The sequence below is a fragment of the Strix uralensis genome, chromosome 3 (assembly GCF_047716275.1).
Source record: "Strix uralensis isolate ZFMK-TIS-50842 chromosome 3, bStrUra1, whole genome shotgun sequence".
Taxonomy (NCBI): domain Eukaryota; kingdom Metazoa; phylum Chordata; class Aves; order Strigiformes; family Strigidae; genus Strix; species Strix uralensis.
The window spans coordinates 26,697,564-26,951,908 of NC_133974.1; the positions used below are offsets into that span (position 1 = coordinate 26,697,564).

At 42.5% G+C, this 254,345-nt stretch overlaps 5 protein-coding genes, 3 long non-coding RNA genes and 1 pseudogene across 13 annotated transcripts; 4 read left to right on the forward strand and 5 right to left on the reverse strand.

The window, feature by feature from the left end:
• Positions 1–5,314: 5,314 nt before the first annotated feature.
• GCM1 (glial cells missing transcription factor 1) lies at positions 5,315–13,664 on the reverse strand. The gene is made up of 6 exons (XM_074864713.1): positions 13,563–13,664; positions 11,606–11,858; positions 10,520–10,632; positions 9,387–9,515; positions 5,510–5,840; positions 5,315–5,337 (listed from the first exon to the last, which is right to left on the reverse strand). The coding sequence occupies exons 1-6, from the start codon at positions 13,662–13,664 to the stop codon at positions 5,315–5,317; spliced, it is 951 nt and encodes a 316-aa protein (XP_074720814.1).
• Positions 13,665–37,592: 23,928 nt separating this feature from the next.
• ELOVL5 (ELOVL fatty acid elongase 5) lies at positions 37,593–77,985 on the reverse strand. Of its 4 annotated transcripts, none has more exons than XM_074861725.1 (8): positions 77,916–77,985; positions 55,038–55,103; positions 52,950–53,137; positions 45,404–45,481; positions 44,591–44,762; positions 42,979–43,103; positions 40,971–41,105; positions 37,593–39,501 (listed from the first exon to the last, which is right to left on the reverse strand). In XM_074861725.1, the coding sequence occupies exons 2-8, from the start codon at positions 55,093–55,095 to the stop codon at positions 39,370–39,372; spliced, it is 888 nt and encodes a 295-aa protein (XP_074717826.1). In that variant the 5' UTR covers positions 55,096–55,103; positions 77,916–77,985; the 3' UTR covers positions 37,593–39,369. The 4 variants fall into 4 exon arrangements, with proteins under 4 accessions (XP_074717826.1, XP_074717828.1, XP_074717830.1 ...); XM_074861727.1 differs by lacking the exon at positions 77,916–77,985 and adding an exon at positions 77,117–77,368; XM_074861729.1 differs by lacking the exon at positions 77,916–77,985 and adding an exon at positions 76,440–76,460.
• Positions 77,986–78,027: 42 nt separating this feature from the next.
• Positions 78,028–80,479, forward strand: LOC141941738 (uncharacterized). Its single transcript, XR_012628403.1, has 2 exons — positions 78,028–78,145; positions 78,534–80,479. It is a non-coding gene; the product is annotated as an uncharacterized LOC141941738 (long non-coding RNA).
• A 560-nt stretch (positions 80,480–81,039) lies between these two features.
• On the forward strand, positions 81,040–95,020 carry LOC141940599 (uncharacterized). The gene is made up of 4 exons (XR_012628022.1): positions 81,040–81,150; positions 82,180–82,265; positions 91,935–92,008; positions 94,952–95,020. It is a non-coding gene; the product is annotated as an uncharacterized LOC141940599 (long non-coding RNA).
• On the reverse strand, positions 90,302–91,945 carry LOC141940598 (uncharacterized; annotated as a pseudogene).
• Positions 95,021–123,527: 28,507 nt separating the features above from the next.
• GCLC (glutamate-cysteine ligase catalytic subunit) lies at positions 123,528–158,447 on the reverse strand. 2 transcript variants are annotated; one of them, XM_074861730.1, is made up of 16 exons: positions 158,181–158,447; positions 144,619–144,731; positions 143,073–143,255; positions 140,219–140,332; positions 139,384–139,442; positions 139,158–139,294; positions 135,786–135,860; positions 134,783–134,899; positions 133,792–133,930; positions 133,150–133,262; positions 132,402–132,494; positions 131,562–131,666; positions 129,306–129,387; positions 129,106–129,209; positions 128,883–129,003; positions 123,528–125,247 (listed from the first exon to the last, which is right to left on the reverse strand). In XM_074861730.1, exons 1-16 carry the CDS (start codon positions 158,328–158,330, stop codon positions 125,042–125,044), a joined length of 1,911 nt encoding a protein of 636 aa, XP_074717831.1. In that variant the 5' UTR covers positions 158,331–158,447; the 3' UTR covers positions 123,528–125,041. The 2 variants fall into 2 exon arrangements, with proteins under 2 accessions (XP_074717831.1, XP_074717832.1); XM_074861731.1 differs by lacking the exons at positions 144,619–144,731; positions 158,181–158,447 and adding an exon at positions 143,701–143,802.
• A 136-nt stretch (positions 158,448–158,583) lies between these two features.
• Positions 158,584–163,817, forward strand: LOC141941739 (uncharacterized). 2 transcript variants are annotated; one of them, XR_012628405.1, is made up of 3 exons: positions 158,584–159,206; positions 161,770–161,885; positions 162,665–163,817. It is a non-coding gene; the product is annotated as an uncharacterized LOC141941739 (long non-coding RNA). The 2 variants fall into 2 exon arrangements; XR_012628404.1 differs by having other exon boundaries at positions 158,584–159,196.
• A 24,639-nt stretch (positions 163,818–188,456) lies between these two features.
• Positions 188,457–200,568, reverse strand: KLHL31 (kelch like family member 31). The gene is made up of 3 exons (XM_074861737.1): positions 200,296–200,568; positions 196,810–198,013; positions 188,457–194,937 (listed from the first exon to the last, which is right to left on the reverse strand). Exons 2-3 carry the CDS (start codon positions 197,979–197,981, stop codon positions 194,205–194,207), a joined length of 1,905 nt encoding a protein of 634 aa, XP_074717838.1. The 5' UTR covers positions 197,982–198,013; positions 200,296–200,568; the 3' UTR covers positions 188,457–194,204.
• Positions 200,569–208,979: 8,411 nt separating this feature from the next.
• LOC141940603 (elongin-A-like) lies at positions 208,980–228,262 on the forward strand. The gene is given in 12 exon segments (XM_074861738.1): positions 208,980–209,212; positions 209,214–209,324; positions 216,562–216,618; positions 218,459–218,571; positions 219,659–220,355; positions 221,789–221,888; positions 222,737–222,910; positions 223,360–223,457; positions 224,246–224,426; positions 224,931–225,054; positions 227,788–227,903; positions 228,043–228,262. Coding segments are annotated over 12 exon segments (1,926 nt in total). The 5' UTR covers positions 208,980–209,119; the 3' UTR covers positions 228,105–228,262.
• Positions 228,263–254,345: the final 26,083 nt, after the last annotated feature.

Consider the following 254,345-nt stretch of genomic DNA (forward strand, 5'->3'; position numbering starts at 1 on the left):
CCTCACTGTCCAGTTAACAAACCCGCACTTCATCAGTTTGTCTGTGAGGATGTTATGGAAGACAGTGCTAAAAGCCTGGCTAAAGTCAAGATAAAAAACATCCACTGCTCTCTCCTCATCCACCAAGCCACTCATCTCATTGTAGAAGGCTATCAGGTTGGCTAAGCACAATTTTCCCTTCATAAATCCATGCTGACTGCTCCAAATCACTTTTTAGTCTTTCATGTGTTTGCAAAGTTTCCAGGAGGATTTTCTCCATCACCTCAGGAGATTTTGAGTGAAGCTGGCTGGCCTGTAGTTCCCCACATCTTCCTTCTTCTTCTCCTTGAAGACAGGAGTGACACTGCTTTCTTCTAGTCTTCAGAAAACTCTTTCAATCACCAAAGATTATCAAGAGTGACCTCACAATGACACCTGCCAGCTCCCTCAGCACTCATGGGTACATCCCATCAGTGCCCATGGACTTATGTATGTTGGGTTTGTCTAAGTGCTTCCTAGCCTGGTTCTCCTGCATTGATGGTGAGTCCTCCTTGCTCCAGGAGGTGAGGAATGTTGGTGAAGTGAAAGACAAAAACCCCATAGTGCCTGGGGACTGCAGCAGCTCAGGGTCACTGTATTGAATCAGGGCCAGTCTTCATAGCTTGCCCAAGAGCCAGATCCAAACTGCTTAGGGTGTTCAGATGCGCAGTGTTAATAACCTGTTCACGTTCTGCTTTGATTACTGATTGCATCTATTTTTACTCTGACACCAGCAGACTTCCTTCATTTTAAATAAACTGTGCCAACATCCCATCCTCTTCTGCCTCCCCTGGGTCCCCATGTCAGTTGCTACCCAGCCACGTAAAACCTGTTCCTGGCACAGACTGGCCATATCCCTGCTGAGGTCCACCACAGGGGCCTCTACATTTTGCTTGCAATAAAGTAAAACACATTAGATTGTCCCATTCTACATAATGACTTAAAAAGCCCCAAATGACTACATTGAGGGGAAGCTGAGCAAAATTTGTGGGAATACCAGACACATGAATTAGTACTCCCAAAGGCCATGAGGAAAGAAAAGCTTTATACAGTTACTTAGAGTGTATCCCCTAAAGCTTCCTCATGGAGTCCTTTCTACCAACAGCAGTTTGACACACTTGTTTCATTTAAAAATATAGAGATATTCTGAGAATAAATACACTAAAAAATGGAGGTCTCCAGCTGCTGCCTTGTATTATTAAGCTTGTTCTGATTATATGTCTAGATTTCATCTTTAAATGCTGCATGAGTCAAAAAAATCCATAAAAGCTGTGTTTCTGTAAGATACAGTCTGGCTAATGTATCATTCTGCACAACATTGCTGTAGTTCTCTAATGGCCTCAGAAGAGCCCTTATATGTAAAGATATTTTCTTCGGAGCAAGCGCAGGGATTACTCCCAAAGAATTACCCCTTAAATATTGAGGGCATGGCTTTCAGAGCTAAGACCTTGGGAAAGCAATGAGTGTAGACCATCCATGCCATGTAAGGATATTTGCGTAAGCTTTGGCAGTAGCTACAGCCATCTGAAACACTGATAAGCCAGAGCAAAACATTTTGTCTGTGTAATCATCCACATCCTGACCCCTTTGCACTTCTGCTGTCTTCCTAGTATTTTTACTGCAGCTGTGCCTTGCAGAAAACCATTTTCTGCAGCAGAGAATAAGGTTACAGAGTTACCTATGGGTAGATCCTCACATATCAATTAGTGTTTCTTCATGAAGCTAGCCTGAATAACCTCAGTGTTCCGTATATTTTCTTAAAATTGCAGAGGATAAGGCATCTAGTACCATCTTTCACCTCTGATTCTTAAAACTTCCCAGTTGGGCACAATACCTTAAAGTTGGTTAAATGAGGCTTAAAGCAGCGACATATATACCTTTCTTTTCACACATCCCAAATACATTGCAAAAAGTAACTTTTGCAAAGGTTAGAGCTGGGATTGGAATCTTCATATTTTGAGCCAAACGGATATAAATTTGTGACCATATTGACCCACTGTGCTGGTTGTACCAAAAGTGGAGGGAGTTGTTGCCAGCACAGAAGTCACTGCAAGAACATGGAAAGGGCAATCTAACCCTGTCAGCTTGTAAATCTGGAAAGCCTTTCTGCATTTAACCTTAGAAAAATCATGAAGTCTTAGCTTCCTCCTTTTTAAAAAGAAATAACTTGTCCTTCTTGAGCCCGAAATGTGTTCCTCTCGGAAACATACTGAGTGCAATGAACGCTGCATGAACAGGGGCTGGGGGCTCCCCCCAAACTGCAGTACAGTCCTGGGTGCACAGGATTATGAACACAGGAGCTGCAAGAAGGCACAACCCTGCTATGGCAGGTGGCTGCTGAGTGGAGCTGTGCTTGCAGGAATAGTTTTCATTTTGGAAATCTTTTGGTTCACACTTGAAGGCAAACTAACAAAAAGCTTCCTTCCTGCTTCTCAGGCAGAAAGACAGATTTGGTAGTAACTGTCTTTTAGGGAGGTTTGCTAGTAATAGTCCTTTAGAAAGCCTGTGAAACTCAGTAACTAGAGGCTACTCATCTTCAAAGATTTGAAGAAATGGTTGATCTGCAGGGAAGAAAATCAGACATGAAAAAAATGTTAACAGTTGGGATTGGGACCATGAAGCTGTGGAACAGGTTATGGGGTCAGTTACCAAAACCCCTTTGCTGGTAGTTTTTAAAAACAGATGAAGGAGTTGGTGGGTGTACAGGGAACTGATGGTACTTTGGTGTGGGAACAATGTCTGAGGAGCCTCTCAGCCATACATCTGTAGGGTACCATTCCTGAAAGGCAATGCTGGCAGCGGTGCAGTGGAGATGTAAGGAATTCAGAGGAGAGGCGAGATGAGACCGAGCAGGATGGCATTGGGCAGGGTCCATGCCCTGCACAGTCCCTCACTGGTGTGATGGGTTTGGCAGTCTCAGAGGAATCTCAGCTATGGGACATGCAGCCCTGGGGGACCTGTCTGTCCCTTGTCCTGCAGCTCACCTGCCGAAGCATAAGCGCTTACAGCTCCTTTTGATTTCCCTTTTTCTGTCTTAGAGATGGAGGTTGCTATTACCCTTGATCAAGGTTTCCTTCTCCAAGTTACCAATCCAAAGAATCATCATAAAACAGAAAGTTTGGTATTAGCATGGGAGTAACTCAAAGACTAAATAAAATTTTGGTGAACTGACCTCCACATACAACAGCAGACTGTTATTTTGTGATCTACATTTAGATTTTTTCCACATAAAACAAATCACTACACATCCCCTGTTTCACAAATTGCAATAAACATTTTGAAACGCTCTATAAATACAATTTGTTCTTGTCTTGTAAATGTCTCTGAACTCCACCCTTCACAATTAGAATGGTTTCCCTAGTAACTAATATATTCTAAATTCTTTTTAAAAGAGAGGGAATCTAAAAAGACGAAAACAAGCAAAAAAAAAATAATTATAAGACTGAACCTATTTGATGGACACAGGATACACCACAGTCTGAGGTACTGTGAGGTTTTTATTGCCACTTGTTTCGTAATACTGTCCTCCCAGACTCATGCCAATAGAAGGTTTATTTCGCCTTGGACTGCTGGGGCACAGCTTGCTCTACAGGCAGGTAAGGGCACGGTTAGGACTGCCAGATGGACAGCCCATGGAGCTGAGGCTCTCTACCTTCATGGTGGTTAAAGGAACCAGCTGTGAAATGTGTCTTCAGACATGACATCCCTCAGCTCTTCCTTGCAGATGTGGCAGTGGGGACATGTGTCAGTGCCTCCCTCTGTGGGGTGAGGGCCAGTGGCCCCTGAAATGCAGTCCAGAGAGCAGCAGAGGCTAGTCATGCAGGAAAGTCATGCATATGTGAATTATGGGAAAAGATAAAGAAATCTTTGCCAAAGATCCCTGAGCTGGCTACTAAGTTCATACAAGAAGATTCGTATTTGGCACCCTAATTTTTTAAACAAATGTAGGGAACTGATAGCTCCTGCTGAAATATGGTAGTGGTCAGAAAAGAGGATGATGCACGGAAAGGATGCTGAAGGATTCATTACAATCTGCAATGAAAGAAATCAAAAGTGGCTGGAAAAAGCAGCAAGACACCATGAATATATACATGTATAAAACTGGGTTCAGCCCTGCAGAGAATGACTTAGGGAGACTGGTGGATGAAAAACTGGACGTGAGCCGGCAGTATGCACTTCCAGACCAGAAATTCCACTGAATCCTGGGCTGCATCAGGAGAAATGTGGCCAGCAGGTTGAGGGAGGTGATTCTCCCCCTCCATTCTGCTCGCATGAGACCCCACCTGCAGTACTGCATCCAGCTCTGGGGCCCCAAATATAAGAAGGACATGGCCCTGCTCAAGCAGGTCCAGAGGAGGCCATGAAGATGATCAGGGGGTTGGAACAACTCTCCTGTGAAGAAAGGCTGAGAGAATTGGGGTTGTTCAGCCTGGAGAAGAGCAGGTTTTGGGGAGACCTTATAAAGCCTTTCAATACATGAGGGGGACTTACAAGAAAGATAAAGACTTTTTACCAAGGCCTGTAGTGATAGGACAAGGGGCAATGGTTTTAAACTGAAAGAGGGTAGGTTTAAATTGGATTTAAGGAGGAAATGTTTTTACAGGGGTGGTGAGACACTGGAATATGTTGCCCAGAGAAGCTGTGGATGCCCCCTCCCTGGAAATGTTCAAGGTCAGGTTGGATGGGGCTTTGAGCAACATGATCTAGTGAAGGATGTCCCTGCCCATGGCAAAGGGGTTGGACCATTCTGTGATGATTCTAAACAATACATTTGCAGGGCTGGTGCAGTGGAGGGACTTAGATCACTGCCTGAAGAAGCTGGAAGAATGCAGAGTGTTGCACACAATGGTTGTAGTCCTTGAGGTCATCCATCTGCACCTTCCACAGTCCCACAGGCTTGAACAAACTGAGTATCAAGGTGGATTGAAATGCTACCAAACCAGAATGTCAGGGAAGTAGTCTGTAAGAAGAGCTGATACATTTTATTAGAGCAATGAAATAGTAGGGAAAAATATAACAGTTAAAAAGAACAAAGACAAGTCTTTGACTATGCCTGAAGAGGTATGAAAGCCCCTCCTGGGGCCTGAAAGAAGAGCTAAAGAGGGAACTGGTGTGGTAGCACTTTCAAATCTACATTGCAACAGGGATGGTGAATTAGGCCCATTGCCAGAAGAGCGGGGAGAGAGGACATTTAAACCCGGTCACCGTACTGGGTACAGGTTAAATAACATGTCGTCATTGCGATAGTTTAGACCCATACGGCGCCCTCCCTCGCCCATGTCTCCTTCACATCCCCTCAGAGGTGCCGAGAGCTGGCGGTGGTGGTGTGCCCCGCTTGCTGTGGGGCAGGGGCCTCCCTGAGGAGCCGGGTAGGGCAGTGGAGGGAGGCAGCTGCCGCCGTAGGCCAGGGGGGATTTCTGCTCACAGGATTCATCCCCCAAAGGGCCGGCGTTAGGCCTGAAGGTGTCATGGCCACCCTTTTTCATGGGCAGGATGTGCTGGGTTCTGGGGTGGGCGCAGTGCTGGGGGGAAGGGGCTGCGCAGGGCAGGTCGGCCGCAGGGACGGCAGGGCTGCTGCAAGGCCTCCCGGTGCTGGGCGTCCTCCTGAGGGACGGGCTCCTGCTCCAGGTCAGTGCCTCTCCAGAGTCCCCATCCTCTCCAGCTGCCCTTGGGTATGGTGGCTGCCCAGAGCAGCTGTCCAGCATCAGCTCCCAGGAACTTTTGCTTAAATGTCCCCCGAAATTAGTAGGTAGCATGTAAGCATCCGGCTTGGAAAAAAGCAAAGGCAAAGCCTCCGTCCTCGGCATTGCACCTGTCAGAGACTTGGGAAAGCAAGGCGTGGTTTAATGAAAAACAAGGTGTAGTCTAGCAGCATGAAATAAAAACTGTCCTCTATGAGACCCTCACGAATGCATTCAGTTAATACAGGTAATGAAGCAGACACTGTAGCAGAGCCTCCTTGTAGAGAAGTGCCAGTGGGCTTTAGGGACAAATCAAACAAGGCTCCCAGATCATTGGTCTGGGTTTGTTTCACCAGTTTTTGCCCAAAGCCTGTTTTACACTGAAAGAATTGTTAGACCTCGCATGCACAGCCCTCGGGGTCTGCTGCCAGCATATACCGAAGATGTACCTGAAAATGAAATTATGCTAATACATTTAACACCACAGATTATTTTTTTTATGGAGTTTGGAAAAGCTAAGTATGATTTTTTTAAACTGATTGTTTTGAAGGTATCTTTTCACTACAGGAATATTATGCTTCAGCTTTTCAAGACTCTACTATTTCTAACTGATAAATTTTCCTATCTTTACATTTTTTTTAACCCACAAACAGAAATTTCATTCAGGGAGGGAGCAGCACACAAGAATTATTCTTCTGTGTCTTTTGTTCTGGATATTTCACAACTTCCTTAATTGCTCTAATTATTGGATTATAATTTTGCAAATTTTAATTCCTTTCAGAACACTCATTCTGGGCTATCATTTCTGATGAGTACTTACAGGTCTTTCTTCTTTGTAATTCTGGTTTTGCATCCGTTTAATTATAGTGTTTTTGCTGACTGTCAGAGCAGAAAAGCTCCTTTCAGATGTTCTCCACTCACCATGAGAAGAAATTCCAACAACTTGATGTAGGACCCAGCCCACCTTCAGCTAAAGACCCACTGACACCATAGAGAAAACATTCTGTGTATCACTTGCTCTATTTTGTTCTCATACATTTTTCTGAAGTTCTCCTCCCTGGTCTCTTGTGAGCACATTAAAATTGACTCTTTTCAGAAGAGTTTTGCAGATTCAGCGAGACAGGTTCTGCGTGTCAGATCAGACTCCTGAGTTAGCTGTATCGCAGCTGGTCTTGGCAGAACACAAATATGATGGGTTATTCCGAAGAAAAACCTGCTGGAGAGCCATGAACTTTAAAGCCAGATGAGGGTAAACGGTATCACTCCAACTGCACAGAGTCAGAGCGTCTGAAGAGCAGGCTCTACAATTAGATATTTATGACATCTTTGGTCTGTTCCTACTCCCACACAATTCTCAATGAAAACACCAGAAAGACGTAGAAAGACCAGTAGGCTCAGGTATAAAAGAAAAAAAGCCACGTGGCTCAGTAACATTTGCTAGGTGAGGACTATTTTAGTGTTCATGGGGATAGAATTAAACCACTGATATGAAAAACATTGTTTCTGTATTCGTTAGAAATTTACACAGCAGCTCAGCTGTTTTTTCTTATTCTTGTGTTCCCAGGCACTTGTGTCAAGAGGCCACCAGCAGTCCATCCTGTACTGTCTGACTGTCCCATCCCAAGTCAGTGGGTCTCCATGAGAGTCACTCCTGAGCTCTGGTTTTTAGTATCCTCCTGAGTATTTCCAGCAGAAATAGCAGCTCTTAAATTCATATTCCATCCAAATGAGTTTAACTTCCTCTGTTCACTCTTCTGATCTACTTCTTGAGCTTCTGGATCCCTCTGCTTCCCCATGCTGTCCATTTAAAAAGTTTGTCCCCACCCAGCCCAATTATCCCTTTTGTCTGTAGGTGAAGGGGCACTGGTTACTATCCCAAACACCAGGCTGGGGAGGATGCACCACATTTAGCACAAAACAAACTGCATGTGAAGACCAGTGGTGTACAGTTGCGTGTAACACAGCCTTTGCAAGGAAGGTCACTGGAGACAGCCTCACTGCTCTACCCAGTTCCCTCCATCAGGCATGTGGCAGTCTACACGATCTCTTTAGAGGCTTTCACAAGCGTTTCCACACCCAGCAGAGATGATGTTTTAATATCACTGCTTCTGTAAATCCTTCAAAGCACTGTCTATCTTCAAAGCCCTTCTGGAGACCAGGGAGCTAGCGGGGCACACCAGGCAGAAATGATGCACGTTATCAACCCTGGCAAAACCCAGGAAAGATGAGCAGATGTGGAGGGTGCCTTCATTTTTCTATGGCACCTCCTCCATGTCAGTGGAGGACCTCAAGACACACGTTAATGTGAAGAAAACATGACCTCCTTCTGTCTCTCCAAGGGTGGGGCAGTGCCTCCTGCACCTGAGGTGTCCTCACAGCCCTTGAGGGTCTGCAGGTGGCTGAATCCTGCTCAGGGGCAGCTGCCCTGCAGGAGAGCTTCTCTTTCCCTGATGGGCATTAAGTCTGTGAATAAAATGATCCAGGCCTGCTACTGAAGTAACTGGGTTTTCTTAAGTAAGGGTTGGGGGACTGGAGGAAGAAGGAGTGAGGATTTCTGGATTTGCCTTGTTAATGATAAGTTTGTTTTGTCAAGATACCGTATACAATAGGTATATCATATAGGTAATGTTATATATTGTATTCTACATTAAAATATTATACAGTGTGTTTGTGTGTATGTGTACACACATACACGAATCTTCCTCCTGAGTTCAGTTATTGCCAAAAGTATTTCCCAGTTTTCAAGTGTTCATTTGTTAAAATTTTCTCATGAGGTGGTGCAATCAATACTGTAAGTTAAATCCAATTAAAACCTTCTAATATTCTCCTTCAATGTCAATATTGATTAAACTAAATATCTAATTACTTTATTCCCAGATTTCTTTGTAAATAATTTAATTTCTGGAGCAGCACCAACAAAGAACTTGTGGGAAATTTTTCTAAAGACAACTCTTGCATTTAAAAAAGGAAAGAGCTGGGGCTCTAAAGCTGTGTCCATGCAGCTAAATAAAATTAGGCCAAGGACTGTTGCTGGTAACAGGGATCAAAAGGCATGGCCTGACAGTGTCCATACTACATCCTGGCCTTGGGCGACCTCTGGACCTGAAGTGAAATGATGCAAGGGTTGTGTTGCAGCCCACCAAGCGCTATTTTTTACAGCATCAGCTTGAGATTCTTATTGTCTGTGGCTTGTAGCATGACAGCACATAGGGGCACAGGTAGGTTCAAAGCCAGCTGTGTACAGTGAGGGACCCAAACTTGATGCAGCCTTGTCCAAAATCTTGCCAGGCAATGGTCCCTGGCACATGCTGACCTCTTGACCCTTGCCAGGGCATTTTGTCTGTAAGCACAAGTTAGCTCTGGCCAAATGCATGGTAAGGACCACGTGAATAGTGATGTGACTGAGCCTGCCCTCCAGCCCTGTTTTGTTTACCAGTGTAGATGTAATCCCCTGCTGCCACCAGGCCCAAAGAGGCTCCAGATGGGGGGTGCTGGCAGTGGATGACAGTGCTGAGCAGAGCAGGATTCTCAGGACAGCCCTGCTCCTTCTTGGCCTGATCACAGGGAGACAGAATGCGGAGATGTAAAGCCTGCTCCCACCCAGACCAGAAGCCCAGCTAGACTGCACTGTGCCTTGACCCATGCATCACTAGCCCCACAATTTCATTGATCGATAATAAGTGTTACCTCAATCTCCCGGATTCTTTTTAATCTTGGAGAAGATGGAGAAAAAGCTGTCTGTGCTTTTTGGATTGATCTTCTTGCTTCTGCTTCTAGTTTTGTTTCTGGACGTGGATGGTCATGAGCTCCTTTGGACTTTTGAAAGAAATTATGACATATTAAAGTCAGAAACAACCTTGTTATTAATCTTAAGGGAGCAGAATTTGTAGCACAGGCCAAAACCACACATATGGCCTGACTTAATGCTTTATACTTAATAAGACTTATTTAATATGCGCTCAAGTAACAAACATATCTCAGATGACATGTGATGGGGTACAAATTCTCTGAAATCATAAAACCAGTGCACCACATTTACATGCAGAAGAGACTCCTCACGCTAGAGCCTCTGCTGAAGCCACAAGGTCTTCTGCAGCCTGCAGTGTCTACAGTGTCCCTGCAGACATTTCCATTCTTCTCCCACTTTAGACATGTTTATCAGAACATTATTTCCATTAGTTTCCACAGAGAATTAATTTTATTTAACCTGCACATAAGTAAAAGACTGGAAAACAGGACAGTTCAGTGATTATGGTACTAAACTAGGACTACAGCTCCCAGAAATAGTGCCCATTATTTAAACACTTGCATACACTGGTATCCAAATATCAGTTACATGTAATGCACACATGGCATTTTCCATAGACAGTCGCTTGGGTACAACCATTTCCTGCTCTAAGATAGCCTCATGCTTATGTGTGGTGCCTTGGGGAAGAGGTTGAGATAATATGTCATGTCTGACTTTTTGAGGATTCATTGGTTCCTGTGTACCTGAGGCAAAGTGCTTCAAAATCAGCAGGGTTTTTTTCCAAGAGCTTAAATGAAAAATATGCTGTAGAATCATAGTAGCATAGGCTAATTTAGGTTGGAAGGGACCTCTGGAGGTCTAGCTCAACCTCCTGCTCAGGCAGGACTAACTTCATAGTTAGATTAGGTTGCTTAGGACTTTGCCCACCCATTGTGAAAATTTTTCTCCTTATAGTCATTTGACCTTGTCATATTCAACGATCCTTATTTGTCAGAACAAAAATGTCCTTTATCAATCTTTAAAAACAGTCTTTAAAATTAATTTGCATAATGTAAGGTAATTTTATACCAACCTGAAAAAATATGAATTGGCCTTCATGCCTCCAGAAGTTGGTAACTGGGTAACCACCATGGCCTCGGCAGGAAAGGAGCCGCAGGGGTCCATTGCAGTTTGGACAGCACTTCCCTGGAGCAAAGATGATGGGAAATACTTTCTATACAACACCAGTCAGATGAATCCCATGTGATACAGTGGTTCATTGGTGGTGGATTGCCACTTCTGGTTTGGGGCTCAGAAACTACATTGAGAAAGACTATGCAAAAAACTTTCAAAAGTAAGCAAAAATCAATATAAGCAAATTAATAATTGCCTTTATTCTGTTCCATTCTTAAATATAACAGGCAAAATTTATTTCTGTTATAGTTTTATTATAATTTGTAATTTATTATCATTTAATATCAATTTTAGGTATTTTTAACTTGGCAGTGTCTGAAATGTCATATGTGTTCTTGGGTGATTTTTCTAGAGGACATCATTCTGATTTCAGTGAGTGCTTGAGTAATACCTTTCTTTAGTCAAAGTGTTAATCAGATCCAAAAATCAGTATGTGCTAGCTCTACTGAGCAATCAACAATTGTTTGGAATCATCTTGTTAAAAATGTGTGTGCAGCTCATGTTCTCTATTTGCTTTGTCTTGCTTCAGTGACATGACTATGAGGCCTATTTTTCAGTCATAATAGTTTATGAGCAACTTCTTTCCCGAAAGACTTGCTTCCTGAGTTACTCTTGGGCCCATGCAATAATGAAGTCAACAGTCAGGTCAGCAGGAACAGGACAGCAGGAAGCTGCCTGCACTGCACAGCTTTCTCAGTAGCATCACTCATGGACCTGAGAAGGCTGGGAATCAATCTCTAACCATCAGAAATATAGATAAAAAAAGAAAAAAAAACCCCAAACAACAAACAAACAAGCAAACAACTCCTCCCCCAACAGTAAGAGAAATGTAAAATGCATTGTTCCAAAATCAAGAGTTGCACTGGAATATAAGAAACGGCAGTGGGAAGGTTGGATAATCCAAAGGATATTCTCTACTTTGATTTCTTTTATGTTGTGTTCACTTATGAACTGCCGTACAATGAACAGCCATGCTCATACTCACGCTGTTGTTTTTGCCTAGCTTTATCACATATGGCTGGTCTTAAGTAGATCTTCCTCCCATCCAAGGTCGAGCAGTTGTTGCCACAGACCACCACCCCAAGGCAGGACTTTTTTAAGATGCGAGAGTTGTGGTTGTTGGTGTTTCTCATTGCCCAGCTGCTGTGGTGCCTCTGAGCATTTTTATCCTCTGAGCTGTAGATATGTTTTACATAAGAATCTGGCCATTCTTGAAACCAGTCTATCTGTCTTATGTCCTGTGGAGAGACCAAAGCAAGCCACGTTTTAGGCTGGGGAAGAGAAAAACTTGTGCAAGAGCCCAGCAGACCTGGTCCTCTGCTGGGTGTCCTCTAGCCTGGGTAACTCCAGCACCCCAGCAGGTGATGGTGGTTGGCAGGAGGGAGCAGTGGAGAGAAGGCAGAAAAACCACAGCTCCCCATGGCTGTTCAAGCCCCAAAGCATCAGGAAAGCCTGGCCGGGAGGCTGTTCTCACTCACCCATGGGTCCGGCTCAGTGTAGGACCTTCCCAGGAGAGGGAGGTAGGGTGCCTGATGTAAAACAGCAGACACTTTTCCTTTAGGCAGCAGTCACTGACTAACTTCTGTTAGCTTTCATGTCAGAGATCCTGCTTTGCCTTTCAGGCTGTTCACAGCAGCATTGCACTGAATCATTTGGCTTGATTTGGCTCAACTCTCTGGAAAAAGGGCAAATACTGAATCAGACTGAGACTATGCCCACATTTGTAGGTCTTTACTTCTGGACTTTGGTTCATTAGGCTTAATTGCCATGAAAGACTTCCATGGTGATTTTTCTGAAGTCCAAAACAAAGAAACCTAACATCCTAGTCAGGCTTTATTTTCACTGCTACGGGCTAAGCAAAAAAACTCCAATGAAAACACTGTAAGGAACAATAAAAATAAATCTCAATGGAAAAAAAAACAAAGGACCAAACACACATCACCTCAGTGGGTACAGTCAACACAGTAAAATGCGGCAAGCTGTAAAGCACCTAACATACCTGCTGATGGTTTTGAGGGAAAAGGTCTTGTAGGGGTACAAAAACTTAGTAGGAATTTCCTTGAAATTGCTGTTCCCAACCACTAAGAGCTATTACAGCAGCAAGAACATCAGCTGAGAAGAGAAAAACTCCTGTGCTCCCCCAGGAGCTATTGGATAGCATAGGGAAGGGTGTGGAGGAAGCCTGCAGGCTGAAATGCAGGTGAAGGTGACCTTGGGGTGGAGGGCAGGGAAGGAGGCAGCCTGGGACATGGAGGCTTTGGGCAAACAGCGGTGGAATAGCAGGGAAGAGACTGGGATCAGGTAAGAAGACAGGATTGGGAAGTGAAAGGCAGAGCTGTTCGCTGAAGGAGGAATCTGACACAAATATGCTGAGGTGAGGGACAGAGATGACTTTGGCGTGCAGGGTGCTGTGGGCTTTCAGTGGAGAGCATGGTTGAAATTTTTTGATAAGAGGACTTGGAAAGGACTGAGGGAGGGAAAGATCACTATTCTGCCCCTCATCAAATATAAGCAAACTCTTCCTTGGTGCTCATGAAAGGAGTGTTGCCTCCATGTGGAAAGCCAGCCTGCTTGACTGGAGCCTGATCTTCAAAAGAAAGTCCTGGACATCTCTAATTGAGCACCCACAGCAGGAGATCATTTTTTTTCCCTGCTTTTTCTGCACCTCATCGGCCAGTGGACTAGAAAGGTAACAAATCTGCAGCTTTGCTATTTTTCATTATCAGCAGCTCTTTCAATAATATGTTTAAGGAAAAATACATGGAAACTTCAACATTTGCTCAATATTTTCTAGCTTTTCAATAAAACACTGTCCCATACCTCGAGGTGGCAAAGAGAATAAAGTCAATGAGGCATAGATGACTGAGAAAGCATTTAAAATCAGTGGAGAATTGGAGGTGACTGGTCAGAACTGGATAAATTTCTAAGACAGAGACACATACCTGGGGAAGCTTGATGTCATTGATATCCCAACTCATAACTTCTCCATGCCGGGAAGCAGAGTCCTCCTGCTCTGTAACAACATCATCTGCACCTTTCAGCATTTTTTAATTCCTTCCCAAAGTTACCGAGAAAGTTTCTTCTGGCTGCTTTTGAAGTTGACTGGCTGTCAGCACTCTCAAGCAGTTTACAACCAGGAAGCTGTTTCCTGAAGCTAAATGATAGAGAGGCTGCTCATTAAAGATAAAAATCAGTGTTCTTCTGCCAGAAAAACTTGTTCCATTAAAAGTTTTGCAAGCCAGCAATGCAGTGGAAAATATAGCTTAGAGATAGCCTGTGATGTTACAGAGGCATCGTTAATAGCAAGCAAATCGTGCCTTTGTCATCTGTTTTGTTTTGCTTGGTCTCCTCTCATACCAAGTTTACAGTCATGTAACTCTGCTTGCAGGCTCTTTGTACATCTGATCAGACTCTGTCTCATTATTTCCAGAGCCAAACTGATTGAACAGCTCAGTGGCTGCTAAGGGCTCCTTGAGTTCCTGCTTATCCATTAGATATTTCACACGCTGCACATGACAAAGGTGAGAAACAAGAGGGGACTGCTACATCATTTCAGATGAAATGGCGCTCAACCATTTCAAATATCGTTGGCATCTCTGAGAGCTTACCAATCGCATCAGGGAAGTGTAGAAGAGGGAGTTGGGCTACCTACATTTTCCTATCTCAACAGCAGACTGAAGTAGAAAAAACCACCAAGGTACATTTGTTAAAACCAACAGTTTTTGCCTAAAATCTTGTAAAGCAAGTAATTGCTCTACTCTGAATTTCAGTACCAACCAAGCTTAACACCATATCCTCAGGGATCCTACACATGAAAAAAAAGTTTTGGGGTTTGTTTCCTTTGACAAGGAGAGAAAAGGTGAATCAGAAAATGAACAAGCTAGTTTCCTCTTTCTGGAAACTGGGAAAGGTTCAATGGTTTTGGGAAGGTCACTGTAATTTATGCCAATTTTTTTAAAAAAAAATTGTTAAAGACTTTATTGTTAAAGGTTTTTTAAAGACTACTGAGTAGTGGGAGAAGTAAAATCTAATCTATGTGATTCTATTTCATAGACTTTATTAAGCATATTTTATTGTTATTTCTGGCTCTGCATATGCATGGCCCTTGGAAAGTGACTTAGCCTTCATGTCCTTAGTTTACCCATTTATAAAATACCTGTGATCTTAAGTCCTCATGTTATATTATCACCTCTAAAGCAAGAGTTTGTGGATATCTGCAGAGCACTTCAGACATTTGGCTGTATGGTGCTCTGGCAGCACAGTCAGAGCCCCACTGCCCCACTTCATGGCTCAGACTGTGGCGGTGGGGGAGAAAGAAGGCTATGGCAGAGCATCCCCCATGGAAAAAGACCCCACAGAAGGAAGCCTGGTAGTCAGCACCAATGCGCTCAGGAATTTGAACTGAGGCTTGTTCCTGGAGGGCGACTAACCTGTTACAGGTTCAAATAAGATGTTAGACTGGAGGAGAAGGGAACATCACTGCTCAGAAATACAAGCAGCTGTAAGAAATACCAGGTCTTCATATATTTTCATATTGCACAGCAATGAAGGTGGAGATAGTAAAGTCAGGACAAACAAAATGTGAGCTGCATTGGAAAACTGAGTTGAATTTACAAAACAAATGTCTCTTGACTATTGTGTGCTCTAAAACATGAAATGATTTATTATATAATTCAAAATGATAGTCTCAATGCTTTTAAAATTTCTTTTCAAAATGAGATGGCTTAGAAATTGATTTTTAATTTCCTTCTTATTAGAGAAAATTGAATAGTTCTTCCTTTATGTTATATTGATAGAAATAAACCAATAATTAAATATTACCTTAACGTTTAATGAAAGACACAGATAATTTCAAAATAATACACACAAAAAAATGAAGTTACAGAGAATCATACATATTTATCTACTTTCAGGCAAAGGCTGAAATAGTAGCAAAACCTGTGAACAATAATTAAGGATGATGTGGCATATTAAATTTCTGATTGTTATTTGTGTAGCTTTAATTATTACTAAAGTGTAGCAGCTTTGTAAGTTGTAAGTTTTGAAATACTTTTTCTCCCTCTCCTCTCCTCTCCTCTCCTCTCCTCTCCTCTCCTCTCCTCTCCTCTCCTCTCCTCTCCTCTCCTCTCCTCTCCTCTCCTCTCCTCTCCTCTCCTCTCCTCTCCTCTCCTCTCCTCTCCTCTCCTCTCCTCTCCTCTCCTCTCCTCTCCTCTCCTCTCCTCTCCTCTCCTCTCCTCTCCTCTCCTCTCCTCTCCTCTCCTCTCCTCTCCTCTCCTCTCCTCTCCTCTCCTCTCCTCTCCTCTCCTCTCCTCTCCTCTCCTCCAGCAGAACAAACTGTTCTGCTCCCCTTAGAAAAAAAGTGAAAATTTAGATGTCAACACTGAGTCATTTTGATCTGGAAAAATACATGTAATAAAAATTGCAATTATTATATTAAGAAGCAACAATGTAAATAGCACCTCTTTTGATGCTGGAATGTGGTGCAATTCATTGTGCTCGAAACCCAGTGAAAGTAATCTAGTTCTTCTGTCCTTTGGTTTATTTTTGGTTTTTTATTCCTTGTAAATGCTCATCGATACAGAAAGTAAAGAGTAAGGTGTAGCAAAGTTCTGGTTTTGGTCCAATGTTTAATGTATCTGTTGATGATCTGGAAGTGAAGAAAACAGAAAGGGAGAAAAATATTCACAGATTACAAAAATGTATCTGAATTAATCCTTTAGAAGGATTTACTTATATTTCACCCTGACAAGATAATTCATGTTTAGAAGGGTAATATTTAAAGTATTTATCTTATAGAATTGCTCTCCATTAACTACATTAAGTGAGTGAGGGATTTACATGGGCAGTTCCTCGAGCACAAGGTGTCAGATAAAAAGTGACCAAGTTGTTGGAATACAGAAAGACTGCAGTGAAGACCCATACAATAAACTACGGTATTACCAATTCACAGACCATCATTCATTTTTCACTTACAATACTGTGCAAAAAGACCAGTCTTTCCCAGAAAGAGAAAGGCCTCAGGGCACAGGAAATCCATAAAAACCGGGGTTGTTCACTCTAGAAGAGACATAGAAACAAGGGCACGATAAAAAAAAGAGAAAGCAGGGGGTGCTTCTCATTTAACTGCCTAAGAGCCCAGAGTGGAAACAACTGGCAAATTCAGAAGTGAGGCAAAGAAATGCATTTTTCATTCACTATCTAATTAGTATCCGTTTGTCTAATGAAAGCTATTTTCTCTCCTTACAAGCCTTGTCCCGCTTATTTCTTTAAACTTGTGCTGCAGCATTACTGCTAGTATTGCTGTAGCATGCCATGAAGGTTGAACACTAGGCAAGACTGAAAAAGAGATCAAAAACATAGGAAAGAAATAGTATTTGAATATCTGCTATTTAATACTTATATCTGTGTAACATCTGAAATATAATACATTTAGAAAGGGATATTAAACCTCCTATTTTATGACTTATGGAAATTTTTAATTAGCAAGGATTAGGAAGATTTCTTCTATTTTCCTTAGAAGTACTTGGTGTTGACCACTTAGGAAAAGGATTAAGAATTTTTAAAAGTTATTATGTAAATTACCAATTTACATGAGCCTACAGGTTATATTAATTCAATATAATCTGCAAGCTCTTATTTGGAAGGACAATCTTGCAGACCGTAACCACAGACAAGTGTCAGGAGTTCTTCAGCAGTCATCTAGGACAAGAGATCAAGGACTGGAAAAAGCCCTGGAGCCCTAAAAGTCTTCTTGCATTCAGGCTCACTCTGGAGAGGGCTGTGCAACCCTGCAGAGCAGCACGTAAGGAAAGCAGCTGTTGCTGCAGAGTTTGCCCACCACTATCTTTGGCTGTCAGGCTCTGCTGAAGGACAGCAGGAACATGTGGATGTAGGCTATTACAGAGCAGTCACCAGATCAGGCTCCTTTCTCGTATTGGTTTACCATCACACGAAGAAGATGCTTTTGTGAGTGTTTCCATCAGCCTTCCTTTTTTCTCTCTTTGGTGTCATCTTTCAGCAATTACAACCTTTAACTAATCTCAGGTGCAGTTGGTGGCCCTTTACATGGGCTGAGTTACCTGTCCTGCCAACAGCATGTTTCACTATCTCCCATGGCTGCCTTTGTGCCTTGCCTTCAAGTGCATGATTTTCCCTGATGCTGCAAGGTTTTCCCTGCTGATGGGAGATTTCCTGCCCCTCCTCCACTGCAGGCATCAGCCTTTGCACACCTCTCATCCTTTTTCAGTCCCCCTTTTATTACTGCAAGGTTTCATGGTGCTGCACCACAGGAACCAAGGAACATGTATGGTTGGATGAAAACTGTATTATACCAAGGTGCTACTGATACTCCTTGTGGAATAGTTCTCTGGATTAGCCTGATGATTTTTTTACTTTTTTCAAATACATTCTGTAGACTTAAAAATAACAATTTTATCTTTCAGTTCAGCCTTGCTCTTTGATCAACAGTGGCAACAGGATGAAGTAATATGATTAAACTCTCAGACACGGAGCATAAACTCACCACAAATAGACATGTCATTTGTAATGAGAAGACAGTTTTGGCCTGTGCAAAAGCGCACTGGGGATGCTGCTCATTCTTTGGAGACAAGCTTTTCTTCCCAGATGGCCCTGACATATCCTCAATTTCACTACCTCTATATGCAACATCATTTGAAATGCTTATGCTGTCTTCACTGTTCCAAAAGTATCCAAAGTATCCAAAAGTGAAAGATTCTCCCCTGTGGTCTGGCTCTTTGAAAGAAAGATGGACATATTTTGAGATGGAAGAATTTTTACATCCTTAGTTGGTTTTGTTTATCCTTTGTTTCTCTTTAATTCTTTTATTGAAACTGGTCTTGTTAATGCCCTCAATATCAGAACCGGCTGATTGCCTCATATTTTTGTTCAGTTACTATATTGCTGAATTCTGAACTGCCCCAGATAAGAAGTCAGTTTTAGGTGGTGTAGCTCTTCTAGCTTTGCTGCTTCACTCACATTCATTGAACATTTCTAAATTTTTTTTTTATTTGAAAGCTTAATTTCCTACCCCTGTCCAGACATCCTCTTTCTAGAAGTGCTGTCTGAAATGACATATTCTGCAGGGTTCTCTGATGGTTACATCATATAAGACAGAAACATCTACACCATAGATTATAAACCAGACAGATTAGCCTCAACACTGATGAATGTCTTGGACTCTTCTTTTGTCAGACTACAAATATGTAGTTTGCATCACTTTTGCCCTCATAGGGTTAGGTCACTACTCAGTACAGATTCTCAGGGTGGCTTTGTCAGACCGCTTGGGAAGTACCATGTATTGTCTGCCTGTTTTGCACAGAACAGAGATGAACACGCAGACAGATGTAGCTGTGGACATGATTTGCCAGAGTCTCTGCCACATGAGCTTCATGTTCACACACTTGTATCATATACAATAAAGATCTCTGCCTCTGCCAAGCCTCTCAGTCCCTCTTCTTGGGGAAGCTGATATTTGTCCACTTGTAGGTTAGCTCCCAAGCAGTGTTCTCAGCTGATAGCCTGGTAGTTGTATGACTTACTATTGAACAGAATAGTATGTATAAACTATGAAGACTTTTCTTTTTTTTTTTTTTTTTTTTTTTGCACCCAGGGCAGTGTTTTAGCATCAAATGCTAGGAACATATATTTTTCTGCCGCATTAAGAACATAGCTCCAACTGAAAGGTTTGGGGCCTGAGCTCTTTTTAATCATCTGTTTGGGATGCTTTGAGTGTATGCAAATAGATGTTTCATTTTATTTCTCGGTAGCTCTTTATTAAAGCTGTGAGATCTAATGCTTTGGCAGTAAAGTCTAGCTTTCTATTCACTTTATTTAAGTCTTTATTTTTTTCTCTTAACAAATCAGACACTCTGTAAAGCATGTGATGTTCTAGACATAGGAATTTACTTCCTGGAGTAAAATTCATGGTAGCTATTCCACAGCTATTCCACAGATGCAAAACCATCATGGTAATATCATAACAGCATTAATATTGGGATGCTGTGGTGGACTCAGGTGTTGATAAAATTTTGGTTTAACTTGTGCATCTTGCTGACTGTATAAACTATCTTTCCTGGGTTTTTTGTTTTGTTTTGTTTCACTAAGAACAAAAATTCACATGCTTTAGCTGAAATCACTGGCTTCTATGGATTACCTAAAATTTTAGCTGGAATGCTTTTTGTGGGTCTTACGCTTAAAAATTCAAGTATCTTAGTGGCAGTATTATAATGTAATATAAAAATTACTTTAGTTTATGGCCATTCTGCTTTCTTATTTTGCTAGTTTTCAAAGCCTAGTGCATTCACGCATGTCGTCTCTTGATCTGACACTTGATTTCTCATCTTGCTTTTGCATCTGGTGCAAATACATCTAATTTTGTTGTTCTGCCTGGCATGAACATCACATGCATGCAAAATCTCATCTCATGGATTGACACTTGCTTATTGAACATGGTGCTTTTCTCTTCCTTGCAATTCTGTAATTTTCCCTTTTGTGATTTAAAGAATGTCTAATTGCTAAATGAGTTGTCTTTCATGTCCATCTGCTTCAGAACAGGAATTTGGTATGTCGCTATGATTATTGTTTTCCTTGTTCCCTCTCTGTTGTTGCAATATACATTCTAATTTTCATGTTTTAGGAACTGAGTAATTTCTGGTATGTCTGACAGCACTCTCTGCTTTTCTCCAGGGTCAGGTGGAGTATCATATCTACTGAATCCATCCTCAGCTGCAGGTAATTCCAAAATAAATTCCTATCAGTTAATCATGCCCCAACTTCAGAACAGCCACTGTTCCTGGTATAATCAGCTGCTGTCATGATCCTATATGCACACTGTGTTCCCCTTTCTACAGCCTATATTCTCTCACAGATTCAAGTGTTCAGATATAATTAGAAAGCTTTAAATAATTTGGTCTGTTATACATTCAAGAATGAGAGGAACTTTTCCATTGTCTGGGCAACTGAAAGGAGCACCTTGTGAGAGAAACTGAATCTCATTCTGGTTGCTTGCTTTGCAACAGGACATAGCTTTCTTTACTCCTGAGAAAACATAGCTACTCTTCCAATTGGGCTGGGCGCAGTGTCCAAAGGATCTATGGAATTTATAACAGTGACACAAGATCAGGTCTTTTTCAGTTTTGGGAGTGCCAGTTTACACTTGATTATTTGATTCCAGGTCCTACTGCTGTTGCTCTTAGGAGAGAGGAATCCCACCAATAAGCCTAGGCTTGGCAGTCTGGTGCAGCTTCCCAAGATGGTTTCTGTCACCCCTTGGAACCCCTCAGCTCCCTCCATGCCATTGGCCTCATCTGATCCAACACAACAAAAGCTGCTCTGATAACCCCTATTCAAACATTTTCTCCTTGGCCTTCTTATCAGTCCCCAGCATGTATTTCTGTAGATCCCCAACAAAACTCAGTGAAGGCCAGCTGCACTTCTGCCTTATGGGAACTGGAAACAAGCCAAACCCAGACAGATATGTCCACCTGCATGGCCAGTCCCTGCCTGTACTGATGAGGTGGTAATTATTGCCTCTTTCTTTGTCAAAATTATGACCAACATGCTCTTTTCTTATTCAATGTCCATCTGTCACATTTGTGCATTTCTAAGCTTATCTCTTTCTCAAGACTGGCTTGGAAAAAATCTACCTTCTTCTGAGTTTTGCCTGTCCTTGCTATTGTATCTCCGACAGGAGCAGGGTGCACTGTTGCATTTCTCAGGCTTTTGAGCTGGTGTCTGACACCCACAATAGCCCCATGGGCAGGAGGACACCCACAGGTTTGCTTTCCTCTACAAAAGGCCTGTGCATGCTCCCTGTATTTTCTCCAATGCAAGACAACACCTTGTTCTCTAAAAATCCAGTGGACTTTACTGCAACTGAAGTCCTCACGTGCTAACAGATGAATTTCCTGAAAGTGATGACTGCAGCGTTGTTCCCCATGTCACATCCCTTGGCTCTCTTTCTTTCTCCACTCATACTCCCCAGCTAACTGGAGAGTGCACAATACAGTATCTACAATACCTACAGCTTTTCCAAATTGTTTCGCCTTATATAATAATAGACAGTAAAACTAGTGGCCGAGGATGCTTGGTTTGTTCTTTAGCTCTGAGGCTGACCTACCCTATTTTGCCTCGATTGAGTCATGTTAGCAGAATGACTGACTACCTTGCAAGCACTCATGCAACCTGAACCCCAGGCTCACTGAAAGCTGGGTATGTGTCTATAAAGCAGTGTAGTTAGTTAGATACTGAAAGCTGTACAGGTGCACTACCAAGTTGCTCTGCCAAGGTTACTTAGCTCTGCTGGCTGTAGTTCTTCTGTCTTGCACTACATTGTGACATGGAGAATTTTTTTCTGCCTTTCCACTCAGTTTGATGGATGTCAGACCAGCCTTGCTGTAAAAGTCTGTCCACACGAGTGGCATAGTATTGCAGGTTGTTCTGAGTTTGCTCTGAACAAACCACTGCCCTCTCGGAAGATGGACCCTGCATTTGGAGCTAAACACAGTACAGTTTTCAGCATATCTAATAACATGGTGCAGCAATTTTCTGGTAATCTGATGACATGCTCCAGTGATTGCCTACATATCTGCTATCACACTGCAACACAAACTGCAGTGGGAGTTTAATAAGTATCACTGGGTTTTCTTACATCTCATGCTCCTATCAGCACAGAAGGACAAGCCTGTCTTCTGTTTTCTCTGCATTTCACTTGTCCATTTGTCCTTCATGAAGATGAATCCCCACATCTTTTTCTGCATAGGCTGTTACTCAACTAAAGTCTCTGGACTTGTAGCTGTGACAGCAGCGAGGGAGGGCACCATGTAGCACGGTCCTGGTCAAGATCTAGGAACCTTGTTGTCAGCACTGACACAGAAAATCAGAGATCAAGGACAGAAAGTATGGCATGGTGTGGACTGAACAAACAAAAGTTGTCATTGACTGTCCTGAAACCCCAGACCTTGACCCCTCTGTGGGGCCACCAGGAGCAGGAAGACAATGAATGAGTGACAGCAGACAGGGAAACCTGTGCGTTTGGGCAGAAGCCTGCAGGGACACCCACAGCTTGTGTTCGGCAGGAACTCCTGCTAACCATGTGGTGTTACTTACACGTCTTAACCTTATGGACACAGTGTACCTGTGGTACTGTACAGCTCGCTCCAAAGCACTAAGACCAAAATGATTTTACTGCTACTTTCTGAATTATCTTTCTTCTAGCTGCATTTTAGCTATTTGCTTCTTTGGGGATAGTCTAATTTTGTGGCAAAAATACCTTTTTGTTGTTGTTGATACACAAGTGAAAATTGCTTTTAACACACCCCTCCCCCCATTCCCAAATAACTTCAAGGCTGCTAAGCAGAAATTCTTGCAAAATGAGAAAGACAAATAAAGTCAGCATGTTCTTGCCTATTCCTTCCACAGCATGTGCATGACTCCAATTCACCTTGAAAAAGGCAACAAATTGATCTGAAAAGCTCCATATGAGGAATTACATCTTCAGGAGTGCTGAGAAGATAGTGGTGTCCTAGTGCCTCTAACTGGCAGCAGTTTTCATACCTTCTTGAAAAGCACACTGCCTGCACTCTGGCAAGACACAAATTCCCACTAACCACTAACCAGGTGAGCCCTTACTCCTTTCCACATGGATCGACTACGGTTTAGTCCTCTGGCTTTGCAAGTGATGGTTTCCATTCTTAGCTGCTGTTTGCCCACTTCATTTTGCTGATCCTCCTCCTCATTTAAAATGTAAAATACTTTAAACATCTATGTTTTAAATAGGTACAAGCAAGAGATGCTCTTATAAATTCCCTTGCACATAAAGATGATATCTTCTAATCTTGCTGCTACAGTGCATATATGGGGCACACAAGATTTCTAATACATATTGTCCCTTAAGGCAGTCAAATCACTGAAATTAATTGTTAGAAGTTTTTGTACAGAAAAAAAGCAACATCAAGAAAAGGGGCAATACTGCCTACTGGCATTAAGACCTGGTCCTGCAGCTTTTCTGTGGGACCTGTGGAAAGTGGTGATTAGGATTGAATATCAGGCCTTTAGTGAGTAACCATCCCAGAGGTGGAGACTGTTGTTGTCAGGCAACAGCTGAGCTCACCAAGGCTTTTTTTTTAAGCCATAAAACTCACTTATTTGTATATAAAGAACTTGTGCAGAGGGACTTCTCAGCTATGACTATAGCAATCACTACAACATCTATTAGACACATAACAGTGAAAAAAAAAAAAAAGGGCAGAAATATTAAACTACTTGGGATGCAAATTTTAAGTGGTTATTCACTCAGGGAAAGCTGCCTCTTTCACTTCCATTCAGCAAACTCTTCAAAAGGAAAAAAATGTTGAATCAGTCATCTTGTTCAGAGCAAACATCTTCTTAGGGACAATAATCAAATAAATGGCTGGATTTGGGATAAACATCTACTAAGATCATACCCACCATGTTATGCAACAGGAAGGGAAAACAGAGGTCAAGACAGGAAAGAGCTTCGTGCAGGTGCAGGATGCACAATATGCCCTTACACATTGCTCTGGTTCATCTTCTGTCACTGTCTTTGACAACCTATGGACAAAGTTCACAAGGTAAAATGACTTCCAACCACCTTCAAACCCTTTCTTGGCTAAACAGGTCCAGTAAGCACCTCCAGTTAAAATGCTGTAGGACAGTCAGCTGCCGGTTTGTTTTCCTGCTTCCCTTTCTTCCTTGATACTGGCTCTTTGTTAGCATGCAAACCAGAGCTTTGTCATAGTCTACAGACAGCAGAAGACTTGGCCTGACTTTCAGGATCTTGAGAAATCAGCAGTTTCCACACGGATGGCACGGAGGGCCCCACAGTGCTGCAGATGCTCCAGCATAACCTCAGGAATCTCCATCTCACCTGAACTGTGCATAGGGCAAATTCCCATTTGAATCAGGTGGGAGCAGAATACAGCAATTCCTAAGCACAAGTTTGAAAGGGACATTTATAAGGTGCTCAAGTTGTTCTGGGGGCAGACATTATTTTCTTGTTCTGGGTATTACTAGCTCCCGTGTCATGTGATATGCCTTCATATTTAGCACAGCTGCATGAAGTTTTAAAAATGTTCCAGAATTGTAAAAGTTGGGCGTAACAAACTTGGAAAGTCACCTAAACCCACTGCTAGGCTGATTTGCTTCTTTCTGCCCCAAGCTGTATGCAGTTTGTGCCCAAATGCCCAATGTTTTTCCAGTTTTGCTTTAGGATGGATTTTTTTTTTTTTTAGGGGAAAGTGTTCTGTGGTGACCTTAAGAAATGGACACCTATGTTATGAAAGATCTCAAAAATTACATTGGATTACACTACACACTTAAAATATGCTTTATACTTTTTAGTGGTAATTAAGTACCAACCCCAAAATTATTTGAAAATCTCAAGAACAACCTGCCATGTGTTTTCAGAGAGGTGAAATGAGCTGTGCATGCTGAGATCATTAACAAGACCAAGAAAAGATGTATTCGGTGCAGTTTCCCATCTATTAGATTACTCTGCCTATCCAGCAGTCTCCAGAGAGAGCCTCTGGCTGCTTCTTAAGGTCACTGAATCATTTCACTACAACAAATGATCTCGCTAGCTGGAAATGTTGGAGAGGCTCCCTGCGCCTCAGCGTTGATGTATCAGTGAGTCACTTTAATCCTTGCACTCATGGGTGAGAACGCGCCGCACCCAACCTGCCCGCTTCCCCGTCCATTTTGTTCTTTTTGTCTTCTTTTATGTTCTTTTCCTTTCCTAACAGCATTAAACTGACAGAGATCTGTGTATTTTACAGTCTGTGGACAGAATGAGATTAGAGATCAGAATAAATAAAAAAAAAAAGCAAAACCCCACCAGGCATGATTCAGCCTCCCTGCTTTGGGAGTTTTTGGCTTTGCCACTTGCAGGAAAGAGTCAGCAGTGTTCCTGTGGGGCCCTAACAGAGCAGGAGGACAAAGTGTCCTGGGGCATAAACAAGGCTGTCTTCCACACTGCTTGAAGCTTGGAGACAGCAAGTATCGACAGTCAGTACATTGAAAGGCATGCCAGTGTAAGAGTAGATGAGACACATGGTTTGGCACACCATGTAATCAGTAACAGAAGGAATAGTAGGTCACATCAGCCACAACTCTGTCAGGGAGGGCAGCGACACCTCCAAGCTGCGATCCAGCAGAGCATGGATGAAGAAGACCAATGTATCTTTGATAAATGCCCTTATTTCCCTTGATAGGAGACAGCAGGCTGTTCCCTTGGTGAAACAAATTCTAAAAACATCACCTGCAAGTGCTTGGTAACATTTTCTCTCCTTACCCCCAAGTGTGCAAGACATTTCTCTTCCAGTTTTGTTTTCTATTTCATCTTTATAACTTGCCTTTCTTTAAAGTTCAGTTCCCTATTTGACTGAATCCCTGTGGAAGATAAGTACAAGTGAGCAGCACTCCGTTACTAATAGAGTAGTTCGGTAGCACTGGTTACAGACCAGGCTATTGTCACTTTTTTCTTCTGTGCATTATAGCACAGGTGAGCTTTGATGCAGTCCTTGGGAGGCAAAGTGGCTTTGAGTGGGGAAGTGTTTCCTTACTTGTAGGAAGTAGAGTGCAGAAAAGGATCAAAGGAATAAATGGATTAAGTACAACCTGAATCTTTGGTAAAATGTTAAGACAGCTGAACAGAGACAGGACAAAGAGTAAAGGACTTAGGAAGTGAGGGTGAATTTTTCTAGCAAACAGGTATTAACAAATATGGAACATACAACATGTCAAAATGAACATGGGACTGCTTGTCCAAGACAATGTTTTATTTATTTGTTTACTTACTGTTTAATTAGACAGAGGAAAACAAAGTTAATTTAGCAATGACTGTGCAAGAAACGTGGAAGCCTGAGTTGGTGGAGCCTGATGTAAACAAAAGACATAAACAAAACACTTGAAACAGATGGGTGCAAAGCATGAGTTATGACCATCACATTTTCTTGATAGCATCTTTTCTGAGCTCTAGCGAAAAGGTAAAAGCTATGCTGTGTCTGGTGGGGAAGATCCAGGGCAGAATCCCAAAAACTACAGAACACCCGCTTAGGCTAGTAAAAATCAAGCTAAGTTTCAGGTATTTTGAAAATTGTAATTTAGCCCTCCTGGACTGTATTCAGCAGAAACATCTGTGAAGAGAAGGTCTAGCTCTGGAGGAGAGTGGTTCTGGAGCAGGACAGCCCATGAGGCATTAACTACAGAGGAAAGAGAAGCAGGAACCCTTTGGTGCCAACCTTTGCGTTTCAGCACTGCTCAGTTGGGGCAGTGGGGGGAGGACAGGAACAAGGTTGTGCTATTTGTCCTATTATTGCAAAGCTCTTTTTTAAAAGTTCAGGTTTCAAATTATTTGTTTTAGGGTGACATTTGCTTTCTTCTCTTAGTCACTCTTAGAGTTCATCTATGCAAAGTTTATACGCTACAACCTTGTCACCGGCTTTCCACTGCAGCAACTCCTGTGCAGACATGCTTGGCTTGGGCTGAGTCCAAGATACCTCACTCCACTTTTCTGAAGGAGTGAAACTATTGTCATTGCTTCCCCCTATAAACAAGATCTCAGTTATCTGTCTTCTCTTGCTCTCTGCACTGCCACAATCACAGAATAATTTGGGTTAGAGGGGGCCCTCTGGAGATCACCCAGCTCAAAGCAAGGCTAACTTCAAAGTTACAGCAGGCTGCTCAGGGCCTGACCAGTTGAAATTTGAACATCTCCAAGGATGGAGATCCCACAGCCTCTCTGGGAAGCATGTGCAAGTCTTTGACCACTCTCACTGTGAAGAATTTTTTCCTTATATTTAATCTCAATTTCTGTTGCTGCAACTACTGTGCCCCTCCAAGAAGAGCTTGCTCTTCCTCCTTTGTATCACCCTCCAGACAGCTGAGGACAGTGATGAGGTGTCCCCCCCTTTACTCTGCAGCTTCCTGAATCTTGATGCTCTCTGGTAGACAGAGGACCAGGAAATACAGATGCTTTGCCAATAGGCATCCTAAAAAGTGAGGACAATTGAAAGACTTCAGCTATCTTAAGTACAATCAAACCACTTCAGAATGTCTCAAGTTGCCTAAAAGACTGTGGAGTCAGAGCAGATCACCCCCAGTGAACTTTAGTGGGCTGGGTATCCAACTTCACTCAATCAGAAGTTAAAGATGGGATGCTGCCTTTACTGATTCCATTCTTATGCTGCTGAAGGCCCAGGTAGGATTTGATCCAGGATCTTCAGTTTCAAAGGACAAAAGAGTCAAGCCAGAGTGTCCTCTAAGTTTGCATCTTGCAGACCTCTTCATTTCCCCATCAGATTACATTATTTTTAGAATGTATTCAGTCTCCTTATGACCTGGTTTCTTCACATTATACCATGAATGATTAACGTATAACCTTTCCCTCAGGAGGAATCTGCATCTCAAGAGCCAGCAAAGTTATTACTGTTCTGCAACTCAAGAGCACTTCTGGTCCAATCATCAAATATATTTGTTATAATTATTTTGAGAGAAAGTTGCTGCACTAAAGCAATTTGATCTTTCAGCAACTGGCAGGACAAGGCTTGCTTTACAGGTGGCTGCTTTAGTATGGCAAACATCAAGCAGGCTCCCGGACACCGAAGACTGTGTGTCCTCTTTCAATTTATGTTTTAGTACTGCTTGTAGGAGAGTATTTTTGTGTTGTGTTTCTTCATAGATCACTTTGACAGAAACGGAGACATGCATTTTTTCCATAGGGAAAAAACCTGTAATATTTTCAACAAAATAACTGAAAAATAGCAGCTAAAATAAATAGCAGGGAAATGTTGTCTTAGGACCTCTGTGGCACCTGGTGTTTGGGTAATGGACACGCTATTCCCCAGGGGAGGGTTCCCAGGCACTTGCCAGATCACTGCAGTGAATACATCTGAAAGGACAGTATTTTGATGCAAGAACATCACAGAAAGGAGAGAATGAAAACTCGCTTCCAGCCTCTGGCCATCCTCACTCCCCTGGGGGTGCTCTGGCAGAACACAGTGCTGAGAATGGGCCTGGGGACGTCAGTGGGACCAAGGAGAGGAGAGGAGGAAGACCAGCAACCATTTTCCTTCCTCTCCCACTGCCCTCATACTCCAGTGTATTTCAATTTTTCCCCAGGATGGGTCTCAGCGCATGCTGAGCTCCCATTCCCCAAGACAGAGGCTGGGTGCCAGGAGGGAGGCATTCCCCACAGCCCACAGCTAGCCAAAGTGCTCCATCGGAAAGGTGTCAAGGGTTAACATGACCACCAAGAGCTGTGGCACTTGTTTCAACATCAGTATTGGGATGCTATTCATGCTACTCTGAATGTCAACCTATTTCTCCCTCTATAGATATTTTAAACAATCATACTCAGCAAGAGTCATCAAGACTGGAGACAAGAGTTATAAGATAGAGGAGAGCTTTCAGTAAGCAAAACATTACCTTCAGAAGCTTCCAGAAGGTGCTACTAGCAAACAGCAACATCAGTAGATGTGGTTGAAGTCCACCACCAGGTTTCTGTACAGACAGGAGGAAGAGAGGCAGCATGATTGTCAGCTGACCTGGTAATCATTTGACCCAGACTAATACCCTGAGAAGTGAAACTGTGCTGAGACAGTGAATGTGGACATTTGACATAAGGCCAAAGGGAGAAAGGAGTAAAGACAGAGAACATGTGTCTTAGTGCTGCTCAAAGGAAACCTACTCTTGCATCAAGCCTGAGCTGCAGCTGCTCTGCAGAGAGCAGGGATGCTTTTGGGTGTTCATTAAGCACCTGCTGCTGAGACAGACAGTAAGTGCAGCCGATCAGAATACTGACCTGGTGTTGTGTTTGCATCTATGCAGAACCTCCTTCGCCTTGTTGAAAACGAGAGCAATTCAGTTCATATTCTCTAGTTTCTCTTCCTGTCCCTCTCCTCAAAACTGACACCAGAGCAACCTTTCTTGCCCACTAGTCTCTCTCTCCTCATTAGCTTTTTCTTCTGGCAGTTTATGTGTTTTCTGCTTCCTCTGAAAGTTTTCCACTGAAGTGTGTTCCCTCATTTTGTCCTAAATAGCCTCCTGCTTTGCTCAACAGAAGGGGCCAACAGTGGTCTTTCCCCAGTGCTCCAGCTGTGATGTCCGGACAACTGCAGGACCTTGGTTATCATTAATTCTAGTTAACATAACCAAAGCCCTCCATCCTTCACCATGCTGTTCTAGAGGCTCAGTCTTTTCTATACTTCCATAATTCTGTACATTTCACATTTCCTCACAGGTGAAGCAGTCTGATCCACACAACTCTGAGGTGTCAGAGCAGAGGGGATGTTTTGTTCTGTAATACAGAGGCGCCGCCATCCTAGCACCACCCTTCCTGGTCCTCTTCCAAGGCCAGATATTTGGGGTTTTGCTCACCCAGCTTTATCTAGTATAAAGCACGATAAATACTGAATGCTATTAAATAATTACAGCCATTTGTATGTGCTGGACAGCTGGTGATGTATTATGTTAATAACCATTACAGGTTAAGCTTTAATGTAAAAATACATTTGATTTGAGATTTGGGCTTGAGTTTAATGAGTTTGTTCTTTTTTTCTTCCCTGATTAAACGCATTCATTCACCTCTACCTATAAAATGATCTGAAATAGTCCTGGGTATCAGGATACACAGATCTGCATTCTGATCATTTTAATCAAAACAGCTCCTGTTTTTCCCCGAAAGCCAGCACTCCCAAGGTTATTTGTGTAATCAAGGTCAGATGCATCATAAAAGCCATTACGTAGGATACGCTTGCTTTTAATCTCCTCTTCCTTTACAACCTGTTTCCACACTAGGAAAAGCTCTTGATTACAGTGTCTTTGCAGAGGTGAAATAAAGGGCAACATACTATTTTATTCTTGCCTCTGTTATGCAAAATTAATTATACTCTCATCATCTGTACTACTAGGAACCACTGTGCAGATGTTTCCAATATAGGACAGGAGCTCTGTTTCCCTAATACTGGCCTTTCTGTCCAGTCCTCCTCTTTTAAAAAGGGGCTAAATGTGGTCTTTGAAGAACATACTACAGTCCACTTGAAAGGAAACTCTCTGGCTGTGAAATCCATATCACAATGTTTATATTCACACACCATCCTCGCTTGTACTAAATGCGGGCATATTTGTCACTGGTGTCAGCTCCAGCTTTTTATGAAATTCTTCTGGTCCCAGGGTGCGAGCAGGCATCAGCCTGTCCCCACCTTGTCACCTCACCGGTGCTGCCAGGAGAGGGCATCGGTTTATAGGGCATCCCCTCGGGTGCACGTCCCCGAGTTACGCCCCCCCGCCACCCCCCGTCCCGCTTTTGACTCCCCGGGCTCCGTGGTTCTCGCCAGATTTACCGGGTCTCACAACCTCCTCCTCTGCTTCTCCTCAGCCAGCAAGGCTGACATCAGTCCTGGGTTTAACCAGACCTAACTTTGGGAGGACTTGGTTTAAATTCCCAGTGCTTGATTACATCATTCTTAAACCTCCTTGAAATCGTCTGCATAAGAGACAAAACACCTCTAACAGGTGTTACTTAGAGCTGCTCTCTCCACTTCTGAGGCCAGAAGGCAAAAATTAACATAGTGGTGTTTTGGGTTTTGTTTGTTTTGGCATTGTTTTAGCAGTGTGGGATGGATGGGTTTTGGTTGTGAGAGGTTTGTTGGGGGGGGGGGGGGGGGTATTTGTCTGGTTGGATATGGGGCTGGTTTTTACTTCATAAAGTAAATCTCACATTGACTGTAATTTTTTTCTAAGTGCATGCTCTGGCCACCTGGAGCCAGGTAGTTGGCCCTGCAGTTTCGGACATTTCTGAAAACCTTGCATCTTACTCCTTTCTGACCAAATGAGAGTTAATTGTTAATTATTCTGATTTTCCTGTGTTGCAAAGGAACTTTAGGTAAATACTGCATGTTGAAAAAAATGTTGACAAATCATGCAGAGCATCCGTCACCAAATCGCCTGGTCTGGTTTCAGGAGTTCCCACTCATTTCAAAATCTACATGTACAGCTTTATAACAGCAAGAATGGACAGCAATTCTTCCCATTTAGTTACCGTGGAAACCAGAGTCAGATGTAAAGTCGACTTCTTAGCTCTTTAAACTTCTGAGGACAGAACGGTCTTTTTCATGATGATTTGAAAAAATCTGTACAAACAATTTAAAAAGGAAACAAAGCTGATGATAGCCGATAATAGTTATGCCATCTGTATGCATGGGAGGTATTTCCTGGTCTTTTTGGCAAACTCATCACTATTCTACTGAGCAAAAGTGCATTTGCATCAAAGATGTCTCAAGTCCCTAATAGCTCAGGATACCAAGAGCCACTCACACTCTCTCTCCCAACCCCGAGGGCTGTGGGAAGCAGAGCAAATTGATAAATTAACAGAAGATCTTTTAGAGAGGCAACCCTTTCTAAAGGTACAGAAACGTGTTAGCAACAGACCTAGAAAGGTCCCATTGATTTTAAAGGAAGCAAGGTATTTATGTAACTGCATGGGCTACAGATTATTTATTTTTCTTTTCAAAAGCTCCTGTTTCTGCTATGTGAGTTGAGTTTCTGATTTCCTACAACAGCTGGTAAAATTGAATTAGTAGCATTTGGTAAACATTTGGCTTCTAGTGGCAGACAGAACAATTCATAAATACATGCTTCCCACTTGCTAAATGGAATAAGACACCATATGTCTTATCAGATACACAAATACCATGATATCTTGCTTCAGTATGCATGGAAGAAATTTTGCTTGGTTTCACTTTAAACACTTTTACCAGGTAATTTATCACCACATAACATTACCTCTGTCTAATCCTAGAAGGAACACTGTGAATATCCACTTAGACAAGTCTAAGGCACTAATAGTGCAATTGTGCATTCCCCATTACAACAGCTCAGAAGCAGCAAATGCACAGGTGGAGACAACTCATACAGGACTGCATTTTTCTGTCAACAGATTAAGTTACCTTGAAGTTTTATGTGTTCCCAAATGAAATGCAACAAGAATGAGTTTGCCTTTCTCACTGCCACACAGCCGGACCATCCTTGCTTGAAAAGATGGAGCTCCAGCTGCCTCTGAAGGGTCTGAGGAAATTCCTCTCACAAGGAAATTTAGCACCTTTCCACTGACCACGGGCTTCTTCCACATATGGTGTCACTGCAGTACCTTCCCTCAGCAAACAGGACATTCCTCCAGTGCCTTCAGAAACCTTCCAAGAATTATGGGCCACATTCGTGGAAAAGGTGTTGCTTTAACACAGATTAGATTTGGAAGAAACAAGGTTAAAAAAAAGCAATTGCTTCACTCCAGGGAGCATGTTTTCCTCGACTACAAGAGCTCTGGCTGTACCACTATGGCCAATTCCCTTTAGGCTATGCTTTCTGGTGCTGCGGTACCTCATGGCCTTTGATAAATCTTCCTTACAATCAAGGAAGATGCCTTCTGCCCAGACCGTTGGAATTGTAAAAAGTGCCCAGGTGGGGTGGGGTGACCTTGCCCAGCTGCCAGATGCCCACTCAGTCATTCTCTCCCACTCCTCAACAGGACTGGGGGTGGAAATAAAATGAAAAGCTTGTGGGTTCAGATAAAGACAGGGAGGTCACCCACCAATAATCGCCACAGGCAAAACAGATTTGGGGAAAAATAATTTATTAGCAATTAAAACAGAGTTGAATGGTGAGAAAGACAACAACTAAAACGCCTTCCCCCTATCCCTTTTTTCCAAGGCTCAGCTTCACTCCTTCATTCCTGACCCCTCTACCTCCTCCCTGCTCCAAGTGGGGGGTGGGGGGTTTGTGGTCGGTCCATAACAGCTCCTCTCTGCCTCTCTTTCCTCCTCATGCTCCAGCGTGGGTCCTTTCCATGGGTTGCAGTCTCTCAGGATAAACTTGATCCAGCATGGGCTCTCCACAAGCTGCAGTTGCTTCAGGGCACGTCCACTTGCTCCACCATGTCCTCCAGGAGCTGCAGTGTGGATATCTGCTCTGGTGTGGTCCTCTCCGCAGGCTGCAGGGGGATCTGCTCTGGCACCTGGAGCACCTCTTCTACTCCTTCTCTCACCTTGGTGTCTGCAGGGTTGTTTCTCACACTTTTATCCTCACTCCTCTCTCTGCTGGGCAGTGTTCTGTCCTTTCTTAAATATACTTTCACAGAGGCACCAACAGCTGCGTTTTGCCAGAATGCAGAGCAGGGGGATACCAGGGAGTCCCAGCCCCTGGTCCTACAAACTTTAAAAGTGGCCAGTGCCCCCTCTTCAAGCAATTCCCCCAGACCTCCATGCTACTCTTATGGGAAAACTACTCCAGAGCCGTATTCCACTAACAAAGGCTCTCTTTCAATTTCTAGCCTGTTTACTCTTGGCTAGCTTATACCCATTTGTTTTATGTCAACACAATTAAAATAGCTCATTTTCCTTCATGCTGTCTACTGTCATGATGTCTGTGTAGGCTGCAATTACATTCCTTCTCAACCTTGGTCTTGCTACGCTTCAGTTCTGCAAGACCTCTCCATTTCTCTGACCATCTCAGTAACTCTTCTGTACAGCTGATCTTTTAGAATCAGTTTTCTTGAGAGCAGGTGACCACAGTGGGGAAAGAACATGTATTCATCAAAAGGAAGTCTCACCAGAGCCTCAGCCTCACCCTCCTGCTCTAGCACATTCCTCTTTCTACTAAAACCAGACTGATCATCAAATAAGATATTTTTCCTCTTTTCATAGTAGCAGCTCTAAGTTGTTGAATAGATGATTCTCAAATATCTTTCTTTCTCTCCTCTTCAGTCATTTCCAACTAAAACTCCCATGGAAACAGCTGAAATTCTGTTACTGGTCTCTAAGGGGGACTTACACTAATCCCATCTCTCTTATTTCAGCCATCGAGGTCATCTGGTTGTTGATGTAGTATATGTAATCTTCCTTGGCACTGACAGTTCTTCCTAATGTTGTCATCTGCAAACATCACTGCAAATATTCCTACTTTTTATACCAAGGTCATTACTAAAAACATTATTAATAGGCTCCATTCAGGCTGAAAGCATTGAGACAAACCATCTCATCAGTTTGACACTTGCTTGTCCATAGATCCTGTTGCTGGTCACCACACTCTCAAGTTTAGATAATTATTTCCAAGATTAAAAATAGTACCTATTCCAGATGGATGGAAAATGTATTTCCTTTGTCTACATAGTATTTTTTATTAAACAACAATATCAGTAAGTCAGGTGTGATCACTTCCAGAAAAGCTGTGTGACATTTTCTTCCATTTTCTGTTTCTTTTCTTGTACTCAACCATTCTTCCCATTTATTCTGAAATCTTTCATCATACTGAAATCAGACTATCAAGTCTACCAGTTAGCAGGTACCACTTTTTATATTCTTCCTATAGAACATATAGTATCTACATTATATATCCTTGAAACATGTAATTCTTTTTCCTCCTCTTCGTCACAGCTTGACTGACTTAAACAAAGACTTTTTTTTCTTTTTTTTTTAACTGGACTTTGTTACTCATTTTCCCCCTTTCTGTTTGAGATTATTTTAGTACCTTTGACTTAAAATATAGTATCTCTGCTACTGTCATGTCATGGAAGCCCCCGGGGACTCTAGTTTCCCCTAATCATCCAAATTTTCTCTACCGAAATTGAGAAACATACAGATCTTGTTGTAAGTTAAATGGATTGAAAGTTGAAAATTGAATTCAAGTTTGCTTTTTAAACCAGTTCTTGCAACACCCTGATGATTACAACTAATTACCTTTGTCGGTTCAGTAATTCTTGGCAGGAGGATGACAGTGGCAGTGTAAATTAATCTTCTGTACCAATGCAACAGCAGCACTTCTCTAACGTGAGATCTCTATCCATATCTTAATCACCCCCTACACTGCTCAAGGGGATTCCCAGCGGAACCCACACTGTCAAAGTAATTTGGCCTCTGATTTTATTTATACTTTTCTTCAGCATCTAGCTTACTTTTACATCTGTTTTTTTTTAATAATGCATACCTTTTAACAACAACAGTTGCATACAACACACACATTTTTATCAACTTACACCTCGACACAGCTACCAAATATTAAAGGTAGAGGCAACCCCTCAGAACAGCTCGCCATTAGGTTTGGGGGTCTGGGGGTTTCTTTACCCCAATTTTGGTGGCAGAAGTCCTATCAGAAACTCCAGCGCTTTCTTAGTATCTGCCTTGCATTAAGTAAAATACACAATCGATCAACCACAAAGATTTCCTGGGTTTCCAGAATTGTTCTCTGCTTTTCCACTACCCTCTGCCAACTGAGGAATCCCAGTGCCTGAGTGACCCCAGGCCCAGGGGTGGCTTGCACATCCATGACACAGCACTCAGGGTCTTCACACCAGGACCACTGTAAGAAAAGCTATGTTCTGGGCATTTGAGCTTACCTATCCCATTCACAGCTTAACAAATGTATTCACCTCCCTCTCCATCAATTGGGCTGTAGGGCCTGAGTACAGGAAGAGATATCAGCTCGTGAGCTGTACAAGATCTCAATGCAACAGTTTAAAGCTTGGTCATTCACTCTTTGCAAATAGGTACTGAAGTGTTTCATTTACCTCAGTCGACTTTACATGAAACCTCTCCATTCCACTGGCAGCAGTTGGTCTTTTTTCATCTCTCTAGCCTGTACAACCCAAAAAGTCCTTTCAGAGGACTCTTTAAAAAATCCCAAGCATCAATCACAGTTATCATCTACTAGCAAAACTGCAGGTGATCAGGAAACTGAGGCAATCCAAAGGCTGTTACTTGCCCCGTGTCAGATAATGCACTGGAAGCTGAGCCAGGTAGCCAGACCCAAGATTCCTGCCTCAGTCCGTCAGTCTGGTTGTCAGCTATGGTAAAGTGATGTCTGATCTAACCCCTACAGCTCTCACTTTTCAGTTGCTGCTGAGACTGTAGATGAGTACCGGGACCCACAGGCTTCTACCTGCAGGTATGAGCACTACTGATGGTATACATCTTCCCAAGACTACATCTCCTGCCAGTTTTGGACAAAGTCACTGGGTCTATGTGGTGGCAAATGATGATAAAGCCATCACATCTTGTCACAGTGTGCCAGTGACTTTGAAGGCTAGGTTTGGAGTGCAGCAGCCTAGTTTCCGCTGGCTCAGTGGGGAAGGCCAGGTTGGTGCTGTGGCTTCTGTCTTCAAGGTACTCCCTACAGATTTGACTTATCATTCAAAGAACTGCACCTTACTGAACCCCCGCTTAGAAAAACACTTAATTTCAAAGTTGAATTTGCACGTGCAGGAGACAAAACTGCCTTAGCAACCACCTCAGGCATCTGGAGCTCCCTCCCAGAAGAGACCAGCATAGCATGAAACCTCTGAGCCTTTCACACAGAGTGCAAAACCATTTCCCTGCTCTCGGTTTCTTGTTTTAAGAGCCTGCAAGTGAGAAGACAGTCAGCTACATAAGTAGTTGTTTTAACTAAGTGCATCACCAAGCTATCTATCTTGGCTTGCTGCAATGCACTGACTGAACACTCAAATCAGTGAGGGCTCAGAAATGATCACTTTTAAGGGCAAGGGGAGCTACAAGAAGGTTGCAAAAACATTCCCATTCTGGAGAGAGGTATTATTCACATTTTATAGACAGGATATCTGAGGCAGAAAGTCCGTCTCAGCCACGTTAAGCTTTGCTCTCAGCACTCATCCTCTCAGAGCCATTCAGGCTGCTCTGCATTCAGTGAGTCATCCCAGTGGGAGGTTTAATTAAACAATTATCATATTATATATTTCTACAGCCAGATAAGGGAGCAGTGCTTAGTAACAGCCAAAGGTTTCTATAAGGAATTTGTTACCAAATCTCTGGTATGCTAAATTTCTCTGAATATCTGTAGCTGTCCTTCCATCATGACACCTCCTCCTTGGCCTGACACAGGATGGGGCAATGCATTAAATCTGTACAAACTCACCAGAAATCAGGCAGAGATCATCAAAAGTGTTTTAATGATTAAACCATGTCAGACATTAACAATGTAGGTATATTCAGATGAGCCAAGGGTTTATTTCTAGCACATTTAGACAGCCTATTTTTGAACATTATAGCTGCTGTACTGAGCTATGTAAAGACTCTGCAAACCAGTACCTAGAAATGAAGACACACGTACAAGCTTTGATAATGTAAACATAACAGACACTGTCTCCTTCAAAACAAGGAATGAAAACCCACAAGGCTAGTAGGAGAACTTGTTAATTCCCTAAGAGATGTGCAAAAATTTTTAAAAAGATTTAATTTTAAAAAAAAATTAAACATGCTAAAACTGGCATTTATATAAATATCAAAAAACAAACAGTTAAACTTGAGCAATTACCAGCAGAATGTCTTGCACAATTCAATTTTTCAGAGCTTAATGAATAAAATATTCATAAGCCAAACTCTACCAGCAATAGATATTGGCTTTGCAACTGACTCCTCATATGTGCAAGGCAAGATTTTACAAGGAGTAACTTTAACAAGCACTCAAACCAAATCCTCAGAGAACAAGCCAAAACATTACTGGTGATATACACAACTCACATTACAGAAACAGACATTTCCAGAACATTTCAGTAACATTTAAAAAACATTAGATATGACTTAGACTGTTTAATTTTGCTTGTTTGGGAAAAAAAACACATTTATGTTAGGCACATTTTAAAAATGAACATATGCTACATGAAGAATAGTACAGATACCAACCTAAATACAGACAATTCCAGCAGAAAAGCATCTTTCTGTCTTCGTTTTTAAATACGCTTTCAGATAGGTCACAGACTTAAACAGTAGCTCCTAAAATGTGGATATGGCTATGGTATTAACACTTGAAATTCTGCCAGTTTCCATATTAAAAACCACTCTTCATTTAGCATTTAAGAATTCTCAGAAATAAGGAGAAAAAAAAGAAACAGAAAAAGAGAAAAGAAAAAATGGGTCCACCCTGTATATACTCTAAACCTTAGAGACAATATTTAAGTCTTACTGGACTGTGTAAGCGCCAATTAATTTTACATTAGTGACATATTTCAAATAAAAAAATAAGATCTATCAAAAAGGTAAAATAACTTTTTCATCTGGTTTGTGACTGTTTAGTCAGTTAAAGCCAAATATACAAAACTAAATTCACCATTTCCAATTTCACTGTATCGTGTAAGAGATACGTAACATTGTGTATCACATACAAAACAGTAAAATGATCAATGGATTCTTCTAAATGACTTTTTAATAAAAAGTCAGTCAACTGAAAAGTTGAAACATACCCTAATTTTTAAACCAGTAATAAGCTTTGGGCCCTGCTTTTTAATTTAAGGCATGTGTGTTTATCTACTGAAACCAGCATTGTACAAATTACCTCTACAATCACATGCATGATCTACAGTAAAAAAAATGGAGGTTTAGATTACAGTGTTTTCAAATTGTGAATCATAATTCAGCACCTATCATATTGACTAGTAAGGCAACAGCAGTGTCGGATACTACGATAATACTCCCTTCCACAGTCTATAGCGGGGTCAGTGACAGCCCAGAATTATTTTTAAACTTTAACCTACTTTTATGTCCTGTATACAGTTTCTAGGGTGTTTGCACTGGTTAAGTCCTACATAAATCACACTATTCTAGGCAGGAATAGTTACAGTAGCCATTAGAGTATTAGTGCACAACTCTTATTGTGCTTACAATCAGATGATTTTGTTGTTGGGGTTATCAAAATGGTTTTTCAGTTTGGTCTTCAATCCTTCCTTTGTTTCCTTTGTTTCACATTGTTCTCAAGGGAAGAAAAGCTGTTTGTGTACCCGTTCACAGTGGCCGTAGAGCCGTTCTGATACTCTTTCCTCCTCGAGGATGCCTTCTTGTTGTAAGTCTAGAATATATGGAGACACATGGTTTTGCTTAAATAGATATAAATAACCGCTTCTCACAGTAACTTGAGAAACTCAAAAATAAACTTGCATCCATCATTTTTAAAGACGTGCCGGTAACAAGCTCTACCATTTTTTGTGTATGAGGCTATACTATGCCTTTCATTCATCACAGCAAGAGAATTAGTTCACTGGAAAACAAAAAGGCTTGGTAGTATGATGGTAGCATTGGGAGTGTTACGTTAACCGTAAATTAGAAATAAGGGAAGCAATTTTATGAGCAGACTATGGCAGAAGAATATACTCAAAATGACAAGGGAGGAAGGAGGTTTGATGCACTGCAGGCGACCATCTCAAACAAATCCAGAACAAGAAGTGGGTAAACAAGAACTGTGAGGGAAGTTCAGAGACAGAAATGTGAAAGGAATTTGCACTGGCCAACAAGGGAAGCAAAGACTAACAGGATCAGGAAGGCTCAGGACACCAAAAAAAAATTAGACAGTGAAAATATATACATTAATTAGTCTTTGTCAAAGGGGCTCAGTCACTTGACAAGAGTGTGTTTCCTAAAATATGTGTGTGAAAGAAAGGTAAATGATTAAAAGTTAAAGTATAAGTAAAATTGATGAAGGAAGTCAAGTAATATTTGGAATATACCATCATGTTTAATTAGCACATTCACATGTGTCAAGTGATACGAGCCATGGGACTGACTTTAAGAAGTACTGGAAGATCAGATAGGGAAGCCTGCTATGTTTCCCCCCATGAATCACTCTTAGCAGACCCAAAATGCTCAAATCTTTCAAGAGACTTTTAAAAAACATAACAGAGTTTGCTTGTTTGGGGGCAGTAGGCTGTGCTTGTTTGGTTTTCTGAAGATGGGTACATCTTTGCACAGAACCTGATTACGAACTACTCAGAACAATGCATACCAAGTCTGGATCTGTTCAGACATGAAATCAATTGTGTAGAAACGCAACTCAAAAAACTGATTTTCCATATGAAAATGCAAAAAAATGCCTGTAGAGGTGAGACAAAACCAGATTTCTGTACGTTGGGAGTTTGGGAAGTTTCCCTGGATATAAACCAAGCATTTCCCCTTGTAAGAGCAGTAATGAACAATTCCTTCGGGTGCTTCACAGGTTCACAGGCGACTGTTTTATTTCAGACTGGAAAGCTGCTTCTTACATAAAGCTCTTCCTCTCCCTTATCTGCAGTTAAATTGCATTAGCAAAATGTCTTTTTGTGCCACTCTGCTTATTGAAATTACTAATTGTTCTGAATTACAGATACAAAATATCAGAAGATTCAAAATTGAAGGGCAGACCAACAAGTACAGTATTTTAAGAACGTATGCATGTTACTGGAAGATAACAAAAGGGTATTTCAAGCATATCTTTCTGTAAACAGCCTTGCAATGAGATACAGAGCCAGCAGAATGCTACAAAGAGTAGATGAATATTACTTTTACCTGAATATAGAAATTTGTGAAGAGGATAATCAAAGAAATCATATAAGAAATCTGGAAATACAGCCACCCCTGAGGAAATGCACATGGCCAAACAACACCACAGCTCGTCTGGAAGATTGTCAGGACAAACTGAGTCTGGGAAGAGGAAAAAAAAAATAAATAGAGAAATAGAACACATTAATGCAAGGAGGAAAAGAGCCATTAGTGACCAAAATCTCATTAGTTACCTCCAAAACAAGTACAAAATATCTAATAGTGTGTGTTTGACAAGTTTATCTTCTCTGTCTTACTAACAGTGTAAACCTGAGTTAGTAGATATTCAGATTGTGGTATCCTGTTGTTTAAGTGTTTTTATTTGATTGATATTGTTCCATTTTAGAGCATTAGAGTAAGTTATGTAGAATCGATTTATAAATATACTAAGGAACAAAGACTACCTTCTTCCTAGTGAGAGCTCATGGGGTTTGACTCTACCATCCTAACAGAGTAGATCTGCATCTCACTGCTTCAGTTGCAAAAGATTTGGGGTCACTGGGCCTACACACAAATCCTGCAATCCTCTCCCACAGACATGACTGCCTCACATATGACTCCAGTGCAAGAATTTTGGGGGTAAAGGCTGCAAGGAAGCTGGGGAGGGAGGGGGTTTAATTATCTTCAATTATCTCGTTTGGAAAAACAGAGTTCGGGCCTAAATGCTGCAGAGGGCCTTAGGCAAAATTCATCCTCACATGAAGGCTACCAGATTAGGGAATGTTTATTTAAAAAGGGAAAGACTGTTGTGTTCTGCTCGGCTGTTTTGCTGCCCTAACAGCTATGCACACAGAGGAGGCAGGGAAGTGAAAGCAGCTATGACAATAGCCAGGGGAGCAACTGAAGCACTGAGACACTTGCACTCTGTAGCCCTCAGCCAACCAGGATGAAGAATAGAGCATAAATCTGGAAGGGAAATCTCCACACACAAAGCACAAACCCCCCCTCAAACAATGATCCCCACTGCTACAATACTCAGCCATCCTTCAGGAAGGAAGAGTGCTAAAAAAACCACAGATTTTGAGAATCAACACTCTGAACTGCTGGCAGCAGGTGTTATTAATCATCACCAGCAAATATTATTAAACCTATTCACAGCTCTGAGAAGGTGCTAAGGGGTGGGGGGAAGATAACAAAAAAGTCTATCTCTAGGCTTCAGTTTCCCCACCTACAAAATGGGGAAGACACAACACTCATGCACGTTTCCTTGTGGTGTTCTGACATGTTAGACACATTGAAACCTGGTTCTTGTTCAGTATCACTACAGCATGTGCCATATTGCTTAATTTCATTGCTCTTTTCACCTCCAGTACACAGCATTCGGGCTTCATCACTGTACACACAGGAAACAATACAAATGGATACAAGGAGCTCAGCACAGAATTACAAGAGGAAAAAATCTGCCCATTTAAAGTGCAGAAGGAGACCAGAAATATTGAACACTTTTTAATAAACCATTTACAACTGCATGCAAAAGTGAGACAGAAAATCCATTGTCCCACAGGACTAGAATGAAGGGCCTTGTTAGCTGTGGACTGCATTACAGTCAGTTTCTGGTCTGTCATCTCAACATCAGCCTGAGCAACCAAGCACAGAGAAAAGCACGCTAGCTCAAGCTGACTTGGAAGAAACGCTTCTCCCTCCTCCCTAGCTAGCGAGTCTCAGAAAACCCAGCGCTGCAGCTTCCAAATACATCTAGCCATACAACACGGGGAGGTGGAGAAAGATCCCACTGATCTCAGCACTGATTCATGTACACCATCAGTCCCCAGCTCCCCATCGTCCTGAAAACAGAGCAAACGGAGGTGCAGAAGCCAGATTTCTAAGGTGATTTAGGCACTTAGAGATGTAGAAGGTACTAGCCTTCATTCTCCCTTCTTCCACCCCCTGCCAAAATTTTCTAACTCAGTAAAGACAAGAGGATCTCATCACAAATACAAGAGCCTGCTGAAGCACTGAAAGACTAATCACTCACCAGCTGCCCCTGAGTGATGTACTTCTTCCACCACAGATAAGGACGCATTGCTGGAACAGCAGACAATCCATAGTAGGAGTACATGAGGACATGGATAAAGCTGTTCAGTGTGGCACCAAAGTAAGCTAAAAAAGGGCAAAGGAAAAAGAAAGTACACTGCGTTACCAGGAACACGCTGTTTCATGGAACTTACAAAAATAACAAGTTCAAAATGCTACTATTTAAAATATGATTTCTCTTAGAAGAAAGGCAAGAGATTTGTTTTTTGGATTGGAGGAGCTGTTTTGCAGCTGTGCATTTTATACCAGCCTTCTGGCTTTGTTTCCTTGATTTATTCTTTTTCACATCTACATTTTGGCTTCTCAAGGGAACTGAGGAAGCTGATAAAAATGAGGCATGTAAACATGCCCAACAATCACTAGCTTCACCCATCTAATTTTAGGCTTATTTCACTTCCTTCCAGGCAGGAGCCTATTTTGTCATTTATAACCAAAAGCAACAGATATCTTCAGAAACTGCAAGTTAGCTATTTTATTTGTCCTTGTTTACAGCACCTTTAGTCATTAAAGAAAGTTTTAGCTTAACACCAAACCACACAGAACTGTGATGACCAAGCAGAACATAAAGCTTGGAAAGGAAGAAGAAAAACACATCACTAGAAATAGCACAAAAGTATTTTCAAGACCACACAAACACAAGATAGACTCTTAAGTATCTGCACTTTTGACTGCTGTATAAACATGGACTGACTTCCCTGGAGAAGAATGTGGTTCCAGATGCACACTTTTTATAAGTTCAGCATTACTCACTGCTGTGCCGACAACACAAAACAAGTAAGAGTTTCTATGTTGTTTGGCTCAGAAAGCAGACTCCTGAGCAACCCAGCCTCTTGGTCTGCACTGATGGTAGTTCACATCCACTGGATTTGAAAAGGTTTCTCTTGGATGAGTGTTCAGCAAAATCAGTATCTATAAGCTGCACGTCTGAACCACAACTAAGACATGCTAATGCAGTTAGGAAACTAGATGCCAGCTAAAAGCAGTGAAATTAAAGAATCAAAGCAAGATTGCCAGAGGTTAGCAGGATTTAGACAAGAGAGACATGGAAATCTTCCACTTAAGATGCATTTAGTCAAGTTCATTAGCACTCAGGGGACACGATTTTAATTGAAATAATTCGTTATGGCTAGTCGTATAATGAGATTAAATTAAGAAAGTAACATCTCAAGTAAACTTGAGAGATACAAGAACAAGAGTCACTATTAGCTATCTTGCAGCTGAAACAAGCTTCTGGTCCTGACTTGGAAAAGAGTATTGTTTCCTTAGAGAGTCTGCAACCACCACAAAATAGAGACAGCAAAATTAACAGGTATCAGACCTGGACTACTGCCCCTGATGAGTGTCACACTGCCATGCAAATTCTTCAAACTACATAGACATGCCTTTTCTAGAGGCAGCTTAATTCCTGCAACTATCTGCAACAGTTGCAATGCAGAAAAGCATCTTAATATGGGACAGAACAGCTGAAGGTACCAGAGATGTTTGGTTTGATCAAAAGAAAACCAAAACGAGACCCTTGTTCCAAGTGTTCCCCACCATAACCCAGTACTTACAGTGACCACAAGGCACCCAGTTCATAACAAACCACCAAATGTTCAGCATTGTTGCATGGTGGTAGACGTGCAGAACAGTGATCTGATGATTATTTTTCCGCAAAATGAAAAAGAAGGTATCCATGAACTCAATGAGTTTGGAGAAATAGTACCACCAGAGAACACGTATGATCTAGAAGGGAGGAAACAAGTTTTAGAAGCATTGCACATTGTGGGGGCTTTCAACCCTTTTGCTGTCTGAGTAATTAAAATCCAGATTCTGTCCTGCACTAGGATTGAAGACACTGCTGAGATCTTCTGTAATGCTTCTGCCTCAGGTATCTCTGTAGGAGATCCAAGTACAAACCCATAGCTACAGATTAAAACAGGATGACAAAGACTGCTTTATAAGGCTATTGCTGTGCACCTGGGGTGTCCTGGGAGAAATGAGAAAAAATTTAACCGAAGTTGATCCTGCAGTGCTCTCTGTAAAGAAGAGGTCTGAACAGCGACCAGAAGAAATCATCACCACATCTCAGAAGGAAAAGGGGAGTCACAACACATAGAGGTTGGATACAATCTGAAGACCAACTCCTTGTTTTTTGACCTGGGAACACTTGAAAATTTACAGATAATTACTCACCAAAATACTAACCACGAATATATTGTAGATCAACTATTATGTTTGACAATGCATTGTCCATTGTATTGTAAAAGGAGGGAAAAAAGCATATAGTTTGAACAAAACCTGCATAATGAATACTGTTCTGCTTTTCACATACACACAAGCAGACAATCTGAAATGTTATTAGCTGTAAGTCTCGATTACATTACCTTCATATCAGCTTCTCCTCCACTGTGCGTATCCTGACAGAAGAAATTGTATCCTCCCTCCCATACTCCTGTCAACAGCTGAGAAAATCAAAGAATAAAGTGTTATTTGGGGAGAAGGCTGTACCCCGTGGCACATGCAAACCTCCACAGCGGCTCTGCTGAGACATCTGGTGTCAAGGGATTCATGGGCACCTGAGTGTGGCATTAGGTTGAATTCAAGCTCCAAGCAGTGACCGAATCATAGTGGAGGGTGAATTAACAAATTCTTCCAATTGGGGTATACCAGAATAAAAATAGGAGGTAGCATCTTATGCCCACTTATCCCACAGAGCGTGTGTGTTTTGCACAGTCATATTCCAGACAGATTCTCAAGAAATATCTTTACCTCTTGGCTGATGATCTCATTGTTGGAGAAAGTGAACAACCAAAGTAAATATATTTTTCTTCTGATTATTTTTGGAAAGAAAAAGTTTATTTTAAATAAACTTTATATAAAGAGATCTGACTACAAATTTTCAACCATCTAACAGAGCAAATCTTCAGCTTTGCTATCCTTAACAGCCAACAAGTGATGTTTTACGGTATTGCATTTCTTCAAGATCTTTTTAAATAATTCACTCATCCCAGTATAAGTGACTTCCTCCATAGGATATGGCATCGCCTGCCTGACTTCCTGGCATAACAAATAACACCTCAGATCTGATGGAATTACTTTTAAGAGTAATGAGCAGGTATCAGTCATGAGAGGCTGATAGGGAGCCCACTGCCAAGGGGCTGGCTGAAACCTCTGGAGAAGCAAGAGGCAAGCTGGATGTCCGTGTCCCACCCTTTCATGGGTGGGAGATGGAGGGGCAGGTTGAGGGTGGGATGGGAGGAAGGAGTGGGTACAAGGACAGGAGCAAGCCCCCCTTTAATATTGTTAGGTATCCCAAAAAACATTTTAAAGGCAGAGACAGATATCCTGCACAAGCAAGTTATCCAGTTTTGGCCTTAACTATGCTTGTGCAGAATAAAAAAAAGCTTTGCAAAGCCACAGTGGAAAACTCTTTGTACCATAAGTCATTTAAAATGATCACTTGATTAAGGGACTACAATAACTGGTATGATTAAAATGCTGCTCAGAACTGTGAATGGGAAGCTAATTCTAAAAGGTACAATAAAGATTATCAGTTAAACGATCCACCTTTTCCTAATGTTATTTCTTTCATGCCTCATTTTCCTCCTAAATTAGCTTTTAAAATACCCAATCAGCCTAGGTCATTATTTTTGACCCAAGATAGAATTATTGCCACTACTTAGGGGGGAAAAAAAAAAAAAAGACAGACATCTAGTTATAACATATAGACCTGGAATTATCTCATGTATTAGAGACAAATCAATACCACCTAGCCACAATGAGAGCAGGGCAGCCGTGCGCATCAACGGCAGACCCAAGCAATTTCTCTATCCAAGCAGCAAAGGGAACACAGCCACGGGAGGACTCCTCTCCGGGCTGTAAGGCAGGCACAGCTGTGCAAAGCACACCAGTTTAGAAGTGGTACCCTGCTAAAGGACCAGCTATGTCCCGGAGGAAGCCTTACACCAAACCACTCTTAGGGCACCGAGGGAAAGCCTGTGCGGCTTCACAAGTGCCCACCAGTCCCTCAGACAGAAGATCACATTGTGCTGTGATCATGTTGTTAAGAGTTTACAGATGTTTTCATACAGTTCTCATAGTTCAAGGAAGTTAGAGTGAGAATCACAATGTTTATATTGTAATTAATCCAAATAGCATCCATCACTAATGCTGTGGTCCATAAACTTATCCCAAGTAAAGGGTAGCATAGTGAAACCCAAAGAGCTTTCCCTGCAAGCGATACAGGTTCGCTACCTAAAGCGTAACACAACCAAAGGTGTCTGGATGGATCCCACCTCTCTGAAGGGCAAAGCCATCAATGTGGCTATAGGTAGCTTCAGCTAAACCTGAGTACTCCCTTGTTTCCAGAAGAGCATGTAGTGACATGCTAGGAAGCTGTAATACTCTCACAGCCACAGGGGTTTAAATGATAGAAGCAAAGCAACACTTGTAGGAAACTGTAACATCTCTTATCATATAAATAGTTAGTAAAGTTACAAAAATAATTTAATCTCTCCCTTTCCAGAGGAACTAAATGGTGAAAAGCTGCTACTGCTGCCCACAAACTGCTGCTGCTGCCCACAAACATTGCTTGGTGCAACATACAACACACAGATAATCCTTTTACTGAGTAAACCAGCTGCTCCTTTGTCTGACACCACTATTTCTTACATCCACAATATTTTCAGCACATACTGGAAAGCTTCAGAAAACAAAATCAATGGGCCACTCTGAGACCTGACCACGAATGGTTCCCAAAGGGTTCTGTTACGCACAGGGCTGGGCGTACAGCACCAGGGAGCTGCTTACATGCCACCTAGAAAGCAATAGAGGTGTCATAAATGGCTAGCTAGTGCATTTAAGTCATTGCTCATGCTTGTTGTGGTCCCCCCCTTACAGTTACTGTACAGCATGTCTCAACTTGCCCAGCAACGGGCTGGTGGCTCCTCAGCCACCCCAGGCTTGAAACAACCTTTCCCTGCCCTCTGTCCCTAGGAAGTCCTTCATTTTCAGGTTGGCAGGAGCCCAGGCTTGCTAATGGCATTGCTGATGCACAACCACACAGGCATATCTTCTCTCAAGAAATCAGCCTGTTCAGAAAAGGCTGACTATAATAATTTTCACCAGAGTACGTGATTTTTAAACGACACGAAAAGAGACAGCTCCTTCCCAACTAGAACTTAATCTGTCTACTGCCATAAAAGACAATAAAAAAATGTTTCCATAAATACATTAGCAACAAAAGCAGGGCTAAGGAGAATCTCCACCCTGTATTGGATGCGGGGTGGGGGAACAGTGACAAAGGTTGAGGAAAAGGCTGAGGTACTTAATGCTTTCTTTGACTCAGTCTTTAATAGTAAGACCAGTTGTTTTCTGGGTACCCAGCCCCCTGAACTAGAAGACAGGGATGGGGAGCAGAATGAAGGCCCCATAATCCAAGTGGAAATGGTTAGCAACCTGCTACACCATTTAGATGTACACAAGTTTATGGGTCAGATGGGATCCACCCAAGGGTACTGAGAGAGCTGGAAGAAGTGCTCACCAAGACACTTTCAATCATTTATCAGCAGTCATGGCTAACCAGGGAGGTCCCAGTTGATTAGAAGTTAGCAAGTGTGACACCCACCTACAGGAAGGACCGGAAGGAGGATCCAGGGAACTACAGGACTGTCAGTCTGACCTTGGTGACAGGGAAGGTTATGGAGCAGATCATCTTGAGTGCTGTCACATGGCATGTACAGGACAACCAGGTGATCAGGCCCAGTCATCATGGGTTTATGAAAGGCAGGTCCTGCTGACTAACCTGATCTCCTTCTATGACAAGGTGACCTGTTTAGTGGATGAGGGAAAGGCTGTGGATGTTGTCTACCTAGACTTTAATAATGCCTTTGACACTGTTTCCCACAGCATTCTCCTGGAGGATCTGGCTGCTCACAGCTTAGACAGGTGTACTCTTCACTGGGTTAAAACTTGGCTGGATGGCAGAGCCCAAATAGTTGCGGTGAATGGAGTTAAATGCAGTTGGTGGCCAGTCACAAGTGGTAGTCCCCAAGGCTCACTATTGGGGCCCATGTGTTTAATATCTTTATCAATGATCTGGACAAGGGGATTGGGTGCACCCTCAGTAAGTTTGAAGATGACGCCAAGTTGGGTGGGAGTGTTGATCTGCTCGAGGGTAGGGAGGCTCTGCAGAGAGACCTGGACAGGCTGGAGCGATGAGCTCAGGCCAACTGTATGAGGTTCAACAAGGCTCAGTGGTGGGTCCTGCACTTGGGTCACAACCACCCCAATGCAATGCTATAGGTTTGGGAAGAGTGGCTGGAAAGATGCCCAGCAGAAAAGGACCTGGGGGCGTTGGTCACAGCTGCCTGAATACGAGCGGGCAGTGTGCCCAGATGGCCAAGAAGGCCAGCAGCATCCTGGCTTGTATCAGAAATAGTGTGGCCAGCAGGACTAGGGAAGTGATCGTGTCTTACTGCTTGTTACCTGGGAGAAAAGATCAACACCCACCTCTTTACAACCTCCTCTCAGGTAGTTGTAGAGAGTGATAAGGTCTCCCCTGAGCCTCCTTTTCTCCAGGCTAAGCAACCCCAGTTCCCTCAGTTGCTCAAATCCTGGTGGCTCATATCACTTGTTTAGTTTTGCTAACAAACACCCCCAAAATAAAATAGGTCTGCATGCCATATAACTGGGTACCTGGCACTCTTCCTACTTTGCCAAATTACCCCGCCAAGACTCGAGTAGAGAGGCATGGGCCCTACTCACAGTGTTGCAAGAACAACTTGACTCGCGAACCTGGAGCAGAGCAGCAACAGGGGTGGAAGCAGTATTACCTCTGCTTCTCTCCCTAACTCCCGTAGCTCCTTCAGATACAGCCATGCCAGTCAGCAGGAGATTAACCCATATCCTGCTATGCACCTTCTCCACCACACAGGAGGCCACCCCTTGCTGCCCCTGCGCAACACAGGAGTGTTTTTTTCCCTCAAAGTCCAAGCACTGTAGATTTATACAGAATAAAACATTGTTTGCCCCTAATGAGCACCCCCTCTTCCTGAAGTATGGGAGTGACAGGTCAGCCTGGAGAAACCCCTCCTGCCCCCTTGGCCTGCCATGCCTTTTGTATTGTCTGGGACAACCACAGTTCAATACTCTGTTCTGCTAGTACCAGAACCCAGTCCGGTCATTAAATGCCCAAATAAATAATTTATAGCAAGTACACACAGAAACTACTATCTTAGGAATTCCAAATAAGAGGTATAAGATTTCTAGTGATTTTAAAATAAGGTTATATTATATTACATTACATCAGTAGACCAAATGGTGCAAGTACACAGTAACTAGAATTACACAAATCCTACAATACAAAATTGTTTTCCCCATGTTATTGCATATAACTTTTCAGATGTAAAGGTCAGAAAAACCAAGCAGGTCATCTTTCTCATCCTAGTTGGGAGGATGCCTCACTTTAACATCTTATTTCAGTCATATAATATTTAAACTGAGCTGTGATGCTATGAATCATGACCTGAACCACTACAGCTGTAACTCAGGAAGAACTCCAAAGCAAGGTTTCAGGTTTATCGTACACAAGCTATTAAAGCAGCTTATTTTCAGACAGACTACTAAACAGGTTCATAAGTGGTGATGTTTTATGACTTTCCTCAAACTAGGACTGAAAAAAGTTTAATCCACCTGAAATTCAAAGTGACAACAAGGAAGAGAACAGGGAGTTACATCTCTTTTGAATGCTGCTCTTCACCATGTTATCTTAAAAGTGAGTATGTGCACTATGAAGTGCTACTGATGTATGGCTAATCCTTCAAAGCCAAATTTCCACAACTGATGTGATCTGAGCAAAGGTATCATCTGCTTTGCACTGACAAAGGTAATGGTGGAGGCACTACAGCTAGAGAACATACCTGTAGGTGCAGGAAGCTCATTTTTTTCCCTATCACCCAGCCCTTCAGCTCTCTCCCTGCAAACATCAAGCAATGCAGTGTTATGTCAGCACAGCTCTCTACTTGGAAGCACTTTTATGGGATCAGCCCCTTGTTGCACTACGTTGCTTGCCCTCACGTCTAGCTTGTAAGTGCTGTCAAACACATTTCATAGCAACTACCACAAGTTTAATAGTCTTCATAACACTGTAGCTTCGTGTATTCCCATTTATAAAGGGACGGTATATTTACAGCAATACCAATGAACACTTTCACATAGATAACATTACATTACGAGCAATATTCACTTTGATTAAGTGTTTCACTATACAGAAAGGAGGAGCCTTAATATTCACTGTATTTTAGTTGTCTCATTCCTTCACAATATAAATGCTATTCAGCTGGCTACAAGTATGAGGACTTCTTCAGCATACAATAAATAGTCCTTTCTTGGTAACCAGTTCATTGTTAGCAAGAAAAAGGCATTTATAAGATCAACAGTTTGGATCTTTTCTACCGTTTAAATTTATCACCATGTTTTGTAACATGTAGAATGCTATAGTAATTTTCACGTGGAAACTATGCATATTATTTCAAGTATTCAAGGAAAAAAGATTGGCTATCCTGAGAGTTTTATCCATACTCAGTACAACTGAAGAAAAGTCCATACTTGTAAACACTCAGTAATGTAACTGGAGGTTAAAACAATAGATTATTACATAATTATAAATAATATCTGCATAAAATAATGCAGATGTTGTACATGAAGTCCACAACACTACTTTTAGACAAATTAAACAGATAACACACAAATTTTTCTGGATGGTAACATCCTGACTGGGAGGTTAGAAACATAAGCACATCAAGAATAAAAGTTGTTCCAAGTATCTACTGAATCCAAGACTGTTTACCCTGAAGAATCAAGTATCAAAGTTCTTAATAACCCAACTCAGTAATTTTTGACAATTCACTACACAAGAGAAATAACTTTAAATTTAAATCACTTCCTATCTAAACACTCACCTTGTAAAACACTACAGAATTAACTACAAACTTAAAGGAGAATTACAGCTTGCATATACTTCTAAGCAAATGCCAAAAAAAGGAAAAAAAAGGAAAAGAGATTGGTAGTTTTAGCTTTAGCTTGAATCACATGTTGAAAATGAAATCTCTCCTTACAGAAAGAAGAAATGCTTTTGATTAAAAGCAAGCCAGAGTATCCTGTACATTAAAGCCACACACTCAATCATTTTCTGACCACATTCTTATTTACACTACCATAGCTCTTAATTTTCACTTTAATAAAAACCATATAATTCTGAGTAAAAGCAGCTAAAATGCTCTCTGGGAAGTGGAACACTTTATACTGCCTAAATCTTTGTTTTGTTAGGAGAGAAAATAAGTCCACAGAGAGTCCAATTCAGTTGGAAATATATTTGTATGTTCAGATTTTAACTTCCAAGAAACAGATGAATCACAACGCCATTGATGCAATTGTTTCAGCAAAGCTAAGAGGACATGAAGCGATTGCAGGCTTACAGAAATAGATGCGGAGTGTGTGCATGATTAAACACATTTAAATAAAACACATTTTGCACTCCAAATCAAGCCGTAGTTTTGCTATGAAGTACTCTGTACAATCCACCAGCACAGTCACGTTGAGCATGACTTCTAGGCAAGGAGGAGTTACTGAAGGAGTAGCCAGGTTCCTGCTGAAAGATCAGGCCTTCACTTCCACTGAGCGACAGAAGTGCATTTGAAACACTGCTAACCAATGTCAGCATAGATGTTTAAGGCAAGGTTTGTTTCATACTGTCCTTAGAGGTAATGTTACAACTACAGTTTTCTCCCCTGAGAAGTGACATTGAAGAACGGTTGCAATGTTTCTGCAGATATTTCCCCGGGACTTTCCTCAGAGATCATTTTCAACATAAGCCAATGTAATTAAATCAGACACCGCAAAATAACCCTGACCCAACCCCTTTCCTCCTACCTCATAAAACATATACAGGGAAAGCAGTGTAAGTCCAAGGTTGTAGACCACTAGAACACCCCTGCACGAGAACGGTTGCTTATTCCGCATGTACTTTGGTCCTAGCCACACGATTAGTAAGTACAAGACTGAGAAGATAAAGGTAGGTGTATAGTTCTCCAGAAGAAGCCATCCTTTTACTCTGGGGTCTGAAACAAACAAAAACATGGAAACACTTAGATTTTGTAAGGGGAAAAATTCAGTGCATCCAGAAAAAGCTTTATCCAAAATGTTTCTAGTGCCAGAATACTGGAGAAAGACAAAGGAAGATCAGCAAGCCATTTTATTAAGGGCCACATTGCTAATTACAACCAACCTCTGCAAACAAGATTTTAGTTATACAGTTGTTAAAGAAAGCAGAAATAATTCTCTTCCTAAGGCAAAAATATTCTTAAATTATTACTGCTATTATTTTTAAATAGTCACTACTGTTCAGAATCATCGTCCATCTTGAACACCACAGATGAGTTTAAATTATGAAGAAAAGCTTCAACAATCCTTATTCTCTCAAACCAGCCTTTCCTGATAGCACACACCTTATTTCCTCACAGAGACAGCAAAGCTGGGAGTGAAGCAGACACCTCTCTAGTTATCAGTGGATGATCCTGATAATTATTTTCGAGTCGGTGCTAACACAATTAGACTCATGTATGTGCTACTCAAAAGGATTAAATTTTGAAGTCCTTGTATGAGCAGTGAAACAGAGCCAGTCCAGTCTGACTAACCAGTCCAGCTGGCAACATGTCAGCTCTCAGGAAAAGCACATAAACCACCCTGAACAAGAGGATTTCAGGGGAACACTTGGGACAAGTGCGTGATTCCTCTGAACCACAACTGTGTCGTCTGTACCCAGCAACAGCACCGTATTTCACTCCTCTCACTGAAGTTGGTCTAAAGGATTGAAACCAAATTTACAAACTCATAAATTAACAATTCAAGTATTGCTGGCATTCAGAGCCCTGACTTAATTTCAAAGGAGTCACATGTGGATCCTGAATGTAAGACGTGAGGCCTTAAAATGTAGGTTGGGAAGTAGTTAAGAAAGCCGGGAAACTGTTTGGATTTGCTGCCTTTATGGTTCATTATTTTTAAGACATGGCAAATATAGACCATATGCCAGCACATGCAATAAGTTATATCAGAACATCCAGACTAATTTAAATGGGCTTAGTATGAAGAGGGGGGCAACAAGGGCACTGAGCTACCAAAAGCAAACAGAAAACACACTTTGAAGGATCAGAGACTTGTTCCACCTCCTGTGGACTTTGTCCTGCGAGGAATTAGCACCACCACTGAATTCACTGTGACAGAGGTCGAAGAGACACTACTGAAGCAATCAGAGGAGAAAGCACATGCCACTGAGCAGGATTGCTATGCACACTCTGTACGGGATGCTGACATTTAACACCCCCTGGTCAGGACCAGGTGGAACACGGCCATCCCTACCCTAGCTGGAAGCCCTCACCATGAGGCTACTGCCTGTCCCAGTCCCACTGCATCTCTTTTCCTTATGCTGACCAGGATTGCTGTTCTCCACCTGTAGACTTTTCCCAGTCAAAAACCTACCAAAACCATTGTTTCTTTAAAAAGAACGGTTTCAAAGCAATGCTCTCCAAAAACTACATTTTTTCAATGAAAAGTTCCTTAGCAGCTCTGGTTATGAGGGTAAGAATATTTTTATTTCATCAAATGCAAATTAAAAAAAGATTTTTTAAAATAAAAACTATTATTAAATTCTTAAAAAGAAAAGAAGGCGGCAAAGATCTGAGATAAGCCATTCACTAAGACTAACCACAGGAGCTTAACTGAGTAAGAAGAATAGCTCCTATGATTGTCATAGGTGAAAAATAAGCAGCTCTTCAGGTCAAAAGATCAGAAGCATTGATTAGATTTTTTTATTTATTACAGAATCACACATTTTGATGTTTGCAGATACTGAAGTAGTCACCTGTCAAAGTCAGGATGTTACAGAAAAGCTGTTTCTTATGCCCTAGTATCTGCACTTAAATATCATTTTTATTCACGTATTTAACTTTTGACAAATCTTACCTCTGGGTCCAAGCCAAACATCAAGGTAGCTATTGATTGTTTTATCCAGAAGTTCCATTCTACAACCTATCGAAATGGAAAGAAGAGGAAGAAGTTAGTTCTTCAGCTCACAGAAGCAGTTTAATCATCTGAGTACCATCTGTTAGGGCTAACAAAATACTAATATGCAAAAATTGCAGCAGACATACTGGACATTACTAGCATATATAAAGTCCATAAAGCTTGTAGAGCCACTGGTGTAAGAGCAGTATTTCTCGCTGAAATATTCTATCATGAATCTAGATACACAGATGCTTAAAATAATGAGTTCAGATTAATCTTATGTTCTTTTTAATTCTGTATTTTGTAAGTGCAAATACACGATGACACCTTGCAAGATCCCTCTGCACGGAGGAGGACTGGACCTTGAGAAAGCCAGAAATATTGAAATTCTCAAATAAATGCTATGAAGCTCTTTTAACAAAGAGCCTCGAGTAGCTGGCAACGCTAGGTGGGGAGGAGGAGGGAAGGTAAAAAGTGAAAACTAGCTCTGCTTTCACTTCTGTGGATAGGTGACGGATTACAGCTTTGATTAACAGCCCATAAAACCAAGAGATCAACAGTCACCAAATGACATCGAGGGCTGCAGTGGCAAGGGAGAAAACACTGCAGTTCATGGCATGAACATCTTCAGTTCCAGTAACTGCTTACTGGCAAGACATTACCAGATAAAACTCATTCAACATCAGTACCGTAGAGGGATTCAAATGTCATCTGTCAGCTCCTCACACAGCCAGTATTCGTTGGTAGCACCTGGTATATATTCTGAGGTACATAAGCCACTGTACCTCCCTAAGGCTAGAGCAGGAAGGAAGTAGCAACACTTTCCATGAGCAGGGACAACTGCATATGAAGCCATTCTGAAGAGAAGAGGAAGTAATTTTCTTAAGTAAAAAAAGCAACCAAACCAAAAAGAACCACCCTTCCAATTTCCTCTTTTCTATCCAGAACTGTACTGAACTTTCACTAAAATAATTTTATCCATTTTTAATAGGACAGTTTTCACTTCCTGACGTTTCTCCCCCCCAAACTACTAATATTAACAATTTTTAGTTACAGGGAAATAACGTAAGCAACACATAAGCTGTCAACATACCCACAGCACAAACCAAAACGATTACGAAAGTTTACACTTAGTTGCTAGCAACAACAAAGTTCATACCTCTTTTTTTCAGTTCTAGCTAAAGAAACATCTCTCTTTCACCTGTGAAAACCCTACGTCTAGGGGATTTCTGATTTATGCAAGTAAAATGAATAGTAGGTCCTCTGGTTTTAGTCAGCTGGGACTGACACCTCCATTTCTTTTGAGTCCAGCAAGAAAAGCCAAGCAGGATGCAAATGACGTCCTCTCCCTAGTCCAAAGTGGGACTGGGAGCTGCCCGGCCCTCACAAGGGTTTCAACTTCCTGTGGGACCAATAAAACACAATGGTCTTGGATTTGTGCATTTACATTGCATGGTCTTCTACATGTCCACATCCCTTCCACCACAGGGCTCCAGGCAGGAGGCTGCCGCACTCACGGAGGATTTCTGGCTGCACCCCTTACCCATTGTTTCCCGCAGGGCTCTCAGGGCCACGCGCAGAAGAGGACCTTCCCCTTCACACGCATCAACTCTTTGTACTGCTTTGGACCACACAAAGGCACAGAAACTTCCCTGGAATCTGGTCACCAGGCACAAACAAAAGAGCTTGAATAAAATAACCAGGAGCATTAAGTCTTCTGCAGTCCTGCTTCATACTGGTTTTATTTTCCAACTGAAGAAGCCCAGCCCAAATAAGCACACACCTCACAAGAAGGTGCATTTTTGGGATTACATCGCTGTTTTGCTGATTGAGGATGTCAGTTAAACTCAAGACACTAGAGTGAAAAGAGTAGGCTGATTTTACTGTTAATAATTAAAGGATATAACTAAGTAATAGAGACAATAAGCAGTAAAATACAGAATAGTACACTTAATTATTACTACATACAGTTAAGCAAGGCAATGTGCCTAATCATTACTACACGATGGGGAGAATAGTGATTAATAAAGATCCATCACCACTTGCATACGTTACCATCACCCAGATCCGCAGTCGCTGGGCAGCCCTGGTTACAGCGAGGATTTGGAGAGCCTGTCCTGGCAAGTGGGAAATCCTACGCGGTGCGTCCACCCATAGGTGAGGCATCCAAAGTCACTGTGAGCGGGCCCAGCCTTATATACCCAAAATCAGCAAGGCAGAATAACTTGCACTTTTGTTTTGAGCGGAAACATCTGGTTTCATCCTCCTGTTGGATTCCACCCAAAGCCTGGCCAGGGCTCAGGGGGGAGAACCAAGGGAGTTTCTAACAAGGCCAAACACTTGGGTTCTCAGCCTTGAACAAGGCTAAACGAGGGAAGTTGGATACATTCTCACAGCATTTCATCCTCACTACTGATTATATTCTGTCTAAGCTACATCTTTCACTAGTGAGCATACATATTTCGTTAATGATCAGCTACTAATAATTAACACTAATGGTAATACGGATTTTACTAATTAACAGATACTAATAATGGATAACACTTAGTTGTGAGGTTCATCTAGAGGTCAACTTTGTTTCAGGGCCTATTATTCAGGCCCTAGCACTACAATCGCCTTGCCAGCTATGACACAAACTGTGAGTGCTTGCATGAACAGCCACGGCACTAGCACACTGGTGTCCTACGAATAAGGAAATTTAACTGAGAAGACTATGCTGTGCTACCAGAAGAATGAACATCAGGAAGACTGTGAGAAATGAGTATATAATTTCCAAGGACAAGAAAGTTATTCAGAACAAGCTCTTCTTTTTTTCTTTTTCCACCTCTCTTTTTTTTTTTTAATCTGTCAGCTATTAAATATCACCAGGAAAAGCACTCCCTAGCAGATTATCAATTTTGTTGCTTGAAATCCCTACTTACTCAATTTGTCTGTTGCTTCTTTGATCCAGTACTGATTGATTTAGTTACGTAGCATGGCATCATTCAATAATCCAGCATCTGCACCTGACTTCAACTACCCTTTTTTGCAGAGGAAGGCTTCAGATGGGAAAGTTTGTCCTGGTTTCAGCTGGAATAGAGCTAATTTTTCCTCTTAGTAGCTAGAATAGCGCTGTGTTTTGGATTCAGTATGGGATTTGGTATGAGAAGAATGTTGATAATACACTGATGTTTTCAGTTGTTGCTAAGAAATCAAGGACTTTCCAACTTCCTATGTCCTGCTAGTGTGCAGGTGTACAAGAAGCTGGGAGGTAGCAGAGTCAGAGCACTGGACTCAAATTGGCCAATGGAATATTCCATATCATATAATGTCATGCTCAGTATATAGATGAGGGTTGGCAGGAAGTGAGAGCCCTACCGCTTCCTTAGCGAGGGACTCCAGCTGCTTGACTTCTTTACCCTCTAAATCCAAGCTACTGGCCCTGTTATCGCAGCATCTGAGCAGCCAAGTGACAAGGTGCTCGCCTTGATGATGGCTGAAATCTTTCTGTATATCCCACAGCTCACTCAGGGATAGAGATCGGGTGGAGGTGGTTACTGTCTAGTCTTCTCCTCCCTCCTCCTCCTCCCTAGGAAGGGCATCTTCATACCTTTCTAAACATGATGACCTTCGTGTCCATTTCTTCTTCTGTACGGGGGCAACCAATCCCAAAATCAGGACAGTTTGTTTCAAAAACAAAGGTTCATTATACAAAAAATACAAGAAAGCTCAATTCAGAACTGACTTGCTATATACTGTTGTTTGCTGGACACTGAAAATGCAGATATGTAAATGAAATAACTAAGAAAGCAGAAACAAATTCTGCCTAGCTATAGCAAAGATAGCAAGAATTGAAACTCCATGTTCAACCCTTCCATAAAATTGGAAGAAAAACCTTGTTCCCCAAGAGGAGGACGCTTTCTGCAGGTTTCAGCTTTTTTGTGCCACTACCCCAAAGCAGCTTTTGGTGCCAGCATTATCAGACAGCAGATTGTAAAAGGCACAGCGAAGGAAGAACTACTCCTGGTGTCGATTTCCAGAATTTGCAGAAAAAGAAATTGTTTCAAAAGGAACTCATTTGTGTGACAGAAAAACAGAGGGAAACAATCTGCTTTTGTTCCAGAAGGGGTCATGTGAAAATGCATCAAGTCTCCTGCCAACAGTCACACAACATTAAACACTGCTTCAACGGCAGCAACTACAAGCGTTCTTTTTTAATTAGAATAGCTTCCCAATTCAGAGGAACATCGACTCCCAGAAAAATTAAACCAGTGGCCATCTGAAACACTGTAATCGGCATATTTCCTCATACTGAAAGTAAGCACATTCTGCAACTGACCACAGACATGAGCAGATCACTAGCAATGCTCCTCTACCTAGAAGTCATCCCACAGCAAGGCACACTATTCATAGAATCATAGAATAGTTTGGCTTGGAAGGGACCTTTAAAGTTCATCTAGTCCAATCCCGCTCCTGCAATAAGCAGGGACATCTTCAACTAGATCAGGTTGGTCAGAGCCCTGTCCAGCCTGACCTTGAATGTTTCCAGAGATGGGGCATCTACCACCTCTCTGGACAACCTGTTCCAGTGTCTCACCACCCTCATTCTAAAAACCTTCTTCCTTATATCTAGTCTAAATCTGCCCTCTTTGAGTTTAAATCCATTACCCCTTGTCCTATTGCAACAGACCCTACTAAAAAGTCTGTCCCCATCTCTCTTTAAGCCCCCTTTAAGTACTAAAAGGCTGCAATAAGGTCTCCCTGAAGCCTTCTCTCCTCCAGGCTGAACAGCCCCAACTCAGCCTGTCCTTGTAGGCGAGGTGCTCCAGCACCCTGATCATCTTCACAGCCCTCCTCTGGACCCGCTCAAGCAGGTCCATGTCTTTCTTATGTTGGGGGCCCCAGAGCTGGACACAGTACTCCAGGTGGGGTCTCACAAGAGCAGATTAGAGGGAGAGAATCACCTTCCTCAACCTGCTGGTCACGCTTTTCCTGACGCAGCCCAGAATGTGGTTGGCTTTCTGGGCTTTGAGCACACGTTGCTGGCTCACATTCAGTTTTTCATCCACCAGTACCCCCAAGTCTTTCTCCACAGGGCTGCTCTCAATCCCTTCATCCCCCAGCCTGTATTGATACAAGGAGTTGCCTCGACCCATGTGCAGGACCTTGCAGTTGGCCTTGTTGAACCTCATGAGGTTTGCAAAATCCCACTTCTCAAGCTTGACCAGGTCCCTCTGGATGCCATCCTGTCCCTGAGGCATGTCAACTGCACCACTCAGCTTGGTGTCATCTGCAAACCTGCTGAGGGTGCACTAGATCCCACTGTCTATATCACTGATGAAGATACTAAACATTACTGGTTGCAGTACAGACTCCTGAGGGACACCACTCATCACTGATCTACATCTGGACATTGAGCCACTGACCACTAACTCTGGATGTGATCATCCAACCAATTCCTCATCCACTGAACAGTCCACCCATCAAATCCATATCTCTCTAATTTAAAGAGAAGGATGTTGTGGGGGACCATGTCAAAGGCCTTACAGAAGTCCAGATAGATGACATCCATAGCCTTATTTGGTACATAGTCAGAAAAAAAAAAATGACCTAATTATGCTACACACTACTTTTTAAAACAGGTATGTCCATATACAGTAGTTATTTTTGCCTAACCTGCCTTTCTACAATGGACAGGAAAGAAATCATTTTCTCTGCTACCAAATTTTACCAGTGCAGTGAGGCCCCTGAACACCAGGGCAAGCTGGATCAGAGCCTGGAAGCACTCAGGCTTATAACCCAAAAGACACTTTACTCTAAATCCAAACATTTAATCCAGGAAAATGCATATCTGATGTTTTAAACAGAACAAAATTACTAGACTTCCAATCCTGCAACACAAATATTATGAAAAATAGTTGCACCTTGCCCCAACAAGATCGAGCCCCATCATCAAAATACTTTTTCAAAAATCCTCTGGATTTAGATAGACCTTTTTTTGGACATCCAGAGAATGTTTTGCATCCTTGGCCCACTTCTGGTGCTATGAGCTGGGACATGCACTACACTCCAGCAGCCGTCCATCTGTTTGGGCAGAAGATGCAGACTCTACCCTGCCACTCAGTCCAGGCATGGATGGTCCTGGTGCTCCTCGGTGTGGCAACCAAAAATACAGGCCAAAGGCTACACAGAAATGTGCTTTCTTGAAGTATATTTTTAAAAAATTTATTTATAAGAAGTTTTTCATACAGGCTGCGAGCAGTGGTAACCTGCTCTTCTAAGGCACATCACTACTCTCTGAGGAAAGGGCTATTAAATACTGAAGTATTTTACCAGCTCCTGCCCTTCAAAGGAAATTCCCTCCTACGCTTTCCACAGAAAACACATGCTGGGACATTTATGTCAAAAAAGGATTTAAGAATTCTTGGTCACATTTTAACGTTGTTTCTTGAGTTTCTTCTTGGAGTAACTTTCAGCATTTTACAGGTGCAAAGATAAGGCACAAAAATATACAGGTTTGCCCCTTGTCCCATGCCACCCTTTTTAAGCAAACCAAACAGTAGCAACAAAACATTTTGGGCTGAAAGCTCAAAGCACTGCAAGCCTGCTGCCTTTCAGCAGGATCCTCCAGCTCTCACCCTGCTGCTCAAGAACTCCCTGAAACAACAGATCCCAGTTTTCACATTTAAAAGCCTGAAATTGAGTTCCAAAAAAATCCCCAAAATAGGCATCTAAATAATCGTGCTGGCTTCTGAGAGCAACACACCATCAGGCCTGGCTGCTCAGCCTTCTTGGAAAAGTGCCACTTTCTCTATTCTTAAATTAGGACTTCGAAGCCTAATTTTAGGCACTTAATTTTGGAAAGTTTGAATTGTGTTTTCTCGTTAAAGTGATGTTTCCCAGTCCCTGCTACTGCAGAGGTGACTCCTCTCTTCCTTACTCCAAAAGTACAAACTATCCCTCCTCCAAAACCACAATGATCATGCTGCTGTTTGCTTTTGTAAATGTACTGGAATTAAAAATGCTCAGCTGCTTGAGAACTGGAAGACAGCACCGATAATCAAAGCTGTCAACCATTTTCTGTCCATTTTCTAAAGCTGTCCAGTGTCTACTTTCTATTCCAAAAGCCTTAACTGCCCTTGCATGTATTCCCTTTGCCTTTCAACTTGCTGCCAAGCTGATTCCCTTTTTTTGCCCTTTTCGAATACTGTTTAAGGTCCCAAGCATGCTTAATGTTAACAAGAAAAAGTTCAGAATAAATCACAGTCCATATTGATCTGAAAGTGCAAGTATATTTATTTTATGGGAAACCAGGTGAAGCATGAGTGCTGTGGATTTTGCACTTTAGTTTTGTTAAAATGCAAGAAACTATTTTTAAACTTTATTTTGCAACTGTATCTCTAGCAAAGCGATGCAGATTTTTGGCCCACCTTGCATCAGCGGCAAATCCAGCCTGCTGCTGACTCATCAGGACCTGCAGTGCTGAGCTTTCACACTCACCGGCAGCACCAGCGTAAGGAAGTTTAGAAATAAATGATTTGTATAAAACTCAGGGAAGTGTAAAAAATGCAGGACAAAGGAGAGAAGGTAGTCTCAAACAGCTTAACCTCAACGGTATTTCGAAACATTCGAAAATGCAGGGGGTAAAGGAAGACTTTGGCCAATTAACTAGGAGAACAATTTCATGCCATTACTTGGTGAAAAACAGTACACCACCACCTCTCCATCCCCAGAAAGATGCATCCAGCTACAAATAAGGATCTTTCATGCTGCAAAGGCCCCCTCAGCAGCAGCAGATCTGACATCCCTCAGTGCTACAGTAAAATGCTTTTTGCATCAGCATGCATTTTCCTGAAATAAAACAATTGAGGGGGTACCCTGTGCCCAGCTGCTGCACCCATACCCCAGCACCATGATACTGGAAACCTCCTTACCACTGCCAGCTCATGGCACAGTGCTGTTAGGGTAATAAAGTGCAGATTGCAAAAGTATTTACAGAAATAAAATGGGGAGGAAGAAAATGCAAAGCATGCAGGTTTATTCAACTGCTGTGTTTGTAATAGCACACAACTGTAAAATGTGCAAGGACACTGCGGAGATAACTCCCAGCTCAAAGAGGAGTTAAAGAACATGTTTGTTTCTTGTTTTTTTAAATGAGAAAGAAACAGAAGAGAGGATCTGTAGCAAACTAGGTTAGATGGAAACAGGGAGAATATGTACATGGCACAAGAGCTACAAGTTGACTTTTTTGGAAGGAAAGCCAAAGCACAGCATTTGCTATATAGCTTTGCTCCAAAGCTCTCCTCCCCAAGCAGTGTGTGAGCATTTACTAAGTTTACTGTTTTGATCTGAAGCTCCCTTTTTTGTCAAAAGCTGTGCTGGTATTGCAATTGGGAAAACGTTGCTAGCTGTAGCTCACTATAGCAAATGAGCCAGAGGAAGCCTGGGAAGCTGAAGAGAGAGAGCTGAGAAGATGAAGGAGTCAGAAGCTAAGTCTAGAGGGCCATAAGGACTTCAGCTTTCATGTTGGGTCTCCTTTCTCTTATTCAAGTGTCACCTGCAAGAAGGTCTGAAAATCTCCTCCTCTTTATTAAAGGGACTCCTCTAATCTCTGTTTGTGCACTTCACTCAAACCAACTTTTTGCTTCCACGTGAGAACAATAAAGGTACAGTCCCCAAAGCCATGAGCCTTCTTAGTCAAAAGGCTGCATTTTCGAACAACAGAGATGATGAGACTACAGCCAATAAGTCCAAAGGATGGAGAAGCCCAGTCTTGCATGACCATTACTAGCAGCAGAATTCAAGAGTACTGTGAAGCTTCAAGATATTAAGCATTAATTTACTTTTTTTTAAAAAAAAAGCCTGTATCTCATAATTGCATATTAAAATTTAAAAAGCAAGAAGTAGGCTGTCCTCCCACATGAACCTTCATTTCCTCCCACACCCCGCAGCAGTGGCACCAAGTCTGAGCACCAAGAGAGCATCCGTCACCAGACTGCCCCTTCCCCTTGCCAAAATGCTGCCGCACTGGGGTCTGAACCCAGGGGACATCTCAAGAATAAAACAACATATAGGATAGGTCCATAATTCTTGATTATCTTCTTTGCATTTATTAGCTTGACATATGAAAGCTTGCTATCTGTCCCATAAAAGCACCTGCAATTCTCCTGCAAACGTGAACCATCCTACAAAGCAAGAAATGGCTGTGTGCAGTTATCCAGGAAACAAGGTTTAGCTGTAAAAAGGTTATCTGAGGTTCACGTGCTGACTAGATACAGCGATCCAATAAAAAGCTGAAAAATTAGAGGAAGATCATGAAAGTTGAGGGTGACAGTCACAAAGGTAACACTTCATCATGCAACACTGGCTAGTACAGAGACAACAGCACACACAAAACCTGGACTGAGATGCCCTGCCAAGATGTGTAGCTACAAGCCCTATTTTCAGTCAGGTAAACAATACCTTTTGGAGGATCACTCGAGTCTGGGAAACAGATCACACTGAAAAAGCACACACAAGTCACCCTTAGCCAAGTACCACATGTTAGGTATTTATTTGTGTGCTTACTTTTCTTTCCAGTGAGCATGGAGTAGTAGTACCTGGAATGCTATGGGAGAAGTGAAATCCCCTGGTGGTCCATAACACACAAAAAACCCCAACATGTAATACACTAAATTAGTTACATTCCTCAATGAAAGTGAATTTCTACACTTTTACTTAAAGGACAAAAAGGCACAAGCTGACACTGTAAACGCACACCACAGCTTTGGTGTGCATTTCTGCCATTTCTTCATACAGCCAGCCACTCTATGAGAAGTCAATCTCACAACTTTTCTATTTTCCTGCTGTACCCCCATGAGACATGAGTTAATCCTGTATGGCTGCAGCTGCACCAATACTTGGTGCCTTCATTTTAAGATGCTAAACATCACGCCAGACAGTAAAACCATGCATAGTGAACAGTACTAAAAAAAAAAAAAGTCAGGCAAGTACAAATGATGGCTGGCTTTAAGTAGAAGGTACTGAAAATGTTCTCTTTACCACCATTCTGAGAATTAAGACGAAAGAAGAAAAGAAATGACTCCAGGTACAACTGTTATGCCATGGTATTGTGCTGCTCAGGTCAAAACTCTGTCGCTAGGCACCCTGTTAAACCCTCTGCCTTTCAAAACAGTACAAAAATAATAGGCTCATCATTCAGAAAAGCAACCGCCTTTGAAGATCTAATCTCCCTTCCAAAAGGCAACCCAGTTAACACTATGTAAGGCAAGATTTTGACCTTGTTTTCTTCCTGCCCAGGACTGACAAAGAGTAAAGACTACATGTCCTAGTAAAAGGACAGAAGAGGAGGAGACAGGAGATTTTTTACAGATGCATCAGTCAGACCACTCCTTCCCTTCTTGTACAACACTTAGCAGATCTGTAAACAAAGTGTTGCCAAAACCACGCAGCTAGCTGATGGCATTTCTGTTACAGAATCTCAGGGCTGAAAAGCCTGGTGAGTCCTGAAGATCTGAAAATCCTTACCTGCACCAGACCCATGCCAAACCAACCTCTGCCAAGAATCATGAAGTTTCAGGGTACCAAATCCTCGCTGTAACAAGGGCCCCTGAAAAAGATGACTGACTCCTGGCGTAGTTACAAAAGAAAGCACTTCTAGATGTACATTTCCTTGGTTTGATGTTGTCAGCACTTTCCTAAATGTTACTTCATCAGAAGACCCTGCTCCAGGAGGCAATTACTGCAATTTCTTTTATTTTATTCTTTAAGGGCAGAAAGACCAACCAACCAATTAAAAGGAAATATTATAGTGGTAAAGCTTTGTGTGATCTTATCACCGACTCTTTCTATAAACTTTGAATAGACTACTGGAGGAAAAAAAACCACACTGTCCACATCTGGCAAATGCTAAGCTGTTTTCTACGAGCTCGTAATATAAAAAATTCAGGCACCTGCAGAAGTCATGCAGAGGAATTCCAGCAAAATAAGTCCATCTTCTACAAAATTTAGCCACTCTTTTCTTTCAATAAGAGGCAACAAATTCGTGGTGCAGTGGAAATCCCACTGCCATTAAAATCTGTTCCAGCAAAGAACCCTTCTAGACTGAATCCCCAGCTTTGGTGCCAAGGTGCAGAAGATTTTACTAAATTTGCTTCATGCTTTCAAAAGCACTGGAGCAAAGGCAGGGTCAGTACTGTAATTTGCGACAATATATCTGTTTTAAATACAGGGACAAACCAATACCCACACAAGCAGCAGGCAAGAACTTTCCTCCCCCACCCTGCAGCTATCCCATCCTCCACAAGGCAGCAGTCCACTGCAGACAGGGGTACCAGATATGCTCCCTCTGCCTTGCCACTTGTGCAAAGTCTTTCTCAAACAGTGTCTTCAGCAACTTACTCGTTCCTAAAGATGAGAAGCTCCCATCCATACAGGCATTTTTCCTGCTCAAACCTGTTATGGTGCCAGCTTATGCCCACCGGTAACCCTCAGGCTGACGGCAATCGCATCACCTCATCCTTGCTCTAACTTCTCCATTCAGCCAGGTCGATAGCTATAAAACCACACTCAGGGCATGTGGGGTGACCAGGAGCAACCAAGAACAGATTTGATGCTGATGCAAAGGGTGCTTTCAATTCCTTCTCTACCCTCCACCCTGCCCAGGTGGAGGGAAGCAGAGGAAAAACAGAGAGCCCCAAAAAAACAACCAAGCAAGAAGATCAGCTTTCAGTTGGGTCCATCCCACTGCCTGATTTACTGCAGGAGAAGCACCTACATGAGGCAGGCATGTGGGTGACAAAGAGGTCTTACCTGACTGCAGCTGAGCAAAGTTATCAGATTGTATCCACCAAGAAACCAAGACTGTAGCAAAAAGTTAAATAAAACAGATAGACAAAAAGAAAGATGTGGAATTTTTAAACCAGAATTCTAAAATGCTATTAAGAGAAGCCCAAAATAAAATGCATTGCACACCCATCATTTTACATAGAGGAATGGTTCTAGTGAAAAGTGCAGGAATTACAGAAAAAAGAAAACATGAAACAACAAAAGGTCACAGAGGATATGTTAATGTCATGCAGAGCTAACTTACAGAGATTTCTTAAAGATAATCATTACAGTATGAACTGACAAATTATTGCACCGTAAAAAGCAAACAAAAAAACCCCCTCTGAAATGTTCAGAATACAAAGGAGACAGATTTTAAGATGCGTTGCTACGTTTCTGTCTTGAAAACTGCAGGACTAAGGATGGTCTCAAGGCAGGTCAGATGTGAGAGGGCAGGACTCAATGGGAAGGGGAGGGAATGTTAACCATCAAGAGACCCAACAGATGGAGACCAAGGACAGATTTCTTCCCAAAAAAGGCAACTTGAATGTTTTATTCAGTCTAAACACAGCAAAAGTATTCCAGTACAAACAGAGCTAATGAAAAGAAATACACAGAAAAAGATTGAAATAAAAAGCTAAACAGGTGGTGAATATGACCAAAAACTCTTAATACACATTGGTCAGCCTGCAGCTGAGGACCTTGAAGACAGAGGGGAAATACAGCCTTTAATTCTCAGCCTTAAAGCATGTTATACTCTAAGAAACGATAATCAACAACCTTACTAGTGATTTGAGACACACCTTGAGTGCAGTAGCCTAAGACTAAATTTTAGTGGGAAGTTTGATTTTCTGATAATACAAAACATTTTTTACTTGATGCCCAAAGCTCATAAATAAATTCATTAAATGAGAAAAACACATTGCTAGATAATTAGAAAGTGTTTTACACAAGGAAAATAAAACTTCCTTTTTTACTATGCTGCTTGCAGCAAAGTGGAAACCTAACACAGTGTGTTTTATAAGCGCTTGTATTTTGCCAGGAGTGAAAGATAGGAAATAATTAAGTTGCATTTCATCAGCCACACTTGTAAAGCAACTCTTGAAACTCTGGGCAAAAGAGTTTAGCTCGTTTTAGCCTCTATAGTAAAATTCTGTGCACAGCTATTATATGCATGGCAATATATTAAAAGTTGCTCAGCAGGTAAACCCAAACCTTTACATTCTGAGAGCACCTATTTCATGTATGTTTTGTACAGACTGTGTAGGATACAGAACAATGCTTCAGGCAATGAAATTGCTTATTCATGTTGGCAGCTCTCTGAAAGTTTCCCGCTCTGGAATCTTGCCACCACCATGTCTCTATTTTTACTGCATACTAAAAGCAAAACATGCTTTTGTGCAAAAAAACTCTTTCATAAACCAATTTTTCAAATATCAAAAGACAATTCCAGTGGTTGGAGGCTATTTTTCCACAACGTTTTTTTTCTCCCTGGAATACAAGTCCTCCACGCAGATGTGTCATCTATAAAATAAACAGCAGTGAAGGGACTCTTCATTTAAATAGACCCGTTATTCTGGACCAGAGAAGCTAAATGCTCAAGTTCATGGCCTCATGCAAGAACTGGTACATGGTGGAGGAACAGAGGAAGGAAAAAACAAACCCACAGATTTGGTTAATATTCCGCTCTCACATTAATGACTGACAGCTTAGGTAGGAATTTGGTAGGGGTCTCAGCAGAGCGATGCTGCTGTAAGTGGGGACGTGCCTGAGCCACCAATGGCTGATTAGGACTCCTTCATCAGTTCAGCCCAAATCCCAACCCTGCTCCTCTGTTCTGCAAAATAACTCCCAGGGCATCAGCTGAATAAACTTTTAAAAGGCAAAGGCTGAAAAATAGATACAGGGAGAAATATGAAAGTGAGAAAAGGAGCAGCAAGGAAAAACGAAGCTGGGAGAAGGGTGAAAAACCCCTTAACTTCATTGCTAAGCTATTTCATGCGTGCAATTGGCATTCACTTAAAATCCCCATTACTGTAGGTTCAAAGACAGTCACCTTCTCCCAAGGTCATACATCTCCCCTTTGGAGGCTATACAGTACTAAAGGATGTAGAGCACTCAACTCCGAGACCATCTTTTTTCATACACTGTAAGCGGTGGTTTAAACCTGGCAACATCCCCATGTTCTCACTAAGTACATCCTTCAGGACTCAAATCTGTGTTTTAGCAGCTTCCTAAATGTATATTTTAAGACACAAAGTCAATCCCCATAAATGCTTAGAAAACTGATCTGTGCTATATGCAACTGATACCCATGTTGGTGCATCGTTTCAGCCTGACGTGTTTTGTGAAACCAAGACGTATTCAGTCTGCACAACTGGAAATTCATGATAGCTCTGCAATTGCTCAACTAGAGTTTAGATTGGAATATCTTATCTAAACGAGCTCTGCACTGAATTTAAAAGGAATGAGCCAATTAGATGAACTTCAAAAAATGAGAGAAAAACCTTTGAAAATGACATTAGCAGTCCCTTCCGGTACCTTAATGCAACCACTTAGCAGTGGTGATAGAACAAATAATCAATATAAAGAAGTACCAAAGGATGTTATTTTTGTTCTGCAAAGCACAGCCAGACTCATACAGTGCTTTTGCTTGCATCAAAGGAGATGATGATGGTTGTGAAAGGGCAGAAGAAAGTGTAGGGAAGCTAGAGGTTCCGGGAACCTGTCAAGCAAAAGTAGAGGACCAAGCATGGCTCTGGAGAATTACTCGGGAACCTAATGAAGGCTGCAAAACCAGAGGACAGAGCCATTTAAACTCTCATGACAAGTGGTCTGACACCATCATTGGCTCTAAAAATGGCTTAAGCCCATGCACAATTTTTACCTATAAGCAAGTAGAGGCAGCAGCAGCTCATGCATTAGCAGGGCAATGATCTACACTGAAACACGGTGGCCTTTCTGTGACTACCTACCTGTATTATTTTTTCTCCTCATTTTTAACATGGCAAATGCAGTACTCCTTACTGACTTGCTTAGAGCTGCCTCTCTCCATCTCTGCATAAAGGGTCTGCTGGTGTTCCCTCACACTTGTGTTTTCCTCTAGCTCTTACACTGTGTTTTAACCTCTTGCAGAGTGCGATGGGGACACCCACCCAAAATTTCCCAGCCCATGGTCAAGTCCAGTGGCCAGGGCTGGGCAAACCCAGCCACTTCTGCTGTAGCAAACCAGAGGCTGCAGAGGTGACTGTGGTGTAAGCTGCACCTTCTGGATGGCACACAAGTCAGAATTCAACACCATATGAAAAAACCTGCTCAAATCTTTCGCAAGAGGCTTTTCTGCTTAGGTCTGTTAGGGAGGTAGATAAAAATCCATAAGTAAACAGGCCTGCTGGACTAGTAGCTTACTTTCTGTCACTATATCACATACATTAATGAACAAAAAATTCTGGACGGTGTTACAGATGCAGGGATTTTCCCCATTAATAAGGCTTCATGCATGCACTAAGTCCAGCTCGCAAAACTAATGTAAAGCTTAACAACACACCAAAAGGCCACTGTACACGAGTGAACTGAGGGACAAATGTATAACACAAGGGACAATTGCATGACCCTAATTTAGGACAAACAGCTGAGAGCATGCCCCAGTTCACAGGGTCCGTGATCAGCTAAAAGCAACCTCTCCATGCCAGTACTGCAAAAGAGAAATGAACCACCAAACTGGAATCAGACATTCACCATAAGCATCTGCTACCCTGCAATCCAATATGTAAAAATGCAAGCACAACTACCTACCAGTGTGTCCTTCAAAGCCAAATCCAGATTCCTGGGCTTCTACCAACATTGCCCCACAGCTACCATGTGAGGTCTTGCTCAAGAGCATGCGAGCAGCCACGTGAATGAACTGAACACATAGAAGCTTTTCGGTAAGCACACGTGCCATGCACCCAAACTAGCATGCTATTTGAACTTCAGCAAGCAAAAAGGTTTCTTGAGTTTCTTTTTCTAAAGGGCAGGGTGATGTTAAACATTGGAGAATGTCATCTTCCTAACTGGTTAAAGGTTTAATTATTGTCATTTCAGTCAAAGGTTCTCCCTGCTGTTTGGCTAGGAGGTGATTCTCAAAATGATGATTTAAAACATCAGCATTTTTAAAAGCCACCCAGGAGCAGGAGATAATCCTTCAGAAAAAGGTTAACAGAAGCTTTCTGATTAAATGACATACATAGAAATAGCACATCTAAGGGGAAACCTATAAAGATTAAGGTATAAAGATCTATAGTTCCCCAAGCCTTCATCATCTGAAGTGAAACCAAACCTGAGGACACAGGACCAGCTCAAGAACTAGACGTCTATGATGACAATTGATAAAATAGTGACAAACGTACTACAAGTAGATTTCTTTTGCTCATTTCTAAGAGCTTCAAGACCTGATTTAATCTTCAAGACCTCTATCTGAAATATGGATGCCATGGTTTTAACTCAGCAGATGCAGAGGAGCTCCACCAAGCTGTGGTCTGCTCCAAACCCACAACTGTATGGCATCTAAGGGAAGAAGGCATTTTCCCATAACTAGCACTTACTAGGGACTCCTTAGCCAACAAGGGCACAGCGAAAACACTGCCTTAATCCAAAATGCTTCCCAGCGAGTTTGTAACAGCATACAGTAAGGGGATGGGGGACAGGGTGGGGGGAGAAAAGACCAAAACAGGCACCAATGCAAACTTGCATGCTTATGAATTAATTAGCTAAACATACAGCCTAAACCCATAAGATACCAAGAGGTATATTTTGTTTAATAAGCTAAAACACATTATTTTGCAACTTACTACCTGATAGTTTTCATCTAACACTGTCAACATCCTTAAGAACTGTGACACCAACAGAAACGTCCATCAGCACACACATGCCTTAAAAGCTGAAGTGTTATTTGAAGTCAAGTCTATGTCCTTCATTTTACAGCAGAGAGCCTGAACTTGTGTATTGGAAGAATGCAATTACCCTCTAATCACAGCAAAAACAGCCAGCAAGAAGAGAGTTTTCTCCAGGTCACGAGCAGCAGGGAGAGGAGCATTCTCAAGCAATAACAGAAGTGTCACTTTGTTCAAATCACTGACCCGCTGCCTCAAAGGGTAAGGTTACACAGGGATCAAAGAGCAGGGCAGAATTTGAAAATGCAGAGAAAAAAGGTCTATTCCATGTTTGTTGTAGCTTTACACAAGCAAGGTTTGTCTCCTGTAAATGTTAGTGTAACTCAGCACATTTAGTCATCACCCAAAGCATCTCACTTGGCAGGCAAATGTTCGGCACGAAGCTCTGACACAGAGGTCAATTAAATCCAGACAATTTTAGCATAAATACAAATTAACGGAAGATTTTTATATTACTACCCGCTCAGTACGCTGCTGGTCATCAGCAAAGCTATCGTTAACGAAGCATAACCTCTACAGCTAATAATGCTTTAATAAGGGCATGCAAAATACCCAGATGCAAAGGGATGCCGCGACCAACTCTTAATTCGCAATACTGAGTTCAGCAGAAGTAGTAGCATGATTCGTTTGTTCTTGGAGAAGTGACACACTTAGCAGCACACACCTGTAACATCTCTACACCTGGTAAGGGAATTTATTAGACTGCCATTGTGCTTCCTAAATGCTTGACGCTTTGTGTTTCATATGAGTCAACCATTTCATAGAGGAAATTAAATAATCCTGCAATGCATCGAACACACCAGGAAGGCATTTGCTGACCATATACTTTGGACAAGTTTGCTCCTGTGCTTTTACTTACCATGTAAGATAACGTGTCCGAAATGCCAAAACACAAACAGAGAAACCGAGGCAGTAAGTTTTTGGAGATTAATTTCATTAAACAGATCTAGGGAGAGCCACTGTGTACACAGTCCACAGCAACTCTATGAGTTATTTCCATAGTAAGATTGGAGGCAGCACTTATTTGATTTGTCAATCAAAAAAAAAAATCAATCCAAGTCACTGTTTACTATACCTTTTTCAAAGGGAGATAAAACTGATGTTCTGTTGGTCGCAGGGACCAGGCTGCAGTGCCCTCAGGAACCCAGATCACTTTTACCGATCAGCACTTAGGAACTCCAGAGATGTCAGCCTAAACAATGCCCTCTTAACCGTATTGCTGCAATACCATATTTAAACAGCCTTTAGGAAAGGCCATAGCAAAGAAATTTGAACCGGAAGTTTTTAAACAGACTAACTTTATGTAATTCATTGATTATCATTTTCATTTGTCCTTGTGTGTGATCTTCCATCTAAGGAAAAAGTGTTTCTGATGCTAGTGTGCATAAACAGTTTGGATTGAAGGAATCCTCTGCATTTTTAACACATTTAAGAATCACAAAACAAATTAGCAACTGTATTGCATATAACAAAACAGCTACAGATTACAAGGATTATTGTCAGTTTTGTGAAGCGTTTGGATGCACACAGGGAAGTGTGCTCTGACTGGCATGCAGTAAGCATCAATTCCTTAAGTCTATTGTGTAGTCAAACAGCTTTCAAAAGCATATATTGCATCCTGGAAGAACATCATTTTGTACACTGTAAAAAGAGGAAAACAAGCATTCTCATGAAGAGCTTAGACCAACATCCCTAAAAGCGTTCCTATGTTTAAACAGCTTTATAGATCTCACCCCTACAAGACTAATTTCGGACACAGCCGTGAAAGAAGGTAACAAAAGAGGACTGAGATTAAGAGGACAAAATGAGCATGTTGTTCTATTACACAGGGGAGGTTATAGCAAACAGCACCATCACCTATACATGCCTTCACAACCTATACAAAGAACTACCAAAGCTAAGTGGAGCTTTAGTAGCTCTGAACGGGCTACAAAGTCTGCTTGTGACCCATCTCAAGACAGCATGCCACCGGTGAGAGGGAAAAAAAACCCAAGAGATAACACGTAGAAGTATTTGCGGCTCTGCTCCTCAGCAGTAAGAGCATCCCTGCCTGTTTGTGAGAAGCCAGAGAACAAACCCTCAACATCTGGAATAAAAAACCGCACCACGAAGAGTCCATTTCCTCCGAAAGGCTTTCCCAGCCCAAAGGAGACTCTCTGGCATGACCCGTCCCAGGAGACGACTCTGCACACAGCATGGGAGTTCTGGCTTCTTGCCATTGCAGCAGGAACCCCTGGCCAGGCAGCATGCAGAGCGCTGCCTAAGTCATCTCCTGTGCTGGCAACAAGGTGACACCCAAAACGCCACTGAGCCCACCCTCCTGCCTGATTGCTGACCTGCACCACCACACCAGTCCTGCCCAGTCCATCGGGCAGCAGCAGCAGAAGCAAGGATGAACACTTATAAGTGACATCCTCTTAGTGTTAGCTCCAAGAGGGACAGAGGGGACAACAGGACACAGAGTCACAACGTTGTTTTAACATAGGACCACATGCTATTGCTGTTTCTCTCCCAAAAATTTGTCTCAGGTGGGATGCAGATAGTGTTGAGATGCTCGCTTCGTCTGCCACGGAGTGAGGACTGGGGAGACCACTAGAGGACAGGCAGAAGACAAGCACTTTAACCTTGTAAGCACCACCACCTTGATCTGTACGGGTGGTTTCTGTTCTGAGCTCAGCAGAAACAGAAGTGTTTGATGTTGCAATGTTTGCTGCCCCAAAAAATGAGGAAGGTAAAGGAATGAGGTCAGCTTAGTACCTGAAAGCATTTAACCAATTACCAACTGAATGCAATTTAAGGAATATGTTCCCCAAAGGGCAGCTCTGGATCAGCTCTCAGCGCCAGGCTTTCCACCTACGGCTGCTGGACTTGAGTGCCAAGACAGCCTGAAATCCTAAAATATGGTCAGTTCCACCATCATTCCAGAAATCTTAATCTTCAAACATATTTCCAAAAATCTGCTCCTAGCAAGTCACAAAAGAACAAGCAATTAAGGCCCAGAGGCCTGACAGATTTACAGTATTATTTCCAATATACGCTTTTGTTTGTTCCGTTAATCATATCTTCTCTAAGTTAATTCCTCTTGTAAACACCACAAAATGAAGGTCAGCGGGGAAAGAAGAGATTAGACCAGAGAATTCAAAATATTTTATTTCAACTCTAGTTGTAATAAAGGCAAGGAATGCCACAAGAGGAATTCTTGGTGAGAAATGTGAAGATACCATCAACTTAGTAAAAATAGTGCAATAAGTATACCCAGAGACTGGTCAGACAGCACAGAAACTAAGTATCCTTAATGATGCTATATTTATGTACCAAATATGCACAAATTTTAGTCAAAGATACTTCATTTGATCAGCTGCTGGTATATAGAAGATAGCAAACCACACAAAGTGCAATTGCTTTTTAAAAAGCAGAGTGAGGCAAACAGACCAGCAGTCAGACTCTTCTGCAGCTTGCAAGACAGAGCCTCACGGCATATTAATTTCACTGCTGCTCTCTCTGGCTGCATTTGAATGCTAAAATACAGGAGACTTAAGTTAGATCACTTACGATAAGTTCACTTAGCTACTTACGGATAAAAAACACAAAGAAGTCTCTAAGGGCTTCCAGCATGCATTATATATGTAACGTGTACCTTGTAAGAAATTCAGTAAAATCCAGCAAAACTCTAGCATGTCTTTTAACATCCTTGACCCACGTCAGCCAGCAACAGCATCCTTGAGGGCAAACCCACTCTTAACTTCTGTAGACTCAGCACAGAGGTCCCTTTCATCTGCTCCTCAGTTCCTGTAAAGTTGGAAAGGGATCTCCCCCCAGCTGACTCCAGCCATCTTCAGGCACCACAAGTTTCCTAGGGAAATCCTCACTCTGTGTGTGCACGTACAGTTGCCCCCAGGCAGAATACATGCCTTGGCGACTCGCTGGTCTGAAAACAGATTATGTCTAGTGCACCCCAAATATACGAATACTTTTATAAGAAACTCATGCTTGCGTTGCTAAACAGCACGAGGTGATCACGCATGCCACTGGCTTACCGTCCCTGTCACAGCTTCAACTTCTGTCAGCAGCAGTGAGGATACACCAGTATTTACCTCTAGCTATGGAGTTTTCTAACAGCAGAGGAAAAATCTCTGGCTGCGACTGCACCAAAGGAACGAGGAGGGCTTAGAGAGAAATATACTGCAAAACTTCAGCGTTATTCACCAGTTCATATTAAAAATAAATAAATAGCCTCCCTCTACGCTAGTAGCTTAATACTGACGCAGCAACACCATTAGCCTGCATCTACAAAAACTTCACAGCTGCAAAAACCCTCCATCCAGCCGGGGCCACTGGCAATCATTTAAGCCGCCTGCTTACAGCAGGCCCGCAGCTGCCAAGTCCCGGGGGAGAGCTGCTCTTCCAGAGACAACCTCACCCTGGAAGCAACCTGGCCCAAAACTCCAGCGACAGGCCGTGCTGTGCCGCTGGAGATGCCTGCACGCTTGCCCTCCTCTGGTTTCAGCTACAGGGCGTGTTTCCATTTACACAGAGCGGTTTTTGGAGACTTCCTGATCAGAAGCATCCCAACTGCCTTGCTTTCCCTCGCCATCGCCAACCCCCGGCTGAGCGCTTTGCTCACGTTTTTCGCCACGGCCCTGAATCTCACAGCACCAGAGATGACCCAAAGCGCCGAGAATACCAACGAGCAGAACGGGGCACTGCCGTTAACCGTGGCTGGGACACCGAGCAGCCAGCACACCCAGCTGCCGGAGGGAGAAACGCCTCTCATCATCTGCCAGGAGCCCTTCTTGCTGAACAAACCAAGGTGTTATTATTCCTGCCCAGGTCTGCAAAACCAGCCTTTTGGCTGCAGATTTAGAGCACGGATCGGTGTTGGAAAACTCTCCGGAGCTGGGTCCTCAGCGTCCCTGGGAAGCTGGGGAGGGGGGGCGATGAGGGCAGAAAGCAGCCAGTGCAGGCAAGGAAGGAAAAAACACTTATGTCACCCAAGCCAGTCCTCCACATAACCCCAAGCATTGCCAACTTCTGCTGCTGCTGCCTGAGGGTTTCCAGGAGATGCAAGAGATAAAAGCGAAGACATAAAGTTTTTAGGAAAGTCCCTGCACACACATCTGACACACTGACACATTTCTATCGCATGCCCTTCCTTTTTTGCTGACTTCCTACTGCTTGTTCTCTTTAATCGTTTAGATTTTAGAACGGGGAGGCACCTTTGAGAAGCACTGCACGTCCCCATGGCGCTAGTTTAATGTGGCGCCTGCCCTGTCCCACAGACAAACCCGGGACTGACCCTACCAGCGGCTCCCCTTCTAAACCAGGTCCGGGTCGCTGAGCGAGACGATGGGCTCAGGGAAGAAGACGACGACGACGATTAAGCCTGCCTTTCCGAGCCCGACCAGACGCTCCGCGGATTCCCGGCCCCGCTCCCGGAGGCCGCCCCGCGCGTCCACCGCGCTCGCGTGATGCACAGCACACCACGGGATAACACCGGGGCAGGGCTCTTATTGTTCGGAGCCGTAGCTGCGCTCAGCGCCCCCCGAGCTCGCCGGGGAGGCAGCGTAGGGCCGAGGGCCGCTTCCTCGCCGTTACAGGCAGCCGGGGAGGGGTTCCCGCCTTCCTGCCCGTATATTTCTCCCGACTCTGTCCCGCCACGGCGGAAGGAGCCGCCGCCACCGCCCAGGGATGCAGTAGCCATGGCAATGCGAGATTGCATCATGCTCTTGACTAACTGCACCGGGGAAAGACGCTCCCGGCGAAAACCCCGGCCCTTCCGCCGCCCCGTCCCCTCCCTCCCCCAGCCCGTCCGCCCGCCGCGGCCCCGCCGCTCGCCGCCGGGCGCCGAACCCGCCTTTCACCCCGCCGCCGCCGCACTTGTTGCGCGCCCCGAAGCGCGGCACGGCGCCCCCCGCCCGCCCGCCGTGGTCCCCATCCGGTACCCGCCCCCCTCCTCCTCCTCCTCCTCCTCCTCCTCCTCCTCCTCTTCTTCTTCTTCCTCCTCCTCCTCCTCCTCCTCCGAGCCCGGGCGGCCGCGCCGCATCCCGCCGCCAAGCGGGGAGCCCGGCGCTGCCCTCCCGCCCGGGGGACACGGCCCTACCTGGCGGCGGCGCTGGGGGCGGCGGGCGGGCGGGCGAGCACCGGCCGGCTCTGTCACGCTGCGGCGCCGCGGGGGCGGGGCCGGGGGCGGGCGCGGGGCGGGGGACCCCGCCCCCAGCCCGCCGTGGGCTGACCGTGACGTAAGAGTGGTGCGGGGGGCTAACGGGCGGCGGCGGAGGGGGCGCGCTGTGACGTCACGGCCGCCGAGGGCCAATCCGGCGGCCGCGGAAGGTTCGGGAGCGGGGTGGCGGAACCGGGGTCGTGTGGGCGCCCGGCGGCCGCGGGAGGGGGCCCCGCGGCGGGAGGGGGCCCCGCGCCCCGCCTCCGCGCCCGAAGAGTCAACGAAATACTGAGCGGCTCTTCCTTACGTGGGGGTTTTCCGGCCCAGGCGAGGGAGGCGGGAGGCCCCAGTGGAAAACAATATGGGGTCATGTAATCAAAGACTCCTAATGAGATGAGCCGCAGGTCACGGGCAAACGCAGTTGATCTGTTTCCTGTGTTTTGAGTAATGGGCTTGGCAACATTATGGCGTTTTTGAATACAAGCTCTGGGTGCAGTAAATATGTAGGATTTTAACTTGGTCGTGTAATAAATTCCCCTTTTTTGTTGTGTAATTTAGATGCACAGACTGAGCCCGTCCCCCGTGTCGGATGTCCGAGGAAGGAATCTCAAAGCATCCTCTTTGGCTCCTCTCCAATGGCCAGGGCGCTCAACAGAGAAGTCCCCTCTAGCCACTCCAGATGCTTCCTTACTTCTGAGGGGTTCTAATGAGGTTCTGAACGAGGGAGCTTTGGCATTAGTATGGCCAACGGGAAGAAAGTTTGTTTCTTGCAGTCTTTCACATATTCCATCATGCTGGAAGATGACCTTTTAATTTCCTTTTCTTTTTTCCGCCTAAGAGTTTGTTCCGTCTCTTTGCTAATTAGATGAAAATGTTACATAAATAAAGAGCAGCTTTGCTTTGCAAAGAAGAGGAGTCGAGCAGCAATTTGCATGGATTTTATTCAAGATCAAGTATCTGCACTCCATAGGAAGTGGCTAGCAATTTTAGAAAGCTGGAGGAAAAAGGTTTCGGGGGGCTTCCTCTGCGACTATAGAAGGTACAGGTGAAGCCATCAAGGCTAACCATGGCAACCCAACGTCCAGTAGCTTCTCCTGGGCAGTAATACACTGGTCCCGTGTCCATGGCCATTTAACTGGAGCACTGTGTTGCAACCTCACCTAACCTGGTTGAAGCTGAGTGTGCAAACAGTCCCCAGAGGCGATGCTCAGCTGTGAACAGGGAATGTGATAACACAGTATATTTGCCCAGTGGGATCAGAAACAATCTTCCTTAAGATCTTACTGGGTTACAAGAAAAAAATCTCTCTCCAAGGTAGACATCGAGGCTATGCCATAGTTTTTTATTTAATCTTATTTCTTTATTTGAGTAAGATGTTAATTAGGAATGGGTTTTGGTTTGTTTTCTTGTTGTTTTAAAGCCCAAGTCTCCATTTCCCTTTCCCTTTGGAGGACCACACCCCTTTGTGATTCCTCTGTGTGTGATTTGGGGCTTTGTAGCAGTTTTCAGTAAGGTATGAGCACTCAAAACTGTCCTTGCCTATGTGTTGGAAAAAAACCTTGGAAAAAAACCCAAAAGCCAGCACAACTCTCAAGCGAGTATGCCTTTCTGAAGGCCCTTTGCCCAGGTTTGTGTTTTGGATGTTTCCGAGGCACCCCTTCTCTTCTGAGGGGAGTCAAGCAGTCTTGCTCCTAGCAAAACTAATGGAATAAGGCACAAGTCCCATTTTTTCTCACTTGAGCTAAAATGTCCTGAGCTCATTGAAACGTGACCAGCATTAGGTCTTTTCACATCTGTAAATCTGAACTTGACTTTTCAATGTGCTTTAAATAAAGTTGCTTCCCGACGGGCGTACACATTTGTTTCCATGGTTTATTGATGAGAGATGATTGCACCAAGTGTTACTTTCACGGTGAAAACAGCTTTCTAAATCTGGAAGATGCTTAAATAATTAAGACTCAATCTGGTGGTTTAAAAATAAAAAATTGGAACCCTTTGCAATTTTAGATGCAAAAAGGAATGGAGCGGGGCATAGGGAGTTGTCCTGGTTTTGGCTGGGAGAGAACTAATTATTTTTTCCCTTCTTAGTAGCTAGAATAGTGCTGAGTTTTGGATTCAGTATGGGATTTGGTATGAGAAGAATGTTGATAATGCACTGATGTTTTTAGTTGTTACTAAGAGATCCCATGTCTTGCTAGTGCACAGGTACACAAGAAGCTGTGAGGGAGCAAAGCCAGAGCAACAGACCCAAATTGGCCAATGGAACATTCCATACCATATGATGTCATGCTCAGTGTATAGATGAGGGTTGATCAAGAAGCTCACTCTTGCTTCCAAGATTGTGGTTTCAGGGTTCTCTCTTCTCTAGGATCACTAGCCAGGAACGGGCTGGGCATCGGCTGGCAGGTGGTGAGCAATTGCACTGTGCATTACCCGTTTGTATTTTCTATTATTACTATTATTACTATTTTAATTTTATTTCAATTATTAAACTTTTTATTTCAACCTATGAGTCTCCTTACCTTTACTCCTTCAATTCTTTCCCCCATTCCCCAGGGTGGGGGAAGGGTGAGTGAGTGTCTGTGTGGTGTTTGGCTGCTGGCCGGGTTTAAACCACGACAGGAGTGTAGGCAGGGGAGCGTGCCCCCAGCCTGCATGCACCCGCTTCAGCTCCCCCCCTGCTGCAGAGCTTGCTCTTCTCTCTTGACAGTGGAGTTTTAATGAGGCCCTGTACATCCAGGGTGTCGAGTAGCTAGCACTAGAGAGAGGCGACACAGCTGCTGATGGGGGAAAGGATGAAGCTGGGGGGACTTTGGCTTTGCCAGCCCAGCTCCAGCATGAGACTCCCTGCCTGCCTATGGAGCTGCCGGTTTTTACTTCTCCTGGCCTCTCCAAAGTGCTCATGCTGTTATCAGTAAGAGAAAAAGAGCAAGGTCACAGCACTGGAAATGCCATTTCAGAATTACCCATTCAGGAGAACTAAGCAAACAATGCCAAATGTTTTGGCACTAAATGTTTGACATTTAACAAGGGTAGGGGCTGGCCAGTGTCGTTGTGGTTTGCAGATGTACTGAGTCTCAGCGTTGTACCTGTCCTCTTGGAGCATCTGTAAATTTGTCGGGAGTGAAGACATCGCTGTTGGCCTCTCCACCAAGTGCTGATGAAATTGCTGATGGTATGTTTGCTCAGAACTGGCTTCAGAGACCTCGTTATCAGAGTGGGATCAATGAGGCTGGAGTTCAGAGAAGGGCTAATTAAACATTGTTAGGGATTTAGACAAAAAGATTGCTAGGGCAGATTTAAAATAAGTTATACCTTGCACTTAATTTTTACCTGTGTCTCATGACTCTTGTAATCCTGCTTTTTGAGAGAAGAGACAGAATCTGAGCACTGTGGAAAGCTGAGTCCTAAGTGACCCAGCCTAGGTAGCAGCAGCAGAGGTGACAAGAGGCCTCAGCAGATATGGTTATCCTCACTAAATCAATGGTAAGCAAACGGAAGAGGTTAAATAGATACTAGTGTTTGAGAGTACAGCTAGTAGGAGAACAGCTGGAACAACTGAAAGTAGAATGAAGAGTCAGTAAGGGCTACAGCACTGGGAAGATGAAAGAGTTTGGGTTAGAAGGTCCATCAATACGGTGTTTGAAATTAGGTGGAAGTGTGTGTTGCAGGGAAACAAGTCTGAATGGTCTTCTTTTGGGGGGTTTAGCTACCAAATCTGTCTTCTTTTTAAAAAATCTATTAGAAATCCTAGCTATGCCTATTTAGTAGCAGTTCATCATACTGTACTGTAATGAATAGGTCCTTGTTTTGATTAGCAACAAATGAATCCAGTTTTTCCAGAAATAAATTAACAAATTAATTAGAATAAATAACCATCATTTGCCACTCAGTCATCTTAACGGGAATTTTCAGTTCTGCCTGGCTTTGCCTTGGCTTCCCTCCAGGCTGACTGCGGCAGCTTCATGTTCTTTATCAGCGAGATAAGTGGGATGCGATTACTGTTCGCTTTAAATCAAACAGTGGACTAAAGTATCAGGCTTGAAATTTCAGCATCTCTCTCTTCTGAACACAGCGTTTTCTTCTGTTTTGCAAGCCACAAATGCTTCATGCTATTTGTACAACTTTGTCTAACTTTTAAGTACTTGATCTTTGTAGAAGAAGCTTCCAACTGAGGTTTTCTTCACAATTTCGTACTTGGCAGGTCTCATAAGCAAGTGCCTGGATGACGCTGCTATTTTGAGACTCCAACACAAACCTGGTGTGAACACACTAACTCTCTGTTCTGAGGTATGATCATGTTACAAACTGGCGTTAACTTTTGACAGTGCTTTTTGCTCTCTGCCATTAAGGGAAAAATTCTCACAAGCTAGAGTGGAGGCTGGTTTTTGGCCCTAATTATGTTTCTAATCCAATTTCACACATTTTACATTAACAGCAGTTACTTTTCTGCATTTTCTCTTCCTCTTCTTGCATCCCTCTGCAGTGTGCAGTGCTGTGGACAAATTATTAAATAGGACTGAAGACTTGCACTGACACACCAAATTTGCAGTGTATTTTAAGAGCCAGGTTCACCCCAAATAGTATCTCACAAGAGGAAAATAAGCCACTATCCATCATATTTGAGAAGTCGTGGCAGTCCGGTGAAGATCCCACTGACTGGAAAAGGGGAAACATAACCCCCATTTTTAAAAAGGGAAAAAAGGAAGACCTGGCGAACTATAGGGCAGTCAGTCTCACCTCTGTGCCTGGCAAGATCATGGAGCAGATCCTCCTGGAAACTATGCTAGGGCACATGGAAAATAACGAGGTGATTGGTGACAGCCAACATGGCTTCACTAAGGGAAAATTGTGCCTGACAAATTTGGTGGCCTTCTATGACAGGGTTACAGCATTGGTGGATAAAGGAAGAGCATCTGACGTCATCCACCTGGACTTGTGCAAAGTATTTGACACTGTCCCACATGACATCCTTGTCTCTAAATTGGGTAGACATGGATTTGATGGGTGGACCACTCAGTAGATAAGGAATTGGCTAGATGGTCACACTCAAAGAGTTGTGGTCAATGGCTCGATGTCCATGTGGAGAGCAGTGAAGAGTGCCGTTCCTCAGGGATCAGTATTGGGACCACCACTGTTTAACATCTTTGTTGGTGACATGGACAGTGGGATTAAGTGCACCCTCAGCAAGTTTGCTGACGACACCAAGCTGCATGGTGTGGTTGATGCACTGGAGGGAAGGGATGCTATCCAGAGGGACCTTGACAGGCTTGAGAGGTGGGTTCGTGCAAACCTCATGAAGTTCAACAAGGCCAAGTGCAAGTTCCTGCACGTGGGTTGGGGCAACCCCAAGCACAAATACAGGCTGGACAGAGCATGGATTAAGAGCAGCCCTGCAGAGAAGGACTTGGGGGTGTTTGTTGACGAAAAGCTCAACATGACTTGGCAATGTGCGCTTGCAGCCCAGAAAGCCAGTTGTATCCTGGGCTTCACCAAAAGAAGTGTGATCAACAGGTCGAGGCAGGTAATCCTTCCCCTCTACTCTGCTCTTGTGAGACCCCACCTGGAGTACTGTGTCCAGCTCTGGGGCCCCCAACATAAGAAAGATGTGGACTTACTGGAGTGAGTCCAGAGGAGGGCTGTGAAGATGATCGGTGGGCTGGAGCACCTCACCTATGAGGACAAGCTAGAAGAGCTGGGGTTGTCCAGGCTGAAGAAGAGAAGGCTCCAGGGAAACCTTACAGCAGCCTTCCAGTACCTAAAGGGGGCTTACAGGAAAGATGGAGAAGGACTATTTACAAGGGCATGTAGTGATAGGACAAGGAGTAACAGCGTTAAACTGAAAGAGGGTAGATTTAGATTAGATATAAGGAAGAAGTTCTTTACTGTAAGGATGGTGAGGTACTGGAACAGGTTGCCCAGAGGATGCCCCCGTCCCGATCCAATATCAGGGCGGGTTCTTAAACGATCCCAAGAGCGAGATTAAGACACAAACGAGGTCAGATGCTGTATAACCTTGTGAACTTTATTTGCTGTAACAATTAGTAATAGCTATAGGACAGAGAGGAAAAGAAGGGGACAGTCAGAATCCCTAAGCAAGAAAAACGGTAGATATGCAGCTAATTACCACCACCACCAGGGATCCAGCGATGTTCCGTTGGCTCGGGCTCGGTGCAGGTGATGGTGACTCCAAGCTCCGCTGAGGTCCCGGCTCCAAGTAACAAGTGTCGAAGAAGGTGCACCCCGAGGGAGGAGTACACAGTCCTTTTATTGTCCCAGTCCCCTCGACCTTTCCAAAGAGTCCGCCCATTTCGTGCCAGCCTGCACGTCTTACCCAGATCATGGGGCTCATGGTCCTGTGGTCCTCCATGCGCGGATGCCCAGGCGCTCGTGCTGGTCATGCCGGCCCGCATGTCTTCCACACCCTGATTTAGCTTCGGGCGGATGTCGTGGTTTCGTCGGGGACCCTTCGTCTCCTTCAGAACGTACTCCTCCATGGCAACAGGGTGCTGAGGCCAGGAAATGGTGGTGGTGCAACAGCAGTGTTGAGACAAGCAAAGTCTAACACAGTTCCTTACACCACCCTGTGGCTCAACATTGCTGTCTTCGTGGTGGCGTGAAAGATAACGGTACAGAGAGAGAGAGAAAGACCAGAAAAACCGCAAAACACAATAACAAACAAGATTTCCAGCAAATTTTTCATCAATAACAAATACGAATATCTTTAACAAATATGTCATGCTCAAAAATAACTAACTTTATAAAACCAAAACATCTTATAAACCAATTTTAAGGCTCCGATGAATCAGCAGAAGAACATAACGACAGTTTGCATGATTGACATTTACAGGGACAAAAAATATGTATTATAAGAACAAATAAGAGAATGACTATCAAGGCTAAGGCTATAAAATGAATTAAAATTATTACTAACATATTCCCGCGATTCTTAACAAAATACCACAAAATGTCTGAGGCCCTGGCAGTCCACGTGGTCTGCTGGGGTTGGGGTCAGCATGCGCGGCGGAAAAATCCCTTTCCATGCCCCCTTATCCTAAAGCGCATGCATCATTTGGGCCTAGGAACTTCTTTTCCAAATTTAAACAAAGGTAAATAAACAACACTATCCATAACAATGTTAACAATATTCTAAACAAACATATGAAAAGGTAACAGGAACACTATCAACTAACAGTTTTTTAACCAAACAAAGTCAAACAAGATGTGTCCCAGACCGGACCGAGGAATGTGCTCTCGGTCTTTGGGGATGAGGAGGGGAAGGAGGTGGTTGTTTACATGAACAGGTACAACTACAAGACGGTTTACATGGACACTTACAGGACGAACACATACATACCACAAGAGAAAATATAGCAAGAGCTAACAAAGTAACAGCCACAAAATTCAGTATTAAAAGGGTATACATTCTGGTTGTTGTCGTGGACTGCGGAGCTGAAGGTGGTTTGACTCACCTGAGTCGGGGATCCGCCAAAATGGACACCCCCAGCCCAGGGCACATGTGCTGTTTAGACCTAGAAACATCTATAAGGCTTAAATAATTGATACAGTGACAGGCTTTGGTTGGCGAACGATACGAATTTGCTTTACACCATCAGGTGAGTCAGTAGATATAAATTGCATGTTAGAAATGACACGTTGGATTAACTGAACAAAGCAAGGAATAATACATGGTAAAAACATCAAGGTGGCAAATGCACATAATAGATAAAATAGAAGCTGCTTTACCCATGGTGCTCCAGGTAACCAAGACCATAAATCACCATTCCAACCATTCCATGTTTGAACTGGGACATGAGCTAGTTTCCTAATATCTGTGGTCAGTTGAAGGACTACTTCACCTACATCATCTATTTCCAAACAACAATTAGAAACATTTAGTTTTCCACATACTCCTCCCTCTTCAGCTAGTAGGTAGTCTAAACCCATGCAATGTTGAAGGATTGCAGTGCGCATCTGTTGAGGTTGTTGAGTTAAAAGGTCTATAGCATTGGCAGTTTTATTAGTAATAATTTCTAAGACTGCTTGTAGTCGAATTATACGGTTCAAATTCTAAATTGGTTCTCTTGCCCCTGATATCAGTTCATTGGGATTCCAAGTGGCAGGCCCATAATGCTCAATAATTCTTTCAGGGGCCCACTCATTTTCCCCCCACTTTTGAGTTCCACCTATTTCAAACTCAACAGATCGCTTGTTGCAGGCAATCCTTTTGTTTCCTAGCTTATCATATAGTCTTATTCCCAATTGAGGACCATCCACCTCTGGGAGAAGGAAAAACAGAGGTCGGATAATCCCTATATAGCAAATCCCTGACCAGTTCGCTGGTAATTGTTTGTAGGCAGTATGTCCACATATCAAATAATGGCCCTTTTTGGCTTTGGTGCCTTTGGCAAATGGTCCCTCCGCAGTCCTTGGGGTTTGAAAATAAGTTGTGTTTTTACTTCCCAAAGGGCTGAAAACCTCATTCAGGTGATTATTTATCCGGATGGTACAATACCAGGACTCAGTGTAGTTTTTCCACTCACAAGTTGATTATAAAAGTTGTTTCCTCATAATTCGGCATATTTGGTTTCATTTTTGTTTGACCAAAACCCTTTGAACCCTTTGCTGCGTCCTTGTTCATTAAGCCACAACCATATATAAATACCTCTATCTTTGTTAACCAATTTATGTGTAAGTGTCCATTGACACTTACTTTCCCCCACATTAACTCCTCCTTTCTGAGTACAATTCAAGCAAAATTTACCCTTATTAGGGAACTGAACTGGCTATGTTCCACTATCATCCCAGGTAGTATTTCCAACATCGCTGTAGTTGCTTACAATCTGTGATGGGGAAAGTGGTATAGAAATCCACGGTCAGCTTGATAATCCTAGAGGTCCTCCACAAACCCAACAGTGACTTAGATTAAAGGTTTGACTTACAGTTTTTGCTAACAAAACAAATTCATTATCCTCAAGGGGGTTATATGGTTTGGGTAAAGGTGGGGGAACTGGCTTCCCTTCAGTTTTATAGGTAAATCCCCAAAATAATATAGCAAAAATTAACATACACATCCTAACCAAATTACACTAAGGTCTGCATCTGCTTCACTCCTTCTGTGAGTGTGTCTGTGTCGCTTACTTCCTCCTGAAAATGAAACAAAAAACAAATTCGCTTCTCGGGTTAGAAAGAGGGAACAATCCATCTAGTATGAATCCTATGAGTTTTTCCACAGGCATCTTTTGCCTTCCAGGTGTATTTGTTAAGGGGTGTGTCCAACACCAGTGGCACTTTGCCCACTGTGGGAAGTTCAACCAAGACAGGTTGTCCTGGAAAATGAGATGGATTACTAGGGTGAGCAGGGCCATGTGGGGCTGGCATAATTGTTGGAGGTTTTGGACAGAATGCTGTGATCTTTGGGCATCCATTTACTCCCCAGCGACTGTTGACGCTGGTCACTGCATCCCACACTCGCTCAGCCCATCCTGGCTTATGCGGTTTGAGGAAGCGTTTTAATAGACCATTTGTTCTTTCCACAATTCCATTTGCTTGTGGGTAATACGGAGTATGAAACACCCACGAAATTCCCTCCTGGGCTGCCCACTCTTGGACCGCTTTGGCTGTGAAATGTGAGCCATTATCTGATTGGATTGACTGTGGTTTGGGGAAAATTCCAAACCATTCTTTCAGGGCTTTTACTGTGTTTTCTCCTGTTGCCTTAGCACATGCTTTAGCTTGCACTAGTCCAGATACTATCTCCACACCTACCAGTATATAGTACTTTCCTTCTGATTTTCGAAAGGGACCGATGTAATCAATCTGCCAGGCCTCCCATAGGCCTTTTCCCTCTCTTAAGTGCAGGGGGTCACCCTCTAGAGGGTGTCTGTTCAGACGGACGCGGCATTGCTCACAGGAAGATATACAAGTTTTACATTCTTCCCTGGTAACTGGCCACCCTCGGGCTTGTGCCTCACAATAGAGGTCCTTAACTCCTGAATGTTTCCGCTTTACATGTAGCCAATCCAACAGACTTTCCCAATCTTCTGCTATCTGGGTGCTTTGTAGGGGAGCCAGCTGGGCTAGTTTATCCACCTCAGCATTCCAGTGGCTTACTGGGGTATCATCCTGCTGATGAGATGCTACCCATGCTACTGCAAATTTCCCTTGTCTGGGAAGGGTAAGAATATCCTGCCATTTTTCCTTTTGCCATACAGGTATTCTATTGACCTCCCATCCATTTTGTTCCCAGAATGGAAGCCATTCAGTGCAACCTTTGAAGACAGCATAAGAGTCAGTATAGATATAGACAGAAGAAGCAGACTGAGCCTCGTGTTGGAAAACGCTCCACACAGCAACTAGTTCTCCCACTTGTGTGCTGCCTTCTCCTTCGGTAATGATCTGTTCCTTGGTGTCTGCCTGAAGTGCCACATCTTGGTATTTCCAAATTTTCCCCTCCCGCTTTGACGAGGCATCTGTAAACCAGATATTTTGCAATTGTCCAGAAAACAGAGGAGCTACTTGTATTACAGACAAAAGCTCGGGTGTTTCCCTATCTGGGTTTACTTCATCTTGTATATTTAGCACTTTCGTGGCTCCTTCAGTTACAGAAAAGATTTCACAGTAGTGCTCTATTTGTGCATACCATTTTCGCACGGAGACTCTCTGGCCCACCCCGTCAGGGGGTGGAGTTCCTGCCAAAACTGCTTTGATCACTTTAAATGGGCCTCTGAAAACTAAAGGTTGTTGCCGGATGGTGCATTCGGCTTCTCTCAGAGCTAGGCTAACTACAAATAGGCCTTTTTCCCAAGTTGTATACCTTTTTTCAGCATCTTTAAAGCTACAAGAATAAAAACCAATGGGCCTAACAGGACCCTCTGGCCCCTTTTGCCACAGATGGATGGACAGTCCAGTCTTGGCGAACCCCCATTCAATTTGAACCAGATCTGTTGGGTGAATTGGACCCAGGGCTTGGTAGGCAGTCGCTTCAAACACCAACAGCTGTAAAGCCTCATCATGGACCTGAGTCCACTCCCACTGCGCTCTCTTTCTCAATAAGTCATACAAGGGCCTAGCAATAATTGAAAAATCAGGAATGTGTTTCCTCCAAAACACAAGCAACCCTAATGCATGCTGTAAGTCTTTCTTTGACTCTGGCATCTTGATCTGATCGAGAGAGGAGAGAGTATCCGGTGGGATACACATCATACCTCCCTTCCACCAGATCCCTAAAAATTTTACCTCACTTGAAGGGGTCTGTATTTTCTCAGGTGGAATTGTCAACCCTATATTTTCTAGATGGGTAAAGATATCTTTTTGAGTTTCTTCAACTTCTTCTACCTGACTCCCTCCTATGAGTACATCATCTATGTATCGATAATCTTTACCTCTGCTTTTCTAGGAATTGTTTCTAACTCTCGTGCTAGAGCATGGTGAGCCAGCATGGGGGAGTGCTTGTATCCTTGAGGGAGTCGTGTAAAAGTATGCTGTTGTCCTTCCCAGGTGAAGGCAAAGCGATCCTGGTCCTCAGGTTGTAAAGGGACCATAAAAAACATATCTTTAACATCAGTTGTTGCCATGACAGGGTGGGATTGTTCCTGAATGGTTGCTATCAATTCAGCAATGTTTGGTACGGCAGATGTGAGTGGACCTGTATTGGGCATTGAGCCTCCTGTAATCTATTGTCAATCTCCATCTGCCGTTTGGTTTTTGGACCGGCCGTGCTGGAGAGTTGAAGGGAGAGTGAGTGGGGACCACAACCCCTTGTTTTTTCAAATCTTCCAAAACTGGTGTAATTTCCTCCCTTACTCCTAGAGGCAATGGGTAGGGTTTAACATTTGTCAGTTTGGAGGGAGGTAGGGTAGGTGCCGCTTGCAATAAACACACTTCTGTTTCCGATGTTTTGGCCAATTGCCTGATCTGGGGGACACCAAAAGACCATGAGTTCCCCAGGGCGTCTCGCCACTGTCTACCCTTCAAAACATCTATACCTAAAAGATTCATCTGGAAAGATCCTATGGTCACCATGGTGTTGACAGGGCTTTCTTCTCCTGGTAACCAAAGTATCACTGGAGTCATAGGCACTGACTGTGTTTTTCCCAGGGCATTCAAGACAATTAGATTTCTAGATGGGATCGAGATTCCACACTGTTCTGCTTCAGTCCACGTTAGTGCAGTAATTTGTGCCCCAGTATCAATCAGGAATGTTACCAGTCTTTTTCTTGGTCCTACGGCAACAGTAATTAGTAAGTCTCCTTTTGTGTTGCAGGTGAGTTGTCTGACAAACATCCATCCTCCGCCTCCCCCCTCACCTTCGGGGGGCGGAGGGTCTAGTTTCCCGCCACCTTCTTCTCTCCAGTCAGTTCCTCCCCAAGGTCTATCAAAGGTGGGACACTAGGGGTTGGTTTGGAAGTGACCCTTTGTCCTGACCAGTTCTGCACAAGTTGTTCTAATTTTTTGGTCAAGAGTCCATCCATCAAGTCACGGGGAATGCCTTTCTGAAGCCCTAGTTGCCACAGTCCCTGTCGAGTTAGGGGCCTCTCTCTCCCAGAATTCTGAAATCGGGGTGATCCCAAGCCTTGGCCCTTCCTCATGGATGATTGTCGCCCACTAATTTGCTCTGCAGCCCGTACGACCCTGGTTTTGGTTCTTTGGGATGATCCACCAACTGGGCCATATTTTCTCCCAAAATTAATCAATTCCTGGGCTACGTCTCCCCATGTCCATACTTTTCTCCCTGGCCATTGGTGGTCAGGGGTCACTATCCTCTCCAGAGTGGCCGTCATTCTTTCTGCATTGGGGGTATTTTGAATCTTCCCTTGCAACTGGATGCCAATGGGTTTCAGGGAGTCAGGAAGTCCTCATATCAGGGGAGTCATCCTCTCTGGGTCCACAGGCATCATCATTGGGGAGCCTTGGTTAGGCTTGAGCTCCCGATCATACATCATCTGCAGGCAGGCTGCCTTCTGCACACTTTCCACTAACTGATCCACCGTACCTGTTATGGCAAGGGGATCCCCCCCTCTCCAAGGGGTTCAGCCCTCCAGCCCAGTACGCAGCTCTCTGAGTCAATGACCATGGGGCTCGGCGGTCACTGGTAGTTAAAAACACACCCGGACCCCAATATCCTTCTGCTTCTTTCTCTGACAACAAGATTCCATCCCCTCCTGACAAAGACACTCTCCACACATACTCTGTCTCTGATTCTTTCGCAGTCCTTGCAAAATCTTTTCTCAGCTTTGCCAATTCGGTTGCTGTAAATGGGACTTCTTCGGTGATAACCTGAGGATGGTTATCGCTATTGTCCTTGTACACATACTCTGTTTTAACCAGCGGATACATAAGGGGGGGGCTTTCTACGGTTTCTTTTGCCTTTTGCAAATCCCCTTGGGGATAAATTTGCCGTATCCCCTTCTCCAGAAGTTTCACCTCTGCCTCCGCCAGTGTATCCGTCTTCGCCAAGAGCTGTTCCCTCAACTCATTCTTTAATAATATATTTTGATCCCTTTCCTCCTCTAGTAATTCTTTAGTTTCTCTCAATTGATTCTGCAGGGTCTGTATGACCGTCTGCAGGGAGTCTATTACAATATCAGTTTGATACGACTTCTGCTTTTTCTCTTCCACCGCAGCTGCCAGACTCGCTCCTAACACTGCACAAATTATAGCTTTTCCTTTTCCCCTCTTAACCTTAGTTTCCTTCTGCAAAACCCTTATCCTATCCACCACACTCTGTGGTTGAAACCAATGTTTTTTCACCCAATCTAGTCCCTGGACCGAGGGACGAGACTGGTGCACTTCCAAAAGATCATATAGTTTATCTATTCCTTCAGCCCCCGAGGACACATCATCACAAACATCGGCTGCCTTCAGGGCGGCCATTCTTTTTCTTTTTCCTAATTCAAAGGGGATTATCATCCTGAGAGGGTCACACCTTAATGTCAAATTTCCCCTTTTCTCTCCCAGGAGACCAGATCTGAATTTAACACAGAAAACAATCCAAAGGAGATTATCGTCCTGAGAGGGCCACACCTGGGTATGTAAGTATCCCCTGTTCAGTCTCAGGAGGTCACACCTAACCCAAACACAAATACAATATCACTGTCCACTCTTTGCCCTGTTCACTCTCAGGAGGTCACAACTTAATGTAACACAAGGGGGGTTGTTTCATTCTGAGAGGTTTGCATCCAACACAGCAAGATAGTACAGCACTCTCGTCTCAAGGGATCCTGTCCGTGATGCCAATTTAAAATGTCCCGATCCAATATCAGGGCAGGTTCTTAAATGATCCCAAGAGTGAGATTAAGACACAAAAGAGGTCAGATGCTGTATAACCTTGTGAACTTTATTTGCTGTAACAATTAGTAATAGCTATAGGACAGAGAGGAAAAGAAGGGGACAGTCAGAATCCCTAAGCAAGAAAAACGGTAGATATGCAGCTAATTACCACCACCACCAGGGATCCAGCGATGTTCCGTTGGCTCGGGCTCGGTGCAGGTGATGGTGACTCCAAGCTCCGCTGAGGTCCCGGCTCCAAGTAACAAGTGTCGAAGAAGGTGCACCCCGAGGGAGGAGTACACAGTCCTTTTATTGTCCCAGTCCCCTCGACCTTTCCAAAGAGTCCGCCCATTTCGTGCCAGCCTGCACGTCTTACCCAGATCATGGGGCTCATGGTCCTGTGGTCCTCCATGCGCGGATGCCCAGGCGCTCGCGCTGGTCATGCTGGCCCGCGTGTCTTCCACACCCCGATTTAGCTTCGGGCGGATGTCGTGGTTTCGTCGGGGACCCTTCGTCTCCTTCAGAACGTACTCCTCCATGGCAACAGGGTGCCGAGGCCAGGAAATGGTGGTGGTGCAACAGCAGTGTTGAGACAAGCAAAGTCTAACACAGTTCCTTACAGCCCCCTCCCTGGAAGTGTTCCAGGCCAGGTTGGATGGGGCTTTGAGCAACCTGAGCTAGTGGAAGGTGTCCCTGCTCATAGCAGGGGAGTTGGAACTAGATGATCGTTAAGGTCCCTTCCAACCCAAACCATTCTATGATTCTATGCAAATATTTTGTTTCTTGCCAAAGAGGTCAAATAATTAGGAAGTTTTCTCTGTCATTGGTGCTAGTATGTTTTTCTCTCTCCCCATGCTGCTCATCATCTCAGAGAGAAAATCTGATTAAACTACACCCTTGTCAATGTTGCTTACCTTAATTACGTGGGATATGTGCATTTTTATTTGGTGTCATCAATTGGCTGCTAAAGCTTTAATTGCCCCGAGCTGAGAAAATAACAAGCCCTGGGAATCTCGCCACTATATACTAGATGGTTTGCCCCTATGGCACTGCTAGACAGCTGTCACTGACAGCTGCTGGGGCTGCTAACAGGAGACACATGGAAAATTAAAAGGTGTTTCTGATGAGCAAGTATTAAAGGAGCAGGTAGTTTCAAAATGGGCATGAAGAAAGTGGTCACTTAACCCAGAGGCACAGGTACTCAGCTAACCCAGTGGGTAGTGCCCATGGGTCCTCCTCAGTCTGTCTCCTCTTTGTCAGTGTCTACAGTAGAAGTGGCAACCAGGAGCATCTCATTGACAGCCCTGTACTCAAACCATACCTCTCTCTCTGGGGCAAACCCAGTCTCTGGCAAGGCATGACCCGCCTTAGCCCGTACGGGGCTTTTGCTGATGGTTGCAGTGTGCAGGGGAGGGAGCAGGACGTAAGGATCACTCTGGCACTCCTCTGTCCCACTGGCTCTGCTGCGGCCCCAGAGAGCCCCGGGAGCCCAGCCGTGCTCTCTCTTTCCCTGCCTGCTTTTGGGTATTCCCCTCATGATTTGGGCACATCTGCAACTAAGAGCAGAAACTCTTCAAGGGGGAAAGTGTATTGTCACTTCATCCAGCAAGCAGCTTCTGCTGCTGTAGAGTGATTTTATAAGAGCTCATGGTAATCACGGTAGGGTGAATAAAGTATGAACTGCACTATTTTGCATTAGTAATTGGATGCCTGGTCCTTGCCTGTTCCTGTTACGGTGCCTTTTTGTTGACTTACCGTATGGATTATAACATCTAATCCTTCACAACAATGTTCGTTCTTCCAAAACAACATCATAAACCCATCATTGTCCACCGCAGCCTGTCACCAATTTTCTGCTTTATCTCAAAACTAGTGGGACTGGGATTTGGACCTGTCATGTTACTCAGTATAATTGAGATGGTAGGAGGTCAATGTTTCCATTAAGAATATTAGATGTTCTGGTTTGGAGGAGCAGTTAAGGGCAGCGTTTGTGATCCCTCTTTATGTGCCATGCTCCCCATCTCTTTCTCTTTAATCACAGCCAGCGTAAACTGAGATAATCCTGTTCAGAGAAAACATTGTCTCACTCTTAGAGCAAACAGTAAATCATGCTGTCTTAATGCAAAAGAAGAGACGAGGGAAAGTATTTTTGTAAATGCTCTGATTTTTCTGAAAACATGGATATGAATCTGAATGGTTGTGATTTCACGTTGGAATTTTTCAAGTATTAAATCCATTCAAATTGCCTTGTTGCTGAACTTCGTGGCACCAACTCTTACCTGATAGTCAGGATAGTTATTAAGTCATTACTGCAGTCATGCTTTTGAGGAGACTGTTTCCCTACCAGAGCACTCAGATCCTGCTATAGCTCCTTTCTTCTTTCAGTCTTAAGCGTTCAAAGATCTTTTTGTGCATTTTGAACACCTGAACATTTGTCCTGAGTTAAAACTATTGCATACGATTTTAATCGTCTGTTTTATTGTGGAATCACTGTGCAGACCAGCCTGAAACCTCCCTTCCTGGCTGCAGGATGCTAAAGCCTCAGTACACAACACTGAGCCTTCCCCTGCCTATCTTCTTCCCAGGGGATCAGTTCTCTGCAAATCCAATGTGCTGTCTCTGTTGCTTGCTCAGCCCACATCCCAAGGTGAGAGTCACCTTTTTGCCTGATATAAAGTGTTCAGATATCCTTTCCAATTTCTAAGGTTTGTTTCAGCTCTCACCTGGGAAGGCAGGACCTGCCTTTGCTCTGTGGTCTCTGCAGCCTTCTTGGATCCTCTGCTTGCACGGCCTGGGAAGGAGGAAGGCTGGGAATGTATTTTACAGGTAATTGGAAAAAAATCCAAGTTAAAGATTAAACATTCAATATAACTGGTGTTTTAGGGTTTTTAACCTTCTCACTGACCATCTTCAGGGTGCCCTCTGAAGATGTGCAGCCGAAAAGTGGACCACTCAAACCAGTGGCTGCTGTTGATGTTTCCAGCCCTGCTGCTGACCTCAGAAGGCCTGCAAGGGAACTCTAGGTGTGTTCCCTGGCTGCAAACTACCAGAGCACCCTGCCAGCTGTTGGGAATAATCTCTGGTGAGTGATATAGACACCAATCCAGGCCAGTTTTTGTGTAGGGCATATTTTAGCATAAACTTGCATCTTGGTAGATGAAAAGTAGTTTGATTTTTCTTGGGAAGGAGGAGTGGTTTGGCTTTTATTCTCCTAGGAATTCATTTTTTTCCCAGCTGTGAACAAAATTGGATATAGGTAGACACTAAGATAAATAATGGTGGATATTCATCTCTTTCTCCCTCACTCTTTGCTTGTTTTGACCACTTACACTGTAAAGTTGGGGCAGGGACTCTTTCCCACTACATGCATGCAGAGCAGACTTCAAATATTTAGGAGATGGGAGATGGGTATAGAAATGTTGTAACCCCCTGGAATCATTTTGATAATGACCCAAGGAGCTCTAAGGGAAGACTGGGTCCAGTCCTGGTAGCTCTCCAGAGAGGCCTTATGGGCTCATCATGAGGTTGCAAGCAAGCCAAGGTCTTAAAGGTGATTGAATCCATCCCCTCACCCTTAGGCACAGTGAGATTTTCCTGAGCATAGCCAAAGATACTAAACTGTTCCTGCTGTGCAAGGTTAGCAGCCAAAATGAACATCCCCAGCCACATAGATCACCATGTCCCAAGTGTATAGGTTGAGATAGCGACTGCCAACCAAGGCCTTGTTAAAGTCCACAGGAGGTTGTGGTGGGGTCCTGGGAAAGAAGAAAAGTTCATACTTCAAGCGGAGGCTGCTGTCTCTGGGGTCATGGTACTGCTGTTGTTCAAAGAAACAAGCCTGATGTGCACTTTTGAAAATAAATTATATTAAAAACAATGTCCTGGTCAGTCTCATTTATTTCTTCTTGAACCCATCACTTCCCTCAGAAGTCTTTTAACCAAAAAAATACCAATAATAACAACAATTAAAAATAACAAGTGACTACTCATAACTTCAGCATGAAAGCAATATTTTAATATACTTGGTTTTGCTTCCAAAATTTTTTTTTTTTCATGCTGCTGATGTAACATTTCTCCAAAGGCTCTTCTTTTATGAACAAATTCATTTGAGTTGACAGTCCTTTTAGTGTTATGGTTTTTCTTTAAGCCTTACACCTATTTTGATGACACCTAACATTTCTTCTGTGGCTCTGGTACAGAATTTGGTCTATAATCTTAATTCCAACTTCCTGCTTACATAATTTTTTGCATTTATAACATTTCCAAGCTGTAGTCTTCTAAAACCTATTCGTTTGTGTTCTGCAATATTTGTTTCCAGTCCTTTGACACAACTTTTCACTTTAGTACTTTTAACAGTCTCGCTAACAGTTATTAGGGTTTCTTGCATTTATTCATTTATTTGAAAAGGTGTGGGAGGATGGCATGATTACACTATTATCAGAAGCTATGTACTAGCCTCTCACATCAATATCCATCCTACTTAGCTGCAGTGAGCTGATGACGTGATGTGGGTTGTGCTGGCTGCTTCCTTGAGTAGAAGGCTAGTACATCTACACCTGTGAGCAGCCACTTTTATGAAAATATTGGAATTATGACACTGAATCCTTGGTTTTTTGTCCTTCTCTCACATAACTCCATTTTAAATGAGGCAAGTTCCTCTTTTTGAGTTCTGTTACAGTTTTGTGTCTTGCATTTAATGTTTATCTTTTCAGTGATTTCTGTGATAAAAGATTCTGTTTCTGAACTTGATCTCATTTTCTGGTTTGGCTCTATCAATGCTTAATAGCGATACCATTATTATTTGATAACTTTAAATACCAAGCTTTTATCTAATAAAATTTAGAGGAATTCTGTATTCTTGTAATTGTCTTTTTCTCATTTAAAATGAAGAGATTTAGTATGGTTGGACTGGTGGCTGTATTTATTTTATTGTTGGAGTAATTTTATGCACTGAATTTTTCTAAAATTGAAAGAGGTAGCAATGTATATCCAACCTCAGGTTTTTCTTGTGTTTTCAAACAGAAACCAGAAGTGGGTTTTTTGTGCTCTGAAAAATTGACCAAAAAACTCCAAATATGTCAAAATCGGCAGTTTATTTGAATTTTGCAGTAGTGCAAGACAAATAGCTTGTATTTAGTGTCATTATCTCCTGTAATGTGACAAAGGTGAAGACTCAGAAGTTTCTTTCTCTCCCATTTCAGGTTGTCTATTAAAATAAGTTAAAATATTAAGTATCTTAAGGTCTACTTCAGCTGGGTGATCCTAGACTTTCTGAACCTTCAGCTCATGTCAGCCTTGTGAAGTACCTTGCTTAAGGTCCCCTTGTTGTCACATATTTCATTAAAAATGGTAAGGACCGAAAACTTCTCAGCAGTCGCTGTGGCTCATTCACTGCTGTCTCCAGCCTCCGTGTGGGAACGGCTGCTGTGGGATGTCCCCAGACCCTTTCATCTCTGGGTTGACTTCACTGTGTCAGGATGAAACAGCTGGAACTCAGAAATGCCAAGTTACTGCTGTTTAATGAGTTACCACACCACTTCAACCACAGAAATAAGTCATTTATGCTCTTACTTCGTCTTGGAAATGAGAAATGAAGTATATCAGCCCATATCTTTGCAGATCAAAGCTAGCATGCTTTGCTTTTGCTGTGGACTGAGAGCTTTTAGCTACTGCTCCTGCACAGGGACTTGTTCAGCTGCACAGACCACTTAGGTGTTTGAGCCCTTACATGTATTTTAACAGGAACTAAATTAGCTTGGTGTATACCCAGGACACTTATAATTGCTAACAGCTCTCCTTGGCACCAGAAGGTCTTCTAGGCATATATGAGAGTGCCTCTATTCTCATAATTATAGTATCACTACCAACATGCTATAATTAGACAAGTTAAAAATTGTCTGAGCTCCTACTTATTGCTGAAATGTGCTAAATTCCGGATGCAGTTGTCACTGAGAAAAACCGCTTTAAAGCTTTATCTCCAGCATAGGCAGTATCCTCACACCCTCCTCACCTTTCACTTCAACAGAGCTTTTTGTGTGGACTTAACATGCATGGATGGGCTTTGTAAACATCTCTTCTTGTCTTTCTGTTATATACTAGGAGAAGCATTAGAGGCTCAATGGGCTGTATTTTTAAAAATAATTCCTTTATGCCACCTGCCAGCCTTAAGTGTCAGGGTTTTGTTATTTTACTACAGCAGTTTCTCACAGAATATGTTTATTTTCTGTGTTGGGGACTGCACAGAACATCCTCTGAAACTCGTGAAGAATAATCAGTTCACTCCTTTATTCTGTGCAAGGTGTCTGTGCTCCTCAAACCTTACCTCTTTCAGATAGCGGGTATGAGCTCTGCACGGCATGGACAAGAGGTTCTAGCTTTGAACTGCTGCCAGATTCAATAAACTGTCAGCTTCGATGTATCTTGCTTTCTTCAACCTACTTTTATGAGGAAAAAAAAAAGCATCACTGAGGCCTATTTGATTTTTGCTATAACCACTCCTCCTCATAAAATTTTGGCAGGGTAGTTGCCTTATTACATCCCTTGTATGGATCTTTGATCGTGTCGCCTTTTATAACCATCGCATTTTTGCTCCAACCCTGCAGTGAGAGCACTGACGGCAAAGGAATGGCAGCTCAGAGCTGAGACTTCTGGCCCTGTTCTCACGAGCATAGTAGCAGGGGATTCATCATCAGAAATTCCCATTCTTCACATAGTTTCTTATTTGTCTCCTAGCTCTTGGCAGGCTTTCTGCTTCCACCCACATGATATAGGCTTTTCTAATAATGGCAACAGTGTGAAGCCCATTAAGATCAGAATTGCAGACTAACTGAGCCTAACTTCTCCTTTTGATAGTGGAGAGCTGTCTTCTTCAAGGGAAAGAGGGAAAGTGGGTTTCAGTTCATAATAGCTGGCTGGTTTCTGACACTGAAGCAGTAATACATGTTGGCCCTGCGAGTGCCTGAACGCTAAGGCAGGCTGATGCGGCGTGACTCTTCTTCAGCTGTGTTTGCACTGTGCCTGCTGCAGAGAGGTCCTGCCCCATTGGTGAGGAGCTCCCATTGGCCATGACCTGGGGGCAGGATTATTAACTGCCCCTCCTGTTTACAGCAGATAGCTTTGTTACGCTTGGATCCTGCATTTTATTTCAAGATATGGTGCTTGCCTTTCCCCTGCTCTTTCCTCAACCCTAGTCTCTGTCAGACTGACTCAAAAGCTGCAGTTATCTGATTTCATCTGGAGTATTGCTCTGATGGGGAGGCATTCCCAGCGCCCAGGGTTTAAAGGATGACTCTCCCCAGGGGTGGCAGGACGAGCCACACAGACACTGAAAGGCTTTGAACTCTGCTCAGTGTATATATTAGCACCATGGACTAGTTCCTCTGTTTAATATGTACATTAACCAGTGTTTCTTACTGCACCGTTTATACATACGATATGCAGTGTGTATTTTGTCATGAATCAGCAGGGGAAGCTTACGCTCCCCAATGAATTATGTGCATAACATTATCTTTATAAAATATGCATAAATATTGAGGTACATCATCCCACACCTAATAGCACGCAAGCAGAACTGTGCTAGAAACCTGCCAGGGTAGGGTGCAGTAAAGGCGTTCATCTGTCATCCAGATCCTGGTTTAACTTAAACAGGGGGTAAGTCTTCTAGGAAAATGAATCTTGGCTATTTAAACTCAGTTTTTGCCTGATGGACTGTATGTGTACAATTTTCATTCCTGGTAAACCCCAGAATGCATCAAGCAGACAACAGGTCCCTTCCCTTTAAAACTAACAACTTACATGGACATCTTGGTAACTGAAGGACTAAGGAGGGGCTGGAATAAGCAAGGCTTATAGCTGTGGAGTAACTCCCTGCAATATCTTGGCCTATCTGATCTCTCTGCATTTCTCTTTCACTTTCCACTGAGCCTGTTTTCCCCAAGAAGGTGGGGTCTTCTTTGGAGAGCCTTGCACTTACTCCCCTCAACAGTGCCTGTGACATCTTTTTTCAGGCTCTAGTGCCATGGTCAGCTTAGCCTGGCTGCCGCCAAAGGCCTGGTCTGCTGCTTCTCCCATCACTTTCTGCAGCTGCTTGTTCCAGGTGTCCCTTGTTGACGTTCATCTGATCTCATGGTTGAACCCTGGCTGGAATCTAACCCAGCACAAACAAGGAAGATTTGCAGAAAGCTACACCAACATGAGGGAATCAAACTTGTCCCAGGCAGTTCACTGACACTGAGGATGCCTGTGCCCACACTGTCAGACTGTAGAGTGACCACCCGCGGCAGGGTGTCTACACACAGCCTCTCAGTTGAGAGTGATGCCTTCTTGTGCTAACCTCTGGATCATGCCTGGGAACTTGGGAACTCAGCTAGGAGATGACCAGAAGGCATTGCTCTTCTTATTTAAGCATGGATGCCTGAGCTCCCGTGCCTGGCCACATTTCCTGGCATGCTATACTGGGTCTGGCTGAGCTGGAATTGGTTTTCCCCTGTAGCAGCCCTCATGGTGCTGTGTTTTATGTTGGGAGCTGGTAGGGTGTTGACAGCACACTGGTGTTGTGGCTACTGCTGAGTAGTGCTTACACAGCACCAAGGCTCTTTCCAACATTTCCCCCCCACCCAGTGGGACGGGGTGGGCAAGATCTTGGGAGGGGACACAACCAGGACAGCTGACCCGAACTGACCAAAGGGATATTCCATACCATATGACGTCTGCTCAAGTATAAAGCTGGGAAAAAGGAGGAAGGGGGTGGGGTCACCCTTGGTCCTCCGAGGCAACCACTACACGTATTGGAGCCCTGCTTCCTGAGAAGGCCCGACATCGCCTGTTAATGGGAAGTAGAGAATAAATCTGTTTTCTTTTTGCTTCCGCGTGCGGACCTTGCTTTGCTTTGCTTATATTAAAACTGCTTTTGTTTTACCCACAAGGGTTGTTTTGTTTTCCTATCTTATTTTCTTTCCCCTCTTTGCCCTGTTGAGAAAAAAAGGGGAAGGGGGGGGAAGCGATAGAGCGATTTGGTGGGTACCTGACATTTAGCCAAGGTCAAACCACCACACATGCTTAATTAAATGAATAGGCATGGTCCATATGGCTGTGTGACCATCTCAGAGGAGGTGGGTGAGGATGGTGTGGTCATGAAGCTCAGGGAAGAACATAGGAAATGACCACAGCTGTCGTAAAGGAAGCTGAACTTATCACAACACCAAGGGGATGGCAGGGTGACCTCTGTTGTAGGTAGACTACTGTATACAGTTGAGTGAGTCAACTGGTTGTATAATTGACCTGCCCTAAAATGATCAGTAGAAATTATCTTTCTGAGCCAGCCAGACCAGCATGGGGAAAATGTATATATGTCTCAGCCCAACATGGAATATAAAAATCGAAGAACCAGCAAAATTAACTGTGAAGAGGACAATGGCCTTGAGCTCGCTTCAACTCACCTATTTCTTCCCAGTGGTTGGAGATGCCCAGCATTGTGACAGTGAGTGTATAGAGAATGGTAATGGGATTTGTGTTTGTATTGATTCAGCTGTGTATTGCAATTGCTATATTATGCTTGTGTTGTGATTTCCGTATATTGCTCTATCGGTCTGCTAAATCAAAGTCCTGTGTAACGTCAAATATCTTCAAATAAGTAATTCAGTATTAAAACATTAAACCCTGCTCATACAGGATATCAGAAAGTATTCAGAGAGTTCAGAGAATATTAAGCTCTGGCAGACTGCATGAGCATTGCTGTGGGTGCAAGGGAGAGGATGGGAATGAGAGCTAGGAGCAGGAGGAAGACAGGACCACCTCTTCCTGCCTGAGTGAGCGCTTGCACTGGATTAAGGGATCATGGAGCCACAGTGTCAGTTGTCACTGCAGACACAGGTGTGGGTGCTACATGCTACTACAATTTGCTCCTGATGATGGTCTCCTTTTCTAGAAGGTACCTAGGATTAGACCTCTCATTTCCACTTCTCGTTTCGAGCAGACTTTTGAAAACACTGACTTCTTTTTCTGCTTTAATTGCTTGCAATCTCTTGAAAACAGGCACTTAATACATTTTCTGATTTTATTGTTTTGTATTCTTTTTTTTTTCCCCTAGATGTTTATTTTCCTGCATTAATTTCTCTTTCTTTGGCTGAATTGCAAGGTGGAAGAAAAGCATGCCGTCAGATCTCGTACAACTAGAACTGAAAAAAGGCAGCTCTGCAATACCATGTATTGACTAGACCTCTCTCAGTTCAATTATTTTTTCTATTTGTCAGTGAAGCCTTAGCAAATTAGTGCTGTGACTGGCCCCTGCAAATTGCAGCATGTCCAGAGGTGGTGGGGTGGCTCGGGTGGCTCTGCTTCCCAGGGTCTCAGGAATGTCCCTGAGGCTTGTTAAGATGTGCAGGGTAAGAGCCCCCAAAGTCACACAGCTACGAAAAACCATCATCCATATGAAAGCTGTCCAGTTCTACGTACTTTGGGAAATTCACATACAGTTGCCAAAACGCCACAGATCCAGCTCTATGGGTAATATGATTTAAAGGAAACAATTCAGTCAAAAGTGAAATATTTTTTGAAACCTCTTTAGAAATATATACTTAGAAGAGAGGGAAATTTAACATGGTGTAGATTTGCTGGGTTTCTTTTTTAAAAAAGAGCAGGGCCAAGAGGGAAAGATCTGGTTTACATTTTCAGAGAACCAGGGCCCAGCTTCTTCTTAAATTGCCATTGATTTTAGCAACAGAAGGAATGAGCCTTACATTGATTTAGACAACTAAAAATTGGATTTCATGTGGCAAACCATTCTTGGATCACAACTAATTACATCACTTTGAGTAAAAGCTATTAAAACCCTTATATTTATCATGGTCCCCTTTTAAATGCCATTTTATCCGAAAAACATCTCTTGTGAAGGGAAACAAAAACAAATTCTGTATTCAGTTCAGTTTTATCTACTGGATTACACTTCTGCATTCTGTAAAAACTGTAAGTAGAGGAGTGAAATTACAGATACCAGAAATGATGGCTGGAGAGCAGGGTCACCCCGGTTTTGTAGGTCAGTGCTCACCTGCTGAATTGCGATGCAGGGAGTGGTGCTCCCATCGCAGTGTCCGCTCAGAGGGCGGCTGCAATGTCTCAGGTGCAGGCATTTGGCCCAGTTGGCCCAGCCCTTGCTGGGAAGCTCATGTTTTGTTTTCTGTGGCCTTAGTCAGCGCTGCCTCTTGGCGTCTTGCCTCAGGATGTGCCGTTGCGGGCCACTCCCTGAGGCATTTCAAGGCATGTTTTTTTGCCAGCGAGGCCAAAATGTTTTATTTAAATCCAGGGACAAGCTGAGTTTGGCTTGGTTCAAGCTCCCTCCTCTCCTGGGAGCACCTGGGGAGGTGCCCGGCCGGGTGCCTGGGGGACAGCTTGAGCTGCTGATAAGGTACCAGGTGGAGGTTACAGCAGATCTGTAGGGACTAATCACCTGTGTCATGCCCTCTTCACATTGCTTTAGACTTAGCTGAGGTGCAAATGTGCCCTGCCCTGCCTTGGGGCAAGTGGTGCCAGGCCACAGCAAGCATGTCTCTGGGGTGCATGGCGGAGGCAGGAAGGCAGCACAGGGTTCCCAGAATGAACAGGAAGGGTGAAGTCTTGAACGTGGTTTTGCAAAGGAAAATAAGGACTGGAAAGGAGGTATCTTATGAGTCTTCTGCTGCAAACTACAGACCTTAAGGAAGGAAATCAGTGGGCATTATTCAGAGCCTCCCCTCTTCTGAGCATGGTATTTGTGCAGTAGGTATCATTAGAAGCTTTGGTTGGTTAGAGAGCTACAAGTCTCTTCTTGTGTTTAAAAGGTCCAGATTTTTATTAAAAATTAAATTATATTAATTCTAAAAGCCAGTGTTAGATGTGGCTGTCCTGATGCCACCCCTCGAGCAACATCTCAGCCTGCATCATTACGGAGACTTGCTATTACCTGTCAGGAAGGGTATGGGGTTGGGATGAATGGGCATGAGCTAAACAGAATTTTGGGACCCAGATTGCCTCCATCCTTGTCTAGTATCTAATCTGTTGGTCTCACCTGTTTGCAGGACAGTTTTGTGTTGGTAACATTAACCTCCATTTGGGATTTTCTACCCCAACTGACTGTCCCACTGACTAATGTCTCTTCCAGGTTGTCAGTCTGTACTCTTCTAACCATGGCTGTTAAGTGCAACCTTACAGCTGAGCACGGGGGTGTTTGGGCCTTGTTCACCAGAGGAACACAGAAGTCTTTCTTCACACTAAATTTGTGTGGTCATGTTGTCATATTAAATTAAGAACAGACTGATCACTGTGGTCAGGACCAAAGTTCCTCCATCAGGCCAGGACTCATCCCTCAGATATATCCAGATCATAAAAGCATTCACCCATTGCATATGCAATTTTTTCAAAACCATTACCAGCATTGCTAGCCTCTTTGTGCAGGTACTTTCAGAATGTCCTCTTTTTCTTCTAAAAATATGTACTTCCTTCCTGTGCCTCCTTCCTTTTTACATTATATAGTATCACTAAAATCACAAATATTTATGGTGTTGGCTGTTCATTTTAGTTAGCTGAGAAAAGGAATCAGAAGCTCAGAAAGTAAAACTGAAGGCTGGTGGAAATGATGCAGAACACTGGAAAGAGGACAAAGGGAAGTTATCTTAAGGACAAAGCTGAGGAGCAGAAAGAAATCAGATAAGATTTGAAGAGATGGTAACAAGGACATGCTGCCTGTAAAAGAAGATGACATTTTGAACAGGCTAACTAAACTGTAAAACAGTAAAGAATACAGCCAGATATATTGAATCTATTTTAATATTAAGTGGCAAAACCCAGAACCATAAACATCTTATTTTAGATAGAAACTGTAAGCTTGGCTTTCTTGGAAACATTTGCTAGCACCAGCAGTCCAGCCAGCTGACGTCAAACAGTCTCCCCAGCTTCACCAAGCACCTGAATCCTCCTCCTCCCAAAGAAAGGCAAAAGACCAGAAGGGAAAGATCCTGGGGACTGTCACCACTTCTGCTCAGCTCTTCAGGCTGGTCATGGTGCAAAGGGCAAATGGTGGGATTGCTGCTGAGCATGGCAGAAAACACACTGCCCTGCACTCAAAGCCCAACAGCAGCTAATCAAATAGCCCTCACCATTACTGATCCCTGATGACTTTTTTGTAGGGTGTTAATCAGCAAATTGGTTGTTTTCCAGCCCATGTGATTGGATACCGACTGCTGAAATTACCTTCAACAGTTTGAACCGAATTTGGTCTCTTTCTGCATGTCCTCAGTGCTAGGAGTGCTAGGGAGATGTGTTCGTGCCACGTTGTGACTGCAGCTCCCAACTGATAGGTTGTAGGTGGTGCCCTCCTCCCTCTGCGTCTGTCATTTTTTTCGTTTCTTAGAGCAAGGTGGTTAATAATTTTGCAACAGTTTCAGGTCACACAACTGGAAATTGCTCTTAAGGTGCAAAATATGACTGCAGCCTTATTAGGGGATGCACGCTTCCAGTCAGAAGAGACCCCTGCATGTAAGTGCCACCTAGTATTTAAGGAAGAGTATGTGCAGGCAGTTGGACCAAAGTGCCTTGACAGCTTCCCAGGTGACAGTTGGCCTCCATTACCTAACTGTTTGCTGTCAGCCTGCAGGATGATCATGTAAAACCTGTTAGCTGCAGGGATTTGAATAACAAGTCTTCTCTCCCAACTGCCACAGGCTGAGAAGACAAGGCAGGACTCGCTGATGCTACAAGCAGGGTGGGCAGCTTCCCATGGGAGCAAGCTGGGGAAGCTGTGGGCTGCCTGCCTTGGCTACACTCCCAAAATCCTGACACCTGCCCACCCTGGTCCCACTTTGCTCTTCCCAGCACCATAAGCAGAGTGCCTACACCCTTGAATTTTGCTTATGCTGTTGAGAAACCTGGAGCCAGCTGTCAGGTGCCCAGTTATTGTGCTTCTGTTGACAAACAGTAACTCATTAATCACAATAATTTACCCTCAGCATACCCACTGCAAGAAAACAGATCAATTTTTTCTCCCAGCTCTGTTTGGGCAGTTGCACGACTTCCAGGAGTTTAAGTGAGGAGAGAATCTGGCCCCTAATCTCCCAGGAGAGACACAGTCGCTGCTCGGAGCTCCTCCTCCCAAAACCTCTCAGCTCTTGGGCAGTTTTCCTGTTGCAAATTGCCCTGAAAGTATAAAAAAAGATCTGTTGAGGCAAGCTGGGCTGAATGTTTCATTGTTCCTTTGTTTCTAAATATGTTGAAGCTGATTTACTTCTGCTGCCGTCCAGTTACAGAGGAACAACTGCTTTTAAAAATAAAACAAACACCTCTAGAAACACAAGGGAAAACAATTGGGGTTTGAACATGAATGGCCATAAGCCCAAAGAGAATCATGTCTGACAAAAAAGAAAAAACAAATAGGTTTATTCCTGCTCTATATAAAGCAAACTGTATGTTTTTAAACCCATAAGAACAAACACCCTTTGTTTTCAGTGCACGTTCGAAAATGGTGGCATTGGTAGCAGGGAGAAAGAGTCTGAATGCTTTGAAGGGGGAAAATGGCATCAGCACTTCCCATCTTTGTCAGTGAACTGTTCCCCAACCTTGGCCAACATCCAGGCCCCTCCACTGCCCTTGCACTTCTCCCGAAAGCCATTTCCCCCTCACCCCTCCCAGCTGTCGAGTTCAGTGTTTGCTCTGAGGTCACTGAATAAGCCTGTTAGACAAGTACAAGGTATTATTAACATTGAAATATTTCTAAACTGATCTTGTGATTTTTTACAATACTACCAAGGATATGCTAGCACAACATTTCTTGCCAGCAGTAACTGCAGAAGCCAAAAACATATGATGATAGCGACAAATGTATTTTCGTGGTCCAGGGAGGGCTTTACTGAACATACAAGAATGAGCTCTAATGTCTGCACACTCCTTTGCTTGATTTCTTACTCTTTCTTCTAGGAATCACAAGAAATTTAGCTTATAGCAAGAGGTGATTTTGGTTTTGCTGTGAAAACAGCACAAATGAAGAGTTTTCACCTTAAAATCTTAAATTGTTTGCTAATCCTAACTACCAAAAGGTGAGAGTAATTTAAGAGAAACCACTTAAAGCACTTTGCGACCTCATTATGTTTTTGCGTCCTCTGGCAGTGGGAAAAGGTTTTAAAATGTGGATAGCTGCAGGCTATTTTATCTAGCCAGAAAGATGTATGTAAGTACATGTGTCAGTAGTGCAATAACCACTGTCTTATGTTGCAGTAATTTCAAATTATATACCATTCTCTTACACCTCCTGCAAAAGGGACAATTAAGGACAAGGTCTAAATGCAGCAAAGCCACCTACTGTACCTTCTGGATTTTGTAAAGGATGACGCTTTTACCAAAATTAAGATTTTTGTTTGACTTTTGTGTTACTTTCCCTGTTCCTGTAAAATGCACAATTCAAAGGCAACATTCAAAAGGGGAAAATGCTCCTCAGAAACAGCTTTCTCTCTCTACCTATTTGATGCTAATATCTGCTGTAGTGGAAAAGACTGGGCAGCAGGCAAGCAAACTGTACTCCTGGTTTGTCTTCCTCTTATAAATATGTTAAACAAAATTTTTCCCAAAATATATTCAGTGTGTTTGCAAAGGACTCTAAGGATATTGCCTTTATATGTTTAAACAAACCCTGAGGGCGGGTGTAGGTTATATAACATTATCAGTGACTGGATAAGCAGATAAGAACAACAAAAGATAATCTGTTTACCCAATCCAGTTGCAAAACCATCCTGCTGGATGACTTTCTGCTGTCAGTTATTGTCGGTGTAATGCTGAGGTAAATAACCTCAGTGCTGTAATTCCACATCTATAGCAACACAGGTGAGAGAACAAAAATTTGGCTGCCTACTTCATAGAATCATAGGCTGGTTTGGGGTGGTTCGAGTTCCAACCCCCCTGCCATGGGCAGGGACACCTTCCACTAGACCAGGTTGCTCAAAGCCCCGTCCAGCCCGGCCTTGAACACTCCCAGGGAGGGGGCATCCACAGCTTCTCTGGGCAACCTGTTCCAGCGTCTCACCACCCTCACAGTAAAGAATTCCTTCCTTCTATCTAGTCTAAATCTACCCTCTTTCAGTTTAAAACCATTACTTATCACTATACTCCCTGATATAGAGTCCCTCCCCATCTTTCCTGTAGGCCCCCTTTGAGTACTGGAAGGCCGCTATAAGGTCTCCCTGGAGCCTTCTCTTCTCCAGGCTGAACAGCCCCAACTCTCTCAGCCTGTCCTCATAGAGAAGGTGCTCCAGCCCCCTGATCATCTTCGGGGTCTCCTCTGGATGCACTCGAGCAGGTCCGTGTCCTTCTTATGTTGGGGACCCCAGAGCTAGACACAGTACTGCAGGTGGGGTCTCACCAGAGCAGAGCAGAAGGGGAGAATCACGTCCGTCAACCTGCTGGCCACACTTCTCTTGATGCAGCCCAGGATACAGTTGGCTTTCTGGGCTGTGAGTGCACGTTGCTGGCTCATATTCACTTTTTCATCCACCAATACCCCCAAGTCTTCTCTGCAGGGCTGCTCTCAATCCACTCACCCAGCCCATATTTGTGCTTGGGATATGTTGATATAAAATGCTCTGGACATCCATTACCATCAGGAAATTGTTTGCATGGCTCTGCACAGTCTTCACAGGTAACACATCTCTGCTTTGAGGTGCAATCTTTTTTAGACAAATGCCATGTAACTGGCAGAAGTTGAGGAGTGAACCATGAAGTCAGTAGCACTAGAAAAATGAAAATTGTTAATGTGACTACCTCTCTGTCATCTGAGTCAGGTAAAGGCCCTGCAAAACATTCATGGGTACAATCAGGTTTGTTGGTACAAATCTGAGGAAGTATGAGAACTCCTATTAAAACTCCTTTGTCTTCTGTCCTTTCTCCTCCCCTCTGTGCTCCTCCCTCTCTTTCTGTTCCTCCTTTCCACCACTCTTTCCATCTCAGGCCTCCAGAGGAAGGAAGATCTGCTCTTCTGCTGACAGCTGCACCATTAACTCTGGCTGCAGGTTGGTACCAGAGATAAAAGGCATGAACTTCTCGCAGCCCTGCACTTTCCAAAGGGAGATAGGGAGGAGGGTCACCCACAGTATCCACCTTCTGAACATCAGGACAGTCTCCTTACATCCTGTCCAAACTTCCCAATGCAGTGTTTAGGCCCTGAAAAACTTTCGCTTGGAGAAGATCCCTTACTGCTTTGACTTAAAACTTTTTAGTCTGAGATATTCAGAGCAGACATATGATGCTGCATCACACACAGCACTGTTCTAGCTGCCTAATTTCAAAAAGCAAATCACCCTCTGCACCAACCACGAGGCATCATTTTCTGCTCTTTCTCTCTCTCTGTTCATGTGTGTCTCTGCTACAACTCAGTCATTGGCCATTGAACTAAATTGGAAACCTGCACAAAGCTGAATGATTATTCATTTTGTACTAGTGGACAGACCAACTTGGGTTATGTTGTTCTGGGTATCTTGTACAGATCATTGGATCAGGAAGAAGTAGTAGATGAGGTCTTCGTCAGATAACTGGAAGAAGCCTCACATGATCAAAGTGATTTGGAGTAGTCAACATGGATTTATGAAGGGGAAATTATGCTTAACCAACCTCATAGCCTTCTATGATGAGATGAGTGGCTTGGTGGATGAGTGGATGGTTTTTATCTTGACATTAGCTAGGCTTTCAGCGCTGTCTCCTGTAACATCCTCACAGACAAACAGAGAAGTATGGCTTGATAAGTGGACAGTGAAATGGACTGAACACTGGCTGAATTGCCAGGCTCAAAGTGTTATGATCAGTGGCACAAAGTTAATTTGGAGGCCAGACACTAGGGGTGTACCCAGAGGTTGATATTAAAGCCAATATTACTTAACATCTTCTTTAGTAACCTGGATGATTGGGACAGAGTGCTCCCTCAGCAAGTTTGCCGATGATACAAAACTGGGAGGAGTGACTGATGCACCAGATGGTTGTACTGCCATTCAGAGGGACCTGGACAGGCTGGAGAAATGTGCAGGGAGGAATCTCACGAAGCTCAGTAAAGAAAAATACGAAGTCCTGCACCTGGGGAGGAATAACATCATGCTCCAGTACAGACTGGGGGCCAACCATCTGAAAAGCAGCTTTGCAGAAAAAGGCCCTGGGTGTCCTGGTGGACAAGCTGACCATGAGCCAGCAGTTCTCCTTCATGGCAAAGAAGGCTAATGGTATCCTGGGTTGCAAGTCGAGGGAAGTGACCCATCCCCTCTGCTTAGCACTGGTGAGACCACACCTGGAGTGCTGTGTCCCGTGCTGGGCTCGCCTGTACAAGAAAGGCCTGAACTTACTGAAGGGTGTCCCGTGATGTGTCTGAGAGATGATTAAGGGACAGGACCAACTGTCATATGAGGAGAGGCAGAGAGAGCTGGGCCTGTTCAGGCTGGAGAAGAGAAAGCTCAGGGGGAATCTTGTTGGTGGGTATAAATACCTGATGGGAGGATATGAAGAAAGAAGAGCCTCTTCTCAGTGGTGCCCCCAAGCTGAAACACAGGAAATTCCATCTGAAATAAGAAAACACTTTTTTACTGTGAGGGTGGTCAAACACTGACAGAGGTTGCCTGGAGAGATTGTGGAATCTCCATCTTTGGAGATATTCAAAAGCTGTCGGGACAGGGTCCTGGGTGACCTGTTCTAGCTGACCCTGCCTTGAGAAGGGGGGTTGGACTAAATGATTTCTGGAGGTCCTTTCCAACCTCAACTGTTACGTGCTTCTGTTCTGTAATTTCTAAATTGCTATATGTTTGAACTGCACTTTCTTTTGTCAGGAAAGCAAATCAGTTCCTGGTCATACAGGGAACAGGCAGTGGTATTAGACCCTCTCCATGCATAAGAACATCTGTTTGCTATTTTAGACACAAAGTCTGGATGTAGCTTTTCAGATGTGTTATAAAAAAGTTGGGCTTGAAGAGAGTGTGCAAAAAGAACATTTGTTATATGAAATTAAAATGCTGCTTGATTTCCACAAGGTTGAATCATAAATATCTGAGGCTTTGCCATTGCCTGGAGCTGCAGTATTTGACCAGCCTCCTCATCTGTGAAGGGCTTCTTGAGTTCTGTATAGTATGTGATATGCCATCAAATACTGCTGAATGTAACCACAAAGGCATAACATTTCTCTAGTTCTGTAGAGAGTCTGGTGGCAAAACCAAGAAAAGATTTGGGTACATGAAAGTTAGATGTCATTATGCCTAATTTATAGGTAGAGCCTGTTCTCACCAGTGGAAGTTAATGGGAGGTACATATGCTACATCTGTACTAGTAAATGTAACAGTCCAAGGGGGCTGACACAGCTTGAGGCCAATGCAACTCGTGTCCGTACAGGTAAACTCTCTCCCACTCTGAGCAGTGTGGCTGCATCCTGCCTGTCTGCGTAACTCTTGGGCCGTGCCTGCAGAGTGTGGGTCACCTCAGGCTAGGACCATTCAAGGATTAAGCTAACCGTATGTTTTCTGTGCACATCTGGCCAGCCAGAACTGTTTGCTTTCCTAGGACTGTATATGAGCCCCAAACTCTTTTTCCATCTCTGGGGTAGGGTTAGGCATCTCCATGGTTCAAAGCAACCAGTACTTCCATCGAAGAGGCTGGTTAATGTTAACAGGCTATTAGAGCAGCGTTGCCCAAGATGTGGACTGTACCCATTAATCAGGATATAAGACATGATTGGCATGAGAAAGAGCAACTGGAGGTAGATTAATACATTACTTGAGTAGTTAGGGAGAAGTGTGTGAATGACTGAGTTCACCTAGAGCAGGAGCATGGAGCAAAACAGTTGAAAATGCTGCTGTATAGGAAAGTCAATAGGAAACACTGCGGTTTTCTTTATATCCTGCTTAGTCAAGGCTGTTAGAGAGGTAACCCCATGAAGGCCCTGAGTCCTCTCAGGAGACAAAGCACCTACCTGTTCTGTGTGACTGCTGAGAGGGCTGGGCTGGCTTCACCCTTCTGTCAAAGAACATGGAAACATGGCTGCATCTGGTCTAGTTGCCTTCTGTGCCATGCTCTTGTGTTTGGAGAGCTGACCCAGAAAGCTGAAGACTTTAATTCAGTTGTATGCTCAGCCACTAACAACAACCCCACAGGAGGAGCCACCAGGCATGGTCAAGGCTCCCACCAGAGGAGGACATGTGTAGGCCTGGTGACTGGGAGTTTATCTGCTAGGGGAGAGATCTGAGTGGTCCATATTATCTTTTTCTGTACTCTACTAGTGACTGTTTGAATACCGATTCAGCCCCCAAAACCCAGGACTCCTAACCCAATGCCTGACTGCTAGGCTGCAGTCCTTTCTTTCTCCTATGCCCTCGTGTCAACTGAATTGTGTAAGAATGTAACTCAGTCAGGCCAGAGAGCCAGTGTTTTCTTTCTGGCAGATGTGGATGCTTAGGGAAAGAACACAAGAAAGTTGGCACAAAAAGATCCTTCCCTGACATATTTCCCATGTTCCATCAGCCTGTGTTTTGGGGATCTCCTCGGATGGAAATGGCACCCAGACCATGGCAACCAGAACACTAGATATTAAACCAGGTAATAATAATAATAGTAATGACAGTGATGATGATGACACTAACTACTGTGGCTACATCTTTTTCATTAGTTTGGCTACTTACGTCCCAAATCTGTATTTTGGCCTCCACAACATCTTGCAGTAATCAGTTCCACAATTTACTTAGATGATTTAATTTTATGTACCGCTACCATGTTATCCCCCCAGATGCCTATTTTCCAAGAGAACAAGTTCTAACTTACTTCTCCGTTGTTATGAAAGACTGCACAGTAATGAAGATGTCAGCACACTGCAGATTTAGACAGAGTTTTAAAAAATGTCTTCTGTTTTGTTCTCTGTGGTAGCAAAGTCAAATAAAGAGGATGGAGATTATGTGTATTTCAACCCTCTGAGGCAGCAGAACATCTCACCTTCCACTTTCAGAGAAGTGCCCTAACCACAAGGGTCTCATATGAAGTTTGAGACAACATCTTTTTCTGCTGAGCCCTTCTTGAAAAAAAGAAAGTGGCCACTACTGCATTTGTGGATTGCCATGGCCTGTTGCTTACCTTCCAAACTGAGTCCCTCTGGGACTTGGGCATTGCTGGTTTGGGCAGTGCCTGGATCTACACAGGTCTCTTGGTGTTCCCCTCTGTCTGGAGAGGTGTGTGCTGGGATGCCTGGGAAAGTTGGAGGTCAAATGTGAGAAGATTCTGGAGCTCAGACCCTTGTAAAAGACAACGAATGAGCAAGGGTCTGATGCCTCAACCCATCTTGGAAAAAAAAGTCAACATAAATGGACTTTTATCACTCCCAACCAAGACAAAAAATTGCTGTAAGCCTGCAAAAACCTAAATTAATGTTAGGATTACTTCCATAAGTGACGTAAAGCTTCAGCCGCTGCAGGACACAGCCTTCGTCACAGTTTCCACTGGTCGTGTTGGACCCAGCTGCTTTCCAGCCTCACCTGCATGAAGATCCCTCTCCTCAGCACCAAATCCTGATGTTTTGACTGAGGCCAGCAGCTGGCCTCCCTGTAAAAGTACCATTTCACCCCAGAAATGCTTCATTCTTTTTCAGTGTCTATTGGCCACACAGAAAGAAGCAGAGGGAGGATGGAAACCCCAGCTTTGCTCAGGAAGAAGGAATTGCTAGGATTTCTGGAAAACAGTTGAAAGTTGCATGTCTAAAACTGATTCCACGGTAGCCAGACATAAAGGAGTACCTGCCTGCCTCGCCAGGTGCCAAAGCTAACAAGGTGAGAATATGAAAGCATTTCTTGGCAATTGTTTGAGGATGTCTAAGTTGGAAGGAGTGGCTAAAAATTAGAGGAGCTTTTATTTTCTTTTTCAAAAATTTTCTTTTAAAGATTTAATTTTGCAAACAAAAAAGCCTTCCACCCCAAATTATATGCCAGCCTTATCTCCCTTGGACCATCAGGCTACACAGACACTGCCAAAGTCTCCCTGCTATGTAATCTTCCCTGGCTTTCTCCTTTCCTGCCCACTCTTGGGTTCCCTCCTGACTATCTGCTCGCTTTATCAGGTTGCTCTTTGGTGTGTTCTCCTCATCTTCTCACCTTTCCTACATGGCCTGCAGGTCTCCATTTCTGCTGTCTGTTCTCCTGTCTCTGGATAAAAGCAGAATTTCATTTGCCTGTCTCCTTGCAGACAATTTACAGCTCACTCTCTATGCCAGACCTATGGCCTTCTGCCCACACTGAAATCTCAGCTTGTTTCTTTGAGATTAGCTGCCAGATAAACTGAGCTTGGTCAAACTGGACCTTTTCAGCATCTCCCTCTTTTCCTTCTTCCTTCTTTTCTTGGTTAGTGGACAAAAAAATCCACACACAAGCTCGTAGCTTGGGCACTTGGTCCCCATGTCCAGATTGCCTAAGCCTTTCAGAGTCTTCCTTTGTAATGACAAGTAACGAGGCATTTTAAGAGGACTATTGGGTGACTCATATCTGTCTCCGCAGGTTTTTCTGTCTCTTCCACCACCTGGGCAGTGGGAAGGAGGCACAGCCTCCCACTTTGCATCCTTAGGATGTGGGGTTGCTAGTGTGCAGGTGCAGAGGGGCAGACAGATGCCTTCCTCTGAGGCAGCCAGGCAGGGTAAAATCAAGAGGCAGAGCTTATGCAGGAGCAAAAGAAACATTTGGCCGGGAGACTCAACCATGGAGATGTTCTACCTGGTAAGAAAGAGGGAGATGAAGGGGGGGTCCTGAAGGAGAAGGTAAGGCTGGCAAAGAGGGAAGTAACGATGAAACTAGCTTTTTTCTCTGAAAACCATCTTTGCAGTTCCTCTCAACTAGGTTTAGCTTTGCTTCTTGGAGCAGGCAGAGCTCATGGGAGCACTAGGACAGAGTAGCTGGGATTCGCTGGGTACAGGTGAATTCAGATTTTTTTCCCATCCCCACAGAAATCATCAGGCAGGTCACAAAACTGGGAACTTGGTGTTATGTCAGTGTTTCCTATCCCATCAAAAGAGCTTTTGAAAGTAGCTGCTAAATCACCAGCTCCTGTTGTAGGGCCTGTCATAGCAGCTGACCTCCAACTGGAGGTATGCCATGAAGACACAGCACTAGTATTTAGTGATTTCAGCACTGTCTGTAATGTCCCCTGGGAGGCACATGCCACCTGTGGTGTCCCAGGACACAGCCCACAGATGTCTTTTCATGGTATCTTTAGATAAACACAAATCTGGCTAATTTCAAGTCCTTACTGCCAGTGGGCTCCACCAGTAAGAGCTGTTTACAAGGAAGTAGCCAGTACAGACCAAGCTTATACATGCTCTGTATTTGTTTATGATAAAAGATAGGAAACAGGTATGCAAGGCTGTCACTATATCATCTCTCAAACTCTGGGCACAGCCAAGAAAATGTAAAGAGCAGTTTGATGATAATTGCAATTACAGCATCAGACTCACTGCACCACATCATCCCATGGGCTCTTCTAGACCAGTATCATGCCTCTGGTTGCCATACATCAACAGGAGGATCTAACTGTGGAGTGTTGTAGCATGTCATTGCAACAGCAAACGTGTTTGGCACCAAAATTTTCACACTACAAAACTGTTGGCTGCATTAGGACAAAAGGGAGATAAAACCCCCCTTTCAGGATGGAAGCAGAGCTGGAAATAGAAACCAGTTCTGCTGATGTCCTGACTAGTGATGTGCCTGGCAGATTGTCCCCTCTGCATAGTGTTCCTCTCCCCCAGAGAAAGAGCTTGCCCTGGTGTATCTTGAAAGCCATTACAGAGCTTTGTACAAACATAGGAGCACAGAAGGAAGACAGCGAGAAATACAGCAGCCTGCAGAGCTGTCCCCTGGATACCCTTGTTACGCAGTTTGAATCTTCCAAGTTTCCTTTCTGTTGCATGGATTTTGGTTTTCCAGAGTAGGATGAGGAATAACATCTTGTCCTAGTGCTGGGTTTGGATTCAGGGTAAGCATCACATTTTATCAGCTCATGGCAAGGCCAAACACGCCATGTCACTGAGGCGGGAGTCACAGATGGAAGGACTGAAGCAGGCTGCAGGGCTGCCCTCTCCCCTCCTAGTCATGCCATGTCTTTGAACCCTCATGGCCTGAGTGGCAGATACTGATGACACCATGTGTGCTGGGATGACTGGGAAGTAGAAAGTTGGAATAATGTGTTTCCAGGAACGTGTGGACACTCCATTTGGGAACTCTGCTTTTCACATGTGCCTTTGGAAATGGCCCCATCCCTCACCCAGCAGAAGCAGTGGGATTTGTGCCAGTCAGTCTACGCTGTAAGTAAAGGGGAAAAGACAAAAATCTGAAGTATGTTCTTTTGTGCCATTCCCTGAGGAGGCCCACATAGTTTTTTTAAAACAGTGAGTGAAGTTGTTGTCTAGAAGTGATTATTTTAAGAGCAAGATCTAACTGCATTTTAAAGCGCAATAGTCCTCTTCACCTTGCATGGCTGTTCAGGATGTGTCATGTCCAGAAGCACTTGGATGCTGCATGTTGTAATTCAGACAGTGGCAATTTTGCCCCCAGCGGTGCAATTGTGCAGCTGAACTGAATGTCTGAAAGGGACAGGCGGGCTTATTTTCCAGCCTGTGCTACAGCATATCCTTCAAAAGCACACCAGGTCTACCTGCTCGTAGGACATTTATACAGCACATCTGCACGGAGGGCTCCTGGTCGGGGTGTCCCCGGGGCAGCCCCACCACCAGCCTCAGGTTCCCTCTGCCCTTTCGTGGGGGGAATGAAGCAAGCGAGGGCTGCAGAGTGGCTGTAGCTGCTCTGCTGAGCAACCCCACAGGGGCACCATGACGTGAAGAGGTTTGCACCAGTTGCACCAGCTGGGGCTAAGCCCATGAGTAGAAACTCGGGCCAAAATCCGCAGGGGATTTGGACCTGAAATACCGCTGTGGCTCTGTCTCCTTTTTCTCTTTATTCCCCAGAGAACAGTTATTTTCTCTCTCCAGCTCACTGCATTGCCTCTTAACTTAGGAGGCCACCTAGGGCTGGCGCTGGGTTTAGCAATGAGCTTTTCCTGACCTCATCCCTGCCTGCACCATGAGCACACCCCAGCGAGGACCCTGGCTGTTTTTTCACTCTCTGTGCTGGGGTTATTTCGCTTTGCTGGCGATGTTAATGCTGTCGTAGCTCAGGGATCACATCGGAGTTTGTATTGCATTGCTCTAGTTCACCCGGCCGAGGTGAGAAATTACAGGCAGGAGTGGTTTGTGCTCAGTCCAGTTTGTGTCTGAGACAAAGTAATACACAGCCACATCTGCTCACCCAAATCAGGGCGGGTCTGGAGAGGCGGCTGCCGGCTTGACCTCCCTCTGGTAATATCCCTGGTGATCCTCTGTCCTATTGCTACTTAAAATCAGTCACACTGATGCCAGAGGGATGAGTAACACAGGAATGATGCAGGGTGGGGTGAAGGGTATGAAATGTGGGTGATGCCAAGCCTTGCTTCCCCTTGGTGGAGAGGGTTTTTTTCTGGAAGGCTTTCCTGTTTTTCATTAGGCAGTTCTGTGATGGTCTCTGGGCAAGGAGTCCCAGTCCCTTACACCGCCAAGAAAAATACTGCAAGTTCTTGGCCTCTGAATGCCCATGTTGTGAGTAAGCTGGCAGGGATTAGATGTCCAGCACTGCCTATGTGTGCACGGATGGGAACGGATGGGAAGGCGTATAGTCCAACTTAGTAAATGGTTGAAGGGAAAGAATAAAACTAACTGAAAGATGTTGGAGAGCTTGAGGTCATCTTGGCACAGCTGCTTCCCCAGTGCAAATCAAAGAGTGGTAAGAAAGTGGGACATTTCAGAGACTCAATAGTAATAGGCTTCACTCCTTTATGCTTTCTTCCCCTCTGCCCCTAGACTCTTCTTCTGAACATGACCTGCCAGAGCAATGTACACCAAGCAACTCCTTGCTTCCACATAGATTGGCTATAGTTAGATAGCAAGGCATTCTTTAAGATGCCTTCATCAAAATCTGTACCGTCACCCTCATAAAAACACTGCTTTCTTTTGATCTGATTGCATTTAATAGGAGTTTGGACTTTCTCCAGAGAAAGAACAGTTGTTGTTGCTTAAATATTTTATAAACTAGCATTTTTCCAGCCAGAACACAAACTCTTGCAAGTCAGTGATGAGGAGCCACCATGCACCAACACTTCCATTTGTGATTTCTGAGCACAACATATCTCTGGGTATTACCCTCACTTTGCTTCACTGGGGTCATTTTTACCTTCTACTGCCAGCATGATTACAGCTTTCCGATTATGTCATATAACAGGGATAGTTTTCAGAATGTCTGTGAGAGACCTTACTAAATTCAAGGGCTAAATTAACAGTTAGACTGTTTGTTTTCTAAGTTAGACTTAGAAAAGACTTTATAGCCATTTCTTGCTTAACATAAGCCATAGGATTTCACCCAGTTGTTCAATTTTTAACCAGCATTTATGGACAGTTAAACTTTACTTCTGGAAAGACATTGCATTGGTCAAAAGGAGATGAGGTGCTGTCACTCCCATCTCTAGGCCCTTGCAGCAGGGATGGGAGGGCAAGAGATGCAGGCAGCAGGAACTACCCAGCTGTGAGGTGCTCGATGGGGCTGCTGCCAATACTTGTAACCTGCCAGCTGCTCTGGTGACGTATGGTGCTAGTCAAGACCATATTACTTCTGTTCAGGATGGTGGTATCTCAGTGAGGAGGACCCAGAAATATCCAGAAGTGGAGTGCGGCTCAGCAGTGCTGCCTGCAGCTCTGCAAGGTTCACCTTTAGGGCTACCCACCTTACAGCCTTACTAGCTGATTTGGGAGTGTGTAAATAATATAAATCAGGAACATTTTCAGGAAACAATTTCCATTATAATTTGCCAATATGATCAGAATAAATACTGCATCTGTCAACTTTGATAAAGTCCTACCAGAAACCAGGTGGGCTTCTGTCTGGAAATGTGCTCACCCACGCTGGAGCAGTTTGTGAAGAGCTGCAGCCCATGGCATGGACCCATGTTGGAGAAGTTCGTGGAGGACTGTCTCCTGTGGGAGGGACCCCATGCTGGAGCAGGGGAAGAGTGTGAGGAGTCCTGCCCCTGAGGAGGAAGGAGCAGCAGAGACAACAGGTGATGAACTGACCACAACCCCCATTCCCCATCCCTCTGCGCTGCTGCGGGGAAGGAGGTAGAGAAAATTGGGAGTAAAGCTGAGCCTAGGAAGAAGGGAGGGGTGGGGGAAAGGTGTTTTTATGATTTGGTTTTATTTTCTTATTACCCTACTCTAATTTGATTAAACTAATTTTCCCCAAGGTGAGTCTGTTTTGCCTGTGATGGTAATTGGTGACTGATCTCTCCCTGTCTTTATCTCAACCCCTGAGCCTTTTGTTATATTTTCTCTCCCCATCCAGCTGAGGAGGGGAGAAGCTTTGGTGAACACCTGGCATCCAGCCAGGGTCAACACAGCACAAACAGTTATTATATATGCTGTTCCACTTTAAATACTAGCTTCAAATGTCTTTTTTACTAGGCTCTGCAGAACGCTGCTAGCTACAAGCCCATGGGTTGGCAGCGTCATTGACTTCCTAGTACCCATAGAAGTTTACTGGAGCTCTACTGGCATACCTGCTGCTGTTCTCCTCAAGCTCAGAAGGATCCCAGTGATAAACTTGAAATATAGCGGCCACCTTAAAGAAACCAAGAAATTTCTGCTAAGAGGAAGGGAAATAAGTTCACTGAGGCACAGCAGTGCATTATATTGCATGCAACTATATGTAGCAGAAAAGGAGGAAGGTCTGGGACCGGAAACTTGGGACACTGCAGCTTGCTTTTAATACAAACATCATAATTCTCATAAACTTTGAGACTCTGGGGAAGAGCACAGTAGAGCAGAGCTCTGTGGGTTTTAGTACCAGGAGCAGGGAGAGGTATAAGCTCTGCTGCTGCCACCTCCAGGGCTTTGCTCAATGGCTGTGGGAACTGTGGCCAAGAGGCACCAAGGGCAAGTGCCCTCACGCCAAAACCTGGGGAGATACTGATACTGCCCTGCAGCAGTCAGTAAAAGTAATGCTGTGGCAATTACACAGATTTGAGATTCACTGGGTTGTTTTATCCAGTACAGACAGGAGTTGTTGTGGTCTTCAGAAGAAAATACAGTTAATGCTTTAATTTTTTCCCGAATGAAGTAATGGAAAAAAGCAATGCAAATCCCTGTTGCAGTTACACCTATGTATGGAATGCACTGCATGAAGAGGGAAAACAGTCTGGATCAAAAACACAGAAATCCTGAGGTTGGATACTTTTATTGGGGATTTCTGCCCTAAATTTGTCACCTGCAGCCCTTGGTGCTCTAGCTCTGTCTAGGCTTTAAGCAGCCGTGGCTCTTCTTGTGGCCCTCTGAAGCCGGTCCCATCCAGCACCAAATCCTCGCACCACCTCTGCCAGTGTCAGACCATGGTTTCAGCATGTTTCCAGAAAGATTTTCAGGAGGGTTTGCAGAGGGATTTTCACTTCTTTGATACTGCATAACCTTAAATGAGCCATTTTATTTCCCTTTGCTTGATTTCCCCTTCCTCCTTCCTGATATCTTCTGTAGAATTTGGAAAACACTTTGCTATCTCAGGATGCTGTGGGGTGTTTTGCTTATTCTGCATCAGTACAGTATTTTGATTATATGATGTTTTACATAAGAAAAGGGTAAGTGCCACCCTCCCCTCACCTGAGGAGCAGGGGACCAGGAGGTGGCTGTCCCGGGGAAATAAGCCCAGGGCTGCTAGCACCCTCTCCCACCTTATCTTCTGTATGCCAAGGACACTACAATTCAATTTTTAATTTGCAGCTCAGCGAATCCTAATGAAGACAATATTAAGCACACGCAGTCAGAGGGAGGAAACCCAGTATCCCTTTTTCTTGCTCACAGTGCCGCTGTGCAGGCTGCAGGACAGATGAGGGAACTGTACAGTAACCTGGGCGCAGGGACAGCCTTCCCTTTCCTCACAGCAGCCTGTGTGGTGTTGGGCTTTGCGCTAGGGCTGTTGCTGAGCAGTGCTGCCGCTGTTTCCCACTCTGTCCCCAGGCAGGTAGGCTGAGGGTGGGCAAGAGGTTGGGAGGGGACACAGCCAGGACAGCTGACCCCCGCTGACCCCAGGGATGCCCCATGCCATATGGCATCGTGCTCAGCAATAGAACTGGGGCCCTCGACTCCTTTTGCTGTTAGTGGTTCAGAGTTACAGGTAGGAGACATTGTGCATCAGCTCTCCTTTAATTTCAACTAGATCTCATTCCTGTAAAACACTCTCAATCGCAGGCACTCTGGTGCCCTTCAGTTAAGGGGCACAACAAAGAGGTTACAGCAAGACCCACAATGCTGTGCGGATAGATGTGGTTTAGCTCACATGATGGAGTCACAAAACTTCCTACTCCACCACCTGCCCACCCCAGGAGCTGCACTGTCCCCCTCCTCCATCAGGGTGCAAGTACGCTCATCGTAAAGTTCACCTTTACAAATGTTGTTTCTGTTTCTCTCCACAGCTGCTTCAAGAAAGTACCAATGAACCAACACGTCTTCCAGACTTCGAGACCCAGTGTTTCTGCTATAATGCTCAGATGGCACATTCTTGTTTCTGTTCTACTGCTCTCACACTACTCAGCACTGCAGTCAACAGCCATCTTCTGACACCCACCGCAGCAAGGGAAACTATTGCATTTCTGTCCCCGCATCTGCTCTCCTGGAGCAGAGAACATCCTTACTTGCGTATTTTTGCATGTATATGTGTTGCTGTTTATCCTTAAGAGGCAGTTAATAGGAAGGGCCTGGCTCTTGGGAAGGGATTGCAGCAATCCTTTCCTGCTGAAATCCAGATCACACCATCCAGATAGCTGCTGCAGTAACCACAGCCATCACCGCTCCTGTAACCAGCTTCCCATGCAGCACGTCTTGCAAATTTGCTGCAAAAATGTATCAGCATGCCAAATATAATCCACTTAAAAATACTGAACAAAATCACTGCAAACTAAAGATGAGGTCATTTTTCAAGAAACCTCAGTGCAGCTTCTACAAGCTGCATGCTTGTTTCACAGAGGTCACGCTGCTTTTGCAGAACCAAAGTATCATATGAAACTCTTGCTGCACCACTCCCAAAAAGCCAAACTGCTTGCACAGCTCTGTGCACGTATAAAACGAGCCACACTTTGAAGATTTAGGCCATGATAAAAGCATAGCTGAAATAATCCAGAAATACACACTTGTACTCTGATTCTCGAGAAAACTGGGCATCAGAGTACTGTTTATAGCATCAAGACCTCTGGAAATCACAACAGATCTTCTAGCTGAAATCCAAGTGGAAGACATAAGCAAATTACTGGGGTTGAACTGGGGCCAACACATTAGCAATCATGGGAAGTACCATGACTAACACATTACTACAGTCTTTGGGCAAGGAATCAATCATGTTTCACTTCAGGTGCTTGGTGCTTCTTCCCCTCCCTTTGCTCATGCGGCTGTTGGAAAGGTCATTATTTCCATGAAAGTACTTTCATGACTACAGGACCAAAAATCCCAAACTCGTAGCCTAAGGGAGTTTCTCATGCTCTCTGCAAAAGGTCAGCCAGAGCTTCAGGCTTGGCCTGGTGCTTGCTTCGCCACCTCAGAATACATACCACAAAGCCACCTCTGAGGTATATTAAAAACTAGTGGCAAAGCTTGTCCTCCCCATAGCAACTGTGAGAGCTCTCCCTGTGAGAGCCTTCACTGTGCCACACCATCGAGAACAGGCTGGAGCACATACCTTAACTCTAGCTAGGAAGGTAAGCTGCTTAGATACCTCAGCAAACAAACAGCAGCTTTGTGCTTGATCTTTCACATCCTTTCTGAAAACATGCATACAAGAACTCATGAGGGAAACTTCTAGCCACAGCTTTTAGGCATCATGACAAAATTTGCTCTGTTACAGGATGCTAGCCACCTACTAAGGCCAGAAGAGTGATTTAGCATCCATTGAAAGGGGAAAAGGACATGCTGATGCAATACCAGCAGGAAAGCATTCTAACTTTTTTTAGAGGTCTTCCAAGCATAGCACCTGATGCTGTGCAACCAGACAGATGCTACCATGACACTGTCAATGACTTCTCTGCTGCACGGGGGGTAGACCATTTGCCATTAGTCCTGAGAAGTTTCACTGTGAACAAAATGAGTCTGGGTAAGATGGGCTGTACTTGCCAGGTATGCTACTCCTTTTTCGAATCTGAAAACATAGGTTCAAGTCATGCAAGTGACCAACACATACTGCAAATTTTATTTTTATTTCCTTATTACAGAAACTAAATTAGCATATGCCTACATCTTGATTAAAACAAATTCACCATCACAGAAAAAAAGCATTCTTTTTATTCTCTAAAGCATACCTGTGAACACAAAACAAAGTCTGTCAGTACATAAAAGCTTCTTAGTGCACCTCTTCATTGCAGTTTCTCTATTAGTTCTTTTTAAAAAAATCATTACACCTTAGGTATTTATATGTTTGCATTAAGCTTTGCATAATCTACCCATAACACAATTCACTTCTAGAAGTCAGTTAAGAAGCTAAATCAAAAAGGCCCCTTAAGTTTGCTGTATTTACAGTTTCAATGGCTAAATTTTAAATACTTTACAGACACTCCCATCACTGGCTCCCAATTCCCAAAAGGATTAGTGCATTCCATTATTTCTTTATAACTATTTTCTAGAGGGGATTAAGTTGTCCATACCTACAGCTATGCAGGTATCTCGGCTATCTACACAAAGTACCTTACGGGAAATAAACATGCTGACAAAAATATTGATAATGATGAATGACAGATGAGAAACTCAATCTTTAGGAAGAACAGACAGGTGTATGGTTTACGCTGCAGTCACGATGTCAACTGCAGGGACAGCAGCAATGTGGGAGAAAGAGCAGTTCAGGAGTGCAGAAATCCAGAGTGGGGGTCTCCGGTTCCTTTGTAAAGACAGCTTTAGGTCCAGCTCTCATTTCATCCTCTCTTTCACCACATCTCCCCCATTACTGCTTTTTTTGTTAAATCATTGGGCAGATTTCTGAACTGCGACAGCGTTCAAACTTACTTCAGAGGAGAAAAAAAATATAATGATGCATCTGCAGACAGGCAGACTTGCGTTATCTGAATGAAGACAGATCTGTTCCTCCGAGTTTCACAGCTTATGAGGGGATGCAGGTCCTGTGGCAACTGAGAAACTGCTTTATAGATTAACAAATGGGATGCACATGAATTTATCTGTTTTTACATACTTTCAAAATCCAAATGGAAGGAAGAGTATGTGTGATTCAGGTAGGTCCAGAAGATTTTTTTTTTTTCTTACATAATAAGGTAGATTACTGAGCACATTCCAGGTTAAAAAAATTACAGTAAACATTCAGTAACTGGAATGCATATACTATACAAGTACCATTACATTTACAAAGCTGTTCAGGACAATTTTTCTTTCTAGAATAAGCATAAAAAAGTTACAAGCTAATTCACAATAACTTTAGATACAATGTTATTAAAATACATTGATGTTAATCATAAAAATATTTTACTATTTACATGTACATTGTATAAACCTTAATAATAAGAATATGCTCATTTTAGGATGCCTTAAATGAGTATTTAGGCAGATTGGCCCATTTTATAGTGCAGTATCCCTTGTTTTGGTCTTCACACTATGAAACTGTACCAGATTCACAGTATCTTTGCTAGTGCTTTGCTAAAAGGCTTAAACTTTCTACTATTTAAGAAACTTTCATTCATTACAAAGAGCCAGTTTTGTTTCCGCTTTGTTTCTTATTAAATCCTACACCCAGTAGTTCAGGACATTCTGCCTGGCCTTGTGCGATTTGGTTGCATTTCCAAATAAGGCTATAATTCATTTCATCAGTTATCACGCTATCTTGCTTGTAGTCTGGATGGTGTGCGATAAATTCCCTCATCCATCGAGCAACTGTCATTAATTCTCCTGTGGGCAAGGGGAAGTCAAATTTCACAGTTTACACATCTAATTTAGCAGTACGATACCTAAAGTTCTATGCATTACATACAGAATTTATGAACAGTCCATGCTTTCATGAGAAACACATTCTTATACGTATTTTTAAATATGGCTTAACTGCAGGCATGATTAAGCTGACGCAATGCTGACAGTCTAAAATCCACTCATCTAGTGTGATCTTCAAACTTTCAGATGTTGTAACGAGCCAATGCAGAGAGAACTAACTACTGGAACAGATTGTGTAGCAAGAGATCCTAAACAAGTCATTTGACAGAGACTCTGGCCAAGACGAACCAACAGACACCTCTACAACAACTACGTATATAAAAAATAACTTTGTAGTTCATCTGTCCAACTCAGCTGCTAGCTTTGCTCTGTCTACCCTGACCTATTATTCTTTCTCCCTCTAGCAGCTCCCCTAGCACAAAATAGGCAGGTTTCTGATTATACCAAATCCTGGCTTGTACACACTGCCTCTGCTTCACTGTGCAGGGTACAGTTGAGCATGGGGCAGTCAGCAGGTGCTTAAGGGTCCCCGACACTTCAATACAGGGTCATCAAATGACACCCACCAATTGCAGGAGATCTGCATCACTGTGAAGTAGCATTTAGACTACTGAATCTGGCTCCTGAATGCAGCATATGCAGGCAAACCTCAAGTAGTACAAGTTTAAGGTAACTGACAGTAAGACATTAAGGTAGGCTGACAGGATGCTCAGAGCCTAGCAAAACTGTCATTGCTACTGGAACCTCAGGTTCCTTGTAAGAAAACAAAGAGCCGAGGGCTTCCACTACAGAAATCTTTTGTTTAAGGATATTACAAAAAGCAGGAGGAATCAAGTTAGTGACAGCAAGGAGGAACACACAAATAAAGAGTAAAAAGCATCCAAGACTGTTTAAAGATAGTCTATCAATGGTTTTGAACAAAGGTATATCAAACACAAATCAGAAAAACTGCAAAAAGTACAGGAAAGAGAAGCAGAATAAAAAATGTTATTAGAAATAAAAATGTCCCTCAAAAAACAGAAGCCATGTTTTAAAGAAACGAGGCCAGAGTTTACACTTATATATAAAAATAGGGCAGAAAAAAAATATCCAAGAAGCATTATTTGTTGAAGGCACTAAAACTTTCTCAAACCAGTGAAAAGCAGGGAGCCTGTAAGAAAATCAGTTGGGCCAGGATATGAGCAGAGCACAAAGAGAGACACGTTTTAGGATTAAGAGCTGCCGCAGGCCTTTGGTGTGGGAGGAGACAGGAGAGCAGCCCAGATCACACCAACACAGCCACCTGGAGGTCAGGCCGCCCGCTCACTCACCACCAGCGGAGATCTGTGGCACCCTCATCGTGAGCACAGCGCGCGGCTCCCAAAGAGCACACATGTATCAGGAAAAGGCACCACAGACTGACAAAAGGTGTGAGAACTTCCAAGCAAGGAGACACAAGATAAAAGGAACTGCAAGTTCAGAAGCAATATACTGAACGCTGATGAGAAGTGAGTAGAGAAACATTATCCTACAATGCAGAAACTCGAAGGCATATCATGAAATGACTAGGAAGTGCATTTAAACTAAAAACTACAGGAATTGCGTTTTTCAAAGAGCATGTAATAAAATTGTGGCATTTCTTATTGTATGACTTTATGGGGACCAAAAGTGTAACTGCTTCAAGGAGGGTAAGGCAAGGAACATGGAAATCATGTTTGTGAATGGTCATCAAGCACCACAATTACTGCACCACCTTTGGCTGAGAAAAGGCCTACACTGCAGATGGGCAGGAAACAGAAGAGTATGCCAGGACAAGGATCACTTGATGCTGCTATCTTAACACCGCTTTCGTTAATATTTGGTGATGGTCAGTAGCTGCTGCCTGCCTAGCAAACCTGTAGTCTCACTGAAGCACAGATGAACTATGTCAGGGCAAGGTTAAAGCCACAGCAGCTAAGGTGCCAGTGGTTAACTCTGTGTGCTTGGTGTTCACCATTTAAAGAGAGAAATCCGAAAAATGGCCACCCTTTGTGAAGACATCTCATGCTAGACAGGGTGCAGTTCAGGAACATTTGATTTAAGATTGAGAGTAAACTGGAATAATCCAGAGCTCACAACTGAGAAACATCATGGCACAGTAATACAATGCCTAATGCTTTTTATTCTGAGAATTCTGGTTCTTATGAAGCATCATTTAAAAATTATTTCAGTTTATCAGAGTTAAGATATAAACCCTAGACTTATCTACCTCACCCACACCTTTTAGGTCCGTGTAAATAAACAAGCTGACTTTTGCAATGCCTGCAACTTCACACCAGGTAGCAAAGTTGTTCTTTGCAAGGGGAACACCTGCCACATGGCATCATTAGCTCTTGGAAAAAAGCTCTGTAAGACTTAGGCATTCCTTGTTTCTTCAACGCATTTTTCTGCGGGAAAAACATCCAACAACAAACAATGGAATATTTTGAAAGCATTGCTATTTTGACAGCTGATGTGCCTCAGATGTTTTCTTCCTGTCAGTTTCTCTTGTCTCCCTCAATCCAAGCATCAAATACCCATCTATTCCCTGAAGGACAGAAGCCTCCTACAAACAAGGAGCCTCAGGAAAGAACATTTACAGCAAAAGTTCTAATTAAAACTTGTTACCATTCTGAAGTACTGCTGAAGTACTGAATTACTAGGCAAGAGAAAGTCCTGATTGTCACCTCAGCTTTAAAAAGGTCTTTACCTAGAAGCTTCTACAGCAATTTTCAAGAATTAAAAAGGAATGCAACACTTCAATTTAAAACCAATGAATATATTTCACTTGGGGAAAAAAAATAGATGTCTTGACTTATGAGACTGAAATTAACTGTCTAGCTAAATTCACAGCAAGGCAGGCATACAAGGGATTTGCATACAGAAAGGTATAAAGCTGCTGCAGACTGTGCTATGTGTCCAGTGCTAAATTAATTAGCCTGCATCTTTCACTTATTATACTGCTGCATTTTAAAAAAGGAGCATAAACAGCCATTATACTACCTGTCTTTGAAAACACTGCAACATGGGGAAAACGGGAAGAGCCTGGTTTGCTCTGCCTTGAAGGAGTTTTGCTACTTACAGAAGGACTTTCTTATCAGGGAGCTAAAGACTAGGTCCCATGCTCTAGCATACCAGAATTCAGTTATCAATGCTTTGGAGCAGCACAGTTTGGAGTCACACCAGTAATACCAGACCATCAGACCCAGCCTCACATACTCTTACAACACTTAAGTGACAGCCAAAGGGGATTAGTATATATGCAAACTACTACAAAGCGGACGATACACTGGCAAAAGCAGCACTAAGTGCTGAAAAAAGAAATCTTACATTGGAGATACACTACCCTTTAAGCTGTAACTGTATCAATTACTTCCAAATTAAGTTCTAAAATGGAGCATGAAACATTTATAAATCAGAATTAGACAGGACTAGATTTAAGCCAGAAAACACACTCCAGTCCTTTGCTCCTATGATTCAACACTTAACCAGACAGCCACAGCTGCCACCGGTTTTACCCAACTGAAAACTAGAGGACAGCCCAATTACTAAGTAGAAAAATGCCAGGAAAAATCAATGTCCAGAAGTGTCAAACATACCAGATGCTCTCTTTTTTATTAGCTTCAGGTAGTTTAGGATCGTGCACCTTGTGTCCACATCCACTTCCATGTTTTCAAGATAGGAATTCAAAATTGGGATCAAACCGGGAAAGACTCCTTCCTGTGTAAGAGAACAGAGTCAGCATAAAACACACTCAATTGGATTTCTGGGAGGGCGGAATGAAGGGGAAGGTTGTGTGTTCCAGGCAGAAGAGGCTATGACCTTCCCATTGATAATTGTGTCAATGCTCATTAAGGTGTACTCTTCTGTGTTGGTGCCTGTCCCGTTCTGTGCAGAGCCACATCCATCCACAACAGCGTTTCCACCTTCATGGGTGACAAAGGGAAAGGAAGAAACAGTTAGAAGGCAAGAGATGCACTAAACATCCATAACAGTGTTAATCACATTGCTTGTTGTGATACCTTTGCAAATATCTTTCCTGAAGTAAAACATTCCTTGCCGGACAGCATCTCTTTTCTGGGCCATCTTCATGTTTTCATCCACCTGGCAAAAAAAGTATTTTGGAGATTTGTGACATTTTATAAAATTAGGATTCTCCCAAATACCCACATTTTGGTCCCATTAGTTGAAACATCTACTATATTTCTTATTATGTCGTCACACAAGGCCAAGCTGTGGAGATAAGTTTTATTTTGTTCTTCAGGGGTCCTGGGCAAAACCACAAAGAGATGACATTCTGTGAAAGTAGGTCTCCAGCAGAAAAGGTAACGGTATTATGTTAGAACATGCTACTCTAATCTTAAGTTTGAATGAAAACACAGGAACAGCTGTGATTAACAGGTTGCATCCCATCTGGCAGACTTCTCTGTCTGTTTAGATGCAATTTAAATGAGTACAGAAGAAAATTGGCATTCCCCTAGCCATCGTTTGCTGCTTTTACTAACAAAATCATTGACGTCTTTTTTAGAAGAGTTATCACTGTCTTAAACTTTCAGAAACAGAATTCCAGGTCCTTTGTATGGGAATCATATCTATTCTATACCCAAACATCTGTTAGATAGTTAGATAAACTTAGACGGCCAGTAAAGACGTTCTAAATTGCAGGCTTCTCAAAAAGTCTACAAACTACAAAGCACTGCTCATATGCTCTGCAAATGACATAAGCATTGCTCTGTCTTTCTGGATGAAAGATTTTGTCCAAGTTCTTTGGTATGTTCTCAGGGAATTAACACCACACAGCTTTCAGACATCAGCTGTACTGTATTGTGTTCAGAAGGGGTACTATTTGCTTAATTCTTAGTTTGACCTTTAATTAAGGGCAATGCAAAATCTTCACTCACTTCTTACCTTTCAAAGCTCTGTTTTCAAAAGTCTGTTTTTGTTCATTTTATATTACGAAACCTATTTACACAACAGGCTGTTTTGAAAGCCTGAAAGAACTCTAGTCGTAGCTGACAGGAGTATGACCGCACTCAATCAGACAGCAAAGATTAGTGTGAGATTAGCCCCATAAACCCGTATTATTTTACTTGAAAGAGGCAGGCTTACCAACAGTTGTGCAATTCTGTGTTGCATTACCTGCCAAATTGCTCGGCAAGCTCAAGTAATTTTATGCCCCCCCCCAGCCCTGCAACTCTGTTCAGGTTCTTTCAGCACCTGATCTCTTTTTCAGTCTTAACTGGTATTCATTAGTTAAAAATTGTGCAGTTTTCTGCAGTGAGAGATTCCAAATGAGACATTCCAAATAACAACGTAATTATGCACTGTAAGAGCTAAATTGCCACGTTATTTACGAAGTCTGAACTCCCTGACATCAGGAAGATAATTTCTCCTTTTAGAAATCATACCAACTGTATGGTACGATTACTGTTAATTTACAGCTTCAGTATTTTTTTCCATATTAATTAAACACACTAAGAAAAGCTACAGGATACTACTGCTATGCTGTAGCCAGTGCTGGCAGTGTTTTCTAGTATACAGTCTGTCAAAAGCCTTCTGCCATACAAGACCTTTTTTAAAGTTACCTGTAACATTGCAGGACTATACATTTAAAAAGGTCTCTTCTGGTCAGGTGCCTCAGAAAGAAATCATGCAAGGACAGTTACACCCAAAACAGTGCATCAATTGTGAGGACAAGATTAAGGGAAAAGCACATTTTGCATTGCTGGTCTGTCTAAACACAAGTCACAGCTGTGACCAGAATCAGCAATATTTTTCAATCAACACTGCATAACACTAAGCATGCTGAACAACTCCGTTCCCGCTCCACCAGACACAAACAAAACAGAGAATAAGAACACAAGACAGATGCAAGGGCCATGTTAAAGTAAATATCTAAAGTTTTTATTTTGACCTCCACAGGTTATTTTCCCCACATGTAAAATGGTGGAAATATGCTCTTTCCCAGTCTCGAAACAGTCTTGTGACAATGGTATTTTTCAACATTTCTGCAGTCATCAGACACTGTTAGGGACCATGGAAGTTCCCCCAGTATTTGTCTATAAACTCAATTCCATGAGACAGCAGTAAAATATTTGTTTAATGCTGTAGAGTTGAAATTGATTCAAAGTACTGGTACAGATGAAAACTGACTAAAAGATAAAAATGACTGTTCAGTAAGTGCACAAATATTAGTTCCTAGATTGCAGAGGATAAGAATCAGACTTGATGCAAATACATTGCATTTAGCTCTAATAGATCTGATCCTTCACACCTACCTTGGACAAAGGAATGAGAAAATCCAGTTTATATGACAGAATCACTCTGGTTAGCAATACCACGAACACAACATATGCAGAGTTTTCAAAGTCTGTTAACTGGACCTAGACATGAAAGGATTAGAGAATGAATTATTTTAGTGGGAACACACTCACGGACGTAGATAAATATTTGGGAGAGTAAAACAGTTTAACATACACGTTGGTATTTGTATTCACATACACTCTACTAGCAGAGATGGTGATGCATGAGCTAGAATCAGCAGCAGTGACTTCAAATGCACAATGCATGCACACATTTCAACAAACTCAACCCTTTAATCTAATGCCAAAACACACTCGTGTTTCAAAAGAATACCTAATAACCTGCACCTTCAGGCTCTCTGTGTAATTACAAATGTATAATAGCTTTTAAACTTTCACTTTAAAGGGATTAAATTCAGAGAGCTCAGAAATAGGCAGATATAAAATAGAAGCACTTGTGAAAAACAAAACAATGACAGTGGAATTGTTCAGTACCAGGAAAAGTACTAGAGAAATACAGTCCCTAGAAGCTAAACGGGGCTTTGTTTACTGTTGCTTTAATACAAGCCTAATTCCTTTCCCAATCACCCCAAATCCATTAGCATGCTTTGCTGTGCTGCAGTGGATTCTCCTGTCAGTTACATTCCCACAGTCCATGTCTGATTAAACACTGCTGTCCACTTCACTTGCATCTAGCAATTCAGAGGGGAGAAAACACAGCATAAGTAATAAGGGTTTGATACTGGATGGCAGAATGCCTGGTACTTTTCCACTTAAAAGGAAATGTGCTTTTGTGAATACTGACACCTTCCTTACCTCCATAGGTCTGAATTCCACTCTCCATCCAATATCTGAATTTGGAGGAGGTGGCTTAAACCTCATTGTCTGCCAGTTCGTAGACTGAATATTCTGCAAAGGACATGAAATAATCTGTCACAATCAAGATATGCATCATTCTATAATATAATCAAAGAAAAATAAGCAGATAACTAGAGTCCTAGTATTTTCCCTGGAACAGGTCACCAAGTTAGAGAAGTGCTTCCAAACGAAGTGGCATGACTTCCTAAAAACCACAGTATAATTACCCATCCCAGGAGCAAATATGTTACACTTTCTCATACTATTTTGTTTGAGGATTAGGTGTAAGATACTAGGGGGCTGAGATTTAGCTGACTTTTTCTATGACGGGTTGATGCATCCCAAACTAAAAATACCTAATATTACCATAGCTATTATAAGAGACATTTACACATAAATGTAATGCAAAACAGTTTCTAAGAAGCTATAAAAATTGACAGTTCCCCATAACACTCATATACATAGCTGTAGTTTGGGCTCTTCATATTTTATTGGGTTTAAAGTATAAGCCACCACCTTCCCCTCAATAAATGATAAAACAAAGAAATATATGTGCTTATAACTGCAAAGTCATATGCTAAAGAACTAGCAGAAGTGAAAAATTCAGGAAAAAATATTCATAGCTAATATAGCCATCCTCCAATTAAGCAGTACTATAAAGAATAAGCAGTGTTATGTATATAAATTCCTCTAAATCAGACACAACCTCAAAATGGTCGGATTCATTTGCATCATCTAGATGTATTTTCTCCTCAAACAAAGTCAATGGATCTCGAATGAACAAGTGTGCAATATGCTGTGCCAAAAGGTGGTCAATACCTACAAAATGAAAATTCAAACAATTCACACATAGCAAAGCAGGATCGAGGAAATGATTTTTTTTACAAGACTGAAAACATCCAACTCTGCAATGCTACCTCAACCCACCATATCCTGTTAAAGTTTAAATGATGACTTCAGGAAGGAAGGAAATGATTAGAGGTTAAAAAAAAAAAAAGACCGAGCAGGTTCTTGTTTGGAAATGGCAGCGGAATATTGGTGTGGCTGCCATTCTTCCTGTTTTCTGATGCACCCCTGTGCCGTGTTTCCTAAAGCAGTTCTGCTCTCTCCACAAAGATAAAACATTAATGCGTCAAACATCGAGCTTCTCAGGCTGCAATTAGGGAGTTTCCGTTACAAATGAATACTTTTAAAAAAAGTCTTAAGATCACGGTACACTGATACCTCCCGAGTAGGAGTCTCTCTGAGGGATGCATAATGATTGAAACAAACAAGAACAAAAACATAAAATATCCCCACACACTGCAAGCATAATTCTTAACCTGCTCATAATGAAGCAAACACTTACCTTCCTTTATTAGGCGCTCGTAGATATCTTTGTCTATTGTCAAATCAATGTCATTGTATTTCTCACCACATTCAGATAGATAACTGTCTATGGAATCATATCTGGATTTACTGATTCTATAATGGTTGTTCTTCAGTGGCTATATAATTTAAGAATACAATATTTTAACAGCTTGTTAACAATGTTACCTAAGTTTTGCTCACTAATGACACTTATGTGAGAATTATTATCCTGTTTAAAAAGCCCTACAGCCTCAACTAAAATTATTCAAAGCATGAGTCTTAAATAGGCTTAATAGAAAGCAATCCTGGAATTATGACTATTTTGTTTGCGGATGTATCTGAGCAAAAAACCAGTCATCACACACTGACTAGAATTCTCTAAAAGTGGAAATGTTTTCCTGACATAATATACCATTACCCCAACTACCCGGAAAGCATTATTATACCTATTGCAACATGTACCAATACAATTTCACTACGTGCACATTGTTAGAGATGCTCTTAAAATGGGCAGTTCAACAAATTTCAAGCAGATTTTTAAAAATTACTTTTTTTTTTATTATTTTTAAAGTGCCTTTAATGCCAATTCCTGATGTGAGAAACTCCTTAAGTTATGACAACAGGGTCTTTTCACATAGCTCTAGTTTACACTGCTGGATTACTCGGCAGCACCTGCTATTTAATCCAAAGCAATTTTTTCTTTTCGGGTCAAGCACAGACTGAAAGTTACATCACAGGGGGACCTTTGCTGTGAAGGAGTGAATAGAATTCTGCCGGGATTCCATACCTAACTAAAAATACATATTTGCTAACATAAACTGTACAACCAAGGTGAATGTTTACACCCTCTCTCCTATATATACACACCACAAAGACTGCCATGTTCCCTTGTTAGGGATTCTGATGAGCACAAGCAGAATTTGATGCTAAAGGAGGTTTCACTTTTTTGCCTGAAAAAATCCAGACATCTACTACCTAACATTACTTACCTCTAGCCCTCTCTCTTCTCGTGTTCGATCATCTACAGATGCAGAGATTACTCCCCAGCGACAGTCAATATCAGACACATAGCCTCTGTAGAATGGAGATGCAGCACTCAATGCCATCTAAAATAAAACAGCCTGATGTGAAAACAAAGGACAAGCCAAGGAACCAAAAGCAAAATACAACCCCACTGGAAAGGGAAACTTGCTGATCCAGAAACTTTAATGTACAGCCAAGGCCCATACAACCACAAATCGCTCAAATGCTATCTCCAGAAAACACCTGGATGAAGGGTTAGTATTACTTAAGTGGCATCTGACACTCTCCAAATTTATTACCTCTACAGATCAGCATTTAAGGAACACAAAGATGATATATAGGCAGAAGCAATTTTGTGACAAATCAGCAAGTATTTTGCTCACACACTTCCAAACTCCAGAAGTTCACCTGCCAATCATTTTATTTTGTTTATTTTTGTTTGGCCAAGCACCTTAGCAACACAGCTAGAACATAGCTCAGTCAGAGAATGATCTGCTCGCCACCTAGTCCAGACCAATACCTTATTTCTGTAACACCTGTTATAAACAGCTGTTTATGAGCACATGCTTATAAAAGGGACAGATTTAAAAAACTTAAACTGAAACCCTCTGTAACACCAGACCAGAGTTGAAAAAATAAAAATTGTTTTAAGGAGTGGGCTTGTCTCGTTTTTGTGAAAAACTGCCCCAAATGTACTTCTAGAACTATTCAACAAGAGTCTTGTGCATGTGGGAAGTAGAGCAGAGGAGAAGAAATAGACCTCATCTGTTTTGTGGTGTCATTTGGACATTAAATAAATCACACTGCTCATGTGACAACCTAGCAAGAGACTGACACTCCCCCCAGAGTACCAAATTTGTGACTAGCATTCAAGGCTTTTTTTAATTTTATTTATTTATTTTTTTATTTTTTTACATATAGTGGCTTTCACAAAACCAAGAGCTGATGTGATAGAAGTCCATTACTTACCACAATGGGACAGATCGTGGCTAGCTGATCATAGAGGTACCTTGCTTCAGAAATGCTGCAAGCCTGGAATGTTACCTGTTGGAAGAAGCAGAATTGCTATCACATTTTATATAATCACAACACAAGCACAGTCTTCCTAGATTTAGAATCAGTGATATAATAAAATGATTTAAATATCAAGAATTTCAAGGTTTTATTTTGGTTGGTTGGTTTTGGGAGGGTTTTTTTGTGTGGGTTCCCCCGCGCCCCCCAATTCTTGGACAAACTTTTGCCCCGTTTATCAGCAGTATTTATATCACAAGCTTCTTTCCACACCATTTCCTTGGTCATTAAAAGACTTCAGACCACAACACTCTGGCTGTCCAGAACCAAAGAAAACTGAGTAACTAAGTTAACAGCTACAATACACATGGGTCGGTAATGTACCTTCAAGGAAATAAGCCAAGAATCTACTTACTACTAAGTCAGAAACTATTGTAGATGTAACATTTGTTTTATGTGACAGCTAATCCCATTTTAAAGAACATTTAAGATGCCTTTGTTTGATCCTGCAAAACTGCAAAAAATTAGTATCTTTTAAAATAGAAGTTACAGTAGACACAGAGTCCAGTTTTGCCTGTATTAGAGGCCAGGACACAGCAAGATGGAAAAGAAATGTTATTTGCAGAAGTCATTAATGATGTAGAAGCCCTACCACACATAAGTCACTGAAAATACGACTCTGCAACTTTTGGTGAAATTTGCTCAGAGCAGCATCAAACACAAAATACATTTATAGTAGCAGACCTTACCCTCCAGGCTTCCCAAACTGACACTTTCTGTAGTTTTAAAACTGCAGAGGGGGATCAATACCTCAAAACTGTTGAAAGATGCTAAAGAGATCTCTCTCCTCCTTCACAGTTTACATATTCATAGATCAGAGAATAACTTATACAGGAGTGTATCCCTGTACCACTACCATAACATTGTACATCAGGCTTCAGCTCTACATCACCATCGCTACTCATTGTCCTGAAGAATGCCAGTTGAACACAGATTTTCCTCTTCCACGGATTACAATTAGAGTCCCACAAAACACAGAGGTTTTTCTCAGTCTGCTACTGAATCCCAATCCAACCCCAAGTAAGCCTTAAAAAAAAAGAAGAACCAACTAACCAAAAAAAAATCCCCAAAACTCCTGAGTTCACTGGTGGGCTCAGTGGTGGATTTTTTTTTGTGGGGGGGTTGGTGGTGGTGTAGAAGGCATATGGGATTTGTTTGTGTTTGTTTTGTCTTTAAGTCTACAGTCAACATTCATTAAAACATCCCAAGTTAGAAAAAGGGTGTGCAGTAGAGAAAATATTTCTTCTGTGTCTATCCTTGAAGTAGCTATCAGGAAAAAAAAAAAGACAAAACGCACTTTGAAAAGACAAGACTATTTAATTCTCTTGCAGAGAAGCAGCTAAGTACGATTTCTCATCACTAACTCTGGACTTGCAGCACTAGGGAGCCTGCCTTGAGGTGGGAGGTGGACAGGACACCTACACTCTTTCCCTTGACAACAGCAATATCTGCCTTCCCTTTCCTTTTATGTTTATTGTAAATCATATTAAAGCTGGGATTCCACCCAGTTTCCAGTCAAACTTCCCATTACAGAGGAAAACGGCACGGCAGCCTTCTCCAGAAGAGTGCTGCAGGCACCGCAAGGACTGGAAAGCAGCAGCCACCAGCACAAGGCTCAGCAGGCATAGGGACATGAAGCCCCCAAAGGGGCAGAGCACAATGGTTTCCCTTGCCATTCGCAGGGGCAGCACCTCCCCACCCCACCATCGCTGCAGGCTGTCCCAGCTGAGCTCATCAGGACATTATTTTTGACCTTGGAAATACATCAAACCAAGCTGTAGCTTGGTGCATAGTGAGAAAAAAAAAATTAAAGAAAGTATGCATACTGCAAACTACCTTAGAAAACAGGTGGGGAATACATGTTTTCTTCTAGTCGGTTATCAAGAATTATCAGTTGATAGACAAGCAGCTGCTTAAAGCACCTACCAGTCTTGTTTTCATTCTCCCTTTGATGATAACAAGACTACCGAATTTAAATTTGACCACTGATTACAAGAATGAGGAACAGTAAAATGGTATTCTGTAAAAAGGAATTTAATGTATTTTTAAATACATTAAATGTATTAACTGAACATTAAGGCTGTATTTCTTTTATCGGTCTTAAATAAGAGATGGTACAAAACAGACCGTATCAAAACTTGACACCTTGTAAAAACACACAGTATTACATACACTTTACTACTTCATCAGATTCTCCCTAGTTTACCCTTAGCAACAAGGGCTTTCGCAGTTTCTCAGTCTCAAAGGGAAATGCTTTGAATGGGGTTATTTCTGCCAGTGCTATGAAACAAGATGACCTTGGAGTATTTCCTTTAATCCCCTAGAGACTTAACACTAGCCTCTTCCTACCTCTGCTTCCAGAACGGCAGTGGCAACAGGCAGATTCTATCAACAGTCACATACATCACTACTACCTAAGGCATCAGTCCCTAGCATCAGGTTACTATGATAGAGAAACATTTAAAACAAACAGATATTGAAAGGATTAAAGCATTCCCAAGATACAGTATCCTCTGTTTAAAGCCAGGTGCTGTAAAATAGTAGTAACTCAGACAAGCGAACGAAAACAGTAAGAAGTGGGCATGTGTTAATGGGTGAAAACAGAACCAAAAATGTCTCCCAGCCTGCAGTAACAGAAGACAGCTACCCATGTGAATTTGGTAGGTTCATGGTACAAGCAGCAAGAAAACTTCTTAGCAGGTAACTAAAAATATTTAACAATGAGAAATTTTATACAGGAATTCATGCTATTTCTAAATAAAGTTACACAGAAGGAGAAAGCTACTTATTTTTCCACTCCTTGTTTTTGCTGTTCTAAGAATGGGGAAGAGGGAAAAATCCCCAAATGAGTAACCAAAAAAACCCCACATATTCCTACAGGACAGCTCAGTCTCCATTCCCACCGTGTCCTCTGGTCACGCCTGAAAGATGACCAGAGTGGAAGATGATCTTTCACACTTGAACAGTGCTGGAGTTCCAGGAGAAGGTGCTTGACCAAATGAGGTTTGAACAGTTCAAGAAATCCTTTCAGCAAAGCACCCAATTACATTTGAACATTAGCGGAAAATAAACATAATGCAAGCAAACTTAAATTTTAAGACTAGATTACCAAGCATATGATTAAATTTGTTATTTTATTCCCCCTTTTACCACCCTGAAAATACATCAGTTGAATTAAGCTAGAGAAATCAGATTTAAGGCAAGTCTTAAAAACGGAAGCATTTAGGGAAGACAACATTCAGTAACATCTTGAAAGCAGACGTATTTTACCTGAAGACAACAGTTTCCCATTCCAAAACCCATAGCATCCATGTATATATAGTCCGGCTTAGCCGCCTTTGCTGCTTCTCCATCATCATTAGGAAACGTTTCGATAAATGGTGATGGTGTGTTCTTATCTTTAAATACTGTGTGGAAAATGCAGGTACTCAGTAACCCAGAGCATTAGATTGAACAATTATTTTGAAGAAGAAAAAGATAGATTGAATTTACTCACTTGGTACATTTATCACAACCTTCTCTCCTCTTCGGTGCCGAATGTTTCTGGTCAGTGTACTACAACAAAAAAGAGTTTGCTGAAACATCTGGAAGTTTCTCTTTATGCAAATGTTATTACAGTTAGTTTCTCAGCAATTCTTAGAGTTTCAGAACGTCAACTTGCTATTTATTTTAAGCATCTTCCTTCAGGACACCTCTTTTTCTAGTTTATGACAGACTATGACAGATACAACACTGAATATTTCTTCAGTAAAGTAAGTCTTATTTTGATGGACCTCACAGTACTATGATGATAGAGTAGGCAGAAGTAAAAAAGTTACTGACCTAAAGAATACAAGGACAAGTGAAAAGGCATGCTTAGTTTTTACATAGAATTGTTTTCATTTTCCTAAGTCTCACCTTACCAATGAAAACCTCTCTCAGACTATTGAAATTGTTTGACACCATTCTCCATTTCAGAGCAACTACTGCAAGTTACTGAGCACAGTGAGATGTTGCTGTGACACACCTGAGCAAGAGCTGGATTAACTGTGATGGAAGTGGTTAGCCACGGGATTTCAAACTGGAAACAATTTTGCAGTAGCATAATCAACACCTTTTGTCCCGTAATGGTGTGAACTACTATATAAAGTTACTTGAATTTAACAGTTTTCTTTCTTAAGTCACTTTGACAGAAACTACGTATCATAACAACCATCTCTGTCCAAGTCCTTGTGATATCTGCAACTAGCCACATAGCTCTCTATTCCAGTAAAGAAGTTGCAGGTATGCCTATGATATTTAGGCACAGAGAAATATTCAGCTTCTCATTCACACTCCTCAAATACTCTTACCTAAATCTAGGATGTTTATTGATGGCTTCATCCGGAAAAAAGAGGGATTTTGAAGCTCCTCCTTCTACTGGTGTTGGCTTATATTCTGGCAGCGTAAACCCAGGACACCCTAACCTATGCAACACAACAATGAGATCCAAGCTGTAATGAAAACAGACTGTGATTTTAAAATGGTCAGAAGATCAGAGATTAGGATTCCAGTAGACAAAGGAATAAAAACAGATTTTTAAAAACTTGCATCTACCACGAGTATTTCTGAAGCGCTTTTCAAGACTGCTACCTATGCATGTGGAATTGACAGAAAGAGGTCTTAAAACAGTTACCGTTGAAAGGTCAGCACTTGCCAACCATCAGCTTCTGTGGTGGTTAAAACAGACTTTTTTTTTTTAAACCACTACTCTATCACTGGACAGTAAACATGGACCTTTTCAGTGGCTGAAGCAGGAAACTTCACAGTATTATGCAGAGTACACACATATTCTGCTGTGTTAGCACCTGACATTAACACTGACATACAGCTGCATTCTGCGCCTTAAAGCTTCTCTCAAGAGTACAGGTTAAGGCTGATTGCTAAAGTAATTTATCCAGCTCTACTCCCAACAACCTACTCCTGTTAAAGAGAGGTATCTAACCAACTCTAAGAATTAGAGGTAGTTTCCAGTGATACACACATCCCAAGTCCCACAGCAGTTCGCAATTTTGGAACTCTGAAAAAAACCATAAATGAGAGAAACATAGTAAGGAAAGAAAAATTACAGCTATTAGGTGTAAAATGCTGAGGGATACTGCAAGTAAATCAGAATAAAATCTTCTCCTTTGGAACCTCCATTGTAAGCTAAGAGTCATCTGAAACAAGAATAAGTAGGTTTTCAGTACAACTGGGACAAAGGAGCATTTGAGAAGTTGGAGGTAGAGTTGCAGAAGATTAATTTCTCCATGATGCACAGTATAAAGGACAAAGACGGTCTTATCTTGAGAGGCTCTAGTATTTGCACGTATAAAAACAGCTAACTGATACAATTACAAGCAAACTACTCAAAATATCAGAAGACACATTTCTAGAAATATTTTTTATGTTCAACCTGTATTTCACTATTGGTTTCTTCTTCCTGGTTTAAGTATACAATTTGTCCTACAACATCTAAACCCAACTTCATTACTTGTCTAAGTGCAACACTGTAAACCGCATCACTCCAGTCCTCAAGGAAAACAGCTTTCTGGTCCAGTAGTGAGGGTTCATAAATTTAAGAACTAGGGATACTCATTTAGCTTCTAAGCTAATATTTTTTATTATTTAAGCATTTACAGGTTTGTTAATTTTTAACTGAACTATTTTAATCTGAATAAACCTACTTTACTTTTCTTCTGTCAGCACTCTAATGAGCTTTTTTGTCTTTTCAGATGCATGGATTTTTTTTTAATTATACACACATGTATATGCACAGATGCACACAGGCATATGTACATGTTATTGTAGAGACAATGTAGCAAAACCCTCAAACCCACAAAATCTCAGAAATATAGCAAGACTCCAGTCAAACCAACAGGGACTCGAATGGCAAGAAAGCAAAAGGCAGAAATAAGAAACTAAATAGCCTAGGGAAAGCAATCTCTGAAGAATGAAACTGTTTTTGGGATGATGCGTAAGTATTAAACTACATTTTATTATTTACTGGCTTTCACTGAAGTCCAATGTATTGCTCCTACGGTGATTTTTAAAGAGTAGTTCTCTCTATCTACAACATGATGAACAACTCCTCTCCCTTTATTCTTTGCACAACTGGGTACGAAATGTTTATATACAAAATTTATTAAATGACACAATCTATTTGTAAGGTTGCAGGGAAAAAAATAAAAGTTATTCTGTAACACACTCAGAACTACTTAACTATTGGACTTTAAATAAGCTCTTAATACTTCAAAGGTATCTAGTATAGCTCCCATGAAGAGGAAGCATATTTTGTCAACACTGTGTTCTTAAAATAGCATTCATGGGGCACAACGAACCTCGCTGCTAAGTCACATTTTGTACTGTTCCTGCTGTCAGCAAGAATTTAGGGTCACTGCATTCTGTCCTATACAAGAAACCAGCCAGTAAGGCCAGCTGCTTCTCCTCTACTGCAGAGCAATTTTTTAAATATTTTAAGGATAATTATCTTCATTCATTTGACCAACCAGGCTAGTTACAATGAACATAAATCCCTGCCTAGAACTGTCTGAAAGAAAGGTACAGTATCTCCTAGGTAATGAAGTACATCCTGAATTTCATTTCTTCAAGTCTCTTTACAACAATAAAAAGGAGGAAATCTACCCTTTGTAAGGAGAGGCGTGCTCCTTTCTAGATTCAGCAAGTACAGTATTATAGAAGTTTTAAGTTTTCATTTTGTACAGATAATCACATTCCTGTTCTACTGTGTGCTCCAAGCCACTAACAGAAGTTTGCACATGCTTTAGTGAAAAAGTAGTGTTAAGAAATAGATCAGGTTAGCCATGTTTTACAAAACTGCTATTTATAAAGATCAAAGGTTGCAAAACAAGTGAAATCTTTTATATATGATACACCACATCAATTCAAGATGGCAGACTACATACAATTATTTTACAAATGTTCAGGTATTCTCTCCTAATACAAAATCATCACAAATTAGAAGTAACCTAAAAATATAAAGTATGCTTATTTGTTTGTCTCACTGCAAAAAAAAAAATTTAGGAAACACCAGAATGTTAAGTCAAAGTACTTTAACTAGATTGTATTTTGCTTGGTTTCATTTTACAGTTTAGCTATATGCAATAAGGAGAGAAAGCGTATAAAGAGAATAGCAAACACAGGATTACATTTCAGCAACCATCTTACCTTGGAAATGATGTCACAGTACAAACAGCCTCATTTTCTTTGAGCACAGAAGCAGCCTCTTGCCGTCTTTTCCTCATATTGTCTTGTACAGTGTTGAATTCAGACATGGTTCCCCCATACGGCTGCCCAGGTGTCCCTTCAATCATATAGCTTCCATATTCTGGTCGCCAGAGTGTTGGGTGACTATAATAAAATAGCCTTATTTAAAGATTTCTACAACTTCAGAAAAGATGGATTATTTGCAAAAATTTCAGAAATGAATGCAACTTGCAAGAAAAATCTCCTGAAGTTGATTGTTTGGTAGAGTAACACAATGTATCTTCCAATGTACCTCACCACCGGGAGGCAGTGAAAAGAAATTAAGGCACAGTTTGGCAGTAGGAAGTGTTGCTGTGTAGTGCAATAAGTAGGATTTGCCTATGTCAAATTGCAATTACCTTCAGTATCCGTCTCAAGCCTTGTTTCTTGGGGTTTTAACTCAAACTGGAATATACAGAACATTCAACAGCTTCCATAGTACAAGGCAAGGCGAAAATTATGCTCAATTTCTTCTTTCTACTGTCTGTGAACACCTGGTCATATTTCACAAATGTATTAGGTTAAGAAATGAAATGAAGTTTGAGTGTACCTAGTCACCCCCGAGAAGTAATATCTTCTCATTCCCTTCTGAAGCCATGACATCTCCATGGAGCACACTCTAGCAGAGGCAGAGCCATACCTCCCCTATATTTCTTCTGGCAGTAGCAGTTTTGAGCCTAAAGGCAAAGGGATTCCTTCTTGCAGGCTTTCAGTAGTCCCTCTACTGAGGAAGACAGAGAAGCCATACTGGAAGACGAGGTTAAGGTACCTAGAAAGAAGTGGACTGGCCCAGGGCACAAAAGCCTTTCCATGTTCCTATAAGCTGTGACCTGCTTTTGGCTCTCTTTAGCCAGAGCACTTCGTTGTATCTTGTCTCATTTCTCTGCTCCATCAATTAAAAGGCCAATCACACTTCTCTGGCTAGTTGAAGTATGGATATGATCCAGTTATTCCTGAAAACAGCATGGGAGAGGATGGGGAAGAACTGCTCTGCTGTCCTTATACCTATCTTCCTAATTCTGCCAAAAATGGGAGAGTGCTCCTGCAGACAACAGACCTCCCTATACAGCCCTCACTCGCTCCTGTAGTCAGGGATACAGGGGCGAGTGCACACACACACATGCTTTATAGGGCAGGAGAGAGGTAGTAGGGGATTACTGTGTACACACAGACACAAAACCAGAGCAAGACAAAACAAATACCTAAACTGCAACTTCTGTGGGCACACCATTACATCCTCCTTTTTTTCAAGTCGTAACACACAAGGTGCCTGGACTGCCTGCAAGTGTGCTCAAAACCTTTCACTTTCTGCACCCCAGCTTCATCTGAAAATGTTGGTATCTGTAGCATACAGTTTTACCAACAGCAGACTTGAAAGTTAAGCCAGGTCTACAAAATTCTGTACAATATCCTAATAGGAGAGGGGAAAAAAAAAAAAGAAAAAACAAAACAGGAAACAGCTACTCACTTGGGGTTTACCTTCTCCCCCTTGTCTTGCAGTGTTTGAAGAACTTCTTCACCGCAGAGCACCAAGCGCACTTTCTTATTCTCATGGTCAAATTTTACTAACATATATTCCACCTTGTAAATAATAAAAACAAAATAAACAATTAAATGGTAAGATTTTGTTCACAAACACATTGGCGCATAATTTTAAGCATCAAGTGGAAAAAAAAGGGATGTTAGACTGAAACTTTATCTTTACCAGAAGCTTAAAAATCATCACTATGAATGCAGTAAACAATACTGCAGAAGATGGCTGCATGCTTATTTCACCTTAAATAGAGAACTGAAATTCCTTGAAATTGGCCCTGAATTTTTTTTCCCTCTATTTCCAATTGTGGATATTTCGCAAGAAGATTCTTGAATTTCTATTTGCCTCCACATTGTTTTTCAGACACAAAAACCTAAAACCCTATGCAAGCTAATAACCACAAACATCCCTCTGTCATCCGATGAGTTACAGTCTCTGCTGCTGACAAAAAACAAACAAAAAACCCCAGAGAATTCTACAAACAAGACATCCATTTACACCCATCACTTGTCGGTGCTATTTAAGACTAGCATGACAGAGTCTCATTTATGCCACGGAAAGCCCATGGCTGTTACAGATAGCATCAGTCCTGCTATTAAACACACTCCAGCTCTTGGCACAGCATGGGGGTTTCCATCCTTCTTGATTCAGTTTTGCTGCCACCTTTTCTTCCCTTCCTGCCCATCGTACCTTGCCCCAGAACCTCTGCCTCCTCCCCCCTGTCCCTGCCCCAGGCTGTGACCTACACCCACTCCCAGTGACACACCCAGTGGAGAACTCAACCCAACAAGCCGCCAACAACAGCACTGCCCGAGCACCGGAGAATACTGTTTCCCTAACAGAGGTTATCTGAAAGCAGCCAAACCTGGAACACCCTCATGCCAAACTTTCTAATCTTCACGCATACTTGCTATCAAAGCGCCTGCCCCTAACGACTTTTAGAGCCCTACCAAGTATAGCAACCTAACAGCTGCCTGGACCTTATAGCCCTTCAGTACTTACTGACACAATCTATTTCCCTACACCTATTTAGCTTGGGATGCTCTCTGCTGTTCGGGATGTGTAAGAGACAAAAATGCCCCAGGTGTGATGTGCCACATAAAAGCAGAAGTCCTACATGGAAATGCATCACAAGGGTGATGGCTTTGAAAACCCCCAGCTGGACTAGCGGTGATATGCAATGCCTTTTGTTAGAGGCTCTCAAACCACTGTCTCCGAGACACTCACAACTCCATCAATCTGTAGTTAAAAAAAAAAAAAAAATAAAAAAAAATCAGGCTGCAGTTCTACAGACAGAACTTGTCAGAGGTTTTGCACCGTGCTCCTTGGTTTTGTTTTCCAACACTGCCTAGAACCACAGCCACCAGTACTTACTGAACACCACTGCTCCAGCCCCAGGAGTTGACTCACACAAGTTGCCAACGTTAAAGTTGCAGTGTACTAACTCGTGGCAACTTTATCTAGTACAGAAGTCTGATGAGTACAGGAAAACAGCTTGTCAAAACAAGGAACTTGTGCAGTGTTTTCCAGCATGCTGTAAGTGGATTTGTGGGCTTCATGCTCTTTGGTTGCTTCAATGTTCATGGAAGAGTTATTGCTTGCTACCGAAACAACAAATATAATCTTCTGTTGGGATTTGCGATTAAATCACAAGCAGCATTGTCCAAGAGTGTTTGTAATTCTACAGAATCCGATTAGATACAAACTCTGGAGGAACTCATTCAGCAACTGTACATGTTCTCTATAGTTTTTTTAAGATCAAATTTTGATCCCGTAAGGAAAAATAATGATTTCTAGTTTCTGTGCAAGACAGCATTTCTTCATGTGGTGTATTTTGTGGTTTGTGGGTATTATGCCACAATTATCTGCATAACTACATACTACAGTCAACCAGAACACACTCCAGCACTGATTTGTTACCTAGTACCAGTCTCTCCAGTGACGCTTAAAAGTGACAAGAAAAATGGACTCCTGTCACACCTTCCAGTTTCTTACCATGTTCAACATCATCTCCTTCTGCTTTGAAAAGCATCATCCCCACTCAGATCCAGTCTAGAGGAGGTACTGAAGCGCACAGTTCTCCAAATCATACAGACGGATGTGTGAATGAGCATCATGCCCACTGCATGCCTGGCCTCCCACCGCACCATCACGCGTGGGCTAGTAGCAGAAGGGAGGGCAAAGGAACTGCTCTCTACCTTCGAGAGACCCCAAAGCTGAACATTTGTCCACTGTTATGTATGTTAATGTAATTAACCTCCTGTCTTAAAAAACCCCTCTCCAAATGTAACTGCAATGAGCTGGTGGTGAGAACACTGTATTTCTCCTTAAACCATATTGCAAGTTTCACAAAAGAAAATAAGCCAAAAGTGTAAAGAAACATTAAGCCAAGAAGGAAAAAACAAGGAAATCAAGATGTTTCATAATCTGAGTGCAGTAGTGAATATATTGCATTTATGCATCTAGCATTAGAAACAACTACTAACTCCTGCCTCCAGAAACATCAACTAAATCTTCAAAGCCATCTTAATACACAGAAGATCTGCCATTAATTTTAATGAGAAAAGAAAAAAACTTCAGATGGCTGCCAACAATTCCAAGTAACCCACAGAGTATCTTGCCAACAGAGGGACTGACTGAATGGGCATCCTTAAAGAATTTAATTTAAGCTCATCAAAAGATTTAGCCTACAGCTAGAAAGAAAGAAACGAATTCAGAGTTCACACATTTTTACATTTAACTTCAGCTCATCATTCAGACTTCTCACATGTTTTCTATCCACAAAAAAGTTCAGAGAAGTGCAGCCAAGCTGAAAGCATCAGCATGCCTGGCAGAGCTTCGAGTCTGAAAACCAAATACACGGGGTTTCACCCAACATTCATAATTCATTGTTTTGCCAAGCTCTTCAGAGTTCATTTTTCTCCCTAATTTTAACTAGTCTCTCTAGCAAGCAGCAAAATACATGGCAGGTCAAATTACTGATGCAGATGGCTCACAAGGAGCCTTGCAAAGAGCCGGCTAGGAAAGCACACCCCGCCACGGTAAGAAAGGTGGCCACTTTGGGCTCGCACGCTCACCCAGTGCTCTCACCCTGCAGCAAACCCAGCATTTCCCTACCCTCTGGCTGGCATGTTCTGCAAGGCTGCTGAGGACAAGAGATGACCTCCCAGCTTCTCCCTGCAGACAGACATGCTCAGCACTGCTCCGGTGGATGAGCCTCTTTGACCAGTCCATGTCTGTCTGGCTTGCAGAAGTGCTGTGGCACCTTACCAGGAGAACGAACAACAGTTTGGCCAGGATGGTTGCAAAGTAAAAGCTGTAAATACACACACACACATGCAGAGCAAGTCTAAAAAAAGGTTCAAAGTTAAATGCATTAAAAAAGTAAATAAATTCTCAGTTAAAGCAAATAATCTGAGCATAATTGATCTACCCATGAGCCAAGACAAAGAAAAAACATTCTTTACAGGCTTCCTTCCTCTCAGCTACTAACTTGCAATATACTGCATCTACAGAGTACTTCCACGCCAGCTCCACTTCACCTGCCATATCTTCTAGGCAAGGAGCATGTACCATTAGCTTGTCAGCACGACAACACCCAGAACAGTGTTACTTCACTTGTCACTATTATTTCTCAGAGTTGGCTACCAAGGAAATTTCAGGCTTTTAAAAATTCTTTGATGTCGCTTCTGTAAATACAACCACAAGTGAGGCTTTGAAGACCTTCAGCTGGGGAGGAGCCAAACCACTCTCCGTGCATTAAGCCAAACAGTTGTGCTGTACTTGCCCAGTGGCAAAGCAAAATATGATCATTCTGGAAACAGGTAAGCATGTCTGAAATTGTGTTTGAATGCCTGAGTTATTTGACCATAATTACACATATTGTATCTGCATAAAACACACTACTTAAAGATGAAGAAATATTCGTCAAGAGACTCTTTAATAACAATTCTAACGAACAAGGAGAACTGAAGTCAATGCACATCTCATATAGTATCACCATCACCATCCAAATACTTGCCTTGGCAGTGGTCTGCTTTCCAATATCAAAACTCCTCCTCATTCATTTAACACCATCATGCTAAGTATACTGATAACAAAACCTGTCTAACAGTTGAGAGTAAAGCCTCTGCTCTGATGTTAAAATCGTTTTAACATTCAAAGTATTTGCCACAAGGTATTTCTGCATATGAAAACACAGGTAAGCGTACAGTCTGGACTTTGGTTAGCTCAGAAGGTGCTCGGCAGATTACATAACAGAGGAAAATAGTTCATGAATGATCTGAAGAACTTTTTTGAGAGGAAAGCAATGCAAGTTTGTACACTCTCTACCTGTGAAGAACAGTTCCCTGTGTTCGCCTTTTATCACACTCCTGATCATCCATATCAGGTGTGGATGTCCCCTCATTGGAAGTGTCCCAGGCCAGGTTGGACGGGGCTTTGAGCAACCTGATCTAGTGGAAGGTGTCCCTGCCCATGGGAGGGGGGTTGGAACTAGATATCTTTGAAGGTCCCTTCCAAGCCAAACCATTCTGTGATTCTAAAAACCACCCCTGATCACAGGTGAGTTACAGATCACTACTGTTCTTCAAGGACAATCTTATTGACAGTTTCTTTCTTCTTCCACTAGGAAACTATTGCCACATGTACTTGGAGCAATTGTTAGCGGTCTCCTCATATGTACCTTCCCTCGGGCCCAGAGCTTTAAGAGAAATTGCAAATTTTTCCTAAACACTCAATGAGGTCTCATGGCTTTTGTTTACTGTTACTAAAAGCCACAACAACACTCAATATAAGTATTTTCATGCTGTATGCTTCATATATGTACATATACAGTGGAAAACAAAATCAAGGTAAACTTTCTTCTCAAGAGCATCAAAGAAACAAAACCCTTTTCACTAGTTATTAAGCTCCATTATAGCAAGAAAAAAAGGAGTTTCCCCATCTTGCTCAGTTAACGCACCATTAAAATACCATACATCATTAAAATGACAAGTCTACAGGAGAACAAAGTTTTAATAATCTGTTTGTTAAAGAACCTCTGCCACAAGTTTTCAGTGTTAAGATGGAAAAATCAAATTTCTTCCATAGGTACACATAGTTCTGATGGATGTTGAGCATAACGCTCAAGAATTTTGTTTAATGCACTTATTTTCTCACCACTGCTGTGATAAAACATGGAGCCACAGTAATAACCAGCTGGTAATCTACCTTTAATGAAACGTTTACTGGCCCACAAAGGTGAATCTAAGCCCTGAGGGAGCAAATTTCCGAGGAAAACAAGTCTGGAAGTGCCACAGAGGCTGGTTACCCTGTTTCTAGCCAGCAAGCTCCTAAACCGCACACTGGCATGAGGCAGAGCACTTCCATGCTCGTGAGATCACCATGGGTGTTCTCTGCTACAGAAATAATTTCAAAAACCTGCCACAAACAGCAGAACCAAGATTCATACGTATTTCCTAAAATGCTTAATTTTGATCAAGCAGATTGGAATTGGCCAATCCAACGAACAAAGCACCATCTCCAGCTCTATACAAAACTGACTCACAGAAAGCATGCCCTAAAAACAACTGATGTTCTATATTACACTGATGATAAGCAAAACCCAAAGAACTTCTACATCACATTAAAGACAACCATTGATAAAGAAAATTAAGATGCAGGGGCTCTCATCTCGGTCAACACAGCCAGCCCCAGCTAAGTGCTCCTGCCTGTTCCCCCTGTCACTTAACGACATCAGGGGTGCAGATTTTCTTCTTCTGCACATGATATGATGTGACTACAGGATGTCCTGTGCTGCACATACCACAGACCAGGAAACTAGGTTATTGAAAACTAAGATCTAGAGGTTATAATTATTTGCATGCTTATAAAGAACAAGATGTGGTGCATTAGAGAACAAAGTGTCTCTCACTGCTGTACTATGCAACACCTGAGGTTAATACTATAAAAAAAAAAAGACTAAGATAACGTTAGTTTTAAAGTTGTCTTTGCTGCAGAAATTTAAGACACTCACTTATGAATTTTTAGATTTAAAACAGAAAAGAACAAGGGTTTTTTTTGGCACAGCTATATTTTCTATTCCACACAGGCTAGATGTTTTTAAGGGCTAGTAAGAGACCATTTGTTCAACTGTGAAACAAGATGCTGCAAGATTAAGTTGCCTCTTGCATCAGAAAGCAAGAAAAAAAAACAACAATCAATCAACAATAAAATCTTTCCTGTACTTGTCCTTCTAACTCACCCTTTCTCATACTGTTAACTAAAATACGGCATCTGCACAGCAAGCAGTAGTCCTGTGGCAAAAGAGGGATTACAATAGACAACAATTCCATGACAAGACCATAGCAATTCACTTGACATGCACAGAAGAAAGTTCACTGTGCACAGAGTATTTCTTTCAGAAATATACAAACAGTAAATAATTTAAGCTTTTCTTATTAAGATCTGAAACTGGAAAGGAGGAAATCAATGCAAGTTGGTCACTATTTATGACAAATTGCAGCTTGTTTACGAAAAAAAGAACCCTAAAAAAATACTGCTCCAAACTGGTTTCCATGAATTGCAAAACTAGCTGTTGAAAAAGCATCTCACTAAACTACAGCAAGTCCTGCACTGTCACATGCACAACACATCCAGTGGCAAAGCTCACAGGTAAGTCAGTGGTGCTGCACTACAATCTATGTCTATCTTATCACCCAGCCACAGAAGAAGTGAGGAGGGAGCTGAAGCAAAATAATCAGTCATCAGGGAGGTTAACACACCATGCACATTTTGAGAGCTAGAAGGTTTAGATATAATTCAGTTTAGGTTTTCCGTGACATGAGGATTAAAGCCAGGCAGAAAAAGCAGTTTTGTGACTGTCAGCCAAAGCATCCAGGGAAGGAATAAAACATGGAGAGTGTTCAAGGGCACCTATCTTGTTCAAGTCAAGATTTAAGGAATTATATTTGCATGCATTAGTGTAACTCATTTTAGAGGTTGCAAATATACACTCAAGGCTGTCAAGCAGCGTGAGCTGATGCATTAACATCACACCCTCAGACCCTGCCCCAGAAAGACCACTGTGATAAATAGCAGGTGCAGCTACAAAACATACTAAGTAAGCACTAAATCTGTTAGTAAACAAATAATGCCACTGTCCCTTTATTTAGCCAAATAAAGCTCAGAAAGAAAGGATGAACAGGCAGGCACGTGACAACCAACCAAATCATTCACGAGTGCTGCTTCCCCCACGCGGCAAGCAGGCAAGTACATCGGTTAAGACAGCTCCCATTCAGATGCATCCACACATGCCCCGTTTGGCAGGGGGCCATCACGAGGAATTTCTGCATGAAAGAAATTCAAAAATGCACTCTGTTCAGGGAATTTTGCTGGGGGAGGGGGGGATTAAAAGTGATTTTCTTAAAATGGCAAAAGCTCAAATGTAAAAAACTACTTTCTAAGACTTCAGGCTACACTAGCTTTATTATAAGCACAAGATTCCCAGCAAAAGCTTTAAAACAAAGCAATTTCCGCACACTACCATACTGCGGCAGTGAAAGTGAAAATGTGAGATCATCATAATATTGAGTATGAGTCTGTATAATAACTTGGCTGAATTTTTTTTAAAGATGATCTATTATTGACAGTCAGGAGAATATGAAAGCTTTTTTGTGATTGTTTTATTTGTAACATATACAGTAAAAAGCTAGTTAGAAAGTTGCAGATTAACATTAAAGAAACCCCGTGAGTCACTTGACACTTATGTAAGTGGTCTGGATAGAGGGGCATATGTCTTGTAGTACGTGGAGTCTAAAGAAACCATAATAAACTGTCTATTCTTGTCATCCATGTGTCTACCTCTGCTTCAAAGCTATTATGTGTCATCTTGTTCCACAGGACATCTAGGCTTTGTAAAGTAATTATCTTAAAATGACATCTGCTGCTTTTCTGTTCCATTAGGTTAGCCAAATTTCTTGTGAAATGAGAAAAAGAACATCACCTTTCCTGTACACCATGATGTTCTCCGAACCTACTGCTTCTTTTATCATAGGCCTTTCTTACCTCTATTTGAACATTTCCATGTGCACGTGTGTGTCCATCAAGCCTCACTTGTCTTTTAGTGAGGAGATGACTAAAACTTCATCTGTGTATTTTAGGGACAGTAGTTGTACTTATTTTATGCAGCTGATGAGCTAGATTCACCACTGTTAAAAAAATGCGCTAGACTTTGCTCCTGGTTTTAAATGGGTGACAGACAAACAGGAGCCTCAAACTGTGTGCATCCGAACCCAAATCGACTTCCTTAGCATGTAGCAATTTATTTTATCAATCTGAAGTTCTGTAGACTGTAATGAAACATCACTGATGTACACATTGCTACTTCTCCTGAAAAAAACAAGAAACATACAGGCCGTAAACTACAGCAAGACATTAATGCAACAGCTAGGTCCCTGGGAAGAATCATTCAAAACGAAAAGCAGCTCTTTTCACAGCCCAGCATTTCATTAGGAAAAAAGAAGAAAGCTTTAAAGAGAGTCATGCATCTTCTAACCAGAAGCAACAACTTTGGGACATCCTGCTAAGAAACCTCTAGCCTCTCTTCCTGCAGCATATGAGAAGGGCTGCTTCACTTCTTGCACAAGAAGTGTTGAGCAGCAATTATTCATTTTAGTTCTTGTTTAACTTATTTACAAAGCATAATTAAAAAACTAACGGATAAGGAGGGGAATGAATCAAAAGTACAGAAGACAGACCAAAAGAAGGTTAAAAGACTGAGAAAGAGGTAACAGGCAGAAAAAACCCACTTACGTCAGGAAGACTTCAACTTCCAAGCAGTGCAGCGGCACATTTTTCATGCTGCCTCATACAATTCATTATCAAACCTATTTTAAAGGCCTCCAAATTTCACTTCAAGTTTCCATGAAGAAAACTACTTTCTAAAAGCTGAAGATGTTTATTGTGTGCTATGTCCCAACACTGACAGGAACAAGACTCATACACAACAAAAGGGTCATTGTGTCCAATTTCACTAAAAAAGGCTGGGCAAGTCAGATTACCACTTCATTCACATACACTTTCAAGTAAAACTCAAGTTTTGCCCATGCTTGCTTTGTACACCCCTCCTTCTTGAGTGGATCTCCCTCCAGCACACCTTTCTCAACGTTTTCATATGCTAAAGCAGCTCCTCCTTAATCTTTGTTGTTTCTTTGTCCTCACCAATTTTTCTTTCCCAACTCTTAGTTATATCCTTTCTTTGCAGTCCAGATATGTGAACAGCCTGAAGAACAACCAACCTGTCCCATTTAGCAGCAAAACAGACTGCAGAAAACAAGGATTACACGCATGTATGAATACATATGCATATGTAGTTACGCATGAAGTGTCATGATTTGTACGCTCGTGTGCCCGCTCAGCACAAAGCAATGGCAGTGAGACTAGCCAAGGGTCAGTCATTCCACTTGTCTGATCCGAGTGTCCGCATTAAGCTGCAAAGTGAAATTTAAGCAACATCCATCAGCTAGAGGAATGCAATCAGCAGACAAGAGGCACTGAACAGTACAGGAGACTGGTAATGCGCTGGCACAGAAGAGAGCTTTTTGGGACAAAAGCTGGGAAGCAGCATAATAGGCTTTGCCTTACTCTCGAAAAACCTTTAAACTCTTTTAGTACCACTAACATCTGCCAAGCTGTACAAACTAATTGTTTCACATAGTACCTACTAACTCTACTGGAGTTTTAAAACAGTGCTGGAAAGTTGAAGGTTTTTGCATCTGCTGCACAAACGCCCCCCCCAACTTAATGACCACTACTCTGCAAAACCAAAGCTAAGCACACATTGTTGGATGGGAGAGGAAGATGAAAACACAAGGAGACCATGTGACCATACTGGTTAGCGCGATGGGGTCTCGTCAGCAGATCTAATTGTTGCCCAACTTTTGTAGGCATTAAGGCAAGGATAATAAGGAGTGGTTTGATGACAGATAATGAGACAGTTCAGTGTTTTGTATTTTTCACAGTCAGGAGAAGCCAAGCATAAACAGGGAGGCCAACTGTCCATTTTAAATGAGGCAGAAGGATGATTAAGAGGTAAAGGACCTTTACCTGCAAATGCAGGTTCAAAGAGACCTTTAGAAACATTTTTTTTAAGCAAGTCTTACTCTGTTACACTCAAATTTGTAGGCCTTTTTTTTTTTTTTTTTTTAAACACTTGCAAAGACTTCATGGTTGTGGAAAACAGAGTAAGAAAGAACTGCCCCCAAAAGAGACAATGGCTGATCGGCAAACCCCTTGGTCCTACTAGCCCTGCAAGCAAGAAGATAGCTGACTTTTCAAGAGGTAGCAGAACCACTGTTTTGACCTTTCCAGCTCTTTACTCAGGAGAGGGTGGGAGCCCCAGGGAACGCTACCTTGCAATGCAAGTTGTGATGCTGCCTCGCTTCCTTCAAAATAAATGCCACCATCCTGTTCCATTAGCTCTTAGCCTCAACACTTTTGTCTGGCACCCAAGGAACAGAAAGCATATGACAATTTCCCACAGTTCATACCCCGAGAGCACAGGCAACGGAGCCCCTAGAGGTTATGAACACCGCAAAGGACCACCACAGCTCTGTAATGAGTCTTACAACACACTGAGAAGTGGAGTCCTGTTGAAGACAGATACAAAGCAAAAGTTAGTTCTATACTCACGAGCAAACACTGGTTTTCTTTTTCACAATGGCATCATCTAGCTGGGGACAATCTTTAAAGTATTCACGTCTGCCCTGAAAGACAAACTCAGTATGTGCTAAGAAAGTTGGTTTTTTCCTCATAAGCATTCCTTAAAAATGAAGTAAAAAAATACATCTTTCACCAAACACCATCTCAGAAACATCTCTCGAACACAAAAGTAATTTTGTTTACTCTGATTTCATCTCTACCATTACATGTGGGCTGTCATCTTCATTCTTGATTTCTATCTTCAAGAGGTTTTTAAAACAATAAAACACCCTCAGGTTATGACTTTATACTTGAAGGTCAGAGTGCACAAAAGGCTTTTTATGAAAATTGTGCAATTAGTCAGTTGATTCATCTAAGCTGCATGTAAATGTGGCACCACTTTCTAATACCTATGTATCTGAGGGGAAAAACGGGAAACAAATTTACTGCTTTCCCCACTAGTCTGTCTACGGCACTGCTGAATTAAGTTATGAAGACAGGTACGTTTTTGTGTTTGCACAACAAGAACAGACTGGCAACAAGTATCTGGTACATTAACACACTCCTAAATGCTATGCTATGTAAAAAAAAATAATTGTGTAATACAGTAGAATAAAGATAAGTGGCCACACCTGAGTTTATTACCATTTGCTAAAGTCAGAGGTTACCTGAATGGTCACAGGCATTTCAAATACGGCTCTCACCTCCATTATCAGAATCATGGCTATAATCACATTTCTCTTAAAATTCTGTCTCTTGCCACACTGGGCATGACAGAAGAAAACTGCGCATCTCCTTAAACATTAATACACCATCATTTACCAAGCATAAATACTTTCTTCAGTACAGTCCCCAGGCCAAAGGAAGAATGAGGGTCCTGGGGTGCAGTCTCACCGTACGGCTAAGCTTACCAACTGACTAGCTGTGGGTGCTGCAGGGGCCGGTTCTGCTTGCCCCTTTCCTCCACACACTCCTGCTACTTTCCTCACATTAAGCAGAACTTGTGAAACAGCGGAAGCGCTGCTGAGAAAATGAACCAGCCAAGAAAACTGAATGGGAAAAGAGTTTTCTGCTGGGTTAACTTCTTGAACTTGTGCAGCCAGTAATAATGCAAGGATGGCAGAATAAACACGAGCTTGAAGCAACAGGAGGGAAGCTGAACCAGCTTGCTAGAAGATCCAACTTTAGCTATCTTGTGAAATCTCACCCTGAGAAAGCAAGGACAACTAAAATGTAACACCCATTGAAAAATGAGTACCCCATCTTAAAGATTAATGAGAAAACCCTCAAGCTAAGTCTCAGAGCAATAGGGAGACTGCCCTGTCTATATTCCTAAACTTAAGGCTGTTTGTGATGCTCTTCTGTCAGCGTAACTTCACTCGTACAACGAGTGAAGATGTAGGAACACAGAGACGTCAGACAAGGACAGATTGTGTAAGTATATTTAAATTTTCTGAGTTCACACCACTCTGGCTGCAAAACCCTGTGGTGTAGACATGCTGGCAGCATCATTTTCTTCACTGGACAGATTTTTAGTAGCAGAGCCCCCCCACGCTCCTCTTGAAAGCAGCTCCTGTGCTCTGATGCTTGCCTTGCCCTGTTTTGTGAAGTATGAGAGCAATTCCTTAAAAGAACAGACTTTAAGAGACAGGATGTCTCAAGGTGCCCAAGGGGAACAGCATTTTCCTCTGGCAAAGAGCATTTGTGAAATGCTACCATTACCACCCAGATAAAGTTTTCTCACAAATCCTTTGCCATTCAGAAAGGAAACAGAGTATGAGACGGAGATGCGATGGCCAGGCCCCCACACATTACTTCCTACTCTGCTCTTCCAAATTCCCTGCAGTCGTTTCACAGACACCTTCAAGTGACAAACACTGGACCACACCAACACCATGATCAAGGATGGCTTCTAGCACACCACATGCAAAGCTGCTCTCTGTCTCCAGGGAAAGCTGGGACCCTCGGGAAATCCTACTGATCAATACAGGAGGGAGACTCGCAGAGCACTGTCAGGCTGGGACACAATTCAGCACGGGTCTACACAGCAACATTCATAAGACCTGCGGATAATGTTACAGTCCTTGGGCACAAAGCACCTGTAACAAAGTTCAAGTCATGGCCCGAGCGCTCATTCTCATGCTTGTTCAAAAGGCAGGCTGACTCGCGCCGGACGCCTGGAAGGCTCTGGGGTAACGCAAGGCTTGGTGGGTCCCTTTGCACAGGGGCAAGCCAGGACCACGGAGGGACCTGGATCCTGGTGAGAGGGCTGCCACTGTTGAGCCCACCTGCCCGCCTCCAGTCCCTGCTCCCCTCGCTCCCCTCCCAAAAACAGCTTCTGAGGTCAAGCTGGCACGACCTTGGAGTTTAGATACACACGTGCTTTAACGAGACCTCTCTCCAGAGAAAATAAACAAACTCACGGGAACGAGCAAGTGCTGCCAGGCATCACCGCTCCCGGGAACGCACCTCCCGAGGGGCTGCTCAGGCGGGTTTACAGATGCCCGACGGAAGCACTGAAAGTTGTTTCAGCGTTTAAAAATGACAAAGTAATACCGGGGCAACCGCGCTGCGTAACCAGCGGCGGCGAGCGAGTGTGGGGGAAACAAAGCCCCGCCGGGCTGCCTGAACTTTTCCCTCTCGCCGAGCAACCGCGGCCGGACCCGCTCCCGGGCACGGCGGCGGGCAGGGCCCGGGCCGCACCGGAGCGGCACGGCACGGCGCGGCACGGCACGGCGCGCACCCCGCCGCCGCGACACCTGCGCTCGGGCGGCGGAGGCCGCGGCAGGCCGTGCCGGTGGGCGCCGCGGTCTCACCTCGTCGCCCCACTTGAGGACGTCCTTGTGACGGTCGCGCACGGCGCGGTAGATGTGGAGGAACTGGAGGATGCCGTGCTTCCGCACGTGCTCCGCGTGCCGCCGCGTCTCCTCCCAGCTCAGCGGCGAGCCCTGCGACAGCAGCCCCATGCCGGCCCGCGGCGGAGCGGCGCGGAACGCAGCGGAGCAGCGGCGGCGGCGAGAAGGGCAGGAGAGCGGAGCCTGCGCGGCGCGGGGTGCGCTCTGCGCCGCGGCGGCGGCGGCAGGAGCCGAGCCCGGCGCCACACGTGACGGCGGCGGCGCGTCAGGCCGTGACTCAGCACTTTCCGCCGGCAGGCCCCGCCCCGCGGCCGGCGCGCGCCGCGGGCGGCCGAGGCGCTGCCTGGCACCGGGCCGCCGCCGGCTTCCCCTCAGCGCTCGGGGCGGCCCCGGGAGCTGGCGGGGCAGGAAGCGCCTCGGGGAGCGCCAGCCCGCGTGTGTGCGAGCGCCGCTGCCCCGCTGTTCTCCCGGAGCACGCCCCGAACCCCTTCCCTTTCCTGCGGAAGGCCTGCTGAAATGGCGGCGGGAAAACGCCCTCACCGCGCCCCGGGCCGTGGGAGCAGAGGGGTCGGCCGGGCCGGGGCGGGAGACCGGCGGCGTCGCGCTTGCTGGTCTGGGCGGACAGGTGGTGGTGCTGGTGGGAAGGGACCCTTGTGTGACAGAGGTGTGACTAAGAGTGCCTAAATAACGGTCCTAAAACGTGGACGGTGGAGTGAAAGCGGTTGTGTATTTACTACAGATCAGAGCACACACGTCAAAAAAAATCGGGTGCCTAGAGATCCTTCGAGTGGGTGGAGTGAGACTCCATAGAGATTCACCTCATCTCCCTGAGACATGTCTACTCAGGCTGTGGAGCCCACGTGCTGCTGTGCCAAGGAAAAGCCCAACTAATGAAGACGTTTAAAATGAGTTAGTTCCCTGGGAATTGTCCTGGGGGCAATTAGAACAGCATTCATCTCAGCAGAGAGGAAGCAGGGGTATGTCATGGTGTGTATTTTACATTTGATACAAAATGGCTTACCAGTGCTACTTAAAAATGTTTTCTAAATTAAGAGACAAAATTAAGGAACCAAACATTAACATGAAGAGAAAGGCTCTCACTTCAGAGAAGCTGAAATTCATTATGCCTGGACCCTCGTTTTCGTTACATTCACAGAGCCCTTTCTTTGTAGGCCTCGGCAACAAGCATGGCTGGTATGCAGTAGGATTGCATAGCTAAGGGTTTGAGAATTAGTAAAATATTTTCATTGTAGTATAGACCACTAATGGACAAACTGTATTATTAGATATTTCATTAACTGAATGACTATACTGACAAGAACTGCCTAATTGTCTTTCTTCCAGGATGTGAAGGGCCTCAAAGATAGGACAAGCTCCCAACATATTAGAATAATAAATCTAAAATGCATTAGTGGAAAATATCAAATATTAAAGTAAACCCACTCAAAAGTAAAACATTTTATATCTTGGTTATTTTTTTAATGACCTGTTTGTACACAGAAGGCAGAACTGACAACAAGAACAAGCAGTGACCATTATAATTAAAATTACAAGCACCTAATTTATAATGGGCTGGTTTTAGGGGCTCATGACATTTTTAAAACTCATGGATTTGGCTGAATTTGTAATGGCTGATCTAATTGAAAGCAATGCTGTAGTTGGTACTGTTGTAGATCTGGAGAAAGCCTGTTGGGTTAGTTTGAGGGAGAAGAAAACAGTCTTCTAGTTAAAAAAATCCCACAGCCTTTTTCATTTTTGAAAAATCAGGAGGTCAAAAAATATCACACTTGGCAACAGGAGTCTGGTGAGGCGTATCCCTCGTGCGAAAGCCGCATTGTACTTTATTTCAGATCTGAGAGGACAAAGAGACTTTGTGTACCACCCTGCATATTTGAGGACAGTTGGACCAAAAGATCAAGATTCAATGTTGGTGCCACCACACTGCCACCCAGCCTCAAGTTTTCCACAGCTTTAAGTTTGAGCTGGAGCATCTGAGGAGCCCCAGCAGTGACAAATGTGGTCAAGTAGGGCCTAATGGCTTTTCTGCCACGTGTTAGCCCCTTTTCTTCTTTTGGGGCAGCTGAGCCTGGTTTTGAAGCAAACATTATTATATCAGAGCAAATTTAACATTGTTGCCTTATGAATCTGGGCAAACCTGTCTGGATTATTTAGGATCTGTGCTCCCAGTTCACTTGGCTGATAGTGCAAGCACTGTGCTGCTGAGAGACTTTTTTGAAAGAATTGAGTATTTGTTAAGATCCCAGCTGCTTTTAGTGTGCTGCTGTGTATAATTGACTGTAAACATTTCCAGCAACATACACAAAATTTCCAAACTAAGATCAGCTTTATTATAACGTAGGCTGCTATTAGGCAGTTAGTACTCTTCAGCTGACCACTAATGCTACTCTTTGACCTGAAATTCGAGGGCACATTTTCATTGACTGTCTCTCCACATTTAAACTCAGCTCATTTTTGTGTTGTTTCAGTGTCATTATCTGCTCTTATTTCCAGTCCTGTGTGCTTAGTCTTATCAGCTATAGAGCTACTACATTGTTTATAACAGAAATCCAAGATATTTTCCTTCTGCATCAGTAAAACTGATAAATATGTAAACTCTCTTTTCTCACCTTGTAATCTTTAGCCTAACAGGGTGACAAGTCAGCTCTGTTTATGAGGTGTTTACTGTCTTCAGCTGAAGCCTTTTCCCCTTCAGTTCCAATGTTGGTGTTCTGGCAGTGTGGGGCTATCTACAGTCTTTTTCCTTTGCAGGGGACTGTGGCACAGAGGAGGACTATAAGCCATTCTAAGGCTGACAGCATCACATGCAGAAGCATTCATTTGTGCATCACATAAAATATGACTTCAAGACAAACCACCGTTGTATAATATCTGCCTACATGCATAATGTTGTATAATTATTTCCAGTACACTTAGTATCATGTATAATTACTTCCAGTAAGCTTAATATGAAAAAAAGCTTCTCTAAACATACAAGCAGTACTTTGGATAGTGTTACTAGTTTAGCTTTGTACCAGCCCCAAGACTTGACTAATTTCTCTGAACAGTTCAAAGGAAAGTCTTCTGGATTCAACTTGGAAAAAAAAAAATATGTTTGCTAGAAAAGCATTTTGTGGGGAAGAAATATCTCCTCCTGAAAAACTTCCTTTGCCTAAGCTTAGCAACAGGAAACTTGTAAGAGTAGACTCAGCCCAAATTCCCCTTAAACCCTCCCTTTGCTCCAACAAGATGTGTTTTATAACTAGGTCACCTTATTATTTCCTTATCTCCAGAGTAGCTGCTTTTCAGTCCCAAGCAGGGACTATTCCCCATTCCTGAAGCAGTGTCCACCGATCACAGTGCAAATAAGCATTTATTTGGGAAATGTGACCAGGGAGTGTGACTTTAGTACATTTTCAATCTGTTGGGTGTTTTTTCTTGATTTTTTTTTTTAAATTTTGTGTTCAGTTGAAGCAACTGGCATAATTGCTCTAATTAAACTGTATGTCAAGTTAACCAGCTTTTCTTTTTTGTTCTCCTTGCTCTGTTTCAGAACAGGAACTTAATGGACAAGCATTGCCTTGTATGAAAAGGAACACAAATTGTCTGCATCCTTGTGAAAAAGAAACATTATTTATTTTTTACAGAGATGGAAAAAATTGTTTCCAGGTGAGATTCAACTATTTGTTTACGATCTTGTTGCAGCATGATATGTTGCAGCCAGAAATGTCTGTGCTAGGAAACAAAAGTATTTTAAGAAATAAAGATGTGCTGAAGTTACAAAATCATAGGAGATCTTACTGATCCTTACCTTGAAAACCATTAGAAAGCCATCAGCTGTTAGAATGTAGGTGAAGATCAGCAGGAATCTGGAAATGCTTTACATTTGGAATAGTTGAGGGAAAGGTCCATGGGCTTTTAAGTTGGACGCAGTAAGTTGGTGGGAGGAGAATATATGACATGACACCTGGAACAGTGAGGAGCTGCCCTTAACGTTCACATGTTCCTGCCTTCCTTCAGAGAGGATAACTCAGTTCATCTTTTGTGTATCTGCAAAGCTATTCAAATTAGCTGCCACTAAATCTAAACAGAGCAGCTTGGCACTTTGAGAATATACCCGCTGGGAGAGATGAAAGATGTGCAGACTCATGGGTGAGACCACTCCTACAGAATCCTTTCTTTTACTGGCTGTCATTAGAAGTAATAAGTGAAAAGTCTTGTGATGAGGCTGTTATTACAGGGAAGAAAGAAAGGCTTGTTTTTCTTCATGAATCATCTGCAAAAATTTTTAAAGCAGCATTGTTTGAGATGATTGTTGAGCTGACATTGCTGAATATTGTGTTATTCTCTGAATAAAATGAAAAGATGAAACTTTCAAAGTTTTGAAATGGTATGTTTGGTAGGAAAAAAAAATTGTCTTTTTTTTGACCAAGTTTTTATGCTTCCAGGTTTATGATTGATGATGTGCACCTCTGTCCAGTATAATTGACTCAAATGAGCAGCAGATTCGATACCTGCTTCCTTTTGAGTGTGGAGGGCTCCAGGCATTTCCTGAGGCTCAGGCAATCATTTCTTGATGCAGAAAGTCTTGCTAACTAGCAACTTGGATTAAATAATCTGTTTGGGGGAGAGGGGAGTCACAACACTTGAAAAGATTCAAGTGAAGGATCTTCTGAAGATGTTCAAGTGAAGGTCTTCCTGTTCTGCAGTGAGGAAGATGACTAACAGAGACTTATTCCAGTCAAAGTTATAATGCTGATTCCTCTCCAAGCTAACTTCTCAATTAGTGTATGAAAGACACCATTGTGATTTCTTGGTATTACTTTAAAACTTTTTTTTCTTGCTGTCATCTGATGTGTGGAAATGACTGTAGTAGGATTAAGTTCTGTCATGAGTCTGAGTGGTGTGTTTCTGGGTTTTTTTGTGGTTTTGAGAGTTTGAGTTTTTTACTTACTTCAGTAAGGATAAATTGTTCATTTCAGTCTATAAAGTTTCATGTGTTTATGTCAAAAGTGACAGTTGCTGCATCTTTTTCACCACTTTGGTCTGTATCAGCATGTTCCTTTTGCAAAGAACTCGTATTTCTAGTAACTCACATGTTCTTTTGCTGTGACTGTACACGATAGATGATTATGGTGCCTTGATTGACTCTGGCATACCTGATCATGGCATGAATGCTGCTGGTGGTAGCAGCAGAGGTTGTAGTGTGTGAATTATTCTGTGTTCAAATTGCTGAGCTGCTACCTCTGAGTAGTCTAGTATGGTGACCGATGCCTGTTGCACTCTGTTCACTTTTTCTCCTGCCACTACCTGTTCCCTTGGAGATTCTTTCTCCTACCAATTTACCTGTCACTGTGTCCTAATCTTTTCTGAAGGGGCTTTTCTTTGGTGATGCCCACAAGATACAAAGTACTTCCAAAAAAAAGTAAGAACTTCCAAATTATTTCCAAGTTTATTTTCTTTCCAGCATCTTTCAGGATGGAGAGTATATTATAGGATTATCTTTATATTCTTTTACACAGGCTGACCTAACTGTTTTTTTCTTAGTAGATAACAACTGTGTAATATAAAATAAAAGAATGCCAGGTGCTTAATAATGAAGCAGAAGACCGACTACCTTCTCATCCTCTCTGCATGCCAAGTTGTTTTCTTTAACGCATCATTTCATTCATCATGAGTATCACAAGCAGAAAGTTCCTGTTTAGGCATAGGATAAGATAAACAATAGAGGCACGACCTGAAACAGGGGCTGTGTGCAAAGTCCTTCCAAAGACTGTTGATGGCTAAGCTTTACAAAGGACTGAATTTGGACACGTGCACAGCTTAACAAAGCAACTGAATTCCTTGGTTACCACCACAGGCAGGAGTGCAGGTCTGTGCACTTTTCTTGCACTGAAGGAAGATACACCAAAAAGTCCTACCTACCTCTATGATAAATTTCTCCTCAAAAGAACTCACAAAACCCCAAATACTAGTTGAATATTAGCTGGAGCATTTAAAAGTTAGTTGAAAAGTGGAATAAATAAATAATATTGTCTCTTTAGCAGCTGCCTCATCTTTCTTGCCATACACAAACTGTAGCATATTTGTTTTATACAGAGAGGTTTAGCAGCTAATACTAAAATACCGATCCATAGTGAAACAAGCAAAAGCAGAATTCCTAAGTAAGGTGCATTAGCAGCAGCTCTGGTTTTAACACCAGTTTTCAGCCCCAAGTGTTTTCCAGACTGGGAAATAACAGCAGAGCCAGTGAGCTGCTGTGCCAAGTACACTCCAGGCCTCCAAGAGGCCGTAGCACCATGCTGCGCTCCTGCCTTGGGGTGCACCATGGTGGGTGGCCCCCTTGGAGGTATATTCCCCTGCTCGGCACCAGCCTAGAGCCACAAGTTTTTCGCATCCTGGGAGAAGTTTGAAGTGTCCTCATGTAGTGAAGTCTCCCTGCCAGAGAAAGCAGATGTCTCATATGCATGTAGATACCCACTATGAATCTCCAGTTCTTCTGTACCCACATGCATTCAGCTCAGGTCCAGCTCAGATACTGAACTACCACAGCACTGCAAAGCTGGAAATACCACAAATTTCCCAAGACAGGATTTGTTTTCTCCCCACTTTGTGTATTTGTTCATTGCCTGGCAGCTTTTTGTGTGTTGCAGTTCTGTCTCCTTTTATCATTCAATATTGTTACTGTGCTGTAAGTTACGGTGGATTGATTCCTTGTGAGAGTAATCAATATTTACAAGATCGCTCATTCTGTAGACTTTTGGTCATGTAACAGTGAAGCAAATGGGAATAATCCTCCTGCATTTTAAATGACCATACTTACAGGTGTTCGTACCTTAGATAAAACAGCAGCAGGAAACAACCTAACCTTCAGGAAGAAAATGAGATAGCAGAGTAAGATTTGATAAGATAAGAGTTTTTCAAAAACTATAGTGAAAGCTTTCCAAGCCCGTAAGTCCAGAGTCTCAAAAAATGATCTGATTTGAACACTTAATCTTTTTGTCAATTTGAAGCAGGAACGGTCACAGATTACACATAAGTTTTCTTCTATTGATTTTTGTCCAAGGTACTATGTCCCAGAGACTAGCTTTAATCTCAAAAACTGCATCTAGTTAGACTGAGGCAGTCAGCAAATACCCTTTGGTACTTTTCTAATAGCAAGGGCATCATTTTCCTTAAAGACTAACCCACTCTTCACATGGCAAGAAAAATACAGGCTTTTATATAATAGTACTACTTAGCAATGGCCATTATAAAACTATTGAAAAGCAGTCTCAAACCTCTGTTGAATGCCATACCTTAGTTCCTCTGGCTTTTGATAGCTAGTGGATACTAATCTATTTTCAGATGTAATGTTACACCAAAGTATTTTGTTCAGGAATGTAGTGAAAAAAACAGGATACGTTAAGAAGCAGGAGTGGAGAAAATAGTCTGCTAGGAACCACACACTGAATAGTCTCCAGAGATCAATTACGCCTTCCTCAGTTGCAAGTTTATCTCCAAATCTTTAATTACAAGGTATTTTAAATCTCAACTACTTCATATTGTATATTGTGTATAATCTACTTTATGTGGAGTATGAAGTTCTACTGAAAAGTTGAAAAATACTGGCAATGCATTCCCTTGTCTCTTTGATGAAACTTGGTTGTTTGGTGATTTTCTAAAGATTTTAGAGATCAGTGCAAAATCAAAATAGTAAGATGAAACCTTGAAAAAGGAGACCACTGAGAGAGAAACTCAGTATTTGTTAAAACATATTCTTTGTAGGTAACCACTATCACCATTCATACCTCCAAGGTGTTTCCACCAGACAAGTACTTCTCGGGGTCTCTAGTTAGAGATGTTTTGGAGACCCTATTTCAAAGAGAAGCCAAACAGAAGATACTGAAAATGCCTTTTGTGAAATTTCTCTGGGTGGACTAATTGATACGCTTTTAAAAGTTGGCCTAGTACTTAGAGTTATAGCACTTTTTAATATGTTGTTATTTTTAGCACCTTTGAGGAACTGGCAAGTGGTTTAGTGTACAGGTAGATAAGCTGAGGAGCAGAGATGTCAAGATGCTTTGGGTGGGACAGAGGATGCTTAATTTAAGTACCTAGAATAATTATAGTTTACCTTAACTGTAGGCCCCCAGCTCCAGGGTTTGATCCAGTTATCTTAGAGTAAGAGCCTCAGTTTCCCATCAACAAAATTACCACTTAAGAAAGAGTAGTGACAGCTTACTGTGGACACTGGCAGCGGAGGGTGATGAGCCTGCCAGCGAGGAGAGGCAGCCTGCGGGATGCAGAGCCCTCGGAGGCAGGGCACGCATTTTTCCTCCCTGCTGTGCCCCCACCACCATGACCCCCTTTGAGCAGGGCCTCTCAGGCAATGAATTGGGCAGTGGTTTGGCAGAGATGTTTTTTTTGTCCCGTCCCCTCTGCTTGCATCTTTGTAGCTAACAGGAGCCAGGTTAGTGGCATCCCTGCCCTATGCCAGCCTTTAAGTGCCCATGAAACTGCGTTCTTGGTGGGCTTTAACTCAGAAGGGAGTTTAAGACAGACAGAAGCACCAGTGACTGGGAAGTGTCAGGGGAGAGCACCAAGTCAAAGAGGACTGTTGAAAAGGTCAGGACTACTGAAGGACCTGTTGGTCTGAGTTGTGTATTCCCTGGCAAACCCTTGACATGGGACTCAGACGGGGCTGGTGACTTCCTGATTTCCCCATGCGGAAGGTCAGAGGAGTGGGTAGATGAAGCGTGTACTCTGTCTTCACCCCTTCTCAGACTCACTCCCTTGGGAGGGTTGACAAACCATATTCTCCTGGCCATTCAACAGCTGATACTAAAACTGTGATCATAAAATAATAAAGATATGCAAAAAACTTTAAAAATAGTACTACACCTCTATATAATTGAATCTGTGTTTATAACCTTGCCATGCACAAGGTTCATGTTTCAGTTGTTTATATTCCCTGTTTCAGCTCAGGCTTTGTAATACATATATGCCTTTCAAGTGACATTCAGAAAGACTTTTACTTAAAGTATGAAGAAATAGTTAAAGCTGAGCAGGTGAGGTAAGAGTTGGAACCCAAACCATGCTTCACATTACTAAATCCCTCAGGCTCCATTATGCTAGTATTTGAGGCTTATAGAAAATAACTGCCTGGTTTCTCTCCTTTGCCTGTAAATGATTATATGCCTCACATTTCTAACCCTTACTGATACTGCCAGTAACAGTAATACAACCTCCATGTGGTAACCCAGTTATTCACATCCATATCTTCTTTAATCTTTGTCCAAATCCCCATTTCTGCCAAAGAATGCATCAGGCACCAAGATAAGACTAGGGGAAATGTAACCCTTGCCCTAAAGAACCTGTAATGTACTGTAATGTTTTATCACAAGAACTGTACTTTGCACAGTTGTGTAAAAAAGCAACCATCTGCCTGCCAAACCCGTAGCGCTCCCACACTCCGTGACGCTGACACCAGGATTCACGGGTTTTGCCCGCAGGATTAGCTGCTGCCAGCTGGTTCTCCCCAAAACTAGGGTCATAGAGTAGCAGCACCAAGGCAGCGTTGCTGGCGGGGTTTGTGCTCTGCACGGATCCATGCACAGTGCAAAGAGCCAGAGAAGGCTGCAAGGTTCGCTCAGCACAGGCTGTTCTAGTCATATAGCAGCAGAGCTAGAAGGAAGAACAGCAGATACAACCAAAAGACTCCATGCTCAAAATAATTCAGTCTAATGCTAGTTATTTTCTTGCTGGGCTTTGATGTGGGAATTATGGTACCTTATAACCTCCCTTTTAGTGCATGCGTGTGTGCAGGTTTTGGTCATATGTATCATCCCATGAGAAACCTTTGTTCTCAGATTTCTCATGACTCCAGTTCCACCAGTCTGCTCTAAACTTCCTTTTCATAAGAGTTGTATAATTCTGTAACACTCCACCAAGGAAAAGGCTTTAGCTAAATCATGAAATAGTTGTTTAAAATCCCAAGTAGAAACCTGTTTATTACTATATGTAACAGAAGATTAAATTCATTAATGTGTAGGCATGTTCCAGGCATCTCAAGAGTAAAACATGCTGTTAGCTAGCTCAGCAAATACTAATGAAACTGAAATGCCAATTTACAAGTAGACCAGCTATGTCAAAAAAGGAAATGTTGGCCTTCCATCGAGTAGTTCAGATATTAAAATAATTTTACATCCCGCTTCTATCTTTCTTTGGCAGCTTGTATTCTTGGATAGAGCTCAGATCCTGAAGAATGGGTGGAATATGAGCTCAATAGCTCTACTTTCTCCCTGTGGGAAACAGTGTTGTGTGAGGGAACAGCTCTGCTGGCTGCTGTCTCACCACTGCTCCCACACACTGCATAAACACCGCTGTTGGAAGGAGCCATGGACCATGGGCTGCAGGGTCTTTGGTGGTGTTACCACACTTGTTTCTCAGACTGTGTTGTAGAAAACAAGACATGTTCCTAAATGACCAAGGAGGTGATGTGGAGGTGAGGGCCAGGTTCTCGAACTGGAAAGACATGCACAGCTCTCAAGGGATGGCTAAGTGCTTTGGAAACACCTCTAAACACATTTAATATCTGGTCTCCAAGATAGTTTTCTCCTGGAATTCTTTATGTTCACCATATATCACATTATTGCTCAATTTTCTGAGCCAGACTATATAATTACTGACAGGCTGCAGATGGCTGTTAAGACAAGTCTACAGGGCACATAACAAAGAATTAAAGTGTCTGAAGTGAAGCTGCCACAGGTGAAGTTACACGTTTGGGCTTGAGATGATCTAACATCTCATTTCTACATAAAGCAAGAGGTTCTGTGCCCTTCTTCCCGCTCTCCTCCTGCCTTGGCCCTCCTCCCCTCACGTGCACTGGCTTGTGCTTTCTGACCCTGCACCAAGTCAATTCAATTTACTGGAATCAAGAAGAATATTAAACTGGAAAAAGGTGAATCGTCTGTGATGGCATGTGGACTTGACTCAAAGCGTGAACATACTGAAGAGCACCAAAGCTAATGCAAAGGACGGGATGGGATTGTGTGACTGGGTCTGGGTCTAGGGAAAGGAAGAGGAGGAAAAGGAAACAAGATCTTTATAGCTTTGGCAAGCTGGTTAATCCGCTTTGTGGTAAAGTGCCACTACCCCTGAATAACAAACAACCAAGTTCTGTTGATGCACAGTCCACCTTCAGCATCATCCTGCACTTACATGTTGTTTTTGTTTGCCATTATGGTTTTGTCTTTCACAGAGTGGGTATAAGTGGATAAAGCTTGAGAGGTGGGCTTGTGCAAACCTCATGAAGTTCAATGAGGCCAAGTGCAAGGTCCTGCACATGGATTGAGGCAATCCCATTCTATGATTCTATGAAAGCTGGGACTGCAATATGACAGATTAGCCAGTGAGACAGCAGCAACGAGGCTTTGCTCCAAGGGAAGATGGTCAATAAAATCTGCATATTTTATAAGCTCGTCTCTCAGCACCCTCCAAGAGATAACAGCAATCTCTCTTGACATCTCCATAGGACTTAGGTAGGCTTTCTTTCTCCATTTTTGGTTTGTTTGTTTGTTTGTTTAGCTGGGGTTTTTCCTGTCATAGATTCTGGAAACGGATCAGCTTTTCATCTTCCTCTCAAAAATCTGTAGAGAAACTATGAAGCTAGACAGCAAATAAATAAATGGCAATGAAATGTACAGCCCATGAATGATTTAACATCATTTGGTCGGAAGAAAAGAAGGAAAGCTAATGATTGGCAGCAACTAGTAATCACTCCAGTGTTTCAAAGTTTTTGCAGGTTAACTCAACATTTTCTGTTTCTATTGAAGTCAAAGTCAATATTTCCATTGGCTGCAGTTGGAGCAGTTTTAATCTCTTAAGTTTTGAACAGTCCTGTTTTTCAATCTAAAATCAAAAAGTATGATATTTCAAAACTGAGTCAGTTATCTGACATGTGGATTCATCATTCATTTTAACACTTATCTGACTGTTTCCTCATTCTTCTGCTGAGGTTAGTTTAAAAGAAAAGGCACCTCCCAAGCTATCCTCCCTTGAAAGGTCACTAAGGCTTTCTTTTCCACTTTTTAAGCTCTGTGGGAATGGGGCTTCAGCCCCATTAAAAACAAAACACAGCAAGAACAACCCGTGTTCCTCACGCAAGAGCCTCTTGGGGTGAACACCTCAATGTCTTGCTGTTGTGTTTGGCACCCTACTTTAGCCAGACAGGTGTCATGTGTATGCCAGCAAATGGGGTGATGCATGCCAAAATACTGACAACCTCAGTTGTTGGGGAGCAAGGCAGATGCCTGGATGTAAGCCACCAAGGGTAGCCAAGACATCCACACAGTGCTGCAGATACAGCATAGGACTTCTTGGACTCCCATGCCCTCTGCGGTGATGGCTGGAGGCTGGCTGGCCTATCCTAGAGTACTCAAGAGGACATCTACGTATGAAAACCTGAATCTTTGTTGAAGGTCCCCTAAAGCTGGTATGTTAAGAAGTCATGGGTGAAAGAGCTAACCCACACAGAGAGCATATTTGCTGGTTTTCATGAACAGATTCTCCTCTGAAACCTTTAAATGGATTATAGGTTTCCACTTTAGCTTCTTTTTAAGAAACAGGCTATTTGTGTTGCTTTTTTCTTTGGTGTAGCTTATTGGACCTCTTGGCAGTCTGAAGGTGTAGGCTCCCATGCTGCAGTTGCCTCTGCCTTACAGGCACTTCTCAGCACAGTGCTCCTGGTGCCACAAATGCATCACTCATGTTGCCTCCTGGGAAACAGGAGGAATGGATGCTTTGCCTTATTCTGTGAGTTTTAGTTAATCTGTCCACCTTCAGGATCCTTTGCAGAGAGGTCCGTTCCTCTGTGTGGATATAGTGTGGATATATACCATTGGATATAGTGGTCAATTCTGGGATAGATCAGAGGCAACTTCAGGTTTTCAACTTCACATTTCTCTATGATACCTTCAGATATTCTGTATTCTGTAGGATTCTGTACTGTGCAAACATATCCTACAGTCCATCAGTCAGCCTGAGGACACTGGTGTAACTGTGCCCATTGAGAGTAAAAGACATATATTTTCTGGGGTTGGGCCAAAACATGCTGCTCTCTGAAAGGTCTCTGCTGTGTTTGCTGCAGAATATGGTTGGTTTTTAGGGCTGAGTGGGGAACTTTCAAGGAGAATAGGAGTAGTGCCACAACACAGTGAATGCAGCTGGACATGGCTGTGTCACATAGCCTGGGGGACACAAGACCTGAAAACTAGGTTTTCAGAGCTTGCTTAGCCTGAATTCTTTAGTTTCCTTTCTCAGAGTCTTAGCATTCAGCTGCAGCTGAGCTGAACTTTCAGAATAATGACATAAAATATTACATTTTAAATTTTCTATTCAGAGAGTGTAGAAGGACAGTGCTAATAAAAATCCTGCCTAGATTCTCATTAAGAAATCTCAGCTGTTCCTGTGTACTGAATGAAGTAGGGATCTCTTGAAAAGAACATGATGCAGTAGTATCATTAAAATAGTGTATCGTAACATATACGCTACAGGATGCCACATTAAAAGCAAGCTCGGTTCTGGAATTTCATTACATTAGAGGGACTGACTTTGCAATACTTTTCTTTCAGTGCAGGCCCATTTTTGCAGGGGGCTTGTGTGTGGATAACCTCCTAGGTTTACAAAAGGGAAGGTGAAAATGCAGACCTCCTATGTATACACCATGCATATTGACACTTATGCATCGCCAAGTTAAGATGGTTTTGATTCACAGCACTGACCTTTGCCCTTTGAGCTTATGCACTTAGAGATAGGCTGTCCTCCCCAGGGAGTCAGTCCCAAAAGGATGCTAAAACACGTGTGTTCCCACTGCCTTTCACAGATTATATGCTGATAAAAGAAACCTTTATTCCCGGCTCCAGAAGAAGTTGAGATGAGCTGAACATAGAACTGTCTGGCTATTTGCTTTTCATCATTTCTTTGTGATAAGTGTGTGGTGGTCCGTTGGCTCCTTGTGCTGATCCTTGCCTTGGAGCCTTCACAAGAGCGTGAGGCTGACCCAGCCAGAGCAGCTGCAGTGGTGCTGTGTGGGGATGGCACATCTGTCAGACCCCGCTGAGTTCAGAAACCTCCACAGACTGGAGTAGCAGGGTCTCCTGAGCACTTCCAACATACATTTGTTGCATGCTTGGAATTTGAGGAGTTTCTCATATAGTGCAACTCCCACCTCTCCAAATGGGAAATTCCCCATCAAATTCATAGCTACTGAAGAGCCTCGTAACTGATCAACTGCAGTTTTGTTAACCTACCTGGTCAAGTTCTCAACAGTGACTGAACCCAAAAAAAGAAGGTGTATTTCATGTCGTGTCTTATTCTCAGCAATGACAATCATTTTTGTCAACATTTTCTAATGATGGGCACTCTTAGTGATACCAAGGGTGAAAACTTTCCACTGTATGAAAGTTTTGCGAAGTCACATAAGGATCTTCGTATGTGAACCGCTGGACACTCTTTCCTGTAAATGCTGTTACCAGTTCTGTGTATGGTACTACTCAGAAAAAAATAAACAGAACTCAGTCAGAAATTGTTGCTTTCTGTCCCAGTTTTATGATCGAAACGTTCTTTTTCCTTAAGGCATATCACTTCATTTTTCCAACTGTAAAATAAAGATCATAGAATTGTAGTCATAGAATGGTTTGAGTTGGAAGGGACCTTAAAGATCATCTAGTTCCAACCCCACTGCCATGGGCAGGGACACCTTCCACTAGATCAGGTTGCTCAAAGCCCCGTCCAACCTGGCCTTGAACACTGCCAGGGAGGGGGCATCCACAACTTCTCTGGGCAACCTGTTCCAGTGCCTCACCACCTTCATGGTAAAGAATTTCTTCCTAATATCTAATCTAAATCCACCCTCTTTCAGTTTAAAACCGTTACCCCTCATCTTATCACTACACTCCATGATATAGAGTCCCTCCCCATCTTTCCTGTAGGCCCCCTTTAAGTACTGGAAGGCCGCTATAAGGTCTTCCCGGAGCCTTCTCTTCTCCAGGCTGAACAGCCCCAGCTCTCTCAGCCTGTGCTCATAGGGAAGGTGCTCCAGCCCCTTGAATATCTTCATGGCCTCCTCTTGACCCACTTGAGCAGATCCATGTCCTTCTTATGTTGGGGACCCCAGACCTGGACATAGTAATCCAGGTGGGGTCTCACGAGAGCAGAGTAAAGGGGGAGAATCACCTCCGTCAACCTGCTGGCCACACTTCTCTTGATGCAGCCCAGGATACGTTTGGCTTTCTGGGCTGTGAGTGCACATTGCTGGCTCATAGTCAGTTTTCCATTCACCAATACCCCCAAGTCCTTCTCCGCAGGGCTGCTCTCAAGCCACTCATCACTCAGCCTGTATTTGTGCTTGGGATTGCCTCGACCCATGTGAAGGACCTTGCACTTGGCCTTGTTGAACTTCATGAGGTTTGCACAGGACACCTCTCAAGCCTGTCAGGGTCCCTCTGGATGGCATCCCTTCCCTCCAGCGTGTCGACCGCAGCACACAGCTTGGTGTCATTGGCAAACTTGCTGAGGGTGCACTCAATCCCACTGTCCATGTCACTGATAAGGTGGTAAACAGTACCAGTCCCAATACTGATCCCAGAGGAACGCCACTTGTCACTGCTCTCCACATGGACATTGAGCCATTGACCGCAACTCTGACTGCGATCATCCAGCCAGTTCCTTATCCACTGAGTGGTCCATCTGTCACGTCCATATCTCTCCAATTTAGAGACAGGGATGTAATGTAGGACAGTGTTAAAATGAATGTATTTCAATATCAGGTGAATTAATTGAATTCATTGAATTGAATGTAATTCATGTGAGTTGAATGTAATTCAGTATGAGGTGAAAAGTTTGGACAGCATGCCAACATTTCATCCTAATGTTAATGTATTATCTTCAGGAGAGTCCAAAGGGCAACCTTCTGGAATACGAATAAATGAATACCTCTAGCATTAATTATTTTTAAGCTGTCTGCTTGTTTTCCAGGTGGCATCTGTTCTTCCTAAATGACTTTAATTCCTCATTTGGATCAATAGATCAAATATGCCACTAACTTTGCCACTTTCCTACCAAGAGTGGTAGGAAACAATCTAAAACAGAAAAAGGGATAATTGTGACAACTGATACATTCTCTTCTGGCTAGCGAGTTTGTTTATTTTAATCCTCTGCACTGTAAATTATTTCCAAAAGCTTCAAGTGGAAAATGCAGAATATTGGTACTTCCAGGGATCACAGCTTGCACAGTAGTTTCAGGAGAAAAAATAAGTTTCAGGAGTTAAACTCAGGTGACTTTCTTTTTGAAGTGCATTTCTGTTTGTGGGGAGGAGGTGTACAGCTGGAGGAGGGCAGCAGCCTTCAAAGTTTTCACGGGGAGGTTACAGTGTAGCAGCATCATTTCCCATGAGTTCACCAGCACAGGGCCAGGCTGACCTGGGAGCTCTCTTGGGGGCTGAGTGGCTTGTCTGGGTTTCTTCTGCCCATGTCAATGAGCAGCACACATGGAGATGCCTTTTCCTTGTATTATGGTCTGATACAGCCCAAATCTACGAATTCATTTTGCAGAGGGGGAATGAGAATTACCAACATGAAGCATAATTAAAATAATGGAGCAAAAAGCTCTATATACTGTTATCCATGTAATAACAGTCCTCTCCAAAAAATAAAAATTCAGGGTAATTTAATTTAAATTTGGAAACGTAATTTGTAACATGATTCTGGATTTGCTGAATGACCCTGGGGTCAGGCTATGGTGCATCTCATGTGCTATGTGCCCTTCTATAATGTGAAAATTCCCTATAGTTTCTGTTCAGTAATCCTCTGTTGGCCCCGTTTCACATGAGCAAACGTGCTAGCAAACCAGTAACTTTTTATTTGCATGATATACTGAGCATGAAACACCTAGAGCCACGTGGTGCTGCAACAGTCATTGCACAACTCTGCCGTGCTATCAGCAGGAGAAAGCTGACACTCCTTCACCAGGCTAATAAGAAACTGTACCAAAGACACTGCAGAAAGTCTTAATTTTATTAAACTGTATGTCTTTCTAGCACAATATAAGGAATGCATTCATTTTTTCCTATTTTTTTCTGTTTAAACTTCTTGAAATCCTTAACTGCCACAAAATGGCAGTTTTCTGCAACTCTCAGTGGACCCAGCAACTTGAATTGGATTTCTGTGGGCCAGCCCCCTGGGAGTGAGAAGATGCTCCTTTGGCATTGTGGCCCTCTGATGCTGGAGGTTTTTCCCTCTCCCATTCATCCCTTCATGAGCAGAAACCCTGGCCACCGGGCTGGGGCTCTGGGGGAATGGGTGCCTGTGGATGCAGCCAGGGGAATTGGCTGAAAGACTGATGTTTCACAGGGAACTGAAGATTCGTTGGAAACATTTCACAGGTACACACCAGTTTTGACCAAAGCTTCAAACCAGAGGGGTGCCCTGGGAATGTGACAGGTCACTTGGCTGTTGGGCTGGGGTGGTGGGTAGGACACAGCCTTGCCACGCTGGCTGCCCATGAGCTGACAGCTCAGGCTTTCTGCAGCAGAGCTGGAGGAGTGGAAAGTGTGAGATCCCCAGCTTTGCAAGAAGCTTCAGCAGGTCTGCCCTTGAATCCAGAGGGACCAGCCCATGAGCCCGGCTGCTTCGGCTTACCCTCTGCCTGCCAGTCCCACTAGAGAACAGCCTGTGTGCCCTGGAGGCTGCCAGGAGGAGTTCCACACAATGCAGGCAGCTGACTGCTTCATTTAGCTTTCCAAAAACCTGGTGACTTTTCTGAAACAAATACTTTTAGAGTCTCATCTCTTGGCATTTTCAGTTTGCATTCCAGTTCAACACAACCATTGCTATTTCCAAACTGTATGACTTGCACGTCCCAGTTACAGCAGCAGTCATGAGCCCTCCGCATTCATGGAGAAAAAGCTGAAAAGGACTGCTATGCTAAGGCTGAGAAGTTGGTTCAGGGTTAGGAATTATATTTTTAAGCTGACATTAATCAGAATTGGTGCTAAAAGATGTAGCGCTCTCTCCCTCACCTGCTCATTCCTACCCTCTTGCTTGAGTTTGCACAAGCCTGGTCTGAACAACAGGGGAATTGATCTGGCTGAAATCTCAGCCAGTGGGAACAAAAATGCAAGCTGTAATCTGGCTTGGGGTCATGATGTGGTTTTACATCCAGCTGTATGGACACATGCGCCTGCAGGAGGCAGATCTGGAGGGGATGGAGAGAGCTGCCTCTGCGGGGACTGGGAAGGAGGATGCAAGGTGCTCTCTTCTGCTGGTTCTGGGGGCTTGCGCTTCCTCATGGGGTGAGGTTACATGAAAAGGGCAAGCCTTGGGGTGGCTATTACCTCCCAGCTCCACCAGGAATTTGTGAGTCTTGGTGACATCTTTCTGATTCTCACTTGGGCCTTGCAGGGATGGTGCACACGCAAGTGCCAAGTGGTTGCCAAAATTGCAGAGATGGGCATGTGGCAACCTGGGCTGAGTATGAGAAGAGGTGTGTAGGAGACGCTGGGAGGTGCCCCCACCCCAACTGTCCAGGGATTTCACTCACAAGGTAAGTGGTGAGCATTTATTGTACAACTGTGTGTTTCAGGATGCCTTTTCACAATTAAGTTGCACCAAGTAGACTATTTTTTTTTGTGTTGAGAAACCAATTCAGAGTTGTGGAGCACTTCTGCATCTGCACAGTAGCCCTTAGTGGGGATTTTGCAGGCTAACTCCAGATTTGGAGAAACAGAAGCATGTGGAAACTGGGCTGTGCTCAAAAAGGGGGGGCATGCAAGAGAAAGTTTCAAGATCCTTTACAAGTTAATGGCTGTTTTTTTCTGTTTTCCAACACAGAACAACTAAATATTCTCATCTTGTTGGAACCTGTATGCCTTGTGTGACTTCTGTTTCATCTTCTTTCATTCATCACCTTCTTTCTTTATCTATCACTGGAAACATATATGTTAATTCCTGGAAAAGCTTGCAAAAGACAAAAAGGTAAGTGAACTAACTTCATCTTTGTAGAATAGGTCAACTTTTTGGTACTTGCTGTCAAACAATGTGCAGTAGTTTTAACTGCTGGGGAGATGGTGGTGACAGCAGCAGTGGGGTGCCTTGCTCTGACCACTCACAGTCATACAGGAGCTGTTGAGCAGATGGAGAGAGCTCAAAAAGTGGCAGAGGATGGCTTGAAGACTGAAAAACCTACTGTATAGAAGCTCTTTTTTTTTTTTTTTTTCTTTAAGCTATTAAAGGGATAAATGTAATTTTTTGAATTTATTTTTTCAAAGAAAAAATTTGTCTCGATTTGAGATTTGCTATCTTTTCCCTTATATTCTCTACTTTAATGAGCAGCTGTGAATTTTATGCAGGAACTATTGAGTGCAGCTTTATGCACTTTATTAGGTGGGAGATCAGACCTTAAATTTTTATACCTGCTATAAAGGCATGGAATCTAGAACTGACTGAGTGACACCACAAATAATTTATTATTTGAATGTAGCATCTTCCTCTGTGGAAATATGCACAAATATGTTTTTATTTTCTCACTCTTTCCCAATACTTTTTGATTTTTCAGGCCATCATCCAGGTGAAGGAAGGCTTCGGTGATCAAAATGTCCATCCATCTGTCCCACTCTAATAACTTTTAAACCAACTGTCACACTTTTAACATGGTGCAGTAGTGTGACACACAGCTCAAAGGCATTAGGGTAGGATTCATTTCACCTAAGTTTAGACTTCTACAGTATCAATGTCTTCATCTGAGATAGTTACCTTAGGTGGTCCTTACAGTTAGTGGAGATCAGTTGTCACTTTTAACCATGATTCAAGTGACCTGAATTAGGTGTCTATTTTGGGATGGGATGAATCATGGACCAAAAGTGCCTTTCTCTCTTTACTGCTTAGTTAGGATGATCGGCTGAGATGAAGAACAGTGGAATAGTGGAATTTTCTACACAACTTCTGAAGACCAGCTCAAGATAAGAAAGGAAATTTAATGAGACAAAAGCTGGAGTGTGTGCTCACCAGCAGTGGTGGGGCCAGTCACTGCAGGTATCAGGCTGCTGGCCAACACATGCCCCTTGTCAGGAAGTGGAGAGAGGTCACGCTGCCCTTCACCTAGCTAGTATTTAGAGGACATGAGAAGAAGAGTGTACCGCTGAGGGGAGGAGAAGGTCATACAGAGCCTTAGGGTCAGGAGAGCTGTCAGGGTTATTGTGTTGGGTCGGTAAGGAAATAAGGCACTAGTTGAAAAGAAACAAGGCTTCACTGGATTTATTGATAACAGAATTAATTGCTTATTCCCACGAGCTCACCACAACTCTGCATGCTGTGACTTCTCAGATAAAACAACTTCTGCAATAACGTTTCAGCATTTAGAAGGTCAAACCCTACCTCTGATCAGCTTATGATGCAAATTTCCATTTCCAACTTGATAATTTTCGAACAAGCACTTTTGGTGTTTTTCCCCACAGCCACTCTCTCTTCTCTGGAAAAGTCGTTATAAACACCTCAAAACCACCTCATTCTTTTCTCTGAAAGTCCTCAGGCCTGCTAAAGTCCTGATGAGGTTGCAGCTGCTGCTGGGGATCAATTGTCTCTGTTTCCTGTTGCTTTCCACCTGATGGCTCCCGGTCCAAGTTCTTTGGGTCAGAGCATTTCTTTGTTGTGCACAACAAAAGCCTTAATCAACAAACCTGAGTCTGTAAAATTTATGCTAATGCAACTAAATAAATGAGAATACATTACCATACTGGTTCTGTTCTGAATTCTAAAATGAAGGATCTGGGAGTTGTTATGACAATGTCTCTGAAATATACTCCCCCCTAAAATGTTGCCTGGTTAAGCTCAGTCACTGGGTTGTTTGTGGAAGAAGATTGAGAAGCAGGATAAAGCTGTTTGCAGGAGGGACAGCCATGGACAACAACAACAGGAGGAAACAAAAACCCAGAAAGGGCCATTATCTTCTGTTAATTCCTGCAATAGCATTAAATGAAAGAGTCACCATCACCTTAATAACAGTGGTAACAATTTGTGCTTTGTCACAGTGGCTCTCAGGGCATTATTCAAGACCGGCCTTAGTGAAAATGCAGTTGCTCCCACAAGCATGTTCTCATTTTAGGATCATTTGTTAATGCATATTTATTTGGTAATTTACTTTCTGGGAACAATTACATTCATGTTAATTTTTTCATTATCAGCGAAGCGTAACTCATAGAATGGCTTCGGTTGGAAGTGACCTTGAAGATCATCTAGTTCCAACCCCCCTGCCATGGGCAGGGACACCTTCCCCTAGACCAGGTTGCTCAAAGCCCCGTCCAACCTGGCGTTGAACACTCCCAGAGAGGGGGCATCCACAACTTCTCTGGGCAACCTGTTCCAGTGTTTCATCACCCTCATAGTAGAGAATTTCTTCCTAATATCTAATCTAAATCTACCCTCTTTCAGTTTAAACCCATTACCCCTTGTCCTATCGTTATCCTTGTTACCCTGTTTTTCAGAAGGCACAACTGAGATAACGAGTGAACTAGTTGCTTGCTCAAAGCCATGGATTGGGTCAGTGACTCATCAGCAGAGCAGTTCAAATGGCAGGCAGGTTTTATTTGTGTTTCATTCCAGGAAAAACAAAACAAATAATGCAAGCCAGGAGAAAAGCTTCAAAACAAATGAACTGGAACAATCACTCCAAAGCTGGTGCTGTCCAGAATTTGGTTCAGAGTCCTACACTGAATGATGAACTGTCAAGCCAGCAGCCAAACACCACACAGCTGCTCGCTCACCTTCCCCTACCCAGGGTAATGGGGGAGAGAATTGGAGGGGTAACAGTAAGGAGACTCGTAGGCTGAGATAAAAACAGTTTAATAATTGAAATAAAATAAAATAAAAATAATAATGTTAATAGTAATAATAGAAAATATGAGTAATGCACAGTGTGATTGCTCACCACCTGCCGACCGATGCCCAGCCCGTTCCCAGCTAGCGATCTCGGAGGAGAAAGAATCCTGAAACCCCAATCCTGGAAGCGAGAATGAGCTTCCCTCATCTATATACTGACCATGACATTACATGGTATGGAATATTCTATTGGCCACTTTGGGTCCATTGGTCTGGCTGTGCTCTGTCCCAGCTTCTTGTGTACCTGGGTACTAGGAGGACATGGGAAGTTGAAAGGACCTTAATTTCTTAGCAACAACTGAAAACATCAGTGCATTATCAGCATTCTTCTCATACCAAATCTCATACTGAGTCCAAAACACAGCACTACTGTAGCTACTAAGAAGGAAAAAAATTAGTTCTGCCCCAGCCAAAACCAGGACATGAACAGTGAATGCTAGATCCTCATTTCATCCTCAAAAGCTTCATTCTCCATAAATCTCCAGCAAGGTTGCTGTCTGTTATCCATGATTCCTCTTTTTGGGTAGCTTCATCTTCCTGGTGGGACAGCAGAAGGAAGCATGACACATGTGACATCCTTGTTGCCATCCTCTTGCTGAGGGACCTCAGGCCTTCTGGTCATGATGTAAGTGAACAACTCATATCTCAGGGTTTTCCAGTCTGACTGCTTCCATTCATGTCCTTGGTTATCAGTACTGACCATTCCTTTGTCTTCACTTTACTGCTTTTTCTGGCGCTCTCACATACTTTCATTCCTGCTTCACCCATAACTACCCAACTATTTTTTGTCTGTGTACTCTGAAGGAGGGCCACAGGGCTGCCTTCCAGGGGCCTTCTCGCATAACACAAGTAAGCCAGAGTTAGGAAGGTTCAAAATGCTGAACTACCTGCACGCATGTGTATTTGTTCTGGACCAGCCTGTTAGGGCTAAAGAACATGAGCTGTTGCTGAACAGTATTTCAGGTGAGTGAAACAAAGCGTGAGAGCTTCTACAGTTAAAAGACACAACAGGCTCAAAACAAAACTTCAAGCCAACAATATCTTCAAGTGCAGAGAAAGATAGGTAATATCTAGAGTGAATTCAGTTCAAGGTAGAGGCCCTTAAATTAATGTGTCTACAGGCAGGTATTTATGAAAATATGGTTGCTGTCTATGTTTTGACTATGGAGATCAGTGACTCAGTGGAGACCAGTGGCTTGATTCAGTTGCCTAAATGTTGGTGCCATCTGAAGTATTTCAGAAGTCTGAGACGTGTGGCTGGCACTTACGATGCAAGGGAAACCCATGTACTTTTGGGATGGCTGGATGCCGGACAGGACACCCTCCCAGTGCTCAGATGGTGCTGGACATTTATGTATGAATTTTGTCTCTAGCCAATACAGTCAGTAAAGCCTAGGATGCAGCTCAGGTCATCCTAAAGTAGGACCTTGTGAGTGACTGAATAAATCACTTTATATACCTGTATTGGCTGAGATTGTACCTTTGGCTGTATTGCCTATAACTGGAGATTTAAAATCTAGTGCATATATAGATGTCTAAATTTGTGCTTCCTGACCTTGAGTTGCCCTCAGTGTTTCAAAGGAACGGTGGCAGATATGAAAACACTTAGGTTACCCAGCAGCTAATGCCTGCGACTACTCAGTTTCATGACTTGCATGACTGATCTAGCCTTTTTTAAGTTGTTTGCCCTTCCAAAGAGATATAATCATATGGGAATTCTTCGAACACTTACTTCTCATATGAATGGATCCAGCTTCTGGTATTGTGACCCAAACTGACATAGCTTCCTGCTCTGCTTCTGCTGGGTGAACCAGACTCTTTTCTGTGACTCTCCGCAAAAATTTCAGTCCAGGAGATCTTTTGTTTCAAAGGGTAGTTTGATTAAGAAGTATTCAAGCTGCTGCTAACAGCCTAGGGTGTTATTTATTACTCCCATAACACCACAAGAGAGCTCTGCATTGCATTTTAATACACGATTTATGATCTTCACTTTCTTTTTTTTTTTTTTTCAGCTTTTGCTAAGATTCCTTTGGAGTCTAAGTGCTTTGCTGTTCACCTGGCCTGACACATCTGTTTCTCCTTCAGAAGAGCCAATCTGTTACTTCTGACAATGTGACCAAGGTGTCCTTTTGCCAAAACTTTTTTGACACCAGCAATGAAGCAAAGAGACCCTGAAATGTCACTGACAGCCACATTTGGCTGCTTCGGTGCATTTGCTATTGTTCGAGCGAGTGTGATCTAATGGAAAGCAGAACATTCTTATTATAGCAAGCTATAATTCACTGGCTGAACTCTCAAGTGTATGCAGTGACCAGCATAACAGCTTCAGAGCAGCAGCTGGGACAGGAATCTGTTGGCTGCACCATTCTATCAGCAACATGGGAAATAACTGTTTTTCCCATCTGCTAAACTTTGGTAATTTCAAAAATGTGTTCATGCTGCACTGGGATGAAAGCAAAAAATGTTCTTGCAAGAACCTGTCCTGAGCCAAGATATTAGGATTTAGGGCACTGGTTTGGGAGGCTGAAAAGAAATCTATTCTGGAAGGGTGGTAAATATTAAATTATTTAGTCAAACTGGAACAGCTCTGACAGAGGAGACTGAGAAAGATAAACTTTCAAATAGGTTGGTGGTGAGGTCACATATCTGGAACATGCAAACAAAGTTTCTGTTGTGAGCCAAAAACTCAAAAGAGATGGGTCCTCCCCAGTCAAGGCTGAGTGCCTTTTCACTGTGACTTCAGGGATGATGCTCTCTTGTGGTGACCAGAAATTCATCCTGGACCTGAGAAGCCTATTCCTGATGAAAATGTTGTCAAACCTCAAGTGCTGTTGTGCACTTTTATTTTAACAAATCGGAATTTTTTAGTTCATCCTCCTTAAATTACATCCCACATTTTTCAGATCATTGCACCAGCCTGTTGGGATCCTCCAGAGTTATAGTCTTCCAAAATATTTGCGGACAGTAGGTGGACATGAGACAAGGGAAAGTGGGCAGACCACTGCTGAAATATACTTTTTTACATTATGTAAGTATTGCCTTTGATGGTCTTCATCTCTTTTTTCCCCTTGCCCTCTGCCACCAGCATTGCTGGCTGAAATCAGTGTTTTATGGCTTTCCCTCTGCCTTCCCCCGCTGCCCGCCGCGGGGGCTGCCAGCTCCGTCCTCCTGGTGCCCTCCAGCGTCTCCTTCCCGAAACAACTCAGCTGAGCAAAGCCCTTAAGAACAGATCCTGTGTGAGTGATGCTCCGTTGGGAACGTGTGAGGTTCAAGCGCTGAATTTAATTTTGACTTTAATTTACTGGGTAAGCAGTGTATCCTTGACTAAAGGCAAGAAATTTAAGCGTCCAGCTGACAGTAACCTAGGCTGAGAAAGACAAGCTTTGCTATGTTCAGGAAAGCAACACAGTGTTCATGGTTATCTGAGCAGCTATTTAGAGCACACTGCCTTATCAAAGATGTTCCCTGTATAACTGTTTGCCCTGTAGTTAAAAGATGACATTACTGAACATATAATCAGGAGCCTCTTTAACCAAGTAATAAGTGATAGGACAAGAGGTAATGGCCTCAAGTTGTGCCAGGGAAGGTTTAGACTGGATATTAGGAAGCATTTCTTTACAGAATGGGTTGTTAGGCGTTGGAATGGGCTGCCCAGGGCAGTGGTGGAGTCCCCATCCCTGGAGGTGTTTCAGAGTCGGGTTGACATAGCACTGAGGGATATGGTGTAGTTGGGAACTGTCAGTGTTAGGTTAATGGTTGGACTAGATGATCTTCAAGGGCTTTTCCAACCTAGATGATTCTGTGATTCTGTGATTCTGTGAAGTCGTGATTTGTTCTGTGGCCGATTTAAGTGATAAGAACACAAGCTACAGACTGCAAGACTGTTATTCTGAATTTTTCTCTTTCTTCAGATAAGTAACTTCAACAAATTCACTATCTGGCTCAGAATAATCACATACATAAATAACACAAAATAAAACCATCCTGTTTGATTTGGCTGTTTCTAATTAACTTCAGCAAAATTCTGACCCAACTCATCTTAATGGCTATTCTCAAGTCACTGTGTGAGAATGCTACTTATGGAATACATGGTGTCCTTCAAATAAGAATATATTGCCATAGGCTTGGTTAATATTTGCCTTATAAGCATTTCACAAAAAGAGGAAACACACCAATTTATAGGCCTCTACATACTGGGTTTAAATTGGTATAATGGACATCATAAATCAATGCAAGACCTACAGCTAAATTATGGACAATTCACAGAAAACCAGCTTTTGCTAAGTGAATATTTCACTCATATCATTTAACTGTTTTTGAAGGAAAATGATGACGTAATAAGCTCTGAAATGTATCTGCAATACAGAAAAATAAATTTTCTCAGACCCTTAAGTAACAAGGCAAATATTATAAGAGATAAAGGATCCAGCTAATTTTTACTTTAATCCATGTATTTTACTGCATTCATGTATTTATATGCTGGCAAATAACGCATTTGTCAAGACTTCCTTAAAATATTTTTTCTTTTGTATCACAGTCTAATTATAAGTTCTGTCTTTTCAGCAGTTTTTACCACACAGATTCGTGGCTTGACTCCTCAAAATCATCCCTGAATTTTGATGCAAAATTATCCCTTTTGCTTCCTCAAAATCATCCCTGAATTTTGGTCTGCTCTGCTTTAGCTCCCGGCAATGATATACATTGTTCTTTACTTTTTTATTCTTTACTTTAATATTACGTAACATTATTATTTCCACCCCAGCTACCTCGACTATTTTGAAGATTATAACCAGAAGATGAAGGGCCTGCCATTTCAGAGATGGGTCCTAAATTGCTGTGATACTGTTAGTTTCTATCTTTTTCTTTACAGATAAGTCCTGAATGATCATTTTACTATCTGCTCTTGATAAGAGATCATGGATAGTTGTGTTGCTGTAGAAGATTTGATTGGAAATTTAACATTTATTCCCTGTTCCCCTCTCTGGCTTCAGGAAGAAGTCATCTAGCAGTGACTTATGCCAGCAGCATGTTGTTTAGCCTTTCTGTGGTGAGGACATAGCAATGCCACATTGGCTTTTCTTTCTCCGTGAATTCAGGACTTGTGTGCTACTGGCCTTGGCAGGAGACCAAGGGATAGCCTTGCTTTTCCCTTTCTGCATGACAAGAGCAGGTTTCAGTCACTCTCATACTACTGTGATCTTGGCTATGTTTCCTTACAAATGGTAAAACTTTGGTTAGAGTAAGTGAATAATATAGATTATACTAAGTCTCTTTCTACAGCTTATGCCTCCATACAAAGAAATCTTTTTATGCCAAGAAAAGCAAAGCTGTCCTTTTTTCTGGCAACAGCACTATTCACGTGAAAGGACACATCTGAGACAACCAAAGATTCAAGTCCAGAGTCTGAAGATTGTTGGGAAATGATTTACTGATAGACCTCAACACTTCATGCTTGCTGGGCAGCTGTTCTGCACCTATGTTCCCTAAACCTTTTTCTCTCTGAGTCACACTTCTATCCAGGTGAAATATAAGCTTCAGTATCTAGAGATACATTTGTTCCCAAAGAACAGTTTTCACCACTTTATTTACACTGGTAAATTACCAACCAGCTATCACAGAATCACAGAATGGTTGAGTGTGGAAGGGACCTCTGGAGGTCATCTGGTCCAAACCCCCTGCTGAAACAGGGCCACCTAGAGCTGATTACCCAGGACCACATCCAGATGGCTTTTGAATATCTCCAAGGATGGAGACTCCACAGCCTCTCGGGGCAACCTGTGCCAGTGCTCAGTCACCCTCACAGTGAAAAGGTGTTTTCTGATGTTCAGAGGGAACCTCTGGTGTTTCAGCATCTGACCATTGCCACTGGTCCTCTGTCACTGAGCACCACTGGAAAGGGCCTGGCTCTGTCCTCTTTGCACTCTTCCTACAGATATTTATATACATTGATGAGATCCCCCTGAGACTTCTCCAGGCTGAACAGTCTCAGCTCTCTCGGCCTTTCCTTACAGGAGAGATGCTCCAGTCCCTTCAGCATCTTTGTGGCCCTTCACTGGACTCTCTCCAGTAGCTCTATCTCTCTCTTGTATTGGCAAGCCCAGAAATGGACACAGTAGTCATCAGGTAGTAACAACATGTGATCCTACTGTCATGGACCAGATTCAGACATCATCATTTTGAATAGATTTCTCACCTGATGGAAATGTTGCTTATACTTAGCATTTGAGTAGCTTTCTACCAGCATTTGAGACAGGAAGGTGAGAACAGCAATGGAATTTTTTATAATAATTTGTTTATATAGGGTATTGACAGTAAGTTATAATCACACAGTGGTTTAACATTTAGCAGACCTTTTTGGATAATGGCTTCAGTGCATTTTAGACACTGTAGGTACCCAAGGCAGCCAGGACTAGTGGACATATTAGCATACTGACAGGACAGCCATGCACTTCTGAACTGACAGGTTCAGACTAGAGTGGCAAATAAATCCTCTCCTTCAGGCTTGACTTAGTGGCCCACAGATTGACACCTAGTGCCATTTGAGATGCCCTGCAGCACCTGGGGCATCCACACAAGGTACATTTAGACAATTGAGCCCTGACCTCTAGACTTGATGCATAGGTGAGCATGCCCACAGGCATGTAGCAGCTTTTTGGGTGCCCTAAGGAGCCCAACTGCTGCTCTGAATGTGCATGGGTCCTGGTTCGTGGTCAGCAGGCTCACCTGGCTGCCTTGGCACACGTGGCTGTGAGCAGCCATAAAGGCAGCCTGGTTAGAAGGGGAAAATTGCTGAATAGAAGAAATTGTCTGCTGAAAAATACAGACAGGGACTGTGAGCCTGGGGACTAGGCCTGGGAACCACAAGCACCCTTGAAAAGCACAGCTGGGGACCTAGAAACCGGAGATATCCCAAGGCACCACCAATAAGCTCAAAACCGAGGGACCGTAATGGCAACTTATCATCTGAGAAGGTGGAAAACAGCATAGAGAAATAAAATTGCTCTGAAAGAACAGAAAACAGAAGCATCTCTTGGCTGAAAAATAGAAATTGACAGCATCTATTGGCTGCTCAAAGTAGGATGTCCTACACCCTCTTATGTGTCTCTGTTATGAAAAGGTCTTAATTTTTATCCAAAATGGAATCTCTCTGAGAACTTCCTGGTTGAATCCCACATGAACTTTCCACGAGCTCTTGGACTCTCACGGGGGACTCTGGCTGACTCCAGACACCCTGTAAGGGATCCACTTTGAAGGGAGACTCTGTCTGTTATCTTACTGCTTGGGTCTGTCCTCTGCTCTTCTGGGGATGGCTGGGTGTCCCCCCGGGATTGGTTTGTTCCTCCCTTTTGAGATGGTTTATCTCCTTCTGGAATCTGTCTAATTCGCTTCATGTAAATATTATATATACTAAGTATATCTGCTGTTATATTGTTGTTAAGTTTGCTTCACTAATGATAAGTTGTAGAAATCTGTAATAGTATAAATCTGTTTGTTGTTGTCATTGGTTGTACTACTATAGTGCTTGATGCTATTACTGATTGACACCATACTATCGATTGATACTCTATTACTGATTGCTGATAAGAATTTGTAATAGCTTGATATGTATTCATTCATATTCACTTTATTAATCTTCATATTAGCTTTATTAACCATAGGTATATTTGCTAGCGGTGATTTTTGTGGTATTTGTGGTAATCTGTAATAGAGAAGTTTAGAGGATAAATCCTTTGTGTCCTTGTGTATTACGGAATCCTAAGAACCCACAGTCATGATCTCTGCATAGCTGCAGGCTGGGTAGTCCTTCAGGTTATGACATCTGGCAAATGCCAAATCACTCTTTGAACCAAGCCCTTGGTGTCAAAACACAGGGAACGCTTTTTGGCATCTCAAACCTCTCATTTGTGGCACAACTTAATTGCTCTTCAGAATTCGGACCAATTTTTTTCCTTGAAATGTAGATGTTTTTATTTTCAATACTGTTAGTCATACAATCCAAATGAAAACATGTTCAATTGCTAATCAGACTTCTGATTTATCATGGTTTCTTGTTAGGCATTTTGATTACAACAAATGACTGGGAAATTCATTGTTAAAAAGCCAGTTGTTGTCCTTGTAATAAAATGAAAAAGATAAAAGTGGCTCCAGTGTCACGCTGTGTAGCTTATTGTGAAGGTGGTTTGACAGCCTGGGTGTAACAAACATTCCAGTTAGCTGATATGAAAGCAAGGATCAGCATGGGGCTCACAAAACAAAGCATATTTCAACTGCAACCAGGCGTTCGTCAGAGAGTCTCGCAGTTTCCAACTGATTTTACAATAAGAATAATTTGTTTGCGTTGTGTGTTGACAGTTTTATTTAAAGCATACAATGAAAAATACCAACATGCTGTTATTCCTCTTAACGACAACTGCTGCACTACAAATTTTAATTTTTAAGTAGTAACATTCTCACATTACACTTACAGAGTTTTTCTGTTGAAATATGTTCCCTTGTGTTATCACAGTCCATCCTTAAAGTGTATAATTAGAAAACCTATTTGTATAAGCAATATGTCTAACACTTATAAGCCAGGGAAATGCTTTACACAAATAAGTTATATTTTTAACTTTTCATGTTGACAAAAAAACTGCCAAGGCAGCAACTAGTGTAACATCCAGTGTTATCTAAATGTGTATGTTCCCATTCTTACCGACAGAAATCGACTATGTATTCCTCGTAAGTTTACTAATTGCTTATAGTTTTATTAAAAATTTAATTTTCACAGAGACAACAATGAACTCATACTAGTCTTTTGCATGGCAAAACTCATCTGGTATTTACTGAATCTCTCACACAAGCTATATAGAATTGCATGTTTTTTCCTTTATTCTTTAGGGAACTTCTGGGAACAGAGCTCTGAACAGTGTCACACTTGCAAATGAGAACCAGCAACTCATTTTTCGCTCTTTTTTTTCCAGCAGGCATTCCAGAATGTGTCATTTTCTTTATTGTGACCACCAGCAATGTGATTTTTTAACTTAGATCCACAGATGAGTTTTTATGTATTGTTGACATCTGTGCATCTTCTTGGTGCCCTGTGAGTCACTCAGTTATGGATAAGAGAAAATAAAAGGGACAAGAGATCCTCCTCTTGCATGAAGGAGTCGAAGTATAAATCTGAGCATTACAATGGTTTTGATTAGTTATACAAAGTAGGTCTTTAACAAAAGGATGAGAAGATTCATTGCAAAAAGGTCAAGAGACTATAGTAGGACTATTGGCTTCAATAGCATTCTCCAAGCAGGTGGATTCAGACTTTGAAAAAGATCTCCCAGCTTGGGTAAACCCAGGTTAAAATGGATTGAAAAGTCAATTCAACTGAGAATTCAAGTTACAGGCAATTGAAAATTGAGCCTTGATTTTCACAAGAAAGGCTGGCCCATCTCAGTTACGGAACATAAGCAAAGTTGCTTATGGAAAGGTGTGTGTTGAAGTAGGTGCTTCTTTCCAGCATGTATTTCTCAAACATCCTTGAGAACTGGGAACAAAATCTTAGTCTACTGACTGTTCTAAGGGGCTCCACCTTCCTCTTTCTACTATCTGGAGCCAATTGCATCTCCCGTCCTGTGTGCTGCACAAAAACCCTTGGAGCATACATAGGAATTAATTGAGCAGCCACCCCAAGGAAATAATCCTTATGGGGAAATCTAGTCTCAAAAATATTTAATGTGCCTGCATAGTAAGTGGGTAGTTGAATGGTGATATTGAGGATCAGGCTAATACCTTCATGTCGGCTTTCATTAGACATTGATGTTTGTCTGCCCATGGATTTAGTTCTTGTATTTTAATTTTCCAAATATAAACCCATGAGAATAACTGTATATAGAGGTCCCACTGAATTCTAGAAGTACGCATGCTCATACATATATTTGTGTGACTTGGATTTGCAACTAGAATTACCAAACCCAGCTGCCACTAGGGAAAAACAGCCCCTAAACCCATCATGGGTTTGGAAAGAGTTAAAACTGTAAGATCAACTAATCAATCTAGGTTTCAAGATAATATAAAGCATGGTGTTATCCAGTCATTTAATTCATCACATACTTTTTCCTGCAAGAACCGCCATTTAAAAGTCTCAACACAAAGCACTTTTCAGCACTTCATTAGCTTTGGTTTTTGCTAATTTTGTCTGCTTCCCTTTTTGACCAGCTAGAAGTTGTCCCTTAAGCTTACTGGACTCTTGACTGATCCACAGGTGATCTTGTGGGTTAACTTCAGGAAGATATTAAATGATCATGATCTCATCTTGATTAAGAACTAAGCACAACATCTTCCTTTCAGCATAACTTTCCAACAGTAAGTTCCTCCCTCACAACCTTGTAACACACTCTCCCATGCACCTACACAAGCATGAATAAACAAGAAAACAAAACATTATCAAATTGTTTCACTCACAGACTGAAGAAAACTTATTTTTAGATTTGAATTCCTTGGAAGCACAGATGTTGCTGACTATAAAATGAATTTTGAAGGTAACAGCATTTTTTTTTTTTACTATTAGTATAGCATTAAAGAAGATCCCTGTAGTGTTTTAACAATCTGCATCTAGAGTTAGAAGCTCTCTGCTCTACTTAATATTGCCATATACAGTACTTCCTAAACTGCATTTTTAAATTTCTTTTGGGGATATACAGTATTTCAAGTTCAAAAGAGATGTTGTTATTAAACATCTGGAGATTGAAAATACGATACTGGACAATGAAAGAACACTGTCCCGTAAAACACAACATACAAACCATTTTTCACAGTTCTAACAAAACAAGATTGTACATACAAATGTCACAAACAGCTCGAGTACATTGGTATGATCAAAATAATATTAAGTCCAGCTGATATTGTCACATATTAAGGGCCAAATCCTGGCTCAATCCGCAGTTGAAGCCTAAACAGATGTTTAGAAAAAATAATATAAAGCCACCCTGAAGTCCTATACTGATAACAATAACATTTGTTAATCTACCTAAGACTTTTGGCCTGAAGTACATACCTAATTTGTGCTGCGTAAGGAACACATGGCCAGTGGTACTTGGCTTCTGTCCTAGGACATGTCCTTATGGATTTGTTGTGGCCAAGGGCAGTGGAGGCTGAGGAGCAGTCTTCCTTCTGGGTATGACAGTTTTGGCAGGCATCTATATCTACTGTTCTGCCAGAATTTGGCCAAGAGTTCAAAATCCTGTACATCTTATTCAGTAGTCCCACTGAAGTCAATGGAACCTTTTTGTGAGTAAGATGAAAAGGATTTGGCCCCCAAAGTTTTTAACCCTTTAAGTAGTAAAAGAGTAGTTTCATTGCACTTAGCCCATCATTCACAAATAACTTTCTACTTGAAAACAGAAGATGGTTGTTAATGTATAGGAAGTGTTGGCTCACAAAGAGGAAAGCGTGCAGCAATGTCTGACTACTCATTTTGGAACTGCATTCCTAAAGGGAAAAAGAGACACTTGTATATGACAATTTCATCCAATGTCTGTCTGAGGCCAAAATAATTGTTTCCTCAATTCCTAAATACCATCTTATGGGTACCTAAGAAACACTAAGTAACTGGAGTATGTATACAATTATAAATGGATAAGTGTATGTGTGTCTCCACTGGACAGGATGGATAGGCAATTTCATCTAATAGTATTAAAATTTTACAAAAAAATATTGGAGCTGATGGATTTTTCAAAGGGATTCCTAAAGACTTTCATATAGTACACATGATCATGACTTTGGGAAAAGAGAAATTTTGCTGTCATCCACAAGAAGCTTTTGGTGACTGGAATGGGCAAGAACAGCATTTTCGTATTTAAACCAAAGTAATCTTACTCTGTTACACAATTCCATGTTTTGTTCTGTACTGTGGATTTAAATGATTATTAATTTTAATTAAACAGGATAAAAGATAACTATATGTTAATTAAATTAATCAAAACTGTATGACTGCTACTCTGACCAAAAGTCATTGCATTGCAGTATATTCTAATAACATGAAGCATTCAAAAATAGAATTTGGGATTTTAAATTGTGTAGTCAGGTTAGTTAGTGGATAGAGTTAGAACTGGAAAACAGAACTGAGTACCATGGAGTTTAATCCCAACCGACAGAGTGAATCACTTCATCTCTAATACTGTGTCACGCTCATGCTGATGCTCAACATGTAGCTGCAACAAAGCTACAAAGAGCAGAGCATGAGTCCTGAAAATGCTTGCCTCAACAACAACCTCTGCACTTCCAGACAATTTTATAGTGTTCCCCTTTTGCATGAGATAAAAATTTGGCTGCCTTATAAACATTGCTAAGAGCATGCCTTCTCATTGGCACCAGAGCCTGGAGGCTGCATGTGAAGCCTCTATGAATTGGTTAAGCTGAATGAACTTCTGCCCCTTTGGTTATACTAAATCATTTTAGTTCCTTGTATTGTTTCTTTCCTTCCCAAACAGAATGATGTAGAATTTTGTGCTGACAGCAGTCCTTTGGTATCAAATTCTCAGGGGACATTATGAGCTGCATATCCCTTTGGCTAAGGGTATAGGATTAGGTTTCATGCTTAATTCCCCCACTGCATGCTGAAATTAGGAAGAAAAGTTCTTGGAAGGTAATCTAGGTTGAGCAAAGACTTCACTCTCTTCACTGGGGAAAATTCATAGACTTCGACAGGTACAGCATTAGCCTAGCCTTTGGAAAAACGTGACTAAAACTCCATAAATAGGGCTTTAATGAAGGTTTCAAAAGGAGATCCATAATGGTCTGCTCAGGAGAAAGTTACTTTGGGTAATGTTGTGCTTACACCTGGTAAGAAAGGTATTAAGGTATCTCTTTGTTCCCATTAAGGAAAGTCTCTTTGATTTCATCCAGTTTTCCTATGGTTCACTGTTTTTGACACATATATCCTACTCTTCAAGGCAGATTCTGCAGTCTTTATTCCATCTTTATTCCTCACTCCACTGGTTATTTGCCAGAATAATACTGAGTAAGAGAGATGTTCTGTGCATCTTCTGCATCCTCAGACACCATCAGCCCTTGGTGTCTCCTGGCATGAACTCAGCTTCCAGGTTTTTCCCCTGTTGTGGCAGCTCCTAGCTCCTTGCATTGGTGAGGACCTTCTCAGATGAGAAGATAACACAGAAGTACATTCCTACACAGATGGGAAGAGTAGGAACAGGAGGAGACATCCTGACTGGCCTTCATGCCTTCCCCCTGGAATAACAGGAGAGTCTCCCTGGCATGAGGAGGAGGACAGGGCAGTGGTGTGCTCCTTGGTGTACACACAGGGGTCAGGAAAGCAATCTGTCACCCAAGGTAGCCCTTGGGGCTGGCCCATAGCACTTACAGGAGCTAAGATATTTTGTGGATTCAGGTCTTGAAAGCCATGTTACAGCATTAGATATGAGACTTAAAGGGTTTCATGGCAGAAGATAGGGGTCTTTCTAACTTCTGAAGAAGAAAACATTTTGAGAAATTTTTTGTGAATACCACTGCCCTAAAAGGAACGTATGCACATGCTATATGCTATATTTTTTGTTGGTTTTTTTTTTCCTTCTGTTTCTCAAAATAGAAAATGCTTAGAAAAGAACAAAACTGATCAATAGTAAGATGACTTGGCATATTTCTGATATATGTTGAGATTTATTACTAGAAACATTTGACTTTCATTTTGGGTTCTGAAAGCATTTAAAACTCAGTATTAAAAAAGCCTCCCAACAATCTTCTGAAGAAAGTTTATCTCTATTTTACAGGTAAGGAAACCAAGGCACAAAGAAATTAAATGATTTGCCACAGATAGTACAGTAGGTCAGTAGCAAAGTCAGGAAGAGAATGAAATTCTGCAGTCATGGGTTAACTCTCTCTTCCTGCTAAGAAAATTAATCTTATCCCTAATAAGCTGCTTCATGCCACCTGTATTAAAGATCATGAAAACTGGCCAATTTGCACTGTTAAAACTGTTGCCAAACCAATGATTTTTTTCCATATATGCACAAAAATGCTACTTAAAGGGTTAATTATACTTCTGTGCTGGTAAACATTTTTACTTATTGCTGGTTAGACCCGTATTTAAATACTGACTGGGACCGAAGAAACTGAGCTGGCCCTGGACTCCCTTGTCTTGGTGTTGGGCATGGATATTGTACAACAGGATACGCCCACAGTGGCCTCAGGCAGCTCATCTTCCTCTGTCCATTCATTGAGATCTGGGTTATAGCACTGAATGCACTTCTTATATTTTTTCTCTATTTCGTTCCAGCCACCCACTAAGTAAATTTTCCCATTAAGGGTGGAGGCACCAGCTGTACTAACTCCGGTTTGAAGCGGCGCCACATAACTCCATTGCGCCGTGTAAGGACTGTAACACTCCACAGGGAGAACGTCGACCCTTTCAGCTCGCCCCCCCAGCTGAGACCCACCCATGACGTAGACCCTCTCCAGAAGTGACACTGCACAGTGCCACCCCCTTGGGGTGCTGAGGCTGGACTTATCCTGCCAGCTATCTTTGCTGGGGTCGTACATGCACACCGAGCGAGAGTAAGCATTATTAATGTAACCTCCTGTCACCAGGATCCGACCATCCACCACTGCACTGGCGTGGCAGCACCTAGGCACCTCCAGGGGTGCCTTCATCTGCCACTGATTAGTTGCAGGCACATAGCATTCAACTGAGGAGAGGCACCCCTCAGAGTTGCGCCCACCCACTGCAAAAAGGAGGCCATTGAACACATTTAGGCTAAAATGGGTGCGCCGCTGATTCATGTTTGCCAGGTGAATCCAGGTGTTGAAACGAGGATCATATCTGAAAGCATTAAAAAAAGAGGGTAACTGTCTCACATACTGCTCTGCTAAATTCTACAGTCCTGTCTCTGTCCCACTACTGCTGCAGGTGCAAAGTTGCTAAAATTTTAGTTATTAGCCCATTAGAAGTCAGTGGAACGAAGCTAGTATTCCTGGTTAAATTTCCAAATAAATTTAATTTTTGATTAGAAAAAAATCTGTGTCATTCAAACCTGGTATTATTTCAGTGAAGTAAATCTGACTCTTCTATAATTTGATTTTATGCAATAACCTCATTAGAATATTGGGAAGAGATACTTTCAACATACAGTAGAAATTTTAGAAGTTTTTTTGCAATTTACGCCTACAGCAAAGATGTCAAAATTTACTCAAAGAGTTTTAAAAAATGCTAGGAGGTGATTTATACTTGCATCTTTTTATTACTTTCTAAATGGTAAGTATTCTTTCCCTGCCACTCATATGGAGCAAGTTTTATGTGGAAAGAACATCTTTGTTTTCTAGCACCATTCCTACCTGAAATAACATTCTCTGTCCTTGACATCTAAATGAGCAAATTTGAAATAGGAAATAGCAAATTATGACTCCTGAAGGAGCTGAGTGAGGTACATTAGTAGGCTCATACATTTCTTCTGTTGCATGCTGAGAGGACCAGACACTCACACCAGTAAAAGATTGGTAAAAGTAAAAGGAAAGTAAATACTAATTGTTAGCTCTCATTCAGCATTGTCATCTGCAGCTCTGAATGCAAGTCCACAGACATACTGATGTGACTTGAGGTTAATGGCAGAACAGGGAGCAGAACCCATTCAGCTGTGGACCACGAGGATTCCCCCACCTCCTCCCCACAACCAAGGTGTGCACCGAGCACACAGCTCCTTGTGAGAACGTGAGGCATAGCTTAAAAGCAGAAGGTGGGGAGAGCATATGTGATATATTTTTACGACAAAGTGAATGACATAATAAAATTGATCTAGAGAAGGTTCCTCAGTCATTAACTTTGTAAGCTGGTTGATGTCCTCAGGAGAAGTTACCTGAATGTGCCTTCAGGGATCAGAAAAGGAAACATTGGTATGACTGTGGCTGTGTAGTGCCATTGCATGTCCATAGTCTGTTAGTCAATAAAAAGCTGAGCTGTCTCACCTCCAGCCTTTGCTTCAAGGTATCGTGTGCTGCCGGCTTTTAGGCTGAACTATTTAAAAACTAGTACCACCCATCTAGCTATTGCATGTTAGCCTATGCACTCTTCTGACCTTGCTATCACCAGTGCAGTCCTTGGATGACTATAGGTAGGAACTGTAATATTTCAGAAGCGAGGTATTGTTTGATGTATACTGTAGAAGAGAAATATAGCCTTCAAGAGACGGTGACATTGTTTCTAAACTCTTGATAAATAAAAAAGCTGAACGATATGAAATGCAGTCTAAAAGTTGTTGAAAATATGGTGGATGGTGCATAGAAAGTCAAGATTATAATACCTGAAAGGTGTTTTTGAGAACTTTCTGTAAGGCATCAGAAGCTCTTGAAATTTAAAAAGTCTCACCTTGTCTGATTTGGTACATTTTAGTGGTATCTTACAACATCCCAGAACTTCCTATTTATGTTCCTATTTATTTCCTCCACTCGGAGTAAGTTTTCTTGGTTTTCCTCACTTCTCATTGTGCATGTGTAACCATGGTGAAGTTTTTGCATAACTTCAGTTGCATATTTCTGTTCATTCAAACTTTAAAATAGAATAGCATCCACACCTCCCCCGCCCTGTCCCCTTTCTATTTATCTGAGCAGTTCATGCTGCACATCACAAACCAGCTTGGTCTATCCACCTGCATTGTGTGGAATAGATCTCTCCATCCCTTTTAAATAAATAACAAGTTACCTGCAGAAGTTGCTGACTGCATGCTTGGCTTGGTTCCTGGCATCATTCTGGTCTTCCCCACCGGCCACATACAGAAATCCATCCATCACTGTGACACACTGATTGAAACTTTTAGCGGGCATTTCACTCAGCTTCTTCCATCCATTTTCAGGATCTCTGTATAAGATGTCTCTGCTAAGAGACTTTTCTGTTAGAGCAGGGCGTCCCCCAACAGTAACTAAGACTCTGAAACCTCCACGGATCCTTGTTCTTCTGGATTGAAGTGTATTCTGGTGATAGGGAAGCAAATGATAGTTCATGGCATCCACTAGGAGCTTATGGCAGTCTGCATCTTGCATCATTCTCGGCACAGTTTGAACATAATTGACAAGGTCTTGGGCTGAGATGGTACCAAAACGGATGTTACCTAAGAGATCGGCAGCAAACTTTACTCTTTTTTGGTCAAATTCCAGCCATTTTATTGCAATCTGGAATGCAACAATTTCAGAAGGTAACTGCAAGTCGTCATCTGCAAGAAGTTCATTAATCTGATCAAAAGTAAGTTTTAAAAACTGATCTGTTTCTGAAAATTCAATGAAGTTGTCTCTAATAAATTTGTGTGCTGCTTCCTTGGTTGTTTTTAGTCCGTATGTTTCTGCAATATTGGCAACATACATACAATTCTCAACACTTATTTCTTGGATTAGAAAATCACAGCACATCTTTACAAGGGTGTGAATCTGTAGATAAATTGCTGTGGAAATAATACTACCTATTGTATAAAGTGAGAGAGTAAGTTTTCCAGTGTAAGCATAGGTGATAACAGTAGCTAGACCCAATGGGGATACATCATTGAGGTCTACTCTTTGAGTGGATGGATCTTTCTTTAAGATGTTGTGAAAGTAGTCACTGCTTGAAGCCATCACCACCTTATGAACACTGAAGGATTTGGTTTTGGTACTGATAGTCAAGTCACAAAGAAAATTTTCTTGTCTCATTCTGCTTAGACCTTCCAAGAGATTTGGGCTATATGATGGGTCGGAAACTTCAGATGAGATGCAGCTGAAACCATTTCCTCCATCTAAGAGTCCATTCAAGCCATTTAGTTTACTGAGGGGGCCATCTTCCACAATGATAGTCATTTCATTGATATCTGCTTTGTTCTTTTTCACATTCTTCTTCTTAGGGGCCATGACTGCAATGAAATATTACAGCCAAGAGCTTGCTAAAAATAAAATTAAATGTTTAGAGATACACTGCAGTTGTGAAATTTAATAGCCATGTGATTATGCAACAAATCTAACCTTTGTCAATACATATAAATGCCACAAAACCAAAACACACAGGATAATCTATCTTTCTAAGAACTATTATACTCTCCTAGATTTTAGTGTGGCTGCTTATTAATAACAATCAATATGCAAATTGTGAAGAATACATCTACAAGTAATTCCTTTTTTTTTCACCTACTATCACCACATTCAAAGAGGTAAATTCTCTAAATGAGTTTGCCAGAGTGTAAAATTTTGTAAATATATTTTTAAATCAGCCAGGTTCTAGACCTGAATTCATTAGTCTGAATTAGCACAGGAAAGATACGGGGCCCCAACTTTGTTCATCCTTACTCCAGGGCTAGTACAAACTTATAGGTGAGTTCAGAATTTGACCAGGAAATACTGAGTGAGAGAAATTCTTAAAGAAAAAAAGCAAGATAAGATATAAAGAGAAAGTGAATTTTAGTATGATGTCACATTGATTTTAGATTTAGGATCTGCTCCAAACTGCTTCCAGGTTCTTGTAACTTTTTATTTTTATAGACTGATGATATTCTATTTCCCATGTCTGATTCGCAAATATTTTCTACTCATAGCACACTTTGCTTGCTTTTCAATATCAGTAATTTGAAATTTATAATCCTACTTTTAGGATTTTGTGGAGATTTAGGGAGAAGAGATGTCTAGCTTTTATCTGAAAAAAATGGCATGCAAACTCTAGCAGGACATGTTATTTCAAACAAGTTCTTTATGTGTGAAGGTAAGAATTACTCCCATACAGTTATGTTAAAACAGGTATTTGAATTATATGTATCAACTCTAGGCAAGTTCCAGCTCTTGATGAAGAGCCTCGTTTTTGTCAAATGCAATGTGAGACGGCCCCTAAGTAGTTTTCAAAGGAGCTATTTCAAACAAATATATGTTACACAAATATACCTTGAAGGAAAAGCACTGATCTTCAATTACACAGTTAAAACAGAATTGCTGAGATCAGCATTCAAATAGATTCAAATATAGCATTTATCTCCAGTATATCCATTGATTTTAAAATAATTTATACATGCTATTTTCTTTGTGATCCTTGCGCTCATAAAAACCAGAACATTCAGAAATGCTACTTAATGATAAACAATTGGGATTATTTTAGATAATAAAAATACTTCAGTAATATTTCAATCTAGAATCTCAGCACATCAATTTTTGCTTAAGCACACAACACGTAACAAAATGGTAATTTAATTATAGAAAGGAATGGTTGCTGCCTGTGAGCACCAGGATTTTTTTGCTGTTGCTGCTGGGTGACGACCATGTGCAGAGCAGGCGAGGGAGAAGGCCATGTGTGCCCAAAGTGTCAGTGTCAGCCCGCGCTGACGTGAGCTGCGATCCCCGAAATGTTGGTGTGCCAGCGCAGGGGTCAGCTGCTGCCCAGCTCCCCCTGCTCCGGCTGCATTCCAGGAGCTGCATCTGTTGAGACCTATCAGAGTCACCTCCCAGAATAGCAACCTCCCAGCAGCTTGCCATTTTAAGACAGGTTCAATCGAAGGTATAGCTGATGTTTTAGTACACTTGGTTGTTTAACACAACTTTTGTTGCAAAAAAACTATGATATTGCAAGAGTCATGATTATTTGTTGGCACAGAATAAAAGCAAAACAAAACTTCTGGATGTCTTTGTATGTTACCACATAGTTACAGCTTGCATATTAATAGTCACAACTTAATAGCTGGCAAGGACATATTCTTTTGGCAGTCATATTTGTGTTTCTAAATATTTTTAGAGACCTGTAACTTAAAAATTTTAATACACACAGCACTTAATGTTTATTGCCTCACTGTGTCATTGCAGAGCTCATTTAAATATGTGACATTTTAAGCTCTCTGTTCAAAAATGTCCACTCTCCAAAGTTTTTTCCTGAAAAATACTTTTCCATCAGCAGAAATGTCACCAGCTAGTTTAGTGTATAAGCACGTAAGTGACAGGATATGCAAAACCATTGAAACAAATTAAACTATCCTATAATAAATTTAAGTTACTGAACTTTGAAAACCCTGGATGGTTTGGTTTTCTATAGCCGTTTGCCTTCACCTAATTTATTTAGCTTAAAAACAGATCATGCCAAAGGACACTCAGGGTCCCAAAACAAAGCATTCAAACAATCAACCTCCCCCCTCCTCCCCTCTTTAAAATGTTATCTTCTAAGCACTATCAAAGTGAGAAGTTGAAAACCCCTTACCTTCCTCAGAAAATGTTGTCCCAGAGCTGTCCAAGAAGCTGTCAGTGAAAATGCCTCTTCCTTGGAAAATGAGAAGACAAAAAGAGAGGAAGCGTGGTAAAAAAGAGAGAAAAATCAGAGGCCACTTGATAAGTCCCAGCTTGTGTTTCCAGTGTGACGCTTTGCTGTCACAGCAAGCAAAAGAGACCGGAGCCTGTGCTCGGGTGCTCTTTAAAATGACCCCTCCTCTCTGTGCCTCGCTCCCTGCCTCTGCCCAGCCATGGAAGCTCAGCCCAGGGAAGCTACCTGGCCTCCGGAAACTAGGCGGACAAGCCTGAAACCTCCAAATGCACAGATACAAGGGAGGAAAGGGAGGTAAAGGTGAAGACAGTAGATCCACAGCAGGCAATAATCGTCCCAGGAAAGTGTAGGGTGGACCACTGGGTTCCCCACCTCAAAGCTGAGTGCCTGGGCAAAAGCCAGCATGCTCGGAGAAGGGGATGGGTTGATTTGACATAATATTTTTTATGATGAGGGTGGTGAGACACTACAACAGGTTGTCCAGGGAAGCTGTGGATGCCCCATCCCTGGAAGTGTTAAAGGTCAGGATGGATGGGGCTTTGAGCAACCTGATCTAGTGAAAGATGTCCCATGGCAGAAGGGTTGGACGGGATGATCTTTGAAGGTCCCTTCCAACCCAAACCACTCTGTGATTATATTAGTCTATGGCCTCAAATAACCAGCAGGAAATACCAAGGAAAAGCTAGCACTTTGGTTCCACTTTCTTAGAATTTCAGTGCTTAACTCTGGGCAGAGGGACAGAGACCAGCTGATGGAGATTCACAGTCATGTCCTATTTCTTGGAGTTAGGTTGCTGCTTCTGTAAAGACTTGCTTTGGCTTTCAAGGATACTGGCTCACATCCCCTAATGCATTTGCAGAGAGATGTGAACTTTGATCTTCTGTCTCGCAAGAAGGTATCCTCTAACTTCACAGAATCACAGAATCATCTAGGTTGGAAAGGACCTTGAAAATCATCTAGTCCAACCATTAACCTAGCACTGACAGATCCCAACTACACCATATCCCTAAGCACTACGTCAACGCGACTCTGAAACACCTCCAGGGAGAGGGACTCCACCACCTCCCTGGGCAGCCCATTCCAATGCCTAACAACCCGTTCTGTAAAGAAATACTTCCTAATATGTAGTCTAAACCTTCCCTGGCGCAACTTGAGGCCATTCTGTCTTGTCCTATCGCTTGTTACTTCGTTAAAGAGACTCATCCCCAGTTCTCTGCAACCTCCTTTCAGGTAGTTGTAGAGGGCGATGAGGTCTCCCCTCAGCCTCCTCTTCTCCAGACTAAACAACCCCAGTTCCCTCAGACACTCCTCGTACGACATGTGCTCCACACCCTTCACCAGCTTCGTTGCCCTTCTCTGGACACGCTCGAGTAATTCAATGTCCTTTTTGTAGTGAGGGGGCCAAAACTGAACACAGTAATCGAGGTGCGGCCTCACCAGTGCCGAGTACAGGGGTAAGATCACTTCCCTGTCCCTGCTGGCCACGCTATTTCTGACACAAGCCAGGATGCCATTGGCCTTCCTGGCCACCTGGGCACACTGATGGCTCATGTTCAGCCGGCTGTCAATCAACACCCCCAGGTCCCTCTCTGACTGGCAGCTCTCCAGCCACTCCTCCCCAAGCCTGTAGCGCTGATGGGGGTTGTTGTGGCCCAAGTGCAGCACCCGGCATTTGGCCTTATTGAAACTCCTACAGTTGGCCTTAGCCCATCGCTCCAGCCTGTCCAGGTCTCTCTGCAGAGCCTCCCTACCCTCGAGCAGATCAACACTCCCACCCAACTTGGTGTCATCTGCAAACTTACTGAGGGTGCACTCAATCCCCTCGTCTAGATCATCCCTAAAGATGTTAAACAGGAGTGGCCCCAAAACCGAGCCCTGCGGGACACCTCTCATGACCGGCCGCCAACTGGATTTAACTCCATTCACCACAACTCTTTTGGCCTGGCCATCCAGCCAGTTTTTTACCCAGCAAAGTGTGTGATCATCCAAGCCTCGAGCAGCCAGTTTTGCCAGGAGAATGCTGTGGGAAACAGTGTCAAAGGCCTTACTAAAGTCAAGGTAAACAACATCCACAGCCTTTCCTTCATCCAATAAGCAGGTTGCCCTGTTGTAGAAGGAGATCAGGTTTGTCAAGCACGACCTGCCTTTCATAAACCCATGCTGACTGGGCCTGATCGTCTGGTTGTCCCTCATGTGTTGTGTGATGGTACTCAGGATGAGCTGCTCCATGAGCTTCCCAGGCACCGATGTCAAGCTGACAGGCCTGTAATTTCCTGGATCATCCTTCCGACCCTTCTTATATATGGGCGTCACATTGGCCAATTTCCAATCTGTCAGGACCTCCTCGGTCAGCCAGGACTGCTGGTAAATGATGGAAAGCGGCTTGGCGAGCACCCCAGCCAGCTCCTTCAGCACCCTCGGGTGTATCCCATCCAGGCCCATAGACTTGTGTGTGTCTGTGTGATGCAGCACGTCACTGACTATCTCCTCCTGGATTGCGGGGGGATCATTCTCCCAGTCTCTGTCTTCTGGCTGAGGAGGCTGGATTCCCTCGTTACAACTAGTCTTGTTATTAAAGACTGAGGCAAAGAAGGCATTAAAGACCTCAGCTTTCTCCTCATCACTTGTTACCATGTTTCCTCCTGCGTCTAGCAGAGGATGGAGGCTCTCCCTGGTCTTTCTTTTGCTGCTCACATGCTTATAGAAACATTTCTGGTTGTCCTTGATTGCTGAAGCCAGATTAATTTCTAACGGGGCTTTAGACCTCCTGATTTCTGCCCTGCATAGCCTCGCAGCATCTTTGTAATCACTGTGAGTGGCTAGCCCCTTCTTCCAAAGGCTGTAAACTCTCCTTTTCTCCCTGAGTTGCAGCCAAAGCTCCCTGTTTAGCCAGGGTGGTCTTCTCAGTCGCTGGCTTCTCTTACAGCACCTGGGGACTGCCTGCTCCTGAGCCATTAAGACTTCCTTCTTAAAGAGTGTCCAGCCTTCCTGGACCCCTATACGCTTCAGGATCGTCTCCCAAGGGATCCTGTCAAGCAGGTACCTAAACAAGTCAAAGTCAGCCCTTCTGAAGTCGAGGATGTCAGTTCTGCTTAGCCCTCTCCTGGCCTCTCTAAGAATAGAGAACTCTATTATTTCATGATCGATGTGCCCTAGTCGTCCTCCAACCGCCACATCATCCACCAGTCCTTCTCTGTTCACAAAGGGCACCTTCTCTGGTCAGTTCTCTCACCAGCTGCGTCAGGAAGTTGTCTCCCACACATTCCAGGAATCTCCGGGACTGGTCCCGCTCTGCTGTGTTGTATTTCCAGCAGATGTCTGGGAAGTTGAAGTCTCCCACAAGAACAAGGGCAAGCGATCATGAGATTTCTCCTAAATGCCTATAGAATATTTCATCCACTTCTCTGTCCTGGGTGGGTGGCCTGTAGTAGACTCCTGCTACAACATCTGCCCTGTTGGCCTTCCCCCTGATTCTAACGCAAAGACACTCAACCCTGTCTTCACTACACTTGTGCTCAAAGCAATCATAACAGTCCCTGACATACAGCGCCACCCCACCACCTCTCCTTCCTTGTCTATCCCTCCTAAAGAGCTTGTAGCCATCAATTGGCACACTCCAGTCATGGGAGACATCCCACCATGTTTCTGTAATAGCCACTACATCATAATTTTCCTGTTTCATCATTGCTTCAAGCTCCTCCTGTTTGTTACCCATGGTGTGTGCATTGGTATACATGCACTTCAGATGGGCTGATGTTTTTCCCCCTTCCCCCTTCAAAGCTGAAGGCTCTGTCTATGAGCTCTAACTTGTGGGTTATACCATACACTGGAATAGTTTACCTCCACCTCTTGCCAGTCAACCTCAGGAATAATATGAAGCCAAACCTCCATATCCCAGGAGAATTTCATCCAATGGAAGAGATAAAAGGCAGGCAGGTGACTGCATGGGAAGGGAAGGATATTGGGGGAAGCAGAAGTCAGAGAAAAGGAAGATTTTTTCTTAGCTGTACTTTGTGTAATGTTTAATCTGGTAGATTTATTCGATTGCCTCCAGGCTCAGATGGGCTATTGCAATAACTGCTGCAAAATAACACGTGTGATTTTGAACAAAAAAGCATGGCTGTGCTAGTGGAGCTACAAAAAGTTACAAGATAAAAACGAAAAAACAGAACAGGGAATGAGAGGCAATCAGACACCTGAAATGAGAGTGAAGGAGAGGGACATAAAGGGAAGCCCTTACAACAGCAACAAGGTAACCAGCTTTCCTTATGAAAACCAGGGCCACAGCTGTGAAAAATTAAGAATAAAGCCTTATTTTAATACATACTTTAGGAACTTCTCCTTACTATACTATACTATACATTTTTTTCCTCATGCGTAGATTCCTACTGCCTCAAATATACAATTCAGTATAACATATTTAATATGTAAGATAACATCTATCATCATCTTAACACATCTCAATATATTTTAATTTACCAGTTCAATCTAATAATAAAATTCCTTACATTGACAATTATTCTTAAATTTTTTTGAAACTCTGCCTTAACAGGATCAGCTGATTTTTACACAAAGAATATATTCCCCACTGTGCTTCATGACTTTTAAGAACTTGTAACAATTAGTTTTTGTAGATAGAACAGGCATATTTCTAAAACAAGACTCCCAAACATATACATACTAGTGAACCTGATCTACTCAGTGTTCCCTTTTCTAACAGCTCATGCCCAGACATTTATACATTGTTATAATTTGAAGATGTTCTAAAGAGCCAACATTTTTCAGAGAAACATCTTTTTTTCTTTTGTTATTTTTCAGTTAGGTTTTCTTTTATAAAGGGGACAATTCTTCTCCAGAATGAATACACTATCATGATCTGTAGAAAATAAAAATATTATTCTAATTTTCATACTGTATCTTTAAAATTTACTAGCACACTGTAAAACAAATGTAAATCTTATTCAGTCTCTACAAAAGTGTTTCAAACATACAGTTCACTGTTGAAAAAAAACACACATGATAATGGGGAAATATCCCCACTGAAAATACAAAACTAATTTCTAATTTCCAGAAAACGCTGAACATGCTTTGAGCTGTGCAATATAGAGATAACCATCTTGTGGGGCATGCCTCAACATCTCAATGTACTAATGCTGACACATTCAAACATCTCCCACAGTTCTGAAACTTTAGTTGTATATTAGGGCAAAAACCATGAAACATTTAGTTACTTGTTCTTCAAGATCAGAGGACTGGTAGCGTACTTGGATACTATGCAGCATGCAGGCTGGTCTTGGAACTAGTCATTCTCATTTTCCATTAATTTGCTCACAACAAAGACTTTTAAACCAGGATTAGCTGCAAATCATGATACATTTTCTAAAATCAAACTTTAATGTTTTTTAATTTTTAGATATTCTTAACATTGTTTCCCTTATATCTTGAAAATAACCTGTTGTCTTTCTGCTCATTTCCTTTCCAATGGCACAGAAATTAATTACTACAAAATATTCTGATATTGATTGAAGTCCTTGCAATCAAGTTATGAATTATCTTCTCAGTTAAAAGAGGTAGTACATTTTTCTGGCAATATCTTAAACCTCTCAAGATGTATCCTTTTAGGTATGAGTGAATCTTGGGGAAAAAACATTTAATTTGCTCCATAATCAACTGGTCTATGTGAGTGACTGAGGACAATACTATCAATCCATGAAGCAGTAGCAGGGCATGTAGTAATGTTTTAACATTTTTAGGGGAAAAAAAGCACAAACATTTCAAGAGATTTGTTCTCAGCCCAATAAAAAAGAATAATTGTTATTATTTGCTCCACATGCATGAGTCAGAATCAGCAATAGGGAAAGTTCTTGTATCAGCAAAATAAGCCTTAAGGCAATTATAACCATCCTTTCTAATCCATGCACAACCATTACTGCACTCTTTCAGGAGAAAGTAAAGCCTTTTCTTTGAAGTCAACATGCTTTGATTTGTTGGTGGAATGCAAACGTCACTGCCATGGCCACATGGTGATCTACCTCGGTCAACTAAAGATGTTAACAAAACTCAGGCTCAGCTTTAGATACTATCTGCTTTGTTTGCTCTGAGCCCTTTGTGTATACTCAGCCAAATACTACGCACCCCCAAAGCCCATATTAATTTCACTATGATAGTTACAAAAAAATCTTTAAATGCATTAATCTGAATGTGTTGAGTAATCACACCAGTAATGCCTTTAGGAAGGCTGAAGCTCCTTATGCGGATTGGAGATAATTGTGATAACATACTGAACTTCAGTGGGAACTGCAGTCTTTTCAATAGAGATGGAAAAGAAATGTGTTTTCTTTATAAGCTGCTGAATAAATGTACAAACTAGTACTGTTTAGGATCAAATGCACTGGCCTTGATTTCACAGAAGGTGGCTCCGGGGAACTGTGTTCAGCAAGACACCCAACCCTGGGTGGGTCACTGAGACCTCTCCCATGAGGCAGACCTCCCCCAGTACTTGATCACTCAGTCCCAGTTCATTGCCTAATTCACCCATTCAAGCATCTCACATTGATCCATGCCCTGAAACTCTCACCTAGCTCTTCTTCTTAGCTCATACAAAGCTTATTTCTCTTTCTGGTTTCATTCTTTCTTGGAAACTCATCAAGCACTGGCAGTATGGCATAGAGAGGACCCTAGGGATGAGATGAGTTTGCAAGCCTTGGGGCAGACCCGATGGCACAACACAGCTCTTGAGCACATAGTGACAGAACATATATTGGAGGTATATTTTTGGGTGTGGCAATCCTCCTTCTTCTGAACAGGAGTCCTGCATTGATGCCAAACAAATCCTTGTAATGATCAGCATTGGCTGGCAGTTTTGAAGGACCAAGTAAACTTGGTATTCTTTCCTCTGCCAGTTATGTCAGGTGATATGAGAAATGCTGCAGTTAGATCTGGGCTAGAAAAATTTTTCTTGTTCTAGGAAAGTTTTTGAGATTTTAAATGTTTTATTCTTCTTCACTGGCATTAAATCATGATCTTTCAGAATAACTGGCCAGAAGTCCAGCAAGATTTTCCTCATCCCAGAAAACCCTGTAATTTGATAATTAAGGCTTTCAAACATATGGGAAACCCATCTTCAATCACATAATCCATATGACAATCAGCATCAACTTCCCTACTCAAAGATTACTTTATCCATAATGCTGGTGTGGACTGAATCTCTTCCAAGATTTCTTCTGCATAAATGCCACTTTGTGTAAGTAATTTCATACTATTAGGGTCAGAAAAATAAAGAAAGAGTAACTAGCTGCGGATAGCCAATTTTAAGGTAGGGTTGATGAAGCCTCCATGCACTGTGAAGATGAGTTAATTATTTCTGTAAAATAAAAAGATGATCATGGGAACTGGAGAGCTAGCCTACAACAGGGACCTGGATTTGTTTTTTCCATATCCAACCTGAGCCCTGTACTTACTGTATTTCCCTACCAGCTATTTTGGTTTCTCTACTGATAAATTTGCAATACGCTGTGCCAAGCTGTAATGAGATCTATTTTGCAAGAGTAGTAACCCTAACATGCAAATACCAGACTTTTGCCTACTTAAAATTCCCCTGTAGTTCAGACCGGATACACTCTTTTTAACACTTGCCCAAACACTGCTTTAAAGAGTGAAGGGTGTTCTATATATCTATTTTGATTATATCTACATTAACTTCCAAGGAAATACTGCAAACCCATAGATATTTTTAGAAGGGATTCATTCAGCTTAAGAGTCTTTCAAGCACGTGCTCAGCCCCAGCAAGCTCCATGGCAGAGATCCTGTTTCAGGTGCGCAGTTCACTCAGCACCAAAGACCGATGCCCTGTCCGATGTTTTTTGTGACCTTAGGTAAACCACAGAGGAGCCATGATGAAAGTTGCAGGACCCGAAAGTGCTCTGTTCCCCTAAAAAAAAAAAAAAAAAAAAAGGTAGGCCAGAAAGAAAAGGATGCCCTCTTCAGCCTGAGCGCTGCCTTCACCTGCAGGTTCGGACTGCAGTAGGGTGCCTGTGGGTGCCTTCCGGGGCTTGACCTTGCTACCCCTACGCAAGCCACTGTGCTTAAGGTCCGCCAAGCAGCCTTACAGCCAGGCTTGGACAACAGAAATGCCACAGACCTCGTAATTACCTGCAGGTAACCGTAGCAGCTTGCATGAGCAAGCGCAAGCGGCTCCGACGCTAACGGTGTCCCCCCGCCCTCTCGCGGCTGCTCCGGGGCGGGCAGGGCTGCACTGACCGACCTCCCTCGCCGTTCCTGCAGGGCCACAGCACACGCCACGGCATTTCTTGGGGCAGGCTGCAGTTCCCCCCCTCGACTCACCTCCATGGGCTTACTTCAGTTACAGCTGTGCTTGTTCAGCACCACACTGCATATTTAAATACAAGTCGAAAGAGAAACAAAGACACAAAGAAAAGCACGTAGTCTTTATCATTGCTGCCAGTCATGTAGCAAACCAGGTCAGCCGCAGCTATCAGCGAACAGCCTGGCAGGGAAGAGCTGCTTTGGGTCGGGCCCTGGGGCTGCCCCTGCCTTCCGTCAGACCGGAGAGCAGAGCTCAGGCCCGTGCCGCCTGTCACCAGGGCCCCGCCATGCTTCAGGCCATCGACCCCCGACCACGAAACCCCCGGGGAAAGCTCAGATGTAGCCGTGGGGCGGCTCGGAGGGCCCGGCGGCGCGGCGAGAGGCAGAAAGCCCGGGGGGGAGCTGAGGAAACAACGGGCACCGCTGGTCTCCGGCGGGGATGGGGACGGGGAGATGCCCCGTCGTCCCCGAACGGCTCCCAAGGAACGGCCTGGCCGCGGAGCCACCTATGACGCCACAGGCGCTGCTACAAGAGGGGCGAACGCGGGCTAAGCCGCCCGGGCGCCATGGCGGAAAGGCGGAGCGCGGCGCAGAGGGTGCTGAAGCTGAAGCAGCGGTTGCGCTGCGCGCAGGAGCCCGCGGAGGTACCCGTCCCGCGGCCGCGTCGGCTCCGGCGGGGGAAGGCGGGGGCTCCACCCCGGGCCGTCAGGAGGCTGCCCCGGTCCCCTAGCGTACACTGTGTATGTGTACGTGTATCTGTGTAACGCAGCAGCGGTGGGCGTGGCGTTGGGTGTGTCGGTGCCGCTGGCGGGCCAGGCCCCGTGGCCGGGCCGGTCGAGCCCGCTGGCCTTTTCCGTGTTGAGGCGACCTGGGCCCGCCCTTCCCCTTCCCGCTGCCCCTTCCCGCTGCCCCTTCCCGCTTCCCCGCTCGGCCTTGGCTGCCGCCCTGCCGAGCAGGGGGAGGGCTGTGGGAGCTGAGCGCAGCCCGCTGGGCCGCCGAGGGGGGGGGGGGGGGGAGAGATACTGGCCCGGGATCTCCATTTTGTTTCCCTCCGTTGTCTTGGCCAGGAGGAGTTGAAGGAGGGCTGGGTAGTGGTCAGGTGCGTGGTTATTTCCCGGGTGGGTAAGGGCTCAAGCTTTCTGTGGGTGGCCAAGAGGCCCTGCGTGCAGTCAGGTGGGTGTCATGTCTTTACATCTAACAGGTAACGTTGGCTGTGTCAAGTCTTTTCAGCCTGGCCAGAAGGTCAAAACACAGCAGCTGGGGTGCTAATTTCTATGTTCGTAAGAGCTTTTCTTGGTGAATTAGGTGTTTCTGCTTTAACGGTGCACAGCAAGAGGAGTGGGAGCTGTCACACCCTGTGGTGTTATTCCTGGTGCAAGAACAAAGCTGCTCTTATCTCTGAAAGAAATTAAACAACCTCAGTAGGATAGTGGGGCTGCTCAGTAGCTGCAAGGACTAGATAAGGAATACTTGAAGCAAGCAAACGTCAGTGGGGAGATGGATCAGAGCAGCCTGCGGAAGCTGTGCTTGACACTCTTGAGGTACTGAGAGGCAGATGGGGGAGATAAGCACAGGCTCCAGGGTGGTGGGGGGAAGAGGGCACTCTCCCTTCTCTGAGCAACAGCCTGGACTCTGAAGAAAATGAGAACAAAGCAGTATGTGCCCAATTGACCTCAGTGTTTTACGAATTAATAAATCACATTTGAGTGAAGGTGTATTCGAAAGGGTGGGGGTTTTTTTGAGGGTTAAATTCAGTTTGAAAGTACAGATTGCATTTGCCATGACAGATTTCTAAGACATTAAAACTGGCAACAAGTTTGTGGAAGTATTTGGAGGCAGAGGGCAGCAGTAAGATTTAATCTGCATTGTATTTGGTAGTTAATGAACTTGAAAAGCGCACTTATTAATCATGTCTACTGTGTGTTTTCAAAGTGTGCATGTGTATGCATATATAGGAAATACTGATTTTCTTAGTCCATAATGTTCTATCTTCCTTAGTGCCAGTGCTGTAGGCTGTATCTGTCCAAAATGCAAATATCTGCGCAGGTGCTTCTTCAGATGTTTTAATTTGCAGTTCAATGAACCTAAAATTTCTTCTTGTGCTACAGAAACGATCAGATATTATAGTCTTTGAATTTTTTAATACTTGGGGTTGGTGTTGATATGCTGCTCTTCTGAACAAGAGACTGAAAGGGAAAAGAAAGAAACAACTCTACAGGTAGCTAATGTTTAATTGATCCTGAAACAGTAAGTTTCAGAGTACAATCAAGTGAAAAATGTGAATAGCCCTTGCAGATTGGTTCTATTAAGGGAGGAAATGCGCATATTTCGTGGGATGAGTGCAAGCAGGTGCTGCATAAAATGGGACTAATGGTGGTGCTGCAGGACTTCTGCTGTTGCTGGTAAAACTGTGTCTAGTGAAATAGAAATATTTATGGATAACAGGGGCTAAGGGGTGGTAGGGGAAGTGAGAAACTGACAGCTGTAAATTGACAGTCATGAAATGCACTGCTAATAAATTGTAAATCTAGTAATAGAAAGCATGTGGATATCTTTAAAGGCAAAGAGGAGGGTTTTAGGTATGTGTGGAAGGAATAATAAAAATATTACAGACGTGTATGTAGGTAAGTGTGGTGGTGTCAAATATTTCTGCCCATATTTGAGAATATTTGTCTTGGCACTTTTTAATAATTGTTGAATAGTTTTTGATCTGCTAGCGACCAGGGAAGATTCAGAACATCGACTGTTCATGTCAAAAGCTTCTTAATGTGCATGGTTTGAGAGATACCCTGTGAATTTGCAGAGAATTGACCAAAGAATGAACAGAACTAATGATTTCGGTATTGTGTGATGCTCAAGGTACTAAGGAAGTTCATCAGGACAGGAAGAAAGTAGTGTGCTACTGTTTGTACAGGTAAATGAAATGGTTGTAATTGACATTGATCATGAAGGACTGTGTTGAGCAGCTGCATGATGTTGCATATAAGCTGTAGCTGATGCAGAATTAGAGGTTGGTGCCATGATCCATGCTACTCGATGAGGCTCTATGTAGATATGTATTGCCAAATTTATCTCAAATTATATTCAGCTGATACTGTCATAAATATGTACAAATCTCTTAAGGCATTTGAGTTGCTTCTGTATGATGCTGATTACAGTAGCAATGTTATTGACCTGATGCAATACATAAAATGGATTTCAGTTGCACTCACCAAAAATAGGTGTCAGGGCTCATCAGAAAACAATGTTGATTTGTGGTTTTGATTGTGGGTTTGTGGTGGGGGGTAATTATGCATCTGTTCTTGACATGGTGCTACTCAAATCTTTCTAAATTTAGAAGACAGCAAGCATTGTAGGGAAATGCCTTAAATGCTGAAGTAATTTGTGTCAGAGACTCTTCTAGAAACCAACTTTGATCATGTGCTAGGCTACACTCTTTTGAGCAACATGCATTTTAACATGGCTCAGTGGAAAGTCACAGCTAGGAGCTATGAATATAGGTCACTCAGGATAGGGGACTATTTTGGAGAGCATTGACTCAGAAAATGATTTGGAGCTCTGATGTATTACCAGTTGAGCATGAAATTGCAGTACAATGCAGTGGCTTATGGAATAAATGCTATCTTTGGGTAGCTTAGCAGGGTTATGTTATTACCCCTATATAGTATTAGAGGGACAATTACAGGAATATTATGTCCTGTTCTGGGGACTGTTTTTAAAAACAACACTGCCCAGCTGGAAAGATAAGACAGCCAAAGAATGGCTACAGCTCTGGTTAGCATAACCTGCGGAAACTAAAAAACCAAGGTCAAGTGTGTGATTAGTGTTTACATTTCTGTGTTGTATAAGATGTTTGAAAGAAGACTCCTTTAATTATCAGAAATAGATCATTAGATTCAGCAGCTGAAGACAAAATTAGACAAAATTTTTTTAGGGAAACAGTTTGGTTGGGTTTTTTTTGTTTGGTCAGTGTTTTGGTGTTTTTTTTTTTTAACTGAGGGCATGCGAATGACTTGCTTGGGAATGTGTTGGGTTTTTCTAACACGTTGTCTTCAAAGTCTTGGTGCTCTTTCACATGAGGTGTCTAGCTCAGGCAGAAGTTATGGACTTGGTGAAATTTTATGGGTTGTGTTATAGAAGAGAATGAACTAAATAGTTACAGGAATCCCTTTGAGAGAGGTGCAGCTGGTGAGCAAGGAGGGAAGGAGAGAAGCAGGAAAGAGTTACTGTGGTGAAAAAATGTTCAGTCAGTCCCTTGACCACAGATGGTCTGGGGACCTGTTAATGGGTCTCATCCTTCCTGAGGGTCCAGGCTCAGCTAGAAAAAATGAGACTGTACAATGCTTATATAAGGGATGATGGAGCAACATTGGTGCAGGGGGAAGAGACTAAACTTGGCACACCTGGGATCTGTTATCATCACTTTGCTTTCAGTTTTGACTCTGGAAAATTTTGTTTGCTCACATGTTTCTTAGCCATTGCTCATTACCATTGCCCTCTACTTTCCAAATGCCTGCCTGCTTTCCCTCCTCCCCTTCGTCTTGGCTCGCTCTTGCTCCTATTGTCACCTTTGCTTTTGACTCACACCAGTATGTGTGTTCCAGCTCTCAGTTTGTCCACAAGGCTCTGCTTCTGGTGTCTGTTTACACTGCATGAAGACCCATGTCTTGGGCTTGCTTGGAGTGTCATTTATTGGAAAAACAACAATCCCAAAGGCTTTGGATCATTCTTTAGAAATCAATATTTAGGGATTATGTAGAATAATTCAGGAATTGTATGTAGAGGTAACTTTTATGGCCTTCATAATTTTTCTATGTAAAGTTTACCATGTCTTTTAAAAGTTAATAGAGTTTTTCCATGAGGGTATAGCTGCTAGTAGTATGCAAGGCAAAGTAGTCTGAAAACCAGTGGAAGGTTACATATGTATTGTGTGTATGGAAGAACTTGGGGGAAAATTACTGGGTAAAGTCCAGTGAGATAAGAAGAGCTAGATGGGTAAAAGATATGGTTAGAGCAAGGCACCACAACAATCAATCTTCACTTTCTTTTTGAAAGCCTGCTCAGAACAGGCTTCAGATAAATTACTTTATCCTTTTGCCTTATTTTATGCAATAATTGTAAAGGTGCACCATATAAATATCATGACACCAAAGGTCATGTTTCTGACAAGCTTTAGTTTCAGTGACAGGTTTTACTGTGTCTTCACAGTATATCTTCTGTGGCCTTCACCAAAGTCTGATAAATACTGGAGTTTGGTATTTGTGCTTTAAAAAGCAAACAGCACCTCCTAGTCTTTGATAGAGGAATCAGAACTCTCTAGCAAATAGGGTAAATACAGATTTTCTCTGCTGTTACTGATGTTTGCCACAAATTAAATTTGCTTGTTTCCTGATTGTGTCTGTAAGTTTGCTTCTAAATGCGGAGGGCTCGGAGGTGGGTGATTACTACTGGCAGGCTGGATGATACCATTTACATTGCCCAGTTACAGTACGACGCAAATGGAGCTATCTCTCCTTTGGTAGTCCCATACATATATAGCTGCCAATCTCACTGCAGCCTGAGCTGTTCCCTGCTTTCAAGATCAGGATTGCTTCTCCCGAAAGGCTTGCCAGAGTCTTTGATCAATGCTTTCTATTTTGTTTTTAATGAAACCCTCTTGTTTGTCTTAATTTGCCAAATGTGATACACATATCAAGAAGGCAAAATGAACAGTGTGGTCTTTGGTTTAGAAAACTTTGAAAGTTTTGTCTTTCATTAAAATGTGTTGACTGCTTTTGGATATGCTTGTCATCTAGGTACTTTTGTAATTTAGCCTGCTGGCTTGAAGTCGTATGAATAGTAATTGCCTGTTTCCTGAATCTGTTCTTCTGAAATGAACTTGGCTTTATGAATTAGCTTAGTTGAAAACCCATCAAGAAGAAACACTGAAAAACCCCATTCTCTTTGTAGCTTGATGAAAGCATCTTTTAATATTTTTACTCATATAAGTTTGTCTCTGGCCTATGATATTTATTCCCAGTGCTGTGCACTGCTTGAGTGTCTAGTCATGCTATATAGCACAATATAACCTGTCAGCAATGGATTACTTCCTTTTTCATTGCAAAATAAATTAAATGAATGGGGATATATTTTTTTAATTAAATAAAAAAATGAACTAGCCTGACAATGTGGTTTCTAATGCTTATAATTAACATTGTGGGCAGTTATTATTTTCTCTACTTAAGTATCTTTGCAACACATTTTTTCCTTGATGGGATTATTTAGAAAAAGTCTTCAGCTCACAAAATATGTAGCCTATACCTGTGAAGTGTCTGGAAAAAGTTAAATGTTAAGCTTAAATTGTTCTCGGAAGGAAGAGTAGTTCTCTCAAGGTGCAAAATTATTTTTAACTTCATTGTGTGTATTCTTAACACAACTTACTAGCTCGGGGAGTGTCAAGTTGGATATAAGCAGAACTTCACATGGCTTTTGTACTGGTTCTGAAATTTTGGTCAGGAAGCTTTTTCATAGGCATCCTGCCATTTTGTAGCTAGCTGAACTTTTTGGGAGAGTTGATTTCTTACCTCTGTTCCTAGGCGTATGTCTTACCGTTACAGCTTTTCTCATGTTTTCCCAGGCTGCGAAGCATTTCTCCTGTACTTCTGTAGGTCTCAGAAACACTAGGGCAGAGTGAATGATGTACAGGAAGAACTGCATGCCAGGCATGTAGATAGAGCCCACTGTACACAATGAAATTCAGTGTTAAGTGTGGGATTCCACTACTAATACATTATAGGAACAATGAAACTTAGAACAACAGTAGAGAAAAATACTCCCCCAGTGCTCTTTGTAAATTGTTTCTTAAAGTTTGCTATTTTAGTACCTGTTGTACCTCCTGCAACACCATGTCAGAAGCAATATTTAATAAATGACAGTTCATCAGTTATCAGAGCTGTTATTATAGTTAAAATATTTCTGGGTAGTCTGTTTTGCATTCCTGCAGGTTCCTGCCACTGCGTTTAGAAGTGGCAATGATCTGAAAAACTTGATTAGCATACCAGGCTTTTTAACAGCATTTCTTTAGGCTTTCTTCTGTTGCACATAAATTGTCATCTACATAACATAGCTTCATGGAAGTTTGTGAAAGATAAGGCAAATTGCTTGTGTGTGGTCAGCTGCAAGATTCTGGGGTGCTGTATACCCATTGCCAAAGAAATTTATACTTCACTTATAAATGGGATTTTTGTGTTACTAAACACTTCTCATAGGAAGATGAGCCATTTTGTATTTGAAAAATTATATTCTGCTTTGGAAATGTTTTTTGTAACAGGTGTACACTTTGTCCGTGTGAAACAAAACAGCTGTTCTAGCTTGAGCTCATTTTGTTAGTGTATAAATTGCAGTCAAGTTTTCAAAACATATTTTTTGCAAACTGGGCTCCCACCAGCCCTGTTGTCCTTTTGTGGCCTGGGCTGATGGAGTGGTGCTGCTGACTGGGAGACCTGCTGGGAGACTTGCTGCTTTTTGCATTGTGCTGGGTCTGCATAATGCAGCTTTTTTATCAGTTCTGTGACAAATGAGGGTCACTGCTACATGAGAAGTGTGGGCCTGTACTACTGTATTGTTGATCTTTAATGTAATCTGTGTAGTAGTAAATTGTTAGCTACTGGATATGCTGGTATTGCTGAAGTTGAGGGGTTGGCAGAACTGTACTGGTTCACAGCACAGACCTCAGGCACAGTCCTGATGTGTAGTAAAGGAGTGTTTACATTCTCCTGAATTTACTGGATATTCCTTTTGACACTACTGAGTATTTTTGGATTAAACGTGTGGATGAGGAGGAGAAAACCGGAATAGAATTTATGAATATTTGTTTAAAAAAAATCTAATGTTTTCTTCCAGATTTTAAAAATGCTTAAAGTACTACAGGAGTTGGATATATCACTGGATATTCTAGTGGTAAGTAACCAATAATATATTAAACTATTCTGTAGTGAATTACTGTGTAAATGTCAGGGGTCTGGAATCGTTGTTGCATTTTGTAGTTTTAACTCTTAATCATAATTTTTTTTAGAGCTCTGTACAAAGAACCATGGAGCCTTTTCCAAAAGCCAGCTGAAAGCTGGGCATACGACTTCACAAATGCAGTATTATGCCAACGGTGGTAGTACTGAGCATGAATCTGAGCATATAGAAAACACTTTGATACTCAGGGTTGGTTTCTTCTCACTGTAAAACTGCTGTTGAGTCAATGCTTAAGACAAAGCAAATACGGGCAAACCATTCTTTAGGTCAGTTGTCTCAATTTTCTGTCTTTTATTAGCAGCTCAAGGTTAGTTTCTTGCATTTAAAGAGCAGGCACACCGAGTAAGGATACTTGTGACTTGTATCCTTATCCAAGCTGCATCCTATGAAATTTTATATTGGAACTTCTCACACTGGTCTGTGAAGCTTCTAGTTACTATGAGCAATGTGTCTGTATTTTGTGAAGAAGAAAACCATGTATTTTGAGAGAGTTCTTTGAAGAATAAGAGAAAAATGTGGTAGTTAAGACTTTTGGCTGGCCTATTCAGGCAAAGGCATTTGCCCGCCTAAACACAGGTAGACTTCTACTGGAATACAGCAATATTTCTGTATTTTTGTTGGAAAACAAAATAATCTCATATTGCAATTAGTTGTTTAAAATGAAAGGGCTTCTGCAGACAGTTCACGTTTCCAGCAAACTTGCATGTTTTATAACGTGGCAGATTTTGATGGAAACCTTCAAGTCAAATAGAGGAAAGAGATGTCTTGCAACTGAGGACTCCACCTATTTTTAATGCATTTGAAGAACATAAATTGCTTTAGGAAATAATCCCACCGAACTTCTTGCATCTGTTTGCAATATACTGACCTACCAAACCAATATTGCTCAAATTAAATTCACTTTAAGGATATTTAGCTTCTATACAAGTGCTTTCTAAGGTGTGAGCTGATTATGTGGGAGTAGCACATGTATAGCTCTTGTTCAGACTTCACAGGAGTATCATTTCACTAGTTAGCAAGAGCATTAACAGGTTTCTGCGAACCCAGTGAATTCCAGGTTTTGTATGCATCGTAAAAGTGAGAGTTAATGAATCAGAGATACTGCGAATACACAATTTAAAAAAATCACCTGTGATTCTATATACACTCGAAGTCTGCAAGATAATTGTGCTTAACATAAAACTCACTAGAGCAAGACTTGAAGGCACAATGGTAATGTGACAATAACTGTACTGGGGAAAACCAGAAAATGATGGGTTTTAAATGTCAAGGTTTTTCTTGTGGCTGAAACTGAGACTGAGTTTAGTCATATGAACTCTGCTCCTCTGACCCCTCTACCCCATACTACTCCTGACTGAGATCCATTTTAGATTACAATACATCCATTTTATGTGCTCTCTAGCATGCTAAAATGTACCTGTATAAGCCTAAAGGGAATTTGAGTTGATTATCTAATTCACTGGAACAGTATGTATTTTGCGCATCTAAGCATTTGAACCAAGTGAAATTCCTGAAATATGTAGATTTAATGGAGGAAAATGACTTCTTTTAGTTTTATGAATTAAGACTGCATCTTGTTCCCTGTACTTGGTTATAAATATCTACCTTTCCTTCAGTTCTGTTTGCAGTATAAAGAGTGCATTTATTTCTTTAGCTGCCATAAGATTGCTCTGATTACTAGGCTAATACTGCTTGTAGCAGTTCTAGAGAAGGTTTTATTTGTGATGTTAGTTGTGATTTACTCTGCCCGTCTTTCTTGCACTATCTTCAACAGGAAACTGGCATAGGCAAAACAGTTAACGGTTTTAGGAAACATTCCACTGCTGGGAATGTAGCTAAAACCCTGGTAAAACAGTGGAAGAAACTTATTCCTCCAGAAAATAATAGGTAGGTGTGAACTAACTTTTTTCTAAAGATCAATTGTACTGTAGTGTAACTTTATAAAATACAGCTTGGAAAGCTTAGGAAAGTGTTTGGAATGACAAATAATGCATTAGGACAAATGCATAAATGGAATGGAGGAAATGAGTCTTTGTTTTATAAAATATCAGAAAACAAATCAGAGCAACTAGTATTGGTCAATTAGCCAGCCAGGACTCAGACTTCAACTGCTTTTTTTTGACTGGCACAAGTTCTTAGGTCCCAGCTGATGCAAGCAGGACTAAGCCAATGATGGGTACTGCTCTGCGTTTCTTCAGGAAAGTGGGAAGCTTGCTCTGTCTTCCTGGAGGTGGTGGTTAAATGAGGCAGCTCTCCAGTCATTTGGTTGTATAGAGAACTTTCCTATAATGTGCTTGTGGACTGAGGGGGCCTTCCAATATTGGAGGAGTCACACTGAAGAGATGCAATTTCTTCTCAGAATGAAGCTGTCACCACGGCTGTGGCCAGGCTGTCTGTGCTTTAGATGTTTTGCAGACCTCTGATAACTTGAGGCAGTTGAGCTGAGAAAGCCAAAGGTTTAGATTGACTAAATAGTGCATTTTAAACCTGAAGTTGTTCACACAGTGGGAAGAAGAAATACCAGAACCTATGAGAAGCAAAGCATAAAGGCTGACCTGTTGTAATCTATACCACCTACAGAGCATGTTGACAATTTTCTGTCTCCTAGTTATTTCAAGTACCATGTCTGTGTTATAAAACATGCAGGGAGACTAGTGTAAAAAGTGGTATCCAACATGTTATAAGCAAGTAGTACTGTCAGGCATGTTTTCCTACTGATGGTTATGTTCCAACTCCCCGCTTATCTTACTGTCAATTCTTGCAGTATTTAGTGGTGCTGGACCCAAGAGCTGCTTCTTTAGGATTCTGTACAGATAATGGAAGAATAAGAGCAAAGCACAGTTCTGGGTCTCGTAAAATTGACACGTGGTGTGATATAATGCTTTTAATTTTACTAGTATAGGTAAAAAGATTGATTTGTTCAAGAATTTAGCATCAGATGTAGCATGGGATGAGCTTATTTTTTATGTTGCAGTGGTCACAGAGGAGGAAAACAAAATACCAAAAAAGATGAGACAAAATCTTCTGTTTCCAAGGAGATTAATCCTTCAGAGAAGTCCAAAGCATCTGTACTGGCCTCTGGAAGTTCCAGTAATGCTCCCATTTCTAAAAAATTGAATAAGCAGTGTACTTGCAGTGAAAAGACCTGCAAAAGTAGAGATTCTGAGTCTCAAAAAGAATGTGATAATAAAGAAGGTAGCAGCAGTGGTTCTAGGCATGCTTCCTGGGATACCGATTCTCAAGCTAAAGAAAGTGACTTCAAAGAGAGAACCTCCACAGACAGCAAGAAAGTTTCAGAAAAGCAGTGTTCCTCTGCAGCCAATAAAGACTTTTCACCCCTGAAAGCAAAGCCTAGTAAGGATGCTTCTGAGCAGAGAGATCCTAAGCATGTGAAGAAACAAACACAAAACCTTGGCATAAAAAGAAAAGCTGAATTATCTAGTGATGAGGAATTTGAGCCCCCTACTATGTCTTTTGAATCTTATCTTAATTATGATCAGGTTACCAAAAAAAGAAAGAGGAAGGCTTGTTCTACAGGTGAACAGCCAAAGAAGTGCAGTGAACAGAACAGCTCATTACCACAGAAGACTTCAAAATTTTCTCATGGAAAAGAGGGAGAGGAAGATGTAAAAAAATGTGAGGGTGATCAGTCAGAAACTCCCAATAAAAAGGTAAGCCACTGCATGGTTGAGAATAATAAGTAAACTGCAGATGAATAAGTGCTTTGGACTCTTATTTTCAGTGAAATTCAGCTGTATTTGTTTTAAGCAACAGATTGCATGGCTATGATATATCAGCTACATTGCAATTGCCAATAATTGCAATAATTGGGGAAAAAAAAGATTGCTTATTGCATACTGGCAGTTTACCATTGACTTGTCCTGTATTTTTAGGATTATTTCTAATACGGCAATAGTCTTTGATCCATATCAGCTAATCTGCTTTTTACCCCCAAAGTAAAGGTACTTACCTTTGGACAGATGTCCCCTTCTTCTATTCTTGACCAGCCTGGTTTGTGACTCTAGCAGCTGTTTGTGTATAGCACGGGTGTTTTGTGAGATGCTGTGGTTCTTTAATAGTGAATCTTAGGTTTGCAGTGGAACTAAACTTTTTTTTAATGCATTGAAGTAAACCACAGTATTGCATATAAAAACAGCTTATATATGTTCATAACGTGGACTATCCTAGTCCCATGAAGTGAAGGAAGCTTAAGTAGCTCCTCTGAGCCAAGGTAGATCTAAACATGTGTATTAATTGGACCTTTTAAATGAAGCCCTTTTGTGCACTGGGAATTAGAGGTGTCTTCAGTTTTTATCTTTACTGTGATATGAAAGCTCCAGGCTTTATTTATTGTGAAGATGCAATCTGAATGTGCTATCTTCTGTCCCAAATAGAGTAATATTAATGTAGAGGCTTGTGTATGATAATCCAGCATAAACTGTTTGAGGAAAAATCTTGGATGTTCAAGCAGTCATGAAAAGTTATTAAAGACACTGAAATGAAGTTCAGGGAGATGCAAGTTTTGGACTACAAGTGCCTGGCTTACAATTGGAGGACACCTAAGACCCAATTTAGATGTTGCATGTAATACTGAGCATTTGTAGGGACCTGTCCTTACCAGCCTCCACAAGAGTCTGTGAAAATTTTGGGCTAAATGGCTCATCTAGCACAATATAGGAGACTTGATAGGACCAGGTATAAAGCTGTTTCTTGTCTTTCATGATGGCATTTAGTTTGCCTTTAAACATTTAATTGTGGTTTTGTCATCTTGCAGTTTTGTCTCATTCACTGCATGCCTCTAACCTTAATAGTGATTTGTCTGAAAGCCTGTTAGCTGAACGCATCTACTCTATTCTTTAATCTCTTTTTATGCACTGATTGCAGATATCCCACTAAGTTCCTTTTGTGATGTAGTCTTGGTAAATAGAGTATGAAAGGGTATGCTGAAAAGTAATCCAGAGAGTAAATTTTAGTGCAGAAGAGCAATAATTCTAGTTATCCTAGTTAACTTTGGGGTTTGCTTAAGGGTTTTTTGTAGCTTATTTTAAGCCTCGGTGAACCTGAATTTGTAATGTTGAAGCAATGTTTCCTTGACTATGTACAGGCCAAGGTGGATTCCCTCCAAGATCTTCTTAATACCCCACTGCCTAAATTTCTGACAGGCATCTCATTCTCATCTCCCCCATATGCTGCAGACTTTAAAGGTAAGTAGTCTGCAAGGCTGGTAAATGTGAAATAGTGAAGGTTTTTACAGCTCTATGTAGAGATGTCTTTATCCCCTTTCCTAATAAACTATATTAGCTCATCTGTCCATCACAAAGAAATGCCTCCCCTTCATTTTCTCATCTGTAGAAATCATGTTGAAGCTGAAGTGAGTTATAAAGACTTCCCTCTTATGGCTTGCTGAATAAAGAAATACTGTGGAAGGTTACCACAGATGTAGAGAAGGCATAGATCAGGTGGTAGTTCTTCAGGCTCCATTTATCTTTACTCCTGTCTGTACCTTATAGTAGGCAAAGCTATAGTAGAAATCTTAGGTAAAACAAATATGGGAAGCACTAGGTCTAGCTTTGGCGTAGGAACTTGCTAACATCTTTATAGGTAGGTGACACAAAGTGCCAGTGGTTCCCCTAGCAGCTCCTGTGAGGTTTCAGTGATTTCATTTCACTCTGGTCTTGAAACATCAGCTTCTTGTTGCAGCTTCTTGTTTCTCTAGGATAACTTGGGAAGGTCAATAATGTGCTGTAGGCTGATAACAGAATGATAACTAGATGTGAATACAGCTCTTATAGACCTGAGCTAAATAATGTAAGTCTGGTTTGAGTTGGTGCAGCTCATTTGCAGTGTACATGCTATCTTGGTGTTAGATGATGATAAATGGACTTCTGTAACACATATGTGTAAGAGCCCCAAACTGTAATGCCATGACTTTGTATTTCAAGAAAAGAGTATACATGTGTCTTACCAGCTGTGTTTCTCTCAAAGCTGAATGTTTAAAGCATTGTAAAATGTCAGGAGGTAAAGGAAACCCTGCCTGATGTTTTGTTTGCAGCTCCCCTAGCACCTGTTGTAGAAGCACCCCAGCAAGTCAGTGAAGTGGTTCAATTCACAGGACAGAGACTGAACTCTAAAATGCAAGTTTACTCCGGCTCTAAAACAGTCTGTCTTTCAAAGATGCTTACACTGTATGAACAGTGCATCCGTGTGCTTCAAAATAATATTGATTGTGAGTACTTGAAGGGATTTGTAGCAGGCTGTGCTAAAACGTAGTTTCATTTTGAAAGCTTACCTTTTTAAAAGTTCCAATTTTAGTTAAAATATTACTGTCCCATAAATTATAAGCCAGAAAGCTTGCTGATTTTTTTTTTTCCTTCCAACACGTTTGTTTACATAAATTAGAATGAGTAATCAAGAAATTGTTTATTCCCTTGTGTAGGCAGAGAGGGGAGTGATGCACATCACTACAGATGGGGCAATATCTAGTCAAAGATGCTTTCTCCATCCTCAAATGTAACTGCCAGTCAGTACAGAACTGCTGATTCATAAATATTTTCATAGCCTGACTTCAAAACGTGTTCTGTTGGTACTTGCTAAACTTTTTTTTAAAGTTGTTTGAGTGGTGTTACCCACTGAGTAAAAGAAATGACCTACTGAAAGTACTGTCCTTTTTTGTAGCGCTGCGTGAAGTAGGAGGTGTGCCCTTTGAAATTCTTGAGCCTGTTCTAACACGTTGCACACCAGAGCAGTTGTTTCGAATAGAGGAATGTAATCCGGTAAATTCTGCCTTGTTAACTTCAGGGAAACACAGAGGACATGAGGCATCTGTTTCTGCCTTCCTTGCACCCTTTTTGATAAAGATTCTCTGCGGGTTACAGTGGCTTTCTGTCTTGCACACTTATTTCTTTGAATTCAGCTGCTGTTATCAAGCCTCCCTTTCTCAAGTGTCAGGATTTAAGTAATTTCAGAGAATTATTACTGATGACTAAGTGAAAGCCACTGTGGGTAGAAAAGTATTTCTGTTTCTAAAAATAATAATAATAATAAAGGCCACAGTATTTACCCCTGAAATATCTGGGAAAGTCATAATAGAATGCACTGTTTTCAAGTTACAAACCATTAAGGCTGCAAAGCATACCAATCAGGAAGTGTCTGGGGTGAGATTTCATGTATGTGGTAGATTTCTTATCTACCTTGTTAGGACTTCAACTCCATGATGAATTTGAACATCGAGGTTCTGAGTGTGCAGCACTTTGTAGTGCAAGGTGGCTATTTCTCTGCACACCTAAAGTTGAGAGCTGGTGTGGCCTGAGCCTGGGCTGGAAACGCAAGTCTAGCCTGTAAGCATGGCTCATTAACTCAAATATAGTGCTCTGTTATTTGAAGCTAATGTGATTTCTAGACTGAAGTCAGTATCTCTGCATGGTATTGCCATGTTCCGTGTGGGGGTACCTGTCACAACATGTGTGGTAGGATTCGTTCTGCATCTTTTTCTAGCAGGGGATTGGGTCTTGAAAATGTTATTTTTAAATCTTTGACTTAAGATATCTTGTGTTCAAAGTAGATGTTTACAGAAGAGTCTGACCACTTGTGGAAGAAACACTGCCAGAGAGATTTTAAAAACGAGAGTCTTCTGGAATATGAGTCTTGGCGTGAAATGTACTTGAGACTGTTTAATCAGAGAGAAGAAAAACTAAAGAGGCTTACAAAAAGTATTGCTTCAGCTCAGTCAGAGAAACCAAAAGGTAAAATCTGTGGTTAGCTTTTCTACTTACAAAACCCAGTGTCTTCTGCTATTCTTGACGCTTAATATATAGGGTTTAGTTATTTGTTTGCACTGATCACTAATGCTGTGCCTCTAGGAGAAGTCATCAAGAAAGAACACTGTTCCTTTTAATTTACGAGTTGCTCAAAAAATAAATACATGCATTAATACATTAATGCATAATACTTGGAGCATACAGTAGACAGATCTTACCTTCCTGGTTAGACTTAGGATTCTAAGCAACAATTAAAAGAATACAGATGTAATTACAAATACCAAAGTTAATATGAAGAAATACTGTATGCATGACTGCATACACTATTTGCCATGGTTCAGTTACTACTTTGGTACCAGATTCTGCTTTTCTGAACTGTTTTTTTCCAATTTAAACCTAGAAATTGCCACACAACCATGTTATCAACAAAGCTTTGAACATAAAGGGCCAAAAAAGTCACATAACCTCTGCTACTTGCCTCTGTATTAGGCAGGCAAGTAAAAATGGCCTATATGACTGGTGCAGCAAAACCACCCAGGAACATTCGCCGTCAGCAAGAAATCCATGGGACAGCAGGACCTGTCACCCAACTTCATCCCGTAAAGATGTGCAAGTAAGTGTTCTGTACTGTGCTTTTGAGTTTAGATGTCTTTGTCAGTACAAAAGCTTGCTGGCAAAATATTTTTGAAGTTACAAATAGCTCTCTATTTACTTTTTTAAGCAGCTAGTGGCTAGAAACTAACTTATATTTTAAGTCTTGTGTGCTCCTCTGCTGCATATGAATTGTCATCACAAATTTCTCCAGAGTGCTAGTGATGAATTCACCCTCCCAGCTGGAGAGTGAGTGGATGCTGTTGGTTTTCTCCGGACTACACTAATGCCACTTGACATCGTGGGGAGATTCCAGTGTTGATGTTTCATATTTATAAACCTGCCTAGTAGCCCCACATGTTCTCCTGCTTTCATAAAATCCCAATTAGCTGTCTGGAGTGATATAGCTGACCAGAGTGAGTCTCAGCAACTTTTAATACTCTTGATGGTGGGTTTCTTCTTTGGCAGTTTAAAGGAGTGTCTGGAACAGTCAGTTTGTAGCAGTAGCCACACTAATCTCTGGAGGAAGAGAAAACTGGGATTCCATAAATGTTTCCTTTGTATAGCACAAAGCCAAATTTTCTTTGTGACATCTTAGTTCAGACTAGCTCAACAGCCATGAAAACCAAAGCTGAGATCTGATATTTGTCCTACTGTTCCTGCCAGCCTAATGAATTCTCTTGTATCCAAGAGTATGACTGCAACAGGGAGATAAACCTGTAGCACCAGCTTCTACCTCTTCTTTCCTTCTCAACTACATGGAGACAGACTACTGGTTTTTACTGTTTAAATATCTGTTCTTGTCCAAAAGAAAAATCAGTAGTTTGATTCAGAAGCACCCCATGGGTTGATGAGTCCATGTGCTGGCAGTTGGACCATAAAAGCTATAGAGAGTATTCATGCTGCCTGAACGTGGGTATCTTAAGATGTGGTCACTCAGTCTGCTGTGGCTGCTGGTGAGCATGGTGCCCTCCCCTGTCCCTATTGCCTGTGGTTGTTCCCATGTTGGCATAATTGCTCTTCAACTAGCTCTCTCAAAATTATCCCTTTGAGGGAGCGGCAGGTGGAACGTTTTTCATTAATCTGAATTAGGGAATAGTTATGCAGGTTGACAAATATGTCAGTGGATAATGACAGATAGTTGGGAACAGGGAGCATAAAACTTAAGCTGTTGTAAATGTGATGCAAGACTGACTTAGTGTGGCTGAACATGTCAGGAGAGTCATTTTAGGTTGTTTCTGTTATGATGCTGCAGTGCCTGCAGTTGTGCTGAGTAATTGTTCGGTCTTAGGCACATGAACTAGATAACTGAACTGACCTGGGTTTACTGGGGGGTGGGGAACCCCTACAGAACGATGGGAAAGTGTGTTTTCTGTGAATTTCAGGAGCTTGACTTCATCAAGCAGCCTTGACTTACTGCTCAAGATGGTGGTGGTATGAGGCAGAAATGACAGCTTGGATGTAGGAACTTAAAATAAGCTTTTTACACCAGATACGATGTTTTTATAGCTGCACCTTTAGTTGATAAAATTGGGGAGCTATACCTGCCTGCCATGGACAGGGACACCTTCCACTAGATCAGGTTGTTCAAAGTCCTGTCCAGCCTGGCCTTGAACACTTCCAAGGAGAGGGCATCCACAACTTCTCTGGGCAACCTGATAGTACCCCACCAAGGCAGTAGCTTAAGGCACTTCAAGTTAGGCTTTTGCTTTCAGTTGCCCTGTGGGAGGTTGTATCTGTGCTGTGACAGACCAGCCTTCCCGTTTAGGTGCTTAAAGTACAGTAGTGTAAATGTCCTTTCTGCTACAGTAGTCTCTGGACCTGTAGCTGAATGATGTACTCAAAGCCCTGCATGTTGTTTTCTTGGGCATGATAAATTAGGAAGAACTGCTGTTGTGTGAAAGAAGCTGTAAGAGGGTTGTTGCTTTGCCTTCTTGAGGAACAAGAGTTTGTTTAGGCACTGTTGAGTTTAACCTCATTGCTTTGACCATGTCCTCTGAAAACCTGTTGGTTTTACAAGTTGAAGAATTTGTACAGCTGAAATCTTAAATTAAGCTGGTCTTGCAGGAGCTAAGATGGTCCTATGGCAGACATCCAGATCCCTAACAGGTTGCTGTTTGCAGTTCAGTGTGCAGTGGTGTATGATAACTGGTAGCAGACATCAGTGACTGGCTCTGAAGTGTACAAGGCTGCTTAGATTGGTGACGTCATGCTGACACTTTAATGTTGTGTTGGTTTAACTGTCTTTTAGCTCTGTATCTGCATCTGCCTCAGTCCTTGTCTTGCTGATTGAGGATTCCAACCTAATATTTAGGGGTCGTTAATGTGCCTTTTGCTAGACATTCCTACTTTAAAAAAAAAAAAAGGCAAGCTTGTGTAAATTTGCCCTCATTTTCTGTCAGAGCTAGCTAGCAGTTCAGCTGTGCTCAAAGAGGAAAACAAACATGAAGAGCAAACTAGAGCACAGGGCATTATGAATCACAGTGGCATTGCTAAACTTTTGGGTATGTCACAAATTATGATCATTTAATTTTAAAGAGAAATAAGATACATCAAATCTAATAAATGGAAAATTTGTGCAAGGATGGAAATGGACTAGATGACCTCCTGAGATCCCTTCTAACATGAATTATCCTATGATTTTTCAATGTATGAAGTCTTAAATGTTTGTGATCAGTTTCTTTCAAAGCAAATTAGAGCAAATAGTAGTTTGATATCAAATCCTAACTTTTTTCTTATTTCCTTGTTTTAAAAGAAAAATTATTCCAGAAAGCAGAGGCAGAAATAACACATCAGATCCAGTCTCTGCTAGCAACAGTGGAAGCTCTAGCTCACATGTAATGACTCAACATGAAAAGAAGCCTATCAAAAGTAAATGGAATTTCCTAAGATTATAAAGATAATTGTTTTAACTTGCTGTCTATTAATATATGCATAATATTATGCTAATACCATTTTAAGTCACTTGCAGCTGTGATCCTAACTGGTCTCTTTTTTGTTGTTGTTGAAGAAATTGCACCAATCATGAAGAAAACTTTGAAAGCATTGAAGAGTAGAGCTGGACGACCATAAAATGAGGCTGCATATTTGAAGCTTATGTGACTATTTGTATATAATACTACAGCTAATGGCAGTAGTGTTACTGTAAAGATTCTTCAACTTGCTTTAGTTAAAATAGTTACGAAACATTGCAGGGGCGAATGATTTGCAATAAAAATTGAAACATCTGAGTCCTTTCATACTGCTGCTTTCTTATTCATGAATGAGGAAAACTGAGTTGAAATAAGGTCAGTACACACTAACGACAAATCAGTTTATATGGATTTTTACAGGTGCTGTCTTTATCAGTTTATGTACACATTTGCATAAGATTTTCATAGCAGCACTTAACTTTAACCTTGGCAAAATGTGCACACAGTTTGTCTCCTAGAAATGGCCACAAGGTGTACTTGGATACAATTGCAAAGACGTCTTGGCATCTCACACAAAAGTGTTTTGGAAACCTAATGTATCTTTTCACCAAAGGTTTTCCTTGGGAAACTTCTATATTTTTCTTTTTATGAAAACATGATTTGGTTGGATTTTATTTTTTTTCTTCTGGAAACAGAAGACTGTTTATAAGACAGTCCTGGAGCTCAGCTTCTGACCTGCTGGAAGTGGGCTATGAAACATCCTTACTCAGGACACTATGTGCTTTTCAGCTCTTTTACTTGACTTAGACAATAAGCCTCTAAAAGAGAGGTAGGAGAAGACAATGTTTAAATCTAAATTGCTTTTTTAAAAGCAGGATTTATATAGTGCCAGGGTAAATAGGGCAGGCCATGATGGAGAGTTAATGAAAAATCCTGTTTTATTAAAGAGCTCCATCTAGTTGGGACATTTTTGGTACAATAATTAAAACCAGACCCGTCACTGTGTGATACCATCTAAAGTCATTAAGTCCTTGTGTGGGAGATAGTATTTTGGGAACAAGCAGAGAGAGGGAAACCCAAGAATATCATCAGTTTGATGCTATGGTCATCTTGTAGAACTCGTGCAGAATAATCCATTTAAGTCTGGAGATGAGAGAAAACTTGTGCTATACTCTGATCTGCTGCTCTTAAGCCTGTTGTGAAGAGGTTTAGCTCACAACCTTGAATATGAGCCTTTTGTGTTCAAAGCAAAAATGCTATTTGGTCTTGAATAGCTGTCCTTTCAAGAGTTGGGGACTGTTGCAGGCTGGAGTTGGTCTATGAATGGATTTGCTTTTAGAAATGAGATATATTGTAGTTGCTTCACCTAAACCACTTAACTCGCATGAATTTTAAGTCTGACTTTGCCTTGAAGGCATGGTTTACAAATGGAGGGAGGGACTCTTTCTACAGACTGCACTCAGTAGTTGCAAGTAGGCCTTGTTTCTTCCTTTGTACTTTTACAGAATTTGACATCTTAGAACTCCTCCTGAAGCACAGGGTAAGGGTATAATAACCATGAAACCAGCTGCTGTCTCTTACTCAGGACCCCTTATGTGTGAATTTCTTCACCATCCTATACATTTTCAGGTAGATTACAAATATTGCTATTAAAAATGGTTTTTACAGTCAGGTAACATAGTCACCCATACATAACAGCTTCTGCAAGTGCTCTTTATAGAGAGATTTTAAGTCAGCAGGTGTGCTGTTGTGGTTTTTCTCCATGTGTTATAGTTGCACTAAAAAGAATGAAAGATGAAAACGGGTGTGTTTGACCTGGAAACTCTGTGGGGAGCTTCCTCTGTCTCTGGGATCAAAACAAGCATTGACTAGTATGAGACATAGTGTGGTGTCTGTCATATACATCTGTAAAGAATGCTTCTGGAAGGAGCTATTCAGGACTTAAACCTGGCTGAATGGGTTTGTGAGGAGTCATGCTTTTGTGGTTTAACACTGCTTCATAACATGATTCAAAGTATATGTGGAGGTAAATTCAAAGCTTACTTCAAAAGCATACCCTTTTAATCTGAGCTAGGACACTAATGTAGATGCTTCTGCAGTCTCCGGCCTTCCATCCCTGGATGTAGTTACTCCAGTGAAGAGTTCTTGCTAGGTCTGTGTGATCCTGGCATCTGACATGCCTAAGAATACATGGTATTGGAATATATTGATTTGAGGTAGATCATATTCCTTCTGGTGGATGCATGGAAAGACTTTTGGTTTTGTTATGTACTTGCCAGGCTGGTTGCCACATCCCTCTTCCTGACAAATCCTATATCCCCCTGTTGTGTGTTACACCTGTTCTGTGTTCTAGCTGACTGGCTCTGAGCTCCCTGGTGGAGAGCTGAGCCTGACTCAGGTCAGCTTGGAGGAGACCTGTTATCCTCCTCAGGTAAATGGCTATTTTCACAGAAAGGCTAAGCGTCATGAGTGCATGATGGCCTTCTCTTCCTTAGAAACACATTGCAACTCCTAGTCCCCCTACAGTATCACTGGAGCATTTCATCCCAGGAGCGCAATGCTTTTTCCTCCAGGTGATGAGCAAGTTCCATGTTCATTTCTGGCAAATTAAGTACTGGGAGAAAAATGTGGTCACAAAAGGAAAACCCTGCTGTTGTGGAAAAGATCACAAATAGAGAACATTTTTCTTCTTGAACTGTCCATTTCATGTATAGAAACCACTTTCCACTTCCTGCCAATGTTTGTTTCATAGCATTCAGGAACGTTTTCCATCCTGTTAGTGGTTGAGCCAAAGAAGAAAGTGTGGCCTTATTGCTATTCCGCTTAAAGGATGTATGATCTTGCCATCTAAACAGTCCCTGTGGCAGAAGAAGGAAACACGGTTTTGAGGTGAAGTGTTCTTACAAGACCCTGCTCAGAAAGCATGTGAAGTTCCAGGAGCTAAGCTCTTCTTGGGGACCATGTAGGCGTTCAAATGCTAGGTTAAGTCCTGGGCCAAAGCCAGAAAGCAGTTTAGGGTTTGGCATGATCCTTCTGGAAGAATTTGGAGACCTCAGTGTATACTGTTGTCAATTGTTGCTGTTCCAAGGATTGTATTTGAGCTGTTGCTGAAGCAAGGCACAACTGGGATCCCTGTCAGCAGGGAGGATATTACAGCTCTGAGCATGGTACTGTTGGCTGTCTGGTACCTGAGGATTTCTGGTAGCCGTAGGGTGATCTCAGCAGAGGGAAAAGAAATCCCCTCACCCAGTGTGAATCTCAGACTTGCCATCTGAAAGCTCAGGAAAATGTCGCTGCTGGGATTTAGTGTGGTGAAAAATGTTGATGGATTGATGAGTAAGAAGATATTCCTAGATATACTGCTTTTAGGGGAAAAAAACCTAAACAAAACACCACCCAACAAAACAAAAAAACAAAACAACCAGTGAGGGTTGCCAGATTCTTTTATTTGTATTATTTTCCTTCTCTGCCCTTCCTGTAAAGATAGGGGAGGCCTCTGAGTGGGTGATTAAAGGCCTTGGTTAGATAGCCTACTGTCTCCCCTTGCAGCCACCCCTACCACTGAGCAGAGGTTTCCCTCCTCCCACAGAGCTGCCAAAAGCAGCATCCACAGCAGAATTTATCAAGATCTTTTTCCTGCAGTTTTAACTAGTTATTGCTACTGGAGGAACAAGTCTAATTCTCTCCAGATCTGTAATGTCTGCTTGTGGCAAGCTTAATCCTACTAGACAAGGGGGAAGGAGGAGTAGCTTGCTCTCCTGGTTCACCATCTGTGGGAGAAATGGTCTTTTTCCTGTTTCTTTACAGGCCAAACATACTGTGGATTTTTTTTTTTTTTTTTTGCTTTGTCAGTAATTTCCGTAAGAGCAATTCTTTCCTGCAGCCCCCAAAGCATTTCTCTTCTGATCTGCTGAATCAATTGGAAAAGAAGAATGGTGATGTGTCCTCATGATCAATCAGACTTGATCTGCTGTAGAGGCTGAGTTCAGCATTTCTTGGTGTGATCATTTGCCTTTGGTTTTCAATGGGTTTCTGCTTTGAGTACCATTGTTCAGCACTGAAACTCTTCGGGAAGGTGGTAGATTCACTCTCTGCAGTTGTGCTGCTTGGCATGAGAATGGGAATGGATCATTCTTTCTCGTGCTTAACGGAAGTGATGTGCAATGTACAGAGGCGTGTTATCCTCCTCTCTTACAGTTTCTAGTAAACATTTTTTAATATGCTTTTTTAATTTTCTGTTTTGCACACTTGTGAGTTGCATCCTTACACAACTATTGGATTATCTCCCTCTCAATGTCTTCATAGAGCTGAACTATGCTTTATTCTGTGGTACAGTCATTTCCTTTGGTTACATTTCTTGTTTTTAAAACTTCAACCTTAATCTTTAGCAAAAAGGGGCCTCTGACTATACACATTTTAGAGACAGAATTGCAGGCTTTTTAGAAAATAAATATAATTTGTGGGGAGTTGGGATCCAAAACAACAAAAAAACAGATGAAAAACAAGCACTTCCAAATATGCAAAGGAATGTACTAATCCCAGAAGACTTGAGAAGACTGTTTCTGCAGACAGACATACAAAGTCCAAGTCTTTTGTGGCCTAGAACCATAAAGATAAGGAGAAGCCGTGTTCTCCAAGATGGAGCATCCTGGAATTTGTCTAATGTCCTGTGCATTTAAACCTCCTCAACTTCCTCACCAATGTGGCCCTAGACAAAAATGGTACTAAAAATGGAGCTTAGAATTGCTAGGATTGTAGAATTAAATACATGATGAGGCTGTCATAGTTTTTCAGAAACGAAGCATCAAATATTCAGGAAATTACCAAGTATTTGAAGGCATAGAATCTAGTTTCAGAATCCAAGCATGTCTCTTAAATTCAGAAGAAACTACTCAGGTCAAGATAGTGGAAAAGGTTGTTGGTTTTTTGATTATTTTTTTTTTTCCCCCTCAAATTGCAAGACTTTAAAATCCCTGCTTTAAATGTGAAATTACAAAGTCATGAACGTCATCTTTGTACCTTAAGCCCTGAAGAGTGTGCTTACCGTGGGAAGTGCTGGTGGAAGCCTTTAGCAGCGTATGTTTTGTGAACTCTGTTTACAGAGAAGTTGCCTCTTCTTATCCCTGGTGACAGACCTAAAAATGGCACTTGCTCAGGGAATCGGCTGAATAGCTCTGGAAAATCTTACGTAGCTGTCCTCCTACAGAACTGCAAGTGAGTATCGGAGCAGTAGACAAAGCACTTTATCACTTCTCCAGGCCCTATCCCTTAATGTTTATGAAATCATTGAGGCTGCAGAAGGGATGCCGCTTGCTGAAGCCTGCAGAAGCAGGAAAATAAGCTGCTCAGACAAACAGAGTGAGCTGCTGCTTGCCTCTGGAAGAAGGAGGGAGTCTACCCTGCAAGAGGGGAGAAAGCTGCTGAGACCTGACTAGGAAGTAATATTCCCTCTTTTCAAGATGCTGACCTCTCTGAGGGGAAAAAGTGGAAGCCCTTGTCCTCCTGCCACCTTGCTCTGTATATTTCATAAGTTTCTTTCACTAGACAAGGCACTTTCCATATTTACAGCTCTTCACAGTGCTCAGGGAGTTCTCAGCTTTTCTTTCCCATGGATGTGCTGCAGCCAGCTCTCTGCCAAACACATTTTCCTACAGTTACCTGTGTTGATGTGCTTTTCAATGCTTTCAGACCTTTCAGCCTGAAAGTTAGATAATTAGTCTGTCTGAAATTTAGATAAACACTAAAGTGGTGCATTAAAGTGTGACTTTTCAGAGCATTAGTATCATGCTGGAGCAGTGCTGACAGCTGAGTTCTGGGCTTAGGCATTTAGAAAAGCACAGAGAAAATGAAATGTTCTGGGTAGAGAAGTCCCAAAGGCTTATGCACAAATCAGCTTTCCAGGTTTCTAGAAAGCCTGAGACCTGGGTTTGCTTCTGCAGCTGAGGGGTGAACACCACAGACCCTAAGCAGACGTACTGATCTCTCTAACTTTATAGGGAAGGAGAAAAATTATGTGACTCTGAAAATGCAAAATCAATATATCGGGGACCTCATTATAGCAAGGAGCTCCTTGCCCTGTGCCACAAGGTTTTGTTGTGATCTGGATGTTGATCACCAGCCAGTTAGTCAGCTGGCATAGTTTCAAATTCCTTTCTTTGGTAAAGGGGGCATTGTATCATGAGAAGGCCAACAGCCTCCCTGACCTTTATTATCATAGCAAAAATGATTCAGTGCTTCAAGAAGGGGAAAAAAACACATGAGGAAACAAGGCCTATGTTGACTCTTGAATATCTCCATCTACTCTGCTCTTTGGGCCTAATGAACCAGGGAAATGTGTATTTTCTGAAACCTATTTTCCCAGTGACTAGATGGAGAACAAATACTTTTAGAACAGAAACGGGAAGTGTCAAGACATTGCTTTATTCTAGAAGTCCTAATAGGTTCTTAATGGTCATTAGAATATCTTAAAATTTAACATTCTCAGAAAGGTACTGGTCACTAAGAAGGGAAATGTCCCCAGTCTCTACTGAATGGTTTTTCCAGAAGTTTCCTGATCTGGAGAGCTGCACTAATCTGTACCTCTGTTTCCTCTTCTGTTTGGTACAACAACACGTTTTTCATTACTGAGGGCTCAGATTTCTTTGGCCTGCCTAACAAGAGAGGCTTGGGGAAGAGTTTCCTCAGGAAAACTTTGGAGTGAGTCTACTATGAAGTTATTTAATCATTCAGTGTTATCAAAACTTTCAACACTAAGATGACAGCATATCTTGATTCTCTATAATCTGTATCAAGAGCTTTGCAGAAGATCTCATGCATAATGTATGAAGCATTTGTCTCGGTTGTTTGAGTAAGACTGAGCTATATTTTGCATATAAGTCAGTGTTAAACATTGAAAACACAGTATAATTTTCTCAAAATTATGGCACTTAACAGCACAAAAAGGATTTTTCTGAGGATTTAGGGAAAAAACGAAGATGTGACAGACCACATTTTTGGTGCTGCTCTGACTAGCACAGTGGTTTACATTCTTCTTAGTTCTCGGCAGTTAAAACCCAGTGAGATCCGGAGCTTGTAGGGGACAAGACAAGCATTCTTCTCACCAATATTTTTCTCCTTGCTCTGAAACAGGAAGATTCAGCTCTTATCCATCATTTATAACAATCTGTTGAATTATATTGAAAATAATGCCGTTCTTCTGGGGATGAATGGCTATAATTCTTAGTGACATTGTCCCATGACACTGCTGTTTCCGTAAGAGAGATGCTCTTGCTTAGGTGCTGACCCTCCTCCTGGATGCCCATCCATTATTCCCTGCCTCCTCCCAGTAGTGCCAGGCTCCCACCTCACTGTACCTATCAGCATGCCGCTGCCAGGGGAAGGGGAGGCTCCCAGCTCCAGGGAGACAGCAGTGGGCTGTCTTTTCCTTCCTGTGCTCTGAGGTATGTCCTGCTTACCTAAGTTTAAAGTTATTCAGCTTTTCTTAAGGTTATTATACTGTGATTTCCAGGCAACAGAATTTATCAAGATTTTCAACAGCAGAAAGGTAACAGTGTCACCATGAGAGCGCAGTCCTGAGGGTGTGAGGAGTCAGGCGGGTGCTGTGCATCCCACCTCCTGTCCTAGAAGCGTGGTTCCTGTGCCTGCTCATCCATCCTTCCTGTCAGCTGTTCCATGGCCTAGGAGGGGTTGTTACAGAGGGGCTCAAGTGCTGCAAGAAGTAGCTGTGAGAACTAGGTCCCCATTTCCTCCCAAAGCTGGGTACGGTTTTGACTCTCTTAAGTCCCTTGGGCAATTATGAAAATTATGGTGCAGGTCATTTCCTCTTAACAACCTCTTTCCGAGCACGCTGACATGCACTTTAGAGGGTTTTTTAGATGCCAAGCCACAAGCATGGGCAACCTTAAAAATCAGAGAAACATCAGGCTGATCCCCAACTGCGAGATTAAAAATAATACACTGGTTTTCATCTAAAAAGCTAATGTAGCTGTTTGCCTTGCCAGCTCTCCCCATAATGTCAAGTAAGGCGATTTTGATTCTACCTCTTTTCCACCCAAAGCCCTCTGGTGTTTCCAGACTCTCAGAAATGAAAGGCTCGTTAACCCATGCTGTGTCCTTACCACCACCCCGTCACTTCCTCTGTCCTCCCAGCTCTTGCAGTCTGTCCATCTGTCCTTTTTTATCACAACCCTTCCTCCTCCAGCTCCTGATGCAATACAGCAACACAATACCACATGAAGGAAGATCTCTGCGAGATGCCCTAGTGTATATTCTGCCTTTTTTTGTTTTGTGCACGCGTGCTTTTCTTTTCTCTCTCATTTTCAGGGTGTCACCTTAGTTCCCACCTTGAAACCATTCCCTATTCCCCATCATGGATAATTTTATAAATGTATTTCTAGTGGCATTTTTTTTTGGTGCACTCCTACAGGAAGTTAAAGCTTCCTAGTTTCAGACGCAGCTGTTCCCTGCTAATGTATCCTAAAATAATCAGGATGCTGTCAAAAATGAGGATGTGTGTGCTATCGTCAAGTGTTTGTTCATACTTTTCAGTCTGCTAAATTTGTTTTCTTCACACTTTGACTTGCTGATTTGTCACTAAGTGTGAAATAGGTGCTTGTGTTCCCAAAAGCAGATGCTTCAAATTCAGGTTTAGAAAGTCCAATTTTGATGCCTGTGTTTGAAAATGGGACTTTTCAGAAAATGGAGCTTTCTCCGTACCTGAAACTTGCCTTGCTCTCAGGTATTGCTCATCCGCAGCTCTGCTTACAGCCTTGCATGACGAGTGGGCTGTGCCTGTTTTGAAGTGAGTAGATAAATATGCTGCCCTCTGCTCACCTAACTCTGGCTCAGATGCCTTTTGGCAGCTTTATAAAAAGACTGTTGTTATTTTTTTTTCCTTTTCACAGAGGAAAAACTCTGTGCTATTTTATCTAGTGAGACAAGATACTTCGGAGCAGCAGTAGCTATGCTGATCTCCGTACAAGACCACACATGGCTGAGTTGTTCAGAGGTCTGGTGGCCTCGGCATAGCAGCCTACAAAGACCAAAGATCAACATCTAATCTTGCATCTTTAATCAGATGTCACTTCTTGTCCTTATTAGATAGGAGGAAGATTTGCTAGAGGGAAGACTTCCTTGAATGCCTTCCAAGAGCTCCATCATTTTACATCTGGGCTACATAAAATATGTCCCCTTGTCACATTGGCCCCTGCGGTACAGGCCAGTGGCTGGCAGCACAGCTGCAGCAGGCAGCAAAACTCCAGATTTCATTCTGGGTGAGTTAGCAATTCGCATGAGTGTGCTGCTAATGGCCTGCCACTTCCCTCTATGGAAAATTAAGTGCAAAAGGTTGAAGGAGAGTGACATTGCTTTCAAGATATGCCACAGCACATTTGTGTACAGACTACAAAGCTTACTGCTTCTCTTTGTGAGGAGCCCCATCAGCACTTTATACTCATCCTCTTTTTACCTGCTCTAAATAGAAAACATCATCTAAAAATCTCTTGCTTGTATGAGACAACAGTTACGACAAAATAGGTGTTTCAGGAAGTTAGAGAAACCTGATGCTGCCAGGATGCAGAGGTGGCAATGCTTACTTTATGGGAATGTTAATAGGAGTTACCCACTGAAATGCTCTGGACTTTGACTGGAGAATAAATCTGAGCGGAGATGTTGCAGTGAATGGGTGGGGGAGGGCATACCGGATTGAACTCAGAAAAACTAATTTTCCATTGGTTGGATAATCCCTTCAAAATCTGTTTTCTGAGCATCAGGGCAAGATCCTATCTCTTTATTAATGCCTGTCTAGCGCCTGTGTTCAAGCAGAATGAGTATCAGCAGACGAGTAGCCACGGCAAATGCAAAGGCTGTTTCGATACCCAGTCAGCAGTTGACAGCTGTGAAGCTGAACCATTTAAATATGTGCTAATATACAGCACTTGAGATTTATTCTAGAAAATTTATTCTGGAACCTGAGAAATACAGGAATGGCAATATGCACTCAGACTGTCAGACGAATTGCTCAGTTTGCAATATTCACAGTCCATTAAGTCCAATAAAAAAATCCACTATCACCAAACTGGAAAAACAAAGCTCTGTGATATACATCTGTTGTTTTTCAATACGGTAAGCATAGCTATCTTCAGCAGGGCTTCAAAATTGGAAGCTGTTCTGGTGAAAGTATAGATGAATCTCTTCAAAACATGGTATACTTGCTATTTTCAAACCTCAGCAGGAAACAGACAGCAATTCTCTGCCTTATATTTTCTCTTTTATTACAGACAGCTGGGTTTGGTCCGGATCACTGACTCAGGCTGACACAGAGAAAATGATGATGTTGTAGCATCTAGTTTGTTGAAAAGGGAGAATATGTTTTTGTTTTTTTTTTTTTTAATCTGCAGAGGATGAGACATGAGCACTACATAACTTTTTGAATGTTTTTAACTGAAAAGAACAGTTTTGATGCCACACAGAGCAGAGGGAGGGGGAGTATTTAGTCACCTCCACAGACATTTGAGGTTGATTCTGCTGTCAATAATGGCTATGTAAATTTTGTACTATTGGAAAAATCAAAATACATATTTGCTGTTATTTTTTTACTTACAGTAGTTATGCACGCAATTTTTTCCCCCTTACACTTGAAGTAGAAAGGAGGAGAATATTTTTGCCCTTATGCCTCACAGCTGAAAACAGGCATTTGAAAGCAAATTAGACACATGAGAGGGGACTAATATGGTTGTTTTGTCATTTTCAGCCTACAATACAGTGGGGTTTCTGTCTTTGATGGATTGGTGAAAGGAATGGAAGGATGAATTGCTTGTCACCATATAATGTGTCAATATATAATTTGTCAACATATAATCTGAGGCAGCCTCCAGACAAATAAGTACATGCTTTGTGGTTGTATTCATAATGAATTCAATGAAATGCAGATAACTTGTATAGAGCCAGGACTATCTAGCCATAAGACTAAGCTAATTGAAAAGATCTCTAATTTCAGGATGAAGGTCTTGTGAGCTGGTAGGGGTTCTGCGTCAAAAACATATCACAGTGCTGTTGCAGGAAGAAAAGAGCCAGGAAGCTCCCAGTATTGATGATACTCGGTTGCTTTGCCAATTCTCTTGTGTTACAGCTCAGGTTGCAACACCTCTCAGAGCTCCAAGCCACTTTTCTCCACCTGTCCCTGCCTGCTGTCTGTAATTTAGCTGCTCCTCATGAGCTGCTCTGTGAAGTTTATGTAATTAAAATTACCTTTGTGGAGGAACAAAGAGGGAAGTCAGGTAATTCAGTTTGACCGGGAACCTTGACTCCACTTTGCTTAGTGCACTGGTTTAAGCATCTGTTCCTAAAACAATGTAACTTTTACCAATAAATAAAATCAAGTAAGTAGCTGAGTATGACATTAATGGTCCAGAAAAGATATAAGATATTAGAGAGGCAGAGAACAGCAAGAGTAATGGGGAAGAATAACCTGAATTTCTCACTCGCGCTCTTTGCTTCTACTTTACAAACATGAAAGACAGCAGGAGTTCATATGCTGTTAGCCAGCAGGCATGGCCACCCCAAATACTGTGTATCATACAGGAAATTTGAATATAAATGGAAATTTGAATATAAATTCCATTAAATCTGTGGTGGGTTTCTCATTCTGCTCTTCATAAACCCCAAGACAGAGAAGAAAAATGTGCTGTAATCCTGGAAGAGTCAGTCCTTGAAAACTACAGTTCTCCTTCAAAGAGAGTAAGTTCTTGGGACTGCCCAGCATCCTCTTTGCTCACCATTTTTTTTTTTTTAATAACTCTAAATATAGTACCCAAATCATAAAGCTGTAAATTCTTTAAATCTAAGATACAGCAATGTGAGCTGGTCAAAACTGGCATTGCCACAGTCTCTCCTCTCTTGCAGTATGTTCCTGTTCTTTGCACCACGCTGAGTGTTTTTTTGATTTAGCAGTGAGCCAGATCGGTAAAAATAGACTTCCAAACTGCTGACCAAACATTTCTTGAATCAGATCTAATACTCCTGTAGTATATACTACATTGATTCAGCATTCAAACCCAATGCAATAAAAAACTTGTCCGTCTTTTTGTATTTTTCATACAGGTTTGGTTTCCCACAGGATCAGCAAGCTTGATCTTATCCCGCTGCTGCAACCAATGCCCAGGACCGCTTGGGCAAGGGGAGGCAAAGGAGAAGAGCATTTTTTTTCAGCAGAAGCCTGCAACTAGAGAGGTTTAGGCTGAAGAGTGGCTTAGGATGGCCCAAAGTGACCTGAAGCCCTTTGAGAGTTGGTCCAGCCTGTGCTTGGCTGCAAGAACACTGGCAAATCAAGAGAGGATTGTTTTGCTGGGGAGTTTCTGGGCTATACCCTCTCCTTTGCTGATCACAAAGGCATTGGGTTCGGTTTCTGACATAGTGGTATAGGCCTAACTTAACTGACTGTCTAGTGATTTACGCTTAAACTGAAAGTGTAGCCTCAGAGTCAAAAACCATGCAACTGATGAAAATTGTATTGAATTGGTACTTGTCCCCTGGAATTGGGAACTGAAGTGGTTCAGAAAACAGATACAGCTACTAATGATGGCTGGATTGGTTTCCAGTTGAATTGGCTTGCCTGAACTGAATGTGCCTGCATGAGTGTTAGTGCTGGCTGGCACAAGAGAGAGAGCAGGGGAGAGGAGGACAAAACTGTAGCAGCCTAGATTTAGGCTTAAACAGCCCAGATTTAGACTTAAACTGCAATGACATTTCATATCCAGAGTGAGCTGAGAAGCAGGTTAGATCTGTCCAGGTGGGAAGCCTTAATCAGTGCAACTACAGTCAGCCTAGGTAGGAGAGAACAGTGGGAGCAGAAGGTGGAGACCACACAAGTCTCTGCCCTTAGACCTGCACCGTGCACTCCACGCTGAAAAGGACTGGGGGGAGATGGGAGAAGGTCTGGGGTGCTCTTATTCCCTGTTTTCAGTACTTGGCTTTGCTGGTTCAGAGCTATGAATTGTATGAAGGGCTACTTGATAAATCTTCAAGGGATTACTCTGGGGCGTGTAGATACAGTCCTAAGCGACATTAGTTCAAATCAACTTTCGAGGAAGGTAAGGGTTTTTCTACTCAATGGCCTTATTCAGCTCATCTTGGAAACTCAGCACAATTCTGCAATTCTCAGCTGCCCATTTCGGTGCCTAATGTTGGGTGAGATATTAGTTATTGCAGACAGTATGTCCATTCCCCAGGGGAAATCATGGCCTGTAAATGTGCAAAAGCTCCAGTGGCCCATTTCCTCTAGATGTGACTCTGATTTTTACCTATTTTCATTTTGTTTCTGCTATGGTTTGTACAAGGCACAATATTCTTGTCCTGGAATGTTATATTGTTGAGTGAATGGTTGCTGCAGTTTCATGGCAGGAAAGTGTGTATTTGATCTATTAATATTTCAGTGCCTCTCCTACAATATGTATTTAGAAACATGATTTATTGATACAATTGGTCTTTAAATATTATTGTAATATAGAAGCTAAGTGTAAATATTCAAACTGGTACATCTAAACCTAAATTACTAAAAGCATGATCTGCAACACTTGCTATACTGATTGGTTCCAGAGGGACTGGTTAGGTGCTAAAGGTTTTTAAAACTCACAGCCATGTTTACTCTCTACAACTAAATAAGAGACTTAGAGGCCAAACTAGAAACACAATGGGATTTGAAAGGGTTGGTTGTTTTTTTTTTTTTTTTTGTAAAATATGAATAAAAGAATAAGCCTATGATGACAGGGAAGCAGAGAAAGAAAGGTGAAGCAATATTCTAGGTATTACTCGGTGATACTTACCGAGCCTGCCTCAGTTTGTTACAACCATCAGCCCTTTAATTAAGTGGAATTTACCCCAGTGCAGAAGGCTTCTGTAAAAGCCTTTACTCCGCACACGACATACTTCAGGTCTCTACAAGGGGCAGAAATTTGGCATAAATGGTGAGGTTCTGCCCCAGACATAAATCCTTGATGAAAATCCCAGTTATAACGTTCAGCCACTGGATGTCCTCATTTTCAAAGGTCTGCAGAGGTTGATCAGCTGGAAAGCCACATGTTGTTGACAGTTTGCAGAGCATTGCATAAAAATATTCTGTGCTGGGTATTGCCAAACTCCAAGCTTACCACCCATAAAGTAATGGAATCGGTTTCACTTCTCAAGGTAATTAAACTCCTACTGGATGCAGAACATGTATTTAATCTGCGCCTTTCTCCATCTTTCTCTCTTTTTTGATGACTTAACTGTAATTTATGCAACAGCTTGCTTTGCAGGACTCCTACATTACTAAACACCAAGAAGTTTACTATATTTCTTTCTTTTTTCCAGTGCCACTTTCACTGGAGTCTATTGCAGTTTTTACTGTGGATTCTGATTGCAGCTTGGTTTTTCCAGGTTCCTATGAATTCCCAAGGGTGCATCCCTCTGCTCCCAGGAGTCCTGAGCTGATCCCACAAAGACTTTTGTCAGTGATAGGTAATTGCATCGTGCATGTAGCTACACTTGCCAAGAGAGCTTCACTTCACTTTTTCGCAGAAGGCCTGCTTTCTCCTGCAGCTCATGAGCCATCACCACCCACCGTTACTTTGCTGCAAGCTCCCCTGCCTGCACCATCATGGAGGGTGTTTCTCAGCCTGAGCTTCCCCTGCAGCTAAAGCTCTCATCCAGCCTCCTCGCTCTTGCAGCTCTAATGGCATCATCCTTGTTGCCAAACATTCCTGTCTTCTGATTATGATTTGACATTGCTTGTCAGACACTGTCCAACAACTTATAAAAATCTGAGCTGGCAGAAAGATTGGCAAAGGGCTGTCTGTAGCCGCACGTGGATTTCATGTTTGTTCATGAAACATGGAAAACATGTTCATGAATATCTGCATTGTTGGGTTTTTTTGGTCTGAAGTTTTGAGAAAAAAAAATGTACTTCTCTTAGCTTTCTGCCTTTTAATTTCTCTAATTTAAGCCTCTGTTAAACCACATTGTCTCTCCAACAAGGGGGCAGCTTTTGCTCTGTAAACAGTTGTTTGAAACCATGAAAGCAGGTTTTGCCAGAGGACAAACTCAGTAGAAAAATTAAGGGTAGACTTCTTTCCCTCATAAAGGAAACTCACCTTCTGGTATAAATGGGCATATTTACACTAGATAAGTACACTTCATGTAGAAGCATGGTAGTTTCGTTCCTACCATGCTGGTTCATGAGACATATCTCCAGCAGGAATCAGCCTCTGTAGCTCCTGAGGTCTCCTAAGATGACTGGGGCCAGGTATGCATTTATTCATCTACTTGCTAACATCTCTTTTCAGTGGTTCAGCATTGGATGAGTGCTTCAGAAAAAGAGATGAACATGTTATCTTTCCACACATAGCTCTGCAGGACTGGTAGATCCTTATGGAAACTCACCCCCTGTGCATCCTGTCATGCCCACTGTGGAAGGGGAGGCATGCCCAGAGCTGCCCAGGTGGGCAAAAACCTGGGGTGCTCCTGATAGGACTCTGAGTGCTGGGATTTGCTCTCAGCTCAGTAACCATGACTCTGAAACAAACCTAACATTCAGGTGAGCCAGGAGAAAGATTTGGAAGATGGAGGACAAAGAGAAAACCACCACAGCAGATCTGGATGACATGGTGCTTGTCACAACATTGTTACCTTAACACGAAGTACATGCCAAATTTCCATAACAGGGAAAGTAGCAGAGTGTGGTAGGAGTAGATGGCTTTGCAGACACAGTGAGGAGCTAAGAGCAGCTTCAGAAGAGGACATGTGTTGCAGGAGTCCTCCTGTCCCGGAGGTGCTGGCAGCCGAGGAGCCAGCCATGGTTGACTGGAAATGAGCTCTCTCCACTCCTGGTGCAAGACTAACTGGGCTGGGGAAGCAAGTTAAATATCATGTACCTGCCCTAGAAACTGTGATACTGCTGTGAAATTTGCTCACCTTAGGCTAATGATGCTGATTGTGCATCTAAATTGGCGTCTCAGAAAATTCAGCTTCAAACTGCTTAGGAACTGGTGACAGACTGTGGTCTGCTCAGCCTTCACCCTCTTGGAGGAGGAGACTTACTGATCCTTTTCTGTTGTTCTAAAGGGCACTGTGGGCCACACTAACAGTGGTGGTGAATATGGATGTAAAAGAAATGGGGTTGGAGTCCCGTATCTATGTTCTGAGGTCAGACACTGCCACTTTTCCCTCTGGTGCTCATGATCATCCCTGGAGAGCTGAGGTCCACTGTGATTTTGGGGGGATCTACCTACTCTTTCTTCTTGCGGCTTTTGAAGAGCTCTTTGGAAAATGTGGGACACCGCTTTTAGTCATTGCAAAACTGAAGATTTGACTTGGAGTGCTGAAAAGAAATTAAAGGTTTTACAAGTACCAAACCCTAGATTTACAGCAAAGCAACAGAATTTTGCTTCTTCACTACCAAAGCCCAGATGCAGCTCAAATTAATAATTGATCTATGGCCATTTACAGATACATCTACATTCATGTAGACTGGGAAACCTTATCCCTGTGCACACATTTTCCTTTTAGGCAGCTTGTACTCAGGCTGCCTGCAAATATGTCTGCTCATCAAATGGACAATGCTCAGTCCCTTCTAGGAATGAGCTGGGGCCAATTTTTTTTTGGTGATGCCAAGAAGAGGACTGACAAGACAGATGGAGGCTGCTGAACTGTAACACAGCTTGTTAGAGAAATGCAGCCCTTTAAAGCTCAGGGTGCAGCCAGGATTTACCTCTTGATAAATGGCAGCACACCCCGAAGTACATAGCTTGCATAGACAACAATTCTGCCTCAAAATAAGCAGCACGGATGCAGCCTGTAAGGCTGAACTCAAAATAAACCTTTTTTTTTGGCTGAGATGCTATAATATGGGATGAGGCTGCACAAACACATTGTGACTCTCTCCTGTTTGGTGCTCCATGTCCCAGATCACTGACTGTGCAGCTACGCCAGGCTATGGGGTCATGCACCCTTATTCCCTGTATAGAGAAAAATTCTTGCTATGTTAACGATGGATCTGTGAGGAATTTCATTTTTGCTTTGGCTGGTTAATGAACCAGTGTCTTGGTTTTACCGGTGCTTGCAGGGAGCACACTGCAAGGGCTCCTCTGCTCCACCACTGTGCTGGTGAGATGTCTCCGCAGCAGAGGGGATTCCATGAGCTCGGCCATGTTCTGGCTGCAGGATCCTGCTGGGACCTTGCTGTGGGGAAGGGCCCTGAGATGTGCCCTAGGATGTCACCTGCTGCTGGAAACCTGGTTCTGGGAAGGTTGTAGCCCCCTCTGTCACCAGCAGACCCAGGTTGTCCCCTTTATCGGGAAGGAATTGCTGGTGTCCGCCATCCAGCTCTCGAGGGCACTTTGGGGTCTGTGCCTCTGGGGACTGCCCCCCCTTCTCCTGCCCCCTTCCCTTCCGCTGCTGCCCTTCCATGGCCCCTGTCCCTTGCACCCCCCCTTGTTGGTCCTGCCCAGCCTCAGTGGAGGCAGCCCCCTTCTCCCTCTGCCCCAGGCAGATCCCCCAGCCTCTCCAGCCCTCCCGCTGCTCTCAGGGGGCACGTGGGCAGCTTGGGCAGCATGACGCAGAGCTGACCAAGTCCATGGAGGATTTGGGGGATTTTTAGCTGCTAAATATTAGGCTTGTTAAGTGCACATGCTGCTGAACCTACGTGAACTGATTTTTATTTTTTTCAGAGGAATTTTGGACAAGTTTCACAGCTGTGGCAGCAAAGGGCACACTGGTGATCAGAGGCTGAGCTCTCTGCTCAGCGGCCCTTTCTGCTAAAAGGACCTTTTTTTTACTTTCCCAAAGCAAATGATCACAGTTGCAGAATTACTGTGCATCTTTTCAAGGTACAGCATAGTGTATTTTCCGGTGTGTTCTTAGAACCAGCTGATGGTTTTAGCTGAAACTTTCTTAAAAATACCTGAGTCTGAGCCAGACACGTAAGGCAAAAAAAATTATCCTGACAGTTGGAGTCTGGGGAAGTTGCAAGCAAGTAGAAACTAGATCTTACAAAAGGAAGTACTGGGCAAGCTAATGATGGAGATTATCAGCTCTTCCCATCGCTCCTGATGACAGAAGGAGAAAAGGTGCCCTTCTGCTTCCTAGGGAGGTTTCCAAATATAAAGAAAGAGGCTTTGTTCAGTTGGGGATGGATTTGGACTAAGGAAGGTTAGCAGGGAAGCAGACAAAGATAGGAAACTTGCAGCAGCTGGCCATTGTGTGCAAGAGGAGTAGCTGCCTGTTTGGTGTTTACAGTGTATCTCCAGGAGCTAGAAAGGGCAAGATTCTTTTATTTTTGCCTTCATTTATAGCTGTTGTATCCTCTCACTGTTCCCTCTTTTCAGCTTGCAGCCCTGAGATTAATTCAGACTATTGCAATGAGCTTCCCACCATCCAGAAAATAAATGTTGTGGTATCACGTGAATCCTGTAGGAGATGGGCAGGGAGGAAGAGGGAGACAAAAGAATTGAGGAAAAACTGCATCATCCAGCCTGATCTGCATTAGGCCCAACATCTGTATCCTGGGATCAGATTTCTGCTGAGATTTTGTTCGAGGGCAGCTTGTCCTTCCTGCTGGGAAGAGACTTTTTGCCACGGGATGACCATGGCTGTGTTGGGAAAGACGGGGGAAAAGCTATACATAGGAAAGGGGGCCCCAGGCGGGCTCCATTTCTTTGGGGGAGCCCATGTCCAGCAGCATTTCCACCTGGGGAAGACCCCATCTATATGGCTCCTAAACTTGAAAGCACTGACGTATCTGAACTGCCTAAACCAAGCAAGCTCACAACAAGGAATGGGATTTCAGGCGGACGAGAAGTCAAACCTGTGCCATGAGCCAAGAGAGCCTGGTGCCATGCGAAGCAAGGCCACATGAATGTGTAAGCTGCAAAGTTACAAGCTTGCTTCTTGCCAACTACATGGCTTCAACGAGCATACCAAAGCAGACTGGGTTTCCCTTTCACCTTCACCTGGTCTCCTGTTAGCCTATGCCTCTGCGGGGTGTCTGGATGAAGCACTAAAAACTGGAAATAGAAATACAGAATGAAAAACTTGAGTAAAACATCCAGGCTCAAGATCTGTGTTTGCGTGCTGGCTGAAGAAATAGTGGGCATTTCATTATGAAAGCTGAGCAGTATCCAGGGTGATGGTGCTTCCATGCAAGGATTCCCAACAATGGACAAGACCGGATGTATACTGCACCACTGGTGTCAGCTGAAAGAAGCCTATTTTTTGGGTTTGTGTCCAACAGAATGCCTAGATTCTTTTCTGGTCCATATATTTTCAGGTGTTTGCAGTCATCTCAGATGTTCATACAATCAAATTAATTTCAATACTTTCTTCAAATACAAAACAGTCTTAACTGAGCACATCGGTACTTGGTGAAACCTCTTCTCTCATAAAAAGACCAAAGGTAGGGTAGGATAGAATAGTTCAGTTGGAAGGGACCTACAACAATCATCTAGTCCAGCTGCTGGGCTGGTAGGAGTCCCTTGCAGTTGGGAGTTAGCTAAAGGCATGCCAGGGTCATGCCCCAGCCCATTTTGCTTTCCATTTACTCCTGCTGGCCTGCAGATCTTCTCAGGTGCCTACGTGAACCTTCCAGTTCACCACAGTATGTCTGTTTGTCAAGTGTTTACTTGACCTAAATTCTTTTGAAAACCATCATTTGTGACAACTGTAGTGCAGGCTTTACAGAACTGGGTAGCTGGTTAATAAGTGTTGTGACCTGGACACACAAGCTCTGCCATTTTGTTATCAACAATATAGGCGGTTATTTTTCTATTTTATTTATTTGTTAATGTTAGCTGATTTCTTAAACTATATTTTTTTCTAATTAGAAGATTGAGCTGTTGCATGTATGTCCTAAATTGCTAGTTTACCTTTTGGTCCTCAGCATAACATCTCTTCAGAAAGGTATTTAATTCTGAAGACAATTATGCTTCTCACTGAATGGTTGCATCATACCTGGTAACTCACTGGATTCAGATGTCTGCTTTTAACGCCAGTTGTTACTGTGACACAATTAAAGGCAGAAAAAATATTTTACCCGGTGCAACTGCTTACTACAATTTTTCCATTTGGCATTCCAAATACATTCCAGTTATATTTCCACTATCCTGGGTCTGATTCGTTAAATAAGCAACTTTCACAGTCTATCAATTCCTCTTGCTCTAAATCAGAAATTTCCTCATTCTTCTTCCTGAAGATCAATAACACTTTTCTAACATGGTATTTTATAATTTGAAGAAAAATATCTTCTATGCTAAAAGTTGTTGAAGTACATCTGTCTAATTAACATGCATTATATGAGCTAAATAACTATTATAGGAAATTAGTGAAGAGTAGACTCAACATTAAACTTGCATTTATGAATACCAAATCTGGAATTGTTTGTGTGTGTAATTGTAGATAAGACCCCATTTGACTACTCTAAGGGCATTAAATTTCTCTTCCAGCTGAGAGGAAGAAGGGAACTAGGAACCACATGCCAAAAAAAAAAAAGTTTTGAAAAAAATTACAAGCCAGTCAAAATATTTTTCATTGATAAATTTACGTTAGCCCTGGTGCTAGCTGCTTCTATCTCCCATCAGTAAAACATTCTCTGGGTCCATCAATCAGTATGTGAAATGATGGGCTGTAAGGATGCTCCTGATACGAGTTCTTGACATGCAGAGTGATGCTCCTCATTGCTGCCCTTGAGCTGGTGCAACCCTGCACCAGCCCAGCTTCCTTGACAGAGACGGTGTCTCCTCCTGACCCTCATGATGCTGAATGCAACCTGGCTCAGAGCCCACTGGAAGCTGGGGGTCTCTCATCATTCAGAGGATAAAGATCATGAAAGGGCATGAAATGAAGGTGCTATGCTGATAGGCAGGTTGACCTACCTCATGCTGGTCTCTGCCTTTTCATTTCATGCCAAATCCATCAGTGTGGTTGTCTCTGTTGGCCATGGGAAGCAGAGCACCAAACTACATGCAGTCAGGTGGTATTTAGCTACATCATGATGTTGATTTGAAAAAGTAAACACAGATCTGAATTCGTGTCTCTACTTGTTGTCTTCACAGTGGTTGGAGAAGCAAAATTTGCTGTGAGAGGTTGTATCTGGTTGTATTGGACCAGCTGAAAATAGCAAAAACCTGAAAAAATTGTTAGGGCTCAGAATCTATCCATTAGCTGTGACAGCCAGCTCAGCAACTGGGAGGGGAAAAAAAAGAAAGATGGGAAAACACCCATCCCAGCCACCAGAATATCTCTTCTCCTTACCTGCCAGAACCCATCGCTTTGTTCTTCTCGCCAGAGAAGATGAGGGGTGTCAGCCCTTGAAAGTTGGTGTGAAATAAGAAACCATCGGGCACAATGCAACCACATATTACTGGCCACTCCTTACAAACCAAACTAAAGCAAATAGGATTAAATCAGAGTAATACCTCATGTGATTACAGCTCATTGTGTTCAAATAAAAGCTGACGTTATCGTGAGCGATTTGTTTGGGGGTGGGGGTGGGGGTGGACAAGAGAAGAGATGCTACAGCTTTTGCTCACAGTGATTGCTATTTATAACACTGTAAAACCACAGCGAACGTGTTAAAAGCACTGCCACAAGCATGTGCTGCTTAAGCTTGGTATTATGGCCATAATAATTCATTGCAACTCCTAGATATGCCTTTATACAAATAATACATTAATATTTTTCTCTATCAGTTATTTCAGATATACAGAAACTTTGTAGATGTGGCACTTGTGATGATGTAACCATAATTTGTAACTGTATTTGTCTGTAATCAATATGGGAATACTTCATAGTCACATCTACCTGCTGCTTTTACAACCCCCTCTAAACAACTGAAATAGAAACTGAAGGGTAAATGAGACTCGCGTCCTCAGCCAGCAAAACTGAGAGAAGAGAAGTATGTCAGTGCTAATTAACTCCAGCGCCCTGCCAGGCCTGGTTCTCAGCAGCTCTGCAGGCTGTAGTACGGTTGCTGTGGGTTCAGTACTACTCCCATTTAATTTGTTCAGAGGGGTTGGGTAACTACTCTTCCAGCAGCAATCGAATGCTGGTTAGGTTATTATCCTCAAAACTGATCCTATTGCCTGCAGTACTTGGATCTTTCTCTCTTCGTACTCTTCTTGTTTTGTGCCAGCTTCTCTGTGCTCTGTAACTGCATGTCGCTCTCTCTAATGAGGCTCAGAAGATCTGACTGGGGGAGGGAAGAAGTCCCAAACGCAGAAAAGGCATCAGGAACTTGGCCTGCTTTATTTTTCTTATTATTTATTGTATTTTTTCCTAGTGTTAATTTAAGAGGGTTTAGAACTACAAGCTTTATGAACTACTTGAACTATGCTGATGCAAAATCTATTTCCATCCATTCTCTTTTTTTTCTCTCTACCCCACAATGTACTTTACTGTTAAGTTCTGATTATTCTGAACATTACTGCTTTATTTGTAGCAGCACTAACTTCCTCTGCACTCACCCAAACCCATGGATATCCTTGCTTTAGGGCTTTTAATAAGAATCTCAACTTAAAACTTGGTGTTGTTCGCTTCAATTGTCTTTTGCCAGAAAGCAATTCTGTCTGAGCTGTGCCAAAGAGGGAGAGCTGCAGTGTGACCTTGCTCTTGCTTCTTTCAAACAATAACTTCCAGGAATACTCCTGAGATCAGCCCAACCTTATCTCTATTTTACATTTCATTGTCCGAACTCCTTAAAAGTCACATAAACCTAATTTTTTATTCAGGAGCACGCAGGATGAGGGTCTCTAGAAAGAGAAATTGAGATTTTCAGCACTGAAGTTCTTGGCTACGTACCCAGACCAGACTGGTAGTGATTGAAGGATGGCTGTTTGTTTGATAGACTATAAGACATTAATTTTTTGGTCGTGGCCTATCTCCCAAATTTCAACTATGATGTGACTGTATGTGTAACTGGTACCCCTGCTGTCACTCCCAACACTGGAAGCACTGACCTGTTCAGCAGGGCGATCCCTCACATGCAACACATTCCTGCTGGCAATCCCGTGCAGGAGAGCTTGCTCTTCTCCTGCTGTGTATGTGTTGCAAATAACTGGGGGTGCAACCTTTGTTCCTGTGCACCTTAATGATGTTTAACAGGGGCAACAGTGACTGCCACAAAACCTGATGTGGGTTGCCCAATCACAGTGTGAATGGCAGAAAGAAATGTGAACTGTGGTATCACAGCAAGGGCAGACTTCATCTGTTCCCCTCAAGAAGCAGAGCTGGTAAAAGCCTGACCTTGCCCACCCGAGTCTGAAGAAAGTGGCCTGCCAGGAAAGAAGCACGAAGCTGCTCCCCACACTCATTTATTACTCTCATAAAAGAGGTAGTGGCATTACTTCTCAAAGATTTCATACAGCTCTAAGGCTCCTGGCATTGCTGGGAGAGTCTTAAAAATAATACTAAGTTGTCCCAAGCAACTAAAATTCAGCCAACCAACATAAAAAAGTACTAAAATACTTTTAGAAGCACTAAAAAGAAAAAAAAAAAGTAGAAATGGAAAGATTTAAACAACAAAACTCAAAAAAAAAGGTAAACCAGACCAAATGGTTATCAAACGGTGGTTTGGAGGCAGGTAATCCCCTGCAGAACTGGGAGAGCAACAGACATTGTTTCCTTCTGCACATAAGCCGCACCTTGGCTTGCCATGGAAATGTGTAACACAGCAGGACTGCTGCTATCAGGGCAATATTTCTCCTGCCCTGTGGGACACAATTGCCCCAAGTAAGAAGGTTGTTAAGTATATGTTAGTATGAACCCTGGCAATTTGCTGTCCTTTGCTTGCTCACAACTTCTCCTGCATGTCTGGTTATAGCTTCTCTGATGTATCACAATTCTCTTTATCCACCCCTTTTCAAAGACCTCTCCCACCAAAACCTGCCCCGACACAAGGTCACTCTTCTGGCCACACAGGATACAGAATTGGTCTCTTCTTAGCTTAGGGAAGGGTTTTTTATTGCTGCTATTTCTTAGTGCAGCAGAACAATGGAGACTAGTAACTTATTACGCTGACCAAAGCTGAACAGGTTTACTTGCTCAGGATGATGCGTTTAGATGTGAGAATACTATTTCCTCAACAAAGGCGCTGGTTTGCCTTTTGGCCTCCTTGATGCCAATTTCCATAACATAGCCTCAGGCTATATTTTCAGGTATGCAGTGGACCAGGGCCACTAGCACTGATTTGATGTCCTAAACTCCCAAGGATTTTATCAAAGACCCTATGACATTAGTTGTCCAGCTCAGAGAAGGGGAAGAGGCTCTTTATCCTTATATTGAGTGTCACCTGGTGAAGGCAGATTTCATAAATAGGTATTAAGTTCTCCTGCCATCACTCTGTGCCCTGGACTCCTTGACACTCGTGAGAAGCATGCAAATAGTTTGCCTCATCCTCATTAAAGTACACAGACTCACCCGATAGTCACTGTCACCCTCCTGTTACTGTCTAGACTTGTCACAGTGAGACCTAGTCATGAGACACATGACGGCATCTTCAGAAGTGACACCTCATACCAAACTTCATGTCTCTGTCATGCAGGAAAGGCTCAAACTGTTCACAAGCCTCTGAGACAGATCAGCGTGCTGGGATTGGAAGCTGTCTCTGTCTGGAGGGTGTGCCGGGCATTTCTCCCAAACGGCACAGAAGACATGGGACAGAGAGCACCACAAGCTGGCATGAAATCCCTCCCACAGAGGCCACTGCTGGAACTCTTGCCTGGCATCAGACTCAGCTGTGGGACAATGTGGATGCTTCCAGCTGAGCAGAAGGTGCACAGGAGGTCCTGAAGTGCCACTCACAAGCCTGTTCTTAAGAGCTGGAGCTCAGGATTCAACCTGTTCATGCTTCAGTTTGGCAATTAATAAAGTCGCATTGTTCTTCAATTTCAAGTGCTTTGATGTCACCCCATCCCTACGATATAGTCCCATATGGAATTGCATGTTCTGTGAATACTGGGGGCAGCCAGCTGCAGCCCTCCCTTGCTGACGTGCCCTGCTGCACAGCTCCCCTGCAGTCCCGCTTCTCCAGAGGGTTCCCTGGGAATGAAGGCAAGGAGGAGCTGTAATGCTCACTGAATTTAGGCAAGGCAATCTTGGTAGCAGATCTCTGCGGAGAACACCATGTTCCCTGCATCTGGTTCAAGACCTCCCGTGTCAGAGCTTGGGTCGGAGCTGCCATGAGAAGCTTGATTTTCTGAACCTGGCCCCTCTGCTTGCCCTCGGCGAGGACCAGCCTCGCCGGCAGCTGGAAGGAGTGTATCAGCTGGCCACCGGCTGGGACCCACTAAGTGTGATGGAGATGGTCCTCCTCACCTCCACCTCTAAGATCTGCTGGCCAGCCTCCCGGGTCCCTGCCTTTGCCAAGCTCTGTGCCGATGTGCAACACCTTTGTTTGATTTTCTTCTGTCCTGTAGTTACCTAATCTCCTGCTCCAGGGCTGGGAAGGCCTGAGAGTGATGGTGTGTGTGTGCCCGCCCCGTTTCCAAACACACATGAACACATTTATGAATGCTTCCTCCATGGGTACTGCAGAAGCTGAGGATGTCTTTGCCTCAAAATATTGTAGATACGGTGAAAAAACTAATCTCCAAGCCCTGCTCAGAATACCTGTATGTAATGCTCTTCCTTTCAAGTGCAGGATGAAAAAGATCAATTGCAGCTTTCTTTTTGCGTGTGCTATAAACAGTTTGTACACTTGCAGTGGATGAAAATTATGCTGGAAACTCAGTTACAGCCCTCTGAGGTGAAATGATGACACTTTTGCTCCAACACACATTTTTTAATTGTGGTATGACCAGAAGTCAGATCGTTTCCTGTGGCTTTCTGAAAAAACACTTCAGTTCAGTTGTTATCTTTCCCCATGGGCTAGGAGATTTCTTTACATACTTATTTAGACACATTGGGAGGTTCCACATATTTTTTTTGTAATTACTGGGTATATCAATTGCAGAAAGAAACTGTTGGTTCTGACCGATTTTTGAAGGTACCTATAAGAAAATGGTAACATCTTTAAAGTTTCTTGTTTTATAGGTCAGCAAAGAGTACACGAAAATGTCCTTTTAAAAACCAAACACAGGCAGATCACTGCAATTCCCACAGAAATTAAGCAAGTGTTACTTGCAAGATTTATCAGCTGATTTAAGAAAAAACAACAATAAATACATTGCAATTTTGTAAGACTCAGTATTGTCAGTTCTGTGATGGGAAAGAACAGAGACAACTACAACAAACTTCCTCCGCTCCCCCAGTCCCGTGTCTGCACCCTGTTATAATTATGCGAGAAATCAGCAATATTTCAAGAGCAGCTCTGAAGTTTGTCTGTTTTCTGAAGTACTCTATGTCACTGTGTAGATTACAAAATTGCTATTATGCAACCTAA

Excerpts from the sequence above, each read along its gene's own strand:
- GCM1 (XM_074864713.1), bottom strand. The coding sequence starts at position 13,664 with ATGCTGAAAGGTGCAGATGATGTTGTTACAGAGCAGGAGGACTCTGCT. Across the intron at positions 11,859-13,562 it reads ATGACATCAAGCTTCCCCAG|GACATAAGACAGATAGACTG; the intron begins GTATGTGTCTCT and ends GTCTCTCCACAG. Across the intron at positions 10,633-11,605 it reads AGCTAGGCAAAAACAACAGC|GGAAGTGCTGTCCAAACTGC; the intron begins GTGAGTATGAGC and ends TCTTTGCTCCAG.
- GCLC (XM_074861730.1), bottom strand. The coding sequence starts at position 158,330 with ATGGGGCTGCTGTCGCAGGGCTCGCCGCTGAGCTGGGAGGAGACGCGG. Across the intron at positions 144,732-158,180 it reads TCCTCAAGTGGGGCGACGAG|GTGGAATATATGTTAGTAAA; the intron begins GTGAGACCGCGG and ends ATTATTTACAAG. Across the intron at positions 134,900-135,785 it reads CCACGATCTGTCCCATTGTG|ATGGCATTGAGTGCTGCATC; the intron begins GTAAGTAATGGA and ends GTTTTATTTTAG.
- ELOVL5 (XM_074861725.1), bottom strand. The coding sequence starts at position 55,095 with ATGGAACTTCTGGATAAAACAATCAATAGCTACCTTGATGTTTGGCTT. Across the intron at positions 45,482-52,949 it reads CCCTGTATATGTTTTATGAG|CTGTTGACAGGAGTATGGGA; the intron begins GTAGGAGGAAAG and ends TGATTTTCTCAG. Across the intron at positions 41,106-42,978 it reads ACATCACTCAGGGGCAGCTG|ACTCAGTTTGTCCTGACAAT; the intron begins GTGAGTGATTAG and ends TCCTCTTCCCAG.
- KLHL31 (XM_074861737.1), bottom strand. The coding sequence starts at position 197,981 with ATGGCCCCTAAGAAGAAGAATGTGAAAAAGAACAAAGCAGATATCAAT. Across the intron at positions 194,938-196,809 it reads GCAGTCAGCAACTTCTGCAG|ATATGATCCTCGTTTCAACA; the intron begins GTAACTTGTTAT and ends TAATGCTTTCAG.